The sequence below is a fragment of the Acartia tonsa genome, chromosome 1 (assembly GCF_053477335.1).
Source record: "Acartia tonsa isolate MP-2025a chromosome 1, ASM5347733v1, whole genome shotgun sequence".
NCBI lineage: Eukaryota > Metazoa > Arthropoda > Copepoda > Calanoida > Acartiidae > Acartia > Acartia tonsa.
In genome coordinates, this window is record NC_137260.1 from 53,491,207 (window position 1) to 53,779,564 (window position 288,358).

The window sequence follows — 288,358 nt, forward strand, 5'->3', positions numbered from 1 at the left end:
TTTTTAAAATACATTCTTAAAAAATACCTAATTTTCGAAATGAGGAGTTCTAAGATGATTAGTCCAATTTTAAGATTTTCTTCAGCATCAAAAGCATAATAGGTATAAAACTTTTATAGTATTTTTATGTTGTCATCCTTCAATTTAGGTTTACCAAATTTCATGAAATAAAAGCAGTTTTCCCCAAAATTAGGTATGCCCGTCCGTCCCTCAAAAGTTATAAGAAACGGAAAGAAATAAATGATAATAAGGGCTGCAATATAAATAACACGATAAAAAATGCTAGAAAGCACTCGAAAAATCCATAACTTGCAAAAATCGATATATTATTAGTTGGATGTTGCCTTATATTTTCAAGTACTCTGAAAATAAACGATACCCTCCACCCAGGTATAAGGTATAACCAACAAGTGAAATAAATCTAAAATAATATTTGGGGGGCAAATGGAGAGGTCGTCAATTTTACGATGTGTTGCCCCCCAACGACAGCTCAAAAACACGTATAGGTTTCGTGATTTTTTTTCTCGAACTAATTTTGTTATTGGTATAAGCTGCCCTCCACCCACCCTTTATTGGTTGAAGGAACTGACGAATAAATGAGATCAGCTAAATTGACGGCAAATTTAAATATCTGCGTATAATGTATATACAATACCTTATAATAAAGTAACAGGATGTCTGTACCGAAGGATCTCACTAACCACTGAACCAATCGGGTTCTCCTTAACTGGGTAGCTTCTTACAAGTCCCGAGAAGGTTTATAGCTATTTTGGGGGGAGGGTATCACCAGCCTCCCTAGATAAATCGCCAAAAATTATAAAATAAAAAACACCGCCCTGTGGATATTTTTGGAACTTAACTAAAAACATAACTATCACAATCTAGCGAAAATAATATTTTTGAATGTTAAATAATGATTTTCACACAGATCTTTAAAAGAATTTTACGTGTTCCTAAAATAGGAACTAATTTCGAAATTTTAGGAATTCTGCCTCATTACCTAAAAAACTTCATTTAAAAAAAATTATTAGATAAGGTTTGATATAGCAGCTGATTTCTCATTTTTTTAAATTTTTTAACGTATTGACATGTAATCCTAATTATAGAACATCTACTTCGCTTCTCACAAAAACACGGGATTACATAATTAGAAAATATATATTTTATATGAAGAATGTATTTCTTAGTCATTAACAATTAAACAGATACATAATTTATTACATAGAAACAATGTTGAATAGAGTAGCTGCGCTACTATCAATCAATCAATAATAAAATAAATGATGTCTTATACTTAATTTATCAATAACACTTAATAATGACGCTGTGTCTCTGGACAAAAAAGTAAACATTGATTGGCGACGTATTTTTTTGGGCAACCTTAGAAAGGCAAATATAATAAAAAAAATAAAAGTTCCAAAATTTTGCAAGAAGGATCAGATGGTGCTTTCCCTGAAAAGTGCCTGAAAACCCTAACCTTACGCCCTATATATCTATGAAAATTTAAAATAATGGGTTAACATAGTTATTTCTGTAACTAACCTCGGAGGGGTGGTCCTATCCCTATAGGGCTTACCAGTACACAAAATAACCTAACCTAAAGTAAAAAAAAACACTAATATTCGATTATTTCAAAATAAGGGGAAGGGGATGCATGCCTGCCCGACCAAGGGAAAACACCAAACAGATATCATTTTATACCTATAATAGATAAAGAGCTAATGTTGTCTTTTTGTTTACACGCTACCTTTAACTTTCTTCATTCATAAACACAGTGTGAGATTAAACTAAAATTGATTGTCGTTATTTGATTCATAAGTACAATAGGAAATAGGCCAATACTAAAATATCTGGAATACTTTTTTTTGCAAATGCTTTAGAATTTATCACATTTTTCTGGCAATATTTTTTTTAATTCATCTTAATATATTCTAAATTTCATTCACAACTATGGAATGTTTTTTTTATTCTTTAGAAATGTTTATTTACATAAAATAAAATAAAGGTTTTATAAATATGTATTAAAAGTTATTGAGCATTTAAATAATATAAATAAACAATTGATTTTTATTTTACAAACAGTTTCAGTAGGTATAACACTAAAGTAGATAAAGTTAATTTAGATTTAAAATTGAATTGTGAGTAAATTTTAAAAGAAAAAATATTTTCAGAGGATCTCTTAAAAATAAAATTTTATAAAACTTTTAAAATCGAAGTAAAGAATATTTCATTCATGTTAAATTATTTTTTTTTATTTAATTGAAAGTCTTGATATTTTTAATGTTGTTAATCCACTTGGAGAATTTGTGTAATATTTGTCAGCTGTTCTTTGATAGACCTGAAGGATGGTCTGTCCTCCGGTAATGCAGCCCAGCACAGCCGCATCACCTCGTACACCTGGGCCGGACAGGCGGCCGGCTGGGCCAGGATCTGACCGCGCTGCACACGCTCCACCACCTCGGGGTTCTTGGCCCGGCCGTAGGGCATCTCCCCGCAGGTAAACACCTCCCAGCAGAGTACGCCGTACGCCCACACATCGCTTTTGCTCGAGAAACGGGTGAAATTTAGGACCTGAAAATTAAAAGGTAATAAGAGTATATTAGATAAATTTCAAGCTAAAAAATTCATTAAGGTTACATAATATTCTATTCCTAAAACTAATATATAAAATAAAACGTGCCAATAGAGACTTTCAATGAACAAGAATGAATTATCTACCTAACAATGTTAAAATTTTCCATACGGATTTGATACTTTTCATGTCAATTTAAAAATAGCGATAATGGTGCAAAATGTCGGATTATAAACCCAAAGAAAAATAACATAATTACTAAGGAATCTAAGAAAAATATTGCAGTTAAGAATTATTTTAACAATTGTAGCTTCTCTATAATATGACAGTACGTCACACAATCCTACTCCTTACCTCTGGAGGGCTCCATTTAATAGGAAACTTAGCCCCCCCATTGCTGGTATACTGATCATCTATCACATATCTTGCCAAACCAAAATCTGCAACCTGAAAAAATAGCCTATTTAATAAAATAACTTTTTAGTAACCTTCAACATTTGGAGTTGATCTCTAAACTCGTGGTGTATAAAAATACGAATACAAATAAATGCCTTTTTAACAAATAGACTATTTAAAAACAGCTTTTATGCAGAAACAATATAGAAAGAGTTTTGCCCAAAACACGGCACCTAGCTGGCGGCTACGATTGAAGTCCTTTCTCTAGGAATTCTTATCTAACATATCAGAAGGATGAAAAAACAAATTATGTATGCTACAGGGTTGTAAATTTTCCCATCAAGTTTAATTTATTTACTCCGCCCATCTCTATTTTTCTCCTATTTATATAGTAAAAATACTGAACATTTTCTTTTTTAGAACTTATTGTCCTTCCCTGGGTATGCTATACAGTTTATGATTCGTAATTTATCGCATCGTATTATAGACAGCTTTCCGCAGATATTGAAATGAAAAATTACACTTGATTAAAACCAGCTTTGTCAGCCCTGACTGCCCGATAGCATGGTCTTACAAAATTTGTTATAATTTTATGATTTTTTTTTCAATACTTATGGAATAGTTTCTGTAATACGCTGCTATGCACGATTTTTTATTGTGGCTGAGAACCGGTTCCAATCCAATGGATATTCATCGGTTTGAAAGTCATACTGGAAAATGATTGTTACCTTGACTATATTTTCCTGTCCTACAAGACAATTTCTGGCGGCCAGATCTCGATGGATATAATTGTGGCGTTCCAGGTAGGCCATACCTCGAGATACCTGTAAAAAAATAATTTTTAATTTACCATATTTTGCTTTTTTTCTACGGTAAGAAACAAAAAAGGTAGGTATTTGAAAAAAAAGACAAAGGGGGGGGGCGAAAGTGACACTTTTTGAAACCAAGTCAAAGTCAAAGGAACTCAACTAAAAAAAGAGTTACAGGTCTGACATTTAGCATGGCAGTTGTTTTAAAGGGGTACAATATGGAACTGTGAAGAAACGGCGGCGCAACCGCCGAAAACCGCCGAGAAAAGGCAAACAAAAATTTGGCGGAAAAACGGCGGTTTTCGGCGGTTGCGCCGCCGTTTCTTCACAGTTCCATATTGTACCCCTATAAAGCAACTGCCATGCAAAATCTCAGACCTGTAACTCTTTTTTAGTTGAGTTCCTTTGTTGACTTTTAGTTTTGGTTTCAAAAAGTGTCACTTTCGCCCCCCCCCCCTTTTTCAATAGGATTAGTTCAATATTTTCGAGAAAAAAAAATGGTTGGTGCAAAATCATTCTTAAATGTTTAATTATGAGAGAAAACTAAAAAAAATTAGATGGATGACGCTTTTTTTCTGCACTCTCCTTTTTTGTAGCTTTTTAAGTTTGGGGGAAAAAATTTTGCGGACAGAAATCTGAGCACAGGGTAAAGCTGCGTAGAGAGTTCAATTCAAGGCCAATTTTTGTAAGAAATAATCAGCGTTTCTTATACCCCTTCGAAAGACAGTATCCCTATATTTTTAATTAGGGGCTACGCCCCTAGAGACTTATTTGAGCCCTTAAAAGCGTTTTTTTTGGGGGGTGGCAGCGGGGAATTTTTTCCCTATGGGTGATTCCTCTCAGGAGTGTGGTGGTGCCCTCCCCCGAAATAGCAACAAACCTTCCCAGGACCTATGAGAAGTTACCCTGTAAAATGGAAACATATTGGTTCAGTAGTTAGCGAGGTCATTCGGTACACACACACACGCAGACAGACAGAAATCCTTTACAAATCATTAAAATATTTTAGACGGATACACTTGCAGTGGCTATAAAATAGCCGCAGCATCAAAAATACCTGAAGAGCAATATCTAGCAAAGTGCAATGATCAGAATAAAGATTTGGTTTGTGTTTGCGAAGGAATGATAGCAGGCTGCCATGCTTCATGTACTCGGTGATGATGAATATTGGTCTGTTCTTGCTGCACACTCCGTACAACTGGACAAGGTTGTTGTGCTGGAGCTTGGTCATCACCTACAATAAACTTAGTTCAATTAACTGTATTAAAATTGACAATCGCGTCATAAATAAGGACATTAAAAAAGTTTTCTTTTGCTACTTAATATTGCGAGTAACGTTATTATTAAGATTAGTGGAAATTTCTTGGCCCACAGAAGCAAATAATTTTCATGCAATTAAGACTCCAAGTCCTACAATTATGTAAAAGTTGTCTGTAGTCTACAAGAAAATGAATTTAAAATATATCAAACTCTACAAACTTACATATACCTTCTTTTATAATATTTAACATAATTTTTGGTTTCTAAAGCAAGGATAATAACAAAATTTCATTTGAAAAGCTTCAATAATCAATCTTAGTAAATAATTATTAACCTTAGCTTCATCAATAAAATCATCCTCGCTCATAGTTCCCTCCTTCATCATTTTCACAGCAACATCCGTCGTCCCCTTCCACTTCCCCCTGCGCACCACCCCAAACTGACCGCTGCCCAGCTCCTCGAGCAGGGTCAACTCTGTGGGGTCAATCTCCCACTTGCCGTGACTAAGGCCGGCTGTGGGCGGTTTGGAACGGCCTGGTGGTGATTTCAGTCTGCATGCTAATCCACCTGGAGTAAAAAATCAGTTACGTAAAAAATTAATAGAAAATGATAGGTAGAAAACAGGTATAAGGTATAACCAACAAGTGAAATAAATCTTAAATAATATTTGGGGGGAAAATGGAGAGGTCGTTAATAGTACTATATGTTGGCACCCCAACGACAGCTGAAAAACACGTATAGGTTTCGTGATTTTATTTTCCGAATTCATATCATTTTTTTGTATCAACTAGGTAGAAAACCTTTAAAGTTGCTTAGGTATATATTTTGAATTTTGATTTTTGATGATAAATATAAACAGGAATACCTAAGGTATAACCAACAAAGAGAAATAAATCTAAAATTATTTTTGGGCGGCAGATGTAAAAGTCGTCAATTCTAATACGTGTCGACTCCCAAAGAAAGCTGAAATCACGTATAGGTTTCGTGATTTTTTTGAGAAGGCTCCCCGTCCTGTTTATTATATATTACATAAAAATGGAGCACATTTATAAAGACAAAATCCCTGCCTAAATATGGCAGATGTCATACTTCAATCCAATTTTAAATTATGTGAAACCTAAGCGTTAGGGGAAAATTAAATCATAAACTCAAAGATGCTTATTTCTATACGAAGCGAATCTACTATTCAACTCTAGGCAACCATCCGTATGTTGTGCTGATAAATTACTGACCTGCATTGTGTGAATGATATTCAATAAGCTTTGCAATGGTTGGACAACAATGCTTCTCTGATAAGTAGTAACCAGTGCTGTTCTGTTTTATATGGTAGTGTTTCACCTTAAATAAATAAATTATACTTTTACTTATTTTCGTATGCGCAGACAATTAAATTGCCAAAATTATGTTCTTCCATGATAAACATATTTTATCTTATCCTATTATATAAAGTAGCAAGCTTGTGGGTCCAGGGAAGGCTTCAGTCACTACGTTTTCAATTTGTGTAATGTAGGTGTGTAATGGATAGCTTTGACTTACATTTTGGCATGTTGAAATCGTCCTTTACATTTCAAACTCTGTTTAAAAGTACAATAAAAACATGTTATAAAATGACTTACTTGACTATGAGGTATTTTGGTGTATAATGACAGTGTGTATAAACCCTTGGTTGATGAATTCCTCACCACGAAGCCTCCCTCCTTGTCCTCGTTCTTCAGCATGGCCTCCGCCCTCTGCCGAGACATGTCCCCGACGTACCAATCGAAGCTGGTCAGCCCGAGGTCGTCCAGTTTCTTGACGTAGTTTGAGGGGATAAAGCCGACTTCTCCTGTTGAGTTTTCTACTTGCCACCAATGGTCCTTTGAAAAAAATGTCTAAAAGAAAGCTAAAATTCCAATTAAGCTACGCAATGCCTTTTTTCTATTAAACTATACAGATTTTTTGCTTTCCATGAGGTTTCTAAACGTACTAGATACATGGATTACGAAATCGATTCAATAATCCTGTTTCCCTTTCATTATTATATTCTTTACCAAAGAAAATGAGTTATAGAAGGGTTTACATATGATGATGCATTTCAAAAAATGTGTAAATAACTCCAAAAATGGATATTTTCTTTAAAAATACCTTTAAAACAAATATTTATTCAAGATTCTTAAAATTTCTCTAACACATATTAAATTGCACAGACAAAAATGTGAAGAAAAATATTATTACACATTAAACGAGCCGTTTGGAGACATTAAAGGATGGAGGTATTTATTGTGCTATACCAGTAAAATATTTACCGTTTAAGAGATATTAATAATGATGAATTAACATACCTGTGAATCGTCTAAAACAATATATTGATCTCCTTTAATAAGCGACAAATCTCCCGACTCAATGGCGGTAAACGGATACACGGCGACGACCACAACTCTTTCACCATTAGCGGCCGCCGTGATCCCGCCGACGCCCCCTAGACCGCCGCTACCGCCCATACCGGGCGTATCAACGCCCGCAACAGAGGCGAGATTATCTGAGGGCAGAGGTGGGGCGGGGTCAGATTTTGAAGGTCTAGGCACCCAGGTGATTGGCTGACATCCTAAAAATGAACAAATGAAAACTAGGTAATAAAAGCAAAATAAAACATCCAAAACAAAATATTATTTAAGAGTATAGCATTTCATGCAAGTTTGGGATTGTCTTAATTTTTCCTACGCTTTTTAAAATGATTTTTTTTGTAAAAAATTAATAAAACTACTTAGTAGACTTTTTAGCCAAACGGTGATTTCTAAATGAAAACGTATGGGAGATTAAGAAAAAAAAAATCTCTTTAGCTTTACAATGTGAAAGTTATGTAATAGGAAAATTGTAAATTACATTCTAATAATTTCTGTTCAATTTTGCAACATATGATATGAAACAAGATTGAAAAAAAATTATCTTAAAAAAACAGGGATGTTACAATACATACCTAGGTACAATAAAGCGAAAATATTTAAATCATGCAATCTTACATATGATTAAAAGGCTGTAGAAAAGAGGTATAGAATACAATATCTTAAAATTGACGTAGAGACAATCAATGTCATACCTCAATTTTAAAGGAATCTTCATTAAAAGATTGAAAACTATAGAACAATTTTAAAATCCTAGATACATTAAAAATTACTAGGGTTGGGCCGGATATCCGGCCTTATAATCTTTTATATTATACTACAAAAATCCCTACTTTTTAAATTTTAAATGGCTGTAATTTTCTAAACGGCGGCCGATTTTTATGAAGAATTTTTTTTTGCTATTTCAATATTCGGTTATCCGGCAATAAAAATCAGCCAACAATTTGGTATCCGGCCCAACCCTACAAATTACGAACAAACCTTATAAAAAAAAGTTTCGTTTTTTTGTAATATTACAAGGAAAAACAAGGGAAAATTTCCAATCTTTACGCTTTAATTACAAAGTATCATTAATAATGAAAACCAACTGACACATTTCTTTACTTACTACATAAATAACAATTGTAAAAAGCAAATCATTTCTAAATTTAACATGTTTTTGTCCATAAATCCAGTTGTTCTTAATTTATTTATGAAAGCTTTATGTAGGTCCCGGGATGGTTATATGCTATTTAATTAAAAATATTGTGCTATTTTACCTAACCCCTTAGATTGTAGGGGCCCAGTCGCTAGTATTAAAGGAATTACTCGACAAATGCAAAAAATACAATACCTGGAAATTGTTTGCTAGGCTCTCCACAGCATAACCATTTGCTGGTCCACAGTTCTGGATGGTATTTGTCCGCCAGGATGGGGTTGTGACGTGCCAGGTTTCTGAGATTTCATAACTATAGTTTCACCGCACTGGTAGTATATCAGGAATATGAAACCCAAATGAAAGGATAATTTAAAAGACCCAAATAAAGATATCTCTTTTATTTTGTACCTATATTTTTTTTGTTGGAGGGGGGGGGGTGAAAAATTCTAAATGAAAGAGGGGTTGGTGTTTATGAATTCTAAGAATTAAGGGCTTTGAACCAGATTTTTTTGGGGGGAGGGGGGTTCAGGGACTTTTTTGGGAGGGTGAGGGTAATACCATGAACAAAAGTTTTAAACGTTTTATGGGTTGGTTAGGAGAGGATAAATTCTAACAATCTTTAAAAAATTAGGTCCCAAATATGCCCACCTACCCCTTATAAAATTTGGTGTAATGTTCTATAGTATGCCTTAGTAATAATATCCATTCTTCTCTTTCTACCTCTCCTCTACTCTGTATATACAGGGTGTATTCTTGTCCAGATTCATAATATTTTATCTAAATATATATTTATATTAATATTATCTATCTATCTCTCCTCTACTCTGTATATACAGGGTGTATTCTTGTCCAGATTCATAATATTTTATCTAAATATATATTTATATTAATATTATCTCTCTATCTCTCCTCTACTCTGTATATACAGGGTGTATTCTTGTCCAGGTTCATAATATTTTATCTATAAAAATGGGGTAAATATTAATATTTTCAAATGAAACCAAGACCATTAGAAAGCATACGGAAAAGTCTATCAGATCCTAAAAGGGCGTTATCCTGGGACTTTTTTAAGTTGGTCGAAAATGGACTTTAAAAAGTTACCGAATATTCCCCGGTAGTGGGGCAATTCTGGTAATATTTGGATTACAATACCTATACAAATCCAAATATCTATACAATAATAGTAACCCCACCCATTGTTTATACCTGAAAGCTACAGGGTCTATCATCAATTTTAACAGTTTCCACCAGTCTAATATCTCGTACATATATTCTTCCTTTCTCTTTTCTCTTCATCTCCTCGTCTCCATCATAGTAGGCTAGGCTGGTGCGGGTTAAACAGAACCATCGATCCTAAAATCATTTGAAAGTGGACTATTTATGGATGGTTTCTCAGGAGTTAGACTTGAGAATCTCAATATTTTAAAGATATACAAAATACTAGGTTTAAGAACTGTAAAGAATTACAGATTTTTCTAATTTAATTTCTGATAAAAATCGCTAAATTTAAGGGTTTTCAGTATCTATGAGATTTAAGTAATAATAATCGATCTCAGTAATAAATATGCATAGATTCCTTGCCAATTATTTCAGAAGTGTATATAATCAATAATCAACACCCCCCCCCCCCCAAGTTAAAAAGTGAGGGATAAATAATTAAAATAAATTGGGTAAGAAATTGAGGGTGGGAGAGAAAATTTAAACCCCTGATTTATGTTCTAATATTTCAAAATTTGTTTAAAAGTTAATTTTTTTACTAAAGTAAAGGAGTCTCACAGATCTATCAATAAAGAAAAGGCACCCGGCCATTAGATCAACCCCCCCAAATTTTGAAAAACCTCATTATACCCCCTCAAAATAAAAGGCTTGGATGTCCCTGCAGTGTAAGTAATAATCAAGTAGCTGCTGTATTAAAATTGTTTTTAAATAACTTACCTTGTAATTTGTCCATGATATTCGAGATTTTAACTGGGATCTAAAAAAAAAATAGTTTTTTTAATAACTTGAATGAAGACATTTTCATTATCATATTTTTAAAAGCGAAGCTTTTCTATAATTAGGGTCGGTCCGCACGTCCATTTTAAACATGTTGATTTTTCTAATTTTTTAACAGCAAATTTTTATGTGATCTAATTATCCGTTTGATCTGATTTTTGGTATATTGATTCCTGGGACAACAAAGAACAATATTTTAAGCGAATCCTAAAAATGTAAGTATGTCCATAAACTCAATAAACATTATCCTGTATCAAGAAGTTTTTCAACAAATTTACTTACAATTTTGCTTCGACTCTTATACTTTTATATTCTGATAATTCAGTATAGACACTATACAAGTGTTAATGTCCGTTTGTCCTACCGTTTCAGTGCTTCGCTTTTATGGATGTTGTCATCCTTGTTTTTAAATAGACGGATGGGTTTAAATACAATGTTCCTCTAAACTTACTGAAGTGTATAGACGAACGTCTGGTTATTGTATAGTAGGTACACTCGATAAATTAAACATTAGTTGGCTAGGTAATAATAAAAATCAATGCATAAACAAACGGACATTCCAATGTCAGAGATACTACAATAGGGGAGAAATTAATCTTTCCCCAGTATCATATGTCAAATTGATTATTTTACTAGTTAAACAGTAAGTAATTGAGAAATAAAAATGGCTCAGCCCTTAGAAGAAGTGGGGGGTGAACCAATAGGGATATTTCATGCTGACAGCCCAAAAAGGCCAGCGGTTTACGGGATCTTAAGGAGAGACAGACTTTGATAAAGTATACTTAACAAACTATTCAAACTAGAGCATGAATAAGTTACATATAGTTCAAGTGTATAAAAAGTTCTGCAATTAAATACCCTACCTTTTGGTCATCCAAGCATGTTTGAGAATTTCATCTTGGCTTCCCTGAAAAGACATTTTCCCCATGTCTGTCCTTATGTCCCTGGCTGACAACCAGCTAGGATCTTTTAACCATCACTTTTACAATTTGTATCACAATAAGTTTAGTTGCTTTAAATCATAAAATGGCCATTATTTAACAAAATATTTTTTTGTCTTAAATTTTCTAAATATCACATTTTCACAAAAAATTCTTGTCACTTTTACAATTCTGGTTTTTTAATTATCACTTGAAATGATCATATTTATGCTTGAAAATGGCATAAATCTTGACTTTTAGGCCTTGAATTTTGAGTAAATATAACGAGTGGCCTCACCCTGATGGCATAAAATTATGCATATTTGTTTAAAAATTGTTGTGTGGTCCTAGGTAGCTCTGCTGTGGTATGATGAGCACAAGCAGAGGGCTGGTTATAATATATTGTTAAAGAAGGAGTGTTGGTCTCTGTGTGTGTGTGTGTATATGTGTTGAAATAAATATGTGTATACACACACACTCACTCCCTCTCCTTGTGTGTGTGTGTGTGTGATCCCTCACCTGTTTACCAAAATACCTGCCATATAAAATAAAAATTCCCCCTTCTTTGCTCTGACCCGTATCTCATCCCTCTCTCTCATTACCCCTTTTGTCAACAACAAGTGGTCGGTCGCACCCACCACCTCCCCCCTCCACCACTCCTTAAAACCATTTCTAACCCCATCCCTTTACGGTCCATCCCCCTTCAGACTCCCATAGAGCATATGGCACATAATGTTGCCAAAATTAAACCACTTTTTTGGCCCTGATTGAAAAAAATATTGATATACAATCTTTAAAATCAAATCCTTTACATAAAGTACTCTCTTGACGCACAGAAAACATAAAATTTTATCATTTTTTTTTCTGAAAATAAAAATATTTCTAATGTTATAGGTTGGCAACAGTTTTGACTTTACCAACTTCAAGCAATTTTTAGAAGCGAAGCTACTCTGCAATTATTTTACGTCCGTATGATCTACACTTAGGAATTAATAATGTTAATTGTCGACCACAAAAACACCAATATCAACAATCAGATGAAATTATATATTTGATAAAAAATTAAAACTAAACTAAATTAAATTAAATGTATAATTCTCTAATTTGAATACTTAAGATTATATATAGGTATATGTATATTGCAATTTATTTATAATTTTGGTATCAGCATGTACCAAGAAAATAATATTCAGTATGGCTTCGAAACCGTATAATATCCACTGGATTAGAACCAGTTCTCAGCCATACTGTAAAATCATACACAGCATCGTATTACAGACAATTTTCTACGAATAATGAAATAAAAAACAAGTTTTTTTTAGCCTATACCTTCGGCTCACAAAACTGGTTTTAATTTAGAATTTTAATACCCGAGGAAAGCTGTCTATAATACGAAGCGATAAAAAAAAACTAATACTGTGTTTTTTGAGTGATGGTAACCTTAATTATAAAATAGCCGTACGCAATGAACGCTAATTGCATACAAATTAAACAGAAAAACTACACATGGACCGATGGCCATATTCGTTCTTGTTTCTTCTATAATGCTTGATTCCGCTAAAATCACTAATCAATTTGAAATATGACTTCCCTTCAACACTTCTTACACTTTAATTCTTAATTTTGTTGATAAAAATAATAAACAAGGATGACAACATCTTTAAAAGCGAAGCTCTGAAACGGTAGAACAAACAACATTATCATTTGAAGATTGGCATAACTGAATACCTAATCAGAATATAAATGTATAACAGTCGAAACAAAATTGTAAGTGAATTCGTTGAAAAACTGCTCAAATACTGTATAATGATAAAGGACATACTTACATTTTTGGACTTGATTATAGAGACGCTTCGCTTATAACATTGTACTTTGTTGTCCTAGAAAACAGTACTCCAAAAATCAGATCAATCGGATAATTGTATCACATAAACATTTGTTGTTAAAATAAAAAAAGTTAAAAATCAACATGTTTAATATGGACTTACGGTCATTCTGGTAACGAATATAGAGTTGCAACGCTTTTTAAATCATACCTAACTACAACATGAAACACCATGCAAAGTTTGAAATCGATAGAACAATTCTAACATGCTTAAATTAACGAAAAAAGCTATCCGTTCCCAACGTACGGACGGACACACCCTAATTATAGAAAAGCTTCGCTGTTAAAAATAGACAAATCATCTATAATTTTTACATGAAGATATCACAAAATTCTTTATAGCTTATAATTGCTGCGCTACGTAAACTACTATGTGAAAACACAAGACTCAAAATTAAAGATAAGAGAACTTAATATGATACAGGGAGTAAGGGGACATTGGAATGTCAATTTACTGGTACTCAAAGTTTTATATAGACGTATTCTCATTGAAAATCTTTCGGTACTTTTATGCGATCTTAATTGGTTTTTTAAAAATAGCTTAGGTGTCCGTCCAATCCAAAATATTCAACCCGCAAAGAAGGGGTAGTTTTTATCATCATTGGGGAATATCTAATTATATTCCATTAGCTAATCATTTTACATCCCTGAGTGCTACAATAACAAGGATGACAACATAACTAGTAAGGCATAAATACAATTAATTTTAAGAACAAATATAGATGGACTACAGTGACTCGAGTTTTAGATGCTAAATAGTATATCTAATATCCTCTAACATTATCAGTAACCAATAATCTTCCCTCGATATCATTATTTATAGAGACACAGGAAAATGGACGGATAAATTGAGGTTTAAAGTACATGCTCATTTGTCCAAAGAATTTTCAAAAAAAAATTAAGGCCATCTTAATAGCAGCCTAGTATTTTACATTTTTATTTATTAATCCTATTACCGTCAATGGATTGACGGACAATTTAAGTTGCAAAATATCTATGCAAATTAGTTAAGAGAACATTAACAAACAAATCTGACGACTATCTTAAATAACTAGTAGCTGAAAACATCCAACTTACATAGCTTAGGGAAATTGATATACAATTACTTGGATGTTGAAACAGATTTTCATGTACTCTAATAAAGTGAAACTTCCAGCTAGCTAAAATGACGAAACCCTTCATCCACCCCCTTATCCTATCCCCTTCCGTCCTACTGTAGGAACGAACTGACCAAGAAATAAGGTCCATATTAGCAACCTAAATTGACAATAAATTTCCCCCTATCAATATATCCATGTAATTTAAATATCGATTCCCAGAGAGTAATGGGACAATAAAGGTTTATTTAATAACATTCAATTTAGCTCTATTCCCCTAACAAACAATTTTTTAGGAGATGAATATTTATATCCATTTTCAAATTGCCCTGAATTTCCAAACAGCGTTTAAGAAAGGAATATTTAAAAGTTAAGTTATTAAGTAGCTATACATAAAGTAAATGAAAAGAATCTTTTTTTTGTAAATGCCACAGCAACAAAAAGCTAACAACAATCAGATTTCATGGAATACAGTAACAGAATGGAACAAAGTAGTAGGTATTACAATTAATCACTGTGCATGAAATTTACAATAGATAGCCTGTTCAAAAATAAAAATGATGCAATTATTCTTTTACAGTTTTCCCCTTTAAATTCACCAATAGACAAGACAATAATAAGGCCCTATAATTTTAGAGTATATAATAGCTGCGCTTCTATAGGGTTATAACAAGTTTAGTTCTATACTTCCAACTAATCTTATACATATACAAATTAATATAAGAACAAAATCAAATTCCAATCTAAAGCCATATATTTCATAATAAAAAGGTTTCATTAGTTTTATTTAGTAGACGAAAAAATTAAAATGGATTTGAACTTCCTAAATGATACCTACAGTAAAATTAATGGTAATTCATTACACAATTTAATAATATACATTATAATAAATGCATAAAAAAGTCATAAATAATTTATTTACAAAATACTGCTTTGAATATTAGTGGGTAAAAATGTAATACAATTTCCACCAATAGGAAACTTTTGTACTTTTATATTTACGAATCATATTTTTTCAGGGTTGAATATTGACTTATAATAGTTATTTCTTGCATCGTATTATAAACAGCTTTCCGCGGATATAGAATGTACAATTATAAGATTAAAACCAGTTTAAAAAAACAGGATAAGGAATTGTTTATCTTTTTTATTTAGTAATAACATGTTGGAGACTCGGGGAGGAGTCGGGGTTTTACACTCAAAAAGGAGGAAATTTCACCTTTAGCATGAAAAAAATCATTTTAAAGACTTCATTTTTTTAATATATTTGTTTAAATTTCATTTATACCCCTGAATGTCGGCTAGACCAATAAGCAAAGTGCACACACACACACACACACACACATACACACACACCAACACACTCACACATTTGTTGTAGTTAAGTTTTGCCACATCATATTGATTTTGTATAGCAGACGGGTATACGGAGAAAGCTGCCTTATTAAGCTTAAAATATATATATAAATCATTAAAAAGTGAATTGCTAATTTTCTATATTTACAGTCATTTTTACTTAAAAATAATAGTATAAGTATTCTTATTGATTTTTAAAACCTTTAATGTTGTTAAAAACAGGTTAAAATTTAAATACACCGTCATGCTTGAGTTAATACATTTTTTTGAAAATCAATTTGCCGGTAGGAATTGTACACGTATCCTAAAACTTTCATATTTTGTTAAGAACTCCCCTCTGTAGATTTATACAAAATATGAGGTTTAAATTTAGTGTAAAAGTAAAATATAATAAATTAAAATTAAAATCTTTTTTTAGCTGTTTAAAGGGAGTGTGTATGTGCATCAATTTGGGGATTGCGGACCCATGTCAAGGGGGGTGTAGATGTCGTACATCATCAATTATTACTGCTAGGTGGTGGATACTTCTCACTACACCCCTTTCTAGCTGCATGCTTTTGTTTGAAATTCTAACAATTCTTTTTTTAAGTTGTAAATCATTTTAACCTAGTTAAAATAATTGCATTCTTTAATGCAAATATATGTTAACATTTGTTATTTTTACTACATAATTGTTTTACACAAATGTTTTAAAATTTTAATGTGAAAATTCTACTTATTTACATTAATATTTTAGTCGCGAACAAGTGTTTTGAAATCTTTAAAATTGTTAATTACTTAGCTTAGGCATTCATTTAGTTCAATTTATACATTTATGTAGTCTTCTGTGATGAGATTGAGCTTAATATTTGGTTGTGTTTCACTCGAATTAAATAAAACTCTTTCTGAACAATTTTAAATTGGTAAAAAAAAGGGGGAAGGTTTTCTTTTCATCACTGGTTGGTTCTAGGAAGTATTTCTGATGATTTTATTAAAACCTAAATTCCTCTCCCCCTCCTTAAATTAACCTTTACATAATATTATTTCTAGTCCCTCTGTGAGAAACTTAAATCTTATCTCTAAAGGGGTACGTACTATCCCCCCTCCGGGCCTTTACCTTTGCTTAACCTAATCTAAAGTATGAGAAACTGGCAATAGTCCAATTGATAAATTTCAGACCAGTATGAAGCTGGTCTACAGTGTGGGAGTGTTGGTTGTCTGCCTGGTGGCCCTCGCCAGGTCAGAGGATGAGGCCGAGGGGGAGGACGGAGTACAGTTCGAGGACAACACTGTCTATAGGTGAGGAGAACTTTATAATTAAAGGTGGGTTCTATAAACAAAACTGTTACGGTATCGACAGCTGCAAATACGGTATCAACAACAAAAATCTGACGCTAGACGTTCAGAAGTCATCTCACGGTATACGCAATCGCTGTAACATATCGCTGTTATGACGTCATCTCACATTGCTGTAGATTTCACAGATGGATCAGGGAGATGTACAGCATCTCACAGTACAAGCTATCAAAAGCTGTCAAAATTCCTGCTTTTGCAGACGGAAATTATGTAAATAAAACAATAAATCATGCATTGAAAGCATGGTTTATGATGAAAAAAACGGGGCATTCCCAACAGATCTCTATGCAGGGGATGAAAAATTTTAAGTAAAAAAATTTAAATAATTATTATAAAAATAAATATTTTCAATATAAAATTTTTGATAGGTAATGGAAATTAAAATTTTTTTTTTAATTTTGTAAAAAAAATATTTAATTGAAAAAAAATTAGGTAATCTATAAGTGAGTAAAAAAAAATTTTTCCGGGGGGGGGGGGGCATTTTCTTTCCCCCTCTCCCTTCACATTTTCTGTACTTTAAAAAAATAGGCTGAATTGACCAAAATTCAAAGACGACATTTGCTTAACATCCCATTTATTGTAGTTTTGCTGTTGATTTTGTTGTTGATGACAGCTGCAGTATTGCAGTTCTATCACTGTACCATATTACCGTATTATCTCTCACAGTAATGTTTATAGAACGCACCGACACACAAAAATGGCCGCCCGAGGTACCGCAATGTGAGATACCGTGATAGAACAGCAATGTGATAGAACTGTGATCACAGTTCCGACTATAGAACCCACCTCTAGTTATAAATTACACTCGTACCCAATGTCTTAGTAACTTTAGGTACTTGCATTTTAATTCAAAACTAGTTATGTTCAATCTTTTCGATCAACAATTTAATCTAGATACAAAAGGTTTTTTTTGCTTTATATTGGGGATGAACATTACTTTATTATATACTAGCGGCTTCGCCGATAGCCTCTAAAAACCACCACGAGACCAGTAGGTATATTTACTGAAGAGTAGAATCCAATCGGGTCTTTGGATACCGAGATCTTAAGGGACGGACGGACAGACCTCAAGCTACTTTATATCATAGATTGTTGTGTTCCTTAAAATCCCTTGAACTGCAATTTTGTTTTAGATGTGTTGTCGAATCCTGCGCTGGGTGACGTTTGAACAAGGTAAATATTTTATACTAATATGACACCAACCATAGGTAGCTATGAACAATAACATAAAAGACAAACGTTTAAAGTGAATTATAGAGTAAACGTACAATGATCATAAAAGAGAGATAAGTGAGAACGAATATTGATAAACCTTCATAAAAACAAGGATGACAACATCCATAAAGCGAAGCTCTGAAACGGTAGGACAAACGGACATTAACACTTCAAAGTCAAAGCAAAATTGTAAGTAAATTTGTTGGAAAACTGCTTGATACAGGATAATGATTATGGACATACTTACATTTTTAGGACTTGATTATAGAGTTGCTTCGCTTATAATATTGTACTTTGTTGTCCCAGGAATCGGTATACCAAAAATCAGAAAAATCAGATAATTAGGTCACATACAAATTTGTTAAAAATGTAAAAAAAATCGACATGTTTAAAATGGACGTACGGACATTCTGGTAATGATTATAGAGTTGCTACGCTTTCTAACTCGTACCTAACTATTACAGGAATCGCCATGCAAAATTTGAAATCGATAGGACAATTCTAACATACCTAAATTAACAAAGAAAAGCTATTTTAAAAAGTAAAAAATCAACATGTTTAAAATAGACGTACGGACATTTTGGTAATGATTACAGAGTTGCTACGCTTTCTAAATCGTACCTAACTATTAAAAGAATCATCATGCAAAATTTGAAATCGTTAGGACAATTCTAACATGTCTAAATTAACGAAAAAAGCTATCCGTGACGGACGGAAAGGACCGACACTAATTATAGAAAAGCTTCGCTTTTAAAAATGTCTTTTGTAGCATGACCGATGGACCAAGTATGTGTATACTGCAATGGGACACAAATGATCAATTTATTTCAAATGCCATCCGCGATAAACCCAATTCTAAAGCGTAACTGACAGACAGATGTATTATACAATAATTTCGCTACTATATATTTGTTAATATGCATGACATGAACCTATTAATTGTTCCTTTTAATATTATAAATACGTATAAAATACCTAATAATCATAGCAACTAAATTGGAATGATAATACGAAAGAGGAAACAGTTTGAGAAATTTCAATATAATAAGACTTCCTAATAAAAATTTTATTTTTTAAGTTAATAGTTAAAGTTTGTCCCGTTCATACATAAAGTCTTTGAAATTTTTCCTTTTTACTGAAATTTATTTTTGTAGCTCCCTGAGGTGAAGAACTTCATCCACGGAGACTTGACCAGCAAGTACGAGCGCACCGAGTTCAAGAAGATCCCGGGCAAGGCCCCCGTCATGTACTTCTACAACCAGGCGGGCAAGGAGTTGGAGAATCTCAACATCGAAAAGTATACTAGGTACTTATTAATTTAGTTTTTTTTTAAGTAGGGATACTGAACAATACTTAGATAGCTTGTAAATATAAGGAAATGAGGAAGTTTTATAATTAAGTACCTACAAAGCCACTTGCTGTAAAATGAGTATGATCTAAAACTTGATAATACCTAGAAAATGAAATTTTTCTTCCATTTATAAATATCTTTTGGAAAATTCTGTATACTTACTTGATACTTGATACTTGGCTTGTTAATCTTCATTTTCTACTGGTGTAGCAAGTTGAAGATGTTGGTACTGATAATTTTGTTATCTTTTGCTAATTCATATATTTTTTCAATTTTGATCTAAAGCTGGCCACTGATGTGGCATGTTTGATATCACTTGGTAAACTATTCCATGGGTCGACAATTCTGAAGGAAAAGAAATTTAGTCTGATGTCAGAATTAGCCCTTCCTTTCTTTAGGTTAAGAATATCAGAGGTTTGTCTTGTTGTGACTCTGTTTTGAGAAACATTTACAGTTTCAAGTCCACATTTAACATTTCCAATGTTATGAAGAATTTTGTGGCACTGGACAAGATCAGCAAAATTTCTCCTTTTTTCAAGAGTCCATAAATCAAGCTCTTTTAAACGTTCATGGTAATCTTGTGATTTCAGACCAGAGACCATTTTAACTGCTTTGATTTGGACAGCTTCGATGTTTTTAATGTCTGTAAGGTTCCAGGGGTTCCAGACAGATGAAGAAAACTCCAGATGTGGTCTCACATATTGTTTGTACAGCCTTATAAAAACATGTTTATCTCTGTAGTGAAATGACCTTGATATTTGGTTTAAAACAGCTTTAGCTTTGTTGACAATTTCATTACAGTGGCTTGATGGCTTAAGGTTGGAAGTTATTCTTATTCCAATATCTCGTTCAGAATCAACTGTTCCAAGTTTAATATTATCCATGTAATATTCATTTTTTGGGTTATTCCTGCCACAATGGAGAATTTTGCATTTGTCAATATTAAATAACATTCCCCAAGTTTTGCTCCAATCAAGAAGCTTATTTAATGAAACTTGGAATGAGTCTGCATCTGCTTGGTTTCATATCTTGTTTGCTTGCTTGGTATCATCAGCAAACTTTCTTAATATGTCAATTATGATATCATCATCAAGGTCATTGATATATATTACAAAGAGAACTGGCCCAAGTATACTACCTTGTGGGACACCTGACCTGACCTTACCTGGCCTTGACTTCGCTCCTTGTATTTCAACCCACTGAGTTCTGTCTTTAAGCCAAGATTTTATCCATTCTTGTACAGATCCAGTTATTCCATGTGCTTCCAGTTTCTGTATTAGCTTGTTGTGTGGAACTTTGTCAAAGGCGCGACTAAAGTCCAGATACACAATATCAACAGAGTTTCCTTCATCAATCATTTCAAAAATTTTGTCTAAAAATTCCAATAGATTTGTTTGACAGGATCTCTTGGGCATAAATCCATGTTGAGAGGGTTTGATTAGGTTGTTAATTATAAGGTGATCTATCATATGTCTTGTCTTCAACCATAAATGATAAATTTCTTTACAAAAACCAAGGAAAACAATATCCATAAGTTGCAAAGCACAGATGAAAATGAGTTAGAGAGCATCTGTCCAGTGGTCATAAAAAGAAAATCACTAATTCGAAACTTTACAGGGGTGTATTATATTCTACTTGGGACCCTCTGCTAGGGTGGGAGGGGGTTGGGGGTAGGAATGAAAAATATTTGAGGGGTGGAAAATAAATTGAGCCGTATTGGTAATGTTTTTAATCAAATAAAGAAGAAAACTAAAATGAATGTATTTAGGGAAGGGAGGGAGGGCTACTTCAATTATTTTTTTTGTTTTTCCCTCTCCTTGGGGGAAAAACTAAGGGGGTGAATCTTGTGCAGAATATACACCCCTGAAAGTGTTGTAGCATGTACGGCAGACAGACATACATAGTAAATTGTTTGCTGGTTGGCAAAATAAATTGGCAAATGGCAAGTTGCATCTTAACCAAAACAAATGATCAGTCTATCTTTATTTGCAGCCGAGAAAATTACATTTCCTTCATTGCGTAAAGGACGGACAAAGTTAGTTATAGAGTAGCTTCGCTACTACAAACATCTTCCAACTATTAAAGATTAAAAATAATTAATGTACTTTTCAGGGATGAATTGAACAAGCTGCTAGTAGCCAAAGGCATCCCCAGAAAGAGCAACGGCCATGACGAAGTCTAATTTCAACCAAAAAAATCCACAAAAAAGCATAATTTTTTACAACTCAAAACCTCATTTTATTTCTTAATTAACAAAAACTTTTTGTAATAGCCTAAGTAATTAAAAGCTACTTAATGCATAATAAAAGATGGATTGCTCTAAATTAATTTCAACAATTAATGTCAACCCTGTGATTTATTTTTTTTTATTTTATCGTACTACAAATGAATTGTACAAAGTACATTTTTATACTATTATAACGAGTATGTAGTGCTTTAATTTTTTTTAGTGTCATAGGAGCTAATTTAGATCTGCATTAGAGAAATGATAAGTTAAGCAGAATGGTAGAATAATACCTTGCTTAATTTTGATGATTACTGTGCACGTCTAGCAATAGTTACTCCTTGGCACATATATCTATTATTTTGTAATCTAGCCTTGTTTAGTGCTCTAGGAAAATGGGGATAGATGTCACAGCTTTTGGCCTACCTGTTCGTTTGGCGTCATAGTAGATGGAAGAGGGAAAGAAACCCTTTAGAAAAGAGATAAGATATGGGATATTTCATGACGTCAATAGAATAGGTAGTCCAAAAGCAGTGACTTATATTCCCACTTTGCTAGGACACTGTAGACAGCTACTTTTGTAATTGTATACTATCCAAATACTATGTTATTGTTGATATTGTGATGTTCTATTCACACACGCACATTTTTTAATATTCTTAATGCATTTTATGAAATCTGAAATACAGTCTGATTTACAATTTAGGATTATTTTATTATTAGGATCGTAGTTTCTTTGTAAACGTTATGTAAGTCATCTGTATCACTAAATAACCTTAATTTCTAGTTTTTAAAAGTTAACCTGCGGTGGGCCCTAACCGTGCAGAGCCTATACCTTCAGTGCCTTGACCTCTCGAGGCTATCAGATACCGATAAAGCCTAACCTGACTTAAAGTAATGAAGAAACAAAAAGTACACCACACCCCCCGATTGCTGGTTGTTCTCTAAAATAATTTCCAGGTTTATCTCACATCTCTATTTCTTTCTACTAAGTAAAGTCTATACTTTTGTCTAATCAGGGAGGAAAGGGACATTAGCTGTTTATAACACTAGTCCCCATAGTTATTTACGCTTTCTTATTCGGTGGCAGACAATGAAATTTGAGGACTTTTATTGAAATTTGATTGGTTGGTTCATTTAGTTGAATGTCCAAACGTTTCAACCATTGGTTGTAATCTACATGAGGGATAATTTGTTTATCATCGTTGGAGATTTACATCAATTTAGCGGCCATTGTTTTAACCTTTTAGATCACTGTGTCTTACCGATTCGATATGATGTCCTCTTGAACATGATTGAGAATGTTGTGCTAAGATACTTTAACTGTGCATTTATACAGAATCTAAGGGGATAAGACAATGGCCGATAAATTGATGTAATCCCCAATGATGATACACAAAATTACCCCATCTGTAGATTACACATTAGTGGGTGAAACGTTTTGACACTAAACTTAATGAACCAATTAATGTACCCAACATTGTAAAGCAAACAATTAATAAGTTGACACTTCTATCTAATTGAATAAAATTACTTTATTGATCTATTGCTTCGGCTGCGCCACTTCTGGACATTAAGGTACTTGTTACTAAAGAAATAAAAGAAACAATTTTGTATTTAATTCAACATTTTATTAATGTTTTGTCATCAAAAGAAATTAAATATCTGAAGTCTTGTCCAGTAATGTAAAAATAGGCAAACGTTAACAAAGTCAAAGATTTCGTTTTTCATAATTCATAAACTTAAAAAATGATTATTGATAAAAATTGATACTTAACGATTACTTTAATTTTCTTGTTAAGAAATAAACAAGTGCGCTACGCTTCACAAACACACTTGTTAAAAAACTTAGTCATAGTTGTACAATGTACATAATTTTCAAATATTGGTTAACAAAAAAATAATTAAATAGGTAATATGGTGGGTATATATGGAAGAATTTTCAAGTCAAATGGTAAATGTAGGTACTTTGAGGCACTGGCAATTTTCAGGTACTTGTTAAAAGTTGGTTTGGAATCAATTGACATCTTTCTTTTTCACTTAGCCCTAAAAATGGATGATGTTATCAATGCGATTGTCCAGGGAGGGAAGGGACATTGGACTAAATCATACTGGTACCCAAAGTTTTATATAAACTATCTTAATCGTTGGCCTAAAAGCTTTGGGTACTTATATAAAATCATGATTGATTGGTTTGTTTGAACTAGCAGTGTCCAAATTTATCAAACAATAATATTAATCTAGAGGAGGGATAATTATGTTTATAATTGGGTACATTGTAGTACAGAAGTAGACGAAACTACAGGAGAATGGACGATAAAGGGAAGAGGTAGGTTTCGGGTAAAATCCGCAAAGGCTTAAAAATGGTAGTAGAACGATAATATTCACTAAATATGTGTATTTCTTATTGAAAAGAACTATAGGCAAATTTTTTTTTTAAGTTAACATAAATTTTTATCGTTCTACTACTGTTTTTAACTTATAACACATAACCTTTACGGATTTTACCCGAAACTTACCTCTCCCTTTATGTACATCCCGGATGATGCGGCGCTTTTGAGATAAATAAGCTAGTAAGCCTTACATGTGTGAATTGAAGTTGGATTATACCCAGGTATAAGGTATGACCAACAAGCGAATAAATCTAAAATAATATTTTGGTGGGCAGATAAAAAGGTCGTAAATTCTACTAAGTGTTGCCCCCAACGATTTTTTCTCTCGAATCAATGTCAATGTTGACAAAGCTTGATTTTACCTCAACGAACTGGAGAGCGCCTTGGATATCTGTCTCCAGGACATGGCTGTTGGCATTCTCCAGGTGAACTCGGAACAGTGCGTCAGCTTGGTGCACAAACTCAGGCCTAGCAAATTTGAATATCATTGTCGTTGTTTTTTTTATATGGGAGATAAATGGAGTTTTTAACACGGTTGTATTTTGCAGTGGTAAAAAGTAGGATCTATAATGCATTAGTTATTGCATAATATTATAGACAGCTTTACGTAGATAGAAAAAAGAAAAATTAAAAGATTAATTCCAGTAATGTGTGCCCCGAGTGATGTGTGAAACTTTAGTACGCGAATGCGTGTACTAGATTTCTCAACACATGCTAGTTTCTATTCAAAGAAAATATTTCACATATGTGTATGTAAGCCTCTATAGCTCAGTGGCAGAGCACTGGTCTTGTAAACCAGGGGTCGAGAGTTCAATCCTCTCTGGAGGCATTATTTTCTAATGTTAGTCTTTACAATACATGATTTTTCCGCATGGGCCAAATCCGGTTCTAATCCAGCGGACATTATTGGACCATAGACGAAAAGGGGTGGATTGTTTAAATATTATTTACTAAGGGATTTCTAGCTCTCAAAAATAAACTAACCCTAGGTGTTTCAAGGTTGAATAAGATAAGGTTTTTTTGTTATCCCACGACCATGACCCAACACCGCGTCTTAACAAAAGACATTAAAAATAGTTCCTACTGCTGCTATTTCAGATGCGCGAAATAAATAGACAGTATAATGAAGGGAATGTTAATAGACAATATGAAGGGAATGCCTTGGCCTAAATCAGGCGCAACTCATTACCATGCACAGTTCGGACTTTCAGTTAAAAGTCGGTTGGGTGTTGCTTGACATAATAACCTGGACAGTTTGGACAAAAAAAAGTTTTACCTGAATGTAGTCAGGATAAACTGGCTCTGGTGGTTCTAAAATAAACAGATCAAAATTAAAATTAAAAGAAAAGTTATTTATTAAATTTATCTTAATACAGTTTTATGATTGACGTAACTTCCCTTGATTAAATTTTTCATATGAAATGTCAAAACAATCCCAGTTAATAGACACAGTGGCTGGCCTGATAGGACGCGACAGTAAGGATTTATCCTTATTCAGCATGATTGGTTTCGCGTATAAAAAAAAGTAAGTTATAAACGTCCAAGGGATGGGGGAGTTGAAACCCCTTAATTAACACCCCTTCAAAATTTAAAAAAAAATACTTAAGCTACCCCATTCAACCTTTGAAAGTGACACCCTTCATTTTATCCCCCTAAAAAGAAGTTTAGACGTTCTTACCAATAACCAATATGCAAAATTTTGAAAATTAAAGAAAGCCTGCAAGAAATACACTGATTCAACTGCTGATAGACTGCCACAAGTAGACCCAATACCCAAAATTTTAAGCCTTCAGCTACTTTAACAAAAAAGTTGTAGGCATTTTAAAATGACATTTTAGGTATATAACTTTTTTATATTGAAGCTGAAGGCTTCAAATTTAGGGTAATGGGTCTACTTGTGGTAGTGTTTTAGCAGTTAAAGCATTGTATTTCTTGCAGGTTTCCTTTAAGAAATAAATACCTTGAGGACTTTGATGATCATTTCTCTATGGTCAGCGTCCAGTGCTGCGTCAACCTCATCAAACAGGAAGAAAGGATACTCATGGCATTTCTAAAAAATTTTATTGTGGTCAATTCAAGACTCTCCTAGTTTTTTCCTAATATGTTTGTGTTTCCTTTGAGGATATTCCCTCACTAGATCCTGGAGAATAAAGCACTATGTAGTAAGTATTGGATAGAATTTTAATGAATATAATAGATTTGAAATCTGCATAAAATTTTAAGGATTTTTTATAAAATTAGTTTTTTATATAATTCATTATTTAAAAGCGCAAATCCAATTTAAGTTAATAAATTTTGACCAATAGGATAGGTGGATTAAAAACTACCTGCGCTCTAATTGGTTGAATGATGTATGTCACTTAAGCTTCTCATATCAGGGCGCAGATAGTTTTCAATCCACCAATCACAGATGTCAAAATTATTTAACTTAATTTGTATTTGCGCTTATCGATAAAGAATTATACAAAAAACGAATTTTATGAAAATTCCTTAAAATTTTATGCAGATTTCAAATCTGTTATATTCATTAAAATTCTTTCCAATTTTTATAGCTTACTATGTAGGTTATGAGCGTTGCCTCTCTATAAGTCATTCTTAAATTGTAAGTACAACTGCCATTATCAATAAAATACTAATGTCTCTTGGATTTTAAGTCAAAAGTTTTTTCAATAATTTCTGATTGTTGAGTAAACAGATCTATAATGTTTTATTCTAATGTTGAGTAAACCTTCTTCCCTTTCCGAGTTTTAGTAAGATTACTGACTCTCTCAGTTTGAATACTTTTGTACCTATCTTACAAATAGACAGTAATACCTGGATCGCCAGAATAAAGACAAGGCCGACAACAGCCTTCTGACCTCCAGACAAAGACTTTATGTTCTTCATGTGTCCACGCCCAGTGAAATCAACGAGCAGCTCTACTCCTAAAATTGACAGGGATGAAAACAGCCATAAAAATAAGTCGATTAACAAAACTAAAAATGTATCGCAAAAAAAACACTTAAAATATTGAAACTTTTAAGAAACAGAATATTCTTTTTAATAGCTGATCCTTAATCATATATTAGCGGCTACGCCTCCAGAGGCCCTTAAGCCACATAAGGGAAGGGATGAGAGTTGTTTAAGTCGACCTTCCACTTACAATTTTTCATACTGGTTCAGCGATTAATGACATATTTCCGAACACACACACACATCCTGTTACTTTTTATTATACTAGCGGCTACGCCCCTAGAGGCCTCTAGTGGCACTTTAAATGTTTTTGTTTGTTAAAGTTAATTTTTTATATACGATACCACCTTATTTGACGTTGAAGTCTCCCCTAAATTTTTAAAAATTTCGATTTTTTGTCATTTCTCTTGGGAGGGTGGTGGTACCCTCCCCCCAAATAGTTATAAACCTTCCCGGGACTTATGAGAAGCTACCCTGTTAAGGAGAACCCGATCGGTTCAGCGGTTAGCGAGATCCTTCGGTACACACAGACAGACACACAGACAAACATCCTGTTACTTTAGTTTATTATATAAGGTTTTAATTTCTTAAAATTACTATATTTTAAAAGAATATCATTGAGGCATACTTATTTCTTTAAAAGTTGATAAGCTTTTGATTTAGTGCCTATAACTAGTGATCATATTTCCAAAAGACAGACCACAAATGTAGAAAGTTGTGCTTTTTAATAGATGAAGGTTACAAATAAGCATAATTCAAAAACACTTGATGTATTGATGTTTGAAAATATGTAATTTCTAGCTTGAAGGAAAACACTGTAAAATCTTGTTCTATTTTGTCACTATTCTAATAATGTCAATCTAAGTTTAAGAGTGTATATACCTGTAGCATCAGTGATATTGTCCACAACATTGTCCCTTGCTGACCCATTCACAAGCTTCACACGTCCACGACCATGGGGCACAACCTCGCTGAACAGATTCTCAAAATGTCTCTTGATCTGAAAAAATCCAACAATAGTATTTTGTTTTAATTTGCCAATAAAACGTAAAATCCAGACAATTTACCAGACACCAAAAAAAAAATTCTGTTACTATACAATATTTGCGAAGGGGTAGTAGGACAGAGACGTCCAAGAGAAAAGGAGGCACAGAGGGGTTATAACTCCCTCAAAAAAATCTGGTCGTGGATGGAGACGCAACAGCAAGGCATCCAAAATAAATAAATTTTTGACATCTTTGGTGTAGAAAGGTATCACCAATTTCGTTCCTTTTGGACTTTTTGAACCACTTTACCGCAAATAAATGAGATTCGTTTAAAGAATATGTGAGATTAGTAAACATAAATAACCTGTTCATAGGTTGCAGCCACCTCTTCCATGTGTCTCTCTTCTAGCAGATTTTTAGCTTCCTGACAAAAATTTTGACTCATGTTGAAACAAGATATATTATACAAAACCTTTCACATACTATTTTGTTGCATGACTGACAGACAGACGGACAAAGCAAGTTATATGTGTATTTCAATTGTAATTCATCTTGAATAGTAGCTGCAGCAACGTCCCAAGAGGCCTCTAGGGGTAATTATGGAAAGAGAAGGATTTGACCCTCTACTTATGATTTTAATCTGCATCTCTACAATTCTTCAAATCAAAAATAAAAAAAGAAACGTTAAATATCTTATTCAGATTCTTCGAAAATAGACTTTTTGTATGTATTATTTATTGATTTGTGTTTTTTTCCTTTACAGGACGATTGAGAATGATAACCTTAGTTATTGAAATATACATATGGCCTGTACAAAGATGTTAGTTTGATAAAGTAGTCTTGGGTTGAGATGGATCAATAGCTTTTAAAACTACTTAATTCAGTTGTATGATATCTTTTATTAGCACCCTTCCCTCAAACTTTTTCAAACCTTTCTGGACCTACAAGAAGCTTAACTGTAAAGAAGAACCATATTGATACAGCGGTTAGCGAGATCCTTCAATACACATAAACATCCTGTTACTTTTATATAAGAATAAGTAGAAAACGACGGTTTATCAATCACATTATAAACTAGGCTATCAATCATCAGACTTTTATTTAGAATAGCGATGCTACTCCCAACAACAACACCCAATCCTACCTTGGTGACAGCCAGCTCATTCTGAACCACATCATAATCCTTATTCACAGCATCCCTGTCCTCAATCATCTTCTCAAAGTTGACAATGGAGGACGTGTTCACCTTCTCGCTGAGCTTCTCCACCTCCTGTAGTTAGACACACAAATGGAATTCTGTGTATCGGTGGTGCTATTAAGTTGGGAAAAGTCATGACCCCCCTCTCTCAATTTGAGTTTTAAACAGAAAAAAAATATTTGAAAAATGGTGGGGGTGCATCTTTTATTTTGATGGTGAAGATACCCTCCCGAAAATAGTTTAAAACCTTACCTGCCCGTATAAGATGCTTTACTGTAAAGGAAAACCATATCGGTTCAGCGGTTAATTAGTTCTTTGCTACAGACAAAAAAAAGTTATAAAAACCTTACAAGATAAAATAGAACCTAATCGAGTCTACTTTTGCTTCAAAACTTTTTACCCAATGTTGGAAGTACATTAGAGCTAATTTTCAAAGCTTTAATATGATTTTGATTACGAGTAGCCTTTTAGGTTAGATAAATTCAAAACTTTATGCTCGCAAACGTAGATACAGGTGCCGCACGCGTATTTAATTCGTGTATCTAACTGTCCTTGTTCTTTAAGTCCAAATGCTTGGCCATGCGCTTGGTTGACCAGTTCTCGTATTTCTCCACGTGCTCCATCCCCTCCATATCTAAACAAAGACAATTGTGGCTATAAGCAACGCAGTAATAAAAAAAATATCCAACAAAGACTTTGTAGGGTTCAGAGAAAAAGGATGGGCCACTCTCCTCACAAGAAGGACCAACCCCTAAAAATGGGGAGAGGGGCCACCTAGCGCAAATGAGGAGCTGAAAAGTACTGCATGCATGATAGAGATTTATATCATGATTCATATTGCAATTGAATTAAAATCTACGAATATCTGTCCATATCTCTGAGAGAAAAAAATAGTTTAGCTAAATAAAATGATATTGATAGAAGATTTTGGTTAAAAACTTTGGATGCTTTCATTCAATTTTGATTGGTTGGTTCAAACTAGTAATGTCCAAACATATTATATAACAGTTTTAATCTAGATGGGTTAACTTTGTTTATCATCAATGGGTATGTATGTCAATTTTTTGTCCATCGTCTCATCCATTAAGATCTCTGATAGTAACTGCTTGAAATGGCTAAAACGTAGTGTTGGGCCAGATATCCGGCCGGATATAGGATATTGAAACTATCCTGGTACCGGATATTCGGCATTAGAAATCGGCCAGATATCCGGTATCCGGCCAATAGAAATAGAAGAGTAGAAGAATATTCTGAACCCTTTTTTCGTCAAATCTAAGAGAGAACATTCCTAGCAGACAAAAGTATTGTTTACTTTCGACTCAAGCTGATGTGGATTCTTAAAAAATGATAGACTCTCTATTCGATAGTGAGGCAAAATTATTTTTGTGAAAAATCATCCAAAAGCACATTAAAAATCTACAAAAATTAAACAAAATCATATGTTAATAACCCTCTTAAGATTTTATTTCATTTTTGTAAATTTTTTTATTCGATTTTGGAGGATTTTTCACAAAAATAATTTTGCCTCACCAGCGAGTTGCCAGCCTAACTTTTTTTTTAAGAATCCAACTTTGTTTCAAGCTTTTAAATTGTAAACGAAATTTTTGGGCAATTAATTCTGATTCCGCAAAGCTTTCTACTAAGAAAATATACTGTTAACAGCTGACTTTTATGTATGTATGAAATGAAAAAAAACATGCCTTCGTAGGAAAATGTGTACATAATTTCAACCAATGAGATCCAATGTAAATTCCGATGCGATTCTCCTATTGGCTCAATCAGACATTCCCTCTCTTTCTTAGTACCTTTATTATCCGGCCTAACCCTACTAAAAAGTAAGGATATTTACCTCCAATTAGTAGTTGTACCCTGGCCTCCTCTGCAATCAATTGTGCTTGTTTCTCCTTCTTCTTTGTCAACTCGTTGTTCAGCTACCAAACACAATTATGTCAATATTTAATGCAGAAATAGAATGTTAGCAAAAAAAGCATAGAACAACAATAAAAGTAAAAAAGTAATAGATTATCAACAGCTAAAAATGAAAAGCTCAACAAAGCAGACGGATGAAAATCCTCAAATATTATGAGCTCTTTAGGCGCTTTTAGCCACTACCATTCTTTAAAAAATTAGAGGGCTTGTTTTCTTCTATTCCTAACCCCTGCAGAACTACCTGAAACCCAATATATCCTAACCTAACCTATTTTTCGCTTCTGTGCACACAACTATGGAATAGTCACTCCTACCTTGTCCCATTTAGGTCTAACTTCCATGAGTTCATTGTTCAGCTCATCTTTCTTTTGCCTCCTAAATTAATAGTAAAGAATTAAGCATAGTCAATTGTAATCCATACCAGCGGTTACGCCCCTACAGGCATCAATGAGCACTTAAGGGATGGGAGTCGAAATGGTTAAAATCATTCCCAGAGCCTTTGAGAAGCTGCACTGTAAAGGAAAACCATACCGGTCCAGCAAGATCAGTACATACAGAACAAGAACTACACATAGAGAGACATCCTTTTACTTTTACATAAGGATAGAAAAGTAGCAGTATGTCTGTCTGTACTTTATTATCAAAGCAACTCGTTAACCACTTGACCGATATGGTTCTCCTTTACAAAGAAGCTTTATATACAAGGCAAATGGACGATTATAAATCTTAACCAAATAATGAAGAAAAAATATTTCCTTTAATGTTATTAAAAATTTTACAGTGAGACACATTTATATTTAGTTCATTGTCCCCTATCTCTAATTTTATATTTTGCCACCTGCCTCCCCCACACCTCATGGAAAAATTCTCGGCAAGAGCCTTTTTACCTCTCTTGAAGGTTTGTATAGTCTGCTTCACGTTTTGCGGTCAGCTCTTCAATCTTTTCCTGACAACTCTTGCCCTTCCTCTTCGCTACCTTCGCCTCATTCAACAAAGAGTGCAGGTCATCCTAAAATATAATGGATTTATTATCACTTGGATCTTACATAAAATTTTCATGTTCCATAAAAGTGTAAACTCTGTAGCGGGCTAAAATAACTATATCCCCTCCCTTCCTAGTGACCAATGAATGCGAGAGTAAATTGCAACCTAAATCGACGACAATTTCCCCCTGTCATAATATCCACGCATATTCTACATCCATTAAAAATATTGAATGTGTTCTACAAGAACTATTTGTATTCTCATTCATCTTCTATAAATAGAGAATAAACCTTTGGATACTAGTGTAATTAATAGCCCAATGTCCAGTACCTCCTTGAGGATCCAAATATTTTTTAGAATAGTTGCTAGTTCATAAAAATCATTACACGAAATTCGTCATTTTTCCTACCAGTGCTTAGTCCAGCATAGAAACCCTCCTAATTTGAAAAGATGGGCAGGGGGTGGGCATTTATATAGGTTAAGTCGTATTGGGTACATTGTAGTAGCCCCGCAGGGTTAGCACCACGACAGTTAAATTATCCCATAAAACACATCTAGGCATATAATGGGAAGGAGGAGCGTTCCATTAGGTAAGGCGTATGAACATTCATACTATAGAAAAGAATATACCACTCAGCCGATGTCTAAGTCCATCTAGGTTGTCAGCTAGTGACTTCCAAGCGATCATCGATATGTTGACAGATTAACTATCAACGCCTTCTCACGCTCAGGACTAGACATTTAGCTCATCATCATGGCTTAGCTATTTTAAAGTTTCGAAAAGAAACAATGGATATATACTACAGAAATGATTCTGTGAAGTATAATCTTGCCTCATACTGCTTCATTTTGAGTACTTTTAGATGTAGTTTTGTATTTACCGCTATTTTAAATAGAAAAATTATAAACTTAAATTTTAGTTGCTTATTAAGGTAAAATATATTAATTAAGTATTTTCTAAGGTAAAAATTATATAAAAAATCATATTTTAGATACATTAAACAAATAACTCTTTAAATACCGAGCCATCTAGCGGCGCATTTACTAACTATATTTTGCCCGTAAAATTTGTGCCTGTGCTAGCTTAACATTCTCTAGGCTTAAGATTGTAGACGGCAAAAATTTAACCGTAACTAATTTACTATTAAAACAATTTTGCCTACAACTCACAGTTAGTAAAAAAATGTTTCATAATAATTACCCATTTTCTTCATTATATCATATATTGGCATTTTATAATATAAACAATAAATTTTGCTTAAATAAGAATCATTTTGAGTGTTGAAAAAAAAGGTGGATGTGGCAAAATACTTCTTTTTAAGATTTATATCCCTAATTTGAATATTTCTCAAAATTTGATGCACTTAAAATCAACATAAAGCTAAGATGACAAAAGTACCATGTTAATTTAAAAACTGTGTCGTTTATTTTCCGTCGTCTCCCTATTGTATTGCTTTAGAGTACACATTTTTGATTTTTCTGTCCCCTCGTTCCTCTATCTCTCTCCATTCCAATCCGTCTCTTTCTCTCTCTCTCCCACCCTCCCTCTCCCTCGTCTTGTCCAAAATATAAATTCCTATACTTCTCCCACGTGTTTAGCAGTCACATAGTAAAGAATTCTAAAAATATAAAATAACATGGAAATGTTAGGATTTAAGTTAATATTTTTATGGGTTTTAAACAAAAATAACCATGAAATAGCACATTTTTTAAAAAACCTATAAGATTAATTTGTAGTTATAATTAGGTTTTTTGTATCAAAACTTCCATCAAATATGTAGTATTATCGATAATCCTTGTTAAAGGTCGTCATAACAATATGCTTTAATAGTGTTTTATCTCTAATGATCCCTCCATGGGGATAGAGCTTAAAAACCTATTTTTCATGGCATTCGAGAATATAGTGATAAAAACCGACAGTTTAGTACTTCGATCTAGGCCGAAGCCTCACTCTGGTTGAGTTTTAGGCTATTATAAAGTTCGGAGTCTTTGTAATTTAGGCTCATTTTCCTGTGCAACTATACACTATATAGAATTGTAAAATCTATAGTTTTTAGAGAAATTTTATTTAAAATTAACGATCTCTGTTCCTCCATGTGGGTTTAAATTTTCCTTTCCCTATTTGAATATTTACACCTCCTCTTTTTAAATGCGAAGCTTTTTTAAGAATATGGTCGGTCCGTCCGTCGTGGACAATTAGCTCTTATCGTTAATTTAGTCATGTTAGAAATGTCTAATCTATTTAAAACTTTGCATTATGATTTCTAAAACAGTTGATTACGATTTAGGAAGCGAGGCAACCCACGATGGTAACTATTCCCAGTCAACATTTTCATTTAAAATCATTGAATATTCATTTTCCTTACACCTATTCATTTAAAATCATCGCGCCAGAAACATGACCGTCAGGGATTTTTCAGATTCAACTCCCTTCTAAAATGGCACCGATTTAAATGATTATAGAAATGACTTTTAAATGACAGTCATTTTTGTGGAGACCTGACTTTTAAATGACATGTGACAGTCATGTTTGAGGAGAAATGAAATTTACATGCCAGTTCATCTTTTTACAGAAATAATATAAGATTTTTTAGTAGCATCCTAGGACTTGACACATGTACCTAAGTAATGGCCAAAGATATTACTAAAAAAGTATTGTATTGTAGTAGTTACTTAATTTGGTCATTTATATGACTAATTCAAATTAGATTTTTTTTATTTTAAATGAGTGTTAAAAAGTCATTAAATGTTCAAGGCTAGGGGCGAAGCCACTTGTATTACAATATAATACAAATATTTTCATGTTGTAAAATATCGAGCGTGACAGGACTCGAACCTGCAATCCCCAGATCCGAAGTCTGGTGCCTTATCCATTAGGCCACACGCCCTTATTAAAATAATTGGATAGTATTAACAATTTGTTCTAATTGAACCATGTGACTAGTTTAGTCGCAAGAATAAATATTTTCCATCACGAAACCTATTATTTTTTGTTTAGAATCTCTAAACCTTTAACCAAACATGCAGCATTTTATATTTTATCCTTTTTCTCTAATTTAAATTAATATCATAGCTTTTAGATTGTTTTTATTCACAAATAAATATTTAAGACCATGAGTATAAGTTTTATAATTATTTGGTTTCATTCATAAAAAAAAATTTTAATGTAGGTAAACTTAAGCTATATCATAAAAAAAACAATTTCTATTTTTTGTCTATAAAAAACCATTACCGAGCGTGACAGGACTCGAACCTGCAATCCCCAGATCCGAAGTCTGGTGCCTTATCCATTAGGCCACACGCCCTTGTTAACATAAATGGATAATATTAACAATCTTCCTTCATTGAACCAAATTACAAATTTAGTCACAAGAATAAATATTTTAAATCACGAAACCTATTTATTTGTATTAATTATTTTGTATGTATGTATACTTTTATATTTCATCCTTAACTTTATTTCATTTCAATAAATATTGTTTTCTCACCAATAAATATTTAAGGCCCGAATATAAATTTTATTATAATTATTTGGCTATATTCATAAAAAAGAAACATTTTTATGTAAACTGAAACAATATCATAAAAAAAAATTTCAATTTTTTGTCTTTAAAAAAAATATCGAGCGTGACAGGACTCGAACCTGCAATCCCCAGATCCGAAGTCTGGTGCCTTATCCATTAGGCCACACGCCCATCTATTTAGGGTTGATAAAACTATATATTTATCTGAAATAAGATTATTAACCACCATAGTCGCAATCAAAGAAAAGTGAGATCTCTCAACCTCTCCATTATATTTAGTCTGAACTTTTGTATAATAGTCACAAAACCTATCATACAAAATTTCCTTACCAAAATAACACATTTCGTAATTTTTTGAGGATATAAATTCTCCGTTATCAGAGAGTTGCTCCGAGAAGATTTTAGACAGTTCTATAGAAAGAGAAGATGTGGTGTACCTTAAATTTTACAAAAAATGTATCAAGTGACTCCGTGGCGCAACGGTAGCGCGTCTGACTCCAGATCAGAAGGCTGCGTGTTCAAATCACGTCGGGGTCAAATAAGATTTTTCATATTAAATGTATATCATAAATAAGATTTGTTTAAGCTTAAGATCTCTGTAAGGTCGAGGCCAATTGTTAATTAAAGAGAGATAAAAAGATAAAACTAAAAGGATTTCATCTTGGAGATGCCGGGGATCGAACCCGGGGCCTCATACATGCAAAGCATGCGCTCTACCACTGAGCTACATCCCCTCGTATTAAACAAAGTAAAAATTGACATACCTATTTAAACAGCAAGAAATTTGGCCACTGCATTTTTGATAACAGACTAAAACACCATAGAAAATATCCACTGGCATAAAACACCTTCTCTACCATATTGAAAATCATGTATAGTATACCTAGACAATTTTCCATGAAAATGTTTCACCAAAAAATACCAACTTTTTAAAACATTAATTGAACAACTATCAGGTAAATTTGGTACTTGTCAAGATCTATTTGTCATGTTTTTAATAAACCCAATAGCTTTCAATAGCATTCGTGGCCGAGTGGTTAAGGCGTTGGACTTGAAATCCAATGGGGTTTCCCCGCGCAGGTTCGAATCCTGCCGGATGCGAAATACTCGTTTTAATTTTTTTTTGAGAATTTGTTTAAGTGCATTCAACGAAGAAAAAAAGTATTACATGCAATATATGGAAAACAAAATTACATGAACAGATTTAAATTTATGTAGAATAGACCTAACCATTAACAATTCATACATGTAGCTAGCTTTGTTCCGGTCAGCTTGTATTTAGCACGTCGCGCTTCTATCAAAAGAAGGCAGTATTTCATTTTTGGGACTACGTAGCAACAGCCCGCGTGGCCCAATGGATAAGGCGTCGGTCTCCTAAACCGAAGATTGCGAGTTCGAGTCTCGCCGTGGGTAAACTAAACTTATTATTAAAGTTAGCTTTTTCTGCAGTCCTAGAGGAGAAATGGTTGCAAATTTCGCGTATTCATTATTATAACATTAACATAATTGGCTGAGACTATATCTAACAGCCTTTAGTCTACCATGGCTTTATTTGCATCTATTTATGAATCCTTCTTTAATGCAAATGTTTCAATTTCATTATTAATAAATCATGCTTCTCAATGATTTTTACACCCATGTCCAATAAGGACCCAATCTAAAATTCTTGACTTTCACAGCAAGTGCTCCAGTGGCGCAATCGGTTAGCGCACGGTACTTATAGACAGTACATAGAGTTATGCCGGGGTTGTGAGTTCGAGCCTCACCTGGAGCATGCACTTTTTAAGACTTTAAAATAAAAAGCTTTATGAATTATTTACAGAAAAGTCAATCACTATTCAAAAGATTCAACATATCAAAATTTGAATAGTCATTTAGTTTGAAATTGAAAATAATGCCTCCAGAGAGGATTGAACTCTCGACCCCTGGTTTACAAGACCAGTGCTCTGCCACTGAGCTATAGAGGCTTATATAAGCAGGGTGAAAAATTTGCTTTGTGCAGAATCTAGCATGTGTGGAGAAACCTTGTGAACGCATTCACGGACATAAATTTAATATATCCAGGGATATCAAGGGATAAGACAATTAGCCATCAACTAATCTACATCCCAAATGATGATACACAAAATTACCCCTTGTGTACATTACAAGTATGGAATTCAACTTCATGAACTAACCAATCAAAATTCTATTTAAGTCTCCAAAGTTGATAGGCCAACAAATGAGAAAACGTTGTATTAAACTTTGGGGACTAGTTTTATTTAAAAGCCCAATGCCCCTATTACTCCTAGTATAGTCCAGAAAAACAAGATAGAAAGTTCGAAATTCTTGTTCTTTATTTCAGGATATTTGCAAATATTATGTGCAAAATTTGGCAATATTGAAGTGTTTTACCATAACAAAATAAGACTCCGTGGCGCAACGGTAGCGCGTCTGACTCCAGATCAGAAGGCTGCGTGTTCAAATCACGTCGGGGTCAAATCCTTTTTTCCTATTTGCATACTTTTATTACTAGAAAACACTTTAATTTAGGGTTAATTGATATTTTAAATTTAGAAAGGAAATATTTGGATCATGTAAAGAAAACTAAGTACCTAGCGGATTTCGTTGTATTTTCATTTTTTACAGTAGCTTATAATAAGTTATTTTGTAATGTTAAGTAAATGTTAATGATTGCCCCGAAGGGTTAGAGCCCCCCACAGGAGCTAAAAATAGGAGGAAAGCTACTGTGAAAATACGACGAAATTCACTACTTCGTTTTCTTTCCACGATCCTTTTAATTTAATAACAAAACCTATTTTCAACACTAAAAGCAAAAAAATCATATTTAATTTTAAAAAGATTTTAGTTTGTTTATATTGGAAGGGCTGATTATCATCGACCACTCATTAGCGCGGTCCGACTACTGACCGACACGGGAACTCTTGGCTGCTGGGTTTCCCCTCTGGCCCAGTCCGCCCCTCATTAAGCAACCTGATCACCTCGGGCTCCCCCGAGATGGCCATGTTGATGCCAGGCTTAGTGCGGACGCCAATTCAACATGAATCAATGATAACCAGTAATCCCCTTCCTCAAACCATCCCAATCTCTGACCTCCCAGAAGCAGGATTACAGAAGCTCGCCACGCTTCCAGTCGAGATATATAGTCAAAACTTGTGTTTATAAGGATAACTTTTAGTTCCAACTTTCTCCGCTTATAGAGTCCAGCGCTAGTGTTGCGGAAGCATTTCAAATATGAAATTCATTACCAGTAAGAACTTTTGATAATAAACAGGAATGGTGGGGACTATGATACATAAATTAATCCACTCTCCCCCCCCCCCCACCCTGAATAAAAAATAGCTACAAAGGGCAAAATTCCTTTTAAGATGACAAAAGTACAGATTTAAAAACATTCATTGAGGAATGTGTATTACTTCGATCCATGTAATTTATTTTAAATTCAAGAATTATTAAGTGATTAAAAATAAAATAAAATACTGTGATATTAAAATAAAAGAACCCCTATATGTATATAATTAGTTGGGAAAGTATTTTGTATTAAATTAAAAAACCTTAAAGTACAAAAAAGTTGTGAATATCTTATATATATTCATATTTTTAATGTTTAACATAAAACTTAACCATAACTTTAACCATAAAAAAAACATATTTTTGTTATATTAAATTGAAAATAAATAAATATAAGAAATCAATGAATAGGGAGGTTGCGGGTTAATCAAGTAGAAACCGCGCAGCTCTTTGTGACTCTCCATCAACAATTCTAATCTGTATTTACTACTAGCGACACTATGCGGCACAATTATGAAACTACTATAGCGGTCCCGAGTTCGAGCCTACCCATTGCAAAATTATAATTTTTTTTTAAATCAACGAAAAATATTGTAAATTAAAAAAAACTCTTACCGCTTTGGACAAATCTGATTTCTCTTTTTCCTTTAGCTGATTCAACTGTGGAAGAAGCTTTACTTCCAAAATTGTTTCTGAAAAAAATTTAAATGAAAAACATTTATGTTAATAAAAAAAGATTGTTGTTTAATTGCTGCATCAAATTTAGGGATATTTAAAGAACTAAAATTTCAATATAATAATCATTAAATAGCTAAATGAATGTGATGCTTACTTTTTTTTTTAATTAAAAAATCCGCAAAATAATAAGTAAAGTTCGTCAAATTAAATTAGAAAAGAACTAATGTAACCTTTATCAGCGATTTCCGTATTGATGTTGTTCAGCTGTAGATTGGACTTCTTGATTTGAGCGATGATTCTCTTCAACTCCTGGTCGTACATCTTCAGTGCCTCCCTGTCTGCTGAGCTCAAACTAAATATTAAAATGGATGGAAGTTAATTCATGGTACATTTTTGTACATTTCATTCTTTGTATTTAAGGGATTTCTTTGAGTATTTTAATAGTTTTTTACATACTAAAATGCATAAACAAAGATATTCTTAAAACATAATACATATTAGAAGTTTTTAAACATAAGATACATTTTTACAAATCGGTGGATGAACTCACTATTATTCAGGGAAATATCCCGAATGGTATTCTGACAAACATTTCTAAAGAAAAATTTCCCCACAACCCCCTTCCCCTTTTCCTCCCCTTCTTACCCACCCCTCTTGAGTTATATGAAAAAACAAGATATACCCCCAGCTAACTTCCAAAGGTTTCGTGATTTTTGTAGAATTGTAGACCATTATTAGATTGTCAAAAATTTTAAATTTCCCCTCCTCTATGTACTTGCTTCGGCAGTACATATACTAAAATTGGAACGATACAGAGAAGATTAGCATGGCCCCTGCGCAAGGATGACACGCAAAATCGTGAAGCGTTCCACATTTTTGCGTCCGCATAGCATCGGTTTTCAATAAAATCAAGTTAATTTTTATACTTTAACATATTTATACAGATTTTTAGGCATTTTATTGATTTACAGAATATTTAAACATAAGAGGTTTCGTGATATTCAAGGAGGGTGGAAACAATTGATAGTAAAGTTTACACGATTTCTCATTGGTATGGGTTAAACCATTTGGTTACTACTTCTTTTAAACCTTAATTGGTTGGCGTCTAAACTTTTCCACCAATAATTATAACCTTCAGACGGAATAATTGGGGAGGTATTTCAGTATTATTATCGTCCATTGTGAATAATTTGCGGCATTAATGGATTTAGAAAGAAAAAATATGAGGTTGTTAAAAGCGAAGCTTTTCTATGATTAGGGTCGGTCCGTCCGTACGTCCGTCCGTCCGAAACGGATAGCTTTTTTCATTAATTTAGGCATGTTAGAATTGTCCTATCGATTTCAAATTTTGCATGAATGAATGAATGAATATATATTTTCGAATCTACATTTGATAAGATTACAATTTTATAAAAATTTATAATTTATATTACATGCAGACCATGGTCAACACCCTCCTATGATATGCTTCAATCAGTGGAGTCTTACAGTTGACCAGGTTAAATTTACAGGGTTACAGTTTAAAATGCTTTAAAGCTACACCAAGCTTAATAAAACCAGCAGGCTTCCAATGAGATGAGAAAAGGAAGGCTGATATAAACCTACTTTTGCTGATAATTTCATTTTTTTATTGTGTTAGAGTATTTTTTAATTAAGTCAAGTTTTTTGATGTAGGTCTATATTTTTGCATATTTTTTACTTAAAAAGTGTATTATTTTATAGTGTATTTTTAAAGTGTAATTTTTTTTTGTAAAGTATTTTTTTTTTTAGTGTTTATTTTTATGTTTGTCATTTTTTGTAGTTTAGGTATTTGTTTAGTTTTTTTTTTTAGTGTATTTTAGTAATTTTAGTATTTTTAGTAATTTGTCTTTTAAAGTAATTTATTTTATGATAACAAGTCTTTTTTCCTGAAAAAAATGAGATGATTTTAAAAAATTTAAAGTGTTAAACTTTTATTTATGAATGTTATATTTGATATGCTTATTAAGCAAATTCTTGTTTTATTTATGAATGTTATATTTGATATGCTTATTAAGCAAATTCTTGTTGTGTAAGAAAGAAATAAGTTGTTATTTCATTTAAAATGAATTATTATATATGAAAATAAAGAAATATTTAACATTTTTATAACGGAATGTACTTTACATAAATATCTTTATTTTCTGTGTGCATCCATTTCTTTTCGATGTTTAAGTTAGGATTACTTGGAGCTTCTAATCAGGCTTGTCCTGCAGACAAATAATGTGCATCCCTAACAATTTTAACATTCTTTTTTGGGATTGTTCTAATTTTAAAAAGTTTGATTTTGTAAGAGTAAGAGTAGTCTGATTAGCAGCGGATTGGGCATATTGTGTTTATATGTGGACCAGATATGAAAAAAGTATTTCAGTTTGTATATCATTATATTTTTGTTTTATGTTTATTTTACTAATTTTACCTTTTGTGTTTTGGAGTTGATCTGAGTACTTTTGGAAAAAAACTTGCTACAATTGTTAGCAAAAAAATTTAGTTTCATTTTGAAATGTGTTTAATTTAGTCACACGCTAGTATCACATTTTTAATTATTTTAATGTTTGCACAGAGAGACATGTTCTCTCTATGACTGCCTTTCCTCAACTGACTGCCTTTCATGGTGATTCCTTTAGTAGTTAGGTACGATTAAGAAAGCGTAGCAACTCTATAATCATTACCAAAATGTCCGTACGTCCATTTTAATGTTGATTTTTTTACTTTTTTAACAACAAATTTTTATGTGAACTAATCATCTGATTGATCTGATTTTTGGTATATTGATTCCTGGAACAACAAAGTATAATGTAATAAGCGGAGCAACTATAATCAAGTCCTAAAAATGTAATGTGTAAGCATGTCCATAAACATTATCCCGAATCAAGCAGTTTTTCAACAAATTTACTTACAGTTTTACTTTGACCCTTATACTTTTGTATTATGATTATTCAGTTCTGACACTATACAAGTGTTAATGTCCGTTTGTCCTACCGTTTCAGTGCTTCGCTTTTATGGATGTTGTCATCCTTGTTATGACACATCTACTGTTGAAACGTTTTTTTTTACATATGAGGATGGCTAACTGAATATTAGAAGAAATATCTTGTTCTTTCTTAATATCATTTATCTTATTTTTCTAAACGGGCAAATAGTTTAATCTAAACAAAACAAAATTCTTATTTTAATTTTGCCAAAATAACTTGCTTATTTAAAGTGAGGCAGATATAAACACAAGTTATCTTCCCATCAAAGAAACATATTCTTTTCTATCATCCCTCAAACAAAAAAGACAATTGCCTGTAAAATAAACTACAACCCTTTCTTCTATCAATATCTTAGGAACAAAAAATATTGCGCATATTAATTGTTTTTGGTCTACCATATGTTTTTACCTGGTTTGATTATGAGGTAGTTCCATGAGCTCCTTTCTATCCCTATTCGCTGCCTGGCACTTTTCAATATCAGATTCCTGTACAGGAATACATTAAAGCAACACACACGCACAACAGTATGAATAAAGGTAGTTTTGACAAGCTAAAAAACAGACAAATATATCCTTACTTGAACGCAACATAGACATGTTAGGTTTTATCTTTAAAAAAATTAAGTGCCACAGAGGACTCTAGGTGTCGTAGCCGCTACTAGGTGTTAAAGTAGGAAGGATTTTATATCGTAATTAGCATTGTAAATTGTTGTTGTGGATTTAGGTATTTAAGTTCAAAAGTCCATTTATCTCTTTTTCTATTTTCATTTCAAATATACTTTGGCCATTAAGGTATTTGTTACATACATTTCATACTTGGTATATAATTAAATTAAAATTTTTGTCAGACAAAATTGTATGTTCTATGTAAAGTGATTCTATAGGTATATTCTTCTCAAACAGATAGATAAAAAAAAACCTAATGAATTCTTATTTATAAAATGTTTGTTGACAATCATGCATAGGTAAATAAAAACCAAATAAAACCAAACCAATCTTTTCTTACTTTTTAAATAACAATTACCAGGAATCAGAGAGATAAACAATAAACTAGAGTATATCATATATAACAGAACTTTTTGACATATTAATTACACATTACAATGGATGTTGTGATTTACTGAAAGTACCTTGTTTAGAATAGCTCTGTGAAGCGAGTCCAGTTGGTTTCCAAGCTCAACATTCTCCATCTCCAACTGACTATATTTCATATTTTTATAAGGGGGGGGGGGGGTAAAAAAATCATTTAGCTATACATGGTACAGTAAAATGAACATCGAGCGTGACAGGACTCGAACCTGCAATCCCCAGATCCGAAGTCTGGTGCCTTATCCATTAGGCCACACGCCCTGTTACTATTCAAAGAGTAGAAGTAAATACTTTATGGTGTAAAACCTTCTTGCATTGATGTTCGCAATAGTCATAGATATAATCTCGAAACCTTTGTTTCTACTATCTAGTCCTCTCTCTTTGAATGACGTAGTCAGAAAGAAATGACTCACGCAACCTATTTAGTATGAACATGATAGGTTTAGTGAATCTTGTCTACAATTCTTGCGACTAACTTTGACAGATATGTAAACTAAGCAATATTATAAATTATTGTCACATTTTCTGTAAGGGCGTGTGGCCTAATGGATAAGGCACCAGACTTCGGATCTGGGGATTGCAGGTTCAAGTCCTGTCACGCTCGATAAAACTATTTTAGTACTATTAAATTACAATATGTAAGTTTGGTTTCTGACAAATTGGGAGCATCTATTATTATAACTTGCGGCTACGCCCCTAGAGGACGCGAGGGAGGGATGGCAGTTAATCTCCACTTACCATGTACCATGTTTGTTTTTAAAGGAAACGGTGCACACAGTTCAATCGAAGCGACAGTAAGAGAACAAAAATTTCCCAGACATAAGGCCAACTGTTTCGAAAATGTCCCAATGAACATATAAATTTAGTATTAATAAACGAAAATCTTAAAATGAGGCCTTGTTGAGAAAATTAGATTTGAAAATTTCAAGTTCAATTTTCATCCCCTAGGGGTTATCGTATAATCATGACAAGAAAAGCAAAGATTGTTTATTTAAAATTTTGAACAAGTTTGCTTTTATAAAGTTCTTCATAAAACCACTCCAGAAGGCAGTTAATTAATGGCCATTTTTGTCAGTTGCTTTGCTAAGGTCACGGAAATTCAGCCTTAAATATATCATATATAGAAAGGTTTTATGAAAGACTTCATAAAAGCAAAGTTGTTCCAAATTTTGATAACTTCTAGGGGATGAAAATTGAACTTGAAATTTTCAAATCCAATTTTCTCAAAAAAACCTCATTTTAAGATTTTCGCTTTTCCACTAAATTTATATGTTCATTGGGACATTTTAGAAACAGTTGGCCTTATATCTGGGAAATTTTTTTTCTCTTACTGTCGCTTCGAGTGAACTGTGTGCAAATTCTTTTGAGATTGTAGGGTATCTTCTCCCAAATAGTTTAAAACCTTCCCTGGAACTATTGTAAAGTAGAAGAATTTCAGCGGTTAGCCAGATCTTATGCTACAGACATCCTTTTATGTTCTATGTTTATTTAGGGATTGGATTATTCCAGCTTTGTCTGTGTATCCTTAAAATAAAGTAAAAGGATGTCACTATATTTGTCTGTTTGTACCGAAGGATCTCGCTAAACACCAAACCGAAAAGGTTCTCCTTTACAGGATAGCTTCTCATAAGTACTGGGAAGGTTTATAACTATTTTGGGGGAGGGTACCACCACCCTCCCAAGAGAAATGGACCCTAGAAATAACACCTTGGGTTTTCGAATTCAACTTCCCCTCTTCTCAATTGCCTCTAGAGGCCTCTAGGGGAAGAAGCCGCTAATGATTGATATATTAAAATTGATTATTAAAATAAAAAATGTACCCAATTTCTACTTGAAGCTTGCCCATGTGATCTTGATTCGTCTCAAACTCCTTGCTCACTCCGTCCAACTGAAAAGATATTAAATATTACTCTTGGATAGAGGAAAGGCTTGTAGAGTATTGTCCTAAACTTCTTAGAAAAAAACACCATTTTCATTATTGTGGCTAGTAACGGTCTATATGCTTACAACAGTGTAGTGGCTATTCAAGGGGGAGGGGGGGTATTTATCATTTACCAACCACTTCTAATTTAGTTAGAAAAAGTAAGAAATTTGGTCTTTCTTGAGCAATTGGGGAGCTACCCTATCCCAAAAAATAGTTAAAACCATGGGAGCCTTCATTGTAAATGAGAATCAGTCCAGTCAGACCTGTATCTTGATACCTAACTGTTAATAAATTATAGTCGCAAATTCAGTCAGTGGGACATTTTAACACGTAGCTACAAAACTATGCGCAGTACATGAATGATTCTTATATTTCAAAAAAATTGGAGTTTATAGTCATGACTAGCGGTTCTAACAGTATGCATACCCTTTTTCTACCATTAACGCAAGTCACACAATTTAAATTTTAAAAATCTACGCATTTTTGCTCGCCCTTTACTAGTAGTTAGAAACACATTTAGACCTAAAACCTACACTTTTATATTATAATACCTCTTTCTGCTGTTGAGCGATTGTCGAGGTCAATTGTTGCAATTCAGCCTCTAATTCTTGTAGCTCTCCCTCGCATTTATAATACTTCTCCTCTGCCTCTCTATATTAAAACAAAAGTATATTATAGGTATTACAGGTATGATATCTAGGGTTTGGCCGGATATCCGGCTGGACACCGGATATTGAAACTATCCAGCCGGATATCCGGCAATGTAATCTTATACAGACTGGCCAGCCAATTTTGAAAATAAAAAACGTACATAACGTACACAAAAAAAATACGTTACGTACATAAAAAAAGTAAAAAAACGTACAAAACGTACATTCCTAATAAAAATAAGTTAAATAATTTCCTAGTTACCTATTATCAATACATTTAAGTCTACTAGCAGCTACCTGTAAAGGAGAACCATAGCGAACTGACAGACACAAGATATCCTATTACTCTATTCAAAAGAACTAGCGTCTACGCTCCTAAAGGCCTCTAGGGGCACTTGAGGAGGGGAGAGTTGAATTCAATAAAAAAAACATGGATGACAACATACATAAGCTATCCTATCCTGTTAAGGAGAACCATATCGGTTCCGTGGTTGGCGAGATTCTTTGGTTCAAACAAACAGACATTCTGTTATTATGTACAAAGTATATCCTATTATAAGGACCAGCGACTACGCCCTTAGAGGCCTCTAGAGGAACTAAATTAGGGGGGAGGGGAGTTGAATTCAAAAACCCATTTTTTGACAACATCCTTAAGTAGCGAAGCTCAAAAGTTCTGGATGGAAATCTGGGAACTATATAAACTATAGATTAGTCTTGTAAAAAATAAGCATTTAACTTATTTTAATAAATCACAAAACCTTTTAAAAATATTTAATAACGTGAAAATCTAGGAATAAATTCAGCCCCCCAACCAACAAGCAAATCTCAATGAAATTTAGTGGAAGTATTAAGAATGAAAACTAGTACAATCCCTGAAAATTACAACCGTCTATCAGGAATATAAGTTGTGAAAATCACAAAAACCTATACATCTAGGAATCGATCTAGCACTGCAACAAATAGACAAACCTTAAAGAAACTTTTTGAAAATATGTAGAATGTGAATTTATTTATTCCCTGAAAATTTCAGCCGTCTACCTTGAATAGAAGTCAAGAAAACCATGAAAAAAAGAAAATCTAGGAATAGATCTAGCACCCAACCAAAAGGCAAATCTCAATGAAAATATGTAGAATGTGAACTTATTCAATCAAAAAACAGGAGCTGAGAAAATCACGTTTCTCTGATAGCATAACGGACTGACAAAGTGATTATAGAGTAGCTTCGCTAATAATTTTTTTAGTGAGGGAAGGGGGAGTAGACCACCCCCATTTCTGATTTCAATTTTAAAAAGAAAGAAAAAATAGGGGAAGGGTTGTGATTTTTTTCTAAGAGTAGTTTCTCTTGGGAGGGTGGTTGTACCCTCTCCCAGGACCTATGAGAAGCTACCCTGTAAAAGAGAACCATATCGGTTTAGCGTTTAGCGAGAACCTTCGGTACAAATAAACTGACAGAGAGACATACATCTTGTTATTACGTACTAAGTATATTCTATTAGATAAAGTAGTTTTTGTCTAATGCTTAAGATTTTCATAACTACTTCACACAGTTACCGAGATGGTTTTAGGCTATTTTTCTACCATTTTGAATACAGGTTCTTGAAGGGATATGGAAGGACAGAGAAAATAGCCTACAACCTCACAAAGATCATGTCGGTTCAGCAGTTAGCGAGATTCTTTGTTACAGAAAAAAAAGGATTTATAGGATAAACATATAATAGGATATAGGGTTATTTTGTCTATTGCTAAAGATCTCAGAAAATACTAGTCTTTAATACAAAGTAAATCAATGCCTGTCTGTCTAAAGCTTAAGATCTTGGTAACCGCTGAACAGATTGGGTTCTAAATTCTAATCTTCAGGGAATATATCTACTAGTCCTGTGGTAGTTTTAGGCTATTTTCTTAGAGTGTGGGAAACCCACCCCCCCCCCCAAAAAAAATCAACCACCCCTCAATTTATTTTTGTAAACTAATGCAAATCAGGGGGGTGGGGGAACCCCCACCGCACCCTGGGGCGAAGCCTAAATGAAAAAAATAATCACAATCTTTTTTTATATTTTTTTTGAAAAATTTCCAACAAACGATTCTATAAAAGAGGGATACGAAGCCTCTAATCCTAGTAGAAAGTAAAAAGCTTTAAGTGTCCCTCCCCCAAAGAAAATAGCAAAAACCATCACAGGACTATTAGGTATATTCCATGAAGAGTAGAGCACAATAGGTTCAGTGGTTACTGAGATATTAGGCTTCTGATATACAGACGGACAAGCAGACGGACAGACATCATTCTACTTTGCATTATAGATAATATACTATTTTTGTAATACTTTTTGTACAAATACAAATAAATATACAAATACTTTTATACTTATATTTGATTCTTATTCTTTAAAAACTGAAGATACCAGAAAATAAGACTTCTTAATCCTACACTGTGCACCATATGGTATCTCAGAAAATTTACCCAAGTATATAAAGAATTTGAAAAAAATTATCGTAAAATCTATTAAAGGGGTAGTAGCATGAAATGCATTTAAACTTGAATTTAGTCAACGGCATATCTCTTTCTGTTCAATAGTTTAAACTATATCTATAGGACATATATTTCAAATCCATAAATTTAAACTGTAAGTTCTAATAACATATATGCATAATTTACATACATATTTTTGTTCTATGAAAGTTGAAGATATTATTGAATTTATTTAAATAATACACCTATTGTTTTTGCAAAAATTTTCGTACAAAACATACAAATTACTTTTCTGCTAATATTTGATTCTTATTATTTTTAAAAAAACGTAAAACGTACAAAAATACAAATTTCAAAATACGTTACGTACACATATCAAAATAACGTCCAGAACGTTCATACCCGCCGCCGCAGCCTGCGTTCGGCGGGTATGAAGAAATTTTTGGTTATCCGGCCCAACACTAATCATATCTATCAGTAGCGAAAACATGATAAAACTTTGCATTGTGGAATATTCACAAAAAATCTGGAATCTTATATAGTAGTCAATTAAAACACATTTCCCATAACCTATTTGGATTGACATATTGAGCCAAGTAGTAAATGCTCATAGGTGATAGAATACATATATTGCCAAGAAATTTCAGAGTTATAGAGTAGTTTCGTTACCAATACTTGTAATAGGTATGTAAACTATGCATGGCAAAAGAATAAAAATCTACATTATGTCAAATTTTAGATGGGTACATAAGTGACTCTGTGGCGCAACGGTAGCGCGTCTGACTCCAGATCAGAAGGCTGCGTGTTCAAATCACGTCAGGGTCAAGAAACTTTTTATCTCATTTACATTAGAATTAGTTTTTTTTTTCCAGAATTGAATTTAATATCTGTTGCGGTTATCTATAATACAAAGTAGAACGATGTCTGTCTGTCTGTTTGTTTGTAGTGAAGGATCTCGCTAACAGCTGAACCGATCGGGTTCTTCTTTACAGGGTACCTAGCTTCTCATAGGTCTCTGGAAGGTTTATAACTATTTTCTTGGGGGGTGGGACATTACCAACCCCCCCAATTGTTCGTTTGTCTTACCGTTTCAAAGCTTCGCTTTTCTGGATGTTGTCATCCTTGTTTTTTTTTAGGGAGAGGTGGATAGGGAAATCGTCCATTGTCCTATACCTGATAAAAATGAAACTTACTTGAACTTGTAATATTTGCGTAGCATGTTGTTTGGATTTATATATCCTCCATTCATGTCTCCCTTGCTTCCTATTTTGTTACCATCCAGGGTCACAAAGTTCAATCCTATAATGTATATTCTTTATAATAAAGTAACAGGATGTCTTTCTGTCTATTTGTCTGTAACGAAGGATCTCGCTAACCGCTGAACCGATGTGGTTCTCCTTTACAGGGTAGCTTCTCATAGGTCCTTGGAAGGTTTATAGGTATTTTGGAAGAGGGGACCACCACCTCCCAAGAGAAATCGTCCCCCAAAAATATTTTCAACTTTTCTTTATAAAAATTGAAAGTGAAAAGGTCGACTTACCGGCCCAACCCCGCCTTTCCTCCAGTGCTACAGGAGGCATATATGGGGCCTAGCCGCTAGTGTATAAATAATCCGTTAAAGCTGTCTATAATATGATGCGCTAACAACAGAATTGTGAGTTTTATAAAAGGAGAGTATTTGACCATTGGTCTCAGATATCCTCACTAGAAACTTCAGGCAAATATATTAGATAACAGACGAGAAAATAACTTTTCACAGAACATAAATATCCACCACAACTTGATAGGTAGACAAAGTAAATTCTTTATAAATCAATCCTTGATTCAACAAATTTTCTAAGATTTAATTCGATGCATTTCATTTCTTTGTCTTCTTTGACAAAAAAAAACTATTTAAAAGAAATGCTGCTCTATTGACAATAACCCTGTCCTTGTTTTAGCTAGCATAGTTAAAATTTCAAAAATCCGCTAAAAAAACACAATTGGCCAAATCGTTAGCCAAGGAGTTAGGATGTAAAAAGTATTACATATTCATTTATACATCAATCTATGTAAAGCGAAGGCTACACTAACTTATAGGATAGCTTAGAAAATTCTTTAGGATTTGGCTTAATGAAATTTTTACCTTTGACCTCCCTCTTAATTTGTACACCGGTATTGAGAGACTTGCAGCACACCCAGGAGCGGAAAACAAAATCCATGCACTTTACCCATCTCTCCTATAAAATTAATAATGTTAAAGAAATGGATTTTTTAAACTTGGATCTTACACATTACACCAGGTTTTCATGTTCTATACCTAATAAAGTAAACTCTGTAGCGGACTTAAATAACGATCTCCCCCATCCTCCTCTTTTATCCCATTCCCTCCCCTCCTTCTGAATAAACGGCCCGACCAATAAATGCGAGGGGATATTGCAACCTAAATGACGACAATTTTTCTCTTGTCATAATTTCTACGTTTATCCTACATCCATTGTTAAAAATGTGTACCACAATAAGAATGCTTTGCTTATTCTTAAGCCCTCCCTGTAAAATATAATTTTAGCTGGTTCAGATGGCTCAACCCCCCCCCCCCCAACTTTATTATTTTAAGTGGGGGATAAAGAAAAATTGTACGCACGCTTTGCGTAAAATTATGTTCATGTCGGCTTTCAATGCATAATAGAAAGAAAGTCAAGCTTAATTTTCTTTAAAATCATATGAACAAGACTGGGCAAAATTTAGCATCGAGCGTGACAGGACTCGAACCTGCAATCCCCAGATCCGAAGTCTGGTGCTTTATCCATTAGGCCACACGCCCTTATTGAAAATATATGTATATTATTTACAATTTGTAATCTAAAATTACAAATCAAGTTGCAAGAAATAAATTTCAATTCACGGAACCTCATTAATAATATTTATTTTTTGCATCACGAATGCATTGTAATTGCGACTTTCTATGTTAAGATTCAGGGGGGTTTCGTCCTCTAAATTTAAGGGATTCTTTTTCTCCGATTTTTTAAAGAATCCCCCCTAACATAAGCCGGGAAATCCCAAAAGCACAAATCAATCAAGGTTTCTTGAAATAAAAAAAAACTTGTAAGTTGAACTTGAAAAGTATAATTTTTCTTATTTCACAAAACCTCTTATACACGATTTGAAAGATAAGAAATTTATATAACTAGATCCTCTGTGAAATACACAGAATTGTTAAAAATCATGTCATTTTGTGACATATCTATACAATATCTATATATCTATATGAGTGCTACATATCATTATCAGATTTTTTTAGTAGCGCAGCTACTCCATAGTTAGGGTAAGAACATTAATTTTTTTTTCAGTTCAGGCACATTATAATAATAGGTTTATTAATAATCAATCTTACACCAGATTATCATAGTACTCTTATAAAAGGAAACTTGTAGCTGGATAAAATAACGATCCTCATCATCCACCCCTTTAAACAATCTCCTCCTACTGGATGCAAGAACTAACCAATAAATGATGTCCATGTTAGCAACCCAAATTGACGACAATTTTCGCCTGTCATAATTAAATTTTTCTACATCCAATAATACTAGAATTGCGGTATGTCTTTGCTATTACCTCAAATTGTAGTTGAGAGATAAGAAGTTGAGCTTCGTTATGGAAATGTTCCGGAATATCAGCTAAATTCCTAAATTATAAAAAAGTATATACTCATTAAGATCTTTTTAACCGTCTAATACGTTTGGTTGTGCTTATAATAATACATTATTATCTATTGGTCCTATTTTGTTTTTTTTTTAAATGGGTAACTTTTCCAATTCAACCCCAAGATTGACCATTCCCACCCATTAGGACGTCGACCTAGGAAATTATATACAAAGCCAGGTATAAATAAATTGTTATAACTGACGGAAAAACTTACGGCAATCTGAGGTTGTCCAGGGCCAGACAGTACAGCTCACCTCGCATTCCCAACCTATACAAGTTTAAGTATTATAAACAGCTTTCCGCGGATATCAAAATGAAAAATTGTAAATTAAAACCAGTTTAATTTGTCAGCCCCTAGAAGACGAAGGCCAGGTCTAAAAAACTGGTTTTAATTTTATGATTTATATTTTAATATTCTAGGAAAATTGTCTGAAAAACGATGCTATACATGATTTTTCAGTATGGCTGAGAACCGGTTCTAATCCAGCAGATATTAATCGGTTTCGAATTCTTAGAATGTGAAGGCACTGTAGAATTATTTTTATAAATAACTTACCAGCAATAAGATGACAAAAGTTTAAAAGTTTTAAGTAAGAGTTCATCGGTTGCAGGGATCTTAAGGGATAAGACAATAAGCGATAAAATGATGTATGTATGTATTGTTCATAAAAAGGTCATTAGAGTAGCTTTGCTTCTAATATAAAAGCTTAAGTGAAAAGGGTTTCGTGAATTTCAAGTGCATCTCTTGCGACTTTTAATTTTATTCATTTTGTTTGTTTAAAAATGTTCTTATTCTGCTATATTTTTAACAAGGGCGTGTGGCCTAATGGATAAGGCACCAGACTTCGGATCTGGGGATTGCAGGTTCGAGTCCTGTCACGCTCGATACTTTTTAAGTGTTTCATTGTTGATAGTTTAATGTAACGCGAATTTCAATCAATAAAATGGGACAAAGAAAAAAACGGAAAGTTATTAGAGATTATCATAAAGTTAAAGAATAGAGTAGGCGAGAGTTAAAAAGCTAAACCCACATGGACCTTATAAACTTCAGTGAATATGCTGTTTTTTTTGTGCATTGTAGTAATAAATAGCTGTCAATATTCCTGTAATTATATCTTCTACTTTTAGACACACATAGTTAGCCTAAATTGGTTAATAGCTAGTGGTTATATACCGACACGCTTTAACTGCAGAAAAGTTTTTAAAGTGGGAGGGAACATTGGGCTGTTTTATGACAACGTTTCTTTTATGACTTTTTTATTAAATGTTGGCTCATTAGGTAGTGTCCAAACGTTTTAACCACTAATTGTAATATACAGAAGGGATATTTTAGTGTATCCTCATTGGGGATGTACATCAATTTATCGGCCATTGTCTTATCCCATTAGATCCCTAGTAATAATAAATCCATTACCTGTTGAACTCATTCAGCAATTTGGTGGCTACTTGCTTAGATTCAACAACGTGGTAGAACAGTTTTATGTTTGCCACTTCATTCACTGGTACGTAGAAGTTCTAAAACAAGGATGATAACGTCCATAAAAGCGAAGCTCGGAAACGTTAGGACAAACGAACATTAAAACCAGTGTCAGGAATGAATAATCAGAATAAAAATGTATAAAAGTCGAACGAAACAAAATTGTAAGTAAATCTGATGAAAAACTGCATAAATACAGGATATTGTTTAAGGACATACTTACATTTTTAGGACTTGATTATAGAGATGATTCGCTCATAACAATGTACTTTGTTGTCCTAGGAAACAGTATTTCAAACATCAGACCAATCGGATAATTTTATCACATAAAAATTTGATGTTAAAAAAGTTAAAAATCAACATGTTTAAAATGGACGTACGGACTTTCTGGTAACAATTATAGAGTTGCTTTACTTTCTAACTCGTACCCAACTCCTATAGGAATCATCATGCAAAGTTTGAAATTGATAGGACAATCCTAACATGCCTAAATCAACGAAAAGAGCTATCGTTACTACGTACGGACCGACCCTAATTATAGAAAAGCTCCGCTTTTAAAAATAGAGAATTCATTTCAACCCATCTAGCTTTGAAAGATAAAGAGGCATAGAAAGTAATAAGTGATAATGTATTACAATTGAAAATCAAAATCAAATGACGTTTACATATTAGGTAGAAGAACCCATTATTATTATATCAAAAGGATGGAAGATACCAAGCTATAGGCACAACAATTTTATATGAAATTATTTTCTAATACTTTCAGACGAATAAAAATCTGAAATATAGTTAAAATCGCGGGGTATACATGGCAAGGAGCAGGGCAAACTTCTGGAGATATTGTTAAAGCAGATCCTTAAGTCCATACAAATGACGAGAAAGCATATTTGAATTTGTGTAAAGGGTAAAACCTATACATCTTTTATTCCAAATAGCATGAAAAGTAATATAACCAACCTCTTGAACGTCAAATAGTTCCACAAGCATTCCATGGTAACCAGTCTTTATCTCTTCATCAAGAGTATTCTCCAAAATCTTTAAATATTTTTTTTCAAGTTACATAAAATGTTTAGAGACCTATAGGGGCATAGGAATGAAAAGGGGTGGTAGTCGACCAACCAATTTCAATTTTAGGCTATATAACACAAGAAGAACAAAAACATCTTTTGGTGGGAGGGGAGGTGGTTCTAATTTTTTAAAGGGCGATTTCTCCTGAAAGGTTGCAGGTGCCTACCTTTAAAAGTTATGAACTTTCCCTGGACCTTAGGCTGTAAAGTAGAACCTTATCGGTTCAACGGTCATCATGATCCTTTGTTACACACAGAAATCCTGTTTCCTTTTATATTCTTTCATATAAATAAAACTAAAATGGATTACTTAAAATTGAAAGAGAGAAATATAGGCAAGGACAGACAAATATATCTAAAATGACCATAAAACTAGCTATAGCAGGGGAAAAATAACATATATAGAAAAATTAAGAAATCAATTTTATCTAAAAACTACAGGACACTTAATGAGGCCATTTAATCAAAACAATAGAATTTGAAACCAAAAATGATTTTGACTTACATAATCCAGGTTCTTTCTGGCAACCATCATGTTGTTCAGCTTGGTATTATTCTTCACAAAGAGCTGCAGCAAGCCCTCCTTTAGTTCATATAGAACATCCTTCTCTTGTCGCAGGCTTCTACACATGATGGACAGTAATAGAATGCCGTTTCTCGAAGTCGTACGCGTTCATACGCAATGTTGGAAGGGTGACGCAAATTTCAGATCTCAGTTTTCGCGATTTTTTACTTATGTTATCTTATGCTATGATAAATTTTTCTCAAATCGCGAAAACAGATCTGAAATTTGCGTCACGATAAGCCATTGAGGTGTCCCCCCCCCACAAATAAATTGCTCATAATGCGCTGCGCTATCTAGAGACAAAGTCATCCTTGTTTCTGCACACCTACCTTTAAACAGATTTCGTGATTTGTTTTACAAATTTAATTTTATATAAAATTCAGAAGGTTTCGAGATGACAATTTTCAAGTCTTGCGACTAAATTAAATTTTTATTGTAACAATATATTTATTAAATAAAGACATAATTTTACATGTAGGGCGTGTGGCCTAATGGATAAGGCACCAGACTTCGGATCTGGGGATTGCAGGTTCGAGTCCTGTCACGCTCGAGATTAATTTTCATGAAACTTTTACCTGACATTATGGATAATCTTGATTTCTTTTCTTTTACAACTGGTTATTCCCTCCCGCAATAATTTTATTCCTTCGCGCAATTCTTGATCTCTGAAAAATTATATTTGTGTACAGGGTGAGTCAAATAAATTCTTGATCTCTGCAAAATTATATTTGTACAGGGTGAGTCAAATAAATTCTTGATCTCTGCAAAATTATATTTGTGTACAGGGTGAGTCAAATAAATTCTTGATCTCTGGAAAATTATATTTGTGCAGGGTGAGTCAATTAAAAAAAAACTCCCCTTTTTGATAAAGACTGTAATACAGAAAAGTTCTGATTCTTACTAAAAAAAACATTACATTTACCGCACAATCTCTTATGCATTTTGTAAGTATTGCTTTGTTCCTATTATTGTGCGCTTGGGATTATTTTTGTGAGACCGTTTTAGAAGTCTTTAATATGAATTTGGTTATGACTAAGGCACAAATCTAAGGAGTACATGTAGAGACTGTTGATGATTTTTGAGTCAGTCTTACTACAGTATGTACGGACGACACACCCATAAATAAATAGTAGCTGCGCTATACTAACAATACCCAATCTTTCTCTCAGCAAGTTGTTGTTTGTTCTCATCAATCTGATTGAGATTTGCCTGCTTGGTGTTGGCTACAGAGGCCTCTTCTTCAGTTAGATTCCTGTTTTAAATATCCATTTAATTACAATAGGTAGGATATATATATAATATGATGTTTGTTTGTTCATTAAGATTTTACTAACCGCTTGGACTATTTTTTCTCATGAAATTATGTTGCAGTGAAAAAAATGAAAATACGTCATGGTTATTTATTCGTTTTATAGGTAGGTTATGTTAGGTTAAATTGGGTTCTTGGAAGCCCTGCAGGAATGGAAAAAAAAACTACCACTCCCTTATTTCCAATTTATTTCATGTATAAGGGGGGTTTCAGTGCTCGACCGGCACTTTGAGGGAAAGCACAAAAATAATTAAATTTTAACCAAGTTAAAGAAGGTTGAATGTCAACCCAAGTATAGCAAATATGTCTTTAAGCTTATGGGCATAACAAATAGCTTTATATAGATTAAAGTTATGTTGTTATTGCAGTCATGGGACAAAATTGTCGTTAATTTTAGTACAAGGCATTTTTTCCCTACCTGAGAATCTCCATGTAGCTGCGGATTTGTTCATCCTGCTGTTCAATTTCCTGCTTGAGCCAGGCGTTGCGAGCCTTCTTGCTGGGAAAATTCTTATTGTGGGCGTACTTGGACCTGTGTACAGTGAATTTGTAGGATTAAGGTTTTAAGTTAAGACACATTAAACCCAGAGATCTAAGGGATAAGACAATGGCCAATGAATTGATGTACATCCCCAATGATAATACACAAAATTATCCCTTCTGTAGATTAAAATTAGTTGTTGAAACACTGTACTTAATGAATCAACCTATAAAAATTCACTAAAGTCCCATAAGTTGTTAATCCAACGAATAAGAAAACGTTATTACACAGCTTTTGGGTAAAGTGTAATAAACAAACAGCCCATTGTTCCCTCTCTCTCTGCATTAAACCAAAGATTGTTGAGTGCAAGTAGAAGTTTTAAGCACTTTAGGAAATGGGAAACTAGGAATATCTCTCCACTAATATCCTCATAATACACCGTTAAATGTTTTCATTTTAACAAAATTATAAAGAGAGGGGTACAGTTAGGGAGTTGAATCCATTTTTATAGAAGCAGAAACATAATCTATGATTATGGTTTGGACCCTATAAAACTGTAATCTACCCTTCCACTTTCCCCTCTCTTGGTGAAGATATCTTCAACGCCGATACGATTTTTGAAATGTAAGATTCCACTTTCAATAGAGGCGAAACTGGAATCATACATTCATGTTTACATATCAGCGTATTCATAAACATTGATTTCCTTATTTATATCGACATAATAGTAATGTATCATTCTACTTTCAATAGAGACAAAACTGGAATGATACATTCAAGATAACATATCATATATTTAAATCGACATAGTAGAAATTGTACATATTAGTTAGTTTTTTTTATATTTTTATTAGTTTGAAGTTTTTAAGAAAAAAAGGACCTAAAAATAAAGGTTGCTAACACTTAACAATCAGGCCCATTTCCGGACCTTAGTAGTTTAATCCCCCCCCCCCCACATATCATCTCAGATCCTATTAGAGTTAGATGGCAAAAAAAATTGTGCATGTTCCCTGTTAAATAATAAATTTCCGACTTTAAGTGAGACAAAGTCATTTTTTGCTTACTTCACCCTTTCATTTAACAACTTTCTTTTTAAGGTTAATTAAAATGTTAAATGGATGTAATTTCCTTATTTTTGAAGCTAGAACAATTTTTTCAGAAAATCTTTATCTTAAAGTAAATTTTATATTAGAAATCTCAAAACATAAATTTTCTTATTCGTTTGCTTAACAACTTTGGGCACTTTTACTGAATTATTTAATATCTATAATACAAAGTAGAACGATGTCTTTCTGTCTATCTGTCTGTCCATCCGGCTGTCCCTTAAGATCTCAGTAACAACTGAACCGATCAGATTCTACTCTTCAGGGTATATACCTATTGGTCCTGTTGTGGTTTTAAGCTATTTTCTTGAGGGGTGGGACAACCCCAACCCCCCAAAAAATGAAAATTCCCCCCCCCCAAAAAAAATATTCTGGTGATGCTCATAAATTATGAGCGCAGCACCAGAATTTTATTTTTTTATTTTTTATTTTTAAATTTTTTTTTTAAAAATTACCTCATGGGGCAAAGCTCCTAGAGGCTAGGGGCGAAGCTGCTAGTACTTAATAACCTAACCATTCAAAATCCAATAAAAGTCCCCAAAGTTGTTAAGCCAGCCAATAAGAAAACGTTATTGTAAAACTTTGGGGACTAGTGTAATAAACAGTCCATTGTTCACCTCTCTCTATGCTAGTTCCCAAAGTTTTACAATAACGTTTTCATTTTTGTTTGCTTAACATCTTTGGGGACTTTTACTGAATTTTAATTGGTTAGTTAATTTAGTATAGTGTCGAAACGTTTCAACCACTGATGGCAAATTACAGTAGGGGTGGCGATAAACTTGAATTAAAGTACCTAGAGGTTTTGGACCAGCTAGGAAGGTAATTTCAGTCCAATGTTCCCTACCTCCCTGGGTACAATAAAAGTTGTATACAGGGAGGGAAAAATGGACGAAAAATTAAATAAAGTCTGTCTTTAATAACATGAGAAAACAGAATGAGAAGGACATTAGCACCCTGTAATCGATATAAGAAAGTCCTGAATGTCCATTTAAAACATTTGACGAAGCTTTTTATATCATCTATAATACAAAGTAGCTTGATGTCTGTCCGTCTGTCTGTCCCTTAAGATCTCGGTAACCACTGAACCAATTGGATTCTACTCTTCAGGGTATATACCTATTGGTCCTGTGGTGGTTTTAAGCTATTTTCTTGGGGGGTGGGACACATTGGTTGATGAAAACTGGCATTGTCAAAACTAAACAGCCAAGATTAGTTGTTTATTGCATCTGTTTTTCCAGTTTTGTTAGTCCTGAAGGGGCGAAGGCCCAGTCTAACAAAACTGGTGTTCATATTACAACTTTTTACTTTACTATTTGTAGAAAAATGTCTATAATACAATACATTATACAATATATGGTTTAAGTATGGATTAGACGGGTCTGATCCAGCGGATATTAATTGGTTTCGTAGCCATACTGGAAAATAATAAAAAATCATGGACAGAAAGTGAATTGTAGAGTACCATCGCATTTTATTCTTTTTTAGTTAGTATTCGTATCCAGAGAGGGAGGAGACAACTGACTGCTTATTACAATAGTACACAAAGTTTTACAACAATGTTTTGTTATTCATTGACTTTGGGGATTTTTCTGAATTTTGATTGGTTGATTAAATTGTGTTTATAAACGTTGGAACCACTAATTTTAATTTACAGAAGGGGTTATTTAGAGCGTCATCATTATGGATGTGCATTAATTTATCGGCCATTGTCTTATCTCTTTATATCCCTGATATGTTTCATAATTTTATTTGTTAGCTTTACTTAAAGGGACTGTGAACGAGAATATTTCTCATCAGATTATCAAACCTTAACATCATCTCATTAATATAATATCAAATATAGGGCAAAACTGTCTCTCGTTCTTTTAAAAACGGCTTTTTCCGACGATTTTTACTATGTCCAAGTTTGGGGAAAAAATTTCCGGACTATATAAATGTGCAGTTAATTGTCTTTTTTTCCTTCTATGGCTAAAACTAAACTTTTTAACATAGTTCTCTATTTTTCCTAACAGTTAAGCTGACTTTTAACAATATCCTTGCTGTAAACCAATGTATAGTTACCTAAAAATTGATAAAATAATTAATATTTTTATTGAAAACCAAATACAATAACAAAGCTAGAAACAGGTTATTTTATTAGTATCCAAGTAACTTTAGATGGCCCATCTCTCGCCCACCTTTAATTACAAATTTGTAAATAATAAAGGTGCAATATTTCTTTATAAACCAGGAATAAGGTATAACCAACAAGGAAATTAATTCGAAAATTGATTTGGGGGGCAAAATAACGCAACCTTTAATAAATTGCCTATTTCAGCTGTCGTTGGGGGGCAAAATTTGTATTTCACAATCGAGAAATTATAGGGTAATTGCGGCATTCTCTTAATATTAAGCTCTATTTGTAAACAAAAAACATATTGATTGCAGACAATAGTTTGTAGGAATAATAAAGAAGGACTATCCACAAGCAGAAAAAAAATTTAAAGAAGATTTCATGTTGAAATCATCATGATCAAAATTCTGACCTCTAACCATTAAGCTATTCTACACTTTTTTTTGTGCTCCTTTAGTGGCGACTCTTTTAGTTTTCTTTCCCATTTTTGCATCTCAAAACCCTATATATGTACCCAATTTTAGAATATTTAGAGGTTAAAATTTTCAAAGGGCTTTGATCGCCATGCTGTCATATTAAACCTGTCTATAATCAAACAGAAAAAAAAGTTTAGGAATATAGTTAAATATTTTTGTAATTCCTTTTTTTTCATTTGGACACACCTTACAAAAAAATTCTAGTTTTAGAGATTTATTTTAATAGAAATAATAAATCTAGATGGTCAATCTGGCCTTTCAATCTGTTGAACTGTAAACATTTTTGTTTATTTATACCTTTATACGAACAACAAAAATGTCATGTTTTGCGCTTCATATTATACAAGGGAAGAATTTTTTACATGATACACCTAAGCATAGCGTTATCCTAAAAAATGTGACTTTTTACAGCAAACTAAATAAAAAAATAACTGCCCTTTAACTTTTGCATCAAAATATGTACACTATCTAACCATTTATTGTCTTGTCTTGTTTCTTTTACTTTTTGCCTATTGTCTGATTTTATGATTATGTATCTCTGTATATCTAATATACAGTATGACCCTCGAAAAAGTATATTTCTTAATGTATCATAAAAAATAGCATATGTCCTTGTACTCTGTACATTTCCACACAAACATATATAAAAATTTTAATTTTACCTCCATTAACACCGGAGATTTTTAGAGCTAAAGTTTTGAAAAAGTGACTGAGAAAAAGAATTTTTTTTTGTTTCCCACTATTTTTGGATGGTTACATTACGTCTTTCTGGTAACTAAAGAAAGATAAACAAAGAAAAACAAGTTAACTAATCATTTCTTTTTTTATTCCACCAAAAAATATAAATTTTTAAACGCAAAAAATACTACCGAATGAATTGATTATTTGCAAACTTCAGGCTATTTATTTACCATTATTTTTGAAAAGGATTAATTATGACAGTTGCTCCGCCCCCTTTTTTGACATCTCAATCACTTAAAGGACGCCTGCAAGAAATAACACGCTTTAACTGCTGAAAGACTGCCACAAGAAGACCCAATACCCCAAATTTAAAGCCTTCAGCTTCAATAACAAAAAAGTTCTAGGCATTTCAAAATAGCATTTTATGTACAATGGAATTTTTGAAAGATTTCCAATGCTCATAAAAGAAAAAACAATATTAAATTACGTCGCCTAGACACAAAATTATAACCTTATCTTTGTCAGAAACTTAGATTGCCTGTAACTGATTACATTTTTACAATAAAAACACCACATTTCCTAGTCAAAATCTATGAAAAAAATTCGATTTAGATTGCATTTTAAAACGAAAATCATAGCGGAAACAAAGGGGTAAACTAATACAAGCTTAGCTGTGATTGGTTGTTAAGCTGATTCAGCCTTCTGATTGGCTACAGTACATTCGGTACAACGCAAGTAAAACTTAATTTTTTTTAATGAGTTTGAATATAAAAATGGGTATTTTTATTGTAAAAATATAATTAGTTACTGGAAACCTAAATTTATGACAAAAATAAGCTTATAATTTTATTTCTAGGCCATGTAGTTTAATTTCAAAGTTTTCAACATGAGCATTGCAATTCTTTCAAAATTTCTGTGTACATAAAATGTCATTTTAAAATGCCTAGAACTTTTTTGTTATAGAAGCTGAAGGCTTCAAATTTGGGGTATTTGGTCTACTTGTGGCAGTCTTTCAGCAGTTAAAGCATGGTATTTCTTGCAGGCTTCCTTTAATAGGGGATTAATTAAGCTTTTTAGACTAAAAAAATCATTATAATGTAATTTTATTTTCCTTATAACTTTTTTGTTATTAAAGTTAGGATTATGAAACAAAAAAATATTCCTGCTATATTCATAAAGATTTATTTGGTTTTTTAATCTAAAACAATTTTGCCTCATATGTAAGTTTTTCAAAATATCATTACACAAAAAAGTCTCAAAATATGTGTAAAAAATGCTTTTAACTTAAAACCTAAATTTTTTATTTCATTATTTTATAAAGTTTCTGCTAGTAACAAAAATAATAGGATTTCTATCGTAATTTTGCCAAAAAGTCAATTTATGTTAAAAGTCACTTTTTGCTCAGTCACATTTTCAAAACTTTAGCTCTAAAAATCTCCAGTGTTAATGGAGGTAAAATTAATTTTTTTATATATGCTTGTGTGGAAATGTACAGAGAACACGGAGATATGCTATTTTTGATGATACATTAAGAAATAAGGGCTGTATACCCTAAAAGATACTTTTTCGAGGGTCATGCTGTAGAAAATCTTCGATGTTAACAACCAATTAAAACTTAACAAGCACATCACAATAATTGATATAATAAAAAGTGTGGATATATTGACAGGAGAAAATTGTTGTCAATTTGGGTTATTTTTTTATTTTAAATAAGATTTATTCTTAAAAGAAGAACAATAATAAATGAATTAAATAAATATCATGCCCATTTAATGTACAGTCAAATTTTATGGATATGGTTATTTTATATGAAAATTTCATCTTTCTTATAGTACTCATTCATTTGTCAGTTTGTTCATCCAGTAGGAGGGGAGGGGTTGGGTTTAGGATGTTGATGGGGGTATCGTTGTTTTAGCCAGATGCAAGTATAATTTTATTAGAGTACATGCAGATCTGGTGCAATATCCATTTAATAATATATCAATTACAATAGTTTGAATGCTTTAGTACTAACAATTGTATCATCTAAAAAACAGGTTTTAAACAAGTATGTTGAAATAGGGTTAAATAATTAATTCGCTTGTTGGTTATAGCTAGCTGTTTATAAACAGTCTGATAAAAGTGTAAACTTATTCTTCAAAGTGGGTTATTTATTGTCCAACACAATAAAAAAGGATATCATTATTTTAAATAACCTATGAGATTCAACCCTTTGTAGACTTTGAGGTATTTTTTTGTCAATAATACAAATTTAAGATAGATTTTTATTACCTAATTACTACGTTATAAAAAAACTGATTGGCAATTTTATATTACAAAATAAATTCCTTAAAAGTAACTAAATTGTTTCAACTATATATGACAAGTTAAATACCCCTACAAACATTTTAAGAAACAAAAACGTTCAGATTTTCCTTGTTTTTTCCTTTTTCCCTCCCAAAATACCATAAAATCAATGCATTATTTCTTGATATTTTTGCTAATAGAACGTTTTTGGTTGATCAATGTAGTGAAGTGTGCTTAGAAAATGTTACTATTTGATAATCATTTGAAAATTTTTATGTTCACACTCCCTTTAAGTGAAAGCTTTTCATTACATTAAGTTTTAAGTCTTAAGTATGTGTTATAACATATAACATAGGCCAAAGTTAAACTTTATCTGAGAGTGATAGGACAATGGCAGATTGGTTATCACACCTTTTTACATAAAAATGAAATGGTTTTGCAAGGGTAATTAATATTCCATCGTCCTTTACCATTATCCCAAAGTTAATTAAATCTATAAGGCCTTTGAATCTAATTTATTAAGCTATTTGAAATATATTTAAATCTATTTTTACAGTTTTAAAGAATCCTGAGATAAGAATTACCTTTACATAAATTCAATCCACCTACAATGAAAGCCAAAATAGACAGGCAAAATTTCTGGATTCTATTTTGTACTTCAGTTTGAATTTTCATTGGTTTGAAATAAATGCACATTTAAAATAACCTTTGTTTATTTTTTGTTATTTATGAATCATTCCAGTAATACAGCAAAGGAATTTTTCAACCATATGATTTCTAAAAAGCTATCTTTGTCTTAAGAAATGCAAATTTTATCTCTTTCCTGTCAAAATTTTTACATGTTTCTACCAATAACTTAGCCAGATTGTTCTTCTGCAGTTATTCTATTCGGCAAGAGAGTGTTCCACCTGACCCATCCAACAATCCTGACAGACCAGCAAATGGACAAGTTGATCTTTGGCACAAACAAACTGACCATCTATCTAGCACAGCACTTCAAGGGGAGGGTGTTTATTCTAGGACCCTTCCCAAGACACATCCTCAATGCTGTGGTTTGCAAGAACACTCTGTGCTAGACAGCAAAAATCAGAGAATCTCCATGACTGGTTACACCAACCTCCTTAACCAATACCTACAGTCAAGCCTGATCCTATCTGACAGATGCGAGTTCCTGGTTTACCAGAACATTTTTGGTAGGAACTTCAACAAACACAGCCTAGTTGATGGAGTACACCTTACAGCTTCAGCCTATAAATTGTGTGCCAACTTTTTCCTGGGAGCTTTTCAGCGGAAACTGAGAAGACAAGCTGATAATACCTTGAAGATGACAACTTTCAACAGTTATCTGACCGCAAAAGGACTGCTGACCAGAAATGACACCGACAACAAAGAACCAATGGAAGGCGCAATAGATGATGCCATCAATCTAGCAAAATAAACTATTGTAATCTTTTTTTAACCTGATTTTATTCGTGCTTTTATTCATTATCCTATTATCGTTTTAATTATTTATTTATTTTAATAATAAATTTTAATAATAATAATATTCTATTGGCTGATTTAGAGATGGTGTCTCTAAATTTTCACGATTCTTAATAAGTAAAGAATTCTATACCTTAATGTTTAAGATCAAAAAGAAAACAAATAAAACACTAAGACAAGTTAACCAAATTCAAGTCAAATCACAACTGCTGCATTGATTTCACATTAAAGAAAGCCTGCAAGAAATACCACGCTTTAACTGCTAGAAGACTGTCACAAGTAGACCCAATGCCCAAAATTTTAAGCCTTCAGCTTCTATAACAAAAAAAGTTTTAGGCATTATAAAATCACATTTATGTGCAATGAAAATTTTGAAAGAATCTAAATGCTAATGTTAGAAATTTTGAAATTAAACTACGTGGCCTAGAAACAAAATTATAAGCTTATTTTTGGCATAAATTTAGGTTGCCAGTAACTAATTATATTTTTACAATAAAAATATCCATTTTTATAGTCACAATCATTAAAAAAATTAAGTTTAACTCGTGTTATACCAAGTGTACTGTACCCAATCAGAAGGCTGAATCAGCTAAGCAACCAAACACAGCTGAGCTTGTATTAGTTTACCCCTTTGTTTCCTCTATGATTTTTGTTTACAAATGCAATTTAAATCGAATTTTTTTCATAGATTTTGACTATGAAATTTGGTGTTTTTATTTTAAAAATCTAATCAGTTACCAGCAATCTAAGTTTCTGACAAAGATAAAGTTATAATTTTTTGTCTAGGCAACGTAATTCAATATTGTTTTTTCTTTTATGAGCATTGAAAATCTTTAAAAATTTTCATTGTACATAACATTAAGATATATAAGTTTTTAAGTTTCAAAGGGTTAGGGTCAAAAACATAATCAAGATAATAAAAAAAAATGTTTGTATTTTTAGGTTTTTTTATTTTTGACCTTTTAAAGGTCCGGAAATGCAAATGAAAAGTCAAAATTTGAAAAAAATCTTGCATTCATTTTTTTTTACCAAAGACGACATTTATATTATCCTTATGTCATCTTATTGGCGCATACAATTCTACAAACAATTGGCGCTTTCTGATTGGTTGAAACGCGCTGTTGCTAGCAGACAAAGACAGAAAAAAACAACAACATTAGGCGCCAAACAACGGAAACAAAACAATCCATTATTGTGAATTATAAACATTTAAAACAAACAAATAAATGTTAATTATCTTTATATAAAATAGTGAAAATGAAAACTCGAGATAAGTGTTCCAAATATAACCCAATTGGTGAAAAATTAAAGAATACTAGGCCTCCTACGTTTAGTGAAATTTTGAAACTTTCAAACTATTATCAATATCAAAATCCAAATTTGAATGAACGTAATATTGTTAAAAATTATGTTATCCCCGATATTATGGAAAAATGGAGTAAAGTACACAATAATCTACCACTAAAAACTGAAAAAAGCATTCTTCTATCTTTATGTAATTTCTTAAGTAGTGTGAAATGCTGCCGATTTAAGAAAGCAACAAAAAAAAAGATTGCAGCTGTTGATGCCCAACTAATACGAGTGTTTAATGTAACTACATGTTCTTGTGGTCTTCCAGAGATAATTTGTAGGTAGGAAAAATTAAACATTATTCTAGTATCGCTTCAAAACTGATTAATATCCGGTTTTAAGCTATACTTAAAAATTATGTCTAGCATCTATTGTTTTTAGTTTTCTACAAATTTAAAAGTTACTATGTAAAAAATAACTATTCCAATATAGCTATTAGCTTCGATACCAAATAATTCTTACTTACCTATTTAAATCATAAGTTTGTTAATTAAAACAAGGATTAATTTGATAATAAAATGAATATTTTTTTATATTTTAGTAAGCCAACAGCTAAGTGTCCAGCTGAACAACACTCTCATGTTGCATGCAATTGTCCAGCCGACAGTAAGGTTAGAAAATTAATTAATAAACTGTTTAACTATTGCCTATCCTTGAACCTTTCTCAAACAAGCATTGCAGAGAATTAGCATCTAATAAAAAAAACTATTTCCAGTCAGGGGGGAGAGGACATTTGCTGTTTATTACACTAGTCCCCAAAGTTTTATAGTAACGTTTTCATATTTGTTATTTTTAACAACTTAGGGGATTTTATAAAATTTTGATTGTTTTGTCTTTAAGTATAGTGTCCAAACGTTTCAACTACTTATAGTAATTTACAGAGGGGTTAATTTTGTGTGTCATCATTGAGGTTTTGCATAAATTTATATGTCAATGTCAAAGAAATTATGCAAAACAATGCAATATAATAATTTCAATACTAGTTTAAGACTGTACTTTATTAAAGAAACCGATTGCATACCTAAATTCTATGGAAAATTTTAATAGTTTTACTTTTTAGATTCCAAGTTCTGATACTGAATACATGAAGAAGATCTTAAATCCTAATGGTCCCCCTAGTGATCTGTGCTTCGGAACTGTGGACATTAAAGAAACTAAGAGGGGTGAATCTATTTTAAAGAAAAAAATAACTAAAGAGGTTAATTTAGAAAAAAAAATAGTTAGTGAAAATGCATCATTTGAATTTTTGGACCCCTCAACATTAAGTGACCTAAGTGACAATGATCAAAGTGACACGGATAGCAACAGTGACAATGACAATGATAGAATGACAAAATCTACCCTCAACCTACTTAAATTACCAAATGTTGCATTAGAAGCCGATAGATATAATTTAAGTGATGGCGCAGTTGCAGCTATAGTTAATGCTGTTCTTATTGACACTAACCAAATAAGTGAGAATGACCAGGACTTAGTTTGTACAACAATGAAAATTCACAATTTGAGAAAAAAATACAGGCTTGAATCAGTGAAAGAGTCTTTTAATGCAAACAATGAGTTAGTGAAATGCATGTTATTTGATGGTAAGAAAACAGAGGGCTTAACAAAAATAGATAACAAAAGACGAAAGGTAGTGATAGATTATTATACATTTGCTAATGGTTCAGGAAAGTATCTTACTCATGCCCCTTTAACTGACAGATCAACAAGTGACAACATTGCTAATATCATATTAGAAACTTTAAAACATTACAATAGTGAAAATATTGTAGTTGCACTTGCAGCAGACGGCACAGTATTAAATACAGGTCGCCTAGGAGGAGCTTTAGTCCTTGTTGAAAAAAGGTTAGGTCGGCCTTTGCATTGGCTTATTTGCCAGCTACATGGAAATGAGTTGCCTTTTAGGTAAGTGCAAAATATTATTTTATGGTGTTTAAGATTTTTAAAAGCAAAGCTTTTCTATAATTAGGTTTAATATGTCCAAAACTGATGGCTTTTTAAAAATATGTTGATTCTTAACTTTTTTTAACAACAAATTTTTGTGTGATATAATTATTGGATTGATCTTGTTTGAAATACTGATTCATAGGAAAACAAAGTACAATATTATAAGCAAAGCATCTCTATTATCAAGTCCTGAAAATATAAGAATGTGCTTAAACATTATCCTGTATTTTTTAACAAATTTATTTACAATTTTGTTTCAACTTTTTAAAACTTATGTTATGATTATTCAATTCTCACACTCTACAAGTGTTAATGTCTCTTTGTCCTATCATTTCATGGCTTTGATTTATGGATGTTGCATCCTTGTTTCCTATCAAGTATTTACCTACCACAATTCCAAGTTATTATATTATAAGTTATTAAGATATTAAAAATAGTAGGTACCTACTGTAATAATTTAATATTTTCTTTTTTTTCAGGGCTTTGTTTTTGAAATTAGATGGAACCACGTCAGGCCCTAAGAGTTTTAAAGGGCCTGTGGGGATTGAGCTCAGCCGAGATGACCTGGATGAGAAGGAGTTCGTTGAATTTGTCAAAATAGAGTCTGACCTCAGTGTTCCAGAGGCCGTTTTCAACGACCTCAGCTCAGATCAAAGAGTACTTTTAGCTTATATTCAGTATATTTCTACCAAAAACTTTCATCCTTGTCTAATGTGGAAATTAGGCAAGCTATGTCATAGCAGGTGGTTAACACTTGCAATAAGAATCTTATCTTTATATTGCAAAACTTTGAACCCTTCTGTGAACCTTATAAAGTTGGTGAAGTATATTATTTTTGTTTATGGACCTACTTGGTTTTGTATCAAAAAAAACTCACATTGGCAAGATGGCCCCAAAAACTTGTATTTTTTGCTTGATAAGCTTAGAAGCACACAGCCATCTGATGTCATTTTAACTTGTGCTCCTGCAGTGCAGCGCAATGCATTTTTTGCATTTGTTGACAATATTTTAGCTGCTATGTTAAGTGACAATAAATTTGAGATCAGAAATCTTGGTGTTGAGAAAATAATTCATATAAGAAGAAAGTCTGATAATAACACCATAGAGCCAGACAGAACAATTCCTGATCTGAATTGGGAATCTAAATCTTACACTGAAATTGTCGACTTTGACAGTTTAAAAAGTGACCAGTTGATAGAACCTGCTGTTACCAGACACTTCAGTGATGATGAGCTACGTGATGCTATTGCTGGAGGCCCTTTGGTATTAGAAGGATTTTCTAATCACACTCAAGCTGTTGAGCGAGCTATAAAACAAGGAAAAACTTAATGCCAAAAATGTAATATTCTTAAACATATTATTTTTTTTATTTTCTTCATGTCATAGTTTCAGGCCATTTCAACTGTGATAACATATTATAGCAATACCGTCCTACAATAAAGGCTTATTAAGTGTATTTTCTAGTGTCAGCTACTGTTACCCATCACTATAGTCAGCAGGATCAGCAAGGCGCAATTTTACAAGGCTACAAGTCTAGGGAATCGAGAAAAAATACTTTTACTAAATTAAGCTATTCTGTAAGTAATCTGATTGTCTTAGATTTTTTTAAATATTTGAAAATATTTTTTTCTTAAAATTTTTTAGAAGACAATCAAATTACTTTCATTATAGAACTACTTTAAAAACGAAAGAATATAAGAAATTAATCATTTATTATATTGCATTTATAAAGGACAGTCACAGAAGGTAGCGCAGCTTCACTATAAATTCTTTGTTATCATTTTTTAGTATTTTGTCTTTAATGAATGACTGTCAGATATTTTACCAAAAGTGTAGTCAAATTTAAAACAAGGATGACATCCTGAAAAGCAAAGCTCTAAAATTAGAAATAAGGACAAACGAACAATAACTCTTGTAGAGGTGTCAGAACATAATTAATAGAACATTAACTTGTAAGTCTATACAGATTTTACCAACCGTGATGGACAGACATTCAGACGGACTGACTCTAATTATCAAAAAGCTTCGCCTACCTACTAATCTGAATTGTCCTTTATAATTTGATTAATATAATACTTTTTTTCATGATGTGGGACGTTAATATCCAAAGTAGTGCAGCTAAAGAAATAATTTTAATTGTTTTTAGCACCATTCTTATTAATTTATGTAAATACTAGCGGCTACGCCCCTAGAGGCCTTTAGGGAAACATGAGTGGGAGGGGGGGTTGACCCTTCCTCCCATTTTTATTTTAAGATTTAAAAAGAAAAGTATTTTTTTCTTATTGGGGGGGGAGGTTAAATTTGTATTAGGAGGGTTGAGTTAACCTACCACAAAATAGTTAAAAACCTTCCCGGGACCTGTAAGAAGCTTAACTGTTAAGGAGAACCATATTGGTTCAGCTGTTGGAAAGATTCTTTGCTATAGACAAAAAAGCTTGTTACTTTATATAATAGGATTTTTTAGACTAAAATTTGCTGAAAAATTTATTTCTATTTAAAGGTAATAAAATTGAGGGTTAGATGGACTTTTTCTATTAATAAAGAGCACCTGAAAATTGTTTTTGTGATAAAAGAAAATATAATTTATTTAATTGTTGAATGACATTTAGCATGAAATATTGTTTTGAATGACAGTTTAATATTCTTTTAAAATTGATTGTTTAAATCTAGTCATATATTAATAAAATCTAAAAATGTACTGAATTTCTTAATTTTTCACATTTCCTAGGGTATTTTTGGAGCCATTTCCGCTTGCCGATATTGAAATTAGGGCTTAAAACTCTTCATAGAGGTTGTTAGATACCTATGTTGATTATGTTTTTGACCCTAACCATAAAGAAATCGGAAAATTTTAGAAAACTTATAAAGCTTAAACATGCTATTTTGAAATGCCTATAACTTTTTTGTTATTGAAGCTGAAGACTTTAAATTTGGGGTATTGGGTCTACTTGTGGCAGTCTTTTAGCAGTTAAAGCTTGGTATTTCTTGCAGGCGTCCTTTAAGGGTCTCAAAGTTGGACAAAAAAAATTTTTTTTGAAAATTTTTCAGTAGGTGTTAAAGATCGACCTACCCAAAAATTGGTAAGACCTAGAACTATCTGTAAAAACCTAACTAAGAATTGTTTATACTTTTCAAATCGGTTGAGAATTTTAAAATAGAGTTAATATTTTTTTCAAAAATGACCAGAGTTGGTGGCAGGGCATTTTCAGGTAATTTTGAAAAAAAATTTAAATATGATTTTTAAGGTCAATTTTTAGGTTTTCCAAAATTCAATATGGGCTTTTTAAGAATTAGGCCAAAAAGTGGGTAGGACAGTGTTTTTTTTATGAAAATATTTTATTTTTAAAGAAAATTTTTGCAAAAAAATTAAAATTTCACATCTTTAAAAAAAATGATTTTTGACATAGAAGGAATAGTCTAATCCCTATGAATTTTTTTGTGGATAATCCCTCTAATCTAACCTAATTATGTCTGATTGGCTGTTTTTCATTGATTTTTTTTAGGTTGAAAAAAACGTAATTGGTTTAGCCCCCCTGTGGGGTATTAATCGGTAACAACTTTGAGTCCAATTATATCAAACTTCTAAAAGTCCTAGGATAACCTGATAGTCTTTTCCATAAGCTTTCTAATGGTCTTGGTTTCATTAGAAAATATTTTCTTTCTCCAAAAACTGAAAAATTTCCAGTTTAGCCCGCCCTCATCCTAATGCAAGAAAATTTAACTCTTTCATTTTGTACAAAAATAATTAAATATAAATTTTTGATTTATTGTTTATAAGAAATTGATCAAAGTTTTTGTTTATTAGGCTTAAATACCAAATCATGCCTTTTGTTGATAAATTACTTTCAAGCAATTACTTTTCAAATTTTTGCTATTATCCAAATCATGGTAATTTTACGAAAAAATACTCATAATCAATCAATAAAAATTATTGCTAATTTGGCTCATATACCAAATCATGCTGTATTATGATAAAATACTTATAAGTAATCAATTTGATTGATTGATTGATTAGCCATAGTTTTGTATGGTTTTGACCTGGAGTAGGCTGAGACACTTTTCCATAGAAGTAGGGCTTTCAAGCTCCATGTTGAAGCACATTTTGTCTTGACTTGCTCTCATGAAATCTACTCTTACCTTACCCTTGCCGAATATGGCAGATGTCCCAAATTAAGTCACGGTAATGAATGAAGCTCTCCAAAGAGGAGCTTGGGTTAAGGGTAGTACTGGAAGTAAGTGAGTATTGGGTATCCAAACTTACTCAATAATCCCCTTCTTACACAACCAGGGGATGATGCATGATTAATGAGAAATTAGAGTCAACCTACAGAGAATTGAACTTGAACTCTCACTACTGTAGCTCAGTGTGCTACCACTAAGCATGACACCCCTACTAAGTAATCAATGAAAATTATGTGGCTTATATATATAAAAAATCATACTATTTTTTGATAAATTACTTCTAAGCAATCAATGAAAATTATTGCTTATTTGGCTTATATACCAAATCATGCCTTTCAATGTTAAATTTCTTTTAACCCCTTACAGTCGGGCCCCTTGCCGCACCTTAATCGGTCGGGGGGGGAGGGGCGTTCAACGCCCCCCCCTAATTATCTCAGTTCCTAATAGAGCTAGAGAGCTAAATTTTTTTGTGCAAGTCCCCTGTTTGATAGTGAATTTCCGTCCTTTTATAAGTCTAAGTCAATTTTTGCTTCCTTCACCCTTTTATTTTACAACCTTTGTTTTTAGGTCTTTTTTTACTAAAAAATTTCAAACGGCTGTAATTTTTTTATTTTTGAAGCTAGAAGATCAATTTTTTTTCCAGAAAATGTTTATCTTTATGTAAATTTTACATTAGATATATCAAAATATAAATTTCAGCGGCCGCAGCTGTACTTGACAGCTGCCAGCCGCCGCAGTCGGCGGTGGGCGAGAAAACGGCGGCGGATCTTTATGAAATTTTAATACGTTATGTAAACTTATAAGAAAAGCTTAAGTTTAAAATTTGAAGTCTCTAAGTCAAAAATTGCGGCCACAGGAGCCTTTTAAAGATTTCTGGAGACCTGGAGGATCATGACCTGCAGGATCATACCTGGAACCTGAAATTGACTTGAACTCCTGTATTTCATTTAAGGATGTACTACTAGAGGATATTTTAGTATTTTGGTATGATAAAATGCTTTGTTTTAGTCAAAAAATTATTTTTGCTCTTTACCTGGATGACCCTGCCAGGTTTGCTGGCATCCTGTGCCCGCAAGGATGGAGATATTCGAAAAATTCCAACTCTCAGTTATGTGTCACACCCATACTTAAAAAGTCACGCAGTTTGGGCTCTTTATCTTTCACACACAGAAAATGAGATAGAACCCGACCGTTAAGGGTTAAGCAATCGATGAAAATTTTGCTCTTTTGGATTATATCGGCCAAATCTTCAATTTTTGTCATAAACTGCTTACAGGAAGGAAGGGATTAAGGGGGGGAAGTTCTGACACATTTGCGTAAACCTGGTGTATAGGCTTTATCTTTGGACTGAGAGGATAGGTTATTAGGGATAAAATCATTCTTATATGATGAATTTCCCCCAGATTTAAGATTTTTTGGATAGGCCTCCAGGTTCCGGAGCTCCAGGCCTCTAGGTGGTCTCTCTACAGGAAAAATGAAAAAAAAAATTTTTTTAAGAGTTAGAAGTCAGCTTATGAGACAAAATATGTATGTTTTTCTTCAAATATGTGAATAACAATCAAAAAGAAGCATATTTTGTTTTATAAGTTAACCTTTAACTCTTCAAAAAAAATCTTATTTTTAATTTTTATCTGTACAGATACCACCTGGAGGCCTATCCAAAAAATCTTAAATCTGGGAGAAATTCATCATATAAGAATGATTTTATTCCTAATAACCTATCCTCTCAGTCCAAAGATAAAGCCTATACACCAGGTTTACGCAAATGTGTCAGAACTCCCCCCCCCCTTATTACTCCTCCTTCTTTTTCTTCACTTCAACCGATACAAGCAACTTTTACTATAAATGTCCATTTATTTACTCCATCCACTTTTAAAGTTTTAACACACAAATCATACCAAATTGTTCAGTAATTGATCAGTAATTTACCACAAAAATGCACAATTAGATAAGTAATTAACCTTTTAGTGCTTACTTACACGGTGAGAGATTACTAGGGAAATATTAAGATGAAATAAATTGAACAAAAAAATTACAAATATATACAATTGAATTAATTAATAAACGACTTTCTTAAAATAATTTTGATTACTCATTTGATACACTTTTAAAAGTATTTTTTTAAATAAACAAAACAACTTTTATAAAAGGCTCTTTGTATGTTTTGTTTAATCAATTAAGAATATACAACAATGTTTAAATTATATATAAAATCTATGCTTTTTTTCACATTTGACATAATTTTAAACTAGTATGGTACATTTCTATTATGTCGATGTTAAACAAGTAATGGAAGATTACAGAAACATAGACATTAAAAATGTAAACCATGATTCCAGTTTCGCCTATATTGAAAGTGGAATCTTACATTTCAAAAATCATATCGGCGTTGAAGATATCTTCACCAAGAGAGGCAAAAGTGGAATCTTACATTTCAAAAATCGTATCGGTGTTGAAGATATCTTCACCAAGAGAGGGGAAAGTGGAAGGGTAGATTACAGTTTTAGAGGGTCCAAACCATAATCATAGATTATGTTTCTGCTTCTATAAAAATGGATTCAACTCCCTAACTGGGGTAGGTTTCTGGTAAAATCAGTAAAGGTTATGTGTTATAGGTAAAAAACAGTAGTAGAACGATAATAATTTATGTTAACTTTAAAAAAAAAAAAATTGTTTATAGTTCTTTTCAATAAGAAATACACATATTTAGTGAATATTATCGTTCTACTACTATATATTATTAAGCCTTAAACCACACACCTTTACGGATTCTACAAGAAACCTACCCCTCCCTTTATTGGTAACCCCTTTCAATCCCATTAATGGCTACCTTAACGATCCTTCAAGACTTTTGATTACTAAAAACTAGTAATCACTCCATTAAACAGCAAAAAAAACTATTGGAAGTGAATAAAAAATATTTATAAAATGTAACACAGTTTTATCATTCCTATTTAAAAAACATTCTTAGTCAATAATTATTAATTGGTGCGCAACTTGTAATAGCTATTGTACTATCACTGTTGGTATCAGATTACCTTGTCCAATCGCTCTTGTTATCAATCATCTCCTTTTCAGTCATAAGTTTATCAACATGATCAGAAACATTCTTGCGCTCCTCTTTCAAAGCGGCCAGACTCACGTTCTCTTCGTCTATTACCGCTTGGATCTCTTTAAGTTTCTCTGCAAATTACATTAAATATTGCATTACATTGCCCATGATAAAAAGTAGTAAGTTGTTCACTTATAGCAAGAAAAGGATTAGAATGTACTTGGATTTTATTACGGAGAAAAATTTTCGTAAATTTAGGTTGCAAACATGGACATCATTTATTGCCATTGGTTAGTTCGTTCATACAGTAGGAGGGGAGGGAGTAAAGGGGGTGGATAGGAGGTCATTAATTTAGCCTTCTACAAGTTTCACTCTATTAGAGAACATGATAATCTGGTGTAAGATCCAATTAATAATAAATCCATTTAGCAAGTGTCTTATACATCGTTTGAGAAATTCCGTTATCTATAATACAAAGTAGAATGATGTCTGTCCGTCCATCTCGGTAACCACTGAACCGATCGGATTCTACTCTTCAGTGTAAAGCTATTTTCTTGGGAGGGTGGGACACCCTCAACCTCCCAAAAAATGAAAATTCCCTCACCCCCCCAAAAAAATTGTTTTCTGGGGAAACTACTTCAAAATAAATGGCAGCACCAGAAATATTTAATTTTTAAAAAATTACCTCTTGGTTTCCTAAAACATTAATTCCATATGTAGGTATAACCAACAACTGAATTAATTCGAAAAAATCAAAAATTCCACTGTTCTTTTTTTTTTGGGAGGAAGGGGCTTAAAAAATACAGGTCCCTAAAATCATCTGAAATTACGAAATATTTTTTTTGGGGTGGGGTGATAGAAAACAACTAAGTGTTGCCCCCAAACCATAAAATCTTTAGGTACAAATATCTTTTTCTAAAACTAATTTGGATAGGTATTAGTTACAGCTATTATTTACCTCCGACATTAAATCCTTGAGAATGTGACTGAGAACCTTCTCCGTGGAGTCCTTGGGACTGAGTAAGTTGGCACTCCTGCATCTTATAGTCAATCTGCTGCAGTTCAGAGATCATCACCTCCAACTTTTCCTTTTCCTAGAAGTAATATAAATGGATATATTGACAGGGGAGAGTTTGTCGTCAATTTAGCTAACTAATATGGGTCTCATTTATTCGCCAATACGTTCATACAGTAGGAGGAAAAGGGGATGTATCGTTATTTTAGCCAGCTGTAGGTATCACTTTATGAGAGTACACGAATATCTGATGCAACATCCAAGTAATAATATATCGATTGAGATGTATTGGAATTATAAGGGGCATGTATTAATAGCTATTTCTAAAGAATGGAAGATCTTATCCCTACTTCAAAATAGCCTAAACCTGCCAAAGACTAATATAGGTTTCAAAATTAGGGAGAAAGAGGGGGGGAATTTTTGACACATTTGCGTAAACAGTGAATAAAGGCTTTATCTATGGACTGAGAGGATAGGTTATAAAAGATAAAATCATTCTTATATGATAAATGTTCCCAAATTTTAAGACATTTTCAATAGGCATTCAGGTTCAGGAGCTGCAGTCCTCCAGGTAGTCTCTGGGCAGGTAAAAATAAGAATTAAAATATTTTTTTTAAAGAGATAGAGGTCAACTTATAAAAAAATATGCATCTTTTTTCTTCAAATATGTAAATAACATTTAAAAAGATGCATATTTTGTTTTATAAGTTAACCTCTAAATCTTTTTAAAAATTTTGTTTTTATTTTTACCTGTCCAGTGACCAATTGGAGGTCTGCAGCTCCTGAACCTGGAGACCTGCAGCTCCTAAATCTGGAGGCATATCCAAAAAATCTTAAAACTTGGGAAAATTCGTCATATAAGAATGATTTTATCCTTAATAACCTATCCTCTCAGTCCAAAGATAAAGCCTATGTTCACTGTTTACGCAAATGTGTCAAAACTTCCCCCCCCCCCACCTTAGTGCAGATGTTTTTAAGATGTAATATGCATCTTACTACTCTATATTCTAACACAAGATACAGTAGCTGTGATTAGTGCCCTAGGAAATTGGGGATAGATGTCACCGCTTTTGGCCTACCTATTCTATTGACGCCAGGAAATACCCCATCTATTTTCTAGGGGGTTTCTTTCTCCGGGCCTTCGCTGTCTATTTCCCTCTACTATGACGTCAATAGAACAGGTAGGCTAAAAGCTGTGACATATATCCCCATTTTCTTAAGGTAATAAACACAGCTACTTCACAAGGAAGATGAATAAAGTCCCTCCACAGATTATGACGTCATACGATAGAATAACAAATGAGAGGCCAGCATAAATTTACAATTGGTCAATTACAGTGTATACTGGCCTCTCATTGGCTAATTTATCGTATGACGTCATAATCTGTGGAGGGACTTTAATTATCTTCCAACACAAGATACCTGTTGAAGTTCTTTCTCAGTGTCATCATGGATGTTTTCAGCTTTACCAAGTTCAATATCATTTTCAGCCAACTCATCTTCAATGCTCTTTAAAAGTATTAGAAAAGTTATTTCTCGCATCGTATTCTAAACAGCCTTCCGCGGATATAAAATGTACAATTATAAGATTAAACAGTTTTTTTAGCCCCGAGATGCCGAAAGCACGGGCTAATAAAACTGGTTTTTATTTTATGATTGTACATGTTTACATTCGTAGAAAACTGGATATGCTAGACATATTTTTTTCGTATGGCTGAGAACCGGTTCTAATCCACCGGATTTTAATCAGGTTCAAATGAATACGAGAAAAAGGTTTTTATTTTAGGGATATGAACTTTAGCTAAATATGAGTATGAATTGGGAAATGAAATCCGAATCAGTTTAGGATTAATCAATCCGACAGTTATTATTCTCTAATTGGACCAGTGGTTATTAAAAAACCTTTTAGAACTGACAAAATATTTCGATTCTCACTCTTTTATGTTTAAGTACTACCGGCTACGCCCTTAAAAGCCTCTAGAGGCGCTAGAGGGGGGTGTAGAATTCCATAACCCATTTTTTTTTTTGGGGGGGGGTGGAATAAATTTTTATAGGGGCGTTTTCTCTTTGGGGGGTGGTGATACCCTCCCTGAAAAAAAGTTAAAAGCCTTCCCAGGACCTATGAGAACCCGATCGGTTTAACGGGTAGCGAGATCCTTCGGTAAAGACAAACAAACAGACATAAATCCTTTTACTTTATTATAATGATTACCTATACAATACATATTCATGTTTTATATAACACATTTGTAGAGGCATTGCAACAATGTTAAGATACATTACATTTATGGAGTATTTGTCATCATTAATGTGGAACATCTAGTATACTATCCATAATCACAGACCGACCGACCGACTACTCAACCAACCTGAATTCTATTGGACAGCTTAGCTAAAGCCTTCTCCTCTCCTTCACTGGCTTTATTTCCAGGATCCTGCATACGTTTCCTAAAATGTGAGCTCTAATAAAACAGGTATAGGACAAAAGAACAATCTTTCCTCAATTTTTTTTAAGTTTCTATGTAATTAAAAGTATTTTATGTTTTAGGTCTGAAAATATTAGTAATGGTTGTACCGTTGAGGTCTCATATTTTTTGGTGAGTTTCCTACGGATTCTTCTAAGCTTTCTTTGTTGAAACATGGTCGTTTCAGTAAATAGATGCATGTTTGTTTTATAAATATTCATTATTTACCTGATTTCCTTGAGTTCGTTGTTCTTGATCATGGCATGCAGAGTTTTTTGGCTAAAAATAAACATCAATTTATAATACAACTTTTATATAAATGAAATAGGATGACAACATGGGAGTAGCTTAAGATCTCGCTAACCACTGGTTCGGCATAGTTCTCCTTTACAGTGAAGCTTAATGAGGCCAAGGAAACGTTTATATCTATTTAGGGAGTCATTACCTCCACCCTTCCAAGATAAATCACCTATGGAAAAATCCTCTCACAATTATTTTTTTATTTTGTAGACCAGTAATTTATACAGAATGTTTCAATAAAAACTGCGAAAATTGTAGACCTCTCGCAATAAAAACTTTGCATTTACTTTAATCCTTATTATAAAGTAACAGGATGTTTGTGTGTCTGTGTGTTTGTTTGTACCGAAGGATCTCGCTCACCGCTGAACCAAATGGGTTTTCCTTGACAGGGAAGCTTCTCATATGTCCCAGGAAGGTTTATAACTATTTTGGGAGGAGTAGCACCCACCAACCTCCCAAGAGAAATCACCCCTTAAAAAAAATTATCCTCCGCCATCCTAAAAAATATTTTTAAAAAAGTGCCTCTAGAGGCCTAGCCGCTAGTATTGTTATAAACTATTATTGAAGCTGCGCTACATACTCTTTCTTGGCCTTGTTGAGTTTGTGAAGCATTTTCTTTTCGTTGTTCATGCTTTCCACTTGAGATTCTATTTCGTCAAGGCATTCCTTCAACTCATCCAGTTGTACCACTGAGAATTCAAATCAACATTATTTAGTTAAGATTTAGATTTAATGAAATTTATCACAATTCTCTGGAACTCTAGTTCAAACTCTATTAAAGAAAATCGCCTAAACTTTTAAAAGCGTCACAGAAAAAAATTTAGGAGACCACTAATTTAAATGGTCCTTAGGACCATTCAAATGACAAAAAAATCTAACGAAAATAAATTAGTGATAAACTATCCGTTACGTACAGACGGACCGACCCTAATGACAGAAAAGCTTAGATTATAGTTTGAATCCCTCCAATAGTAGCTGCTGTTTAAAAAAAGATATAATGAAATCTTTAAAATAATGTTTTCCTGTATTTTCGAGTCTAGAATTGACTTCAGTCTGTGAAACTTCGTAATTTTGAGCCCCAGCGAAAGTAAAAATCATACTAAGCCTGAAGCAATAATTTAGATAACTTGGACAAAAAGCCGAGCAGTGCTAAGAAATAACAAGCTTTGGGACGTCTAAGGGGTGATTTTTTACCTCAACCCCCACTCTAAGACAAAAGCTTGGACGTTCTTAACAACCTTACAAATACAATATTTTAGAATTTAAAAGAATCTATTAAAAAGAAGAAAACCTTCATGTAACAACCTAAGTGTAATTAAGTAATAATAAATTTTGAAGATAAACATTAAAAGCTATGTGCATAAGAATGTATGGCAAATTAAAAGAGCAATAAAAATCAAGGAAGAAAACATTCATAATCCATTAAATAACCCATCAAAAACTGGGAAAATACGTCGTAACCCGCTACTTAATATTCTTTCCATGATCCACGCACCTGTTCTTTGGAGACATAGCGACCATCTTGTTAATCTCTCCTTGTCTGACAATGTAGTATGGATTGTCCAACTTGCCCAGGCCAGCAGCCCGCAACATTGGCTGGAAGTCCTTGTGGGTCTTCAGCTCTAACCACAAACAATTATCAGCTTACAGTTACTCAACAATGAAAATTGACAACAAAAAATGTATTTTTGATGCTTATTTTAGGTTAAGATAAAAAATTGCTCCAAACACTTGTAAAAAAAGATTTAATGGATGTAGAATATACGTGGATTTCAGGACAGGACAAAGAATGTTGCCAATTTAGGTTGCAATTTCCAATCGCTTTTATTGGTCGGATCTTTTATCCAGTAGATAGGAGGGGATGGGGTAAAGGAGGAAGATGAGGTATATCGTTATTTTAGCCCGCTACAGAGTTCACTTTATTATAGAACATAAAAATCTGGTTTAAGATCCAAGTAATAAATTAAAGATTAGCATTGAAGCTAAATAAATGTATATCAAACGCCTGCTTAATGTCAAACTGATATTATAATTAGTTTAATATTTAGGGACGCGATTATTCAAATAATGTGAAGAAATGTAGGCACTATTTTCTTTCAAATTAAAATTTTTGTACGCTTCCACAGAACTAACCAAAGAAACGTAATTCTTTTATATAAAGTAGTAAAGATTTTTTTTTGTATGAATCATAAGACTTAAATAACTACTCATCTGATTGAGTTTCATTTCAGGTGAAGATTCATAAAGGATCTGGCATAGTTTTAGGCCAATTTGTTAATATATTTAAGCCTTAGAATGGTATTAGGCTAATTTTGCTTCCTTTGAATTCAGGGCCCTCTAGAAGCTAAGCGCACAGCTGCTAGTTTATGATAAAGCTTTAATAATTAAAATATTGATGATTGTTTTGCCTTGGTTAACAAATATTTGATCTCCCTTGAGTTTAAAAACCCTCATGATGGACACTTTGTCTGCATTCAGAGGAAACCTTCTGTCAGAGTTGTCCAGAATTATCTCAACGGTTGCAGACGTATTACTTTACAAAAAGAATTATCTCAATGGATGCAGACGTATTGCTTTACAAAGAGAATTATCTCAACGATTGCAGACGTATTACTTTACAAAAAGAAGGATTCATTAGCGCTGCATTAACCTTTTACAAACATTTCAGGAAAATAAATGTTAAAAGAAAATCTGAATGGAATATAACGCTGAAAGACTGCCACGAGTAGACCCAATACCCCAAATTTAAAGCATTCAGCTTCAATAACAAACATTTATATATATATCTTGAGGCGTAGAAAACTTTTAAATTTTCATATACCTAATATGTAATTTTAAAATGCCAAGGTAGGTATAACTTTTTTGTTATTGAAGTTAGAGGCCTCAAATTTTGTGTTTTAAGTCTACTTGTTGCAGTCTTTAAGCAGTTAGAACCGTGTATTTCTTGCAGGCTTCCTTTAAGGTGAAATCGCATAATATATAAATGCGCAGAACAAATTGGGAGTAAATCATACAGATTGACATATTATATTGGTTATGGAAGAGCCCCACTAACTGACATTCAATGAAAACTTTAAAAATTATCTTTTGATTAGAATTGTAAGTTTGTATTTTGCTAAAGAAATTTTGGGTGGATAGATTTGATGTAGGATTCCGAAGGGTGTGATCTTTGCCTTCAAAAAGAGGGAGTTGAAAGAAAAAACTCAAGACTCTAATTTTAGCCTACCAATTAAGAATCCATAATCCGCTATTAAAAAACGGATTCCGGATTCGGATTCCAAAACGGGCCCAAAAAATTGGGCGGATTCCGGATCCGGATTGCCAACCCTAGTTTAAACTTAATGATCTGAAATAAAATCAAACATCTGTAGTCTGATTAACTGGCAGGATTACTAGTTAACCTATGGAAACGACACACGGTTCTTTTAGGGTGGATAGATTTGATATAGATAATGTCCAAAATTAGTTTAAACTTAATGATCTAAAATAAAATCAAACATCTATAGTATGATTAACTGGCAGGATAACTAGTTAACCTATGGAAACGACACACTGTTCGTAGAACACTGCAGGATGTACACAAATGTCACCTGGAATCTGAGGATTGATGAAGCACATGGCGGACAGAAGTTTGATCCAACCTCTAGGGGTCAATAATGGATATTATCTTAGCTATTTTAAGGAACCAGCGTCTACACCCTTAAAGGCCCAATGCTTTGGTATCTTTTCTTGAGGCGATTTCGTCTTTTTTTCTCCAATAAAATAGTTTTACTATACGAAGATTTAACGTAAATGAGAACCATAAGACTACTCTAAAGCAAGCTTAAACAAAACTTTTTGTAATTACATTATGATTTACATAACAATGCCTAAAGCAATGAAATGCCGTTTCTCGAAGTCGTACGCAGTCATACGCAATGTTGGAAGGGCAGGGTTGTCAAATTGGGCGGGCAGTTTTGGGCCGCCCTTTATCGGTTCTTTTGGGCAGATTTGGGCACCCCCCGTTTTGATGGATGAAAAAAGGTGAGGGGGTAAAAGAGGGGGGGGGGGGCCTATTTTTTGGGTGATATTAACTATTATATAAATTAGTAAGCTTTTTTTGTATCTAGAGAAGGATTTCGCTAACCGCTGAACCGATATGGTTCTCCTTTCCAGTGGAGCTTTTATAGGTCCTGAAATGGTTTTAGGCTAATTTATTTGTAATAAGTTTCGGTATGGTTTTAGGCTATTTTACAACCTTTTTATATGCTTTTTGCGACATTTGCCCAAAAGGGTGCCCAAAACCCCTTTTGGGCACCCAAAAACTTTTTTGGGCAATTGGGCCACCCGTTATCGAAAAAAATGCCCAATATGACAACCCTGTGGAAGGGTGACGCAAATTTGAGATTTCAGTTTTCGCGATTTGATTTACAGGGTGCGCCACATAAATCCGGACTTTTTAAAAACTGCCATAGCGCCAAAACTACTTGACCAATCAGGACGTTTGACCCCACTACAAAAAGCTTAGGTAATCACCTTTTTGCCCATGAAAATCTTTGGACGATGGAGGACGTGTACGCCGAGCTGGCCGTGCATATGTTCAACAAGGCAGATAATGATTCGAATTGCGCAGATAAATTACCGTGGATTTATGACTTGGGCCTACTAAATCTGAACTCAGCCCATCTGTAGGTGAGATGGACTAATGAAACTTGCTGGAGATACTATCAGATACCTAGTGAAAACACTAGAAAAGACTAGAGCTCTCTATCCCAGCTGACTTGGCTGTAGCACTTCGACAAAGTGGATCGTGGCAGATTTTAAGATGTCAAAGACGTCAAAAATCTTGAAAATTTCTCAGTTCTTGACTTCAGTGGCCCATATGGAACCTTGAAACTCGTTTTAGACTATGTATTGCGCTGATAACCCTATCTTAATCTTCGTGCCATTTTTAAAAAGGTATTAAACGTTGTTCTAGCTTAACTTTGGCCCAAATGAGAGCCGCCGTGTCAAAGGGTAGCTTTAAAGATCGGTTAATTTTGATTCTGCTGTTACTCACTCCTTAAGGAGATGTGGCCTCCCAGCAGCCCCGATCTTAATCCAATGGACTTTTGGGCCTGGATCGCTATTAAAGCATGAACCAATAGACGCGCCCATACCAAAAAGACCTCTCTCATTGCTCCTATCATGGAGAACTTCGCCTGCTTGAACAGGGACATGGTGACCAGGGTCGGCGGGCGGTTCAGGGGGCGGGTAGAGGCGGTGATTGAGGCTGGCGGCGATTTTATTATATAATCAGGGCGACCACTCCGAAACCAAAAAAATATAGGGTAAAGCGGGGCGATCTCGGTTTTGAGGTGAAGTCGGTATTTTTTTGACCACCTTCATTAAATGACATTTTTCTCCATGTTCTAATCGACTGACAGAAAAAAACATAAAATCAAATTTGTTCCTTATTAAATTGCCTACAAAAAAGTATAAAATGAAATTTTTGTGAGATGAATTTTTAGGGTACTTATTGGGTCTTAAAGTCGGACGACAAAAAAAAAATTTTTCGATTTTTTTGCTCCGGTCGGAAAAACGGTAAGTTGGACAAAAACTGGTAAGAGCTAGAGCTTAGACGTCTTCAGGGGACTTATTAAGAATCTAATAGGCTATCCATTTCCGTTTAAAACTTTAAAAAAGCTTGTATAGTTTTTTCTTAAATCGACTAAAAGTGAAGCGGGGCGAATTCGGTTTTTTCACTTTTTATACTAACTTTTTCAATTTTATATAAAAAAGTGAAATTTTCGAGAGAAAAAAAGTCAAATTTCTCGTACTTAGAAAAAAATTTATTTTTTTTTTGTAGAAAAAATTGTCCGATCTTCATAATTTTTTTTGTGAATGCTCTTTATTACATTTAGCAACTTTAACCTTTAGGGCATGCTGTAATTAAATCAATATGTCATAGGTTTTTTGAAGCTGGAAAATCGACCACAGATTTTGCCAAACTTTTCTCTTTTTTTCAACTTTATTTTTTTAGGAAATTTTGCTAATAGAACTAATTTTTTTTTTTTGTCAAATCTATTCAAAATTGCCTGAATTTTAAGGATCAGGCCTTTAAAGTCATAAAAAGTTATTTTTTCTAGTAGTATTTTTATGTTTTTTATCAAAAAAATTTTCGAAAAAAAAAGTCAAATTTCGCGTACTTCGGAAAAATTATTTTTTTTTGGTAGAAAAAATTGACCTATCTTAATAAATTTTTTTGTGCATACTCTTTATTACATTTAGCAACTTTTACCTTTTGGGCATGCTGTAATAAAATCAATACGTCATCGATTTTTCGAAGCTTGAAAATGCCCTACCGACTTCGCCTCAAGGCAGGGCGAAGTCGGTGCCGTTTTAGAGATCAATTTTGACAAACTTCCCAAAGTCCTAGGTTTACGTCCTTTTAGGACCTGATCGACTTTTCCGAGATCTTTCTACTGGTCTTGGTCCCATTAAAAAAAAATAATTTTTACGATTTGCAGGTTCAAAAAACCGAAAAATACACCGAGTTCGCCCCGCTTTACCCTAGTATTTTTATAGTATATTTTTTTAATCCATATAGTATATATAGTATATTTTTTTTTACTCATATAGTATGATATAGTATCGGACTTAGAATTATTTAGTAATACATAGTATATACAATATACATCATCAATAATAACTCAAAGCATAGCTGTTATCAAAGCAATTTCACATATAAGGGGCTTACTCTGTGATTATTAGGCAAGGTATCAATGTGAGATTATAGGTTATTTAGGATAAAAGTTTACTTTTAATTAGTATTTCACATATTTAATCATTTTTTGGATAGGTCTCAGGTTCAGGTGCAGCAGGCTATCTGGAAAGGTAAAAAAAATTAGATTTCTGTTTGAAGAGTTAGTTAGAGATCAACTTATAAAACAAAATATGCATCTTTTTGGATGTTATTAACATAAATGAAGAAAAAATTAAAATAGTCCTCCAATTTCTGGTCTTGCAGGCCTCCAGGTCCACTCTGGACAGGTTATAGATATTTTTTTATTTGAAGAGTTAGAGGCCAACTAATAAAACAGAATATGCATCTTTTTAAATGCTATTAACATATCTGAAGAAAAAATTAAAATCGGCCTCCAAGTTCTGGTCCTGTAGGCCTCCATGTCCACTCTGGACGGGTAAAATATTAAAATTTCTTCTTTGAAGAATTAGAGGTCAACTTTTAAAAAAGAAAATACATCTTTTTGGATGTTATTAACATAACTGAAGAAAAAAATTAAAATCGACCTCTAAGTTCTGGTCCTGCAGACTCTGGACAGGTAAAAATAAAACTTCCCTAATTGAACAGTTAATGGTAAATTTATTAAACAAAATGAGCTTATATTTGGATGTTCTTTATATATTTGAAAGAAAAAAATAAAATTGGCCTTCAGGTTTAGGAGCTGCAGGCCTCCAGGTGGACTCTGGACATGAATAAAATAAAAATTTTAAATTTAAGGAGTTAGAGGTTTATAAAACAACATAAGTATTTCTATAGATGCTATTTATATGTTTAAAGAAAAAATGACAATCGACCTCCAGGTTTGATGCTGCAGGCCTCCAGGTGGACTCTGGACAGGAAAAAATCAAAATTTCTTATTTATGTAGTTAGAGGTTAGTTTATAAAACACCATAAGCATCTTTTTAGATGTTATTTACATATCTGAAGAAAAAATACAAGGGGGGGGGGGGAGTTCTGACACATTTGCGTAAACCTGGTATTTTGGCTTTATCTTTGGACTGACAGGATAGGTTATTAAAGATAAAATCATTCTTATATGATGAATTTTTCCAAGTTTTAAGATTTTTTGGATAGGCCTCCAGGCTCAGGAGCTCCAGGCCTCCAGGTGGTCTTTGTACAGGTAAATGAAAAAAAAAATTTTTTAAGAGTTAGAGTGCATGTTTTTTTTCTTCAAATATATGAATAATATCAAAAAAGAAGCATAATGATATTTTGTTGACCTCTAACTCTTAAATTTTTTTTTTCATTTTTACCTGTACAGAGACCACCTGGAGGCCTGGAGCTCCGGATCCTGGAGGCCTATCCAAAAAATCTTAAAACTTGGAAAAATTAATCATATAAGAATGATTTTATCTTTAATAACCTATCCTCTCAATCCAAAGATAAAGCCTATATACTAGGTTTACGCAAATGTGTCAGAACTCCCCCCCCCCCCCACCTAGACTCTGTCCAGAGAAAACCTGGAGGCCTGAACTTGAACTCTTCAAATAAAAAATTTGAGTCTTTTACCTGTCCTGAATGAACCTGAACTTGGATCCTGATATGTTAATATTATCCAAATAAATGCATATTATGTTATATAAATAGACCTCTAACTCTTCATATAAGAAATTTGATTGTTACCTGTTCAGAGTGGACCTAAAGGCCTGCAGGACCTGAACTAGAAGGCCGATTTATATATTTTCTTCAGATATGTTAATAAGATCCAAAAAAAATACATATTCTGTTTTATAAGTTGACCTCTAACTCTTAGAATAAGAAATTGATTTTTTACTTGTCCAGAATGGACCTGGAGGTCTGCACGGCTTGACCCTAAGGGCTAATTTTCAATTTTTTTCAGATATGTTAATAACATCCAAAAAGATGCATATTCTGTTTTATAGGTTGACCTCTAACTCATCAAACAAAAAAATTTTAATTTTTACCGGTCCAGAGTTGACCTGGTGGCCTGCAGGACCAGAAATTTTAGGCCAATTTTAATTTTTTTCTTCAGATATGTTAATAACATCCTGAAAGATGCATATTTTGTTTAATAAGTTGATCTCTAAAGAAGTTGTATCAACTTTTTTGCTTTTTATTTAAGATAGCTAGCCGGTTCTTTTAGTAAGTAGTAGATGTAAAATTTTTCATAGAATTCAGATATGCAGTCGGTTTTTTTGTAGACCTCTTATTTTTAAAGTAATTTAAGTTTTAAAAAAAAATAATTAAGTCGGTTTTAAGGTACTAAAACGCAACAAAATAAAAGAAGAAAATAGCCAGTATGAACAAAAATAGTAAGATCTTTAATTTGACACCTTACTTTTAAAATTATGTTGAGTAATTGTTGAAAAAATCTATTTTTTTAACCTCGGTTTAATCAAAACATTAAACCTAAATATTTTCTCATACAGACATAAAAATATGGGTTCATATATACCATTAGAATGAGAAAAATAATATGAATTCATTCTAAGCAAAATTGAAAAAGTTTAAAAAAATTGTAATAAAAAATAGAAAAAATAAAAAGTTTATTTTAAGAATTGTAACTACTAAACTAGCCAATCACAAATCGCAAAAATTGACGAATCAGGAAACTTAAACTTTAAAATTAACCTATAGAATTGCCAGAAAAAAAGGAGAACGTTCATACAATATATACAATAGATACTACAATAAATATAGTGATATTAAAGAACATGTAAATAATGAAAAATTATGAACAAATATGCATCAGTCTGTTTATAAACTTCAAAACAATGCAGTTAAAAATACATTATTGTTTCTTGTGTTTAAAAAATATCTGCTACATTGCATTGTCTTTTGTTTAGGTTCTGTTCAGGTTTGGTTCAAGCTAACCCTTTAAAGCCGAAAATTATGATTCTTAAAATAAACTTATTTTTTTTATTATAGTTTTATAAAACTTTTTCAATCTTGCTTAGAATAAATTCGTAATATTTTTCTGATTCTAAAGGTATATATGAACCCATGTTTTTTATGTCTGTTTGAGAAAATATTTAGGTCTAAAGTTTTTATTAAACCGAGGTTAAAAAAATAGATTTTTTCAATAATTACTCAACAGAATTTTAAAAGTAAGGTGTCAAATTAAAGATCTTACTATTTTTGTTCATACTGGCCATTTTCTTCTTTTATTTTGTTGCGTTTAAGTACCTTAAAACCGACTTAATTATTTTTTAAAAAAACTTAAATTACTTAAAAAATAAGAGGTCTACAAAAAAACCGATTGCATATCTGAATTCTATGAAAAATTTTACATCTACTACTTACTAAAAGAACCGGCTAGCTATCTTAAATAAAAAGCAAAAAAGTTGATACAACTTCTTTTACAATTTTTTTACCTGTCCAGAAACCACCTTTCTCCTACCTGAACCTGGAAACTTATCCAAAAAAATATTGAATATAAGTGAACTACTAACCAAAAGTAAATTTTTGTCCCAAATACCCTATAGTCTCACATTAATACCTAGCCTAATAATCACTGAGTAAGCGAAAGTGGTAAAACTTACCCCTCACCCTTAAGTTAACTCTATGAAAAATAACTGATATTTATATCATAATCACAAACAAAAATATATTTTAAAGGATTTTCTTCATCTTTATGCATTTTAGTCGTATCACAGTATCTTTTGAGCCCCCCGCAGGGGCTAGAAATAAGAGAAAACCTACTGTGAAAATAAGACAAAACGCTCCTTAAGAGTTGTCACAAAACTGGCAATATTAGTTTTTTGTTATATAAATGTAATATTATATAGTATATATAGTAAATTTTGGTCAAGTAAAGGTTAAAATATATAGTATATATAGTAAATTTTGGTCATATAGTATGATATAGTATCCAAATTCATCCTATATAGTATAAATAGTATATATAGTATGCAGTGGTCGCCCTGTAATAATCTAATAGTCATGTACCTAGGTTGCTTCCCAGTTTTTAAAATTCAATAAAATCTTTAAAATTAACGATTTTATGTTTATTTGTTTACAATAAGAAAAAGTCCGGATTTATGTGGTGCACCCTGTACTTATTTTCCCTATAAGATAAAAGCAATGCATGCAAGATTATCTAATTCGCTAAAACAAAGATTAATTTTTCTCAAATTGCGAAAACTGAGATCTGAAATTTGCGTCACCCTCCCAACATTGCGTACGACTTCGAGAAACGGCACTTTATTACTGTCCATCATATGTTTATAGACATATCAGCTAGTTAAACGCAAGAAACTAGTAATGATTAACAGGTAGTAATTATATTTATGGCTGTCTTACTCTTGGACTTTGGGGACCAAAACCTTTACAACTCTTCTTATCTCTGGGTACAGAGGTTTGAATAACATTGTTATTATTAGTTTGAAGGCACAGAGATCCAATATTTTTCCTTGCAGGTGAAGACATACTCCAGAGCTCCCAGGATGTTGGATTTACCACCTCCATTCTGACCAACTATCACATTGATACCTTTATCCAGATCACCTACAAAAAATTTGTAAGCGGATGTCATTCTAACACCCCCCCCCCTCCCACTTCCCTCTCATGTAGGGCTAAAAAGTAAAAACATACCACAGTGCAAATGAAGGTGCTTTGACTTTTGTGTCAGAACCTAAATTGGGACATAGTGCATTTCATTACCCTAGGTTAGGTAACTTCATTTCACTTTTCAATAAAATCTAAAATGCAGCGGTTTTTGAGAAAATTAAATTTGAAAATTTCAAGTTCAATTTTCACCCACTAAGAGTTACCGCATAAACATGACAAAAAAGCAAATTATTTATTTAAAATTTTGAACAACTTTGCTTTTTTAAGTTCTTCATGAAACCACTACTGAAGTAAGTTAATTAATGGCCATTTTTATCAATTGCTTTGCTAAGGTCACGGAAATTCAGCCTTAAATAAATCATATATAGAGAGGTTTTATGACTGACTTTATAAAAGCAAAGTTTTTCAAATTTTTAAATAAATAATCTTTGCTTTGCTTGTCATGATTGACGTGTAGTAATAGCAAGAATAAACAGCTAAATATTCTAATAAAGTGTATTAATTCAAGACAAGTTAAACATACAATAATAATATTAAATATAATAGCAAGTATTCACTTTTAGGTTCGTGCCGAGTTGCAGAGCAAAGTCTTGCTCCGAAACGGTTGACACAAGAACTAAAAGCTAATATACAAAATACATATAATGCTCTTAAGTCAGGAAGAAAGGGACTATACATCACATTTCTCCCTGGTTTTAACATGAACATAGATTTCGAAACTGTAACATTACAGATTGAATATAACAATATGTTTATTACATGTTAATTATCATATATATTATAAGTAGCATTGAATGCTTATTAAATAGATAATAATTGATCTGGTATGACACCTGCCATATTTTTTTTTTATTTTTTTTTTATTTTATTTCCAGATCTTTAAACACTTCATATACATTTTTTTTATTATTTTGGTTCCTTAGAACTCTTTTGTGTTTTTTTTTTATATATTCCTTTTTTCTTTATGTGTTTTTTTTTCTTTTTAATATTTTTTTTAAAAAAAAAACATTGATTAACATATAATCATTGAAAATGCATTGATTAACATATAATGCATTGATTAACATACAAACATTGAAATGCATTGATTAACATAGTTATTATAAATGCATGATATAAAAAACACTGATTAACATATAACCATCAGATTTAAAAACATGGCATTATAGATGCATAGTTATAAAAGCATTAATATTGAACCTTTTCGAGACTACTACTGCCTCAACAAATACTTAATACATAAAATAAAATAAAATATGAATTAATACACAGTAAACTATAATTATGACTTTCTTTTTCCAGCTGCTCTTCCTTTCTTGCCAGATTCTTCAATGTCCATAGGCATGATAGTTTCATCATCATTCACTCCAAGTTTTGCGGTCTCATCACACAAGCCGTCTTGAGGCATCCTTGCCTCAGTATCACCAAGCATATGTAAACATCTTTCAAATCCGCTATTAACCGCAACTGAAATCGAGGTTGCAACGCTATCAACCTCCTCCTGATTATCCAAAATCTTTTGATGCTTACGACTAACCTCCTCCCCAAATTTATCAAGCATCATCAATATTCCAGGCGTGTGCTCCATCCTCATTTCCTCCATCGCTTGTTCATCAACACGCCATTGCTGACCTGACAATTCAAGGTCCAGACAAACAGGAATGTTCTGATCCAAAGGCTGATCCTGCTGAACACAAACAGGACCCCCAAACCGAGTAACCAACTTGAAATCACCCTCAAACCACTCATTTACTTTGTGTTCAGGATTAAACTTCCACTCGAGATTGGTTGTCAACAAACTTGTATGAACTTTTCCATCCAACTCCAATCTAAGTTCCTTTACTACATTCTCTAAAGTAGTATCTGGATCACATAACAATGTCTGCTTGGCTAGAGTCGGACGGAGACGTTTGCAGCGCATCTGCATTTCCCAGGTCAAAACTCTTCCGTCTACTTTATCGTTCACCAAACTACCTGTATATGTAGCACTCACGAGATTTTCAATTATTTCTCTCTGTCCATCTAATCTAACATAACGTATCTCAGCTGGCATCTCTCCACTGGTAATTAAGCTCACCGAATTCACGTTAAAGATGCGGGGAATGAAAACCGATAAGTTCATGTATTCATTCACCTGAATAGCGTCAATAAACACTTTAGCACTCAAATCCTGTTCAGACTTTCCTTCAAGCCAATCTTTTTGTAACTCGAACAAAGTTGTGGATGGCATCTGTTTCAGAATAAATGAGACTTTATTCACAACGTCTTTCCAATGTGCCAGGAGCCGGATAGCTGATACAACCTGCGTCTTCAACCGCGCATCAATGCTATGAGGTTGTACATAGGCAGGGCAAGATGCATACTAATGTTGATATATTGTCACGTACTGCATTGGAGGATAGTAAAGATAGGATATCTAAATTATCGACGGACGAACAAGGAGAGTTAATATTGGATACTGTATATCAATTAGAAGATCCTAAATTATGTCTTATTGCAGGAATTGGAGCAGAGACGGCCAGTCAAATAGCGTCCAGATTGAAGGCGAGAGAATTCAGTCGTAGTCTGAAGAAGGATCCTGTTCTAGTTGAGGTGAGGAAATTTATTGTAAATAATGTCAAACCCACGTCCAGAGAATTGTCTCAAATGCCTTATCGTGGTAAACAAATATTAAGGTTTTTCGAACATTTGAGTTTTAAAGATGGTTTAATTATTTTGACTTCACCTATGCGGCTCCAGAAGGAAATTCAATTTATAGAACGGGTAGTGGTACCTATTGGAATGTACAATAAAGTTTTTTTGTTGGCTCATGCAGATGTTACAGCGGGACATAGGGGTTATCTGGAGACTTTGAGCAGGATTAACCATCACTTCATTTTTCCCTATGTGTCTAAATATGTAGCGGCGGCAGTTGCAAATTGTGTCATTTGTTTGAATAGACGTAAAAAACCAAAACATAATCATAATATAGAATTTTCTCCTTTGGCTGGGGAGGCTATGGCAGAGTTGGCCATAGATGCTATAGGTCCTTTGAATGAGTGTGAATATAATGGAGTCATTTGTAAGCATATTTTAATAGTAGTTGACAGTTGTACTAGATATGTGTGGTTGTTTGCTATTGAAGATGTTAAAGCTGAAACAATTATTGAATGTTTGAAGTTTAATTTATTTTCTGTTTGGGGATTGTGCGAGAGAATCAGGACTGATAATGCACAAAGTTTCAAATCGAAAGTTTTTAGGGAAGTTTGTTTAAGGTTGGGAATTGAACAAATTTTTATCCCTCCCAGATCAGCTAATTCGAATTTTAGTGAAAGATACAACCAATCGGTGTATTCGTTTCTTAAGACTGATTTACGTTTTCAAGATGGAGATTGGGCTCATAAACTTAAAGCTACACAATTTTGTATGAACACTTCTTTTAATCGGAGGTTAGGATGTTCCCCGTTTTTCAAGTTTTTCCTACGAAACCCTAAACTTCCGCTTGACGCATTTGATCCTTTAACACGCACGAAAATTAAACATAGAATTTTTCAGAGTTATTGGAGTGTCTTGACAGAAATTGGAGAACTGGACAAGAGAGGACTGAGAAGTATTTACAGGTAGAAAATACAGAAAGGATAGGTCAGCCGATAGCTATAAATTCCTATTGTTATATTTATTATGACGTCACAACGATTGGTGTAGCTCGAAAACTCTGTTCGTTATGGGTGGGTCTGTGTCTAGTGACAAAAGTAATTTCTGACAGTTTGTTTGAGGTTCAACCCCTAGAAAAGTGTAAATTGAAAGACAAAGGGGTAAGAATTGTGCCAAGGGATAAAATATATGTTATTGAGAGTACTCTAGACTTGACTCCAGATGAAAAGATTGACTTAGTGATTACAGATGAGTTTTTCTCTGTGGACAATAACTTGAAAATAAACTATGACTTTCCCAATACTTTAAGAAATTTATCTTGTTCAGGCGTTTCTGAAGAGGAGAATAGTTGTGGCGCTAGTCCAGAGGTGATTGGAAGGCGGAAGGATGGACAGGTAACACCAGATTTTTTGGAGAAATCTTTTTTGGGTGTTGGGTTGTCACAGCAAAGGTCAAATGTATCTCAGGATAATGAAAATTTAGATGATTTAGTTGAGGATCTTAGTGATACTTTGGAAAGTACTCATATTTCTGACAGTGTAGATACGAATGATACAACTGACAAAACTAAGTTAGACTCTACATATTCTACTATTAGTAAAGATAGTGTTTTTCATGGAGATTATGCGTCTGATAATAGTTTAATTGACAACAGTTTGGGTGTAGAGGATATTAACATGGAATCTGCTAGAGAATTAGAGTCTCGAATGAGTATTTTAGAGGACACTTTTCCAAAACTTCAGAGTAAAATTGTAAACTTGGAACAAAGAAGGGGAAGTGTTAAACGAGGTAGGGATGTTGAGGAGGATGAATTAGATAGATCGTTAGATAATGCAAAATCGCAAAAAATGTCTGAAACTATTCCTGTGAAAGGTCGTCCTAAAGGTTCTACAAATGAAGTACAATTACAAAAATTGGATGAGGATAGACAGAATAGAGATAAAGATAGATTAGAACGTTATTCTGTAGCAGATGTAGTAACTCGGAACCTCGCAAAATTGATTAAAAAATAATATTTGTAATAATTTGTATAATATTTGCAGGAGAAGAGATTACCATGATAATCGTCGGGAGCGTGACGACAAGCGAGGAGGCGGCGGTGGTGACAAACATGACCGGAATAGACGAGATGGAGATCGTGGTATGCGAAAGAGGTCACGTGACGCCTGTAGTTCAAAAAGTGGACGTTCTGGACCAATACCTGTGAAGAAATCCAAGGATGATAGAGGAGTCAGGTATTTGGATATTTTGTTATTTGTTGTTGTGATGCAGACCTATTGTTGTATTATTGTTGGTGGTATGTATACTTCACAGGATCCACGGTTAGCGGCTTATGATTGTTCTCAAATAAGTGATGTTGAACTTAGATCAGCTGCCTGTTTGCATGATAGGATGGAACCGGTCAGATCTGTGGAATTACTGGGGTTAGCAGAAACCGATTTTATACTGTCGGAGGCTATTAGTTGTGAGGTTAGGCTAAAGTTGGAGCGCTGGTTTTGCGGCACTGCGAGTCATGTGCACGTATTAGACGTGCCACATGAAAAACAGGTAGAGTTGAGTATGGATGAATGTAGAAGGGTTTTCCATTCTGGCAAGTATCAGCATGATGGTATTAGTTTTAAAGTGAACATAGATTTGCCAACTGTTCACAGCTTTACGGTTAATGGAACATTGTCACCTTTCTGGGATGTTGGTGGTGAAAACATCCAATGCAAGACACTGGGAGTATACGCGCACAACATGTGGTTCAACTTAGGTTTTGCTATTGGGACTTTGCATATTTTAGTAAAAAATACTCCAGTTTTGATCAAGGGAAATGTTGTTATGGATTATGATAAAAAGACGATTGTGGCGAACTTTGAAGAAAATCATTTGTGGGCAACATCAACTTCACCTTATTTTCCGTATGTAGTACGAAAACCGGCCAGTAATTTTAAGGTAGTTTTTCAAGATACATTCAATTTAACTACGTGGAATGATCAACTTTTTGTTTCCAACTCGGAAAGGAATATTTTAGTTAAAGTTATGGGAACAGAGAAACTTACTTTGCAGCATCTGGATTTTAATATTTTTGTAACTCGAACAAAGTTGTGGATGGCATCTGTTTCAGAATAAATGAGACTTTATTCACAACGTCTTTCCAATGTGCCAGGAGCCGGATAGCTGATACAACCTGCGTCTTCAACCGCGCATCAATGCTATTACCCACCGTTCTCAGCACCGTCTGAAGACTCATTCGACCATCTGCAGGTATGACGTCAATTTTGGAAAGTTGATGCCAATCATCTAGTTCCCCCATATGCTTGATTATGGGTAACAATTCTCCCAACGTTTGGCAGCTTTTTCTCTCATCTCCATCCAGGTATTCAATCTTGGCAAGCAACACCAAACTTGGTAACATTTCACAAACAAGCTTGGAGAGAAATATAGTTGCACTCAATTTATTCAAATTAGTTGTCTCGTTCCAGGACAACTTTCTGTTTATAGCTTTAGAATGCTCACCAGCCGCCATCAGGTTTAAGTGTCTTGAGTTCTGGCTGGTAAAGATAGGGATCCTGTCCACAGCCCAGTCTATTGAGTTGATACATCTCCCCATCTCTAACTGCAACGAAAGCATGTTTATTAAGTTCAATTTAAACCTTGGTTCATTATCAATAAGACGAGCTAAATCTGCAAGTGGCATGTCCTCACTGTTCAAAAACACATTCCTCGTCGATCTGCCCACACTCAACGTCGGCAGCTCGACGCGCGACATTACCAACACCAGCCGAGATGCAGAGTTGCTGACCAACGCAGACACCGGTAGACCAGGTTTGACTTGATTTCCTTCATTCGCAGATTGTTTGTGGCGACCATTTTCTTCGTTGCTCAATAACTTTTGATTCATTGTTGCCGCCGTAACCAACCTGCAAAAATACAATATAATTAAATTTCAGCATAAGAATTTAAAATCTAGCATTAAATTCTTCCTCAGTAAATCTTTTTTTATAACACCATGAGCAACAACAATACAAAACTACCAACATGGGAATTATACCCAACAACAACATTAAAACAATCAATACAAACTTAGCAAACAATGGTAGTATATCTTTAAACAAATGTTCTAAACCAAACCAAGAACCTGTAACCTGTTCGAAAAATGACAACTTATGATCAACAAAATCCAACCTAGAAGCTTGTCCATTAAAATCCTCAAAATCCTCTAAGCCCTGATATCTAATAGTCTTATTAAAATCAGCAATATAATTGTTTTAAAATTAAATACTTAAAACCACAATAACTGACTCAACTTTTAAAACAATTTTCCACATTTCATCAAAATTTAATACTTTTCAAATATCTAATTTCACATTTTTATCAAATTTAATTCAATTTTAATTTCAAATTAAGATTCTTTCAATAGCAATTTTACAAAATTGTATTCCTAATTCGTTTTTCCATTTTCACTTTTTTATTATTCTTATCTCTGTTAGACTCCACAACAGTCTGAAACAAAAATGAATTTTTCTAATTTCAACAAAACATAATCAAAAACTAAATTAATTATTTTGATTTCTATTATAACATAATCTCATAATTTCATATACGGTCATAAACAATATGTTATCTTTTCATAATTCAAAATAAACCATCAAAATAAATTATCACAATATTAAAGTTGCTTCGTTCACTCTTTATCATTAATTTTGTTTTGTTGTTGTTTATTTACAATGCGCATAAATCAAAACAATGCCGCATAACAAGTAGAAAATGGAATAAGGTTTTAATGATCATAATACATACAAAACATTAATACCATAAAATGTCATCTATAATAGCACTATTCCATGCCTCGACTTCCGCTACAAGATCATCTTCATAATCGCGTGCCCCTAAACCATCGACATACGCCACTTCCTTCGTATCTTCCTCTTCTTTCACCTCTCCTTCAATTTCACCAACCAATTTCTTTTTATCAATACTATTTTCATTCTTTTTAAAACTCTTTTGCCCCGTCTTATAAGGAACAAAAGGCTTGTTTCCCCACCGCAAAAAGTATTTTCCTTTAGGATTAGGCAACTTTTTATCTCTAATATCAAAGCAATCCCTCATCATGTGACCTTTTCTATTGCAATAATAACAAATAAAACCACCTTGAATTGCGCCAATTAAAGGAATAAGTTCAGCTGGTCCGCCAAATTCATCAGCTAAATCAATTTCACATTGATTTATTTCGTATGACAAATTATCTTCATCACTAACCTGATCAATAGTTACAGGATTTGACTTGGAACCAATGCCACCAACCATCGTTTTAGCCAAAGCCATCTGGTTTGTTGTACATCCTCTAGCCATTGACCCTGAAATTTGGTTAAATTGTAGCCCTTTAACAACCAGTTGTGCTTTAACTATTAACTCTGTCCGAAACTTCGTTATCATTCGCACTTGTCCGTCACGCTCTAAATCCAACGAAAATTGACGCATCTGATTAGCCAAAAGTGGAGATAAGATCACATTACACACTTGAGAATAGAAATCCATAAACATATCATCAGTTGGTTTCGGATACGCACGTTTCCAGAATGATAATATCTTATCAAAAAATGCATCAATCTTATCATTCTCATGTTGCTTAACACACAAATACGCATCTTTACACACATTTTTCATGTCGGGTGGTAAAAATGTCTCTCGCATCTTACACAAGTACCCCTTTAATGTTAATCGTCTATTCTCCATATCAGCAGGTTTTAGCGTATAACCACAAGCGGTTCTTACACCCACACACTTATCAAACAGAATTTCCTTACACACTTGATGATTAGTCATATGATACCGTCTAGTAGTCATCCAAAACCTCTCCAAATAATCATCAAAGAAAATCACATCATCGTCTACCAAAAATTCAGGCGCATTTTTTCTGAACTGATCATCAAGCTTAGCACACGTTTCATTGTACCTATGAACATTCTCCTCCCCCTGCGAAACATACAAAGATCTATCTGGCACATAAACAAGAGATTTACACCAACTAACCTGTGATTCACTCAGTCCAGCCTCAAAGAAATTGAGCGTATTAAAATCCTCCGCTTTAACCTCAGAAAGGGCTGGACACCACATAAGAACTCCATTGTAGATATTATCCACAGCATCAACCTTAGACAACTCCCAAAGTTTTATGATCTTATCTTCATGATCTTGCATTCCACCAAAAATAGTTCGAGAACCACTAGCAAACAATTTAGGCTTCTCCTCTGATCCTCCAGATCCTCCAGATCCTCCAGCCGTCCTCTGCCACGGCATAGAGTTATTCAAACCATTCTGCTGGTCATTCAAACTATTCTGCTGGGCAATTCTATCCAGAATTCGCTGCTGGCCAGTCATAAACTCATCCACAACCGTCACATTCTCGGTTTTGATATCATTATCAACACTAGGCACCACCACCTTATTAAGACGATCTTCTAAATCGTCCATCCGAGTAGCCAGTCCAGTAACCGCAGCACTATTAGTATCAACATTATCCGTCAACTCCTGAACTTTCGCCTCCAGCGGCGCCATTCGTCCAGTCAGATTATCCAGCTTATCCCCATTGGAATGAATATCACCCTGCAGCGAGGCCATCAATTCGAGCATATACTCCTCCTTCTCCACCGGGGACAACTTCCTGTAATAAGCAATGTCCACCTTCATGGCGTCCAAAAATTCCTGAACAAAACTAAAGCAAAGAAATAATACAATTAAAAGAAAATCTGAGCCGTAGGTTCGTACTACACTACTGCGCCAAAATGACGTGTAGTAATAGCAAGAATAAACAGCTAAATATTCTAATAAAGTGTATTAATTCAAGACAAGTTAAACATACAATAATAATATTAAATATAATAGCAAGTATTCACTTTTAGGTTCGTGCCGAGTTGCAGAGCAAAGTCTTGCTCCGAAACGGTTGACACAAGAACTAAAAGCTAATATACAAAATACATATAATGCTCTTAAGTCAGGAAGAAAGGGACTATACATCACATGATTATGCAGTAACTCCTAGTGGGTGAAAATTGAACTTGAAATTTTTAAATCTAATTTTCTCAAAAACCGCTGCATTTTAGATTTTATTGAAATGTGAAATAAAGTTACCTAACCTAGGGTAATGAAATGCACTATGTTCTGACACTAAAGTCAAAGCACCTTTGAAGGCATTGTGATACATCTTTGCAAAGGGGGGGGGGGGGGGGGGGGAAATGTGGTGACTCGTGCCACGACATACCAGCAATTTTATTTTGGGTGCTACTCCCTTAGTTTTAGAGATAATTGGGTGAAATCTTTTGGACTGGGTCACTAATTACCCCAACTAGAGGTATCTTTCAAAAAAAACGGCGGCGGGTCCGCCGCTCCCGCCGTTCGCCGCCATTTTCCGCCGCCGCCAAAAAAAAATTTTTTATTGCATTTCTCGCCGAATTAGGCAATTTGGAATCATTTGAGACCATGTTATTTTTTTCAAAAATTTTTCCCCTTATAACCAACCCTGCGGGGGGACTTTGTCATTTTTTTCAAATTCTCGTTTATTAAGGTATATCTTAAATTCAGTGCTTCTCCTGTGCTTTTAAAGATATTGAAACAAAATCTTTTGAGGTAGATCAGCAAAAAAATATTTGAATAAAAAATGGCGGCGGTACCACCGCTCCCGCCATCCACCGCCATTTTCCGCCGCCCACAGGACGGCTTGTAAGGGGAAAAATTTTTGAAAAAAAAAATATGGTCTCAAATGATTCCAAATTGCCTAATTCGGCGAGAAATGCAATAAAAAAATTTTTGGCGGCGGCGGCGGAAAATGGCGGTGGACGGCGGGAGCGGCGGTACCGCCGCCATTTTTTATTCAAATATTTTTTACTGATCTACCTCAAAAGGTTTTGTCTCAATATCTTTAAAAGCTTAGGAGAGGCACTGAATTTAAGATATACCTTGATAAATGAGAATTTGAAAAAAATGACTAAGTCCCCCCCCGCAGGGTTGGTTATAAGGGGAAAAATTTTTGAAAAAAATAACATGGTCTCAAATGATTCCAAATTGCCTAATTCGGCGAGAAATGCAATAAAAAATTTTTTTTTGGCGGCGGCGGAAAATGGCGGCGAACGGCGAGAGCGGCGGTACCGCCGCCATTTTTTATTCAAATATTTTTTACTGATCTACCTCAAAAGGTTTTGTCTCAATATCTTTAAAAGCTTAGGAGAGGCACTGAATTTAAGATATACCTTGATAAATGAGAATTTGAAAAAAATGACAGTCCCCCCGCAGGGTTGGTTATAAGGGGAAAAATTTTTGAAAAAAATAACATGGTCTCAAATGATTCCAAATTGCCTAATTCGGCGAGAAATGCAATAAAAAAAATTTTTTTGGCGGCGGCGGAAAATGGCGGCGAACGGCGGGAGCGGCGGACCCGCCGCCGTTTTTTTTGAAAGATACCTCTAGTTGGGGTAATTAGTGACCCAGTCCAAAAGATTTCACCCTATTATCTCTAAAACTAAGGGAGTAGCACCCAAAATAAAATTGCTGGTATGTCGTGGCACGAGTCACCACATTTCCCCCCCCCCCCCCCCCTTTATGTGCACTTGCATTAAAGCGGAGAATGGTAATCAACTTATTAGTGATTACGGTTTTTAAGAAATACTAACCTAAATATATCTAATAGAACAAAAAAATGAAATTGTCTTTCATGGCGACTGCTCGAATATCAATTTCCTTTCGAGTAACACGAAATTTTAAGAAGGCAGTTAATGTTAACACTAGGTACTTAACGAACATATAGACCACAATTTGGAAGACCACAACTTTTGAAGTCTTCCAAGATATTTTTTCTCCTCTCCTGTTGAAAATGATTTTACCTACGACAGTCTTGTCCTTGTAGCTTCTAAATCCCTGCAGTATAATTTTCTCAATATGCATTATGATATGTAGAATGTCACTATTCAAACTCTAGCATTTAAACAAACAAAAAAAGGGTAAACTGTATAACAGAAAGGAAAAAAATATGTTGGGGGGGGGGGGGGGGGGGGAGGGAATCTAAGAGAAATGATTTTTTTCCCATTTTTCTCCCCTCCTTGGTGAAAAAACTAGAATAATGTGTGGGTTCGGGGATAATATAAATAAATTAAAGAGTTCTGAAATTATTTTCCATTTTACTCCTTCCTTGCTTGAAAAATAAAGGGGGCGGAGGGGAAATTAAATCTTGTTCAGAATATACACCCCTGCTGTAAAGTTCACTTTTTAACATCACACTTGCCAAATATATCAATTCATATTAAAGTTAAGTTATTTCAAAATTACGAAATATAAATATCCTCGGTTACAACATCAAAAGATGCAAGACTAATTGGCGAAATAAATAATATTAAGTAAGAAACATTTTAATAATAAAGTTTATTATTATTGCATTCAACCAACACATTTGTTGTTATTAATCTAAAACAGGTTAATTAATAATCTCGATAGTTATAACAAAACTGACAATAAATAATATTTTACGAGATTTTATAGAAATCATTTTAAACTTTTGCTTGGAGTAGGAGGCGGGCATAAACCGAAAATAGGCCAATTTGCACGATTTTACCAATTATAGGCCTATAAAAGTACATTTTTTTCTTTAATAAGAAAAAACATGCCTGTAAAGGCCATGAACCGCTAAAATAAAAATCTTATCGTTTAGGATGCTTGAATATTTTATTTTATTTAAAAACACAAAAGCTTTATAATTGAAATCTCAAGGACTCCTAACAAAAAAAATGGAACAAGAAATCGCGTCATGCCGGCCCCTTTAAAGGTTATTAATCGCAAACACTAATTTTTTCTGTTTTATTTTCTGTGTTTTATTCGCAAATATATTAGTTACCTAGTTGACTTTTGTGCTCAACCATTACAAACATTTAACATACAATACTAGACTTAGTACAAACAAAAACATGATAAAACTTTGGTAATAATAAAGAGAGTATCACAAATAACAATTTTGATATCAAAAGTTACTAATAACGGGTACTAATCTTAATTTAAGTGATTAATAAAATACATATTGTGTTTTTTTTTTATGAAAAAAATAAGGGGGGGGGGGTTGGGGTTGGTGGCGCCTTTCGACTCAAATTCCATTTAAAGAAAATTCACGTGTTATTGTGGAGGTTTATCGTATGGATAGAAAATCATTTTTAAAATGCCAAAAATTGTTTGATTCAACAACCGGTGAACCTATAAATGAAACCCGGTTAAGTCTGTAGACAAAGGGGGGTTTTTAATGCAACCATCTCGCAATCAATGCGCAAATGGCACTTAAAATCCGAATTTCGTAGATTAGATAGGACCTTTGACATTTCTATGAGAAAATAGCCAAAAACGGCCAAACAGCTGAGCGTTCAGCCGGTAGCCGTTACTTTTCCAACTTTTTGTTAAATTTAATGAAGTTTTTAAAACACATGCCAAGTTTCATAACGAAATTCGGACTCTTAAGTGCCATTTGCGCATTGATAACGAGATGGTTGCATTTGCCCTTTACGAAGGGAATTATAACAAACTAATCTAGACTATATTATAACAAATATTAGAACTAAGCTGCTTGCATTTATAAAATTAAAATCACAATTATCTTTAAGAAATAGTATATTGCTAGACTAATCAAATATTGCATAGATTTTCAAAATATTCAAAAATTGGATCACGACCAAAATAAGAAGTATTTCTTTACAATAAAGAGGGCAAATAGCGTCCATTGCTAATGGCAATGGACGTTTTCGCGCATTTAGTATCAGGATCTAACGTATTTTCAGCTGTAAAAAGAAATGAATTCATAATTTGGTCTTGATCCAAAACTATAATCACCAGTTATAAAATGACAAGTTTCAATAGTACCTAATTATGCATCATATAGGGAAATTGGGGTGGGCTAGAATTTTATCTTAAACTTTTGAACTGAAAAAGTAATTTTAATCGATCTAATTTTAACTTAAAGAGAATGTACGTAAAGTAATTAAATTGTTGTTGAAATACAAATAAAATAATTCAAATCGATAAAAATCACACATTCTCTTAGTTCCTGTGTTCATACAATGCCAGTTAATTGCCCCCAAAAAGATGGATCTCATGCTTTTTGAATTCCTTTGCTTTGTAGGGAAGGCTTTAAGTGACATAGTTATTACTAATACATAAATTGACCAAATTAGATCTCAATAATGACTTCAATCTAATAATTTTTTTCTCAACAAATACGAATTTAAATTATTATTAGATTATACTGAAAACAGAAAGGTGGCTGTATTATAAAGCTTTATCTTCGTGACTTCTCTAAAGTAGGAAAAGGACAATAGCCGATCAAATAATTAAAATTTATGTGTGAAAGTATCCCTCGTGAAGAATAGGGTGATATCTTGGTATCTTAATTTATCGGCCATTGTCCCCTACCTGCTTGATGTATCTATTGTCTGTCTAGAACAGTCAGGTATTCTGGAAGATGTCGCCAAGTCATGTACACCCGTAGACAATAATAATTATGGTCAACAATGAAATACATGAAAAATCTTAATTCATATGTTAATATTCCTCAATCTATTCATGCATCCAATTGACCAAAGAGAGAGGTCATTTTCTAGTAAATCCCGTAAAGGTGTGTGTTATAAGGCCTAAAAATAGTAGTAGAACGATAAGGTGCTCTATATATTTGTATTCCCTATTGAATAGAACAATAGGGAAATTTTTTTTTTCTTTTTGATAACCGTACCTGGAATATCTTTAAAAAATACGAAATTTTTATCAAACGCTTTGTTTGGCTCAAACTGACAAAAATTAAAAAAAAATATAATTATAATAATAATGTTTTCTATAGGTACAAGGTAAAGGTTAAGAACAATCTATACCATTAAACAAAGGAAGAAGTCATTCTTTACAGGTTGATTTATTATAATTATATTTTTTTTATTTGTGTCAGTTTGAGCCAAACAAAGCGTTTGATAGAAATTTCAAGATATTCCAGGTACGGTTATCAAAAAAAAAAAAAAAAAATTTCTTCCCTATTGTTCTATTCAATAGGAAATACAAATATATAGAGCACCTTATCGTTCTACTACTATTTTTAGGCCTTATAACACACACCTTTACGGGATTTACTAGAAAATGACCTCTCTCTTATTGAAAAAAACTTTTTGTTCTAAAACCTAAGTATAAAATCCTACGGATTTACATGACTGGCGTAATTAAATTAAGACAAGATGATTGTGAAACTAATTCACTTCTGACTGACTGGGTTGCGGCGCTGTGATGATTTGTGACAAATTTTGTGTGGTCAGTGGTTCACAACTCCTGGCCAGAATGCTCCATAGGTTGGTCTGTCGTTTTGGTAAGCTCCTCTGAATCTTGTTGTTGAGATGTTTCAGCTCCACCATCTTCGTTATTAGCTACTTCCTCGGGAGTACCAGACACGTCGGCTTTGTCATCAGTGCTCTTGGAGTCCTAGATTAAACAAATTCTTATCTTATGATACATCCACACCACAACATATATTTTCATATGCATGGCATTTCATGGCCTAATCTTGAAGTAACTTTAGTGAAAATTGCGGATCAACTTGAATTGTGGCTCAGAATACATGTTGAGTGAAATATAAAATTTGCTTAAGGATCCAACAACCAATTACTGTTTGCAATTAAACATGACATCGACATCTTTCCGGATTGTAACTGCTGTAACGGCGAGGGTGAGGTAATAACGAGGAGCTCTCATGAGACAGCGTGTCAAGTCATACTTGAACGTGGAGCTTAAGCTGGCCCTGGTGGCTATACATAAGTGTCTCAACATACTCCAGGAGTCTTAGGTCCAAACCCTAAGAAACTATGGCTAATCAAACAAAGACATTAAAGAACACGATTAGTTTTCATGAAAACTTGTGGCTTTTGGAAATGAAAAACGATTACTGTCGTTTACAGAGACATAACATAATTTTTTATAGATTGTAGACAGTTTAAAAGATGTTATTTTCTATTCTTTTAGCCGAAAAAATATCAAATTCCAAGAAAAATTGTTAAGTTACGCAAAAATACTTGAAATACTTAGAAGGGTGCTCTGAAAAAGGTGTAACACACACACACAAATTCTTTGGTGATTATTATTTTTGCGTTTGTCAATGGCTGGACATACAATTTTTAAAATAATACCTCTTCATCGTCCTCTCCCTCATTCATAAGTTGTCTGGCCATCTTGACTGCGTAGAACTCATTGTAATGCGCCTTGCGCTTCTGCTCAAATTTAGCCCGCGCATCTCTCTCCTATGGAAAGACAAAATATGATGAATTAATCCGGGATCTGAAGGGATGAGACTTTTAACTATAAATTGATATACAACAACAATGATTATCGGCAAAATAACCACTTTTGTTAATTTAACTACTCTTTTGGTTTAATAATTTTGAACTAACTTATCAAAATTCATCAATTTGTTACCCAACGATTAAGAATTATTAAACTTTGGATACCAGTAGGGGTGTATATTCTGCAAATTTGCAGCAGGGAAAAAAAATTAATCTTGTGGAGAATATACACCCCTGGATACCAGTGCAAATTACCATCTAGTGTCAACTCCAACCCTGTGAATAAGTAAATGCTATCTTTATACAATTCTAAAATATTTATGTTTCTTCAAATAAAATAAAAGATTCAAATATCCAGTGATTTTAATATTACCAATCAGGACATTTTATGGTTTTTTATTTTTGTACTGTACAAGTAGATTTAAACGCGTTGATACAGCCTAATTTTATAGTTATAAAGCTAAAAATTGGAATATACCTCTGGGCTAAGCAATTTTAAATCTTCTTCATCTCCACTTGGTTCACTAGCTCTGAAACACATAGATAGATATAAACAAGTGGCGAACTACCTTCAGAGATTAGTGACAATTTAGAGAAATTGCAATCAATTCTGCCTATAATAATAATCAAATATCAAACAGGAAAGAGTATATTAAGTTTGTGAATATCATATAAAGAAGGTAAAAGGTAAAAATAAACAATTTTTTTTTGACGAGTAAGAGTTTAACTTACAAATCAAAGTATGCATCTTTGATCTTCAAATATGTAAATAGCATTCAAAAAGATGCAAATTTTGTTTTATAAAATGAACTTTGACTTTCCAAAATTTTTTTTCATTATTCCTGTCCAGAGACAACCTGGAGGCTAAATTCAAAATGTTTTTTAGAATAGAGAAACTACATCCCAAAAGGAAACTTGTTGTGAAAAACCTATCCTCTCACTCCAAAGAAAAAGCCTATAATCACTGTTTACGTAAGTGTCACCCCCCCCCCCCCCATTACCTTCTAGGTCTGGGCCCTTTGTGCCCCTCAGCTGCTATTCTGGCGGCTAGTAGATTAGCATCAAGTTCATCTTTCTCTACTTCATCCTCACTGTCATATGCCTCATATGGTGTTTTAGGCTCCTCAATTTTCATAAACCCATAATCCTGAATTATAGCTATCTATAATACAAAATAGCTTGATGTCTGTCCGTCCGTCCCTTAAGATTTCGATAACCACTGAACCGATCGGATTCTACTCTTCAGGGAATATACCTAGTGGTCCTGTGGTGGTTTTAGGCTATTTTCTTGGGGGGTGGGACACACCAAACCCCCCCCCATAAAAAAAAATTTCCACCAATTAAAATTTTTTTTTTTTACAAATTTGCTATTTTTTCGAAAATTTGTGTTTTCATTTGTATTTTTTCCGCTGGGTAGATAATAGAAGATGTAAGTATACCTCTTGGGGTAAAGCCCCTAGAGGCTATGTGCGAAGCCGCTAGTCCTATAATAAAGTACTAAATTTTATTGTCTAAAGCTAAAATACTGTTCTGGTTGGTGGTACGTAACTTTACAGAGATCCTTTATAAATATCCTTGGGTGGTTTTAGGCTATTTCCTTGACATTCCTCGGCATCTACTAGAGGTTAGGGCGGATCAACAACAATATAATGTGAAAGCAGCAAAGACAACAATGATTATATTCATAAATAACACAGGAACAGTTAGGAAATAATAATTTTTCATTTTGATGTATATCTTTTTACTAAATCTTGTATAACTATACGGCTTTATGTGCTTTTGTAGGTATGTGACGGATGTTATTTCAATATTTACATAAAAAAGAGGTTCTTTACTGAGCAAAGTGAAAAGAAAGCTTCGTTTACAGAAGCAAACAGACATCCTCTAATCATAGAATTTATGCGCTAATTTAGAACATACTCAAGTTTTACCTTGTCAGCTGGATGTAATGTAGCAAGAATATTTGATTCGTCAAAATGGGGTTCTTTCATGCACCTGCAAATATATTTATATTAAAAATTAATTTGTATTCAATGCAAGGACATCCAGATTAGTTAAGGCCGAAATTACCCTATAAATTTTTAATATTAAGATTCTAATTCCCCACATAAAAGTTGCCCCCCCCCCCCTAGCTATTCGGTAATTAAGTGTAAATAAATGTATCTCCTATTGTACACCCCCTCTCGACTTTAAATAAAAACAAAGGGAACTTACTTTGGCGTTGCCTCATCCCCATGGTGTTCAAAACTTGTTGACTGTTTTAGAATTCCACGTTTAGGCTTCTTCGTCAGGTTTTCGGCCATTTTTAAGCAGAGAATTTATCACTAATTTTGATTAAAAGATGGCAAAAGGGTTAAAACCCTAGATATTTTATTAAACCTGTTAAATTTAAAAAATCTTTACTACATTTATGTCTGAAAAATTTATAAAAAATAATCTTTCACAATGTTTAATATGTTTACATATCTATCTAATAACTATATAAATGTATTTTATTTAGTGTACAACATTATAAATATGAAATAATCTATTAGTTTTGTTTAAGCGTTATATTAGGAATATTTTGAGTGATCTTTGGAAAATAGTACTAAAAATAATTATGCTACATTCAAAGTACACAAATATTTGAGCTAAATATTGCAATATTTGTACATTGGCGTTAATGGAGTAGAGCGTGGTTTGATCACTTTTTAGCGAGCCTGCCATAACGTACTATGTATTATGTAAGTTATGAATCACCCCACAAATGAATCAAACCTGTTCCCTCTTTTATTCATAATTCATGAACATTTAAAAATGTGAGCGTTGTTTGAGTTACTTTACTTGCTCTTACTTTAATTTATGTAGGAGATCTAATGAAAATAAATAGATTTAACAAATAATTCAAATCATAAAGATCTTTGTATAAAAATATCCACAATTGTGCTTTATTTATCAGCGTGATATACAATACAGCATGAATATTGAATACTTTATCTTAATATCCTTCACATTTCATAATACTAATATCCATACTAAATATTTTTGATGGCTCAGAAAATCCACTAATTTTTCTTTTTTATCTATCAAAAATAAACTTCTTAACTGATAATAAAAACATAAAAATATACTGTACAATTATATTAAACAGGTAGATACATTAATGATTCACTGTGTATTAGGATGGCTTAACTTAAATTTCTCTCGATTTTTAACATATATAATTGGACTTTCTAAATACACGGTTATTCATTGATGTATCTAACCTGAAAAGCTCAGAACTAAACATTTTATTACAATTTGTGCAGTAGAATGCATATACAAAAAAATAAATCACCATTTTTAATCTCACCATTACATCGTATTTCTTAAATAATATATTTCAGAAGCTCAATATTAACAACATAATATAAAAATAAATTTTAATGTATATAAATAAATCTTTTAGACAATAAGATCATTGATGTTCACCCATTACATGTATTGGCCCATTTTCTTTGGTAGCACAGCTACTCTTTAGTCTCTATAATTCTTATAACTCATAGTTAGAGTTATTTTTATTAGTTAGTTTGAGCCAGAATGAAAAATCATTTATCGTGTCGAATTATGGACAATACCTATTTTAAAGGATTAAACAAACAAAAAACTTAAATTGGAATTAATCTAATAATTTTTCATTTATACTATCCGCTGTCCATAATTCGATGCGATACTATTCCACGTTACTGTAAAATGTAAATATAATATCATCAAGTACTTAGCAACTTTATGAAATGAAGATAAATATCATATGTAGGTAGAAGATGTGTGTACTGTACTTATTGTAAAAATATAAAATTACAGACAAATAAATTTGACCAACTCAAAACCACGCAAGAACGTCCATTTGACCGTTTTAATGACCCCAAAAAATTGTCTGGTTGATTTAGCTTTGCTTACTTCTGGAAGCTCTTCTATGCGGGGAGTAAACATGTTTGATTATCTGGCAGTCATCAGAATCTGAATCTGCATCTAAACATAATAAATGTAAGAAAACCTAGCTTTTAACAAGGACGATTAAGTCCATATAGATAGTTATGAACTGTTCCAGTGTAGAACATAATTTCATGAACGGTTTGAAAGTGAAGCTAATGTAAGGGGGGGGGGGGGCGTAATGACATTTAAACTTAAACGGTGAGCAAAATGGTCTAAATATTGAGCTAGACAATTGAATCTTACATAAGCCTAGTCCTAAAGATACTAGATCTAAATGAAAAAAAAATTGAAAAATTTTTATTTTAAGGTTAGGTATGAAAACCCTGCGGAAATGGAATTTTTAGGCCTTTTTTGGTGTAATTTGATGTAAAAACTCACTTTTCATTGTTTTTATCTAAAGTCGTTACGACCCCCCCCCCCCTTAAGGTAAATCAATTCATCCTTTTGGTTCCATATAAAAGATGAGCAAGGACATCACACGTAGGGGTGTATATTCTGCACGGGATCCCCTGCTCAAGATGGGGGGGGGGGGGGGATAAAAAAATGTGGGAGGGAGGAAAAATGAAAAAATAAAGAGTAAATTTGTAAAAAAAAACAAATATATGTGGAATGGGTAACAAAAGTGAATAAAATAGAGTACCTAAAACATTTTTAATCCATCCTTAGGGGAAAACTAGGGGGGAGGGGAGATATTAATTTTTTGAAGTCAGGGAAAAAGAATACATCTTGTGCAGAATATGCATCCCTATGAATATGATAGTCACTGTAGTTATTGCTTTTCATCACTACATTTTTAGAATCAATGGACAACATGATTTGTTATTAGATTCTAATTGATTTAAGGAGTCATTACACGAAATTTCAGAGTTATTTACATTTCCCCCATAGTACACTTAACATAAGTTAAGAGAGTAGCTTTGGAATTAAGAATATTAATTGAAACCTTGTTGAGTAGATAGTGATAGGTTTTCTCTGTAGTTGGTGCTTTTGATCACTCGTGTCTCCATCTTCTAAACAAGGACAATTATCTTCAGTATGTTTCAAATGGTTTAGCTAACCTTAATGAAATAGAGGAAGAAAGACAAGGATTAAATAGATGAAAGCGGGGAATAGTTCTAGGTTTTCTAACGAATTATATACCTACTAGCGGCTTCGCCCCTAGCCTCTAGGGGCTTTGCCCCAAGAGGTTTGACCAAACCAATTTTTCGTATTTTAGATTTAAAAGAAAAATTTAAAAAAATTAGGGGGGGGATTTTTTTTTTTTTGGGGGGGGGGGGGGGGGGTGGATCGACCCCACTATTTTAATTTTAGTTTTAAAAAGAAATTTTTTTTTTTGGGGGGGGGATTTTTATATTTTGGGGGGGTTGGGGGTGTCCCACCCCCCCAAAAAATAGTTATAAACCTTCCCGGGACCTATGAGAAGCTACCCTGAAAAGGAGAACCCGATCGGTTCAGCGGTTAGCGAGATCCTTCGCTACAAACAAACAGACAAACAAACGAACAGACAGACATCGTTCTACTTTGTATTATAGATATAATAAAAGTAGTTCTCTCAAAATACATACGGTAGACGGACTATCAATTTTCATTAAGCAGCTACGCTACTTAAAATAAATAAGGTTTCCTAAGTTTCCTTGGAATAAGAGAAGACGTCAACTTAAATGGAATTAAAAAAAATATTCAGATGATGAATTTTAGTTTTTGAGTCTTAGAAAAGAATTTTTAATATAATATTGATTAGATAGATATACGGATATAGAAAATATATAATTTCTTTCTATGTAAAGCAGATCGGAAAAACAATCCCATACTATAAAGTATTAAGATTTTTTTGTCTGAGGCTTAAAATCTTAGAAAATCCTGGTACTTTGTGTACTTTTCAGAGTGTTCTTAGTGCGTAATGGGGTACTTAGTGTGATTGCACTAAAATTGTAAAACATGAAATCATTCCTTTAAAAAAAAGAGATTTAGTAAAACAAAATTGTATTAACCTGTTCAGAATGAGCAAGTCGTTTTGACTTTGGAATAACAACAAATACAGGTAGTTCTGCCTCGGGGTCCTCAATATCAACAACTGTCTGCAAATGTATGTATAAGTGTTTGAGTGAAAAATATCTTGAAAAAGTGGCATGAACAGAGATTCACATAGGTGTGAAAAAAAGGGGGAAAGTCGGTCTACCCAGTTTCAAACCCTTGCATTAAATAAATCACCTTTACTTTTAATTCAGAAATGAAATTTAAGACTTTTGTACAGAAGTATTGTCTGTCCATTATACCTATCAAGTCGCACATATCTGTAGGCAAAGGCAAACGTTAGTGCTAATAATAGCGAAAAGAGTCCACCACGCTTTTATTTCCGGTCTTTGTTATGATGCAATTTTGGCCGAGATTTGATCCCACCACCAACCAGACAACTAGTTTAAGACAAAAGAACTGGGGTCACTAAAAATTGTCATAAAACTAAAGATTTGCTTTTTATATAAAGTAAAAAGAAAGTAAGACTTACTTTTTTATCGAAAGCTTCCAAGAAATCTTGAATATCTGAGGGAGAATCTTTCTTTCTTTTCAGACTGTTGTTATAACTTTGACTATCCTGAAACATCACATACAGTTAAGTAGTTTGTTGTATGTTCAAGTGCATGAGTTTGTTTGCTAAGATCTGGAAAAGTTCTTTCCTCAATTTTATAGAAATTCAGTATGGGTTTCAAACATCACCCATAATAAAATAAATGATCCCCCTCCCTTAAAAAATTGCATGTGGGCGAAACCATTAGTGCATAAAAAGTAAGAAAATGAGTTATTAAAGTAAAAAGTATAAGTTAGGAACATAGTATCATGTATAATTAATATTCAGACTTAGATAAAATATCTACCTTGTCAAGAAATTACAGAGCCCCTGTATGGATGCGTCCCTATGTTAGTGTTTGTGTCTGTACTGGACTGTATTAATGTTTTTGCGGGACAAAGCGGTTTGCAACAAGGTGTGTTTTTTTTTGTATAAAAAAGGAAAGTCTAGTTGATTTGATCTAGTAGCTACATTACCTAATGCCATATCTATTATATACCTGTTCTTCAGACTGTTGATTATGACTGCAGTACGCTTTACCAGGATTAGTTATTAGCGGCTGAATACGGGACATGTTATTTGTGAGCATTTCAGTGGAGTTTTGTGAGCTCTGCCGCCTTGCAGACAACCTGTTGTTTCTAGCTTCAACGCTCCTGTTTACACTGTCTGGGACAGCTGGAGCGGATACGTTTAATCTAAAACAAAGAGAACGTCAGAATTTATATAAACAAGGGTGACAACATTCATAACAACGACGCCTAACAGATCAGACGAGTTTAAGATCGTAGGGACAATTCAATCATGTCTAAATTAACAATAAGAGCTATTCTTACAGACTGACCCCAAATATAGCAAAGCTTCGCTTAAAAAAGGATTTGTAAAATTGTTTAGGTATTTCACGAAGAATTAATATTTTTAACTATAGCCTAATCATTGGCACTTGCTTACCTAAAGTTAATTTTTAACATAACTTCATACTTGAATAAAAAAAATGGAAAAAAAATTGTGATCTGTCTTAAGATCTATTTATGTAACAGTTAATCTTTTTAACAAAGGATTTACTCTGAAAAGCAAATAATCTTTTCTATTTCTTATTATTCATCAAAATTACATATTTAATTCTATTCAGTACAAAAAAATATAAATACAGGAAAACACCCACTAAGCTTTTCTTACATATCTAAAGCATATTACATTAAAGGAAAGTTATTATGAAAAATTAAATTTGTTATAGGAGTTTTGAAGGAAAATTTTTTCGAACACTGAACATACAATAGGTAAAACATGAAGAAGTAAATAATAAAATATTGAAGGTCTTTGCATTATAGACTACAAGTCGAAATAAAGGTTGTTTATTTACCTGTCTGCTTGACCACCTTGCCATAAATTCTTTCGTATGACCGATCCTCTCTTGCTCACTATGACCGTTCTTCTGTAAGCTCCCGCCAAGCCCGGCGAGTTCGCCGCCACCTCATTTAGACCAGACCGTGACTCTGTCTGATTCTGACTTGACTGAATGTTACCAGGACCGCCGCTGCCTCTGACAGGTGATCCTCTCCCTGGCGAACTGCCGCCGCCTTTTGAATTAATTCGTGGCCGCCCTTTGCGTGATATTCTTGGCCCGACATCCTCGTCAACGCTTAAAGTTCGCGAGGCCACCATTGCTGGCGATAGGTCCCGCCGACAAGGAAGATGATCATCAAGGCTACGACGAAAGTTTGGAGGTGTTTGTTGGATTGAAGTCCCGTAAAATTTGGAGGTTCCCACTCCGTTGCTACTTTCTGGTAGATTTGGAGTTAAAGTAGTAAGTGATATGTGATCTTGTTTCTTCATATATTCAGCCACGTGGATCTAAAAATAATATATTGCAAGAACTTGAAGAGAATAATTTCAGGCATGATAGCTTTTTAATACGACAATGTTTAAAAACACAATATTTCAGTATGATTTAATTCTTAAACAACACATAGCTTTATTCAAAGAGGCACTGTAAAATTATGTCGCTATAAAAACTATATTTCTTTTTACGCTTGAAGATCATTATGTTCATTTAGTGCAAAGGATTTCTTTATTGGAGATGAAAGATGATTTTAAAAACCTGTAGTTGAGATTTTGCTGTTAGACAATCAATGGCATCAAGAACCCCACTGTGTTGAAAGCTTGATATCATTAACAGGGCATTTCTAACAAAAAAGTAGGTTATATTACATTATCATATATAGAAAAGGTAGAATTCGTCAAGCTTGAGTTCAAACTAGCAAAAGAAGAGAAAATAAGTCTTAAACAATATCCTAGCATTAACGTGCAGTTAAAAATTCCAAATAAAAAGAAATAAAGTATAGTTTAAAAGACATCAAACACAATATCGCATGCAAATCTTATTAGTCAAAGTTTTGTTTTCGAGTCGTGCTTTCCATTTATTTTATTTCAATTTCTGATCAATGATTAATTGTCTTTTAAAATACAAAAACAGTATCAACTGTGCTTTCAGTCCCATATATGGTACAAAAAATATAATCCTAGACCTATAATGTTTCGTTGACATGCTAGAAATACATATACAATATACCTGTATAAACTCTCTGCTACAATTTCACGCCCCTTGTCTCTTACAAACCCTTCGAGCAGTCTGGCCAGATGAGAAAAGCCTCTGCCCATATGGCCAATAATATATTCATTCCACATTTTCATTATTTTCTTTTCTCCTTCGTTTACATCTGTAAAATCACTGAGCTGTTTTGCACAATACCCAGTAACAGAGGAGTAATCCACTGGAAGCTCGGGACTATCTTCAGTCAGTTTTAAGGGGATCTAAAATATTAAAATATTTTTCTTATCGTACGTTACATTTTATCAATATATCTAATTTGAACTTCTTAAAATGTACAACTGTTTTGCCTTTTATGGCGACTAAGTAAATGGAAAAAGATTTTAATATTAAGAAATGATATACAATCTTACCCCATTTCTTGCTTGTAGCAGTCTTCGTTCTGTGAGAGGTAGATTTTTCAGCAGGGTTTCAAACTTTGGTTTTGCTTCAGCCTTTCCAGATTTACCCTTTTTGTTCGGCTTTACAGCTGGAGGTGACGCTGCTTTTAGTGAGGCAGTTTTCGGCGACGCTGCTTTTAGTGAGACAGTTTTCGGTGATGCTGTTTTCAGAGAAGCAGCTTTCTTCGGTTCGGGTGTTTTTCTGGCTTTTGATGACCGAGAAGGCATTGGGGACACACTATTACTTAATGTACATGTGTGAGAATATAAATACTATTTGAAGATCATTACTTTGACAGTCAGGCGCAATAAATTTGACGACCTCTCCATTTCCCCCCAAATATTATTTAAGATTCATTTCATTTGTTGGTTATACCTTGTACCTAAATCATAAATGATTTTACTTTGAGCTGGGAGGAGATATATTTAAAGGATAAAAAGGATAAAACCGTGGTGTTAGGTACATTGATAGGGAAAACCCATTAATGATTGATAATTATCATGCATTTTCAGAAAAATAAAGTATAATCACACATAAATTTGCCTGCTTAATTCACTGATTAACTTCCTTTTTCGCAACTTTGGTGGCAAGTCGTTGATTGAATTCAGCCCTTCTCCCATGTAAACTATTTTCATCCGTTTCAAAATATCCTGTTTCCTATTACCCATAGTTTGTTTAGGATTGATTTTTATTCCACCAACAAGACAATGAACTCCATGAAAACCATTTGGTAGTTTTTATTAAATATATCTGAAAATATACATGTATTTATTTATTTGAAAATCAGGACCAAAAGGGTAAGTTGAACTTAAAAGCATAACAAGGGATCATAACAGCATTTTTTAGGATTAAAGCAAAATACGCACAAAGCTAATTACCTTGCAAAAACAAAAATTTCAGATACTTTTTAATGATTCGTTCACTCTTAGAACATGTATAAGTCATTTTTTAAATATTAAAATGTTATTTCAAACATCTTTCACAGAATCACAACGCGGTAAATCAAAACTAATTGGATTTCTGGTGTGTCACAAATATTACCATTAAATTTCAGGGTCGCCACATTTTGTCGATATATTTCCCCAAAGTTTAGAGTGATTTTTTACATGTAATAAAACGATTGTTGAAATTAAATTATAGCTAAAGATAGAGAAAACTAGTTTATTTAATTATATTAATTCTGAAAATAACTGCTATATAAATAAAATACCTCAAAATTGACGACTAAAGTATATGAATTTTAAAGTCTGATAATTTTAAAATTGAGCTTTTATACTCATTTTTTAGAAAGTATTTAAAAGAAAATACATTTTTAAACATACCCTAGCAATTTCTTTTCATTCTGATCACTAGAACCAACTGTCTGTTACTTTTTATAAAAATGGGGTCATTATTATCTTCTTTAAGGTATGTGTTTTAAGACTGTAATACAGGAGTAGAATGCTAAAATTTAAAATGGCAGTTGCTCTAATATCATACAATATGAAATTGTTAAGAAATGGCTGCAAAACTGCTGTTGCCGCCAAAAACTGGTAATCCCCTGAAAAAAATTTAGCTTGTTCTTAATTAATTAGACAATTTTGAAAAACGTTAAGGCTCAATGAGTAAAAACAATGTCCTAGTTGGACCCAAGCATAACTGAGATAAGCAAGCCTATAGTAGAAACCAATCCATTGCTTTGAGCTAAGAAGGAAGGCACAAATTACGGGTAAGACGGTACTAACCACTACCGCACGTAGTATAGCTAGATATCTTATGCTCAAATGCAGATTTTCACAGCCATATTTAAAGTTTTAATTTGTTCTTTAGAAGCTACCAATACAAAAAAATGTATTTCCAAAATTTTAATGAATATTATTTTTCAAGGGGAAAAAGTTTCCAAATTGCATGGCAACCATGTTATATCCTACTATTACTGGCTGTACTCTGTGTACAGCTGATATAACAGCTGATCCTAAACATTTCAAATGTTCAGAAGTTACAATAGGATTAGGAAAAATATGTTCTTTAACATACTGTGATTATTTGATGTAAAGTGACTCTAGAGATGCAAAATGATTTGTATTGACTCAAATTTTATAGTACAGTAGAAGTGCTTGCTTAAAGCGCGGTGCTTTCACTTACATTTAATAAAAACTATATAGGTGAGTCCGTTATATAACTAACCAGAGCGTTTAGATTCATTCAGATTTATATACTTATGTTGAAACAAAATAAATTCACCGGTATTTAAAACAAAACTATTTGTCTAAAAATAGGTACGTTCTAACCGATATAAAAGTTCTCATTAAAAATAAATCACTAGTAAAATGCATTAAATGTGTCAAATCATAGATAAAAATAGATTAATTTATAATTTTAAAGAATTTTCAACACAATCACATACACACAACTACAACAAACCATCGATGGCACAGAATTGGCGGGGAGGTAGATACAGAGACAACAACTTTTAAAAATTCAAATTTTAATTTTTAATTATTTACTATATTATTGTAAAAATATTAAAAAATTCAAATCAAGCACCATATTTAACGTATTACAAAGTAATTACATATCAAATTGTGAACTTTTAATTTAGAATAAGTTAGAAATATAAATTGCAAAATTTTAAAAACAGGTTGACAGCTCTGTTCTATTTGGAATGGGAGTGTAAATGCCGCGCAACAGATTTAACAATTCAAAAGTTGTCTGCTAGCAGACAATAATACAAATTCAAAACAAACAAATTAGCAATTAAAAATATTGTGCGACTGCGATCAGTTTTAGCAGGAATTTTACTTTCTTTGAGATAGACAAACTATCTGTCAATCCCCAGATTTTTTTCTTTAAAAACTAAAATTGAAAGTGGAAGGTCGACGACAATGGCTCCCTTCACTTTACTGCCTCTAGGGGCAAAATTTCGAAACCAAAAGACCCTATCAATAGGCCTTGGGATGGTTTTCAGCTATTTGATTTTTAAATTTAAGATGGTTCTTGTATAATTTATGCTTAATGGCAGATTCTTTTATGGAGCAACGTATTATACATAAAAAGAACCATTATTTTGCCTGAGCTAAAGATTTCAATATGTACTGAATCGATTGAGTTTTCTGTTTTAGGAAAGCTTTACCTATGTCTCGGGATGGTTTAAGGTATTCATTTTAAGATTTAAGCCTTGGGATAGCGTAAGGATATTTTTATGCCCATCTCTCATCTGTTTGATTAAAGACCCCAAGGAAGTTCGGGGTAAAGGGGTTTTTCCCCCCAAGAAAAATTTTAGTTTACACCCCCTTTCCAAATCTTTGAAAACTCTTAATTCATTGTGTCCGATATTCCAATTTTTTTGTAGGTAAAAGTATGAAAATTAGATTTGTGTTTGTAAATGAAAGGACAATTATCTATTTTTGATTTTCTCTGCTTCTTTTGAAGAAAAATTGTCGATTTCTTATATGAAAGTTTCCCTTTATAAAGAGCATCTAATAAACAACTTACTGGGTCAGTCAGTCCGTCTATCATGAGACAATAAACATTAATATTTTGATGAAGGTTTCGTGATTTTACATTTATCTTAATATCTTATCTTGCACACATACTTGTCATTTTTTCTCTTTTTTTATGGCTACTGAACATTTGCTTGGTAATTCACTCTCTGTTGTCAATCCATGATTTTTTGTGCTTCGCTACTAATGTATGTTTTAATCCTTGCAGAAATTTTATTTGTTTTACTTAAATGTTTTTCTTTCAAACACGATAGGTAAATTTGAGTACATTCTATAAAGGAATTATAAAAAATAAATATCAATAATGAAAATAAAAAACAACAACAACAAAGTTAAAATGATTTATTTAAAGCAATATAATACATTAAGCAGGATTGGCAGTGTGTACAAAAATGCCCTTATAGGTAATACAGGTTAGTTATGCATGCTAGGATCAATTAAGGATTATATTTGTAGGATTTGTATTAAGGATACAGGATTAGGTTAGGATTATAGGATAGGAGGAGAAGAGGATATAGGATTGTAGTATAACATATACTAACTAGGATTTATAATTTGAAGTATAGGAAACATGCATGTTCTAAAGATCAGAGTATATATGTATAAATTCCTTTCATAACAAAAGGGTACGAATGAATTTAAGCAGGTCCCGACTAGTAGTAACATTTGTGTTAGGGTTAATGTAACATCAAGATTTTGACTGATTCCATGGAGATTTTCTGGATTTAAAGCATCAGATTATTGTTTTGATAATGTTATGCAGATACAGACTATATTATGTACAAAAAATGCAAAGTCTATCCTCTTCTTTGGATAAGACCAGATTTCAGGAAAAAGTCCCAGTTGTTGAATTTTGGACTGCTCTCAGGCCTGGCGCGTTCTGATAATGAAGGTTTATTAGCCTTGCCTAAAGAGAAATTTTTAACACATTTTAAAAGTTATTAAGATGAGTATATACCCAACTCATGCATACTTACATAACAATACATACAGTATATAAATACATTTTGATTGTTAGTTACGTTTGCATTCACGGCTTTGAAATGGTAACGTTAGTTTAAGAGCTATGCCTAATAATGATTGTGTAATTTATTTTAATAAAATATTTTGATTTTGATTATGGTAACTGAAGATGGTAATTTCAATATTAAGCATAGCTCTGCTAAACACTTAGATTCACTTTGTATACGTATTTATGGTTAACAATTTCAAATTTGTATGTATTAATTTGGAATCTTTTAATTGGTTAAAAATTCCGTTCCTGCTGAAACTCCAGAAGATTCAAAGTTAGGAATAAACTGCCTGGATCCTCTTCTTGGTGGAGTAAGGTTGGACGGGGATGATCTTGCGCTTCCATAGCCAGGCAGGTCATCTTCTTCTGGGGGCAGATAGGAGTTATCTGGTTGTGGTGGTGGCGCATAGCAATCAGGATCGTAGTTGCACTCAGGAATATGACATTGCACCTCACATCTGCCATTAGTCTGGAAGCCGGGTCTGCAGGACAGTGGACACGCTGGGGGTGTGTTTGTTGTTGTAGTAGGAGCAGGTGTGGGCCTTGGTGGAGGTGGTGGTGGAGGGGGGTTGTATATTGGAGGAGGAGGGGCATTACAGTCAGGATCATATCCACACTCAGGAATATCACACTCAGGCTGGCACTGGTTGTTACGTTGGAATCCAGGTCTGCAGCTCAGGGGACAAGCAGGTGGAGTTGTTGTTGTTGGTGTGCAACGGCCACAGAGATTAGCATACTGCTCACATCTGGGATCACAAATGCCTCTGGCGATGGAATCTTCACAGTGTCTAGGGCACACTTCAGCAACTGCAGGTTCACGGTTAGAATCAGCTCCGTTATAATTGTCCAATGGTTCAAGTCCAGATTCGGGAGAAGGTGTATAACACCATTTCTTGATAACAGGCTTTTTAACCTTTCTGGGGTTGGTCTGGGAGCGAGTACACACCTCTTTTGGAACATCAACACAGTTTTCTCTTGGCTTCAGCTGGGGAACAAGCTTAGTGACATGCTTGCACTCAACTCTTGGCTCCAAGCTACATTCCTCCTCAGGCTTTTCAGAGGTGATGGTCTTGGTCTTCTCAAAGCACTCCTCAGGACCAGCAACCAGAGGGCAGGAGCTTGGTCCACAAATCTCGACAGGAACCTTGTTACAGGCAGTTTGGGGGGTGTATTTGGTCACTGACTTCTTGGACACGTCACATCTTTCAATGGGCCAGTTGGAGCATTCCTAAACATTAATTACATCAGATGTATTATAAGTTAACATTGAAAGATATTTTGTTTCATTTTATTTGAAGTTTAAGAAGTTAAAGAACTTTGATTTATGTATATTAAGCTACCTGACTGGTAGTGTATCCATTGACAACCTCATTACACTTCTGTTCAATTTCTGTTCTACATTCAGCTACATCATCTTCAACCTAAACAAAAAATACAGTGTACATTACAACGGTTCAGCAATAAGTGACATCCTTTTTGATAATAAAATCAGACTACAAATGTTCATAACATTAAAGGAGGAAATGAAAAGCATTTACATTATGTGTGTAATTAACCATTTAATATTAATAGACAGATTTTTAAAAAAATAATTACCTAGTCTAAGCAAAGAATTTAAAGTGACAAAAAAAGACTAAAACCTAATAGACGAAACAAACATAAACCAATTTGAGATATGTAACAATTCCATTCTCAAACTATTAGATATTCACTAGAAAAATCACACTATTTTAATGCGTGTAAAAACCAGTTTTGTAAATGTATAATTTCTTGTGGAAAAATTTAACTTTTGTAAAAACTTCAAATTAAATGAAATAGCTCTAAAAGTAATTAAAATGCCAAACCATATTGAATTATTCTCCAAAACAAGTGCAAGAAAGTCCATCAAAAGTCAATTTGGACAGAGACAGGCCTGTCAAATTAAAACTCTGCACTAAGCAAAATATGCGTCTTGAATTTGTTGAAACTTGCTTCAGGGCAAATATTTCTTGTACCAGTAAAATGATGTTAATTTACTGTTTTAATTGGTTTTACGTGTTTTCTGTAGATTTACATCTGGGTGCGCCCTAAAGATTTAAGATTTGAGGAAAATTGGGGGGAAAAGATCGGATGGATGGTTGATTTATTGAATCTAGTAAAAAGATTGGAAAGATTTTCTTCTTTTGATTAATTAATGGAAAATAGGAAGATTTATCAACCTCAAATATTGATTTGAATCAGTGTTCTTCAGTTTGGGGGTGTAAAATTTTATCAAATGCTATTTTAGACAGTTGTACCCGGTTAAGAAAAATCGAGGGGCCGAAGTCTAAGCCAACAAAAAAGGAATAGTAATATTACATTTAATAAAACTAGCGGATGTGCCCCTAGCACCTAGGGGCTCTGTATTCAGAAAGGGCATGTTAGAAAAATATAACAAAACCATCCCAAGAACTAAATCTTAAAATAAAATTGTCTAAAACTTTCACAAGACCTATGCGAAGCTTACCTAAAATAGAGAACCCAATTAGTGTAGTAGATATTAAGATCTTAAGCTTCAGACAAAAATCTCATGATACTTTTTATACTAGGATTAAGCAGTGCACTTACATTGAGGAAGAAAACCAAGGCAAAATTCTTAATTGGAGTCAAGTGCAATAATTATGATGCTTCGCCAAAAAAATATTGTTAGGTGGCTGTGCATAAAAATGAATGAGCGACAAGGTAAAACAAAACAAGGATGAAACATTCCATGGTTAAAAAGTGTTCTTTTTCCAAATCATTTCTTAATAACAAAAAGGTAAAGTTTTTACAGATTCTTTAAGATTTACTGTACTTATTTTGACAAGAGAATTATGATTCTAAAGTCCACAAAAAGACTTTAAAACTATCAAAAATAGCCAAAAGCCACTCCAGTTTAAGTCCAATCAGCAAGTCCAATCAGCAGGTTATTACACGTTTATTGACATTTAGAGTTTAGATAACCAAATATATATGCAGAAAGAATAGCAAACTACAATAAAGTGAAATCTGATTTTAATCTTTTGCATCCTATGGAAGTAAACTGTATAAAAGGAAATCCAATAAAAGTTGTGTGTTAGTTAGATCTTACCAAGATTTTAGATCATGCAATCATAAAGTCACATTACTACCACACTAATCTTTACATGATAGAGTTTTATAATAGATTAAGTCTTTTATTTCCCTAGAATCTCTATGATTTGTTTTTTTTTTAAAGTTAAGATTTTTAATATTGTAAATTTATTTAGATTTGATACTATACTTTTCTCTTCTTGAATTATATTTTGAAGAAGATTTAAGCCTTAACAAGGGGCCGGGTTTATCCAAAAAGTAGCATGAGTATGTCTGTCTATCTGTACTGAGAGATCTCGCTTTTACAGTGTAGGTCAAGTGAAGGTTTATAACTATTTCATAATCGCCCCTAGAAAAGAATACCCCGTCCCAAAAAATTGAAAGTTCAATGTTCTCCCACCTCAAGTACGCATAGAGTCCTCTAGGAGAGTATTTGCTAATACTCAATTTTTTGACAAATTGATTATAAAGCTAAGGACAACTAGTTCTCTATTCTAAAGTCTTTTTTTCCCATAACAAACGTATAGGCTGTAACAAAATTATACTGTGTGCAGACTGATGATGTTTTACAAAAGTTCATTTTTGTAATTAAAGCTACCCCCCCCCCCCTTTTTTCATGTTTATTGGCCTCCCGTTAAAAGCTTTAATCTACATAGCCTTACAGCACATATATGAAACTTGAGGATATCATCAGAAATAAGAAATATCCAAAAAGTTAAATAGACTAAAAATAATAGTTGGAAGGGGGGGGGGGGGTACAGGAAAAAAGGTTGCTATTACTATGAAGCCTTTTACTCCAAAATCACAAAACATTTACAAATAAAGTAAAATTTTTTCTAATAATTAAATTTAAGTGGAAAGAGTAAGGTTTTTTCACAATAAAAGGGAATATCTCAATGAATTTTGCATATTGAACTAGTAACATCCTCTGCTTGCAAAGCTCCTACTGGTTTAATTTTATGGGTAATTGGAATAAATTATTATATATTCAAATTATTTGCATAATGTCTTCTATAGACCACCACTGAATATAATCAAATATCTCAAGAGGGCTTAAATAACTTTTTTCCCTGAAAAACTATAAATTATTTGTATTATATTAAACAAAACAAAAAATAATGCCAATAACCTAAATCTTCATAAAATTCTAATTGTTGGTGCCTGATATATTATAAGAATGTCTCACCAGAAAATAGTTCTTTAGTTGGTTAAAATGTCATAGACATTATATCACCTCTAATTAAGATAGAAGGAAGATTCAGTAATAGTTATTTATTGCATCGTATTATAACAGCTTTCCGCGGATATTAAATTAGAAAATTAAAACCAAATTGGTATTTATGTCATGATTTTTAATTAATATTTGGAAAAATTGTCTGTAATAAAATGCTATACATGATAATTAAATATGAACCTGTTCTAATCCAGCGGATATTAATTAGTTTTGAAGCCATACTGAAAAATAATATTTACCTGATGTTCATGTTGAGTAGTTTCGCACTCGGAAATATACTCAGTGTTACAGACAGTGGGGCCTGCGGCGGCACAGTCCTTGATCAGAGTACCTCTGAAAATAGATTAAATATGTCATGTCTTGTTACAAATGTATGTAAAAGGGTCCATACTAAATGTTATTGTTATTTGGTTAATTCATCCTAAAACTCTTTTTAATTATTATTTGAAATAGCGTATAGTGTCCAATAAAAATGACGTCATACAATACAAATGACCAATGATAGGCAAGTATACAATTTACCATTAGTCAATTACAATGTATACTGACCTATCATTGGTTATTTGTATTGTATGACGTCATTTTTTATTGGACACTATACGCTGTTTCTACTATTGTCTTTCAATCAGAGAAGAAGACTTTATTAAAACTCATCAAAATGCATAAACTAGAAATTTTATTGAGACAAAATGTTGATATTTTAACAGAATCAGAGATTAGGTAATCAAGTAAATAAAAAGCATTGTTGTTTTAATATTTGTGAATAATGAAATGCACTTTCCAGTTTTCTAAACTTTGAACTTTCCCTGACCAGGATAATATTAACATTATTCCAACTTTTGAACCCTGAAGGATTTACTGAGAAGCTCAGCTACTCTTCAAGCCTTTTGCATATGTCTGTTGATTTATTATGCAATTCTTATATAAATGTAACAGGATGTGTTTCTGTCTGTTTCAAAGGATCTTGCTCACAGCTAAACCGTTATGGTTCTCCTTTACAATAGATCCTGGGAAGGTTTACAACTAGTTGGGGGGAGGGTGTCATCTCCATTCCAAGTGAAATTGCTCCTAAATATGCCCCCCCCCCTAACAAATATTTATTTTTAAAAACTAAAATTGCGCTCTAAATATGTATATGTTGGAAATGACAAAGAATAGATGAAGAATAGATGTTAATTTATAGAAATCTAAAATAAATAAGTTAAAAGATTATGCTATTAAACAGTGAGTAATTAGAAATAAATAGAAATGCCCGATACTAAAACTTAAATTTAAAAAAATGTTCTTTTTATTTGACAAAAATGAATAATCTTTTACAATGCAATGTAAAGTACAACTATAAAATTATTTGATGAAATTAATATTTGCATGTTGAAATAAATCCCATCTTGGTTATTGATGTGTCTGTTAGATAAGAAACAGAAATCTCAGGTATTAGAGAACTTGTAAAAAAAATATGACATTTTTTTTCCAATTAACCACTCTCAAATTTATCCACTCTTGGGGGATGGCTGAGGTTTTAGATTGCAATACCGACATAAGAATTTCTACAAAAAAAATTTTCCTTTATTGAAAAATGAGTATTTTTAAAAAAACATTGATTTTTAAATTCTTATTATACAATCGTTTTTAAGAATATAATATTTAATTTTTCTAATATTGATTTTTTTTTCATTCCCCCTGTCCATTATTTCCCTGGTAAGAGGTCTTTATTGCCTACTGCTGAGTTTAATTTTTGAAACAAAAACTTTTAAAAAGCTTGCTTTTCCCCAACGTAAATTGAATACAAATTGATCATTAAAATCTCTTGACATTCCCATAAACTTTTTTTACCCTTACCAATATTGTATTTTATTAAAAAATAGTTCTATTTTTTTTGATAAATATAATTTATTAAAAAATATTAATAGAAATCCTAAAAAATACAAATACAAAAATACAAGGGTCTTCTATAGAAGTAAAATTGGAAGATTAGAGGAAAATTTTGAGTTTTCATAAGATTTTCAACATTTGAAAAGAAATGTCTAAAATAAAGATTGATTTGGATTTGATAGTTAAGCAAGATAATATTGAATGTGATAGATAAGAGATGTTGGCTTTATGACACTTTGAATGCATAGTGTTCATTCAAAAAATCTAAAATTAAAAAAAATGAAGAAAAACTTGATTCTATTTGTGATACAGCATGAGATAGCATCCCATGCATGAGTGTACAGAAGGGTGGTGTCAACACTTCCCTTAAAATTGAAATTGGGGTTGTGGTCTCCCCCCTTTGTCACCTAAATATTGCAGAGTTTGTCAGGTATAACACCAAAATTTTTTAAAAATAAGAATGGCAAATAAAATATTTAGATATTTAGGACTTTATTTGAAGTTTAAATTGGACACTTTATGACCAATCCTAGTTAAGATGAGAAGGCAAGCCTATTGTTACTGCATAATACAAAACAAGGATGACGACATCCATAAGTAGCGAAACACAAAAAAAATGGGAAATTGAATTTTTATACTATTATCTACTAAAAATATGAAAATCGTAGCAAATACATCAAAGATATGGGGAAAAAAGTGAAAAATATCAAAATAGCCAAAAACCTGCAAAAAAGCAGTCCGACCGTCATGAATGTTTTTTAGTTGATTATACTCCTTAATGATGGGAATGTTAACAAAAAGTTTCAGCCATGTATCTTGAATAAGAACCAAGAAAATCACATTCTCCCACTTTGTCTATTATGGACGGACGGTCAGACTGACGGACATTTGGAATTCTACACTAATATAGTAGCTTCGCTACTAAAAATGCAGATACAATATACAAATTTTGGTAAGGCAAATATATGATCTCATGCCGGAGTATGAGCTTTTGGACAGAAATTTGATTTTTTTTCGTAACTGGACAAATTGTCTCAAAAATTAGCCTTATGACGTCATAAAAATGTGTGATTATCCATCCCTTTTTAAAGGTTTTTCTTTCCCACTTCTCTCATCTCCCTCATTTTTATGACGTCACATGGCTGATTTTTGAGACACTTTGTTCAGACATCCTTTCTTTATTTCTTTCCTCTCCTCTCCATTTCTTTCCCTAATTCATAAATATAACCGAACTTTTGCTTTTTGTTTCCCTAAAAAAATATTCACCCATGCTTTACTGTTCAATTATCATTCTTACTAAATTCAAACCGACTTTTATATTTTAATTCTTATTAGCATTCTGTACAAGTTAATTCCTAGAAAAAGTAGAGAAAAATGAGCAATAAAATATGCTAATTTTTCCTGTCTCGCACATGCAAAAAAAAACTGGCGCATATTTGATTTAACCTTTACTTTTGCTAATACGGCTGTCTAGTTCTTGTAAGGAGTGAAGCTACTCTACAGTACCTGGTTTGCGAAACGCTAACTTATTTTCTTAAATAATGGGGTAAAAAAAATTGACTGGAAAGTCCCATTGCGTTGAATTGATTTACAAGATTTCATGGGCCAAATTAGGATTAAGGTTTATTTATAATTCTATTCCTGTAACAAAAATAATAAAAAACAACAGGGAGTTTTCTCTGGACAAAGTCATTCTTGTTTTACCTACACTAGTTACTCTACCTCTTTTATATATTTAACAGACATTTATGTTTAAATCGTGAACAATATTGTAAGAATTTTCTAATTTTACAGCCAGCCTTTATTGCTTCAAATTGAGCTAACAAATAAGAATTATTCACGCTTCAAAATAGTTTCTAAAGTAGTTTTTGAAATGTGTATCTTTAAGACCAAATAATGGCAATTGTAAAGTTACATATGCATAAGTAGCTGGCTTCAATTAAAAAAGTATAGGTACACCCATTTCCAAACATTCCATATTCAACAACACTATGTATAGGTTTACCTATATAATTCACTTATTATGGACGGTCATTGCTCTTTAGAATAAGATTTGAAGTAGGTATTCAAGTAGGTATCTTTTATATACTTTTTGATCTTCATATTTAAACAGAATTCTTAAGGAAGCAAAGGAAATAATGAGACAAAAACTCAATTATGTTCCAAGGTAATGGATATAGAACAAGTGGATATTGTGACTGGAATTATTGTTGTCAGTTTTGGTTGCTAATATAGTCAGTTATTGGTCAATACGTTCCTCACATTGTCAGGGGATGGGATGGGGTAAAGTATTAAATAGTTAAATTAGCCAGCTGAGAGAAACATTTTAATAGACTATGCAAGAATATATCAAAATATCCACGTATTCTCTATATCCATTTCCTAGACATATTTGCTTTAATTTGATTACTGCTGAGATATCATCAAATTTTAAAAGCCCATTGTTTTCCTTTCTTATCAGATCACAACCTCTTTAATACGCACAGTGTCAGGTTTACATGAACAAGGACAATTATGAGTTAAGCAGCAATAACAGTTCCAAAAATATTAAAATCAAAAGAGAAAACAACACTTTTTACAGGAACTTTCAACATATGTGACATATTTTATAAAACTTTTTAAAGAGTTTTTTATGATCAGTGTCGGGCGGCCAGTATTGAAAAGTAGCTGCGCTTCCTATTTATATAATTAGTTTACATTAATCAACTTTATACAGACACTAATTAATTATATTAAGGGGGCTAAACCTTGAATTTTAGGGGTCCTATTTTATTACTACTTTCAATAACGAAACTTTGGGGGACATTGTGCTGTTTATTACACTTGTCCCAAAGGTTAAATAATAATTTATCTTATTCGTTGGCTTAACAACTTTGGCATCTTTTATTAGGTTTTGATTGGTTTGGTCTTTAAGTTGAGTGTTCAAAAATAAATAACCACTAATTGTAATCTACAGGAGGGGTAGTTTTATGTATTATTATTTTGGATGTACATCAACTTATCGGCCATTGTTTTATCGCTTTGATCCCTGTTTTTTTCTTATATAATATTTACATCCACAATTTTAAATGGGTTTTGTAAAATTTTAAGCCTAAGTTAATCCTAACAAAGTGTGAAGTATAAATTACCATAATGTTTATTTCATGAACAACTCATTAAAACAGAAAATAAAGTTTGCTCAGGCTTGAAAATAGGCCTAAAATTTTAAAATCATACATAAAATCATTACCAACTTATGTTAATGTACTTCAGGCGTCATTAAAACAAACCCGAAGGCGATGCAATGATTTGACTTAATTTAGTTTTGATAAAATGTTTACATTCATTAGAAGTATGTTATGAAAACAAACCAGTTCTTAGGCTACAGCATTGCTCTATGTTACAGGTATCTAAAGGGATAAGACAATGGCCGATAAATTGATGTACATTTCTAATGATGATTCACCAAATAACCCCTTCTTTAAATTACAGTTAGTGGTTAAAACGTTTGGAAACTCAACTAAATGAACTAACCAATTAAAATTCATTAACAGTCCCCAAAGTTGTTAAGCCAACGAATAAGAAAACTTTATTATAAGAATTTAGGGACTATTGTAATAAGAAGCCCTATGTCTCTCCCTCCCTGTATAAGTTAGTACAACCAAATCTTTAGTATATGTTATATTATGCTTATTTTGTAGATTTTTCACCAAGGTACAATGAGGCTGGTAGGTAATTTTTTAGCTGGATGTAGGAGAAATTTAAAAGTCTGAAAATTTGATCTAAACACAACGTAGATAGCTGAAGAATTCAGCGTTTCAGGCACAAAGAAAAAAAAGGAACGGAAGCTAAGCTCTGTAAAGAATACCGCCAGTGCAATGTAAAAATGTTTTAAAAGTACTGACGAAAAAAAAACATATTTTATATTAGGAATTGATTGCGTATGTGTATGTTTATAACGTACTTATGGTTGTGAAATATGACTGAACATTAATCAAACCCCCTTAAAAAGAGATGCTTGTGCATTAAAGTGCAGTCTGTCAGAGTGTCAGCATGTCAGTTCTAATGGATTTGTTATGTGGATAAATAAAAATGTATTCAAGGTTTTAAAATTAATTACAAATACCTAAAGCCATCCTTTGCACAAGCTAAGTGACGTGACCTTACAACTATCGAAAAACATATTAGTGACCAAACTTCTATTGAATTAAGTTCCAACAAATATAACAAATAATATAAATCCTTCAATTTTAAAGCGTTTTATCTATAGTTTTTTTTAAAAATAGATAATGGTGTATGAGTATTATGTATTGCAATAATTCTTCTTCAAATAGTATATTAATCCTATGCCATTTATAAAAAGAAACATAAGGACAATAAAGATACTTTATAGAAAAACAAGTATGATAATATTGAATAGCGCATTAATAATAGGATAATACTATACAATTTCAGATGGCAAGAACAAGAGATTACTAGCAGATTAAGCCTAACCGAAATTAAACATTTATTGCACAGATAAAACTGGGAAAACATGTAAATAAACAGGCTAGCAACATTTTTTATGGGAAAAAACTTATTAGCAAAGTATCCAATATTCAAAGAAGATAAATTCATCATTTTTATAAATTTTTAGTGTCGGGCGGACATTCATCTTCATGGACATGTCATAGTTATAGAGTAGCAGTCATGCTAAAATAATCAACAAGAAAAAAAACTTGATTTTCCCCCCTCCTAAAAATTACCCAGCCAAGTGAACTCGGTTGCATTTCAATCTTGTCAAGAAGTAAAGGGGTATTTACCCCTACCATAAAAAGCTTGGACGTATTTATCCTCAACCCTACCTCACATCCAACCCCCCCCCCAAAAAAAAAAAAAAATTGTAAACTATGAAAGGCAGATTTTATCATCAACAAAGACAAATACAACCTTAGTTACAAATTTTTTGAAAGAAAAAATATTTTAGCAAATTTTAAGTAATTATATTTCGTCTTTTTAAACTCAGGTGTGACAAGAGCATTACCACCAATAAATGTATTTATCACCTACAGATGTATTGTAAAGTAGCTTCGCCATAAAACTGGCTAAAAGGATTATTATGTTCAACACTCCCTTACAAGAATAAATCTTTTGTTTTTAGTTTAAAAAGAACAGAAAAGAGTTAATCAGGAGGGAGTGAATAAGGGCATATAAAAATAATCTACAGCCCTTTCTTTTTTGCAATTTTTATAAACTATCAAAGGCAGAATTATACAAAGAAAAATCAATTTGTTGTGCATTGTCTTGTCATGAAGCTCTAAGTAGTGCCTATAAAAAATGACGTCATACAATAAATAATGACCAATGGTAGGCTAATACACGGTCTAAAATACCAATTGCAGGCCAGTATACATTTTTATTGATCGCTGATTGGCCAGTTTGACGTCATTTTTTTTATAGGTACTGTATAAAGCTTCGCTTGTCATTCCCCCCATTCCCTGACAGAATGATTAAACAGTAAATAATTTCTTATTCGTTTATTTGTCATTGGTTGTGCATTTATCAATGAATAAACCTTATTTTTAAAAGCGAAGCTTTTCTATAATTAGGGTCGGTCCGTCCGTCCGTCCGTACGTCCGTCCGTCCGTACGTCCGTCCGTACGTCCGTCCGAGATAGATAGCTTTTATTCGTTAATTTAGGCATGTTAGAATTGTCCTATCGATTTTAAACTTTGCATGATGATTCCTGTAGAAGTTGGGTACGATTTAGAAAGCGTAGCAACTCTATAATCATTACCAGAATGTCCGTACGTCCATTTTAAACATGTTGATTTTTCTACTTTTTTAACAACAAATTTTCAAGTGTTTTAATTATCCGTTTGATCTGATTTTTGGTAAATTGATTCCTGGGACAACAAAGAACAATATTATAAGCGAAGCAACTCTATAATCAAGTCCAAAAATGTAAGTATGTCCATAAACATTATCCTGTTTTTATGCAGTTTTTCAACAAATTTACCTACAATTTTGATTCGACATTTATACATTTATGTTCCGATTTTTCAGTTCAGATACTATACAAGTGTTAATGTCCGTTTGTCCTACCCTTTCAGTGCTTCGCTTTTATGGATGTTGTCATCCTTGTTTATGATCCAACTGCAGTCACAAAAATAGTAAAAACTGAGAAAGTCGGTTTCAAAAGCGAAATATGTAAAGTAAGCAACCATTAAATAGGAAAACTATGTAATTTTGTCTTTACTTTCTACTTTCCTTAAATATATAATTGTTGAAATAGCCTTAATTTCCTATTGCTGAATAAGTTTGTTCTTGTTATTTTTATTTATCGACATTGATTTGTTGCCAAAACAGATCTTTAGTATAGATGTATATACAGACAACTACCTCCCTTCCTTTTTCGAAGACCTCTTTTGTCTGCTTCTAAATTATTTTCTGTTACTTGGATTACTTGGATAAGCAACACTTTTGGTTGATTTTCAATGACCCAATAGAAAGGTTGCACAAGGTGGTTGCATGGGGAGATACAGTTATTTAACCCTTTCTCCCTCTAGTGTTTTACTCTAATGTTGCCAATAAGTAAATTGGCACAAAACCAAAGCATATCTATTACATCAGTATTTGTTTGTTATAAATGTTATTCCAATCACAACCAGCTAATAGTCTAATAAGAAGTTTCCATTTTTAACAAGGATAACAACATTATTTTTTAGCATGGCTTTAGCGAATTAGAAAATCAAAAATACTTCAGATATTGGCTTGTATTATTTATATTAATAGCGGTTACCTAGGGGCGATTTCTCTTGGGAGGGCGGTGGTACCCTCCCCTAAAATAGTTATAAACCTTCCCGAGACCTATGAGAAGCTACCCTGTAAAGGAGAACCTGATCGGTTGAGCGATTAGCGAGATCCTTCGGTACAGACAAACAGACACACAGACTGACAGACAAACATCCTTTTACTTTATTATAAGGATTACTTTTCATTACTTAGGGTCCTTCATTTTATACTTTTAAAGGATGTTAGTTAAAATATTTTGATGATCCATAGATATAACAGAACTTTGTTACCTGACAGACATACAATTAGAAATAAAGAGCAGCCTCGCTATGCAAATATTTCTCATGGTTCACAACCCTCTTTCGAAATGGTACATGGAATAAATAAAGTACTAATTGCGTTAGGAATTTTCTATCCTAATAATCAGAATCAAGACCTACCCCTTAACTTATTTTAGTAAAGGAATTTAACCTGCCAAGGACCAATACTAAGCTTGCTGGACAGAGTAATCCTACAATTTACAAAACATTCTAGACATAATCAAATGGTGCTTTATTATTAGAATATCATGTAAATTATACTAGCGGCAGCGTTACAAGCTCTGTATTTGAATGAGTAAGGAAAGTAGGAAAATAGCCTAAAACAATTCTTAGATATATAGGAATTAAATCGCCTATAACCATCCAGGGACCTATAACTCCATACAATGGAGAACTCAATCGGTATGGTAGTCATCAAAATTCTAGACAAAAAAATTTACAAAAATAGGATATTTTACTTGAAATTTTAAAATTTTTAATCCTGTTGTAATAAAATTTCATACTTGTAAGGGGTTCAGAATTTTTCTTCTTAGTTGAGGAAAATGCACTTTTTTATGGAAAATTGCAAGCTAGCTTAAAATTTATCTTTTTACAGACTTAATCTTTTGATCTTTGGCACAGCTGAATACATTCAGAGAATATCAAGTTTTTCTTTATAAATATTTAGGTAAACATAATCAATTATATCTACTTTTGACATTTTAGATTTTCCTCTCAAACCATTAATTTCATTTTAATAATTTTAGAAGCAAGCTACTCTTAAAGTCTCATGAAACTTATATAAGGTATGGAAAGAAAACACATTTAGTTAAAATAGAACACTAGAGTGTTATACAGAGGAATTTGATATTGGCTTTTTTGCCAATTGTAATAAAAACATCAAATTTTAAAGGAAAAAAAATTAAAAAATCAGAATGTTTTAATTGGATGCATGGACTTTCTGGTAACGATTATAGAGTTGCTACGCTACTCAACTGTTACAAGAATAATTATCCAATTAACAAGAGCTAACCATTACATGCGGACGGACGTACAAGCCCTCATTATAGAAAAGCTTCGATTGAATAAATTATTTAAATCCTTTTAAAATTGCTTGTTTCAATTTGACGTACCCTTACTTGAAAAAGTGGTAAATAAATAATAAATTGATATTTTAATTTAAAACCATTTTCCTTCTTTAAAAATAGACCTCTAGATTAATATGGTTGATATTTAAACTATATTAGATTAAACTTACAACCAGTAAGTAAATACTAGAAAAATATAATAGTCGAGGAGAAACCATGGAAAAAATATTATTCAATTAGACAAGAAATTGGATACTTCAAACACGTAAACCACAAGTTCATATTTCCTTGTGTGTGAGTATGTTTGTGTGTGTGTTCGTGTGTTTGTGTGTGTGTGTTTGTATGTTTTGATTATGAAGAGATATATTGATATGTCAATGTGAGATTATTTTTTTTCTGTCCTGGCATTCGAGCTCCCGTGGCAAAACGAAGATTGGGTTTTTTAAAACTTACAGATTTTAAATGAAGCAAGGATGACAACATCAATTTGTAGCGAAGTACACAAAATTATGGGATGAACAAATTAGCAGATGTTTAGTTAACAATACACGGCTGGACCCTCAGATGTCAAAACTTTATTTTAGTGTTTGGCCAAAATGACTTAGCAATTGTATCTGTAAGTACGTCTAATAACACCCTTTGCTATTTTTAAAATCCTAGAAAATTTTTTTTGCAAGAAAATTGCATAAATTCGCAACCTTTTTTAGAACCACTACATAACTCGAGTTTTAAAACTTTTTATATAAAATCCTTTTTACAAAAAATATCAATAATTACTTAAAATTAAACCTGAAAGAAAAAAAATCTCATTACACGTGTTAATTTGCATGTTTTAGGCCTTTTTTTGAGGAAAGTATAACTTCCACATTTTTGACAATAATATATTTTTTTAACATTTCAAAGTAAAATATAATAAAACTTAAACGATTTTTCTTGAATTATCAGTTGAAAATTTCATCAAACATGCAATTTAAGTGATGAAAATTTAATAAAATCATTTTTTGAATGTTTAGAATTACCAATTTTCTACATTTAAAACAAAATGTTAACAAAATTTAAAAACATTCTAATATATAACTTTAAAAATCAATAACATTTTATAAAATGATGTTTTAAAAAAAAAATCATTAAAAGGTATTAAAATGCATTTTAAGTTGCTTAAAATTAAAACGAGAATATCTTTTTACACTTTATTCTTTGTAATAGAGATTAATCGTCATTTGCTGAAAATGAAACATTTGATAAACTAATTGAATCTTTTTGTGACCATGTTTAAACTTTTTAATTTTTACACTAAGGTGTTTTTTAATGAAAATCTTTGTTGAATTCTCTTTTGCGACAAAAAAAGAAAGGGAATTTTTTACTATTTCTAGGTTATCTTATGTAATTTAAACTATATAATATGAAATAATTTTTAATTGTCTTTCTTTTGAGCCACAAAACACTGTAAAATGTAACATATATGCAAAAATAACAATTTTTTTAATGAATATTATAATATCCTTATATGACATTGCGTCAGAGCTTATTCTTTAGATCATATGTTCATGAAAAGTAGTCATAAACTTGGAGGGTTGCGCTATTTATTAGAATATTAAATAAACTTGAATGGTAAAAATATTAGCATAGCCTTTGTCAATTCAAATGCTTTAGGTATATTATTCGGAAAGTTAGTTAAAAAAGAGAGAATTTGCTGTGTATACTGTTGAAAGACTTTCAAAAATGTAAATTACAAAGCAATCCTAAAAGATCGGGTCATAGGCGAGTCTTAGTCGGGGGTTTTCTGATAGCAAATATTGCGTAATTGGTATACAATGTAAAAAAAAAAACATTTTAAAGAAATTCTTTAAATAAAACCCAACGTGTATTGGCAGTACAAACATCTTAATGCTAGCAGACATATGTTTATCAACATTTGCAGAAAACTATTTCCACAAGAAAAATTATTCAGGTTTCTACTTCACAATTTTAAATATTTCTTTCTAATAAAATGTTTGACATATATCGTATAATCATTTACCAAAAAAAATATTTTGATAATTTAGATTTCAGAGAAGATTAATCCTTTCAAAAAACTAAGACGACATTTTGCATCTTCTGTCATGACATTTTAGAAAAAATATAAAAAACCAAAATTTAGTATGAAAACTATTTTCATAGATTTTTCTGAAGGTATTATCGTATTCTGTGGCTTTGTTATTATCATTTACTTATATCGAAAGTGCCAAACATTGTACCCTAACTTATTCATTTAATAAAAAACTAACCGTGAATACAAAGAAAGAGAATATGCCAAATATATCTAAAAAAAATCTACGAAACCGTAAAAGAGAAGTGTCTTTTTAGGGATAACCGACTAACCTGCAGATGTTAACGGTGACGTTGAACGCTGTTGGGGAGTACTGGATAAAGCAGGACTTCTTGTAGTTGTCCTCACACTCCTCCTCCTGCTGGGCCTCGTACGTTGTTGAGTAGGACGTGTGACACCGCCTGAAAACCAAATGAATTAATGGATATAGATAGAATATATGTGTGTGGATATTATGACAGGGCAAATATTGTCGTCAATTTAGGTTGATAACATGGACATCATTTATTGGTCAGTTCGTACATCCCGTTGTTGGGTTTTGGATGGGTTAATGGGAATGAAAGGGGGGAATCGTTATTTTAGCCAGCTTCAAGTTTTACCTCATTAGAGAACATGAAAATCTTGTGTAACATCCAAGTAACAATATATGCATTAAATTATTTCCCATGGAAGAAAGCAGACATTAGACTGTAATTTATAATGGTACCCAAATTTTTATAAAATTGTTGTCTTATTCGTTGACACAAACACTTTGGATATTATTTGAATTTTGATTGGTGGAATCTAAACAAGCCTTTTCTATTTAGCCGTGCTACCTCATAAGGAAAATAGATCTATACAACATTGTTTAAGTATAATAATAATATAAATGTGGGAGTGGTTAAAAATTTATGGCTTCTGTAAAATTATAGAGTCCACTTTTCTCCATTTGGCGTACAAATTGCACATTTTATAGACAAAAGGCGGAAAAATAAATGATATCATCTATAATACAAAGTAGAATTATGTCTCTCCGTCTGTCCCTTAAGATCTGGGCAACCACTGAACCGATCGGGTTCTACTCTTCAGGGAATATACCTACTGGTCATGTGGGGATTTTAGGCTATTTTCTTAGGGCGTGGGACACAAACACCCCCTCCCAATAATATAACCCCCACCCCAAATTTCTTTCCTTTTTTTAAAATATGAAATGTGGTGGTGGAAGCATCAGAGGTACCTAATTTTTTTTTTAATTACCTCTTGGGGCAAAGCCCCTAGAGGCTGGGGCGAAGCCGCTAGTTAGAAAAAAAATCAAGAAAGATTGTAGCAAATTGTAGAAAAGTTTTTTCAAAATTCAAAATCTTCTTTCTTTTATTTCTATTAACTTTTTAAATTTTTCTTTTCTGATTAAAGCTAGCCTTGCATGCCTTTGTGCTTGTTTTTCTGTGTGTAATATAAAGATTTAAGAGTAGCTTTGCTACACATGATGTTGTTCATCTGGGTTTTATTACATTCCAAGGAAAGAAGTCTTTTCTTAATTTCTTGTGCTTTGTAAAAAAATTGTCTTAGTTAAGTATAAAAACCAAATATGAATATTAATACAAAACAGAAAAAAATGAGACATTAGTGACTTGCTTAAAATTATGTTGATTTATATTGATTTTGTTTTCTTTTAAAGTGGGTGGGTTAAAACAAACAATTAAATATTTACATATATGACATCACGTCTGTCAGTTAGCTTAAAATAACAATGACATATTTGATTCATAGATAGCGAAGCTTAATAGTTAACAAATCAATAATAGGCAGGCTAACTTTCAGGAATGGATATAGGATATACGTGGATATAATGACGGGAAAATTTTTCACCAATTTAGCTTGCTAATATGAGCCCAATTTATTGGTTAGTTTGTTCATCTGGTAAGTTGGGAGGGGATTTGGAAAAGGGGTTGTATAGGGAGGGGGTATCGTTATTTTAGCAGCAGTTTGTATTACTTTATTACAGTACATGAAAATCTGGTGCAACATCCCAAATCATAGTATATTTTGACCATTTATTGTAACACAAGTTTTTTTTTTAAAAAGAAAATTCTCAAAATGATTAATTAGGAATCTAGTAATAGTGTCTCACTTTTTATCTTTGTGACGTAACAAAAATCCATCTCTGTTTTAGGGGTTTCCTTTCCCACCTCCCCTCATCCTTCGATTTTTGTTATGTCACAAAGATAAAAAGTTAGACACTATTACTAGGTTCATTAATTATGTTTATGAAATAAACATTTATATGGACATATTTTCTTTGTGATAAAGTTATTAGTAGCTGCACTCCAAACATTTTTGGTTCTGTTTATATAGAAGCTTTGCTCCTTGAATAGTTAAATAGGATTAAATTTGCCTAGTTTAATAACTTTTTAAAAATATTTGATGCTTAAAAATGAATTGACCAAAAAGGTTCCAATTGAAGCTTTTAAACACGTTTGCAGTAAATTTTATTAATTTGAAAAAATACTGTAGTGTACTATGTTTTTACTAATGTTTGCAAAAATTAAATATATACACTGCATTTTTAAGTTAAATTACACCAATCAATTTTAAAATTGAACATCATTTGTATTGTATTTGAAAGATGGAAACAAATGAAACAAGGATGACAACATCCATAAGCATCGAAGCTAGCTAAAAGATAATGGATGAACATTAAACTAAAATAAATAACAAAACATTTTAAAATCTCTAACGAGAAAACCTAGGAATCGATCTAGCACCCCAACCAAAAAGCAGAAGTATGCAGAATTTAAACAGCTTTTTCAATCCCTGAAAATTTCAGCCATCTAAATAGGAGTCGAGAAAATAATGAAAACTTAATAATCTAGGAATCGAACACCAATTAATTGACAAAACTTGGTAAAGTTATGAAGAAAGTGAATTTATTTAATTTCTTAAATTTCAGGCGTCTATCTTGAAAAGATCGCCGAAATAATCACGTTTTTTTACAAAACGTTTAAGACGGACATTTCAAATTATAGAGTAGCTTCGCTACTAAAGAATAGTCTCTAATTAAATGCACTTCCTTGTCTTTAAAATAATATGAAGAAAAAACATTTGTTTGACATAAATCTTATCATTAAAAACAAGGATGACAGCATCCATAAGTAGCGAAGCTCAGAAATTAAGAATGTATATTATGAATATATTTACAATATACCAGTGTCATCCTATATATTTGAGGGAAATAACGAAAACTTCAAAATCACGCAACCTTTAAATCACAAAAATTAAAAATCTAGGAATCGATCTAGCACCACAATTTATAAACAATTCTTAATGAAACTTGATGGAAATATGTAGACTATCAGCATATTCAATCCATGATAATTTCAGCCGGAAATCCTGAATAGGAATTGAGAAAACAATAGAAAACCTAAAAATCTAGGAATCGATCTAGCACCCCTATTAATAAAAAAAATTGTAATAAAACTTAAGGAAAATATGTAAAATGTATATCTAAGCAATCCCTGAAAATTTCAGCCCATTATCTTAAAAAGGAGTTGAGAAAATCAGAAAAACATGAAAATGTAGGAATCGATCTAGCACCCCAAATGACAGACGGATGGACAAAACAATGTATAGATTAGATTGGCATATGTTATAAGAATCTTCACTAAAAATTTCAGCTGTCTATCTTTTATAGGAGCCGAGAAAATCACGTTTCCCCACTTTGTCTCAGACGGACGGACAGACGGACGGACATTTCGAATTATAGAGTAGCTTCGCTACTAATAATATTGCCTACATTTTTAATGCCTTTTTCCCCTTTTCAATACATTTAATCACAACTCTAAACCAATTCAAGATAAGTTTGTTGACTTTTGGATGTCCACGTTTTTCTTAGGTTATTAATTGACAAAAACCCGTTGACTTTTGGTGTGTCTCCAGCATATTTTCAACTCTTTATGCAATATATTAAACAAAAATACATTTAGGGAACATTAACTTTTCTCTGTTACCAAAGAATCAATAATCTTTCGTAAAGCAGCTACTTTAAAAAAGCATTTGTATCTGTTAGTTAAATCCACTAGTCCCCAAAGTTTTATAATAACGTTTTCTTATTAAATGGCTTAATAACTTTGAGGACTTCAGTGAATTTTGATTGGTTGGTTTATTAAGTTGAGTGTCCAAACCTTTCAACCACTAATTTTAATCTATAGAAGCGGTTATTTTGTGTGTCATCATTGGGGATGTACATAAATTTATCAGCTATTGTCTTATAACTTTAGATCAATTGGGTATTCAGCTAATAGATATTTAATGTCTTATTAGAGGCAAAGTTACTCTATAAGTTTTATTTGTTGGTCTTTCTTTGCTCGTTAATTTATCTAAAAGATTTGAACGCATACAGAGAAAGAGAAAGGTCTGCTGAAAAAATAATTGGTTGACAAAAGAAAATGCATGAGTTAAATCTTGAAAATTTGTATCAATTTCTTCCAATGAAGTTTTGGTAGTTTTTTTGATCATTGATAACCCCTTCTTCTTATTATTGAAATAAATTTTATTATAAAAAGGGGGTAGTCATTTGTTTGTTTGTTTATTACTGATTAGGTTACCGCAGGTTTAAGGACCCACACAGGGGTTAAGAAAAAAATCTTGAACGCTCTTTATTATCAATTTATTTAAACAAGGTTGACAACATACATAAAAGCGAAGCACTGAAACGATAGGACAAACGGACATTAATACTTGTATAGTGTCAAAACTGAATAATCAGAATTTTAAAGTTATAAAAGTCGAATAAAAATTGTAAGTAAATTTGTTGAAAAACTACCTGATAATGTTTATGGACATACGTACATTTTTAGGATAGAGTTGCTTCGCTTATAACATTATACTTTATTGTCCCAGAAATCAATATACCAAATATCAGATCAATCTGATGATTAGATCACATAAAAATATGTTGTTAAAAAAGTAAAAAAAAATCAACATGTTTAAAATGGACGTACGGACATTCTGGTAATGCCTATAGAGTTGCTACGCTTTTTAAATCGTACCTAACTACTATAGGAATCATCATGCAAAAATTGAAATCAATAGGACAATTCTAACATGCCTAAATTAACGAAAAGAGCTATCTCTCTGTGACGGACGGAGGTACGGACGGACTGACCCTAATTATAGAAAAGCTTCGCTTTTAAAAATAAGATGGGGTGGGTGGGAGTTTTCGGTGTCCATCTGGGTTTTTAAAAGGCCTTTATACATTTACATCCCTGTTTTCTGTTTTCGTGTTGTGAGAATAACCATCGTAATTTTTCAAGACAATACAAATACATAAATAGACAACAGTTGAATAGATCCAAACTATTTTCTTATCTTTAAAATTTATATATGATCCTTTCATTTAAATTTAATTTCAGCCAATGAAAATTTAGAATTATATAATTTAATAGTTAGTAAAGTAAAAGGATGTCTTTGTTCATGTGTCTTCCTCAGTGTAGCGAAGGATCTTGCTAACCGCTGATATGGTTCCCCTTAGTAAAGCTTATCATAAGTCAAGGAAAGGTAAAGACCTGATAAAATTCCCAGTTGTGTGTGTGTGATTAAAATCCTGAGCACACACCTACTAAGCTTATCAACTTCCCAACTGTACAATATCACAAGAATGTTAAAATATGGCCTGTCTAAATTTGGCAATGACATACATGCAGACAACCTAAACACAGTGTTTACAACCAAAACAAAATAACTTTTCAACTTGAAGCTAAACGCGTAGGCTGTTGAGTAAAGACAAAGCTATCTTCTAGCTGGAAACAACGAATTTAATTGCAACGAGGACAATTGTGTTCCAAAGTATGAATAAGAAGCTAACAGCATCCTAAAATATGGTTATTTGTCTGAAGCTTAAAATCTTCATAACTACTGAACTGAACGAGTTTTCCTTTTTAGGGAAGCTTCCCTGGATAGTTGTAGGCATTATTTTTAGATTTAAGCATTGGGATGGTTTTAGGCCATTTTTTCAGACCCTTTTTTACCTCTTGAATACAGAGTCCCTAGATAAGAGACATAGTTACATACGTGTAATATTTAAAATAGGGACAATATAGTGTTAAACAGTGAAAATATTTAACTTATGAAAATGTAGATTATGAAGAAAGACTCCTAATTTTGTTGTGTATTAGTGGTATACAAATTTGGTTTTGAAATGTTTGTAAAAAAAGATTTTACAGAATTTTTTTAGAAAATTAATTTAAGCTTACCCTATATGTCTTCATCACCTTAAAAGTTCTGAGAATCACAATTAAATAAAAGATACTTTAGAACAGATAGAGAAAACACTCCTAGGAACTTTTTACCTACTAATTACAGTTGGCCTGATTGATATAAAAATCTCTCTAACAGATTTTATCCTCATGCCTTTTAATTTCCCACCTTTTAAAGTAATCCTTGTTATGAATGATAATTATGTATGCAAGTGAACTGTACAACAATATACAATGTTCATCTTCTCTCTAGAGAGGATACAAGTGTCATTCCTCACAATATGTAGTATATACAGTTAGATACTAAAATGAATTTATGTGCATTAGGTAAGTATGTACTTTTGTCTTTTAAAACTTGTATTATAAATCATCACAATAAATAGGTAGCCAAAGAGGGCATTAAAATAATGAGATGTCGATAAAATGTCAGCCTTGGCAACTTTTTATCAAAACCATAGGTATATTTAAAATAAACAAAAGTCAAAATGTGATTTTCAAGATTTATATTATGTCAACAAATACACTATCTAATTTAAGCCATGAAATCGATATAAACCAATGATATTTCATATGCTGCCAGTATTGAGAAGGTTGATTAAAATAAATAAGTATAGCCTGTTTAATTAGTAGGAAGAATTTGTCCATTAAGATCCGATTGTGATGTTTATTTTAGGAAAGCTTTACATAGGTCCTGGAATATTTTAGACTATTTGGTTATGAATTTAAGACTAGTTGCTAATAAGTAGTTAATTAAATATCTCTAATTTGTTAAAGATGTAAAAAATAAATGTACTAATTTAAAATAAAATCTATGAATATTAGATTAGCTTTTTTTTCTCATAAATCTAACTGCGGTACCTTACCCCATCATTACAATATGCATTGCACTATCCCCCTCTACCAACAAACACTAACACAAATAAAAAACATGTCTCAAAAGTATATGCAATGCATTCAAAAACACTCCAATGTACTTTGACTGGTTTAAAAGTGTTTTTTAAAAGACATTTTAGATATCATCAATCATTGAAAAAAAGCTGTTTATACTCTCCTACGCTTTAAAAATAATTCATAGAAAAATCAGAAGCTTGCTTATTTTTCTAAGATTGAAAAGTGGTTTATAAAAGGTCTAACTTAACCCAATGAGAAAATGACCAATCAAGTAATGACTACTACTTAAAGTTTAACCCACAATTTATTTCATTTCTGCAAAATAAAGTAAGATAAGAAAAATCCATGAAAAAGAAGTTAAAAATCCCCCCCCCCCCTCCCAACTGGCCCCTTTACCTTTTGATCTAAAATTCTTAAAAATAAGGTAAATGTAATTTATATTTTCCATTAGAAAATCAACAAATTATATTGATTTTTTGGAAAATTTATGAATTTGTTTACCTCTAAAATGTTTCAAGAGTGGCGATACCTTTTCAGAGATCTCGTAAGACAAAGTTAAATTTAAATAGAACTGCCCTTAAACATGTATTAGGAAGACTGTTGAAATTAACATAAAGAACTAGTTAATTTATTTCTCCTAATTTTTATTTTATATTTTTTACTTTGCAAGGTGATTAATGGTTATAAAAGAATACTATGGGGATGAAAAATATGATCCTAGATAATTTTTCAATTTTAACTTCCCAATACCCATTCATTTAAAACAATATTCAAATTTATAGCACTCTAATATGTTTCTAAACGTATGTACTAACACTTAGTTTTACGGGATATTTGAAAATTAAAAATAATCTATTAAAACCTTACAAAAAATTCTGTATACATAAAGAGATAATCACGTTAATTCTAAAACTCTCTCTTTCCCTCTAGGAATATTTAATAATTTTTTAGGGCCTCAGAAAATTGCTAATGTAGCTATGATAAATGAATTAAGGGCTTAGCAGCTGTGTACAGCTGCAACCAGTAATATCAATACAATCTACATCTGCGGAGAGCTACCATATTGCTTATTAGCCAAAAAATAATAAGTATATCGAAGCTGCAAGATTTTTTGCCGTAGAGCCGCTATCATTGCGACTGCTAAAGGCTAGATGTTAAAACTGTCTAGCTGTTACCATTACGGAGGGCTGTTTATTAATCTAGTTCCCAATGTTTTCTTGAATTTTGATTGGTTGGTTCTTTAAGTTGAGTGTCCAAACGTTTTAACCACTAACTGGAATTTTTAGAATGGGTAATTTTGTGTATTAACATTGGGGATGATTATCAATTTACCGGTCATTGTCTTATCCCTTATATCAATGGTTACCAATGGATCCTACCACCCTAAGCTTCAGCCAATAGCTATAACTATGGGCGGCTCCAAAGCCCTTGTACTAATGACGGAATAAATTTCACTCAGAAAATTTAAGATTTAATGATCATATTACATGAAATTTTGTCGAAGAAACCGGAGCATAAATTTAAAAAAGAACAATCAGGTTCTTTAAGAGTAGATTAAATTTAATTGTAATTAAATTCAATTAAACATGTCTTTAATAAAGTAAAGATTTGTTTTTTTTTCTGTTCAAAAACATTTAATTATCTTTGGTATTAGATACAAAATGATTTAAGTTTGTTCAGATTTCATGGACAAAATTATCCTTGTACATAAATGAATTAAAATTTTGATATAAAGCAGAGACAATTAGGCGCCACAACAATGAGCCATAAAATACAGAAATTTGAAAACTGCACATGAAAATATTCTAGATATCCCATTGATTTGTAATACGACATTGTCTTTGCCACTCCCCCCCCCCCCCCCCAAAGAGTCAAAGAATCTAAAAGTTAAGTCAATAAGTACAACATAATAACAATTTAGGAAGCCCCAACCTTATTCTCCCCCTAAAAAAATTTGACACTTATTTTTATTCTAAAACTAAAAAAGAGGAGACGCCTCTAGTAACATTAGGTTTATAAATATGTCCTCCATTAATAGAGAAGCCATGAAACAATTATTTTTTTGTAGTAAATGGTTAAAAACAAATAATTCATGTAATTAGATTGTCACTTTTGTTTGTCCTATTTCCAAACATTGGAAAATGAAAAAATTTTCGGCGGCGGCGAAGCAAATTTACGCAACGGTTTTCTTGATTTAAATAAAATGTACAAATGTCGATGTCATTATAAAAAATGAGTCTTTATTCATGAAAAAGAAAAGTTGCAACTCATTTTCTCACCCGGAGGAGCAGTCAGGAATCTAGGGGAAATGGCACTAGATGAATAATTTGCTGCCAGGTAATTTTTACATTTATTTAAATAGTAAACATTCTGGAAAATTCTTGATCTGTTAATATTCGACATACCAAACTTATTACTTTATCCTAATAGAAAAATATAAGTTCAGCATTTATAAAAATAAATGAAAATTTTTGTACACAATTATTTTCTTCAGATTGCCTATCCATTAGAACCATGTTGAAAGTCCTTGTGTGCATGGAACTAGTAAGCACGGCGGAACAATCAACCGTACTGACAGACAGACAGACAGAGACTAAACAGGCACAATTGTGTCTCGAGGTAGCGAAGCAATAACATGTTTAAATAATAATCCTTATATTAATGTAACAGGGTGTCTGTGTGTCTATATGTGTGTGTACCGAACGATCTCGCTAACCGTCGAATTGACATTTTTCTCCTTTGCAATGTAGCTTCTCATAGGTACCAATACCCTCCCAAGAGAAATCTTTTTCTTAAAACGAAATTGAACGGGAGAGGGGGGCGACTCCTCACCCCCTCAATTGCTCCTAGAGGCCTCTAGGGGGCGTATCCGCTAGTCTGAAATATAATATGCTTTAATTCAAGAGAGTAACTGGATAATAACTGTATTCGTAGGGAAAGAATGTGTCGAAACTGTAGACCTTTAAATTGGAAGCTGCATAGACTATATTGTGACGAACGTTTTAGCGTCCTTATGAAAAAACCTTAGTTATAGATTAGCTGTGCTACTAAAAAAGGCAGTACTCAAAAATATAAAACTTTTTCAAGCGTCCTTCAATTTAATCTTTTAAATCTTTCAATTGAGGACAAAATGTAAGTTTTGCAATAACCAACAAACAAAAGTTTTTAGAAAAATAGAAATGAACAAAGACAAATAAACAATTATATTATTATTGGAATAAATTTTGACTTTTAGTGTCAAAACATCGCATAATTTAACATTTTTAGCAAATTATACCTAATGAAATTATAAAAATTAACCGATAAAAAATGAGTTATGAAAGAAAGTTTGTGCTACCATGTCATTGTCCATGTAACCAATAAAACATAACCTGACCTGACAACACTGCCCTCTTACAGGGGTTTCAGTGCTCGATAAGGGAATTTGAGGGAAATTGTCCGAAAAACGTATATATCAGATTTTTAATATCTCAGCTTATGTTTAAATTTTCAATTTCATACATGCCACAAAAATAAATCTTTGAAAAATTGGATCAGGTCGGAATAAAAAGTAGGACCTTTTTAAAAAAAAACTTTAAAGGCTGCTAGAAGCCAAACGGCCTTTAAGCCATAATGCACATCACAAAATTCTTTTCATTACTCAATCTTTGCTGTACAGTCTAATCAGCTAAGGAAATAACGATATGTAATCGTGGACTTTGCGTTTAACCACTGGCAGCCGCGACCAAATATTCATCGTATTTCTGGCATACTCCAAAAATTGGACATGGCTGTTGTAAATATTTTAGAATTTCTTCATTCCTTAAATTGCAAAATTTGTATACTTCAAATATTTTGATATAATTGTAATATTCTATTTCAATAAATCTTTAGAATTTTAACGCTCAATTAGGATTCTACGAATTTTTAAAAATGCTTTTCTTTAATAGGGAAAATAAAATTTTTATAAAGATAAGATTTATAAGAACTTGACGAAATCTAACAATTTTCAGCAGTCAATAATTCGGCATTTTAATTTTGTGTGAAAGACGTGTTTTAAAATTTTTGTCTCTCTCAGGGGTCAATTGCCGAAAATTGAATATTTTGTTGGCGTAGAGTTGGCATAAAACTTGTTTTTTGATGTAGCTGAAGGGGAGAAATAAGGAAAGAAGGATGAGTGGAAAAGTTAACTTAGAATTGTTTGTCTGAATCACATTCCCAAGTCCCTGATATCTCTTTGGTCCTTCTAAAAATCAATTATATATGAGTTACGAGACTTATATAATCCACCCCCCCCCCCCCCCTACATATCATAGAAATATTTCTAACCTGTTGTAAGAATGGTTGCACTCGTATACATCATCATACTCTGTCTCTTCTTCCATCACAATCTAAACAACAGTGCATTACAGACAGCCATACAGAATTATATATGGATACAGATATACAGAGTGAGGGAAGCAAAGGTGTATAAAAATGATTGCACTTGCATGTATCTTCATACTTTGTTTCTTCTTCCATCACAATCTAAACAACAGTGCATTACAGACAGCCATACAGAATTATATATGGATACAGATATACAGAGTGAGGGAAGCAAAGGTGTATAAAAATGATTGCACTTGCATGTATCTTCATACTTTGTTTCTTCTTAACATACAATCTAAACAACAATGCATTACAGACAGACATACAGATAAATATATGGATACAGATATACAGAGTGAGGAAAGTAAAGATGTATAAAAATGATTGCACTTGCATGTATCTTCATACTCTGTTTCTTCTTCCATCACAATCTGAACAACGGTGCATTACAGACAGACAAACAGAAAGATATATGGATACAGATATATAGAATGAGGGAAGCAAAGATGAATAAGAATTATTGCACTTGCATGCATCTTCATACTCTGTTTCTTCTTCCATCACAATCTAAACAGAAAAGCATTACAGACAGACACACAGATAAATAGATAGATACAGATATACAGAGTGAGGGAAGCAAAGGTGTATAAGAATTATTGCTCTTGCATGCATCGCAATACTCTATTTCTCCACACAATCTAAACAACGACTGCATTACAGATATACAGGCACACAGATATTGACAAACAGAGTAAGGGAATCCAAACTTTATAAACCCTTGCAGCATTATTTGATTCTGTACATTTAACATCATAAAGTAAACAGGATTTAGAGAAATAATTTTAAATATGATTGCAAGTCATTTTTATTTTGATGCAAGCTTTAATAGATTTAAAGGAAAAAATCATACTTTTTGTTTAAAAAAATACAATAGTTTTATGTGCAAATCAATTAAACTTTAAATATGGAATGATAATGCCATGCAATATGGTTAGTTATAACTATTTGTGTCCTCTATTTTCTTAACTTTATTGCAACTTTTTGCATATTTTCACGATTTGTCCTTGCAAAAGTCTCTTTGCTTATCAAGTTCAGGTTTTTATTTAGTAAAATATTCAAGTACACTCTCATACTGTACACTTTCTATTAAGCGCATCCACTTACATCTTTTTTTCAGGGAGTGAGGGGACATTGGGCTTTTTATACACTAGTCCCAAAAGTTTTATAATAACGTTTTCCCAGTCGTTGGTTTATGAACTTTGGGACTTTTAATGAAATTTAATGATTTGGTTGGTAAATTAGATTTAGTGTCCAAACGTGTTAACTACTAATTATAATCTATAGTTTTGTTTATCATTAATGGTGATGTACATTAATTTATCGACTGTTTTCTTATCCCTTCAGATCCCTGGATCTTTTTAGTGGTTTCGGAGGTGTTTGTTTGTCTGTCTGTACAAATTTGGCGTATCTTATGCGATTTTTGTTGGATAATACAATCATTTAGAGTAATACAAAATAATTTAGAGTTGTTTTATGAATTAACTTTTTTCTTTGTACTTGTATAGTGGGGTGCTTTCAGGGTGATTGATTTTTCTCGTACACTAGTCGCCGGAAGGAAAAAGCAGTTTTTTGAAAGGGGCTATCTGAGATTATTACAGATTCTGATATATACATATATAGACTAATGAAAAATGCAAAAAACGAAATCAAAAGCGTTCCTTCTTGGGAGAAAATCCGGGAAAAAGATTTTAGCTATTTTTAACCTAAAATTCACATTGGCAATCCTGCGAAAAATATACAGACATTTTAAATATGTCATTGCTCAGCACATAGAAAAGGTAGAAAAATGCTATGCATACCATTGGAAAGCTTATAACCTCTATTTTTTATATTGGTATATTACGTTTTTGTACTATTATTAGTTTTTGAGCTATCCTCTGAAATATGCACAAGTTTTGAAAATGCAGTTTTTTCCTTGAATTTTAAGTTTAATACTTGTTACACAAACCTTTTAAAAATTATATTGCTTAGCACCTAGAGTTATATAATTATTCTATATAGATATCTTTGTATATTTTAGGTACATTGGGTACTTAAAATTTTTGCTTAATTAAAAATTGTCTTTGAAATGTGTATAGTTTGTAGTAAGAACCAAGTAAGGAGGGGGAAAATTTATACACTTATAGGCAATGAAATTCAGTATAAAATTTTGCCTAGGATGTTTTTGGGCTTGTTGTTATAGCTATTAAACTGATTCTTTTTGTAAAATCTCTTATAAGATTAAATATACCAGTAAAAAAAAACTGCACCCAAAACTACTAGAACTTTAAGTTCTGGGCTTATTTTTAGAGATATCAAGCTGATTTTATTAAGGTATACTTTTTTGCATAATTGAGCCAAGTAGCCACTTTTTATTTCATTTTGGCACTTTCCTCCTTGGGGCTAGTGGGGTAAAATACTCCCCAAAACACTAAAATTTAAGCCTTGAGCTTATTTATAGAGATTTCAAGCTGATTTTTTAATGTAAACTTTTTCACATAATTGAGCTAAGTAGCAACTAAAGATTTCATTTTAACACTTTCTTTCTAGGTGGTAGTGGGGTGAAAGACCCCCAATAATTAAGTTATAAGATCCAAGGGGGGGGGGGGGGGGGGGAGTTTATATAATTTTTATAAATTTAGTACAAAATTTTGCTCTAGATGTTTGGGCTTGTTGTTATAGTTATCAACCTGATTATTTTTGTAAAATCTCTTATATCCTATTATATAAAGTAGTAAGCTATTTTTGTCTGTTGCAAAGGATCTCTGTAACCGCTGGTCAGATTTGGTCCTTCTATACTGTGTAGCTTCTCATAGGTTCTGGGAAGGTTTCTAACTATTTTGGGGGAGGGTACAATCACCCTCCCAAGGGAAATCACCCTAAAAAATGAACTCTTCCCATTTTTAAAAACTTTTCTTTTAATAAGTACAATTGAAAGTAAAGGGGTCACCTTCACCACAAGGGCCTCTAGAGTCCTCTAGGGCCTAACCGCTAGTGATTAAATATACCAGAAAGTCTTAAGTTTTGGCACTTTCCATCAAGGGGATAATGGGGGTAAAACTGACCCCAAAACTACTAAAACTTTAAGTTCTGTGCTTATTTTTAAAATATTGGGCTAAAAATAAGGACTACAGGGTGCGCCACATAAATCCGGACTTTTTTTAAACGGCCATAGCGCCAAAACTACTTGACCTATCAGGACATTTGACCCCACTATAAAAAGCTTAGGTAATGACCTTTTTGCCCATGAAAATCTTTGGACGATGGAGGACGTGTACGCCGAGCTGGACGCGCATATGTTCAACAAGGCAGATTCGAAGCGCGCATAGTTTACCGTGGATTTTTTTACTTGGACCTACTAAATCTGACCTCAGCCCATCTGTAGGTGAGATAGAATTATGAAACTTGCTGGAGATACTATCAGATACCTAGTGAAAACACTAGAAAAGATTAGAGCTCTCTATTCCAGCTGACTTGGCTGTAGTACTCCGACAAAGTGAATCGTGGTAGATTTTAAGATGTCTAATACGTCAAAAATCTTGAAAATTTATCGGTTCTTTACTTCAGGGGTCCATATGGAACCTTGAAACTCGTTTTAGACTATGTATTGCGCTGACAACCCTATCTTAATCCTCATGCCATTTTTAAAAATGTATAAAACGTTGTTCTAGCTCAACTGTGGCCTAAATGAGAGCCGCCGTGTCAAAGGGTAGCTTGAAAGATAAGTTTATTTGGATCCTGCGGTTACTCACTTCCTTAAGGAGATGTGGCCTCCCAGCAGCCCCAATCTTAATCCAATGGCTTTTTGGGCATGGAGCGCCATTAAAGCATGAACCAATAGACGCGCCCATACCAAAAAGACCTCTCTCATTGCTCCTATTATGGAGAACTTCGCCTGCTTGGACAGGGATTTGGTGACCAGGGTCGGCGGGCGGTTCAGGGGGCGGGTAGAGGCGGTGATTGAGGCTGGCGTCGATTTTATTGAATAATCTAATTGTCATATACCTAGTTTGCTTACCATTTTTCAAAATTCAATAAAATCTTTAAAATTGACGATTTTATGTTTATTTGTTTAAAAATAAGAAAAAGTCCGGATTTATGTGGCACACCCTGTATATCATTTTTTTCAATTATGTGAAATTTGTGTTAATCAAAGTTCAACATGATATTTTTGAAAATAAGCTCAGAACTCATAATTTTGGTATTTGGATGTGTTTCACCCCACTAGACTCAAGAAGGAAAGTGCCATAAGGAAATCTGTAATAGATACTAATTCAATTAGTAAAATATGTTTATATTAAAAAAATTAGTTTGATATCTTCAAAAATAATCTCATAGCTTATAATTTTAGTGTTTTAGAGGCTTTTTTACCCCACAAGCCCCTAGAAGGAAAGTGCCAAAATTCAATTTTTAAAGTTTTACAGGTAGATCTATTCATATAAGAAAATTTTAAAAAAGAATCATTTAATAACTATAACAAACATCCAAACAGCCAGGGCAAAATCTGGTACTTACTTATGATTTTAATGTTTTAGGGAGTGTTTTACCCCACTAGCCCCAAGAAGGAAAGTGCCAAAATGGAAAAAACTTAAATTAAAAAAATCTTCTTGACATCTTTAAAAATAGGCTCATAACTACTCCAAGGAGGAAAGTACCAAATTAAATCTTCAGTGACTACTTAGCTTAATTATGTATAAAAGTTTACATTAAAAAATCAGCTTGATATCTCTAAAACTAAGCTCAGACTATAGATTAGTGTTTTTAAAGCTGTTTTACCTCACTAGCCCCTAAAAGGAAAGTACCAAAATTCAATTTTCAAAGATTTGCTGGCAGATTATATCCTAAAAGAGATTTTACAAAAAGTATCAGGTTAATGACAACAAACTCAAAAACATCCAAGGCAAAATTTTATACTGAATTGCATTGCCTATAAGTGTATAACCCCCCCCCCCCAAACTACAAACTATGCACATTTCAAAGACAATTTTTAATTAAGCTAAAATTGAAAGTACCCAAAGTACCTAAAATATACAAATATCTATAATACAAAGTAGCTTGATGTCTGTCCGTCTGTCTGTCCGTCCCTTAAGATCTTGGTAACCACTGAACCGATTGGATTCTACTCTTCAGGGTATATACCTATTGCTCCTGTGGTGGTTTTAAGCTATTTTCTTGGGGGGGTGGGACACCTCCAACCCCCAAAAAAATGAAAATTCCCCCCCCCCAAAAAAAAAAAAAAATTCCTGGTGCTGCCCATAAATTATTTCTTTTAAATTACCTCATAGGCCAAAGCCCCTAGAGGCTAGGGAAAAAGCCGCTAGTATCTATATAAAATAATTATATAACTCTAGGCGCTAAGCAATAAGATTTAAGGTTTGTGTAACAAGTATCAAACTTAAAATTCAAGAAAAAACTGCATTCTTAAAATTTGTGTATACTTCAGAGGATAGCTCAAAATATAATATAGTACAAAAACGTAATATACCAATATGAAAAATAGATGTTATAAGCTTTCCAATGGTATGCGTAGGATTTTTCTAGCACTTCTAGGTGCTGAGCAATGACATGTTTAAAATGTCTGTATATTTTTTGCAGGATTGCCAATGTGAATTTTAGGTTAAAAATAGCTAAAATCTTTTTCCCGGATTTTCTCCCAAGAAGGAACGCTTTTGATTTCGTTTTTTGCATTTTTCATTAGTCTATATATGTATATATCAGAATCTGTAATAATCTCAGATAGCCCCTTTCAAAAAACTGCTTTTTCCTTCCGGCGACTAGGCGTATCGATGTCACTTTCGCCCTTTTGTTGGGAGCTGAGTGAGAGATAGACCCTAACCCCATTTAATTTTTCTCTTAGTTATGCCAATAGTTTTCCATAGACACCTTCCAAGATTGTTCTACTGTCGCTCCCCTGGTGACTCAGTAAAGTCGAATTTAGTGTTCGGTCACCTTCATAGCATCCCTGCACTGTAAATATTTCATCAAAAAATCTGATTTGTATAGTAGAAGCGCTACTAAAAGAACTTTAAACATAAACACATATTATGCATAGCATAGGTCATTCAGGTTAAATAAATATAATATATACATATATATAAAGCATATATTTCAAAATATACTGTTTACCACACCTTTTATAGTAAGATAAATTGATGGATTACTGTAGTATGGGTAAGATAATACATCTACATTGTTTATTATGAGTTTTTTCGCCTCATTGTTAAAAGAACTGTCATATTTCACCTATACACATTTCCTTTACAATGAGAATCTCTTTAAATCCTATTCTTCTATACCTATATCATAAGTTTACTTTTTTAACTGATGAAACATTGTAAAAAGAATGTACAAAACACAAACTTCCCCTTCCCTTTGCTCACAACTCCTCTTAACTATTTACTATTTATTTTGCAAATATGAAACACTGTTCGGATATGATAATAACACCAAGTTTCTATGAAATTATCCAATACAATGCACTCTATTCATGTATCTAATCAGTTCAAAGACAGACCTAAAGGTCGTTGGCCCAATTTTGAATTAAATGCTACGGTTTGTCTGCACCTTTTAAACTAAAACTGTCTTTTGTACAATCAACCTATAAAACTTTTAAAATTGACAAAAATTAAATTTTGACCCCGTTCCCCCACACACCTTAGCTTTTAATAGAGGTAAAGGACTAAAAAAATAGTTTGGACCCTTTTTCAGTTTTTTTTTATACTTCCATGGCCCCCTAAAATTATTAAATGAAACGTTTACTGGATGTTCGGTGTAACAAAGTAAAAAATGTTTACACCACATTTCAGCATTTAAACTTTTTTTTGAGGGGGGGGGGGGGGTATCTGTTTATAATTATTAAGACATTGGTACTTTTTTCATTTAAAATTAAAACGTATATAAAAGTACAAATCTAGAAAACTTATTTAGTAAAACTGAAGTAGTAATTCTAATTAAAAATTAGAATGGGAGTGGCGAAAATGCAAGGTTAATGATGTCACAACAAGAATAAACATAAAATGTGTAAATTTCCTGCTTCTTAGGAAAGGGTAAAAGTGCTAAACTTTGAAAATTGATTTTAAATCATAAGCAAAAATTTTTTTTCTCGAAAATCAATAAGACAATTAATAGAAATATTTGTCATTTTGCAAAAGCTTCACAATAAAAGTTAAAAGTAAATTATATATGGGATATGTTATCTAGGAAAATGTTATTCCATTATAAATAACTTTAAGCAAATGTTTCACCAGGGCTCGGAAGATAGGCTTTAGCACCCACTTTGTAAAGGTACGACCACTGCCACAATCCACAAGCTTACTTTTCGACATTTTGCAGGTGTTGCTATCTCAAGAAATAACTAAAGGAGTATGCTAGCTGCAATATTTCATTGTCAGTCCTCAGAAAAATCTACAAAGATAATCTTGATTTGTTTGTCTCAGACGTTTATAAATCAATTTGGTTTCTTCTTCTTATTTATTAACAAAATCTTTCATGTTTGATAAACAGATCTATAGTATAGATGTATATACAGACAACTACCTCCCTTCCTTTTTCGAAGACCTCTTTCGTCTGCTTCTAAATTATTTTCTGCTACATGGCTGTGTTAATATAAGCGACACTATTGGTTGATTTTGAATGACCCAATAGAAAGGTTGCACAAGGTGGTTGCGATGGGGAGATACAGTAATTTAACCCTTTCTCCCTATAGTGTTTTACTCTAATGTTTGATACAAAATAATTTTCCTTCAAGTAGAAGATTCCTGATATTCCTGTAGGAAAACGCCTAAACATTTTCTAATTTATTTTGCAGTAAAAACAATAAGGCTTTCAAAAGTCAAACTATAATAAATAAAGAACTTGAACAAATTCTAAGAAGTTTTATAATAACAAATAGATAATCTCAGGGATAAGACATTCGACAATAAATTGATATAAATTTCCAATCATGATAAACAAATTTTCCCTCTCTATTCTCTAAAGTACCTAAAATTTAGAGCCAAAGAATTAGACAATGTTTATATGAAACCAGGGTACCAGTGTAATTTAAAGTCCAGTGTTTCCTCCATCCCTGGATAATCTGCAAGTCATTACAGATTTAGCTGGGTAGTCCATTGGATTTACAAGCAAAGGATTCTTCATCCAAAGATTTAATATTTAATGCCATCTTTCCGCCAGAAAAAAAATAACAGTGGACCAAATCCTATTGAAATTTTCATGCTCGCCAATTAGTTAGGGTTACATTAGCCTTACATAGATATAAAGGAATATGGTAGACTTAAGAAATCATAACGTCAAGGCTAGTCTAATAGATTTTGTAAGGTTATCTCTAATACTTATTGGATTGTACAAATTGTACTTTGATGAATTTTTTTTTGCGCTTTAGCATTTTTTTCAGCAAGCTTTGCTTATTTATATTAAATCCAATCTTTGTTAATTTGATAAATTAACAAACCCTCCATTTTGGTTTTGAATAAAAAACTGAAACAAAAACCCTCTGATTGTATTTATTGTAAATGCATATTGTTCTCGCCCACAAAACTGTCTTTAGTTGTGGTTACAATATCCCAATAATATTGTTTAGAACCCATAATTTGATCCTCCCTATTATAGATATATAAAAAAATAGAACAATTGTCTTATTGACATTCACCAAATATTTAAGAGCCAACAAGGGCAGAATTTCACTTAAAAGAAATTTATTTGTTTCTAATGGCTCAGCAAGCTTATCTTATTATTTACTTGTTCATAACTTATTTAACAAGGAATAATTGTGAATCTGGATAGTGGACGGCCTGGAGGGATTAAAAACGGGCCAAATGACAAACGAAAATTTAAAAAATCTACCAAATTAGGCATATTGTATACATTTACAATCCCGATTCATAAAGCCTATGGTAAAATCCTTCTTACTAACTAGTGGACCTAATTATCACCCTCCCCCTCCTTTTTTTTCAATTCTTTATCAATATGTTTCCCACCCTACTTACCTAAAGGGTGTTTTAAAAAAACCAATCGCTCACAACTTGAACCACTATAAGTACTTCAAATCTTGGAAATAGACCCCATAATGTTTAGAGTTTTTGATGGGGCATGTAAAAACCTTTCTTTAGACAACTTAAACAAGTTTCTACCTCAATCCTAGCCAATTTGGGATAAAAAATACAGACCCATCCAACATTGAGGCATGGCAGCTCTGTTTAAATCTAGTTCTTGATGTTCGCCAGGTCTTTCTTTTTGATGCCAAATTGGCTAGGATTATGTTAGAAACCTTGTTAAGGTGTCTATAGAAAGGTCTTTACATGCCCCATCAAAAACTCCAAACATTATGGGGTCTATCTACAAGATTTCAAGGACTAAAGACGGTTTGTTCTTTTTTTTAAAAGAAAAATTTGTCTTAATTTATAATAAAATATGCACTTTCGGCGTAGGGCAAATTTCTCAGCAAGGGCTAGGTTTCAAGCTCAGGTGCTCTGGAAGGGTGAGTAGATTTAAAATTCAATATTGTTTTATTATTGTCATTGATTGGGCATGAATTGTATTATTCTTTTATTATTTTTAGACCAAAACTGTAAGGTTTATATTGAAAAAAATGAAGCGATTGGTTTTTTAAAACACCCTTTAAATAAAACTTGGTAAAAAGATCTTAAGGGATAATACAATGAATGAAAAATTTATGTACTATCCCATTGATTAAAATCAAAATTACCCCTTCTGCAGATTAAAACTATTAGATGAAACAATTGTACACTCAACTTATTGAGCAAACCAATCAAAGTTTAAGAAAAGTACCCATTGTTTTGAAGTAAACGTAATTCTAAAGTGTGTTAAAGGGGGGTTTTAAATTGGCTCTCGACTGGCGATTTAAAAGATATTGCTATGCATATCATACCAACTCTGCGCGTGGGAGGTGTGCTTGCCCAAATTACAACTTAATAGCCCAGCAAACCCTTTTTAGATAGGTTTATCTAGCCGCCGTCACACAAATACGGTGTGAATTAACTTCCGCATAGGTAATAAATAATACAATAATCAGAACAACCGCATGCTATTACAACAGCACAAAATGTCCCTCACCCTTTCACCCTCATCATTAAGCAACCCCTTAATCATCAACTAATGAGTCTTTTGCAATTATGAAACAAGTTTCAGATGAGAAAATATGCGGAAGTAAAGACACACCTATAAATACATGCAATTAGTTCTTGATAACATTACAATTTTGGACACTCGGAGTAAAAGTAGATAACTTACTCTAGCAGCTAAGCTGTTCTTTGATAGTTGAAGCAGTTGATTTATTATTTAGATATTTTAGAGCTATACTAGCGGCTTTGCCCCAAGAGGTAACTAAAAAAATGTAGTACATGTGGTGGATCTTCATAATCTGCATCATCAAAAAAAAAGAAAAATTGAGGATCTTCATCTTCATTATCTCCATCATCAAAAAAAAATGAGGGGGAATTTTTTTTTTTGGGGGGGGGACCTGAGGGTGCCCCACCCCCCAAGATACTTATGCCTGTAAAAAGAGTAAAAAATTAAGTTACTTTTAAAAATAATTGTGTTAATTCTTAAAAGCTACCATTAAACAATAATTCTTCTACTCTTAGCTATTATTTAAGTTTAACAATCATAGGGAGTTTCTATTAATTTCCTTTTTTAAAACATACTTTTTAGAAGCCTAAATATAAAGTTTTGTGTTTTGTAAAACTCAAACTTGTTATTTATGATAATAACCCCTTTTTAGGAACATTTATGTTGTAAAATTTGTAGGTTTTTCCAGAGTTTCTCTAGACACTCCCTCGCATGGACAAACAAAACGTGGGTTCTTGATCCTGTTTCAACTAATCCTGATATAAAATAGGCAGGATGTTCGTCTGTATGTATATAAGAATGTGTTTGGTCCTGTAAGCCTTCGAAAACATCTAATACGATCGATTTAAAATTTACAAGAAAGTTTATAATAATATCGGACATTATAATATTGACTTTTGGTCCCTACACCACCCCTAAAAGTTTATCCTATTATTTAGAACCATGTTTATAGTTAACTAAAGTTTTGAAGTTGAAAGAAATGTTTCATGATCGAATTTTTGGTTTTGTAATAGAGTCCCGCAGGGTTAGTGCTCTTTGCAATGCAATGGCTAAATATAAACCAATAAAATCTTAATATGAAATGAGGTGGGGGGTTTGTGAGTCCAATAGAATTATGAGTAATCACTCTACTGTGATTCCTAGGCTGTTTCAAGGGAAAATACAAGTTCCAAGGGCTAGGGGTGCAGCCACTAATAATATGTTTACAAAAAATGTACGCAATTCTTTACAAAACAAATAAAAGGCAACTGGCAACACATTTAATCGAAGGTTGCAAATTCCTCAAAGTCTGGCGAAAGAATGTACCATTTAAGATATTTGAAATGGCAAACCTTATGGCTTATTATTATGGGTTTTGTGCATGTATTCTGTCTGAAAGCCTCAGAGATCTTGTGTTAAAGTAGTTTTTATTTTTAGTTTTTAAGTCGCAAAAGTAATATATAATTAGTTCACGTACATCGTACATTATCTATTTTATTTTCTATTTTTAATTAATTAGATATTTGTCAATGGTTGCTTGGCTACTTAAGCAGACACTCATCCTAGTTAAAGCAGTTTATAGTGCCTAATAGAAATGACGTCATGCAATACAAATGGTTAATGATAGGCCAGTAGACAATTTAACATTTGTCAATTACAATGAATACTGGCCTATCATTGGTCATTTGTATTGTATGACGTCAGTTTTTATTAGGCACGACTTTAGAGGAAATGCGCCTACTAAACAAATAGACTTTTGTATAATCATTTGCAAAAAAAAAAGTTATTTGCAATTTCTTTTCTGCGAATTTATTGTTTAAACTGCTAATAGGTTTTTAAATGGACTTCAAATTGTTGAATATTTAAATACATACATTTTCTTGCTAAATATCAATATATCTAGTTTTAAGATGTGTGGTATTTCTATAAATGTTCAGCTCCCTCACTGACTCAATCAATAAAGCATTCCACCCCTGAAACTTTTGTGAATATTTTTTTTCTCAACATTATAGACATTTAGTTTTTAGATGTGTTGCGCCTCTATGAATATTCTGCTCCCTCACCGACCAACTTAATAATTTGGATTATGGAAAGAAAACGAAGCAGCGAGTTTCGTCGTATTTTGACAGTAGCTTTTATAAGGTCATTTTAGGTTAGGTAAATGTTAGGGATGACTCGACTTGGTTAGGAAAGTGGCCCCACAGGGTCAGAGCCCCCTGCAAGGGCTAGATATAGGAGAAAAGCTACTGTGAAAATATGACGAAACCCACTACTCCATTTTCATAAATGATCCAATAATTCTATACCCTAATTTTTGTAGATGATTTTGGTATACAAAATTGATAATTTCATGCAAAATTTAATATTTTATCCCTCTTTTACTACATTTTTTTGGTTGTCCTTTTAGCTCTATTTTAAATTGGGCTCTTAAAAACAAATATTTCAATACATATGTATACATGAGAAGCTATTTCTATAAATGTGTTAAGTAATGAATTTTCAGTAAGTTACTATTTTTGTAAATAATACGTTTCTACCTATACATCAATCATACTATGAAATCCCATTTGCCATATAACTAAATTCTTTGGTGATATACTTAATTAGAAACGTTCATATCAAAAGCAGGAAATATTATAAAACATTCAAAAGGAGAAAACTATTATTATGATTCTGAAGGATTAACAAGGAAAAATAATTTATATTAACAAGGAAAGTTTTAAAGTAAGAAAAAAAAACGAGATTGCAGGATTTCTGAGTAGCACAGCATTTTTAGTTCGTTGCTGACTAACAAACAGACCAACTAAATTTTGAAAAGTGAGCTTACCTTGTCAATACATATTTGTCCAGAGGCGCTAGCAGCTGCTACGCTGTTGAAGTTTATATAGTCAGAGCTGTCGTCTAGCTGCCTAAAATAATTATAGCTGTTAGCTGTTAATTTTTTGGGAAGGGAGGTAATTTTTATAAAGGCGATTTCTATTTAGAGAGCGGTGGTATCCTGCCCCAAAATAGATATAAACCTTCCAAGGTCCTATAAAATGCCACATTATAAAATAGAACCATAACGGTTCAGCGGCTAGCGGGATTCATCAGTACAGACGGACACAGGGACAAACATAAATATACACACAAATAGACTTCCTTTTACTTTTATATAGATAGACACGTTTACTCACAATCATATTGACATTGTCTAAAATATTTAGTTGCCTTGCTGCAGAAAACTTTTATTATTATTTGTTCCTTATTCAAATATTGTTGCAGATTATTTAGTTAGGTCCACCAACACATTTCTGTCTAATATTAGAGTTAGAAGTTAATTTTTCACATTTTTTCGTTATTTACTTGTAGAAAAAAATTTCATAGATTCTTAGTTTAAAAAGGTTTCCTATAATCTTTATTTATAATAGGTATATTTATAAGCATAAGAACTAACAATATAATTTCGTAAAACTAGGATCTGTAAAGGGACAACAGAAGATATTCTTATCAACATATAAAAGTAACAGGATGTATATTTGTGTGTATGTGCCAGAAATGATATTGCTAAACTCTGAACCGATATCCAATTTCTTTAAAGTAAAACTTATCATTGTTCCAAGGAATGTTTATTACTATATTGGGGAAGGGTATCACCACTCTCCCAAGAGAAATCACCCTTGTAGTATTAAACAGTAATGTCTTGGTGGATCCAACTGCTTACATATATTATGAATGATATTCAAATTAAATTAAATTAATAGAAGAAAACTTAATCAATTCTCCTGTATACGTAAATCCAACAAATATCAAGCTATAAATAGAATCTTTGGTAATTTAGAAATTGATTTATTTCTCTTTTAACTTGAAATCAAAAATCAAAGTACTTACAGATGAATAGGACATTTTCAATATCTCAGGCTTTTTCATGGAAACTAATAGTTATTTATGGGATTGCATCAATGACAACTTTTTGCGGATAGTAAAATGAAGAAAATATATAAGCTTAAACCATTTAAACTGGTATTAATTTTATGATTTTTATTTATCATTCGTGGGACACTTCCATAATACGATACGATACATGATTTTACAGTATCCGGCCCGTTACCGGTTCAAATCCAGTGTATATGAATCGGTTTCGAAGCCATACTGGAAATGATTTTCCTGATTTTACAATCAACATAGGTGGATCTCTCACGCCCGGCCCCAAGGTTCACAGTGTCAAGGGGCTAGGGGCAATCCAAAAGTGTTTAATTTACATACAAATTATTTGTATATCATAATTATATACAAACTAATTTAAAGACTATTCTACACTAGAATAATTCCAGATTATCTGCGCTAATGAGAAGCTTTGCTACTTAAAAACGGCCATAAAATTTAGTTAATAAATGTTGAAGAGAGATAGGGAAGTTTTAACACAATAGAAACCTCCCATGCACCAAGGGCTTGTAGTAAGTGGCATGGTAGGAAGATGTTATAGGATAATTAGCTACTACTCTATAATTTGATTGCATGAACACGAACCATAAGGATTTCTGCATTCATCTACCAGCCAAGTGCGCTTTGTCACGGTCAGGAATAGAGCTTCTGAAAACTTATTTTGACTCCAACTGTTAGGCTTATCAGTAATAACAGTTCATAAAATATTTTAATTTTCATTATTGATACTAATAATAGCATGTTATTAATTTTATACTTTTAGAGACCTCTGAAGTAACTTGAGGGAAGGGGAGGAGTGAGGTTCAGGTCGACTATTTATTGTTTTAGTTTCTTAAACACAATTTTTTTGGGAGCGGGTACCATACCTAAAAATATTCATAGACCTTCGCTGGGCCATATCGTTCCAACAGTTTGCAAGATCTTAAGCTACAGACAGATACAGAGACAGACAGAGAAACAAAGATTGTTTATAGGACATTATCTAGACTAAAACCCTAAGTAATGCGATAAATAAACAAACATCAAATTTTGGCATCAAGAATAATCAATTATGATTGTCAGAAAAGTTGTAGGCGACACAATTGTTTCCTTGGTTGTATATCCGTGTCTGCATATAATAGTGTAATGCGGGAAAGCCATAAGCATTAAAGAAAAGGATTTCAGGCAAGTTATAAAATCTTTAAAACCTCTGGAGTTAGATACATGGATAGATTTCTCTGTTTTGTGAGAGCTAAAGGATGTTTATTGAATGTAGTGCCAGGAACTTGAGTTTGAAAAGACTAAAATATAATGTTTTACTATTAAAGGTTACGTGGGGCAAATCATATTTTTCTAAAAATCTGCAAGTTAAATACTTCTCATAGATTACAAAAGTTTCAACCATTATTTGACCCACAGATATCAAGAACGGCAAATATCCATTTTAGCTTTTATTTTAAACAACTTTAAATAACTGTTTTTATTATCGCAATGTTATAAACTAATGATATGCTGATAAATGAAACAATAATATAATGTTGCAATTTTAACTACAAATTTTATAAAAACAAAATATAATTGTGTGGTTACTCATGTTGTACCAAATCAATCGCTCACAGAAATTTTAAATTTTTTTAGATTTAAAAAAAATAATTTATATAATTTTGATTTATTTGCATTTAACCTCAAGTATGAAACAATGGTTCCTAGGTAAAAAACTATTTAGTGCGTGGTTTTTTATTGGACTACACTATTATTCTTTGATAGCAGTACATCAGTTATAACAATAAACAATAATTCATTCGTGTACCTAGCTGTATAAGGAGCCGGATCTTAACTTTTTTTTCAAATGTCATGGCATTTCCTGTCAATGTACAACTGAGGTTATAAAATATCTTAGAGAAATACTTTGTTACCATGCTCATGTCTGACTATTCTATTATGCATGTTTATCTACAATTTAAACACCAATTACACAAAGTTCATGAATTTTAAAAAAGAAGCTAGCTTATCATAAGCATAAATCTCCTAACTAAGCATAGTTAAAAGAATTTTACTTTTCATTTTTACTCATTAAATAAATTATTACGCATTGTCATGATGTACTTTTAAACCACAAAATTCATGTAAATTCATCCTACTATTTTTATACTAAAGTCTTTTTTTTCATTTTTGAAATAGAAAAATGCTTAGATTCTAAAGCTACAGGAGGATCTAAGGCTAATATTGGGATTTCTCTTTATTTTGACGTCCGGATAGTTTTCCTAAATTGGTACCATTTATTAATTTAACAGCTTTTTTATTAACAATATCTTTAGAAGGAAACAAATTTCAAAATGACCTTAATGATGATTAATTAAGGTAACAAAACAATGTATATAACAAAATGAAAGTAGGGTTGTTTCCCCTCAAAGTGCTCTGCGAGCACATAATCCAACATCCATTTTATTTTAAGATAAATCGAAAATAAGTTAAAAGGGGGTGGGTAGTTTTTTTCTTTATGAATGATCCTGTTTCAAACCATGTGAGGCTATCCTTTACTCAATGTATCCGGACCTAACTTAACCTTAAATGAACTCGAACACACGAAAATCTAAACCCCCTTTTTTCCAAAATAAGATTGTGTGTTCGACTAAGCACTTTGAGGGAGGCTCGCATCAATATGATGTTATCAGGCTCGTCCAGAGCATTATCGACCAACTGGTGAAATATTTTTAACAAAGCAATAATCTCATGTATTATTATTCAGGTCGCCTGGCTGTAACAGTTTGAACTAAACTTACCTGGCAAAAGAGTTTGGCTCGAGTTCCTCGGTGAGAGTGAAGGGAAATGTATTTACCAGGGATCTGAAAATATCAATCTAATATACAAAGTAGTACGATGTCTGTCTGAAGTTTTAGATCTCAGTAACCACTGAACCGATTGGGATCTACTCTTCAGGGAATACACCTACTGGTCCTGTGATGGTTTTAAGCAATTTTTTTTTTTGGGGGGGGGGAGTGGGACACCCCCAACCCCCAACAACCTAAAATTTAAAAAGGGAGGTTCTAACCTTCCAACCAAACCCCCCCCCCAAAAAAAATCCCCATCTCCAAAAAAAGATTTTTTTAAAATTTTTCTTTTAAAATCTAAATAACACGAACATAGGATGATCAAACCTCTTGGGACAAAGCCCCTATAGGCTAGGGGCGAATCCGCTATTCAGTATATAAAAGTAACAGCATGCTATTTATCTATTTGTGTGTCTGTACCGAATGATCTCGCTAATCGCTGGACTGATATGGTTTTCCTTTTCAATGTAGCTTCTTATAGATCCTAGGAAGGTTTATAACTATATTTGGGGAGTGTACCACCACCCTCTTAATAGAAATCGCCCCTTGAATAAAATTTCCTCCAGTAAAAAAATGGATTTATCATTTAATAGAATAGGGACGAAGCCACTATGCATAATAACAAAGAATCACCTCCCAAATTTGTTCAGACAAGATTTAGGTAATTCAAGCTCATAAATCATTTTATACAAACGGTCCCCGCTTTTGAATTAGGTGTTAATAAATAATTCAGTAGACATTCATTCATAAAAAGTTTCTTTTGTTATTTTAACAAGAATGATAATCCCCATGATCATCGAAGCATAGAAATATTTGAAATTATATTAGAATAATAAGCCGAACAAATGAGATTTTTGTAGTAGAAATTCAGTGGCAAATGTCATAAGAAACCAAGAACAATTACATTTCCCACACATGCAAGAAAATCTTCAAAGTTTTAATATAGGAACAGACAAGCGCGAGTTATAAAGTAAATGTTCATAAGAAATTATAAAAATCCATTGCATTAGACAAAAAATGATAAATCACGGTACAAAAATATATAATATTACCTATGTCCTCTGCTTGCCTGCCTGAATCCATCCTGTCCCTGTCCATGGATATAATATTACCTATGTCCTCTGCTTGCCTGCCTGAATCCCTCTTGTTGGTGTCTATGGATATAATATTACCTATGTCCTCTGCTTGTCTGCCTGAATCCCTCCTGTCCCTGTCAATGGATATAATATTACCTATGTCCTCTGCTTGCCTGCCTGAATCCCTCTTTTCCCTGTCCATGGATATAATATTACCTATGTCCTCTGCTTGCCTGCCTGAATCCATCCTGTCCCTGTCCATGGATATAATATTACCTATGTCCTCTGCTTGCCTGCCTGAATCCCTCTTGTTGGTGTCTATGGATATAATATTACCTATGTCCTCTGCTTGTCTGCCTGAATCCCTCCTGTCCCTGTCCATGGATATAATATTACCTATGTCCTCTGCTTGTCTGTCTGAATCCCTCCTGTCCCTGTCCATGGATATAATATTACCTATGTCCTCTGCTTGCCTGCCTGAATCCATCCTGTCCCTGTCCATGGATATAATATTACCTATGTCCTCTGCTTGCCTGCCTGAATCCCTCTTGTTGGTGTCTATGGATATAATATTACCTATGTCCTCTGCTTGTCTGCCTGAATCCCTCCTGTCCCTGTCCATGGATATAATATTACCTATGTCCTCTGCTTGCCTGCCTGAATCCCTCCTGTCCCTGTCCATGGATATAATATTACCTATGTCCTCTGCTTGCCTGCCCGAATCCCTCCTGTCCCTGTCCATGGATATAATATTACCTATGTCCTCTGCTTGTCTGCCTGAATCCCTCCTGTCCCTGTCCATGGATATAATATTACCTATGTCCTCTGCTTGCCTGCCTGAATCCCTCCTGTCCCTGTCCATGGATATAATATTACCTATGTCCTCTGCTTGTCTGCCTGAATCCCTCCTGTCCCTGTCCATGGATATAATATTACCTATGTCCTCTGCTTGCCTGCCCGAATCCCTCCTGTCCCTGTCCATGGATATAATATTACCTATGCCCTCTGCTTGCCTGCCAGAATCCCTCCTGTCCCTGTCCATGGATATAATATTACCTATGTCCTCTGCTTGCCTGCCTGAATCCCTCTTTTCCCTGTCCATGGATATAATATTACCTATGTCCTCTGCTTGCCTGCCCGAATCCCTCCTGTCCCTGTCCATGGATATAATATTACCTATGTCCTCTGCTTGCCTGCCAGAATCCCTCCTGTCCCTGTCCATGGATATAATATTACCTATGTCCTCTGCTTGCCTGCCAGAATCCCTCCTGTCCCTGTCCATGGATATAATATTACCTATGTCCTCTGCTTGTCTGCCTGAATCCCTCCTGTCCCTGTCCATGGATATAATATTACCTATGTCCTCTGCTTGCCTGCCTGAATCCCTCTTTTCCCTGTCCATGGATATAATATTACCTATGTCCTCTGCTTGCCTGCCCGAATCCCTCCTGTCCCTGTCCATGGATATAATATTACCTATGTCCTCTGCTTGTCTGCCTGAATCCCTCCTGGCCCTGTCCATGGATATAATATTACCTATGTCCTCTGCTTGCCTGCCCGAATCCCTCCTGTCCCTGTCCATGGATATAATATTACCTATGTCCTCTGCTTTTCTGCCTGAATCCCTCCTGTCCCTGTCCATGGATATAATATTACCTATGTCCTCTGCTTGCCTGCCTGAATCCCTCCTGTCCCTGTCCATGGATATAATATTACCTATGTCCTCTGCTTGTCTGCCTGAATCCCTCCTGTCCCTGTCCATGGATATAATATTACCTATGTCCTCTGCTTGCCTGCCCGAATCCATCCTGTCCCTGTCCATGGATATAATATTACCTATGTCCTCTGCTTGCCTGCCCGAATCCATCCTGTCCCTGTCCATGGATAACTCCAGGAAAGCTGATCAGGAGCAGCAATCTTGACCATCTCACAATCTAGAAATATCAATTTTTTAAAGATGAATAAAAACAAGGATGACAACATCAATAAGTAGCAAAGCATAAAAAAACTAATAGATGAAAAACGAAAGTGTTCAGTTGACATAAAAAGGAAAAAAAGAGATATCATATGCGATAAATAAAAAAATACGAAACCTTAAGAAAGTAAAGTTAGTCTTTTGAAGCATTAATGTCAGACTGACGTTACTTATCAACCACGTAGCGTTACGTCGGAGGGACATACAAAGTGAATTGTAGAGTAGCTTTGCTACTTAAGATGGAAATTACTTTAAATGACAATCAAACATAGTTAGAATTATTTCCGGATCATGGAAAGAAAACAAAGTCATTCCTAATTAGGACAGAAGTCACTGGAAATTGATCTAAGGAAGGCTACTTATCTAACTTAAGGAAGGTGACTTATGTCCTTTGTCTGACAAATTTTTACATTAGGAAGGCTGCTTATGTCCTTCATCTTGCAAAACTTAGCTTTTCTGTCCTTCACATAGCAAAACCTCACAAAACACAGCTTTTCTGTCCTTCACATAGCAAATTCTTGCAAAATATAGCAAATTCTTACAAAACATAGCAAATTCTTACAAAACATAGCAAATTCTTACAAAACATAGCAAATTCTTGCAAAACATAGCAAATTCTTGCAAAACATAGCAAATTCTTGGAAAACTTAGCTTTTCTGTCCTTCACATAGCAAATTCTTGCAAAACATAGCAAATTCTTGGAAAACTTAGCTTTTCTGTCCTTCACATAGCAAATTCTTGCAAAACATAGCAAATTCTTGGAAAACTTAGCTTTTCTGTCCTTCACATAGCTAATTCTTGCAAAACATAGCAAATTCTTACAAAACATAGCAAATTCTTACAAAACCTAGCAAATTCTTGCAGAACATAGCAATTCTTGCAAAACATAGCAAATTCTTGCAATAAGGGTCCCAAACTCAAAAACAAATTTTCAGCGCGATCCGACCACCGGTTCTTGAGATACGGTGACCTGGTGTCCTTGGTACTAACAATAAGATTTGGGAAATGGTTAGAATCCTTAGTAAATTTGGCTAAGTCCAAAAATATTTTGACACTTAGTTAAATTTTTGAAGAAAAATACCCAGGTGACCCCAAGCGTACCTACTGAGAGGACACCAGGTCAAAAATATTCTAAGTGTCAAAGAATTTTTGGACTTTACTAAGGATTCGAACCATTTCCCAAATCTTACCGTTGGTACCAAGGACACCAGGTCACCGTATCTCAAGAACCGGTGGTCGGATTGCGCTGAAAATTCGTTTTTGAGTTTGGGACCCTTCTTGCAAGAATTTGCTATGTTTTGTAAGAATTTGCTATGTTTTGCAAGAATTTGCTATGTTTTGTAAGAATTTGCTATGTTTTGCAAGAATTTGCTATGTAAAGGACAGAAAAGCTAAGTTTTCCAATATTTTGCTATGTGATGGACCAAAAACCAATTTTATGCAAGATTTTGCTATGTGAAGGATCCAAAAGCTAGGTTTTGTGAGGTGAAGGGAGGCTACTTATGTCCTCAATCTTGCAAAAAAAATTAGCTATGTGAAGGACAGAAAAGCTAGGTTTTCCAAGAATTTGCTATGTTTTGCAAGAATTTGCTATGTTTTGCAAGAATTTGCTCTGTTTTGCAAGAATTTGCTATGTTTTGTAAGAATTTGCTATGTTTTGCAAGAATTTGCTATGTTTTGTAAGAATTTGCTATGTTTTGCAAGAATTTGCTATGTTTTGTAAGAATTTGCTATGTTTTGCAAGAATTAGCTATGTGAAGGACAGAAAAGCTAGGTTTTCCAAGAATTTGCTATGTTTTCCAAGAATTTGCTATGTTTTGCAAGAATTTGCTATTTTTTGCAAGAATTTGCTATGTTTTGCAAGAATGTGCTATGTTTTGCAAGAATTTGCTATGTTTTGTAAGAATTTGCTATGTTTTGCAAGAATTTGCTATGATTTGCAAGAATTAGCTATGTGAAGGACAGAAAAGCTAAGTTTTCCAAGAATTTGCTATGTTTTGTAAGAATTTGCTATGTTTTGCAAGAATTTGCTATGTTTTGTAAGAATTTGCTAGGTTTTGCAAGAATTAGCTATGTGAAGGACAGAAAAGCTAGGTTTTCCAAGAATTTGCTATGTTTTGCAAGAATTTGCTATGTTTTCCAAGAATTTGCTATGTTTTGCAAGAATTTGCTATGTTTTGCAAGAATTTGCTATGTTTTGCAAGAATTTGCTATTTTTTGCAAGAATTAGCTATGTGAAGGACAGAAAAGCTAAGTTTTCTAAAAATTTGCTATGTTTTGCAAGAATTTGCTATGTGAAGGACAGAAAAGCTAAGTTTTCCAAGAGTTTGCTATGTTTTGCAAGAATTTGCTATGTTTTGCAAGAATTAGCTATGTAAAGGACAGAAAAGCTAAGTTTTCCAATATTTTGCTATGTGATGGACCAATCTTGCAAAATCTTTGTTAAGGGAGGCATGTTATGCCCTTCATCTAAGAAATTCTCACTTAAGGAAGGCTACTTATGTCCTTCCTAGGAATGTGACTTCTGTCCTAATTTAGGAATGACTAAATATTCAAGGATTTAAAAAAATTCTGTATAGAGAGTAAAATATGTTATTCATGGTTTTATTTTTAATAAAAATAAAAATCTTGAAATAGTTTGAATACATTAATCGGATTATAATCTATTTTTATAAAAAGATATTCATTTGATTAGAACTATCATGGAAAACTATTTTAACAACGTTTTAGTATAGCAGCGTTTCTGTAATTAGTTTTTTTTATATATTATTACTGTATTAAAGTAAACTGTTCTTTTTTTATTTAGAATAATGTTTGCTGGTTGATGCTTTAGTTCTGGATATAATGGTTCTTTTTTTGCACAGTTTAAACCCCTATAAGCGAGGGAAGAATCAATAGCAAAATTATTTGTTGACCATATTATTTGTCAGGTACTATTTACAATTAAACTGAGAAGAAGATGAATTAAATCACCATTGTCCCATCCCTTTATCCATGATGTCAATTGAGCCATTAAAACTCTTTTTAAAAAAAATAGTAAATACAATTCAATTTTCATATTTTTATGCACTTTTCAATAGATTACTTACAAACAAAAGAAAATTATAAGTAAGTCATTGTAATCAGAACATTTTTTTAAAAATTGCTCAGTCATTTTACATTTTTACAACTTTTTTTTGCAAAACAGTTTACTTTTTTCTTCTTTTTTTGATTGAATTTCAATCAAGGTTGCCAGCAATTTAAACTAAATAAATATTTAATGATTTTCTTTATTATAATAAACTGTAAAATTTTTAAACATATCTTGAAATGAAACAAATATTATCATAACAATTTGTATAAAAGTTTATGCTTCGAAATAGGTTTGTTAAAACATTTTTAATTTTGTACTATTAAATCAACAATAATGTATCAGTTTCAGGGCATAAAATATGTAAAATAAAAATAAACATCCGCTCATTAATTTTTTGTAGATGGTGTCAAATAGTCATTCGTAATATTTTTACTCCTAATTCTCATATTAAATCATTTTCTTTCACAAGAAATTAATCTTATTTTATGGTATAAATTTTCAACCTTTCCTGTAAGGAAGCTTTAGATAAGATAATTTTTATTTTCAAACCGGTTTAGTTATGATAAAAGAAATGCATAGCTCTATTAATAAAGCATAGACGAGCAGCTTCACTCCTCAGACTTATTTGTGGCTATAGAATAATTTATTTATTTCTCGCGCCCTCACTCACTTGGCAATTTCACTTCAACCGAAAGTGGACCAAAAAAAACTATGAAAAAATTATGCTCATTTTTAAAGATATTGGTTAGTAGAACCCCGCAGTTGCTAAAAGCACGGTTTTAAAAACGTAATCAGGGGGGGGGGGTTACGTGGTCCACTTGTCACTTTGAGGGATTTTACCCACTCAGTTTTCTTGTGGTTATATTTCTTGACATATTTTATTGTATTTGGGTTTTGTTTAGCTGCCGCGGGCCAAGTCAATTGAAGAATGGTGTTAACACTCACAGTTGGGCCAACACGAGAGATTTTAGTATTGTAAAGCGAAATATCATTTAATGATTCTATTTCAATCATCCCATATGAATTGTAAGCATGGGCTTTCAGGGGGAAGACTGCTTAAATTGCCTTATCCATAAAAGTAGCTAACGTGCGTCAGGACTGCTTGTTGAATGTTGGCTGATTTTTTAAAAAGCTAAAAGTAAATGGACTACTATAAAATCAACGTATAACTGAATTGTCATAAATAAGTTTTTAATCAAGACTGAAATAAATTGCATCGTCTTTAAAAAAAAAAACTAAAAAAGTAATGGCCATAAGCATATAAAAGTGAAGATTCGCTCTCTATAAAACAACTTGAAACAAATATACCTCACTGCTTTATCTGTGCATGCCCTAAAGGGTAAAACACACCTTTATTTCTAAAAGATTTATAAGTTCAAATAAATCCGGGACCAATAAAATTCCAAAAGCGTGAGTTTATTTAGATAACCGTTTTGTTTTCCTTTCAAATTAAGCAATTTTCGCCCAGAAAAGTGGAATTTTTTTTATAAAGATTATTGCGACAAAAAAGGTATTTTTTCCTATTTTGGTATGCAACTGTTTATTTTTATCATAATATTTTAGACAGTGATTTTTTTTATTTAACTATTAATTTTGTCCTTTTACACCTAACTACTAGTGTACAACATTAGCATGAATTACATAGCGGCTTAGCAATAAAATCCTGACAAAAATTAAGAGTATATTCATTTTGATTGCTTCTGCTACATAATAAAGATATTGAAACTGATATCTTTGAACAGACAAATAATACCCCCTAATAAATTATGCCCAATCACTTCAATACAAATTTGATGGGCCATTTTTCTTTTCGATGCAGCGACATAGCAACTATAATTAGGGTTTGTCTGTCCGTCCAACCGTTCATCATAAATTTGGATTATAGGTTTCTGTCAGAAATAAAGCAGCAAAAAGTGCTTAATTGACGTGATACAATACAAATGACCAATGATAGGCCAGTATGCATTGTAATTGACAAATGGTAAAATCATTGGTCAATTGTATTGTATAACGTCTTTTTTTATTAGGCACTATTTGCTGCTTCCATATCAATATAACATTTACTGAATTTGCCATAAATTTTTTTTCTATATTAATACTATGTTAATTTTATTAGCGCAATATATGAACATGACGGTCCTTGTTTTCTGTGAAAGGCCTTTAAATTGACCATTAAAACAGTGGTTTGGTACTGTGGGTAGAATTATATTATCTATTGCCAAAAAGTAATACGTCATTATGGAAATGAAATATAACTTAATTCATGACAGTCAGACAGACAAAAAGATGTATTAAGAGATATTTGGGTTGGGCTGGTCAAAAATTCATTAAAAACTCTAATTCATAATGATTGCGAAATAATTTTTTCTCAGAGCTTCTTTAAAAATCGGTTAATTTGAACAGTTAGGGAGTTGAATCCATTTTTATAGAAGCAGAAATATAATCTATGATTATGGTTTGGACCCTCTAAAACTGTAATCTACCCTTCCACTTTCCCCTCTCTTGGTAAAGATATCTTCAACGCCGATACGATTTTTGAAATATAAGATTCCACTTTTGTCTCTCTTGTTAAAGATATCTTCACCAAGAGAGGCAAAAGTGGAATCTTAAATTTCAAAAATCGTATCGGTGTTGAAGATATCTTCACCAAGAGAGGGGAAAGTGGAATCTTACATTTCAAAAATCGTATCGGCGTTAAAGATATCTTCACCAAGAGAGGGGAAAGTAGAATCTTACATTTCAAAAATCGTATCGGCGTTGAAGATATCTTCACTAAGAGAGGGGAAAGTGGAAAGGTAGATTACAGTTTTAGAGGGTCGAAACCATAATCATAGATTATATTTCTGCTTCTATAAAAATGGATTCAACTCCCTAACTGTTGAAAGTTGTTTGTTTTGTATGATCTTATAAACGTAATATTTGCCCAAAATGGCAAAAAAACTAAACTAATTTTTTGTCAGTACGTTTATCACTTTCCGTATCTCCCCAAAACTATAACAAAAAACAATCTACGCCTGTTAGAGTTAAAAGCCGAAGAAAGAAATAATTTTTCTTATGATTCGTTATCCTTAAAATTTATTTTAAAAATCATTTTCTTAAATTGAAATAACATCCTGAGTGAGTCAGATTTAACTGAGCCATCATGGGAATATATTTTTTCCAGGGTTCGTTAAACGCAATTATGTTTTAGTAGCGCAGCTACTATGTAATTATGTTTGCTGCGACTCATTCATGAAGACGTCATAAAACACACCCATGTGCATGCAAACTAAAATGAACAGACAGACACTCACTCAAACATACACCAAAATTAATTTCCAATGACTCTATTTGTTCAAAATTCTTTGCACTTTGAATTTTGACGTTCAACTTAATATTAACTGAATACGCCATAAGATTTTCATACTATCCCAAACAACACATAATTCATATTAAATTTAAACGGATGCGGCTGAAACCCCTAAAATTGTTGCCTGTTTGTTATATAAGAAAGTGCAATGAAAAATTACAGGAATAGACACAAATATTTGAGATATTAATGGCTTTAAACTTTTTAATGTTTGCGTACATTTAAAATTTTGATGCACTTTTGATTTCGTTTGTTATGACGTCATATGATAGAATGGCCAATGAGAGGCCAGTATACACTGTAATAGACCATTGGTAAAATTTATGCTGGTCTCTCATTAGTTATTCTATCGTATGACGTCATAATCTGTGGAGGGACTTTAATCATATTCTAATTAACCCCTTTTTTTTTATTGCGGCAGATATTATCAATAAAGTCCTAACCAAGAATGTCGAATCGATTAAAATGTAAGATTGTTTGTCCATGTCACCGTACCCATCTGACAAGTCATGCAATTAAATATGGAAAAAGCAAATATCCGGCTCATCTATATAAGATACAACCACAGGGTAATTAAATAATAGTGGGGCGGTAGAAAAAAGGGAAAAGTAGGTTGCGGGTAAAATCCGTAAAGGTTGTGTATTTCAAGTTAAAAACAATAGTAGAACGATAAAAATTTATGTTAACTTAAAAAAAAAATTGTGTCTATATAGTTCTTTTCAAAAAGAAATACACATATTTAGTAAATATTATCGTTCTACTACTATTTTTAAGCCTTAAAACACACACTTTTACAGATTATACCCGCAACCTTCTTTTCCCTAATTATCATTATAATTACAGTAATAGGATGTGTTTGTGTGTAGCGAAGAATATCGCGACAAATATGGTTAGTTATCCTTTACAGTGAAGCTTCTTATACGTTCAGAGAAGGTTAATAACTTTTTAAGGGCATGATACGTCTACCAGACTAATAGAAATAGAGCCTGAAAAAAATCCTCCCCAACACTTGTTAGAGATTAAATTTTGATATTTTTCAAAAATATTAAACTGTGCAAAGAAAGGCATACCTACATGGTATGTAAGTACACCTATGTAAAGGAGTAAATCCTTACACTAAAGTAACAGGATGTCTGTGTGTTTGTGTGTTTATACTGAAGGATCTCGCTAACCGCTGAACCGATCGGGTTCTTCTTAACAGGGTACCTTCTCATAGTTTCCGGGAGGTTTTTAACTATTTTGGGGGACTATAGAGACTCCTACGTAACATTGCAAAGTATCGTAGAATATTGATAGAAACTCCTTCGAAACATTGCAAGGTTTAGTTTTTTGAAACCAAGCATTTAAAGTGCCACTAGAGGCCTCTAGGGGGCGTGGCCGCTAGTTACTACATATTTTAATAAAATGCCAGTTACATTACAATTCAATGAGTAAGTGCGTTGATTTCTTCTGAGGAAAAAGTTTCTATAACATGATTGAACAAAAAGGTTGTTCTTTTCATAAATCTTTAATATTGGTCCGGGGGTGAATTTAGGTTTTTTAAAATTGGTTCGGGATAAATTCCTTAAACATCTAAAGTCAAACATTAATCTTTATGTAGAAATTCTTTTATTTGGATTGATTAAGTAATAAAAGATAATTATGAAAAGAAAAACAATGGAACAAATTTCTGGACAAATTGCTCTATCATGATCAACCATTACACTTAAAAACAAGGACAATTATGTATATAGGTAACACCGACACATTTTTAAAAATATAATCAAGAAGGAAGGACAATTCATAGCAGTTATTGTCAATAATTAGCTAATATGTTTGTAGCTGTTAGACCACTAATGCGTTTTTTGACTTCTTGTATGTTGAAGGCTTTTTTTAATCGAAGCTATTTATAGTGCCTTAAAAAATGAATATTAGAATAGTACATCATTCTAATATGACGTCATTTTTATAGGCACTATAAAGAGCTTCGATTAAAAAAATCTTCAACATACAAGAAGTCAAAAATGCAATAACTGCCTATAATCTACAAACATGTTAAGCTTGTAGAGAAGATTTGCTACTGCAAGAAACATTATCTAAAGTCATGATTTGTGATTAAAATGATCAATTATCAACGTCCAGAGCCCAATAAAATAGTTTTGCATTGTTGAGAAATAAGAAAATAAAATATAATGATAAAAACATTTATAAATTAAAGGGGTAGTTTCACGAAATGCATTTGAACTTAATTTAGTTAACCGCATATTTTATCCTGGTTAAATGGTTAAACTACATTTATATGGCATATATTTAAAAGAATTTCAATTTTCTACCACTTAGTTTTTAAAATATCAAGACTTGAAAATCGTCTTTTTAAATTGCATATATCACAAAAAGACAATTTTCAAGTCTTAAATGTAGTTTAACCATTTAACCAGGATAAAATATGCGGTTCACTAAATTAAGTTCAAATGCATTTCGTGAAACTACCCCTTTGAATTTAGTGGTTCTATCGATTTGAAGTATAATTTTAATGTTTTATCGAAAAACTAACGATGTCATAACGTCATGTGCGATTCTATTCGAGCATATAAATCTCCCTATAACAAATTGAAATCAGCCAATTGTGAGAGGGGAGGGGTGTTAGGTTATATTATGTTAAAGGGTAGAAACGAAGAGTTAGAGCACCGAAGATATAGGCATATAAAAAAACTTTCCCTTCCTCTATTTTAAAAACAAGGATGACATCATCCCTAAAAGCGAAGCACTGAAACGGTAGGTCAAACGGACATTAACACTTATATATTGTCAGAACTAAATAATCAGAATATAAATATATAAGAGTCGAAGCAAAATTATAAGTTAATTTGTTAAAAAAAAATGCTTTATACAGGAAAATGTTTATGGACATACCTACATTTTTAGGACTTGATTATAGAGTTGCTTCGCTTATAACATTATACTTTGTTCTCCCAGGAATCAATATACCAAAAATCAGATCAATCGGATGATTTGATCACATAAAAAATTTGTTGTTAAAAAAGTAAAAAAATCAACATGTTTAAAACGGACGTACGGACATTTTGGTAATGATTATAGAGTTGCTACGCTTTCTAAATCGTACCTAACTATTAAAGGAATCACCATGCAAAATTTGAAATCGATAGGACAATCTTAACATGCCTAAATTAACGAAAAAAGCTATCCGTTACGGACGTACGGACGGACGGACGGACTACGGACGGACCGACCCTAATTATAGAAAAGCTTCGCTTTTAATAAGGGTTGATGGGGGGTGGGGGGTGGTTCTGTGACTGCTGGTCACTTTTAGTAAAATTATGAAGGATTCTCTTATATAGTAAAAAATGTTAAAAATAACAAAGCTATTTTCCATTTTATAAACATTTAATCTTTTTATGTTCTACAAGGATTTGAGGGCAGGTTAATTGAAGATTAATTATTTTGTACCAAAATGTTTAGACTCTATAAACTTGTTGATGGTGCATTAAATATACATTAGGTTAGATTTTGAAACATAAGGGCTTCGGAATCGATTTATACTGAAAAATCATAGACAATGTTCCACAAAAATTAAAATAAATATCTTAAAATTAAACCAATTTTGTTACCCCGAGCCTTCGGCCCCACGTAGCTAACAAAGCTGGTTTTAATCTTTCATTTTCATATCCGCGGAAAGCTGTCAATAATACGATGCTATTAAGAACCATTCCTGTTTGCCTATCCCCGAATCCCTTTTTTCTTGTGAATCACGATATCTCAAAATTGAGTTGTTTAGTTTTGATAATTTGGAAAAAATTGCCTTTTCCTCCTAATATCTATGTTGTTACGAATCGAAGCTTTCTTATATATAGGGTACACCCATCCGTTCGTGCGTCAGTATGCAACGGATGGCATATTGTAATATACTCATTCTTAAACAATTAAGGAATAAGCGTAGCAACTCTAAAATCCTTGTCATTAAGTGCATTCATTTCAAAACTGAAATATTTTATTTTTTATTTTGATTGGTTGGTTCATTATGTTGAGTGTCCTAACGTTTTAACCACTAGTTGTAATCTACAAAGGGGGAAATTTATGACATTAAACGGCAATTTATTGGCCATTGTCTTATCCCTTTGGATCTCTGATATCAAACAATCTTATTGTTCTTTTGTGTGTGTTGTCATCCTTGTTCTTTGCCATTTATGGTATGCTATAATTTCAACAAGTATGGTAAAAATACAGACAATTTCCTAGCTACAGGGATAGATAGGTCAATGGTAGATAAATTTGTTTATTTCATGATTTAAAGTAAATTTAAAATATTAAGCTATGCATTTTATTTTTGAAAACAAAGTGACTTTTCCCTCCAATTGAAATACTTTGGTTAATTTAAGCTTTTCCATTTTTCAGGTGTTTGGCGTTTTCAAAGAATTTGCTAAAGTAAAAAAATTAATTGGCATACTTTGCAATGTTGAGAATGTAAAAAGAAACATTTTAAAATTGCAATTTCGTTGCAATATTAAAGTGTTTAATACCGATAATTATCATTTCATTATGCCATTGAAAAAGGAGTATTAAAAATTGGACAAGCTTGTTTTCTTTTTTAAAAAACAAGGATGGCATTATCCATTAAAACGCTTAAATGATTTTGAAAAATTCTGGCTTTTCAATAGCTTGACAAGGTAAATTGGTATTGTAATGTGTAATAATTATGCTCTATTACGGGGATAGGACAACGAACAATAAATTGATCTTCAACCAATTCTGCCTTTGATGGCTGGTAAAATATTTGGAGAATGAAGGGTTGTAGTTTGTCCTCCCAATGCAATGGTAAAAAAATAATAGCAAATCTTAATAGAAGGTTTTACTTAATTAAATTTCAAATTCCTAAACTTTATTGTCATTTAGCCAACCGTTGCTGACAAACAGATAAGCCCTAAGTTAAAAAAAGATTTTCTTTGTAAATGCATTCTGGAATGCAATGGTGGCATCAATTGAACCAAGAAGTTATGGCATGCACTCTTAATTTTTCCAAGAATAGCCCTAGCTTTTATATAAATTTATTACTTTATTAGATTCAATTTTCCTTAATTTTATAAACGGGGCTACTCTGCAACTAGAATGTGTCCTTATGTTCGTCCGTAGATCTCACTGTTGGCATTTTGTCGACCACATAGCATTTATAAAAAATGATAAATATGCATATTATTAAATCACACTATAAACTACTATTTGAAAAGTTAAATAAAATTTTGATAATTTTTTCTACGAATATTTTGAAAATCGGACCATAAACACGAAAGATATGTGAAAATCAGTTGCAAAAGATAAAAGCTGCTTAAAAGCAGTCCAACCGCCATGGACGTTCTATACTTAAATATGTTCCCTAATGTTGACAAGAAATTTTAGCCGGCCATCTTAAATAGAAAAAACAAGTTTCTCCTGTGAGATTTCTTGCGGGCGGACTGACGGACGGACAAACGAATATTCACAACTATAGAGTAGCTTCCCTAATAAAAAGATAATAACCTTTTTATTTAGTACATTTTATCCAGAATTAATCTGATTATTGAAAATAACGAATCTTGAAATTAATTATCTCATTTTAAAGTCTTAATAATATAAACACAATTTTCTTGACGTAAATTCAATTTTTTAGCAGCGATTCTATTCTAAAAAAAGATATGTTTATAATGCTGGTTTGATTATTAAAATATATATAATTAGAATATTAAAATTAGAAGAATTTTTGCAAAGCTTTGATGCTTTTAAACACACTCGTCCCGATATACAATCAAGGACGTCCAAGCTTTGTTATTTATTTAATTTATTTTTGAGGGGGTGGGTTAAATCAAAAATGAAAAATTTTGGTACCCCCAAATTCATTTGCAGGGGGGTAATCTTTATATTATGTAGGCAAAAACATCTAAGCTTTTTTTGGTAGGGGGGGGGGGAATCATCCCTTTATCCCCCCCCCTGGCCAATGAACATTTTTTTTTCCTCATAAACAAATGGTAAAATAGGGGTCATTAAAAATACATTTAAAGTTTTTAGCATGTTTGTAAAAAAAATAAGTATACAAAACATAAAGGATTGGGGATTAAAAGGAAAGTAACTTTTCTGCCAGTCAAAATTTAGAAAATATGATTCATAATATTTAAAAAGAAATATGGCATCCCATTTGGTACGTTAGGTAGTTTGGCCATCCATAATTATGTCTGTCCTTAAGCTCTCTGTAATTAAGTCTGTATGTCCGACCATGTATGTTAGTTTGTAAAAATTGAATGCAACTTCCTTGTTTATTGACGGACATTTAAAAATTGTAATTGCTTATTTTAAAGAAGCTATCTAACAAAAATGCTACACTATGATACTATGTTTTTTTTTACAGTTGCAATATCCCCATATTCCTAGGAGGGACTTAGGGGCTGCACCCTTTTTTACACAGGTTGAACAACCTCAAAGATGGGATAATACATATGGGAAAAAATATTTCGAGCCTTATTTTGGTCAGTCAAAAATTAGTTTCCTTTGAATTTGCATTATTTTTTTTGTAGCGAAGCTATTCTTTCATTGATTTGTTTGTCTGTCAGTAAAATGGTTTTTTAGAAACATTATTTCCAGTCCTGTATCTAACAGTTAGATACTTGTCACTTAAAATTGGTGTGTGCAATTACTTACACACATGAATATTGTTTCATATTCGCATTAATATATTTACAATCTTTTTATGAAAAGTAATAGGATGTCGTCTATGAGGCTGTGTGTGTGTCCTTTAAAATGTAGCCCTTCATAACTATTTGGGGGAGGGTAATACCACTCTCCAAATAAAAATCCCCTCTACGCATTTTTTACCTTTTTCCTTTTTCTTAAGAATTGGTGAGGGTCAACTTAAGCCCCTCCATCTCCCCCTCAAGTGCCCCTAAAGGCCTCTTGTGGAGTAGCCGGTAGTAAAAAACAAAATAAAAAAGACGAGCCGTTTTTATTTCAATAATAATTAAAGAGAATGGAGATTTGTAAATTTAATACTTAAGCGGATGTTATTACATCCCTATGTTACTGTCATTAAATTTCTGCTATCTGTTTTTTTTTTATTTATATTATTTATGTTTTTTTTTATCAATTTTGATACTCAACACTATAAAATCTAAATGTACTAGACTTTTAGAAACCGACTGAAAAATATTGGAAATTATTTTTAACAATGAAAGGTGAACAATTTCTTGACACTTAATACAAAAGAATTTGAAAATCTGTTCACTGAAAATAGTTTCTACCTAAACAATTATTTAATCGACCAAAGTGCAGAGAAAATAAAAAATTCTTTAATCCTTAAATGTTAAAGTACATTGTAAAATAATTCTTTTGGACGTTTCGGTTAAAAAGTTTAAAGTTAAGTTATTTATAATTCATATTATTTCTCTTTTTTTTGTTGTAAAATTTAGGGATGTTTTTTTTTGTTTTACCCAAAAAAAATTTTAAAAGCGAAATTGCAATTCAAACAATGTTATTATTTGACCTAATATTGAATATGGAACATTTCCCATTAAAATGCAATTGTACTTTTTTCCCAAATGCTTGCCTATTCTCTTATAGGTATAACTATCACCCAAAAAGAAGTGTCTTTTTTGAAATAGAAATAAATATCTTCTATTTTGTAATAGGTATACATATCTCAAAAAAGGTATCCTGTAATAGGAATAAATATCACCAATAAAGTACCTATTTTGAAATAAGATTTCATATACAAGACGAAGAAAGTCCCTCAAAAAATCAGCATGTTACGTCATAAAAACGAGGGATCATACATTTCTTTCCCACTCCTCCTCTCCTCATCCCTCGTTTTTATGACGTCATTGAGGGACTTTCTTCGTCTTCTTCATATACCCAAGAAGGAATGCTTGTAAACTTTTTTGGTTAATTTTAGTGCATTTTCCTGTATTTTTCATCTAATTCTCGACTAGTTCTTTAAATGATAGACGATAAAAGAATTAAAATACCTTTAAAAATCTTTTTTATTCTCTACAAAAAGATCCAAGTCACTATTATGGCTTCAACTAATTTCCTTTTAATTGTTTTTTATAATTATATAGTACAGGAGAAAACACAATAATATTGATATACTAGATTTGGCTCGATATAACTATCTCCCTATTGGCTAGTTTTCTATATGTATATCTATCTATTTCTCAATAAATCTATTTTACTCACCCGGCATTACTATCTAAAAGAAAGTAAATATTTAATAATTTAAATGATTTTAAAAAGATTTTTTAAATTATATTTTTTTCTTTACATTACCATCACCAAAGGGTTAATAATGATGATTACAATTTTAGTTTAATATTTGAACGCACAAAATGTCGCCACAATCGAATTCTTTTAAAACAGAGTTTTCTTAAATTTATTATATTATAAATTAAAATTTTCTTTTTTATTATTAGAAATTAAATACATCAATATAAGGTAAATAGCAACATGAAATTAAAAAAAGAAATTTATTTTTAATAAAGTAAAATAATGGGTCTTATCGTTCTGGGCAATGAGAGTTTATTATGGATTATTGGAGCACTATGAGTTTTAAACAAATATTCCTTGGAAAACTTGAGCTCGTTTATAGACATTTATTTCCTATATAGATCTGACATGGATCTTGAAGCAATTAAGCAGGCCGTTTTGTACATGTTAAAAATTGGAAGATTTCATTAAATATAAGTTATCGCAAATATACTTAGTAAATAAAATAATAATGATTTCTGCTGAAAAATATATTCTTATTTTAAAAGATCCGGCACTATACAAAGAAATATAATTTTAGATATTAAGAGAAAATATTACATTCTTTTTATTGAAGTTACTCTATAATTCCCTTTGTCAATGGGGAAAATTGTCATTTTCTAGGCTGTTAATAAACTAAAGTGCATCCAGTATTTGACTTACTTAGTCTGTAGGTCTGTCGGTAATACATCAAAAGACATAAATATACACGCATTAAAAAAAAATTATTATAGAATTCTTTGTTTCTTTTTTATGACCACTGTAAATCTGCTACATAACTCAAATTTGTCCGTTTGTCCACACGTGATTTTTTACGGAGGTTGTCATCTTGTTATATGTCTTTTCTAGATGATTTAAATGAAGTAAAGTACAGAATTAGCTACCTGTACTTTGATCTATATTAATTCATGTTAAAAATGACAACTTAAAAAACTCTACTGGGATAAAATCATTTGTCATTTTAGACATTATATCATTTTCCAAGAAATAATTAAGTTTATATCTTGTAAATATAAGATAAATAAATTCAAGTTATTTAACAACTTAATTCCAATACTTCAGTCAAAATGGGAGTTTTGTAAACTTAAAATTTTTTAAAAATAGTTTTTTTTTATATCAAAAGGTTTAAATTAATCATCCCATATTTAATGTTTAATGTATATCCTTAATAAAAAGTAGTTAAGGATCTAAAATTTAATTTAGACGTCTTATTCTGTCTAATTCTGTCTAATTCTTTAATAGTTATTTCTCGCATCGTATTATAAACGGCTTTCCGCGGATATAGAAAGTACAATTATGAGATTAAAACCAATTTTTTTAGCCCCGAGGTGCCAAAGGCACCGGCTAAAAGAACTGGTTTTAATCTTATGATTGTACATTTTTATATTCGTAGAAAGCTGGATATAATACGATGCTAGAAATAGTTTTTTCGTATGGATGAGAACCGGTTTTTATCCACCGGATTCGAATGAATACGAGAAATAACATTAAATGTGTTTTTATGACATAAAAAAGCATAGTAAATTTTTAATGGTGATATAATAATGACCTTTAAAACAATTATATATATACATACACACAGCTAGACTTATAAAGAATCATCGCTAAAAAGGTACTTATTAACATGTATGTTTCAACATTAAATATAGAAAGTCTAGATTATTAATCACTTAATAGAATTCATAGTAAGAATAGTGTAGGAACATGACCACGTTATTTATTAGAGGTTGTTTACATTATAGTACGATACGTTGACCACTTTTTTCATTTATGACACAAGTTTACTAAATCAAAATCTCAAATCTCCGTTTGCTAGAAATTCCTTTTTTAAATTGGTCGGATTATTGTTTCTGATTGACCATCAACGATAATAAATCTATTGTTTTTCTGATCGATCCATTAGTAAAATTGACTTTATCTTTCATATTTTCTAGCAGATTCAATCAAAAAGTGGTAAACCGTGATTTATTAACAAAACCTGCTAAAACTTTATTTATCTCCCCAATGTATTGTGTTATTGTTCCGCTAATGATGTGGACATAAATGTCCTTGTTTCTATAAAACATAATTGCTTGAAATAATTCCTTGATTACATAGAACTACATAATATTTGTTTAATTACAGTTTGGGAAAATATTAGTAAAAACCCCGAAGCATCGATAATGAATTTGGTGGTCAATCACTTCCGCTAAATAACTTGTTTTCATTTGGTCTAAAGCTTTAAAAACCTGATTATTTAACCTATATATGTTACTCTCTACCCATAAGGTGGGGGACCCTATGACGACTTTCAATGGGGTTTTTGAATTTCAGCCAATAACCACTTAAATATTAACACAGACAAGTCACTACACAAGAGCAAAAAGCAATTTGGTAACAGACGAAAAAGGTCCCCATCACTTGGACTAGGTAGTTGTCTGGGTTATACATCTATATCTATACATTTATTTTAAGCAATAATATTTCATTCGTGACAACTTTTGTCTTGGATGTACATCCATACCTATACATTTAATATAGGTAATATAGCATTCAAAACTTTATAATATTTCATTCATGACAACTTTTACTATAGCCAAAGAGTATAAATAAACTATTTCAAATTGTACGCAGGTATCTTTGCGGAAATGATAGCTAACCAATGAATTAAGTTTTCATGAAAGGTCACAACTTGCCGAAAGGTCTTCTAATCAAACATGGAAACAAATTGTATTTTTTGTGTAAAAAATATTTTGAATATTTGTGTAAATTTTGGTTTGTTAATCTAGGTAGATTAGTATGTGAGACATATAAAATATAATTATTTGATTATTATAAGAAACCTACATAAAGAATTGTCCTTGTTCTAATGCAATCAGGTATCTTAGGAAAATGGATGATAAATTGTTGTACACTTCTAATTAGGATAAACAAAACTACCACTTCTGTGCATCAAAATTAAAGTGGAAAATTATGGGCACTGCTGGTTTAAACAAACAAATCAAGATAAAAAAACGGCCCCAAAGTTATTATGCTATCAAAAGCGAGAACTCCAATGTCCCCTCCCTCCCTGACAGTAACTGACTTGAAATATATATTTTTTTATGATTTGATGAAACAATAGATAGTGATAGTGTGAAAATTTGAGCCTCAAAACCAAAAAATACCCAAAGAACATAAAAAACGCAGTGACAAAACAATGCAATAAAGACATGAAAATAAAATATAGTGCTGCACATATTGCATTTAGTTTTTGTGTGTAGCGAAGATTCTTTTAATTTTGTAGGTTTATTTAAGTTGGGTGTTCAAACCTATTACCCAATAATTGTAATCTACAGAAGGGGTAACTTTGTGTATCATCGTTGGGGATGTACATCAATTTATTGGCCATTGTCTTATCCCTTTAGATCCCTGGGTTCCTATGCCAAAATTAAGTGTATCTAAAAAAAATAAGTTGTACGTATAGAATTGATTAATGAGGCAAAGCATTTGTACAATTGTATTTGAATAGTTATTTTATATTAAAGTTGTTATAGCTGCGATACTTATGGCAATAATTGTTTTTGTTATTATTTTTATATTTTATTAAAAAAACTTCTAGTCACCAATCTTTATGTTGTTGTTAAAAGTTGCAACAAAAGGAAAAGAAATAAAAACTGTAATGATATGGAAATAAAATCTATCAATCCTTATATAAAGTAGTAAGTTTTTTGTTTTTAGCTTAAGATTTTTATAACTACTTAACCTATCGAGTTCTCCATTTGAGGGAAGCTTCAATTTGGTCCCGGTTTTATGCTATTTTATTTTCAAATGTATGTCTTGGGATCGTTTTAGGCTATTATTCTGCCCTTTCCTACCCTTTCTAACACAGAGCCCCTGTATTCTGGGGGCACAGCTGCTAGTATAAGGAAAAAGTAATATATTCTTTATAATAGTTAATTTATCTAAAAGATACTTCTCCAAAATTAATTTCACGAGTTCCTAAACTTAGAATTTTAAACACTTTATGTAGAAAGTTATTAAAAATTGTAATTGTTAAAGGTAACAATTTAAAAGTTCTAAAAGAGACATATAACACAAAGAAATAATTTAAATTCTTGATAGTTTAAAATCCAGAGGTTTGAACAAGTCGGTATTATCGTTGCTTAAAATCTAAATTACTAATTTCGTTTTTCAATGCTTTTGGTTCTACTATTTAAAAAACTAGCGGTTGCGCCCTTAGCAGGATAAGGAAGGACAAACAGACAGCATAAAATGATCTCAGTTTTACTTAAATCTAAATTAAACAATTCTGATGCCTATGCAAAGCTTCTCTTAATGGAGAACTCAATCAATCAGTTCTATCGTTATTGAAATCTTAGGCTTCAGACAAAAAAAACCTTACCACTTTTTAAAAGCGAAGCTTTTCTATAATTAGGGTCGGTCCGTCCGTACGTCCGTCCGTCCGAGATAGTTAGCTTTTATTCGTTAATTTAGGCATGTTAGAATTGTCCTATCGATTTCAAACTTTGCATGGTGATTCCTGTAGTAGTTAGGTACGATTTAGAAAGCGTAGCAACTCTATAATCGTTACCAGAATGTCCGTATGTCCATTTTAAACATGTTGATTTTTTTACTTTTTTAATAACAATTTTTTATATGATAAAATCATCCGATTAGTCTGATTTTTTGATTACTGATTCCTATTACAACAAGGTACAATATTATGAGCTAAGCATCTCTATAATCAAGTATTAAAATGTCAGTATGTCCTTAAACAGAATTCTGTATTTAAGAAGTTTTGCAACAAATTTACGTATAATTTTGTCAAACCTTATATTTTCATATTTTGTATATTCAGTTCTGACACTCAACAAAAGTTAATGTTCGTCTGTCATATCGTTTCAGAGCTTCGCTTTTATGGATGTTGTCATCCTTGTTACAATAGGATTACATTTTCCCTTAAAAATGATCTTTTATGTCACGATAAATAGAAAAGAATATAGATATCTATTCCAGTATGTGGCTTCGAAACCGATTAATATTCGCTGGATAAGAATTGGTTCTTAGCCATACTGAAAAATCAAGTATAAAACCATATTACAGAAAATTTTTAACGAATGTTAAAGCAGATATCATTAAATTAATATCAAATTTGTCAGCCAATTTAATATCCGTGGAAAACAGTCTATAATACGATACGATAAATAACTATTCTTGTCTTAGTTTTAAAAAAAAGTCGACATAATTACACTGTTATTTTGATTGTGCTTGTTTAGGTCCGGTTGATCTGAAGAAAAATCTGGCGACCCCCAAAGTCTTTCGCGAAATGGACTCTTACTGAACTTAACTTTTAACTATAGTTTAATATTTCAATTTGCAATACAATATTATATTTCAAATTTATGTGATCTTACATAAAGAAATGAATATAGGAATAAGTGACGTAAAAGCTTTTTATTTTGAAGTTGGGTAAAATGAAGGGTCTGAGGTGGGTAATCTAATATATTTTTAAAAATATTAGAGGGTTAAATGAGGGATTTCAAAGTTTGAGGGGGGTAAACAACCCTTTACCCCCACTCTTGGACGTCTTAGGTATGTATATCTACAATATTGTTTTATTTGTATCAATTATTTAAAATATAAATGTAATCGTTTACCCTTTTTCGTACTTTGCTATAACAATAATAATTGTATGTACTTTATAACAAGAACAATAGTATCCACGACACATACTAATGCACAAAATAATGAGTTTACCTTGTGCATGGTGAAGATGTGCACATTAGACTAAATCTTTACGACACCAACAACAACCATCACGCACACTCACACACAGACACACATATACACACAAACATAAATAAAACACTTGCGCGAGATAAAGATAGGCAAAATTTGGTGTGCAAACGCTGATGCAAAAATTGAATTAATAATTTAATTAAAAACACTATGGTTATCTGTTACGAAATGAAAGATATCTAAAATATTAATGATTGCCCCGCAGGGTTAGGAAATTGGCCTAATAGGGTTCGAGTCCCCCGCAGGAGCTAGAAAATAGGAGAAACACTACTGTCAAAATACGACGAAAATTATTACTACATAAACAAATAACTTGAATAGAAATTTCCGTAGGAACAAATGAACACCGCGAATCAATCCAGAAATCTCGTAAAATGTTGAGACAGACATGAGATTTTGATGAGTATCGCGCGGTTGTTGCGCGAGCACTTAACCTGCGTGCCGCCCATTTCCCACTTCCCCCGAGGATTTGCGCGGCGGTGCTTATTAATTTTTGGTTGCTTAGCCGAAAAATGCGCGAAGATACTTGATGCTAAAACTCAAGAATAAAGGAATAGAATTTTGAAAATTTGCAGACTATTTCTCTTCTTTTTTAAAAGTTTTAAACTCTGCTAATGAAAAATATAAAGGTGGTGCTTAATTTCTTGCGAAATATAAAATATAGAACAGCTACTCTATAGATATTCTCTAAAGTCTGTACGTCTATAATCTTTTTTAACATACCTGTTCCCAAATCTTATTTCAGGGGAAGATTGTAGGTACATTATGTTCTTAAACTGGACCTATAAACATAAAACATCTTACTTCTACTTGTAATGACAGGCAAACTAAGTATCCAATTTTGTACAGTAGATACTCTGTACTTGAGTTTTACAAATGAATGGGTTTGTAAACGAATATATAAACTTTGAAGAGATAATTAAAACAATAAATGTGGTGGGGATTTTTCGTCTTCTAGCAAATTGCTTTTTATTCATTTGGTGCGACTTGGCACCGTAAATATTTCCGACGCTAATGGCTGATAGTCGGCACCCCGTGGGTAGAGTTACATATAGGTCTTGATTATAGAGTTGCTTCGCTTATAACATTATACTTTGTTGTCCAAGGAATCAACATACCAAAAATCAGATCAATCGGATGATTAGATCACACAAAAATTTGTTGTTAAAAAAGTAAAAAAATCAACATGCTTAAAATGGACGTACGGACATTCTTGTAATGATTATAGAGTTGCTACGCTTTCTAAATCGTACCAAACTACTAAAGGAATCACCATGCAAAGTTTGAAATCGATAGGACAATTCTAACATGCCTAAATTAACGAATAAAGCTACCCATCTGTTATATACGGACCGACCCTAATTATAGAAAAGTTTCGCTTTTAACAACATGTTAATTCAACTTTTAGTAGTTAAAGTAATTTTAGTATTTAAACTTTCGTACATTCTCTGACTACTGGGTATTTGTCACCAATTTTAAGCCTTATGTTCGGAGTTGAACGCAGAAAACAAGGACAATCATCTTTATAGAGCGCAGCAGTGAAAGGCAAACATAATATTAATCAGGGACAATTTTAATGATTAAGAAGTCAAAAACAGTAATCTATAATACAGTAACTATTTAAAAAAAAAATTTTATCTCATATTATCTCTTTTAATGAAATCTAAACATATGCTCTGTAAATCACTTTGTTCGTTTGTCCATCCATGAATTTATTGCTTCTCTTCTTATGAATGTTGCCATCCTTGTTTTTTAGTAAATCATTGAAAGAAATTTATGTTGAAATTCGCCAAAATAATTAAGTTTTTTTTCTAGCGTACTTGATCTTATGAAATGAACTTACTAATAACATTTGTTAAAGAGTAGATTTGAATGGAGTAGATATTGCTGAGATATTGAAAAAACATTATAATTTATAATATTAAACCATTAAATTCACAAGAAAGTGAGAGAAATTAATCAACAAAAAAGTAGCAAGGAAGAATGTAGCCTATGGCAGAAAAAATTGGGTATAGTCCCTTTGGTGACATCGCCTCTTAAGGGGCGTTTCGTCATATTTTCACAGAAGCTCTCCTCATATTTCTAGCGCCTACAGAGGGCTCTAACCCTACGGGGCAATCACCTATAACCTAACTAAGAATAACCTATCAAAAGCTATAGAGAAATACGACGCGATGTCACAAAAGGGACTATACCCAAGAAAATTAAAATCTGAATTATTTAGTTTTAGGTCAATGTTGTCTCGGTTGCAATTAAAGATAGATGTTTGAAATTTCTTGTCAAGATTCCTTACTAATATTTCATATTTGAATACTTTTCACTATTGTGGATGTTGTCATCCTTGAACACAGATTTATAAATTATCTTACTATTTGTATGAGTTTTGGATTAGTTAATAATGGTTGTAGAATATGTCGTGGATCGATATTATAACAAGGGAAAAATTTTCGTCAATTCAGGTTGCTATTTCCATTGTAATTTATTGGTCAATACGTTCATCCAGTAGGAGTGGAGGTGATAGGGTAAAGGTGGGGAATTGGATGGATCGTTATCTTAACCCACTACAAGTTTTACTTAATTAGAGTAGAACATGATAATTTGGTGCAAAGATCCAAGAAATAATAAATCCATTGAGTTAATATATCAACAAACATATTATACCTAAATGTAGAAGATTTTCGCTGCTGAAAAATCTCTTTCCAATATATCTGAATGCGCAATATAATAAAAGATTAATATTTTAAGCAATTTAAAGAGATTATTAAAAACATCTTCTAAAAAATTATAATTTTTTTTCTCGTATTCATTCGAATCCGGTGGATAGGAACCGGTTCTCATCCATACGAAAAAACTATGTCTAGCATCGTATTATATCCAGCTTTCTACGAATATAAAAATGAACAATCATAAGATTAAAACCAGTTTTTTTATCCCGTGCCTTCGGCTCCTCGGGGCTAAAAAAACTGGTTTTAATCTTATAATTGTACATTATATATCCACGGAAAGCTGTTTATAATACGATGTGAAAAATAACTATTATACAGATTAATATTTTTAAATTCAGACATACAAAATACGATTTAATTTTATTTTATCATAAGAAAAATAAACGTAAATGTAACCCACTAATTGTAAAAATCAAAATTAACCCTTCTGTAGATTAAAATTATAGGTAGAAAACTTAAGACAACGTAAGTTTGTACCTAAGAATTAAGATTTAATAAAAGTCCTTAAGTTTTTAAGCCAACGAATGAGAGAAAGTGTCTATAAAACGTTGCACGATTAATCCTTATACTAAAGTAACAGGATGTCTGTGTGTCTGTCTGTGTGTCTGTACCGAAGGATCTCGCTAACCGCTGAACCGATCGGGTTCTCCTTAACAGGGTAGCTTCTCATAAGTCCCGGGAAGGTTTATAACTATTTGGGGGGAGGGTACCACCACCCTCCCAAGAGAAATGACAAAAAAATCAAAAATTTTTCAAATTTAGAGGAGACTTCAACGTCAAATAAGGTGGTATCGTACATAAAAAATTAACTTTAACAAACAACAACATTTAAAGTGCCACTAGAGGCCTCTAGGGGCGTAGCCGCTAGTTTTATATTAAAGAAGTAGAAATATTTTATTATCAAATCTAATATATCTAAGTGGATGAAAAGCATTGCTTGTAAAAGAGTTAACATCTTAAATAGCAACACTATAACAATGGATATTTCTTTATCAAATTAAAATCATGATATAAGCCGATGAAATTTTTATTATCTCAGCAGGAGGCGAAAAACTTTGTTTCAAGAAAGTGTTGGATAAACATAGTTTTGGTATTCAGATTTTGGTACTTTACAAGTAGTCCAGTTATGTTATAAATTAGATTTGCAAGTAACCTTGTTATTAATTCAAACTGCATTAACTATAACTTCCTCTTGGTTTCCCAATATATTTTAAAATCACAAGCACATTAATACCTTTAAATAAGGTAAGATCTTTAACAAAAATATTATTTCTTATTTTTAAAACAATTTTAAATTTTTTTTTATTTACTAATTTGGTAATTAGTTGTATTGGTACATTTTTGCCTACAATTGTTTTATAACAATTCTTTCACTTTACAATACTTCATTTTCTTGATATAGTGGAGTGAGATGGAATTGAACTACAACCTGCCAGATTGTTTAAACCTGCACAAAACATTAAGGAGCTGCAGAGTGTACCAGAAGAGGCAATCCAAGCTGGGTAGATTAACAGATAGATTTCATACCAAAAGTTGTCCCTGTCTCCTCAGGTTAGGGGTTGGGCGTGGAACTTTCAAGTCAACACAATAAAATAAATATTGTTAAAGAAACCACTAAAATGTGACTGAATCAGCAAGAGGCAGATATGTACAAAAGTAAGTAAAGTATTGATTTAATCATCCCTGTGGTTTTGATTCAAGCTTTTTGTAGTAATCTTAGGTGTTGTTTAAGGGTGAAAATCTAATCTTTTATATATAAGTCATATTTATCTTTGCCCTATATCATCTTTAATGATATAGTATTTTTTTTCAAGAAAATTATAAATTTTGATAAGTATCTCACCATTCATTGTTTTAGCTTTGCTTTTCTGTTCAATATTATGCTTTTTTATTTATTTTCAAATCATATTATTTTTTTTATTGAAATCTTGAGAAATGTAATTCTACAAATGGAGAGATGGTGTATATCTGTTTAATTGCTATAATTAAGCACATTTTATTGCTTCCATAAAGCATTTTATATATACACCTGCAATTTTTTCATTGTTCAGAAAAAAAGTATTAAAGCGACAAAAAGAATTCAGAATTAGATTGTTAAAGATAGCTTGCATTTGGGTTATGCTTTTATATCACTACTTTTCATACCTAGGCTATATTACCTGCTTGTCAGTCACATTCATAATTAGATAAATTGATCCCCGCCACCAACCAGCTGCCATTTAAAAAAAAATAGTGCGAATTTACTTTATTTTTTTTCCATACCATCCGCTGTAATAAAAATCAATGAAACCACTAGCAGTAAGCTTAAGCGGCAAGGCAGCAGGCCAGCCACCAAGTAAGTAAGCAGCTGCTAACCACTGCTATATTTTTTGTTCCTTATTTAACATGTAAAAAGGAGTATTGTTGTTTTCTTTTTCTGTGCACTTGTCAGTTATTATAGTTTCACGCAACAATTGATACCTCAAATACTGTACCATAGGAAAAATTATTTATTTGCTAATTGATAATGTTTACATTATTAACTTTCATAAAAGAAAGAAAATGGTACCAGAATCTTGACATCAAAAACTAGAATTGCCCCCAGACATAATAATACATAGTTCCAATTCCCGGTCAAAAGGGTGTGCCAAAGTGCCCGATGCTCATCTTTGCACCCACTCTCTCTCCCCTCTGTAGAAATCTTCTCTTTTTTTCTCATCTTATTTTAAGTGGCAATGTTTGGAGAAAATATTTGAAGATCCGGTTTGTATCAGGGAGGAAGAGGACTTTCTATCCTAAATTAATCTACAACAGTTTCTATCCCCCAATAAATAGCTCTACATATCCCTTCAAAGAATTAGGGGAAGATTATTTAATTGTCCTATCCCTGAATCTCTGGGTTCTATTTCTTATGAACTCATTTACAAAAAGGTGACGTATCCAACGGCCTTTTCATTCTTTCCGTAACCAGGATGACTATATCCATTCTAAACAATTCTAAACCAATCTAAACCGATCATAGCCAACGGTAAACATGCTTCATTTGTAAGATCACGAATTATGGAATCCATTGTGTCTATTTTTGTAACAAAATAGCTAGAAACCATAAACAGAAATATTTCCACAATCGTTGAACATAACGTTTAGGGTTCAGTGAAATTTAAAAAAAGTTATCTTATAATTAGTTTCAATGCAGGGATAAAAAGGGATAAGACAATGACCAATAAATAAATGTATATCCCCAATGTTAATACACAAAATTACACCTACTAAATATTACAATTTGTGATTGAAACGTTTGGACACTCATTTTAATCCACTAAAAGTCCCCAAAGTTGTGAAGCCAACAAATAAGTTATTATAAAACTCTGGAGACTAGTGTAATAAACAAGCCATTGTCCCCTCTCTCTCTGGTTTCAATGAATAATTCATATTTCAGCAATTTCTCACAAATAGACATTTGATAATTGTAGAATAGTTTCGCATTAAAAAGTAATGTTGAAACCTCAAAAAAATCTTCTTAAAATTACTTATTCTGACTCAGCTAGCCTCAGTAATTCTATGCTCTTCATGTTTAAGTATGATATCATAGATATCGATGTCACAAAAAACTTGTTAATTACATTAGCAAATTCAAGTCGCACATTTTCTAAAGCTATGACTGGATAAAAAGCGCCTCAGCCTTAAACCGAATTTTGAACCTGAAAATTTATATTAAAATATGTTAAGTTTTAGCGGCTACATCACTACCTCAGCGGAGAGCGTCATTTATTACGGTGACTTAATTTAAGACACCTAACATACTCGGCGAGGGGGAGGTAATAATGAGTAGCTCTCATGAGATAGCGGGTCAAGTCATAATGTGCTTGAACGTGGAGCTTGATAGCCCTAGAGGCTATACAAAAGTGTCTAAGTCTACTCCATGACAACTTAGGTCCAAACCCTAAGAAACAATGGCTAATCAATCAATCAATCACTACCAGTGGCCTAAACCTGCTGGGCTACTTTATACCAAAAGAACATATCCTGTACAAGAATGTACCACCATCTTTATTTTTTCAATTTTGTTTCACTAGGCACTTTAGGGGAAGGCTGACTATAATTGTGCAAATATGTTATTTCAGCTAAAGCAATTGCACACCCATGCCAACATCACCTTCAATTATAACAATTTCATTTCAAAACCGTTTATTTTATGTAAAACGTGAAAATCAAAAATAAACACTAATACCTGTTTGTTAAAGAAGCTTCTAACTCAGCTCAATCGTTCCTATGCCAATTTGAAAATAACCAACAACTAAATTTATTGGTAAATATATTTTGTATCTTCAGCTGATAAATACCAAGTTAGCCCCCAAAAAACTTGTACAAAAACATTTTACACAGAGTTTTATAATATTCACTGCTTAAAATTATAGTTTTTTTTCTTGTCTAGTTTTTAGAATTTTTAAAATTTATGTTTGAAATCAAAATGGTCAATAGTTACCAAACAAGGCAGGTATTGTCCATTAGAAGTCAAAACTGATAGTTAAAATGTCTAAATGAGGAGTTTCAGAATATCAAGGCAGTTTTTAACTAGAACAAGGATGACAACATCCTTAAAAGCAAGCTCTGAAACGGTATAACAAACGAACTTACCTCTTGTAGAGTGTCGAAACCGAATATACAAAATATAAATGTACAAGTTTTGACAAAATTATAAGTAAATTGTTGCAAAACTTCTTAAATGCAGAATACTATTTAAGTAAATACTGATATTTATTATAGAGAAGCTTCGCTTATGATATTATACCTTATTGTAATAGGAATCAGTGCTCCAAAAATCAGATCAATCATATGATTATATCACGTAAAAAACTGCTTGATATGACTGAATTAATTCTTGTTTTATCTCATTTTAAATTTGGGTTTTAAAAGAGTAATACATATTTTTTTTTTGGGGGGGGGGGGAGGTAAGGGGGGTGAAGACACACTCATCATAAATAGTTTAAAACCTTCCTAGGACCTATAAGAAGCTTCATTGTAAAGGAGAACAGTATCGGTTTAGCGGTTGGCGAGATCCTTCTGGACAAACAAAAAACGCTTACTACTTTATATATTAGGATTTAGAATGTACATTCTATTTAATTTATTTTCAATAAAACACAATAAACTGTGGGTAATAATACAGATAAATCCAATAACCAGAAAATGGAACATTTATTACTTTATATCAGAAACAAGTATAATGCCAAGGAGGGAGGAGACAATGGTCTGTTTATAATAACGTTTTCTCATTGGACAACCTTGTGAAATTTTATTTAATTTTGATTTGTTTGTTTATTTATTCGAGTGTCCAAACGTTTCAAACATTAATTGTAATCTACAGAAGGAGTAATTTTGTGATGGATATGTACATCAGTTTATTGGCCATTGTCTTATCCCCTTAGGTCCCTGGTACAATGCACAATGGGACAAAGAGAGCTAAACTTCTAAATATGCTAAAAATTGAAAAATATACCATAAAAATCTTTCCCAAATAATAATAATGATTGTATCTAGATTATACATACTGTTCTTGAATTATGTGCCATCAAGGAGTTGAAAACTAAACATCAAACTTTACCAAATGTCCATACTATCAGATTTGTTCCATGGCTAGGATCGGTGATTACTCCTCCAATATTTCTACAAGGGTTAGAGAATTATCTCCTTGGACAAGGAGGGTAGAAAATTCAACCAGAGCAAGATCCTCAAGTAATTTACTCTGAATGCAAGTTGGACCACAACCCTTGTAATACCATCAAGAAATGCGCAGAATTATGGACCCTGATTAACTGTTTTTAACATTCATACTGGTGCCCAGTTGACACAGGCTCATCATTTCTGCTTAACATGTTTTTATTGAACATTGTAATATTTCGCTCCCACCACAGTTTTTAATATTTGTTTTTAAAAATTTATTGGGTGTGATACGTGTACACTACCTTATCCCGCTTCCTGTAAACTGATAGGCTTGCTTTCCTGAAAATTATTGTGATCAAATACATTCAACTAATGATATTCTGTAGGATTTAAAGTCAGTTTTAGCAAAAAAGTAAAAAATATATATAATGCTGGGTCATGTGAAGGAAACGAAGTTGCGAGTTTCATCTCGTATTTTCACGGTAGCTTTTGAAAGGTTTTAGGTTATGTTAGGTTAAGTGATTGCCCCGCAGTGTTAAAGCAGGGGCTAGAAATAGGAGAAAAGCTACTATGAAAATATGACGAAACCCGCAACTTCGTTTTCTTTCACATGACCCAAAATGCTTTTTGATAGAAATAAGTTTTGGCTGGTTAACAAAATATAACTGTCAAACTACCAATATTGAAGCTTTTCTAAAATTAGTCCGTACGTCTATTTGAAATATGCTGATTTTAGACGAAGCCCAATCTGTCCAACTTTTTATTCCTGTGACGTAGTAAAAATGAGGGAGATGAGAGGAGAAGTGGGAAAGAAACCCCCTTAAAAAAAGATGGATAATCCCTCATTTTTATGACGTCACAGGAATCAAAAGTAGGACAGATTAGGCTTTGTCTGATTTTAATTTTTTTATGAGCGAGGCATCTCTATAATCAATTCCTTACAATAAAAGTATGTCCTTTTAATGTATCATGTATGTACGCAATTTTGCAACAAATTTATGTACATTTTCGTTTTAGACTTGTAAATTACTGTTCTGCTTATTAAGTACTAACACTCTACTATTGCTATTGCTTGTTTTTCCTCTCTTCAGATTTTAGAGCTTCACTTTTATGGATGCTTTCATCCTTATTCTTATTTTTCAAAATAAATAAACAAAAACATTTTACTATATCACATTTATTTTGAAGGTTTATCACACAAAAAGTTTTAAACCCCACTGGGCGCTCAAAACAGATAGGAAGTCAAAATATATAATTCCAGTATGGCTTAGAGACCGATTAATATCCGCTGGATTAGAACCGATTCTAAGCCATACTGAAGAATCTTGTATAGAATCGCATTACAGACATTTTTCACGAATATTAAAATAATAATCATAAAATTATTACCATTTTCATTATCCCGGGCCTTTGACCCCTCAGGGCTAATAAATAATATCAAAATTTTTCATTTTAATAACCGCGGAAACCTGTATATAATACGATGCGATAAATAACTATTCTTTAAAAAAAAATACAATCTAAGATAACTATTTCCTCTCTTTTTTGGAATGAATGAAAGTTATTATTAATTCTCTTGATAAAAAGTATTTAGGGCAAACAGATATATGTAAAGCTAAGAAAAAAGAAATTAAATTTTGGCTATTTTTATTACTAAATGAAAACAGATAATGCAGTGATAATACTTTTGAGGATAAATAGCAATGATGATTGTTAAAGAGAGGATAAATATTTTCAACTGCATTACTACAAAATAAAACTTTTTTAGCTCTTTTACAACAGAAACAAAAATATACTCTTTACTAATTACAGTAAATTAACATTTTATATTACTTTACTTTACATTTAATTACAATAAAAAAACACAACAACAATATTTTTATCTCATTTTTCAGCAGTACATTTAAATATATATAAAATATTTAATAAAATTAAGCTTTTTTTGTTTAAAAATATTCACTCCAAAAAAATAATTATGCTTTGAAAATACTTTCCAGCTTTGCTGAAAAAATCAAACTAACTCATTACATTTTTACAATTGTACGTACATTTTATGTGATCTTAGTAAAAACAAAAAAGGACATTTCAATCATAAAATATAAAGAAGTGAGGTTTCTTTTTGTCTGAAGCTTAAGATCTCAATAAATACAAAACTTTATGAGTTTTTTTTTAGTCCTGTGTTGGTATTATGCTATATTATTTTCAGATTTAAGACTTGGGATATTTTAAAGCTTTTTTCTCTGTCCTTTTGAATACAAAGCCCCTGGACGCCAGGGGCAATGTCACTAGTAGTAGTGAAACAAAACCTGAATCCAGAACGACCTTTGTAGAGTGGCTTCACTACAAAGACAAAATTATAATGATATAAACATTGAAAGACATTTCTTGTTTGATTCTTTTAAATTTACAAAAATATAATGATTTTAGTCAACATAATATATGTTTTTAATAATTTTAAATTTCATACACAAAAAATAAAATTTTTAAGATAGATATTAATATTTTTTACTGGGCTAATTATTTCCATAAGTAGTGCAGCAATAACAGTAGACAACATTTCTAAAAATACAGTAAAAAAGTATTGTTGACAGTAATTATCATTATCTTCTTAAAATGGCATTTTCGTAAAAAGTTATTTAATTCTAAATTTGTATGTTATTCTAAATTGTTTGAATAATTATTTTTAAAAATTTCAACTTAGTTTTAAGTGTCATTACTTTCTATATGATATGTTAAATTATCATTTTGAGCTTTTTAAAGTAATTTTTTAGCGATTTTTTCTGTTACAAATGTTCTACGGGTTTTGAATTTCTTTTTTATCACTACATTTGAAAGTATTTGTACTTGGTATTTTTTACTCAATTCTTGAAGCTGAAATAAATTTTAGAAAAGATTTGTAAAGGCAATGGTACTTATTAAACAAGTAATGAGGTTTCATAAAGCTTTTTTTTTAAAATTCAAACGAAGATGATTAAAGTTCCTCCACAGATTATGACGTCATACGATAGAATAGCCAATGAGAGGCCAGTATACACTGTAATTGACCAATAGAAATTTAAGCTGGCCACTCATTGGTTATTCTATCGTATGACGTCATAATCTGTGGAGGGACTTTAATCATCTTCAATTCAAACGTTTTATTTCGATGAATAAATTAGTTTAAATAAGTTTGGTAGATTTTTAGAAACGCAGCATCTATATGTTTTATACATGTGTCCCTTTCCCTCACTCTTTGACTCACATGTTAACTGCCTCAATCAGATATTTTCTGTGAAATTGTGCAATTTACAGATTCTGTGTTTCCACTTATATGTCCACAAAATCACTTTAAGTCAGTTTTTGTACATTGAAGTTGAAGGTTCGAAAATCAGCTCCATGGCTGTTTTGATTGTTAATATCTTAAAGAGCTGTAATACCAGAAGTTTCATATTCGTCCTCAGATTGTTCATTGTTGGCATCTAGTAATCCAAAATGCTCTGAAAAAAAACAAGATTAATTACACCCATTAGGAGATGAAAAAACATGAAAAAAAACATGCATACCCATCAAAAAGTAAAAAAGGATGATATGTAAAAAAGTATGTAAAAAACTGACACTTGATTGACTTTTAGAAATGCTTTGCCACTAAAATTCAAAATATGTAAATTAATGAATTCTAATTCCAGATTGTTTCCTGAACAAATTAGATTTTCTTCCGAATTAAACATTACATAACCGATCAAAACAAAATAATAGTATTAGTTTTCTTAATACTTAATTGAAGACAAATCTTAAATGTATTATGTACTAGAAAATTGTTTTCTCTCATTTAATTTTCTCGGTTTCATTCATTAACTCCTTCATCGTTATGATTTGTGTATAACTTCCTGGGAGGGAAGGGACATTCAACTGTAAATTACACTGGTACCCAAAATTTAGTAACTAAAAAACTTTGGGTACCTTGTTAAGTTTGTTGAATTATTCAACCAAAATTTAAAAATACAGAAGGGGTAATTTTGTTTATAATCATTAGGGATGTATGTAACTTAGATAAATCATCAAAAAATATGAAAATACTAACCAACAATGTTGAGATTACACAGGGGACATTTCCTCCGTTTGAGCAGCCAATCATCTACACAGGCACGGTGAAAGGTGTGACCGCACGGTAGCTGGCGTGCTTCGTCTCCAGATTTCATCTGAAAAGTGAATAAAGATGAAAACTTTTTCTTAAAATAACTAACAAACATAAAGCTAACAATAATGTTGAAGTCAATAAAGAAGTCAAAACAGTCTTAGAATAATAGTTCATAAATAAAAAATTCCAAAATAAACGTATCCAAGTTATAGAAAATCAGAAAGTTAGAAATTAATTAAATCAGTGTTGTGTATGTGTCAAGTCGCGTGACCACTTACCAGTTCAATGCAGACCGTACAATCTCCCTCATTACCAGTGGCTAAGAACAGGGTGACTTGGGTCAAAGCTTTCTTCGTTTTCTTTCCCATATTTCGCTCAAGCATTTCCTGAAAAGAAATTAAGGTTTAAATTTGTAGATTTACATTCAAACTGTTGGTATACCATAGACACTTAATGTCAAGGGTTTATATCGACATTTCGATGGCATTACAACCACATATTATACTTCGTATAATTTGCTTCTGCTGATTATAAGTATTGGTTTTTGAAATTTGTGTCAAGATACGTATGACATTAATAAGTAGAAATGTTAAAAGAATATGTCCTAACTTTTGTAATTTTTTAACCCATTCGTTACGAGATCCCAAAGTTCAAAGTTTTCATTAACCGGGGTTCAACAAAATAGTTTTTTTTCAATAATTAATTAACAGAATAAAAAAAGTAAGGTGTCAACTTAAAGATCTTACTAAAACCAACTTAATTCTTTTTTTAAAAAACTTTAATTACTTCAAAAATAAGAGGTCTATAAAAAAAACGATTGCATATCTAAATTTTAAGGATCACTTTATATCTACTACTTACTAAAAACAGTACCGACTAGCTATTAAAAAAAATCACAAAAGTTAGGACACGTTCTTTATAAATCTTTAATGCATTTAGATAAATGTAAGAATTGAAGTGAAGTTTAAATAAAGTAATGAAAGTGGATTTGGTTCCTGGGAGAGAGAATAGTTAGTTAACTCATCGAAATAAAGACAACTTTCCTCGGATATTAACATAAGAAAATATAAGATTAAAACCAGCCCGAGCCTTCGGTCCATCGGATCTAACAAAACTGGAATTTATTTCATGGAAAATTTTCTGTGATACGTTGCTAGACATTTTTCAGTATTGCTGAGAAACAGTTCTAATCCAACAGATATTAATCAATTCGAAGCTATACTAGAAAAGTACCCTATTTAATCTACATACAACTTTTTCTTCACTAAAATAATCAAAAGTTGCCAAATGTATAACTTTTAATAATTAAGAATGATTTTTTGTCGTCCATTTTCCTATCCCTAGCCCTCCGACTGAAAGTGGATTTAGTTTTCCTTAATTTGGATCATTCAATTTCTGATGTGGCACAGGACTAAACAGTAAACTCTTCTTGGAATTATTAGAAAAAAAATATTTTCCCCAAAAGTGATTTTTTTCCCAAATAATAATGGGACTAAAATCCTTTCAACCCCTTGACTAAATCATTTGCAATCTAATTCCCAAAAATGTGTCTTTTTTCCACAAAAATTTATAATTATAATGGGAGCAAAATTCGTTCAACCCCTTTACTAAATCCTTTGCAATGGCAAATAATTGTAATTAATAATAGCAAAGTTTATTATTATATCATCTGCATCTATTTTGTAAAACAAAGCCCCAAATAACTCAAAATCAGCCATATGACGTCATAAAAAATGAGAGAGATGAGAGGCGAAGTGGGAAACTAAACCCCCGAAAAAGAGATAGATAATCCCTCATTTTTATAATATGATGCGAGAAATAACTATTAAAACACACTATCCCTATACTTCTTAGATATAGTGGTTCTGTCAAAATAAACACAAATGTAATGGAACAGATTCTGTCAAATCAAAATCATTAGAAATGTAATCGAACAGATTGGGTTTGAATGATTACTTAACACTATTTGAACAGTTTTATCACATTTTCATTGCATTTTAAAAGTATAAACAAAACTTAAAAATAAAAAAAAATATAAGTAAAGTTTAAAGAAACACAGCTCACTAATTAATATAAATATAAAAAAAAATGTTTTAGGACTATTTAAAAAGGGTGTTTAAAGAAAACTGTACCTAATTGAATTCTGCAATTAAATAATTCTGTGAAAGTACCCTTAAATACAAATTGTTTACAACATTAATGGTATTAATAAAAACATGGCTTTTACATTGAAACAGGGTGTTTAAAGAAAAGTGTACCTTGTTCTGCATTGACCTATGTCTGTGATAGTAGTACTGTAGGAACAGGGTGATCAATATGGCCATCAACACAGCTATGCACAGAGCAACTATGGCCACATAACCTAAAATTTTTAAATAAACAATTCGCCATAGTATAAAAGAGCTTTGACACAAAAAATATACATATATGGATGGAGGAACTAAGTTTCTAAGGAACATTTCTCTTGAATTGATGACAAACTCTCCCTCTACCTTACTAAAAACTATCAGCGGTACATACAGACATCATGGGGCGTGTTTGTTTATTTATTAAAATTAGCAGCCATACGGTTCCTTGACTGCTTTTTAGCTGCTTTCATATTCTGGCTTTATTTTACTTTTTCTCAGCTTCTATCAATGATAGACTTCTAAACTGTTTATAGTATATTTCTTTGATTCACGGGCCTATTGTATTATTTTATTTATGGTGCATTTTTTCAATGTAAAATCCCGAAACCTCGTTACTTAAAGAACTAATTCATTTCAGTTCTTCAAATTATCGGAAACAATTAAATCCTACTTAAATGATAAAATGTCAAATAAGCTGATTGATAAATAAATAATGGCACAGTCCTTCAGTTAGTCTCTTCCACATAATTCTAGAATAATGATGGAAGGTATAGGATAATTGCATAAAATTTAACTTCCCTTAACTCAAACTGTGAACAAGTATTGTATTCAGTGGCACCCCCCCCCCCTTCCCCACAATTTTTGACACTTCTCCTAAACCAAATTTAGGGATGTGATCTGTATATGTTATTTTAGTGTCATTGGGCGGATACACCCCCTATCATTAGTATTAACATCTACATAAACCACATTCTCAAAGGAAAAAACGTCCTGGTACTGGCGCGAATTGACGCGCACAACTTTTTATTTGTGTTACTTTTTTACTTTGACCCCCCCTCCCCCACCTGGCTATTTAAAAGGGTGTAGACCATTATAAGGAGGGTGAAGAGGGAGGTAGGGGAGGCACTAGTGCATTAATTTAATTTTGCACACCTCTTATGCACACCTCTAATTATATCATAGCCTACTATCAAAAAAACATAAAGAGGGAAGGGGATTAATGTTGCAGTATGATATTCAGGATCTTTTTCAACACTAAGCAAGCAACCTTTGTTATTTTTTTCATTTTCAAAGAATTCCATTTTTGATGCTGTGAGAATTGGTGCAAAAAATATGACGTAACAAAAAAAAATTAGCCATTGAGAGGCCGTTATTGACCAATGGCGGCCACTACCATTGCCGCCATTGGTCAATAACGGCCTCTCATTGGCTAATTTTTTTTGTTACGTCATATTTTTTGCACCAATTCTCACAGCATCCCATTTTTCAATAAATTGATATTATATTATTGTACTGTAAACACAAAAGTATAATAAAGATATTTTTAATCCTTTTGAATTATTCAGAATATCAAAGTTTTTGAATAAAAGTTTTGAAGATTTAATCAGTTTTAGACATTTTATAATTATGCAACTATCTGCTATTATAAAAATTAGTGGCTTCGCCCCCGCAGAAAGATCAAGCTTCCGCAACGCTTTTGAGTTATGAAATATGTATGATATTAATAATTATGTCCATAAGTGGTTTTAAAAAAGGAAGTTGGTATGATCAGTAGAATTAAATAAATTGTAATAGTTATTTCTCGCATCGTATTATAAACGGCTCTCAGCGGATATAGAATGTACAATTATAAGATTAAACCAGTTTTTTTAGCCCCGAGGTGCCGAAGGCACGGGCTAAAAAAGATTGGTTTTTATCTTATGATTGTACATTTTTATATTCGTAGAAAGCTGGATATAATACGATGCTAGACATAGTTTTTACGTGTGGATGAGAACCGGTTCCTATCCACCGGATTCGAATGAATACGAGAAAAAATATTAAAAATTTCGAAACCTAAACAAAGCTTAAGAACTTTCTCGTCGTGACTTAGGGACATACAGACATAACAAGGATGACAACATCCATAAAAGCGAAGCACTGAAACGGTAGGACAAACGGACATTAACACTTGTATAATGTCAGAACTGAATAATCAGAATGCGAATGTAAAAGAGTTAAAGCAAAATTGTAAGTAAATTTGTTGAAAAACTGCTTGATACAGGATAATGATTATGGACATACTTACTTTTTTAGGACTTGATTATAGAGTTGCTTCGCTTATAATATTGTACTTTGTTGTCCCAGGAATCAGTATCCCAAAAATCAGACCATTTGGATAATTAGGTCACATACAAATTTGTTGTTAAAAATGTAAAAAAAATCAACATGTTTAAAATCGACGTACGGACATTCTAGTAATGATTATAGAGTTGCTACGCTTTCTAACTCGTACCTAACTATTACAGGAATCACCATGCAAAATTTGAAATCAATAGGACAATTCTAACATGCCTAAATTAACGAAAAAAGCTATTTAAAAAAAGTAAAAAAATCAACATGTTTAAAATGGACGTACGGACATTTTGGTAATGATTATAGAGTTGCTACGCTTTCTAAATCGTACCTAACTACTAAAGGAATCACCATGCAAAATTTGAAATCGATAGGACAATTCTAACATGTCTAAATTAACGAAAAAAGCTATCCGTGACGGACGGACGGACGTACGGACGGACGGACGGACCGACCCTAATTATAGAAAAGCTTCGCTTTTAAAAACATATTTACGGAGGAACAAAGGTATAGGTATAGTATATACCCTAATTATATAATTTTTCGGAGCCATTTCTCTTGGCAGGAAGGCGTGACATACTCTATGAAACAGACAATGGCGCCTAAAAAATGACATCATAGTGGCCTACAATTGGTCAAATTAAATATATATCATTGGTCATTTGTATTGTATGACGTCATTTTTTTAGGTACTAACATCAGTTTCCTACTCTATCTCTAAATAGCTTAAAAACTGAAAATATAAAACACAACTTATACACTTATTACTAAGTAATTCTACAGATATAATAGCCTGCAAGATGGATTTTTAAAGTCAATTATGTTTCTTATTTTAAAATCAGTCAACAAACAAGGAAATAAAACATCAATGTCACATATTTTTTTTTGTATTACCTGAGATGTTTTCTGGTGAGCTGGGAACTGCATTTCTTGGTATCCCGCGATCTAAAAAGTAAAAGCATGCTTTAATTGTTATTAACAAAGAAATATAAAAAAACATGCTTTGATTGTTATTAAGAAAAAATATAAAAAAACACTTTTTGCTAAATGACAAAAATCGAAGTTACTTTAAGATTATTAAATGACTGTACGTCCGTATGTCAAAACGTTAACAAGTACTTTAGCTCACAAGGTTTTGTTACTTTTTCAATTCTTATGCCTTTTTAAAAAAGGTATATAGCGCGCGTACTTCTTCCACCAATTCAATCTTTTTTATATTTATTGACAGTCTATTTAATGCTATATATTTTCTTAGTCTAACCAACTTCCTTAACTAAAAATTAACATTTTACATTTTCCCCCATAAGATATTGTTAACTTCCAATATATGGTGTGCTACTTATGGCCATAATAGACCAGTTTATCCTATTATATAAAGTTTATTTGTCTGTAGCTTAAAATTTCGATAATTACCGAACGATTGAGTTCTCCATTTTATGGAAGCTTCTTATAATCCCATGGATGGTTTTAGTCTATTTTCCTACTTTCCTTACTCCTTTGAATAAATAGCTTATTAAAGCTAGGAGCGCAGCCACTAGTCAGTATATAATTTACCTATAGTCTCACCATTTATGGCGTCGTAGTAATTCTTGCACCTCAACTCTTTAGCACTTTCCTACAAAGATAATATTTTAAAGAAATTGAGAAGACGAAGAAAGTCTTACAAAAAAATCAGCATGTGCCGTCATAAAAATAAGGGATTATCAATCTATTTTTAGGAGTTTTCCCTCCCACTCCTCCTCTAATAATCCCTCATTTTTATGACGTCAGAATTTTTTTGAGGGACTTTTCTTATCTTCGAAATTGATCGATTAAAATGAGTTAAAAATTAGTATTTGGTTACCTAGATTTCAACAAAGCTTTTGATTAATGTAAATTTTTATGATAAATGGGTGGTAAAAGTTACAAAGACCAAAAAAGTAAAAAATGATCCATGTGACGTCATAAAAATGAGGGACATGAGATGAGTAATGGGAAAAAACCCTTAAAAAGAGATGGATAATCCCTCATTTTTATGACGTCACATGGATAATTTTTGACACAATTTGGTCTTCGTCGTAAAAGTTATTTAAAACTTTTGTTAAACCTCTGGGGACGGATAATAACTACTTCTGGCATACTTTGATTGTATGACCTTTGTCGGGAAGTCCTAAAGTCGGTAAAGAGTTTCGCCTGTTTTAGTACGAAGACATTCCCTCTACTTGTACTATTAAAGTCGCGCATATGACCAAGCTATATTTGCTTGATTCACTTCACTAAAAGATGCGATTGATAATGAGTATTTTTTACTTGAAATATATTTCGGAATGATGAAGTAGACTTTTTTCCTTTTAAATTGGGTTGAGAAAGATTTATAACTGAATAGTTTTTGACATAGCAGCATAACCAGGGAAAAGGGAATGTGATTCTGACAAACAATTCTAACGGAAAATTTTCCCACTACCCCCTTCCCCTTTTCTTCCCCTTCTTACCCACCCCTCTCCAGTTCATGAAAAAAAAACAAGATATACTTCGATCTTTCTTTCAAAGGTTTCGTGATTTTTTTTGTATTATTGATTGTTAGAATAGCTAGGCCTGTGCAGCATAAGAAACATTACCATTACCAAACAAGCTTGATGTTCCCACACTGAGATGTACACTTTATGTCCCTCTTGGATACGAGACAATATTTCTTCCCCCGTGGTCCTAAATAATAATAATCCTTATAATAAAGTAACAGGATGTCTGTCTGTCTGTTTGTGAGTTTGTCTGTGTGTTTGTATGTTTGTACCAAAGGATCTCGCTAACCGCTGAACCGATCGGGTTCTCCTTATAGGTCCCGGGAAGGTTTATAACTATTTTGGGGAAGGGTACCCCCAGGGGCGTCCAAGCTTTTTATTTTGGGGGGGGTAAAATGGCGCGCGAAGCGCGCCGCAAATCTTTTTTATCCCCCCCAAAATTTTTACCCCGGGGTCAAAATTTGCTTGGGGGGGGTAATTACCCCCCCTGAAATCTGTTGGCAGGGGTAAATTTAGTTTACCCCCCCCAAAATTTACCCCCGGGGTAAATTTTTGGGGGGGGGTAATTTAAATTTTATTAAATATATAGTATTAAAAATGCGCGCGAAGCGCGCAAAATTTTTTTTTATTAGATATTTTTTAGAACACAGTATTAGTGTCGGACAAATCATCTTAGTGACGTAACTAAAAACGAGGGATTAGAGGGGAGGTGGGAAAGGTAACCCCTAAAAAAGAGATGGATAAATGAGGTGATTGATAATTGATAATTGATAAAGAAAATGTAGGAAATAATTTATACTCTCTGTACTTTCTACCATAGATTAATTAATTTGTATTTTCTAGACAAGGATGACAACATCCATAAAAACGAAGCACAAAAATCAGAAGGTAGAACAAACGCACAATAGCTAGAGTGTCAGAACTTAATAAGCAGAATATTAATTTTGAAGTCTAAATGAAATTGCACATAAATTTGTTGCAAAATTGCGTAAATATAGCATACAGTAAAAGGACATACTTCCGTGCAAAATTTGAAATCAATAGTATAATTCTAATATGTCTAATAAATGTTGTCAAAAAAAGGTTGAAAAAAGTCCGCATATTTGATTAAATTTTTCTTTAAATCCGCATATTATGTTGATAAAAACTATAATATATTATCACTAGCAGTAACATCACTAGAAGCTTTTAGGGTGGTAAGGGGGAAAGTTCATTCTTCCAATTTTCAATTTAAGTTTTAAAACAAAGAAGTAAAATTGCGGAGATGGTACTTTTTTTCTAGGTGTTATTTTTTTTGGAGAGTGGAGAGCCCTCTTCCTAAATAGTTATAAACTTCTCTATACCTATAATAAGCTTCACTGTAAAGAAGAACCCTTTAGGTTCAGCGGTTAACAAGATCCGTTGCTACAGTCAAAAAAAGCTTAGCTTACTAATTTATATAATAGGATATAATAAAGTAACAGGATGTCTGTTTGTCTGTCTCTTTGTTTGTTTGTTTGTCTTTTTCTTTTAAAATCTAGAAAATAAATTGGTTTATTAAATCTCCTCCTCAAGTGCCCCAAGAGGCCTCTAAGGCGTAGCCGCTAGTAATAGGATACAGTAACAAAATGCTAATCCTTATATCAAAGTAAAAGAATGTTTGTGTGTGTGTGTCTATTTATATGGAAGGATCTTCCTAACTAATATGCTTCTCCTTTGCAGGGACATAGGTCATAGGTCATGGGAAGGTTTATAACTATTTTAGGATAGGGTACCTGCACCCTCACGCGCTTAGAAAAAAGACCACCAACATTTTTTAAATTGTTTTCTTTTAAAACTAAATTGTCCTTTTAAGTATATCTGTCAGACAGACAGACAATAAATATATGGAGCAGATCTGTATAAATAAAAGGTATCTTGACTAAAACTTACAGCTGGCTATCTAAAAAAGCAGTCGTGAAAATAACATTTCTCCAACAATAAGGTTTTTTAAGCATGACCGACAGTCAGATAGACAAAATAATGTATAGAGTAGATGCAGGGGGGGGGGGGAAGGGGTGATTACTTGAGGGCACCCTCAAATTTTGGAAGTCGTTAAGTAGATGCACATATATCTTGGGTATAGTCCCTTTCATGACAATGCCTCTTATGGGACGTTTCTTGGTATTTTCACAGTAGATTTTATCCTATTTCTAGCCACTGCGGGGGGGGGGGCTCTATCCATGCGAGGCCATTTTCCTAACCCTGCAGGGCAATCACCTAACCTAACCTAAAATAATCCATCAAAAGCTACTGTAAAAAAAATACATTAAAACACCTCTTAAAAGACATTTTCACTAAAAATTTCAGTTGTCTTTCTTCAATAGCAGCCAAAAAAACACACAAAGCATGTTTTAAATGGACGTACTGACTTTCTGTTAACAATGATAGAGTTGCTTTCTAAATTATACCTAACTGTCATAGGAATCATCATGAAGAGTTTTAAATTGATAGGATAATTCTAACATGTCTTGTTTAATAATCTAAAATCAATTAATAATTTTATCTAATTTCAATTTCAATTTATCTATGAAATAAATGTAAAGCTGTACAGGTTAAGGCTACTATCTGACTCAATACATTTCTTTTTCTCCTCTTTTTAGCAACCGAATGAAAGTAATTCTTTTCAATTCCAGATAATTATAAGAATTGGTAACATTTGCTTAGATATTTATTTTATAAAAACATAGCAAAAAAAAATAATAACCGTATTATAATACAGGTATTAAATATTTATATACAAACAATGAAATTGAATATGAATAAAAATTAAGGATAGATCAATCAAATAATAATTATGTACAGTGTCAAAGGACTAAACAATCTTGTGAGAGGTAATATAACTTATGCATTTTAAAAAGATATTTGTTAAATAGACTGATTATTTAAAGACATATTTGTTAAATATGTTGCTCTACTGGATATCATTACCCTTGTTAGAATGTACCATTCATAAAGAAGGTTATTTTTTAATGGCAAAACTGTTTAAGCTAGCTTTTTTAACAATTACGTTCAAATTCCGTTAAATTTATTGATATAAATAATCTAATAATTGATTGTTTTGTTTTTATTCGTAATTGTCTTTTTTATATATACATTATTATGCTTAATTAAAAATTTCTGATAAACATCTTATTATATTTAAAGAAAAATTAGATGTCTCTAAATTTAATATAGAAATAAAATTATTATGGAAAATCAATTGATTTTTCATGGTAATAGGTATAAGTTATAAAATACAGACGAATTTATAGATGTAATCTTGAAAAGATAGCTTTAATTTAAAATGATAAATATGCGTTATTTTTACCAAAAACTAGACAAAACCCTTTTTTGTTGTTGTTGATAGCAATATCTTATTTCTTTACTCTCGTTTATATATAGTTTTAACCTAATATCTTTTGATTTAATTGTTATTGGTTTGAAATTTTGACTAAAAAGCTGGCTTAAAAAATAGCTCATATGTGATAAAATATATAGCATTTTGCGCTAACTTATGAGGGGTTTATACAATAAGTATAATTATAAAAGCAAATATTTGAAAATTATTTAAAATCATTCAATGTTTAATGTAAGATTAAGCCAATTATTAATCACGAAATTACATATAGGTTTTTTATTATTTTGCTAAATAATCTATAAAATATTTACACATTGTAAGTCAACTCTTGAGTTATGTAAGAAGTACAATATCAGCTGATAGATCTTATTTCAATTTTGAAAGATAATTTTATAAAAAAAATAAAAAAAAGTTGATTTTGTTTTTTAAAAGTGAGCAAAAATAATGTAGAATTTTTAGAAATATTTTTAATATTTTTTAAAAGCACAAAAAATCTTGATTTCAGGCCTTTATTAACAATTCTTAAAAATCCTAGTAGTATCGACACATCCTATTTTTTTTACGTCACTAAGATAATTTGTCCGACACTAATACCGGGTTCCTACGGCACCCCCAGGGTAGGGGTAAATTTTAAATGGGGAGGGTAAAATGAAAAAGGGGGGGGGGGTAATCGCCCCATTACCCCCCCCCTTGGACGCCTATGGGTACCCCCACCCTCTCAACAGAAATCACCCCAAGATAAAAATTCCCCTCACCCAAAAAAAAGTTATTTTTTCTTTTCAAATCTAAAATAATAAATTGGGTTATCAAATTCGACTCTCCCCTCTTCAAGTGCCCCTAGAGGCCTCTAGGGAGGGTAGCCGCTAGTGATATTTATATAGAGATATATATACACTGTTTGTCCCAATAGGACACGAGAAATTAAAATACTTTACTATTTTCAGATATTTAGCCTACATATATCTAACAATTCTCTTTCTCCCAATAAACGTTTGTTTTATAATAATTTAAAAAAAATATTAACAATGGATAGAGAATATACGTGGATATTATGACAAGGGAAAGATTGTCGTCAATTTAGGTTGCTAAATTGGATATCATTTATTGGTCCAGCAGGATGAAAGTGGATAGGGTATCGATATTTTAGCCTTCTAATAGTCCCACTTTATTAGAGTACATGATAATCTGGTGTAAGATCAAAGTAATAATAAAGTAATAAATAAAAAAGAAAATAAGTAATCATATTTTCTTAATAGACTTGATTCTAAAAAGTCCAATAACTTATATAAAAATAAAACCGTTTCAAAAACATATTATTGTGATGATTTTAAAAGCATTTTACCTGTACGTGAAAATTGTCGGTATCCTTTCTTTTTCAACCTATAAGAACAAAAACTAATATAAAAAAGTAATTTTGAACGAAACAAATGTTTTAGATTTGACGAAGCCCAATCTGTACTACTTTTGCACCACTTTTGATTCCTGTGACATAATAAAAATGAGGGATTCTCCATCTCTTTTTTAGGGGTTTTTCTTTACAACTTCTCCTCTCATCTCCCTCTTTTTATGACGTTACATAAATCAAAAGTGGTACAGATTGGGCTTCGTCTTAGATTTAAATGATTTATTTGTACTACTTAGATTTATTAATTTGAAGAAGAAGCTATTTATTACCCAAATGATTTTTTCATATCATATTAGAACAAAGTTAATCTAAATTCCTTAAAATGTTCATATCCGACAATTTTGAATTAGTAACCTGTATAGTTTTGAGATTGTCGTCTATCTCATCGTCGTAAATAATCACTCCTATGGCACCCATGCTTTCTGCATTTTCAACCTAATAATATAAAGTAGTAAATAATCATATGGCACCCATGCTTTCTACATTTCCAACCTAATAATATAAAGTCGTAAATAATAACTTCTATGGCACCCATGCTTTCTGCATTTTCAACCTGATAATATAAAATTGTAGATAATCACTCCTATGGCCCCATGCTTAAATAGATGTACATCCCCAATGATAATACACAAAATTGCCCCTTCTGTAGATTATTACTAATAGTTGAAACTTAACTAACTGAACAAACCTTTTACAATTTAATAAAAGTATCCAATGATGACGGACCAAATAATAAGAAAACGGAATTATAAGACTTTGGGGTCTAGTGTAATAAACAGCCCAAAGTCCTGGCCCTATCTCTCTGATTCTAGCCGCTTAATCAGTTGTTATTTTTGTGGTTGCAACTGATAATGTGGGTTACATCTTGAATTGAAGCGGCGGATAATTTATAATTTGACTACTTTTCAGGTAGCGGAACAAATTGTCTCAAAAATTAGCCATGTGACTTCATAAAAATAAGGGAGATGAGAGGAGAAGTGGGAAATTAAAGAGAGATTGATAATCTCTTTAATTTTATGACGTCACAAGGCTGATTTTTGAGACCCTTTGGCCCGCTACCTTTTCAGCATGTGGATTATCGAATTCTGGTCGGGCGACTGAATAATTACGAAGATACTGCTGCTTAATTAAGCCCTAAAAAATAATGCCCAGTTTCATTACCTTTTTATCAAATCTGCAAACTCCCCTCTTGATAATGGCAATTGTAGGAACCTAGGATAAAAACAAGATATTAGCCACTAATTTTGAAAGTAAAGCATTTCTAAAATTAGGGTCGGTTTGTCCGTCTTGAACGGTTAGCTCTTTTAGTTAATTTAGACATGTTAAAACTGTCCTATCGATTTCAAACTTTGCATGATGATTCCTATAACAGTTAGGTACAGTTAGAAAGCATAGCCACTCTATAATTGTTACCAGAATGTAAGTCCATTTTAAACATTTTGATTTTTAACTTTTTTAACATAAATTTTTGGAATACTGATTCCTAGGACAATAAAGTATAATGTTATAAGCGAAGCATCTCTACAATGAAGTCCTAAAAATGTAAGTATGTTCTTAAACATTTCTCATATTTAAGCAATTTTTCTACAAAATTACTTTTAATTCTGTTTCGACTTTTATATATTTATATTTTGATTTTTCAGTTCTGACACTCTACAAATGTTAATATTCGTTTGTTTTACCGTTTTAAAACAGATTATTTATGTTTAAATGTCGGACGGACTGAACTTAAATTTTATTAAAAATATTTTTGCATTATTTTATTTTTATTTTAACAAATGATGATATAATAGAAGTTGTTGACATATTCATTACATTTTTAAGTATAATTTCTTTTTAATTGAAATTTCATGTACAAAGGTCAAATTTACATAAAAAAAACAAAGATAAATAACATCCTCTAGAAGCGCAGCATTTTTAACAATATTTTAAAAATAATGTATTTAATAAACAGTGAAGGCGAAGAAAGTCCCTCAAAAAATTCTGACGCCACAAAAATGAGAAATGAGGAGAGGAGGAGTTGGGAAAGAAAACCCTAAAAAAGAGATGGATAATAAAAGTTGTTGAGTTATCCATTATAGATATGCAAAAAGTGTCATGTGTGATGTCATAAAAATACGTCTATTATCCATCTCTTTTATAGGGTTTCTTTTCCCACTTCTCCTCTCATCCTTCCTCTTTAGGCGTATTTTTATGACGTCATGCATGACACATTCCGAATATGCCCCATTACAAGAACGAACAAAAACAAACTTTAGAAAAGTTGTGCTGTAATAGTTATTTCTTTCATCGTATTATAAACGGCTTTCCGCGGATATAGAATGTACAATTATAAGATTAAAACTAGTTTTTTTAGCCCCAAAATGCCGAAGGCACGGGCTAAAAAAACTGGTTTTAATCTTATGATTGTACATTTCTATATTCGTAGAAAACTGGATATAATACGATGCAAGACATAGTTTTTTCGTATGAATGAGAACCGGTTCCTATCCACCGGATTCGAATGAATACGAGAAAAAAAATTATCATTGTGTTGAAAGACAAGTTGTTATTGCCAATAAATTTGCAAATTAAAAAAAACATCAAACTTCCAAATCTGATTCCTATAGGACCAAAAATCTTTTTTTTCGTTTATATTCTTAAATAATACAAAGTAGCTTGATGTCTGTTTGTCTGTCTGTCCGTCCGTCCATCTGTCTGTCCCTTAAGATCTCGGTAACGACTGAACCGTTTGGATTCTACTCTTCAGGAAATATACCTACTGGTCCTGTGTTGGTTTAAGCTATTTTCTTGGGTGGTGGGACACCCCTAACCCCCCAAAAAATGAAAATCCCCCCCCCAATTTTTTTTATTTTTAAATTTTTTTTATGTTTATTTGTGTTTTTTTTATATATTCTTTATAAGTTTTTATATTTTTTTTATACTTTTTATATTTTTTATACTTTAAGATTTTTTTATTTCTTTTTAAATTTCTTTTCTTCTTTTAAACTTTTTTTTATCAAATTCAAAAAGATTGTGAAACCTTCCTCCTTCTGTGGGGGCGAAGCCCCAAAAAGGCTAATGGCAAATAAATATTTAAAAACATTTAAAAGAGAAAAATATTGAAGGTTTTGAAATATATAAAAATATAAAAAGTTATACAAAGTTATAAAGATGTATAAAAAGTTATAAAGTGTTACATAAAGTCATAAAATACAGATAATATCTAAAAAATGTAAAAAAAAGGGGCGAAGCCGCTAGTAATCTTAAAAAGTACCTTTATACCAACAACGAAATTAATCTAATTTTGAATTCTTTTCTCAAAGAAAAAGAGGGATGCTCATTCTCAACCGGCCACTTGTGAAAAAACACCGAATTTAATAGGTTGACCTATATATATTTTATTTCTAGGTTTACTTCTATTCTGTCTAAATTTAAGCAGTAATCCTTTTCATTTCAATTCTTTTCATTTTGTCTGAATTAATAATGAATTATAATTATACATTTCTATTCAAAGAAAACAATATTTTTTTGTATACTAAACTTTATAAAAGAGTAATAATATAAGGGGAATTATGTAAAGGAGAATAGTAAAAAGGGAAAGATGGAAAGACTTATATATAGAATAGCTTCGGTAATAAAATACTCACTGTTGGCTTTGTGATGTTTAGGGGAAGTGTACATCCACTCTCAGCTACTGTCTCGTTATCACTCTAAAATTATTATAAAAATTATTTTTCACAAGAAAATTTATAAAAAATTTACTTTGAGCTTAAATCTCACTTATTTTACTGTATCAAGTTACACACATCAGTAAACTAACCTTTTTTAGAAAAAAAATATTTCTTATAAACTGTTTTAAATTATATGACAATGGACTACAGATTAATGCACTCAATTACGAAAAACAACACTACCCCTGCTGTAGTAATCGGTGTAAAGTTAGGACACTGTTAGTTTGTCCAAAACAATCAGATTTAAGAATAGTTATTTCTCGCATCGTATCATAAACAGCTTTCCGCGGATATAGAATGTACAATTATACGATTATAACTAGTTTTTAGCCCCAGGGAATTGTTAAAGTTACACAATTATACCTGACAAAGTTCTGACAAATCTAACTTTTCTATCTTTTTTTTAATATAGTGTAAACTACCAGGGAGGGAGGGGTCATTTCACTGTTTATAACACTAGTCCCCAAAGTCTTATGACAAAGTTTTCTTATTTGTTGGCATAACAACCCTATAAACTTTTATTAATTTGATTGGTTGATTTATTAAGTTGAGTGTCCTTACGTTTCAACCACTCATTGTGTAATCAACGGAAGGAATAGTTTTGTGTTTTATCATTGTGGATGTACAACATCATTTTATTATTTGTCTTATCCCTTTATATCCCTGTGTAAAATGTACCCTCCCTCCCTGCATTAAGTAGTTTATGTGACAATGCATTTGAATCATCTGTAATTACATATAAAGCTCGTGTCCTCTCTATTCTTTTAATTCAATGTTTCAATATATATATAGTGTAAACTCTTATTGGAACCCAATACAATATCAATCAGCATGGCAACATTTAACTCTTTAACACACATTGTTTCAAATGTGCGAGATTCCTAATTCGTACACTGCGTATATACAGTATTTAGTAACAAGGACAATACAGTTCATAAGTAGCGGTTCATTCATGTAATATGCGCGACACTAAAAGTATGAGGAGGGAAAACACCTTGGCCAAAAAAAGGCGTAACTCGTTACATTGCACACTCCACAGTTAGGAATTACATCCAAATGTCGTGCAATTAAAGGGTTTTGTTATCCAATAGTTGGGATATTATTGCCTGCCTTGGGACCAACTATAAAGGTTTTTACCAACCGTCTCCAAAAGTATTAATCGAGTTTATGCGGATATAGAACAAAACCTTTATTATATAGTGGCTGCGTTAAATAAACTTCGTAGAAATCTGTCAAATATTGACATAAATAATCTGAAAAAAATAAATAAAAATACAAATAATCCATTAAATTTGCAAAATAGATATATTTATGACAATTACAAAGATTTATTTAATTTGCAAACAAGTTTAGTGTATTTAAAAACATATCTTAGCAGCGGAGCAACTCTTTAACTTCCGCAGGTCCGACCGACCGTTTGAACATAGAACAATCTTTTCTATATGGTTACTGTATAACAATGGATGTATTATTACTTAGATCTTACACCAGATTTTCATGTTCTATAATAAATTAAACTCTGTAGTGGACTAAAATAACGATCTCCACTACCCAGCCTCCCTTTACCCCATCCTCTTTTCTCCTACTGGATAAACGGCCCGACCAATAAATCCGTGGGAAAATTGCAACCCAAATTGACGACAATTTTTCTCCTGTTATATCATTCACGTATATTCTACATCAATTATAACTTTTCTGTTTCCCTTAAAAGTTTTTGTTACATAATTATTTATATTTATAAATCGTAAACTAACCAGCTACCTCTGAAAATAATAGTTCTTGTTAACAATTAAACAATTAGAAATGCAAATATTATAATAATAAAGATCATATAAGGAAGTAAATAAATTTATAACGAAAAATTATTATTATGAAGTATTTTGTATTATTTCATGCGAACAATTGACCGTTTAAGTGTTGATTTATAATTAGTTTTTAACAAGGTCAATTTTGTCCATAAGTAGCATAGCAATAATAAGATAACAATGTTTCACTGATTGAATAAAATAGTAAAGTTTAGTGCAGTTATAAGATTTGTTGAAAAGAGCGATCGTTAAGGTCCTTAGGGAAGACATACTGACAATACCCTACCACAGAATAAGTGCACTGATAACAATGTTTTGAAACTTTTTGACTAAAGGGATATACTCATATATTTTAAGATTGTATCCTGTAAATTGTATTAGACGAAGCCCATTTTGTTCCGAATTTGTATCACTTTTGAAAAGTGCGACTCCAGTTACGTCATATTTTTCTTTCCCGAAAAAGGGAAGGGGGGAAGAAAATCTCTTCAAAAGAGATGGGGAAAACCCCCTTTTCTCTCATCTCTTTTTTCTTCCCCCCTTCCCTTTTTTTTCTTTCCCCCTTCCCTTTTTCGGGAAAGAAAAATATGACGTAACTGGAGTCGCACTTTTCAAAAGTGATACAAATTCGGAACAAAATGGGCTTCGTCATTGTATTAATTTTGAGGGTTTATATTTTTTTTTCTTTTGAACATGCTTTTGCTTAAGGTGTGATCTTAAAAACATTTTGATAGAGTTTATTTAGACTCTTTTTAGTTTAAATCAAATGGAATAATCTACGGCACTGTTGTTGAAAAGAGACTATCCAAGGAAAAACAAACATCTCAATAGTAGTACTTAGTGTATTATTTATTTTAAATTGAATAAAAAATCTATCCCTCATCCGTGTTTCATCCCTGCATCACGATTTTTCAATGGATTTACAGTCTTTGAATAAAGAAAAATAATTGATTAGATTCATATATTCTATATGTGAATGTGTTGTGATGTTAGTCTGTCTGTGTTTATGCCTAGTAATATCTCATAAACAGCTAGACCTATTGTTTCACAAATTTTTGTATAGTTTTGACAAGGACAGGTTTAAAGCTACTTTGTTTTCCCGAGGATTAAACCCTAAACGTCGTCTTAATCTCACAATTTCAGTATGTCTTTGAAAATTGTTTTATTCTATTAGATTTTTTTGTTATTATTCAAGGAAGGTTTTTTATAATGCTTATAAAAATGACGTCATACTGGCCTACCATTGGTCAATTAAAATACATAAAGGATTACCATTAGTCAATTAAAATGCATACAGGCCAGCCATTGGCAATTTATTCTGTACATTGGCCTGTCATTGGTTATTTGTTGAGATGTCGTCATTTTTTTAAAGGCACTACAAAGGGTTTCTTATTAAAAGAAAACGACTAAGATGGTATATAGACTAGCTTTGCTGATGGAAACAAGGACAAACCTGAGAGTATAGGAGCGCAGCCAACCCAAAAAAGCTTTTCACTCCTCCATTACTGAACCTTCCATATGGTCTCCTAAATATTTCATCATTAGAAATATTTCATAAAAAAACAATAAAGCATTTTAAAGTATAACTTAATAAAGGCATATTGATTTCTTTTATAAAAGTTTGTTAAAAGTCATCAGCTGACAGTCAATTAAAGATCTCGGCAATTGCTGGACAGGTATGACTCTCCTTTCCAGTGAAACTTCTTTAAGGTCCTGGGAAGTTTATTTTTAGGAAGAAAACCACCACCCGCCAAAGAAAAATTGCACAAAAATTTTATTTGCTTTACAGAAGAGATTTGAGATGCATAATTAATGAATTATCTTAAGTTGTAAAAAATTGTTGATACTAATTTAATAAAAGCTTTGCTTTAGGCTTAAACTTACGTGGATGTAAAGATGTTTCTTTTAATTTTGTCTACATAGGTGATGTTGATCATAGCATTCACATACTGTGACACCCTCATGTCAGCAATCTTTGACATCACTGTTGATGTATAACTGAAAATAGAATGTATCTTAATTGAAAAATGGTAAAATTTTGCCATTTACTTTGGGCTGTTTAAAGAAATAGCGGCTTGATACCGTAAATCAGGATAGTTGTTTAAGAAGTAAAAGGGTAAAAATAAAAAATAAAGAGGCAAAACAGCTGGAAAAACCTTATAAACAATGATCCATAAGACTTCTTAATATATCATCCTTGTTGTATTTTTTTTACTGACATCATTAAATCATAATCTTCCATCAAGCTAATTAATACAGTTTTCTTAAAAATGTACATTGTACAATAACAAATAAACATTTGTGGAGCATATTTCTAGGCTTGACAGCCGCCTTTTTAAAATCACCTAGATGCGGTTAAGGATAAACAAAATAGTAGCTAGCTGCGGCAGTGACTGAACTAACGGTAGAGTAATTTTAAAGGCTCTTTAAAATTAAAATGACGACAGTCAAATTTTTTGGAATATTTGGCATACTAGGTTGACGGTTGCTAATTCTTTTTAAAAATTGCGATTAGTTACGGCTGCATTTGCGGATGCCAAGCCCTGGAATTTTTCTTTTTCTTTTATTATATTATAGATATTGATAACTTTTTAATTGGTTTATTGGAAAAGCTATTCTACATATAAATGTAATATATATTACTTAAAATGTAATAATACCAATTATAAAAAAATAGATCATTATTAAAAAACCTGTAATCTAAATTCGAAAACTAAATAATGAACAAAGACTTTTAGAGGCCGATAATTAACAAACGTTTTTATTAATTTTGAGAAGTCCTAACTGTGTGTGGTAATTAGTTGCACCTTACTCTTATTGTCGCATATCAGACTTACCTATCCAAATCATTGTTAGAAAAGTTAAAACTTTGTTCAGTCCTGACACTGGCTACTGCCAGTACAGCCAGCTCCAAGGCCACCAGGTACGTTCCGTACACATTTCTGCTGTTGCTGCTTAAAACCCGCATTTTCAAATTTATTCAGATTTTTTTTTGTAAATTGTAAGAAAGCTTATTAAGTTGAAGGATTTGAACTTCTAGCTAAATATAATGGTTCCATTCTCTGAAAAAAAAATAATTATTTTCTTTAAATTTCAGAATCTTGCTCATTTTAATCTAGTACAAACTAGTTTATAACTAACTAGTATGTTTAATAGAATTTGCGCATTGTAACGTTAATAAAAATAACATTAATATAAAAATTATCATATAAATTGATTTATAATATTAGTTTGTTTTTAGAAATATGACACATTTTAAACCTAATTAAACAGATAAAATAATCTATCATCTTATTGATTACATTATTGTAACAGTAATTTACGTCAGTCCTTTTTAACTTCGTATTATGATCTAAATTGGTAGAATTCAGCAGGGTTCGGCAGCCGCGTGTCAATCCCAGTTTCCACACGGCTGACGGGTGGCGGGCTGTCCTTGAATTTAGAACAACCGATCCCAACGAAATAATTTTGTTTAGTAGGTTTTTTTATCAGAAATAATTATGGGTTTGTGATTTTTTTTAATGTTTCCAGAGCAGATATTTTCAATCAATAAAGGCTACACATCTTGGTAATTTATCGTATGGCGTAATTTTTTATTAGGCACTCTAATCTGCTTCAAAAATCTTTCTATTATTAATGGATGTTATCTTCCTAGTTAATATGTAATAAGAAAAGAATAAACCACAATAGTTTTTCCTTTCAATTATTCTGCAATTGAAACACGAAACTAACAATATCAAGAAATCAGGGATAGGATAATGATAATAGATTAACCCTCCCCTAATAATTAAGTGACAAATTCTACCTTTCATTACTGGTTATTATGGGGGAAGAAGGGGTTTGTAAATTATCTAAAATTGTCACCTCCTTCTCTAACCAATTTATACAACAAAAAATAATGAGAATAATAAAGAACATTATCATAAACAAGGATGACCATCTATCTGTCGAAGCGGAACTCGAAATTTCTCAGATAGCAAAATTAACGAATATTAGAAAGTATATAATCAGGGAGGAAGGGGACCCTTGACTGTTTATTACACTAGTCCCCAATTTTTTTTTCTTCAACAACTTTGGGGGACTTGAAATGAATTTTGATTGGCTGATTCATTAAGTTGAGTGTCCAAACGTTTCAACAACTAATTTAAATCTATAGAAAAGAGAATTTTGTGCATCATCATTGGGGATTTACATCAATTTATCTGCCATTGTCTTATCTCTTTAATATAGAGAAATATCGTTTCATCTTTAATAAAACAGAATTTTTTGAAGAGCTTAACCAAAAATCAGATCTTTATCTGTTACAATTTCCAAAGAATCAGCATTAAAAATAGTCAAATTAAAAAAAAATATTCTAAAATCAAATTTATTAGTAGAGGTTTCCAAAATATCTAGTTTTACAAGCAGAACTGCAGACGTACAGACTGACTCCAGAAGTAAAAAGCTTCGCTGTTGAAAATAATAAAAAAAATATTTAGTACACATATGCAATTTTGTAAAGGATTTTAATCTTCCGGTCCCACGGGTATTATCCAGATTACCTCTGACACATACACACACAGAAAACACACACACACGGTACTAGGACAAACGCAGGAGTCCCAAACGTCGGAGTAGAAACTTAACCTAACCTAACCTATTTTAAATTATCTTATAGGTTTTTAAATGCCTAATTCCTACGGGGGGGGGGGGGGTGCTTATTAAGAGATATAAGTTTTCCGGAATTTTAATGTAGGGAGTAGATTTGAAATCTGCATCAAATTTTAAGGATTTTTTATAAAATTCGTTTTTTGTAAAATTCTTTATCTAAAAGCGAAAATACATTTTAAGTTAATTAATTTTGACCAATAGGATAGGTGGATTTTAAACTACCTGCGCTCTAATTGGTTGAATGATGTACGACATCCAATCAGAGCGCAGATTTTTTAAATCCACCAATCACAGATGCCAAAATTAATTAACTTAATTTGTATTTCCGCTTTTAGATAAAGAATTATACAAAAAACGAATTTTATAAAAAATCCTTAAAATTTGATGCAGATTTCAAATCTACTCCCTACATTAAAATTCCGGAAAACTTATATCTCTTAGTGCTTATTTGTATATTCATATCTTAACCTAACCTAACCTGTATAGAAATACTTAATTAAAGTAATATTTGTAATTAAAATTTTTAACACTTCTGCGTTTGTTCACTTCGACGTTTGGGACTCCTGCGTTTGTCTGGGACTTACACTCGCAAGCACACACACAAACACAGACACACATATTTTGTAACAGACGCGCTTTAACGCACAATTACGGTGTAGCAAATCAACATATAACAATCTTTAAACCAACCATTTAATCCGTTTACCACTATTTTTGTGTAACGTCTGCGGTATCAATATAGAGTGTCATTACAGTATACGCAGAATGTCAATTGTTTGCTAGGAGATTAAGCGTTGTTTAATTTCAATTTTACGGAATTACGTTTTCTAATTTTAAAATCAAAAAATCTCAAACACTTACCTAGGTATATTTCTAGGCTAAATCTTGCTATATTATCATACTAGCGGCTACACCCCTAGCATTTAGGGGCTAAAATAGCTTAAAACCATCACAAGACTTAAATCTAAAAACAAAATAGACTAAAAACATCATATGACCTATGTGAAGCTTGCCTGAAATAGAGAACCCAATCGGTTCAGCAGTTATTAAGATCTTAAGCTTCAGACAAAAAAACCTTACCACTTTATATAATAGGATAATTCACACACCAAAGCTAACAGGGTTGATACACACACACACAATAATTCTCACACTACCGCACAAGTTTACAACTGAAAAGCAGTCAGATACTTAGATGGATTGCTTTGTTTTGGTTAGCTTTTCTACTTTTTGTTTTTTTTTGGTCGTGTACAGGGTGCAAAAAAGGAAAAGTAAGGCCTACTGAATTTCAAACTAGGAGGAAATGTTGTCCACTTCTACACGTCCATGAATTTGCCCTTTTGATAAAAGTACTTTTATTAAAAATATTTATTATCTTTTAAAATCCTTTTCACTTATTAACCTAGATTAACGAATTAATTTCTTTTTCATGCCAATGAACAACGAACTATTTGCCCTTTTTCTAGGAACTAATCTCGATAGACGTCATTTTATCGTTTTATTTTTTAAAATTAAGATTATCTATTCGCATATCTGACTAGTTAAGACAGCATATTTTATGCAATAAATTTTATTTGATTTAAAGTTATTACATTACACTATACAATTATACTGTTGCTTAATTATATAATTAAGATATTGTAATGTTTAAAGTAAGAATATAAGTAGACAATACAAAAAGGAATGCTTATTACATACCTAAAAATTTATCCAGAGTAAAACATTTCTATAAAGTTTTTGGTCTCTATAAAAATACTTTTCTAGGTTTTAAATCTGTAAGCTGATTAAGTAATTAAAGCAATCTAATAATTGTAAACATAAAGACAATAAAGCTTGGATTTATCACAAAAATTAAGTCGCTTGTCTTAAATATCAGACGTGTAATTCATATTTCTTCAATAGATAACCGACGAACAAAAAAGTTATAGAAAACTTCTAAAATCTATGGTTTATATTCTTTTGTTTCTTTAAATTTTAATATGGCTAAATAAATAAGATAATTCTTTATTCCCTTTTATCTATACTTTATCTGAGCTTTAAAAATTGTAGAAGCTTTTCTATAATTAGGGTCTGTCCCTCCGTCCGTACGTGAATACGTTTGGGACAGTTAGCTCTTTTTGTTAATTTATTCATGTTAGAATTTTAATCACTATTCCAAATTTAGCATGGTAATTCTTGTAGTAGTAAGATACAATTTTGACAGCATAGCAACTCTGTAATCGTCATCAGAATGTCCGCAGGTTCATGTAAAACATTTTGATTCCTAACCTTTTCGACAATAAATTTCTATGTGGTATAATATCATATTATAACAAGTGTTCGTTTGTCCCATAGTTTCAGAGCTTCGCTTTTGTGTAATGTTTTTTGACACATAAGGAACAATAAATTTTAGCAAAATTTTTATTTTAGATTACTTCCTTGATTTTTGATAATAAATTATTTTTATATATTTAAAAATTTAATAAGTGATAATGTAAAATGCCTTCGAAGAAATAAAATACAATTTTGTGTTTAATCAGGGATGGGTAAATGCAGAATTAAATTGGGTAGATACATAATCTTCTATCTAAATTATAACTATCTAATAGTTGTTTCTCGCATCGTATTATAAACAGCTTTCTACGGATATAAAAATGTTCAATTATTATGAGATCAAAACCTGTTTTATTTTTATGATTGTACATTTTAATTAATTTTAGACATAAGTTTTTTTTTTCAGTATGGCTGAGAGTCGGTTCTAATCCACTGGATATTAATAGGATTCAAAGCGACACAGGAATAGTTATTTCTCGCATTGTGTTATAAACAGCTTTCTGCGGATATAGAATGTACAATTATATATTCGTAGAAAGCTGGATATAATACGATGCTAGACATAGTTTTTTCGTATGGATGAGAACCGGTTCTTATCCACCGGATTCGAATGAATACGGGAATAGTTATTTCTCGAATCGTATTATGAACAGCTTTCTGCGGATATAAAAACGTTCAATTATTATGAGATTAAAACCTGTTTTATTTTTATGATTGTACATTTTTATATTAATTTTATGCATAAGTTTTTTTCAGTATGGCTGAGAGTCGGTTCTAATCCACTGGATATTATTCGGATTCGAAGTGATACGGGAAAAAATCTTTAAAATATTTTCATCATGTTTACCCTTAGATTCTAACAATAACTTATATTTCTTATTTTTGTATATATGCATCCCTCTATCCCTGGATTTTTAGCATTAAAATTTATTTTAATTATTGTGTTTATGTATCCCTGTCTCAATGGATTTTAAGAATTATTAGATTATTTTGATTGCAGTGACATCTGCTAAATAAATGATGGCAAAGTAGAAATGAGAAGTCAATTGTTAAGAAACAAGGACGTCAATGTTCTTAAGTAGCGTAGCAAGAACAATTTAACAACATTTTAAATTAAAAGAACAGTTAAGTATGACACAGTAAGCATACAGAAAACTGTCAAGAGTTTTTACACTGTAAATAATATTTTGTTATATTTATATATATGAAAAAATTATTTATGATAAAATTTTTTTTTTAAAGAGATCATTTCAACAGTCCTTTTAACGTAACTTAGTTGGACATAGATACAAATCTAAGTTAAAGTACACTTCAATACAATTGTCGAGTAGCTTGGAGCTTTTAAAAACTGCAAGAATCATACTAAAAAGGTCACTGGAAAATTAAGTACAAACACGTAATTGTTGGTGTCAAAAATTTTAGTTGTCATATTTCATGTTATAAGATACAAAATGAACTGGGTATATTTATATAAAATGCCAGACACCCAGAAGACCTAGAATGAACGCTAGTCGAAAAATTACAGGGGAAAATAATTGATATAAAAAATTGGTAAAATTCGAAAAAAATTAAGCTTTACAAAGTGTCTCAAAAATCAGCCATGTGCCGAAAGAAAAATGAGGGATGAGAGGAGAAGTGGGAAAGAAAACCACTAAAAAACAGATGGATACACATTTTGTAAAGCTTCTAAAAATTTTTTCTTTTTTGTTTACAAAAATTGCAACAGTGGCGAGAACAGCAATTCACCAGGGGGTGAATAACCATTAGTAAGAGAAGAGAGGAGAAGGCAGGCCTCTCCAATTTTAATTTTTAGGTGTATGTTGATTGTTGACACCCCCCTTACACCTCTCTATAGCACGCTACTAATTGCAAATGTTGCATATCACTATGGCTGTAATATTTTATTCAAATTCCATTACAATATTAATAATTTATGAGTGTGTTACATGTTTGTTTGTTGAATTTTGAAACATATGATTTGAACAGATAAAATCTAGATAACACTAGAGCATACCTTAATATGTTATTGCCCTGCGCTTCAAGCGCGCAGACACTCGAGAAAAAAACTTATGACAATAATACAAATTTTAATTAAACAGAAAGTAAAGAAGCCTTAAAACATCCCAAGACATCAAGTGGCTAGCGAGATTTTAAAGGACAAACACAAAAAAAACCTACTACTGTTTTTTAGTCCTATATTCAACTTAACGCCTTTTTGTAAAGCAAACATTTTTTGTTCTTCAAAGATTGTATTTCTTTGGAAACTACTTATCCTTGTTCTAAATATTTGTTTAATGACATTAAATAGTGAATTTATCTGAGTATTAAAGCAGGAATAGTCATTTGTCGAATTTATGTAATTATTTACTCCGCAGATAGTAAAATAAAAAAAATTGACTAATTCCAGTTTTGTTGGCCCCGAGTGGCCGAATGTCCGGGCTAACAGATCTCGTATTAATTTTACGATTTATCTTATTACGCATATGAAAGTGATTGTATTACGTTACAATACAGAGTTTTTCATTGGGGCTTAGAACCGGTTTTTAATCGGTTTCGAAGCCATACTGGAATAGATGTTCAGAGATTTTAAATAATGTAAATAAGCTTTTTCGTAAATCAACAAACATTATTTACCAGCTAACAAAGGCAAGTTACAAAATTAAAAAAATAAAATATTTTCCATTATCCTATCACTGTATCCCTGATGTATATTGCAAGTTTAAGTTGTTTGCATACAATATGATAATAGCACATTGTCTTAAATTCTTATTGTTTCATTAATACAAGTGTACCTTCTCTACAAGTAAGGTCTGCAAACGTCAAGCGTCGTGTGAATTCTGGATTCAATAAACATTTTGTGCTTTCAAAATAGACAAACAAATCTTTAACTCAGTCTAATATATGGGTTAGAATGGAACGATCAAACAATAATCGTAGGATAAATTTACTTTGGTGTGTTAATTTTGCAATAACTTTAAAATAGAAGTACAGTCACAGCTTCTAAAATATTGGTAGTACAGCTACTTTATAACTAGCAGCATTTGTCCGTGTGAATGATAACCATATTTAAAATAACTTTAAATCCAATAAGAAATCTCTCAAAAGCTTCACACTTAGAAAAAATAATACTAACTTAAAAAAAATTATCTAAAGCCTTTAAAAATTAAATAAAATTACACTATTTTTCTTTGCTTACGTGGTTGTTTTTCATCCTTGTTTCATCAACATTTAGTTGTTGTATGTGTGTGTGTGTAGGATAATTTGTTCAAATCTCACAAAATTGGATTGATTAACACGAAAATTCAACATAAAAACTCCACAGTAAATATTTCTAATAATTCCCTTACCCCTGCCCCTTATCCATTGTTTCCCTACCGTACTTGCGTACTTTTGCGTCAGGGAATAGAGATTACGCATTGATTACCACATATGTCGGTATTCAAGTACAATAAGGAAACAAGGACATAAAGCGACGGACGGACAGACAATAAAATGTTGCCGTTAAGGGTGCTATGTAATTTTAAGGGTAAACCCCCAATACATTTTTATTCAAATTAAATAACAAGTTTATGTTTAAATCGTCATATTGATTTAAAACTTTGATAGCGTAACAATAACAAGTTGTAACAACTATATTCTTAAAGAGGTCAAATATGAAACATGTTAAATGTTGAAATTTTAGCTTTTTTAACCGAAATTTTTCTATGATAAAATTTTCTTTTAAATTTTTCTTTTAGATAATGATTCCTAGGAAGATTTGACAAACAGTTATAAGCGTAGTATCATCATATTAACGTACATGAACAAAAGTAAGTACACATTAAGCATACTGTATTTTCCGAAAGACTTATGAATATAAATTTTTTCTATCCTTGGAAAGCTGTCTATAATACGATGCGATAAAATAACTATTTTATCTGCCATTGATCGATTACTATCCAATAAGCTTTACGGTCATCGTAATTTTTTTCTTAAGTACTAGGATCAGAAAATAATTAGCAAATAATCTGATTTTGTAAAAGAATTTATATTATGTATGCTTGATGTTTTCCGCTAGTTATCATAGAAGCAATGGGTTATAATCTTCATTTAAGCAACATCAGATAAAATTTTAAAATTCTACATAGCTATGAAACTATTTAAAGTTAGATTTTTAAGAATGTCTTAACCTAAAAAATGATCCATTGAAATTACTAATTATAATGGTTCTATGAAATAATAAATGTTGAATTTTATACTAAATTTTGTTCGTATCTATGGAATAGATTATTTCAAAACTATAATAGATAGTTATCGCATCGTATTAAAGACAGCTTTCCACGGGAATTAAATAAAAGATAGAAGATTAAAACCAGTTTTGTTGGGCCCGAGGGTACAAAAGGCCGTGCTAACAAAACTAGCATTGATTTTATAATTTTTATTTAATGTTCGTGGTAAATTGTCTGTAATACGATGCTACACATGCGTTTTCAGTATGACTGAGAACCGGTCCTAATCCAGCGGTTATGAAGCCACACTTCTGGCTTGTTTCGCTATTTTTAGAGAAATTCTCCTTGTTGGGACTTATGGTGTTTTATTATGATTACAAGAACTGTAATTAAATAATATTAAATTTACAGTTTGAAGATAAAGTTTGACCACAAACCAGGGAGGGAGGGGACAATTGGCTTTTTATTATACTAGTCCCCAAAGTTTTATAATAACGTATTCTAATTCGTTGGCTTACCAACTTTGGGGACTTTAGTAAATTTTGATTGGTTGATTCATTAAGTTGAGTGTTAAAACGCTGCAACCACTGATTTTATTTTACAGGGGTAATTTGTGTGTCATCATTGGGGATGTAATTTATCGACCATTGTCTCATCCCTTTAGATCCCTGATTTAAACCAAATACAACAACAATAAATTAAAACGGTAACACGTACTTGTGTTTAGCTGTATAGGTCAGATATAGATATTAAAGAGGTGGGGAGGGGGGTAAAGGGGTGTTTACCCCCCTTAAACTATAAAACCCCTCATTTTACCCTACTGAAAATTTAAAATATACATTAGATTACCCTAATCTTTGCAATTTCTTATTGTACAAACCCCCCCAAAAATTTGGACGTTCTGAGGCGAGGGATAGCAAATAAATGAACAGATTGCCATTATGGACAATTAGACGTTAGGTTAAAAAATGAGAAATGCTAAAAATTAATAAGTATTAAAAGAGAATTTAGTGGTTTTAAGGAAAAAATGAGAACAATAAATCTCGTTTAGGCAATTGACCTACTATCCTTATTTAAAAGTAACAGGATATCTGTGAGTCTGTTTCTTTATCTGTGTGTGTATGTATTCTGTGTATTCGTTAACTGCACGACTGATATATATGCTTTATCTTTACAATGAAGCTTCTCAAAGGTCCTGGAAAGGTTTATAACTATTTTGATGGAGTGTACCTTAAAGGAAGCCTGCAAGAAATACCACGCTTTAACTGCTGAAAGACTGCCACAAGAAGACGCAATACCCCAAATTTGAAGCCTTCAGCTTCTATAACAAAAAAGTTCTAGGCATTTTAAAATGACATTTTATGTACAATGAATATTTTGAAAGAATCTCAATGCTAATGTTAGAAATTTTAAAATTAAACTACGTGGCCTAGAAACAAAATTATAAGCTTATTTTTGCCATAAATTTCGGTTTCCAGTAACTAATTATATTTTTACAATAAAAATACCCATTTTTATAGTCAAAATCATTAAAAAAAATTAAGTTTAACTTGCGTTGTACCGAGTCTACTGTAGCCAATCAGAAGGCTGAATCAGCTAAGCAACCAATCACAGCTGAGCTTGTTTTAGTTTTCCCCTTTGTTTCCGCTATGATTTTCGTTCACAAATGCAATTTAAATCGAATTTTTTTCATAGATTTTGACTATGAAATGTGGTGTTTTTATTGTAAATATGTAATCAGTTACCGGCAATCTAAATTTCTGACAAAGATAAGGTTATAATTTTATGTCTAGGCAACATAATTTAATATTGTTTTTTCTTTTATGAGCATTGTAAATCTTTCAAAATTTTTATTGTACATGAAATGCTATTTTGAAATGCCTAGAACTTTTTTTTTATTGAAGCTGACGGCTTTAAATTTGGGGTAAAGGGTCTACTTGTGGCAGTCTTTCAGTAGTTAAAGCGTGGTATTTCTTGCAGGCGTCCTTTAACCGCTCCGAGAGAAATCATCTCTAGAACCCCCCCAAAAAATACCTTTACATTTTCATTTTAGAACTATAAAGTAAAGCCGACTCCAATTGAAAATAATAAGGTAAAAAAGTTAGGATTAAATGGGTTGATTTCTTTTTTAGCATTTTTATTCTATTTATTTTGCGTATAAGACGTTGACATCCTTTTCTAAATTTACAATTTGAGTCAGTTATTTAATGTAAATGATTCTATGCATTTTTTTCTTAATTTTTTTTTATATTCACCAAAGAAAATGTAATAGAGTTCGTATGTTGTTCATAACTCCGCTTTCAGACAATTCTCACAAAGACTAAGATATTCAAATGTTTTGAATCAACTGTTGATTGGTAATGTTGGCGCCGGTGTTGAGATATTATAGAGCGATTCCATCTCCGTATCACGTACACACACACACACACACACACACACACACACACACACACACACACACACACACACAGAGCGAATGGTTTATCATCCGTCAGACAATTAATTTACACCCCTGTCTCTCTTTCTCTCTCTCTCTCTCTCTCTCTCTCTCTCTCTTTCTCTCTCTTTCTCTCTCTCTCTCTCTCTCTCTCTCTCTCTCTCTCTCTCTCTCTCTCTCTCTCTCTCCCTTCCTCAAGATATATCTATCTCTATTCCTTTTTGCTCTTTTTTTCTCTTCCTCTCTCTCTCTTTCTCTCTCTTTCCTTTTCTGTAAATTACCTATCTCTCAAACTCTCTTAAATCTTCGAAAATTCTCCGATTTAAAATTACAAATTTTTGCTCTTTTTTTCTCTTCCCATCTCTCTCTCTCTCTCCCTCTCTCTCTCTCTCTCTCTCTCTCTCTCTCTCTCACTCTCTCACTCTCTATCTATCTATCTATCTATCTATCTATCTATCTATCTATCTATCTATCTATCTATCTATCTATCTATCTATCTATCTATCTATCTATCTATCTATCTATCTATCTATCTATCTATCTATCTATCTATCTATCTATCTATCTATCTATCTATCTATCTATCTATCTATCTATCTATCTATCTATCTATCTATCTATCTATCTATCTATCTATCTATCTATCTATCTATCTATCTATCTATCTATCTATCTATCTATCTATCTATCTATCTATCTATCTATCTATCTATCTATCTATCTATCTATCTATCTATCTATCTATCTATCTATCTATCTATCTATCTATCTATCTATCTATCTATCTATCTATCTATCTATCTATCTATCTATCTATCTATCTATCTATCTATCTATCTATCTATCTATCTATCTATCTATCTATCTATCTATCTATCTATCTATCTATCTATCCCTTTCCTTTTTTTTCTGTACAATACCTCTTAATTAAATTAAAACCTTAATTATATCACCTTTTTCTATCCAAAATTTTAAAAATCTGTTTCGATATTGCTAATTCAGCATTTTAACTACATCCAAACTGAATAATAAACCAACTTTTTTGTAAGATTTATGCTTAGGTTAGGTTAGATTGGGTTATATAGTACTGATAAGGATAGCTCTGGATTGCATTTATAGTGCCTCATCAGGATATGACCCTGCAGAGCCTGGTGGAAACTTAATTTCTTCCTATTAACTGCTTATAACCTGATTAAACTTAAGATATTGTTCTTTCTATTTATTTATATTTTTCTCTTAATTTGTAGAGGATATCATTATGATTTTAAAATCAATTAATTCATTGCGATACCAATCATTATTTTCAACAGATCAACTGGAAACGTTTTCATTAATTTTTCAAATTTTCAAATTTATTTTAAGACCGTCAGACATTTAGCAACGGCAAATGTTAAATGTTTGCGGCTTGTTAATGAAAAGGTGGCTGACATTATAAGTGCATGAAGACGGCCGACAAATAAAAACAAGGTTACAACATCCATAAAAGCAAAGCACTGAAACGGTAGGACAAATGAACATTAACACTTTTAACTGCTTAAATACAGGATAATGTTTAAGGACATACTCACATACTCTTACATGTTTAGTACTTGATTATAGAAATGCTTCGCTTATAACATTGTACTTCGATGCCTAGGAATCAGTATTCCAAAATCAGATCTATCGGATTATTATTTACTAAGTATATTTGCGATTACTTTTATTTAATGAAATCTTCTAATTTTTAACATGTACAAAACGGCCTGCTGTATTGCATCAAGATCCATGACAGATCTATATAGGAAATAAACGTCTATAATCGAGCTCGAATTCTCTAAGGAAAGAATGTTAAAAACTCATAGTGCTCCAATAATCCCTATTAAATTCTCATTGACCAGAACTATAAGACCCATTATTCTACTTTTAGCATCATTAATTCAGTTTTTTAAATTCATGTTGCTATTTGAATAACATTGAAGTATTTGATTTCTATTCATAACACAGAAAATTTAAATTTATAATATAGTAAATCTAAGAAAACTTAGTTTTAATATAAATTGATTCGTGCGACACTCCCGTAATGTGGTCTGATATTAAACTAAACATTTTAACCCTTTCAGACGAAAATTTGAAATGAAAAATATTAGGTGTATATACTTTAAAAAATGTTAAAAAATGAGGCAAAACGTTATATCGTGTATTGTTACATTAAATATAGATAAAACAAAAATTTACTGAATAAATCAGTTAAACATATATTATAAAATAAGACGTAATCTTTATGTGCAACTTAATATTTTTAAAAGAAAGAGAGAGAACGGGTCGATAGAAAGAGAAGTAGAGAGAGAGAGAACAAGGGGATAGAGAAAAGAGAGGGAGAGAGAACGGGGGGGATATATATAGAGAGAGAACAGGGGGATAGAGGGAGAGAGAGAGAGAGAGAGAGAGAGAGAGAGAGAGAGAAAGAAAGAGAGAGAACGAGAGAGAATTAGCGGATAGAGAGAGAGAGAGAGAGAGAGAGAGAGAGAGAGAGAACGGGGGGATAGAGAGAGAGAAAGAAAGAGAGAGAACGAGAGAGAATTAGGGGAGAGGACATTTTCAGTTTCAAAAATTTTATTGTGGAGTTTGAATTCAATAGGACAATTCTAATAAGCCTAAATTAACAATCAGAATTATCTGTTAGGGATATTCGGATGGACAGACCAACCCCCACTGTAGAAAAGTTTAGCTTTTAACAAGAAAAAGATCATTAATATTATACAATCCCTTTTCAAACTGACCAATAAATGAGGTCCATACTGGCAAGCTATGTTTACACAATTTTTCAGCCATTGATTAGTAAATGAGAAAATCACATTTTCCCCTAATCCTAGCCAACAGCAGACGAACGGACAGACATTTTGAATTATAAATGAGATTCGCTACTAAATAACAGCGGAAAATGAATTTTGCAAATGTTCCATTATAATCTTGATAAAAAATGTAAACCAAAACAAATATTTTAGCTATAGGCGTACAGAAGTGCATTGCTTTCCAAAAAATTAAACCTCCTATATTAAATAGCAGAAGGGAAAATAAACATTTCTCCTACAGTAATTTTATTTATTTCAGAGCACTTAAGACAGAAAGTAAAACTTTTTAAATTTAAATTTTTTGACTTCGCTACTAACATTTAACAGAAAGGATGACAAAATCCATAACTATAGAAGCTCTTGAATTTAAAAATAAAAGGCAAAGCAAATGAAAGCAAAAAGGGTGCACAAAAGACAGACATACTGAGTAATGATACTTAGTGGTATTTGAATCTTTACACAAAAAATACCTTCGATAAAAGCTGGGAAAATTATTTAAGAGCATTACCGATAGACCGACAGATAATATTATTCTTAGAGTATACATGCATTGGTCATCAAACATAAAATATGTCTTCTGTCTTAACCCTGAATTCTTAATACATCGGATTTTATACCTTAATATTTGCATCAGCCTTCTACCTTTCCAGTATGGATATTTAATATTCTCAAGAACATTACAGACCAGTGAACAACGTGAGCTGTAGGCTAGTATCACATAAAAGTTTGTTGTTAACAATTGTTGACAATTCTAACATGCCTAAATTAACGAGAAAAAAAACTATCCGTTACAGACGGACTTACGGACGGAACGACCCTAATTATAGAAAAGCTCTTCGCTTTTAAAAATGTTTTTGAAGAAATTAAAATGCATGCATATATTTCTATATCCAGACGGCTGGCATGAGGCTTCAGCTAAATTTGCTGATTTAACAGCGGCTGTTCATAACTCGGCCTGCAAATTACATGTTTGGTTTGTAATGTATTTTTCAAGCGAACAAATATTGGGAATAAAATATATTTATGTAAACATGAAAAGGACACTTATACAATAATAATTACTCAATACAACAAACAATCAGTATTTTGATGACAATTAATAACATAAACAATTATAAAATTTTTTTTTTATATTTATCATTCTTATATTTTTTATTTGTAATAATTTTGAAAAAGAAAAGAAATAAAAATGAATGATTGAAAAATATTAATTTTTAATGTATTTGGTTACTTAATGCAATTCTTGCCCCATATTTTTTAAAATCTTATTTTAAAGGACAAATGCATATTCATAACATTATATATATTTTTATTTGTTGTTCCGTTGTTACTTGGCTGTAGTTAGACAGGCATAAGGATGTCATGTCCTGTTATTAAAATCAATACAAAATAAGTAAATCAGTTATTAATTTTTGTTGTAAAAAATAGGGTTTTAAATTAAAATTTAAATGATTAACACCTTAAAATAAATCTAATTTACAAAAATATTAGCACAAAATATTTACAAAAAAAAGTCAAAGAAAAAAATTTATTTTGAATGCAACTTCTGAATTAATCCGAATTTAGAAAAAAATAATAAAAATATGAAATTACGGATATAATGACTAAACAGCATGTGAAGTTGTAGAGCACAATAGCTATTACAAACAGCCAACTAGAATTATGCTACATAAAAACTTTAATCCAATCAAATCAGAAACTGAATGAAAGCTTTTTTAATGGATTGTTCAAAAATTCATCTTCCTTTAAATATTTATTATTTTCACGAAATGCATTTGATCTTAATTTAGTGAACCGCATATTTTATCCTGGTTAAATGGTTAAACTACATTTATGTGGCATATATTTGAAAGAATTTCAATTTTCTACCCCGTATTTTTTAAAATATCAAGAATTTAACATCGTCTTTTTAAATTGCATATATCACAAAAAGACAATTTTTAAGTCTTGATATTTTAAAAACTACGTAATAGAAAATTGAATTTATTTCAAATATATGCCATATAAATATAATTAAACCCAATAACTAGCATAAGATATGCGGTTCACTAAATTAAGTTCAAATGCCTTTCGTGAAACTACCCCTTTAGTAAAGCATCTATCTTATAACTAGAGTTTTCCCCCTACGTCCTTTTAATGCTTGATAATAGAGAGAAAAAATTTACAAAATTAAAACATAAAACATATTTGATAGTTTATTGACAATACCTACTAAAAGTCAATATCAACAATACCCGATGAAATTAAAGCTTTAAAATAAATGTTTATTGTTTTTTTACTATTCAAGATACTTATAACTTGTTATTGCTGCTCTTCTTAGGAAGATAATTGTTCTTGTTAAATAGAAGATAATTTTTGAACAGCCCAACTTTTTGATAGAATAAACTACAATATACTTATTTAAGTTATCCTACTATAACTACAACAAATCACTACAGGATAAAAACAAGAACGATAACATTCAATAGCAGCTCAACTTAAAACCTTTTGGTTTATATATTCCCTTCTCAATTCAGGACCACAAATTCTTTTTTTTCTTTTTAAAGGGCCGCTCCTATTAGTTTGTTTATTTCTTTAAACCTGACCAACTTTCAAGATTTGGAGAATAGCTATACTTCAGTTCTAACAACATATGTCTTAAACATCTACAAATAATACACTTAGTTATTGCATAAATTTTTATAACAAAATCTATGAAGAAAACTTTAATTTCTGTTCCTTGAATTAAAATCTCTATCATTATGTTTGAGTAATGTTAATTGTTTTTGTTTTAATATCATTATTTAACACCCAAGTATTCATTAACATTATTCGGAAGATAAAACTCTATACGGATGTAATCAGGGGCGTCCAAGCTTTTTATTTTGGTGGGGGTAAAATTTGCTTGGGGGGGGTAATTACCCCCCTTGAAATCTGTTGGCAGGAGTAAAATTTTTTTTTTGGGGGGGGTAATTTAAATTTTATCAAAAATTTAGTATTAAAAATGCGCGCGAAGCGCGCAAAATTTTTTTTTGTTAGAGATTTTCTATTTTGGGGGGAGTATTTACCCCCCCAAAATTGTTTGGGGGGGGTAAATACCCCCTCCTAAATGGTTGGGGGTGCCTACGGCACCCCCAGGGTAGGGGTAAATTTTAAATGGGGGGGGGGGTAAAATGAAAAAAATTTTGGGGGTGCCTACGGCACCCCCATATTCGTTTGGGGGGGGGGGGGTAATCGCCCCATTACCCCCCCCCCCTTGGACGCCTATGGATGTAATTATGTAGCATTTTAGCATTTAAACTAAACATAAAATATAAAAATATTGATTTTATTTTAAGTTAAGAAATGGTTAAGTTTTACTTGAAAAAGTTATAGTTTTATTTTAATGATATAGAAATAGAATCTAAAAAACGTTTGGTTTAATTTTGGGGTTACTTTAAACTTTTATAAATGTAAAAAAAAATCACCAAACCTAGTAACATTCAATTTTTAAAAAAAATTTATTAAAATTACCCACTAATCCACCTTTTTAAGTTATAGTTACCAGCTACCAAAAGCAAAATATAACCACAAAAAAATACACCCAATGGCCAAAAGTTTTAAAGGAAATGCTTAAAATATAAAATTTCAATTTTGTCTAAGGGTTAAAAATGAATATACAGGGTGCATCCAGCTTTTCTGACAAACTTTGCCTGGCTTTAATCTACAGTAAGGTGTAATTTAGGTAATCATAAGATCCATGTATTATCGTACAAATTTTATCCGGAAATGCTCGTTGCACCCTGTAAAGTAAAACAACAATATATATAGTTTAAATCCTTATTCTATAAAATTATTTACATTTTAATACTTTTACAACAACAAGAAATATATAATATGAATATATTAGGTTGGTAAAATGTGTCTTTTAGTCTATATACTAAATTAGATCGATGACCAACGTTTATATACAAAACTTGTACAATTTATACTCTATAAAGAATTCTTGAAATTAGGACTATTAAATAGGTTACTGATGTTTAAATCTAAATAGTCTTGAAGATCCTATAAGTAAGACTGTACAAGTAATGGAAATAAATGTTGAACATCAAAAACTTTTGTTTCATGCATAGATAGATATACATCACAGTCTAAATATAAAATATATTTATGCCTCCTCGCTATGATCATCTCCGAAGCCATTCTGTGTGGCAGCTGTCGAGCTTTTGCCATTAGTTGTAGCCGCGGCCATAGCTGCCTTGGACTTGCTGCGGGTTGGCATGTTGGGCAGCACGTTTGGGTACGGATAGTTGGCGTACCCACACATCTTGTGGTGCCAGCACATGTCCTAAACATTAAGACAATGGATTTATTATAACTTGGATCTTACATCAGTCTATAATGTGTACTCTAATAAAGTAAAACTTGTAGCTGGACATCCACCCCCTTTACCCCTTTCACGTCTAACTGGATAAACGAAGTAAACAATACGTGATGACCATGTCAGCAACCTAAATTGACGACAATTTTCCCCTGTCATAATTTTCACGTATATTCTAGGTATATTTATTATTGAGTCATAGAGGCTATAGAGTCGCTATGCTGTAAATAAATATAATTTTTCTATTTTTATTGTATCTACGCAATTAAGGTATCATCAGGGAAAAGGGAATGTGATTCTGACAAACGATTCTAAGTGAAAATTTCCCCTCAACCTTCTTCACTTTATTCTCCTCTTCTTACCCACTTCCCTTTCAGTTACATAAAAAACAAGTTTAACTCCAACTTTACTCCAACAAAATATCTAACTTTGGGTAATTTCAAATGGAATTAATTGGCTGAATAGTAGATCCTGGGTATCATAATAAAGGTACTAAGAAAGAGAGGGAATGTCTGATTGAGCCAATAGGAGAATCGCATCGGAATTTACATTGGATCTCATTGGTTGAAATTATGTACACATTTTCCTACGAAGGCATGTTTTTTTTCATTTCATACATACATAAAAGTCAGCTGTTAACAGTATATTTTCTTAGTAGAAAGCTTTGCGGAATCAGAATTAATTGCCCAAAAATTTCGTTTACAATTTGAAAGCTTGAAACAAAGTTGGATTCTTAAAAAAAAAGTTAGGCTGGCAACTCGCTGGTGAGGCAAAATTATTTTTGTGAAAAATCCTCCAAAATCGAATAAAAAAATTTACAAAAATGAAATAAAATCTTAAGAGGGTTATTAACATATGATTTTGTTTAATTTTTGTAGATTTTTAATGTGCTTTTGGATGATTTTTCACAAAAATAATTTTGCCTCACTATCGAATAGCGAGTCTATCATTCATATCAAGAATCCACATCAGCTTGAGTCGAAAGTAAACAATACTTTTGTCTGCTAGGAATGTTCTCTCTTAGATTTGACGAAAAAAGGGTTCAGAATATTCTTCTACTCTTCTATTTCTATTGGTATCATGGATAAAAAATTAATTACATAATTTTTAAAAGTTATCAAGAAGAAAACAGGACACCTCCACTCATAGAAATGGTTATAAAATTGATGTGTCTATTAAATTATGCCAAGTCCTCATAAGAATTGCATTACAAAGTTTGAAGGATTCAAAGATTTGACATTTTTTTTTTCAAATTAAATGAATATAAGTGTATGATAACTTACTAAACAGGATGTTGTTTTCTATTGAACAGTTGAATACGTGAATGGATTATGAATGTTATTTTAAAATATGATTCTAATTAAAGACTTTGCCCTGTTAATACTGGTAGTATTCTGTATGGTTGATATGATACAGATATTATGACCGCTAGGGCGTCCGAGGAAAGATATTTTATTTTAAAGTTAGTATGTTTTTCAACCTATTTCTTTTTAAATACACTTTTCTAAGACACGAAGATATATTTCGATTTTAGCAATTATTTTCAATTCATTTTGTCTCTTGTAGAAGTGAATAAAGTAATATGAGCTTGGTCGTTTTAGTTTTCCGAGGAAAGCCATTTTTTTGGGAATTTTGTCAAAACGGAAAATCTTAAAAACTTTTAAAAATCGGCCAATTACCAAAAAAATCTAAAATATAGTGGTTTTACAGTCAGTTCTCAAGCTAGAGCGAGATCTTCTGAAACGGACTCCTCAAGACCTTTTCTGGAAGCAACATGAAGTCATAGTTCTGATGCAATAAAATTTTGACCCCCATAAGAAAGTAAGTTGAAAAATCGAAAAGCTGAAAAAAAGTCTTAGAATATTTTTAAAGGTACTACTGGTCTTATTGATATAATAACGATAAAAATTATTACATTATGTCATGGCTAGCAAAGAAAGCTCGATTCCTGTACCTAACTGTTATATAAGTGAAAATGTATTTTGTAGAAAGTATTTTTCACTTATAAAATTAATCTATAAATCAATATTTCTTCTCTCTTCTATAATTGAACTTAAAAGGAATCTTTTTTTTCCAGATATATGGCTCGAAACCGATTAATATAAAGTGGATAAGAACCCATTCTCAGCCACACTGAAAAAATATGTATCGTATCGTATTATATCCAGTTTTCTACGAGTATAAAAATGTACAATCATTATTAAAACCATTTTTGTTAGCCCTTGCCTTTTGCATCTTGTGCCTAACAAAACTGTTTTTAATCTAATAATTGTACATTTTTATATCCACGGAAAGCTGTTTATAATACTATGCGATAAATAACCATGAAATACGATAATGTGGATTGTATCATATACAAAAATTGTGTTGCAATGTTATGCATCATATCACAAAAATCTCAACAAAACCCTGTCCCTGACTTTAAATCTTAAAAAATAATAACAAAATATTGGCTGTGGTTTGAAAAAAAATATTTATGTTTGAAAAATAGCAACCATGCGATAAACATATGTATATTAAATTTAGATAAATAGCATTTTTAAATAATTCTAAATCCAAAGAAAACAATTATATATATTTTTTATATAAATTTTCCATTCTCTAGAGAGGCCACATTAGCCTAACTAATAAATACTGTACATGAGAACATTTTTTAATTTAACGTCCGTAACGGATAGCTCTTTTCGTTAATTTAGAATTGTCCTATCTATTTCAAACTTTGCATAATGATTCCTATAGGAGTTAGGTACGAGTTAAGAAGCGAAGCAACTCTATAATCCGTTCGTCCATTTTAAACATGTTGCTTTTATGTCATAAAAATTATTTTATTGGTATGATTTTTAGAATACTGATTCCTAGGACAACAAAGTACATTGTTACAAGCGAAGCATATCTATAAAAAAGTAAGTATGTCCTAAATAAATATCCTTTATTGAGACAGTTTTTTTAACAGATCTACTTACAATTTTGTTTTGTTCGACCTTAATACATTTATATTCTGATTATTCAGTTCTGGTATGGTAAGCCGAGCGTTCTCGGCCCACAGGGTAACGAGTTCGAGTTCAACGAGCCCTAGCCTTGAATTATTCTACCAAAACAAACTAGCAGGATTTAGTCATACAGAAATTATATATTTAACTGAATAATATTTACAATGAATGTTTACTATATATATACAACAGATTATAACAATGGTTAGGTTTGAAGGGGGTGTGGGACGCTAGGGCTTAGCTCCCGGCGGTAGACAGGCTGTGGGGGCAGCGGTGGTAAAAGGGGAGGCAGCGCCTCCCGGTTGTATAATCGCGTGAGGGGCGCGTGATAGCTGCATGTTTGAGTCCCTCCCCACATTTAGGCAGGCCAGTTTGACCGCTAGATAGCGGGGTCAACATCGGTCATGAGATAGATGGTGATATAATAAGATTAGTGCAGAGGGTTTGTTATGATAAGTCACAGCGTAGCAGCTCTGTAAACTGCCTGTCCGTCTGGTTGTCGTATTACCACAACCTCCCCTTCAAGGGTTGCGTGGCTCTCGAGCCACCAGGCCTTGAACCTGGGGATACGACAACCTATGTCTGCGCAGGACAGGCTCTTCCTGGGGCACAGCTCGATGGAGGACAGCTCGGGCTACACAGGCTCCATGGGACACTCGTTGCTCGGTCTGGCTGTGGTTGGATATCAGCATTGTCAGCTCCTGGTTGGCTTCTAGACGGGGGTTGGCGACGGCCAAGCCCCGGCGCTGGAAATTTTGCCTCGTCTGCAGGACTAGCTCTGCCTCAGCGGGTAGCTGGACACGGAGGCCTAGGCTAACTCTGGTGGTTCCCAAGGGGGGAATGACGATGGCTGAGGGCGCATAAAGTTCCATGGGGGCGCCTGCTTGATTCAGGTTGCTTGGCCTCCTAGCTCCTACCCGGATAGGGATGGCTGTCATCAACAGGGGGCACATGGCTTCAGCTTCGTCCTCTGGGGCGGCCTCTTCCATTGCAGTAGCTGCTTCTCCTCCTACAGGCTCGCTGCTGGCCGGCAGGTGCTCCATGTCTGTATCAGGATTCCAGATGGCATCTCTGGGTGGCTCTGGAACTGGCGGCGGCGGCGGTGGTTCGTTGGGTTGCTCCTGCAGGTTCTCTTCTACTGGGTCACGATCCTGGCCGCTGGGCTGTGGGGCGGCCGGCTGGTGCACTGGGAACTGTCCTGGGTCGCTAGCTGCGGGCGCCGCCGCTCCAACCGGCAGCTCGGTGGCATCCTCGTCGCCGTCCACGTCGACTTGAATGTCTGCTGGAATCTGGTGGGCAGTCACATCTCCAGTGTATTTGCGCAGTCGGCCTACATGCGCGGTAACTTCCGAGATCCTGGCTATTGGAGAGGCAGGTTTGATGACATAATGGACGTCTGTAGCTTTCCTCACTACCTTCCAGGGGCCCGTCCATCTCTTGGTAATCTTGGCTGCCTTCCCTGGCACCAGGCGGGGGGCCAGGTACCAGACCAAGTCTCCAACCTCATACTTGGCCGTGCCTTCGTAGGCTGCCGCGCTCCTCCGGATGGCTCCCTCCTCCTTCTGCTGGATGGCATCATACACTGCATGGTAACGTTGCAGGAGAGCTTGGACGTTGGCTGGAACCGAGGCATATTCTGTTTCTGGCAGCCGGAGCACCATGTCCACCGGAAGCTTGGCCTCTCTCCCAAAGAAGGCCAGGAACGGAGTCACGCCGGTAGATCTGCAGGCCTTGGTGTTGTAGGCGAAGGCAATGGCAGGCAAGTGGGGCTCCCAGTTGTTGTCGTCTCTGTCTAAGAACAGACGCATGCCTGTATTGAGCGTCCGATGAAACCTTTCCACTCGGTTGGACTGCGGGTTGTAGGGTGGTGGATGTGTCAGGCCAATCTCAAGCCTGGAGGCCAGTTCCTGGAATACCTGGCCGGTGAACTCCATCCCATTATCGGAGTGGATCTTCAGGGGGCATCCGAACGTGGCCAGGTGGCGGTGCAGCAGGGCTTCAGCCACCGTGAGGGTGCGCTTGTTGGGGATGGCGTAGAGGCTGACAAACCGGCTGAACCCATCTTGGCAGGTGAGGATATAGCGGTTCCCAGCTGGGGTCTCTGGCAGCGGCCCCACCAGGTCGATGAACAGGACTTGCTGTGGATACCCCTGGCGGGAGGGTACATGTATCCCTTGCTTCAACCTTTCCTTGGTAACCTTCTGGACACATTCAGGACAAGTCTGAACCATCAGGCGGACGTCACGGGCCAGGTTGGGCCACCAGAAGTGCATGGCAACGCAGGCGATAGTCGCGTCCATCCCAAAGTGCCCGGCCATGGGGGTCCCATGGGCTAGAAAGAACGCGTCCTGCTGGAGGGCCGAAGGCAGCAGGTATCTTGTCCGTTCCCCTGTCAGGGTCTGGTCAGTGGTGGTGAGGCAACCATGCTCGTCAAGTCCCAGGGCTGGGAAGCGGCTGGCGTACTGCTGCTCGTCTCGTTCCTTGCCGCGCAGCTCAGCCTTGGTTGGGGCTCTGCCATCAGCCACCCACTGGCGGACACGGAGCAGGAGAGGGTCTTGTGTCTGGGCTTCTAGTACTCTAGTTGGGTCCAGTCGGGCGGCAGGGGGCCGGCTGGCTGCGGACTCCCCTAGCTGGCAAAGGTTATGGATATACTCAGCCTGCTCTGCTGATTCTTCGGCGCTGGCCGTTGGCATGTTGGCGTCCTCCCGGCGGCTGAGGGCGTCAGCGTTGGTGTTCTGGGTGCCAGGACGGTGGCAGACAGTAAAATCTAGGGCCGCTAGCTCCTCTTGCCAGCGGGCCACCATCCCTGTGGATGTGTTCAGCGACTTCATCTGCAGCAAGGCTGAGGAATCAGTGTTGATCTGGAAGCTGCGGTAGGACAAGATGCCGTGGAATTTCCGGATTCCATACATAATGGCGGCCATCTCTCCCTTCCAGGACGGGTAGCGAGTCTCGGGGTCGGTTGTCTTGCGCCCCACGGCGGCAATCAGCCTCTCCTTGCCGTCCTGGCATTGACTCAGAATGGCAGAGATGGCGCGGCTGCTGAAATCTGTGGTGAGCTGGAATACCGCTGGCAAGTCAAACCTGGGCGGCGCTCGGATGGGGGCTTGACGGAACTTGTCCTTGAGCTGCAGCAGCTGGGCTTCCATCTCAGGTGTCCAGGCTAGGGTCTTGGCCGTCTTCTGCCGATTCATCTCGTAGGTGAGGTCGGCATACTCTGGGATGAACAGGCGGTAGTATCCAAAGAACCCCAGAAGCGCCAGCAAATCTTTGGGGGTGCTGGGGGCCGGCCAGTCCAGGATACGGTCAATATAATCCTCTTGCATGGCTATCCCCTCACGGCTGAGGGTGTGGCCCAGATAATCCACCTTGGCTCGGAACAGCTTGGTCTTGGCTGGCTTGAGGCGGATTCCTCCCCTGCGGTGGGCTTCCAAAACCTCCCGGAGCCTAGCCAGGTGGGCCCAGGTATCCTGGTGGAAGGTCAGGACGTCGTCAAGGTATGACTGGAGGTTGGCTGTGCCTAATGGGTTTAGGACCCCTGCAATAAATCTGGAATAGACAGAGGGTGCCGTAGCCAGGCCAAAGGGCATCCTTTTCCATTGATACAAGCCCCTGGGGGTGGTGAAGGCGGTGCAGGGCCGGCTGTCCTCAGACACACGGATGGTGTAGTATGCGGCCACCGCGTCTAGGGCACTGTAGACGCGGTGCCCTCTAGCTTGTTCTACCAGCTGCTGGATCCTGGGCAGAGGGTAGCTATCCAGCTCCAGGCACTTGTTGAGGGCTCTGTAGTCGACGACCCAGCGGGTGCTCCCGTCCTTCTTCTTGATGGGCACCAAGGGGCTGCTCCAGGCGGAGTCTGACGGCTCTATGACTCCCTCCTGTAGCCAAGTGTCCAATTGTTTCTCCAGCTCAGCCTCCTGCCGCGGGTTCAGATCCCTAAATCTCTGGCGGATCGGCTGGGTCCCTGGCTTGAGGCGCAGCTGCAGCTCGACTACATCTGTGCAGCCGGGGGTAGAGTTGGAGAAGACGTCCCTGTACTCTGATAACATGGTCCAAACCTCCTTTTTGAGCAAGGGATCCTTGCGCAGGAACTCGTTGTCTTCCATCTCAAGGGCCTCCCACAACTCCTGCATGTCTGGGGGCTCAACAGGCTCTTGGAACGAGTGGAGACTCGGGGGAGGCTTATCAGAAACCTCTAAAATGTCAGGCTTGACCAGCTCCCCTGCCACTGGGAGGCCAGCGTCCAGCAGGAGGGGCGTCTCCCCTTCATTTACCACCAGCACTCGGAACACAGTGGCGGATCCAGGCCTGTGGGCATACAGGCCTTCTGGGATGACAAGATCCTCCCCAAACCTCTGTTCTGGGGCAGCTAGTTGGATGGCATCCTTGGTGCGGTGGCCTACTAACTCAACAGGGACCGCCATAACACCGCGGCCAGGTAAGACCACCCGCTTGGCCGTGCAAAGTTGGGGTGGCTGGCCGTCAGTTGGAGTGACAGCGCTTAGCCTATACGTGGCTGGTGCGGGGTCAGCTTCGGCTCCGGGACCCACCGGCCGCGACTTGACGGGCTCGGCCTCGGGAGGGGCTGACGTGTCGGAGCCAGGTGTGGCTCCGAGGGCGTCCGGCCACGATTTGACGGGCTCGGCGCTGGGAGAGGCCAAGGCGCTGGGTCCAGCCTGGGCTCCGTGGGCGTCCGGCCGCGACTTGACGGGCTCGGCACTAGGAGAGGCTGAGGCAGCGGAGCCATGCGTGGCTCCGGAGGCGGCCGGCCACGACTTGACGGGCACGGCGCCGGGAGAGGCTGATTCCTGGGAGTTGAGTGTGGCTCCGGGTGCATCAGACCGCGACTTGACGGGTCTGGACTCGGACTTGGCTGGTTGACTGGCTGGGGGTCCCAGGTAGAGGGGGCCAGGTGGACACGGCTGGCCGTTGATAAAGGTGTCGGCGGAGAAGATTGGTTCTGGAGGGCTGGCAATCTCAGGGAACGTTGTTGGCAGGTTCTCCCGCAGCACCTTGGGCACTGGGGGCAACCCCATGGCTAGCAGGTTGGCCCCCCTATGGGCGTTGAGCGCAGTATCCACCCAGTGCGTGCCTTTCTCGACCACACGCGGCTGCTCTGGCAGTGGGCCTGGCAGAGGCCCCTCATAGCTCAACTCTCTCTCGGCTGTCTCCCGGTCAATGGGGACGCCACGGAGTGGGATAAACTCCCCACGCACCCACAAGCAAGGTGGTTGCATGTCGAAACAGAGCCTAGTTCCGAACTCCTTGAGAAAATACCCTCCTAGGTTCAGAGGGTGTGAGAGGTTCCGGACCACAGTCACGTGGTAAAGATGGAGTATAAGGGTGTGTGAGACTGCCATATATAATTCTTTCAATTTTCCTATTACCTGGAGGGGCTGGCCTTCCTCGTTAGCAGTCAGGATTTGGGTGTTATCCGGAATCAACATGCGTTGCACGCCCATTGTGTGCATGAGGTGTTCAGAAATTACAGCAGACCCTGGTACACGGTTGCCAGAATCGATCATGGCATCAACCTGTACATGCTGGGCAGGGTCAGGAGTAGGAAACCTCACCCTGATATGGCAGGGGAAGTGGAGGTCCTGCCCTTGAGACAAGGGGGCCTCCCGTTCGGCTGGGGTTGGCAGAAACTTCGGTGGTGGCCGAACCGCAGCTATGGTGGTATCGCTTACCATGGTGGCTTAGACTGTAGCTTCGAATCACTAGAGCTTATTAATTATCACTGGGTCAACAATTTTATATTTCTTTTTATCACTTGGTTGACATTTATACACACTTATGTGTTGTTATCACTAGGAGCTCTAGGTGTGATTCTGGAAGCACTGGCAGCAGGGGATGTCCGTCCTGCAAGGTTCAGAGGGGTGACGGCGGTAGGGAATGACCCGTCCTACAGCGCCGCTGGTTCGAATCCCGAAAATGGCGGCAGGGAATGGCCCGTCCTACAGCGCCTCGGGTTCGAATCCTGGAAGGCAGCGGCAGGGAATGTCCCGTCCTGCCGTGCCTGTGGCTCAAAATCTGCTATCCGTCGCAGTGGTAGGGCTTACTTGTGTGCTGAGGCTTCGCAGCCACACATTGCCTTCTCAAGGAGACCAGCACCCAGCTGTCTGTCTCGTAGGTTTGGCCTGGGTGTCCTGGGGCTTGTCCCAGCTACACTTGCCAATTTAGACTCAGTTCTGTAGCCGTCTGAGCTAAATTATCCGATTACCGTGGCTGCGCACCTAGCGCTACTCCTACACGGTACGGAAAAAGTGTCTTAACTGGCGCTTTTAGCAGGCTAAATCTGCTTGCCGTAGGCCAGAGGCCCACATATTGCGTTCAAAATGATGGAAATTCGACCTAAAAAGGCCGTCTCACGGGTCAGTTGGCTTCTCAGTTGGCGGCTGATTGTCCCCTTACTTGCCAAAGGGTCCAATCAGAGGTAGAATAGGCTAGTTTCTGTAAGGCTCGATTGAAACACGCTGACACCAAGTTATGGTAAGCCGAGCGTTCTCGGCCCACAGGGTAACGAGTTCGAGTTCAACGAGCCCTAGCCTTGAATTATTCTACCAAAACAAACTAGCAGGATTTAGTCATACAGAAATTATATATTTAACTGAATAATATTTACAATGAATGTTTACTATATATATACAACAGATTATAACAATGGTTAGGTTTGAAGGGGGTGTGGGACGCTAGGGCTTAGCTCCAGGCGGTAGACAGGCTGTGGGGGCAGCGGTGGTAAAAGGGGAGGCAGCGCCTCCCGGTTGTATAATCGCGTGAGGGGCGCGTGATAGCTGCATGTTTGAGTCCCTCCCCACATTTAGGCAGGCCAGTTTGACCGCTAGATAGCGGGGTCAACATCGGTCATGAGATAGATGGTGATATAATAAGATTAGTGCAGAGGGTTTGTTATGATAAGTCACAGCGTAGCAGCTCTGTAAACTGCCTGTCCGTCTGGTTGTCGTATTACCACACTGGCACTATTCAAGTGTTAATGTTCTTTTGTCCTACCGTTTCAGAGCTTCGCTTTTATGGATATTGTCATCCTTGTTTTTGCATTATCCTATAATGGATTTTTTTTAAAATGCAGAATCTATATTTCTAGCTTTCTTCTACGATATGAAGAAGTAGGATATTTTAAAATACAAATTGGAAATAATAGTCAATAAACATAGACGTCCAACCTTTTTGGGGGGTAATTACCCCACCTGAAATCTGTTGGCAGGGGTAAATTTAGTTTACCCCCCCCCCCAAAAAAAAAAAAATTTACCCCCGGGGTAAAATTTTTTTTTGGGGGGGGGTAATTTAAATTTTATTAAATATTTAGTATTAAAAATGCGCGCGAAGCGCGCAAAAATTTTTTTATTAGAGATTTTGTATTTTTTTTGGGGGGGGGGGGTAAATACCCCCTCCTAAATGGTTAGGGGTGCCTACGGCACCACCAGGGTAGGGGTAAATTTTAAATGGGAAAGGGGGGGGGTAAAATGAAAAAATTTTTGGGGGTGCGTTTGGGGGTGGGGGGGGGGGTAATCGCCCCATTACCCCCCCCCCCCTTGGACGTCTATGTTAATAAACATTTGTTTAGAATTTATCATATCATATTGCCTTAATCCAGTCTTTAAAAGAATTATACAGATATATGTATATTCAGACATTTATCTACGACAGCTTTGCTGCCAAAAACAATGTTTGTAAGTTACCTTAACCGAGTAAACTTGGTTACATCCTCTCTCCTGGAACTGGCAGTTGACCGGCCTGTGTCTGCACAGTGTCTCGTGCTGTAACCTCGAGGGAACAAACACAAACTCTTCACATCCACGTTCACTAAAATTACATTTTTTTGGTAAACTCTTTTATATTATAAATGAGCTTTTTACATCAGGAATAAGGTATTGCCAACAAGTAAATTAAATTTAAAAGAAAATTTGAGGGCAGATAACATTTACAACAATTTTTTCAAATAATTCATTGTTGGTTTCAATAGCAAAACTACTCTATGAGTCTCTATAAAATGCAAGGGTTGGTTTATCCATTTTCAGATGTTGTATACTTGAGTAGCACAATCACAAACAGTTACTTACAAATATAACAAGGATGACAACATCCATAAAAGCGAAGCGCTGAAACGGTAGGAAAAACGGACATTAACACTTGTATAGTGTCAGAACTGAATCATCATATTAAATGTATAAGAGTCGATGCAAAATTGTAAGTAAATTTGTTGAAAAAATGCTTGATACAGAATAATGTTTTTGGACATACTGACATTTTTAGGACTTAATTATAGAGTTGCTTCGCTTATAATATTGTATTTTGTTGTCACAGGAATCAGTATACAAAAAATCAGATCAATCGGATGATTAGATTACATCAAAATTAAAAAATTAAAATGGACGTACGGCCATTTTGGTAATGATTATAGGGTTGCTACGCTTTCTAAATCGTACCTAACTACTACAGGAATCATCATGCAAAGTTTGAAATCGATAGGACAATTCTAACATGCCTAAATTAACTAAAAAAGCTATCCGTTACGGACGGACGGACGGACGGACGTACGGACGGATGGACCGACCCTAATTATAGAAAAGCTTCGCTTTTAAAAATTATTTAACTGCAGACTAAAGTAATATGGCGTGCCAGAACAATGGTTGTAAATCGAGTTGAGTATTATTTCTGTTCGTATGTTGACTCAAGTTTTTTAAAAGCGAAGCTTTTCTATAATTAGTGTCGGTCCGTCCGTACGTCCGTAACGGATAGCTTTTTTCGTTAATTTAGGCATGTTAGAATTTTTGCATGGTGATTCCTTTAATAATTATTTAGGTACGATTTAGAAAGCGTAGCAACTCTATAATCATCACCAAAATGTCCGTACGTACATTTTAAACATGTTGATTTTTTTTACTTTTTTAACAACAAAATTTTACGTGATCTAATCATCCAATTGATCTGATTTTTGGTATATTGATTCCTGGGACAACAAAGTATAATGTAGCGAAGCAACTCTATAATCAAGTCCTAAAATTGTAAGTATGTCCATAAACATTATCCTGTATCAAGCAGCTTTTTAAACAAATTTACTTACAATTTTGCTTTGACTCTTATACATTCATATTATGATTTTTCATTTTTAACACTATACAAGTGTTAATGTCCGTTTTCCTACCGTTTCCGCTTTTATGGATGTTGTCATCCTTGTTCTTTAAGTATGTTATTATTTAAATGTCTATAGTAGTCTTTATTTCAACATATTGAGATTCAAGAAATTTGATAATAATCAGGTATCAAAAGGGATAAGACAATGGCCAATACATTGATGTACATTCCTAATGATGAAACACAAAATTAGCCCTTCTGTACATCAAAATTAGTGGTTGAAACGTTTGAACACTAAACTTAATGAATTAACCAATCGAGATTAACAAAAGTCGCCAAAGTTGTTAAGCCAACGAATAAGAAAACGTTGTTATATAACTTTGGGTACTAATAAACAGCCCATTGTCCCCTCTCTCTCTGGATAATAATAATATTTGTTAACATTTTTTTATAAGTACAGGAAAAATATAAAAAGACCATAAACAATTGATTTATATAATTTAATTAGATCCTTGTACAGTTTAAAATTTGAATTAACGAATGAACAAGCTAATAAGGATATACTCTTAAGTATAACAAAGCTAGCGGCTTCGCCTCGTGTCTCAAGGGGCTTCGCCCCAAGAGGTGATACAAAAAATTAAAGCGAAAATCGTAAAGGACCAAGGAAATCTCCTTCATAAAAAAAGGACCAAGGAAATCTTCTACAAAAAAAATATCCTGTGGATAATATGGATAATATTTGTTAGAGCAATCGCTCTATATAAATTACATAAGGGGGGGGGATTTTTTTGTTTTTGGGGGGGTTTGGGGTGTCCCACCCCCCATGAAAATAGCTTAAAACCACCACAGGACCGATAGATATATACCCTGAAGAGTAGAATCCAATCAGTTCAGTGGTTACCGAGATCTTAAGCTTCAGACGGACGGACGGACAGACATCAAGCTACTTTGTATTATAGATATATAGCGAAGCTGCTCATAAATTTATAGGTCTGTCGTTAGTGTACTTTGATAGCGCAGATGTTGCTATTAAATGGATGGATCCACACCACTTAAAGAAACTAGACATTGTTCGAATTGCTTCAAAGTGCTTATTTTTTCTCCTAAATAAATTGTTCGGTTTTTTTTATGTTTAAAACACTTTTCTGTTACTTTTAGTTTAAATTTTTTACTAAAAAAAATTAATATTTCATAAATTTGTACTTTTTACATTTTTTTATTCATGAATGTTTTTTTTGGGATGGATGATGGATTATTTTTTTAGCATAACTTTTAGTTGACGTAACCGTACTTGTTCTTTTAGGATTTCTTTATACATTTTTCTATATTTCTCATCCTTTTCAGCTGCAAAACTATTCTACAAATGATAATTATGTCGTATATCATCACTTCAACTGAAACCGCGGCATCAGCATAAATGATAGGTTGCCTGCTTTCTGTCGGAGTGGTGTCGGGTTCTAGTCTGGACATCACTGCGTCATACCAAATACGTCAAAATTGTACCTACAACTGCTCTTTCATGTTCGTGACACTAATAGCAGGGGGAATGCCTTGTCCCGATAAAATGCGCAACTCATTACTCATAATAAGTTGCTTGATTTTCTGTATAATGTCCCCTCACTTCCTGGGTAAGACTGGTGATTAATGTTTCAAGCTAACATGGCAAAAACTGACGTAAATCAGAAACAGTTGAGAGTTTGAAAACTTTTCTCTTAAAAATAAACTATAACAATTATTTTCATTAACGCAGCTCCAGTAACAAAATAAAAAGAACAATATCTTATAATTTGCATGTCTTTTTTATTTTTATTTTTTATTTTTGGATTTAATGTCATGTAATAAATAAAAAGTTAATGTTTCTTATATATTTATATTAATCTATAAATTTACATCACAACTCATAATCCTTATAACAAAGTAACAGAATGTCTGTTTGTTTGTTTGTCTGTTTGTCTGTGTGTTTGTTTTTCTGTACGGAAGGATCTCGCAAACCATCAATTCCTTGGATAAACTATGAATTAAACTATGATTACATTTTAAAGAAAGGATAAAATAATATCAACCTCCCAACTGTCAGAATATAAGATTACAAAACTAACTTTCTTAAATATTAGCGCTAAGTATTTTTCTCAGAAATTGAATGACAAGTAAATTGGTTCAACTTTTGTGATTGAATCGAAATGTATTGTTTTCAAGACTAAATGATGGTTTATTAGACTAGATCGGAGAAGCGCTGATAGCATTAGTATTCAGTTAATCCCCTCTTTACTATAAGTAATAAAAGAAACAATATTAAAAAAAAATTGAGTGAAAAGGATGATTAAATCATCCAAAATAATACTTTAAAAATTTTGTTCATGATTAATATCTTTCTAAGCTTACTAAATTGTACCTCACTTTCACAGGAATCATTATTTTAAGTTCATAAACGAAAGAACAATTCTGAAATGCTAAATTAACGACGAACGAACCAACTTCAACGAAGAAAAGCTTCACTTTAAAAAAAAACACACATTTATAATATATTTTAACAAATTTAGTCTCGTAAATATTATTTAGAAAAACAAAAGAAAGTTTTTAAATTGTTTCAAATCCAATCGTTTTAAATAATTTTACTATGGAGGTTGAAGGTATCCTCCCCAAAAATAGTTATAAACCTTCCCTGCACATATAAAAGGCTTATATGTAAAGGAGAACCAAATCAATCCAGCAGTTATCGATAATCTTTGCTATACAAAGATAGACAAAGATATATCCTGTTATTTCTTTTACATTAATTTATTTAAGATGACTTTCTTTCATATGATTTCCTCTTAAATTCTGACCAAAATGCTGTAAGTTAACAAGAAGCTTAATTAGCTTGTAATAACTGTATGTTTTTCTTACAGAGTGACCTAATTACAAAAGCTATTATGCAATGCTTAACTAAACTTGCAAATGTTTAATCCTTATAATATTTTAATTTTTTTTGAATTGCTTAGTGAAATCAAACCTCTTTAAAAAGCCAAGCAATTATATTTAAGGTAGGGCCGTCTGTCCATATTGAATCGTTCTTATCGTTAATTTAGGCATGTTACAATCCTCATATCTATTTAAAACTGGTTATTGTGTTGATTTTTAAGTTTCCTTGACAACATTTTTTTGCATAATTATATAACTATCATATTCATCTGATTTTTGGAATAATAATTCTCAGGACAATTATAGATACGATGTTAAAAAAGTATAACAAGCGTTATTGTTCGTTTGTTCTGTTGTCTGCTTTTAAAGCTTCACTTTTATGGATGATGTTATCCTTGTTTTTTTTCTTACAACTCTATTTTGAAATAGTGCTAGACAATTAAACATATCATATAGGAAAGGGCAGTAGTTGGGATACAGGGACAGGTCACTGGAGATAAATCAATAACCCTTCCTTCAAAGACGTCCAAGGGGGGGTAAAGTGGGGATTACCACCCCCAAACAAATTTGAGGGTGCCGTAGGCACCTCCAAATTTATTTTTTGATTTTACCCCCCCATATAAAATTTACTCCTACCTTGGGGGTGCAGTAGGTACCCCCAACCATTTAGGAAGGGTATTTACCTCCCCCCCCCATATAAAAGCTTGGACGCCTCTGTGTTCCTTATATAAATTGACTTATGTATCAACAAGGATAACAATATCCATAAAAAGTCAAGATTAACGAGATCGGAAAACATACAAAATTTACTAGTCTATAAAATCGGATGATATGTTTTGCAACGTGAACAATAATTGTACCAGGAATCACTCTACATACACCTCCCCCTTTTAAAGGCCTCTAGGCTTATGACATTACTATATAATTTAGAAAAGGAATACTTTATCGTCCATTGTGCTCACCCTTTATCCCTGGATTTAACCCCAAAAATTGGCATATTTCACAGTCAATTGCAGTTTTGTATTACACACGTGAGAAAGACATAACAATACAAGTACACTAATGTTCATCAGTAGTACACAATCTTATTTGGGGGAAAAATATAAGCCAATAAAGAATAGTTTTACATAAAAAGAAGCGGCACAGATACTGTAGTCAGTAAATACGATTTAATAACAACAGTATGAAATAATGTATATTGCCATCCTTGTTTTTTAATGACAGTACAAAATTAAAGTACATGAACCCTGTAGAAAATGTGTTTAGAGAAGGCATGTGTCATATATTTTGTAATTAATAAAAGTGATATTTTCAAAAATAACAATAAAAGCTAATCAACCTGATATTTACGTCGACAGTATTGCAAAAATCTGGAATTTTAATACAATTCTTTATCTATTACTAGCAGCTACGGTCATAAAGGCCTCTAGGAACAATTGAGGAGGGGGAGTTGAAACCCCCCATTCCCATTTTTTATTTCAGTTTAAAAAAAAAAAAATTGGGGGGGGAGGTAATTTTTTTCTAGGGGCGATTTCTATTGGGAGGTTGGTGGTACCTTCCCCCAAAATAGTTATAAACCTTCCCGGGACCTATGAGAAGTTACCCTGTTCAGGAGAACCCGATCGGTTCAGTGGTTAGCGAGATCCTTTAGTACAGACAGACAAACAGACAAAAACATCCTTTATTACTTTATTATGAGGATTTAATAAAAATTCCCTACTCTTATGTTGACCTAATAGCGACACAAATGTTTAACAGGGTTGATTTAAAGAGGTCAACTATTTGACTATTTCTCCATGACATTTTAGGCCACCTTTAGAATAACACATTGCATCAATAAGACAAATGTATTTTTAATGATTGGATTTTAGAAAAATAATCATAATTAATCTTAATTTACAATCAATTATGATGTAATATTAAATTAATAGTTAAGCTTTTACATAAAACAATAATTAAAATTTCGAATTTTCCTTTTAAATTTTCCGTTTTGCTTTGAAATTGTTGAAAATCTTAAAATTTGTTCTATTAATACAATTCTGCGTAGCGCAGCCACTCTATGAAACGAGTCTCTGCCCCTACACCGTGTCTTCTTATATCGCCATTTATATCTTACAATGTCTTTGATTATACTTACATATTATAAAAACGAAGCTTTTCTTTAATTAGGGTCCGTCTGTCTGTGCGTCCATCCGTAAAGAAAGCTGTTTTCGTTAATTTAGACATGTTAGAATTAACCTATCGATTTCAAACTTTACATGATGATTACTTAAATTTTTAGAGTTTTAAGCGAAGCATCTCTACAATTTAGTCCAAAAAATAAAGGAATGTCCTTAAGCAGTATCCTCCATTAAACAGTTTTTAAACAAATATACTTACAATTTTAATAGATTTTATACATTTATTCTGCTTATTTAGTTCTAATTATCGTTTGTCCTACCATTTTAGAGCTTTGCTTTTATGGATGCTTTAATCCTTGTTATATTTAAAACTTATTATAGGTGATATAGGAAATAATAATTTAATTTGCCAGTTTATTATAAATTTTGCTTGCTTATTGTTGCTAAGCAAATATTCAACCTTGTTAAAAACTAATTTTAAACGATTGACAGGCAGACAGACAGACATCCTTGTTGAAATTTTGTGTAAAAAAATGTGTCTAGAGTTATTTTGTATTGAAACTGAGTGCATCCTACGCCACCTCTTAATGCAATAGAGATATTTTTGCATGTCACAAAAACAGAATTATTAATCTAGAGACTATAGGGACCTTCTTAGCATTCACACGAATGATTATCTTTTAAGTGATACTTCAGAGGAAGTCTTTTATGATTACAAACTAATCTTCTTTGGTAATATGTTAAAATATCTAAATTGTTTTAAGGAACGGCGTGTCCAACTTATTTAACAAGGATGGAAAAGTAGGAAAATGGTAGAGATCTTAAGGGATAAGACAATTGATGATAAATTTTTTGTATATCCATATTACACTGAAGAATTAGTACCATCCAATCAAGATATTTTAAAAGTATCCAAACTTTAGAAGCCAGAAAATGAGTGATCGTAAGGGTTCCAGGACAAACGCAGGAGTCCTAAACGTCGGAGTGGACAAACACAGGAGTGTTAAAATATTAATTTCATTAAGTATTTCTACACAGATTAGGTTAGGTTAAGATATGAATGAACAAATAAGCCCCCCGCAGGGGTTAGGCATTTAAAAACCTATAAGATGGTCTAAAATAGGTTAGGTTAGGTTAAGTGTCCACTCCGCCGTTTGTCCACTCCGACGTTTGGGACTCCTGCGTTTGTCGTAGGACCATCGTCAGTACCGGTATTAGTAATAGTCCAATATCCTCTCCCTCCCGAGAAAAATGCGCAGGCACTATAAAATAGAAATCAATAGATGAAAAAAGCATGTCTATTTGTAACATAGTTGTTTATATTTGTTTAAAGATCAGAGCGGAGACCCTTGACCAGATAAGTTTAAGGGGGTAGTTCGTTGTCACGATGAGTTGAGGTGAATTATTTATTCCATTAATTTTTGCCAGGATGAAACCATGACAAATATAGACAGACACTTTAACATGCATTCCCAAAAATTTATACAGACATACAATTTTACAAACACACCAAACTTAATACAGAATCTAATGAGTTTGGACTGAAGTTACTCCAGCGGTTAGACAGTAAATACATAGTAAATTACAGAGTAGCAATACTTGTTACAGAATAGTGGTCTGTATTATTTTGTATTTGCTGACGCACACAACATTTATACAATAGCAACAACAATCGGAAGGGGGAGAGATGGGGAAAGGAGAAAAAAGGGGAAACACTGAGGAGAGAGAGCGAGAGGTGAGTAGCGGTCAAAGTTGGAAACATGGATAAAAACAATGCAAGGGAGGAAAGTTTTTCATTAAATGAACCCAAAAATTTAATATATTATTTTACAACGTTGTGGAGAGATTAAAATGAATCATTTGAACTTAAAAATACAAGACCTTTAGATTTCAGGAAGGGAGGAGATAAGAAATCTTTACAGCTCGGTTTTCTCAAAATTACTTCTTACTTAAAAGAATTTGGAGGAAGGTTTATTAATTTTACATTGTCAACTCCCCGTTTTAGACTTCTGTACAGGACTATTTCTATAATAAAAAGAATGTATGACAAATTATATAGAAGCTTTGCTACATAAAATTTGAGCAAAACAAAGCAGGAGAGAAATGATAGGCGAGATTGGGTTTAAATTTGTTTCATTTCACAAAATATGTTTTCTTTACTGGGGGTCAGATACTTTTCTAGTTAAAATATGTTGTACTTAATTTTCAACTTATTTATACTTTTGTTTACTTACTTTACAAAAAAGAATTTCTAAGTACATAGTTTATATTTCATATCAAGACTTAATTATAATGTGTATAGAATAACATTGTGTAAAGAATATTTGTCCACCATGACCACATTCTTATACCGGATAATCGACACATGGAATGTAAATCATATTTCAACAACGATTTGACAGCAAATTTCTATGCTCTAAATTTCATGATATTAATCTGTCTAACTTTTAGACAATTTAAACCAAAAAAGTCAATTATTTGGCTTGAATCATTTCATCATAATTGTTTAACAATTGTAAAGGCATTTTAAGTGTAGCAACTCTTAAATTCTTTTTTTTAACTAATTAAAACTTTATTATATATATTTATTAGTAGCTGCGCTCCTAGCAACTAGAAGCTCCTTATTTGAATAGTGAAAAATAACCTAAAACTATTCAAAGACTCAAATCTAAAACTTTAAATAAAATCATCCCAGGACCTATAAGAAGCTTCCCTAAACTAGAAAACTCAGTCGGTTCATTAATTAACGAAATTTTAAGCCTTAGAAAAAAAGACTTATTACCTTATATAATAGGATTTACATATTTTTAACTAAACAAGGATGACAACATCCATAAAAGCGAAGCACTGAAACGGTAGGACAAACGGACATTAATACTTGTATAGTGTCTGAACTGAATAATCAGAATATAAAAGTATAAGATTCGAAGCAAAATTGTAAGTAAATTTGTTGAAAAACTTCTTGATACAGGATAATGTGTATGGACATACTTACATCTTTAGGGCTTGATTATAGAGTTGCTTCGCTTAAAATATTGTTCTTTGTTGTCCCAGGAATCAATATACCAAATATCAGATCAAACGGATAATTAGATCATATAAAAATTTGTTGTCAAAAAAGTAGAAAAATCAACATGTTTAAAATGGACGTACGGACATTTTGGTAATGATTATAGAGTTGTTACGCTTTCTAAATCGTACCTAACTACTACAGAAATCACCATGCAAAGTTTGAAATCGATAGGACAATTCTAACATGCTCAAATTAACGAATAAAAGCTAACTATCTCGGACGGACGGACGGACGTACGGACGGACGGACGGACGGACGGACGGACGGACCGACCCTAATTATAGAAAAGCTTCGCTTTTAAAAAGGTATTATTTAAGTGCTAGACTATTACAAATAGTTTAAGGTCATATTTGCTTGGAATGTATGAAATTTAAATTATGTGATAATTTTTTTAAACAATAACAATCATGTTTTTATTAAGCGCGGCAAAAATAAGTTAACTGTACTAAGTAAGTTAACGTAAAGTTCATTTAGAATAGAAAAGAGTAACGGCGAACCAACCTTCATTATAGAGTAGTTACACCAAAATGTATAAATATCAAATGTATCAAAGAAACTTGGACAATAAAAGTGAAATATAAAATAAAACTTGTTAAAACTTTAAATTATCTAAGCGAAGACTTTCTCCATTTAGAGTCTGTACGTCAATTTAAATCCAATTTTTATATGATTATGAAATAATAAAGTCAAAGTTATTATCCAATTATAGCATCTTTTAAAATCAGACGTAACACAAATATATTTTTACTTTTACTGTACGTAGGGGGGGGGGGGACTTAGGGTGGTTTATCCACTCCCCTGAGAATTATATAACAACCTTCTCATTGTTTATTGGTCTATATTACATTTTCTACACCCCCCTCGATTTGGCTTAAATTGGTGGAAGGGGGGGGGGGGGGTTAAATTTTTCGGCTTCGCGCATCTCCCTGGCAAAATCGTTTGCATTCCATGTTTGTAAGCATAAGTTTTAATGAATCTTGTTATCCTTGTTATAAAAGTTTAGATATAGTTCTGAAAATGGGTTATTTTTGTGAATTTATTTAGTTTTTATGCAAAGTTGAAGTTCATATATTTTTTGTAGAAAATTGAAACTCAAATAAATAGTAGTTTCTTTGTGTCGATTACTTTTAGAATTTATTTAAATTAAGATAAAATTTTCAGGATTATTCTTTTAGTAATGTAAAGTATGAACTAAAAAGATAAGAATATTTGAACTACTTGATAATCGTTTGAATTTTAACATTTTTTCATTACTAAGCGCAAAGTCAATGCACGATAAATCTAATAGATTCATAAAACGTTCTACTTTTTGTAAAAGAGATAGAATAAATCATATATTCACAAAATTATAAAGTTTTATCTAATTCAAATAAGTGGGTCGTTTTAGGTTCTTTTCATCCTTGTTATTACCGCTTCTACCTCATAACTAGTGCCTTTTAATTAAATAACCTATGGATCATTGAATAGTCTAGCATCTTTAAATAATTAAAAACAATCTCTAAGCAGTCTTCCGTGTATTATTACAGTTGAATCTGCTTTTTTCTTACATTCTAGCCTGTTTTGATGTTAACATCCTTGTTAATATAAATCCTACCTGTATTTGCATGGTACTGCAATGAAGCTGACAAGTTGTTCCATGGCCAGGTTGGGAGCCTCCACAAAGGTCTGCTTACAAATCTTACACTGGACAACTTTGTTTTCATGCTTACATTCTCGACAGTACATGTGACCCTTCCTGTGGCCAGACACAATATTTAATGCTTATATGTAACTGATGAAAGACACCGATAGATTGTAAGCAAGTTTAAGAAGTACAAGAGTGTATAACCACTTATTAATGATTGATATATATTAAAGAATCTCATTCATTAAAAAAACTTTAGTAATAATAATTCTTTTATAAAAATATTTTTTAAATTCAAGATAAACGCATAAGTAAATATATGCACTGCATAAACCCCTTTAAACTGACGAACATCCGAGTGTAACAAAAAAAAACAATTTTTAATTAACTGCGTAAAAAAAGCTAATGGTTGTTTGTACTAATAAATTTTTTATGTATTATACAATCAAATGCTTTGTTTAAATCAAGCTGCTGTTAATTGGGAAATATTATATTTTCTTCGATAACCAAGTCGCGACAAGTTTGGAGAACTAAACCAATCTAATATAGTAATTAAAAAGGCGTAAAGTTAGAACAAATTCAGATATAAGCTAGTTTTCTTTTGCACTTTATCCAAAAAATGTTTATAAACTTAGAGTTTTAGTTCAAAAATAAGTACATTTCTTACTTGAAAATCTACACAAAAAATTTGAGATGAGTAAATATTTAGAATATTGATGAATAATATCATGAAGTGAAAGTGTGTTTATTTAAATTTAACCTGACACCTGAAAAATCTTTTTATTGTCAGAGTAGCTTCTCTATAACTTTAGTGTATTCGTGCGTACCTACAAAAAGGTAAACATTGAACTCTTGATAGTTGTCTATTTGTTTATTATGCTGATGATCTAATGTTTCTTTGAAATTAAAAATTGTTATTCATTGTTTTTAGTATGGCTTCTAAATCGACTAATATCCGCTGAAATAGAACCGGTTATCAGCCATGCTGAAAAATCATATACAGCATCGTGTTAACAAATTTACCACAAATATCAAAAAGGTCAGAAAAAAAATATTTAATAACCATACTATTTTTCTTATAGAGTTGTCTATCTATTATTGCTTTGTAACTTTTGAAAATCATTGTCCTTATTTAATGAGTTTTGATACTATGTGATAAGAACTGTTAGAGACATATGATTGATTGCCTTTTACATTACTGTGTCAAATATGTTAATGGTTATCTCCTCTATAAAATATCTTGTCTATCTGTTTACATTATATTGTAGCGAGGCTTTTCCACAACTCCTATGATTTGTCGGACTCTATCTTTTTTTAGTTCAAAGATAATCTAGATAAAATATGAAAAAATTCTATTCGTTCAACATCATTCAATTTCTAATTAAAAAAATTCACTATGAGGAAATTTATTTCCAACTGTTCGTTGATCAAAAGAGTTTGTCTGACGTACAGATCATACCTTTGTTATAGAGTATCTGTGCTACTAAATACTATTCTCGTACATTCACTCTTTCTCAAAATATCAGAAAATTTGTTGAAAATTAAGTCAGCAAAATTTAAGCATATAAGTAATTTAATCCTTTTTAATACAGCGAACGTTTTCTTCATATAAGTTTTGTCCGTCTTTTGCAGCTTTAAAAGAAAATGCAGCTCTGTTAAAAAATTACTTACCGAAGCTATTCTTAAGCTTTTTGAAACTCAGTGATTCCTGATTTAAAGACGAAGCTTACTTTTGATTCCTGTGACGTCAAAAAAATGAGGGATTATCCATCTCTTTTTAGGGGGTTTCTTTCCCACTTCTCCTCTCATCATCCTCATTTTTATGACGTCACAGGAATCAAAAGTAGGACAGATTGGGCTTCGTCTAATTTAAAACAACAATTTACTTTTAAAATCAAAATTTTATCCTATATTTATAACCTTGCATATTAACGGGATATTACACCATATAAGATGCACCGATCTATGTAAATTTATATTGGGGTGAAATCTACCCCCAATGAAATTTACCCCCCCCCTTCCCCATCCCACTCTTTCCCCAAACAACAAAACTGGAAGTCATTGGCTTATTGGATGTTGTCATCCTTGTTTCTTAGAAATTTATGAGTTTTTGTGTGACGTGATTTTAAGTTTTTACAGACACAAGGAAAAATTGTAAATAATTAAGGTTAATTTAATATTCAAATATAGTACTCAAAGTATATATATATACAAGGTGTTTCAGAAAAAACTGCGTTTTCCGGTTTTAGGAAACAACCAGTAATAGTATGAAAAAACTAATTATATATTCTATTCTCTAAAAATATGGATAAATTTGATAAAATGTGTTTTTTAATATCTCTTGTAACAATAGCGCTTTTTAGAGCTTAAAGAATTAAAAATGTATGTTTGTTGCTTTATTCTTGTAGAATTTATGACTATAACGTTCAAATAAATTCTTCTTTTTAATAGAAAACGATATTATAGCATACTCAACGAAATATTCTAATAATTACATTTTAAATTTAACTTAAAAATGCTTATTTTTACAGGACAAATGATTAACTTTATTCTACAACGACTTACAGACACACCTTAAGAGAGAGTAGCTGAGCTTATAAAAAACATTCATTTGTAGATGCTGAAATAAAATAGGAGGAAAATGTATGCACTGTCATTTTCAATCAAAACAAAACTCTTGCAACCTTCAGTTTTGGGGTCAAAATAAATTCTAGCACAGCACTTTTTTTGCAATGAAAAGACGATTATGCTCAATTGTAGCAGGAATAGGACAATGGCCTATAAAGTAATCAACCCCATATTTCCTAAAGGATGATAGTGGCCAAATGGCTGATTTATCTATAATACAAAGTAGAATGATTTCTGTCTATCTGTCCGTCCATCCGTCCGTCTGTCTGTCCCTTAAGATCTCGGTAAACACTGAACCCCCCACCCCCAAAAAACAAAAAAAATCCCCCCCCCCATTTTTTGTTTATGGGGAATTTAGTGCCATAAAACTACGCGCAGCACCAATACTTAGTACTTCATATTTTTTTTAATTACCTCTTGGGTCAAAGCCCCTAGAGGCTATAGTAGTAATAGTAATATTATAATATAATTTGAACAAACAAAAAAATACATCTAGTCATATAAAGTTAATGTTTTTTTTTCAGCGATTATAATAAACAGAGGGATAATTGGTAAAGACAATTTATGATAAATCAAAATCTATATCATTATTTTTGAAAATTTCGTCTTAAAAACTTGTTAATTTTTAAGGGTCAGAATAGGTAGAAGATTAAATGAGGTATAAACTTTCCTCTCCTACCCAGATTGAAACTCAAAAAGTAATTTATCTAAATTATGTGTTTCCTTAATAAGTATTTTTCCAAACACAAATCTGGAAACCTTTTAACTGTGTAATCAACAGGGAAAAAGGGATAAAACTATGCATGATAAAGGAGGTATTTATTTTCACGTATTTTCCATAAAGTTGTGTGTTAATTTTTAATCAAATGCGCTTATTTAGTCAAACTGTTATTAAAATGAAATGGTCATGATAAGGAACAGTTTGACTTATTAAGCGCATTTGACTAAACGGTAAAAATGGCCCCATTATCTTTACTTAATAATTATAATTGATAAACTGAATCTGTTGTGATTTTGATATTTTTAATAATATTATTATAAAGGGGGAGGTAGGTGGTGCTAAAATTCCGTAAAAGTGTGAGTTTTAAGGCTTAGAAACAGTAGTAGAACGATAATATTCACTAAATATGTATATTCCTTATTGAAAAGAACTCTAAACAAAAAAAATCTTTAAAGTTAACATAAATTTTATTGGTCTACAACTGTTTTAAGCCTTAAAACTCACACCTTTACGGAATTTTAGCACAACCTACCTCCTTTGTAGTTCATTATTTTATTTTATTTAAATCTGAATAATCATACAAATAAAAATATTTAATAATTGTTCTTTTATCTTCTATATACCCATCACTGAATTCTTAGGAATAAGGAAGAACAAACAACTATGAAGAAAAGCTTATATCACAAATAATAAGGAAAACCTGAACCATATATAGTAACGAAGCTTCTCTGAAAGCTTTATGTTGGTTAATAAGTCAGTACTTGTACGCACAATGTCCACATGCAAAGCAGTTAGAAAATATAAGCTGGTTATTAAGCAGGTTAAAATATGACGCTTCTTAAAAAGAAAATGGTAAATCATAATTCATAGGAATGCAAAAGCAACTTAATCATAACATCTTTCTCGGTTACAAAGTACATCACTCAACTCATAGACGTTCGAGGGTGAGAGTAAAGGGGTTTTAACCCCCCTCAAACTTTGAAACACCTCATTTTCCTCCCATTAAAATTTTTCATAAATACACTTGATTATCAAACTCAAACAATTGAAACCCCCCTAAAAATTAAAAGCTTGGACGTCCCTGAATTTACATTGATTATTCTATTGTCCAGCAAACCCACATAAATGGCTTTATATTGTGGTAATACGACACCCAGACGGACAGGCCGTTTACAGAGTTGCTTCGCTGTGACTTATGATAACAAACCCCCTGCACTAATCCTATTATATCACCATCCATCTCATGACCGCTGTTGACCCCGCACCCAGCGGTCAAACTAGCCTGCCTAAATGTGGGGAGGGGACTCAAACATGCAACTATCACGAGTCCCTCACGCGCTTATATAATCGGGAGGCGTTGCCTCCCCTTTTACCACCGCTGCCCCCACAGCCTGTCTACCTCGGGCGCTAAGCCCTAGCGCCCCACACCCCCTTCAAACCTAACCATTGTTATATTTTGTTGTATATATATAGTAAACATAACTTGTAAATATTATTCAGTTTAAATATATAATTTCTGTATGATTGAATCCTGCTTGTTTGTTTGGTAGAATACTTAAAGGCTAGGGCTCGTTGAATCCGAACTCGTTACCCCGTGGGCCGAGAACGCTCGGCTTACCAGAACTTGGTGTCAGCGTGTTTCAATCGAGCCTTACAGAAACTAGCCTATTCTACCTCTGATTGGACCCTTTGGCAAGTAAGGGGACAATCAGCCGCCAACTGACCCGTGAGACGGCCTTTTTAGGTCGAATTTCCATCATTTTGAACGCAATATGTGGGCCTCTGGCCTACGGCAAGCAGATTTAGCCTGCTAAAAGCGCCAGTTAAGACGCTTTTTCCGTGTCGTGTAAGAGTAGCGCTAGGTGCGCAGCCACGGCAATCGGATAATTTAGCTCAGACGGCTACAGAACTGAGTCCTAAATTGGCAAGTGTAGCTGGGACAAGCCCCAGGACACCCAGGCCACACCTACGAGACAGACAGCTGGGTGCTGGTCTCCCTAAGAAGGCAATGTGTGGCTGTGAAGCTTCAGCACACAAGTAAGCCCTACCACTGCGACGGGTAGCAGATTTTGAGCCACAGGCACGGCAGGACGGGACATTCCCTGCCGCTGCCTCCCAGGATTCGAACCCGAGGCGCTGCAGGACGGGCCATTCCCTGCCGCCATTTTCGGGATTCGAACCAGCGGCGCTGTAGGACGGGTCATTCCCTACCGCCGTCACCCCTCTGAACCTTGCAGGACGGACATTCCCTGCTGCCAGTGCTTCCAGAATCACACCTAGAGCTCCTAGTGATAACAACACATAAGTGTGTATAAATGTCAACCAAGTGATAAAAATAAATATAAAATTGTTGACCAAGTGATAATTAATAAGCTCTAGTGATTCGAAGCTACAGTCTAAGCCACCATGGTAAGCGATACCACCATAGCTGCGGTGCGGCCACCACCAAAGTTTCTGCCAACCCCAGCCGAACGAGAGGCCCCCTTGTCTCAAGGGCAGGACCTCCACTTCCCCTGCCATGTCAGGGTGAGGTTTCCTACTCCTGACCCTGCCCAGCATGTACAGGTTGATGCCATGATTGATTCTGGCAACCGTGTACCAGGGTCTGCTGTAATTTCTGAGCACCTCATGCATGCGATGGGCGTGCAACGCATGTTGATTCCGGACAACACCCAGATCCTGACTGCTAATGAGGAAGGCCAGCCCCTCCAGGTAATCGGAAAGTTAAAAGAGTTATATATGGCAGTTTCACACACTCTTATACTCCATCTATACCACGTGACTGTGGTCCGGAATCTCTCACACCCTCTGAACCTAGGAGGGTATTTTCTCAAGGAGTTCGGAACTAGGCTCTGTTTCGACATGCAACCACCTTGCTTGTGGGTGCGTGGGGAGTTTATCCCACTCCGTGGCGTCCCCATTGACCGGGAGACAGCCGAGAGAGAGCTAAGCTATGAGGGGCCTCTGCCAGGCCCCCTGCCTGAGCAGCCGCGTGTGGTTGAGAAAGGCACACACTGGGTGGACGCTGAGCTCAACGCACACAAGGGAGCTAACCTGCTAGCCATGGGGTTGCCCCCAGTGCCCAAGGTGCCAAGGGAGAGCCTGCCAACAACGTTTCCTGAGATTGCCAGCCCTCCAGAACCAATCTTCTCCGCCGACACCTTTATCAACGGCCAGCCGTGTCCACCTGGCCCCCTCTACCTGGGACCTCCAGCCAGTCCACCAGCCAAGCCCGAGTCCAGACCCGTCAAGTCGCGGTCTGATGTACCCGGAGCCACACTCAACTCTCAGGCCCCAGCCTCTCCCGGCGCCGTGCCCGTCAAGTCGCGGCCGGACGCCCACGGAGCCAAAGCTGGACCCAGCTCTTTGGCCTCTCCCAGCGCCGAGCCCGTCAAATCGTGGCCGGACGCCCCCGGAGCCACACCTGGCTCCGACACGTCAGCCCCTCCAGAAGCCGAGCCCGTCAAGTCGCGGCCGGTGGGTCCCGGAGCCAAAGCTGACCCCGCACCAGCCACGTATAGGCTAAGCGCTGTCACTCCAACTGATGGCCAGCCACCCCAGCTCCGCACAGCCAAGCGGGTGGTCCTGCCTGGCCGCGGGGTTATGGCGGTCCCTGTTGAGCTAGTAGGCCATCGCACCAAGGATGCCATTCAACTAGCTGCCCCAGAACAAAGGTTTGGGGAGGATCTTGTTATTCCAGAGGGCCTGTATGCCCACAGGCCTGGCTCTGCCACTGTGTTTAGAATACTAGTGGTCAATGAGGGGGAGGTGCCCCTCTTGCTGGATGCTGGCCTCCCAGTGGCAGGGGAGCTGGTCAAACCTGACATTTTAGAGGTCTCTGATACGCCTCCCCCGCGCCTCCACTCGTTCCAAGAACCTGCTGAGCCTATAGACATGCAGGAGTTGTGGGAGGCCCTGGAGATGGAAGACAATGAGTTCCTACGCAAGGACCCCTTGCTCAAGAAGGAGGTCTGGACTATGTTGTCAGAGTACAGGGACGTCTTCTCCAATTCTACCCCCGGCTGCACAGATGTGGTTGAGTTGCAGCTGCGCCTCAAGCCAGGGACCCAGCTGATCCGCCAGAGATTTAGGGATCTGAACCCGCGGCAAGAGGCTGAACTGGAGAAACAACTGGACACCTGGCTACAGGAGGGAGTTATAGAGCCGTCAGACTCCGCCTGGAGCAGCCCCCTGGTGCCCATCAAGAAGAAGGACGGGAGCACCCGCTGGGCTGTCGACTACAGAGCCCTCAACAAGTGTCTGGAGCTGGACAGCTACCCCCTGCCTAGGATCCAGCAGTTGGTGGAACGAGCTGGCGGGCACCGTGTCTACAGTGCTTTAGACGCGGTGGCCGCATACTACACCATCCGTGTGTCCGAGGACAGCCGGCCCTGCACCGCCTTCACCACCCCCAGGGGATTGTATCAATGGAAAAGGATGCCCTTTGGCCTGGCTACGGCACCGTCTGTCTATTCCAGGTTTATTGCAGGGGTCCTAAACCCACTAGGCACAGCCAACCTCCAGTCATACCTTGACGACGTCCTGACCTTCCACCAGGATACCTGGGCCCACCTGGCCAGGCTCCGAGAGGTCTTGGAAGCCCACCGTAGGGGAGGGATCCGCCTCAAGCCAGCCAAGACCAAGTTGTTCCGATCCAAGGTGGATTATCTGGGCCACACCCTCAGCCGTGAGGGGATAGCCATGCAAGAGGACTATATTGACCGTATCTTGGACTGGCCAGCCCCTAGCACCCCCAAGGATTTGCTGGCGTTGCTGGGGTTCTTTGGATACTACCGCCTGTTCATCCCAGAGTATGCAGACCTCACCTACGAGATGAATCGGCAGAAGACAGCCAAGGCCCTAACCTGGACGCCTGAGATGGAAGCCCAGCTGCTGCAACTCAAGGACAAGTTCCGCAAGGCCCCCATCCGAGCGCCGCCCAGGTTTGATTTGCCAGCGGTGTTCCAGCTCACCACAGATTTCAGCAGCCGCGCCATCTCTGCCATACTGAGTCAATGCCAGGAGGGCAAGGAGAGGCTGATTACCGCCATGGGGCGCAAGACAACCGACCCTGAGACGCGCTACCCGTCCTGGAAGGGAGAGATGGCCGCCATTATGTATGGGATCCGAAAATTCCACGGCATCTTGTCCTACCGCAGCTTCCAGATCAACACTGATTCCTCTGCCTTGCTACAGATGAAATCACTGAACACATCCACAGGGATGGTGGCCCGCTGGCAGGAGGAGCTAGCGGCCTTAGACTTTACCGTCTGCCACAGGCCTGGCACCCAGAATACCAACACCGACGCCCTCAGCCGCCGGGAAGATGCCAACATGCCAACGGCTAGCGCCGAAGAATTAGCCGAGCAGGCTGAGTATATCCACAACCTTTGCCAGCTAGGGGAGGCCGCAGCTAGCCGGCCTCCTGCCGCCCGACTGGATTCAGCTAGAGTATTGGAGGCCCAGACACAGGACCCCCTCCTGCTCCGTGTCCGCCAATGGGTGGCTGATGGCAAAGCCCCAACCAAGGCTGAGCTGCGTGGCAAGGAACGAGACGAGCAGCAGTACGCCAGCCGCTTCCCAGCCCTGGGGCTTGACAAGCACGGCTGCCTCACCACCACTGACCAGACCCTGACAGGAGAGAGGACAAGATACCTGCTGCCTTCGGCCCTCCAGCAGGACGCGTTCTTTCTAGCCCATGGGACCCCCATGGCTGGGCACTTTGGGATGGACGCAACTATCGCCCGCGTTGCCATGCACTTCTGGTGGCCCAACCTGGCCCGTGACGTCCGCCTGATGGTACAAACCTGCCCTGAGTGTGTCCAGAAAGTTACCAAGGAGAGGCTGAAGCAGGGGATCCACGTGCCCTCCCGCCAGGGGTATCCACAGCAAGTCCTATTCATCGACCTGGTGGGGCCACTGCCAGAGACCCCAGCTGGGAACCGCTACATCCTCACCTGCCAAGATGGATTCAGCCGGTTTGTCAGCCTCTACGCCATCCCCAACAAGCGCACCCTCACGGTGGCTGAAGCCCTGTTGCACCGCCACCTGGCCACGTTCGGATGCCCCCTGAAGATCCATTCCGACAATGGAATGGAATTTACCGGCCAGGTATTCCAGGAACTGGCCTCCAGGCTTGAGATTGGTCTGACACATCCACCACCCTACAACCCGCAGTCCAACCGAGTGGAGAGGTTTCACAGGACGCTCAACACAGGCATGCGCCTGTTCCTAGACAGAGACGATAACAACTGGGAGCCACACCTGCCTGCCATCGCCTTTGCCTACAACACCAAGGCCTGCAGATCCACTGGCGTGACCCCGTTCCTGGCTTTCTTTGGGAGAGAGGCCAAACTTCCGGTGGACATGGTGCTACGGCTGCCAGAGACCGAATATGCTTCAGTTCCAGCCAACGTCCAAGCTCTCTTGCAGCGCTACTATGCAGTGTATGATGCCATCCAGCAGAAGGAGGAGGGAGCCATCAGGAGGAGCGCGGCAGCTTACGAAGGCACGGCCAAGTATGAGGTTGGAGACTTGGTCTGGTACCTGGCCCCCCGCCTGGTGCCAGGAAAGGCAGCCAAGATTACCAAGAGATGGACTGGCCCCTGGAAAGTAGTGAGGAAAGCTACAGAAGTCCATTATGTCATTAAACCTGCCTCTCCAGTAGCCAGGATCTCAGAAGTTACCGCGCATGTAGGCCGACTGCGCAAATACACTGGAGATGTGACTGCCCACCAGATCCCAGAAGACATCCAAGTTGACATGGACGGCGACGAGGATGCCACCGAGCTGCCAGTTGGAGCGGCGGCGCCCGCAGCTAGCAACCCAGGAGAGCTCCCAGTGCACCAGCCAGCCGCAGCCGCCCCACAGCCTAGCGGCCAAGATCGTGACCCAGTGGAGGAGAACCTGCAGGAGCAGCCCAACGAACCACCGCCGCCGCCGCCCGCTCCAGAGCCACTCAGAGATGCCATCTGGAACCCTGACGCGGACATGGAGAACCTGCCAGCCAGCAGCGAGCCTGTAGGAGAAGAGCCAGCCACTGCGATGGAAGAGGCCGCCCCAGAAGAAGAAGAAGAAGCCATGTGCCCCCTGCTGATGACAGCCATCCCCATCCGGGTAGGAGCTAGGAGACCAAGCAACCTGAATCAAGCAGGCGCCCCCATGGAGTTCTATGCACCCTTTGCCATCTCCATTCCACCCTTAGGAACCACCAGAGTCTGCCTAGGCCTCCGTGTCCAGCTACCAGCCGCGACAGAACTGATCCTGCAGACGAGGCAAAATTTCCAGCGGCGAGGCTTGGCCGTCGCCAACCCACGCCTAGAAGCCAACCAGGAGCTGACAATGCTGATCACCAACCACAGTCAGACCGAGCAACGAGTGTCCCAGGGAGCCTGTGTAGCCCGAGCTGTCCTCCATCGAGCTGTGCCCCAAGAACTGCCTGTCCGGCGCAGGAATAGGCTGTCGTATCCCCAGGTTCAAGGCCTGGTGGCTCAGGAGCCACGCAACCCTTGAAGGGGAGGTTGTGGTAATACGACACCCAGACGGACAGGCCGTTTACAGAGTTGCTTCGCTGTGACTTATGATAACAAACCCCCTGCACTAATCCTATTATATCACCATCCATCTCATGACCGCTGTTGACCCCGCACCCAGCGGTCAAACTAGCCTGCCTAAATGTGGGGAGGGGACTCAAACATGCAACTATCACGAGTCCCTCACGCGCTTATATAATCGGGAGGCGTTGCCTCCCCTTTTACCACCGCTGCCCCCACAGCCTGTCTACCGTCGGGCGCTAAGCCCTAGCGCCCCACACCCCCTTCAAACCTAACCATTGTTATATTTTGTTGTATATATATAGTAAACATAACTTGTAAATATTATTCAGTTTAAATATATAATTTCTGTATGATTGAATCCTGCTTGTTTGTTTGGTAGAATACTTAAAGGCTAGGGCTCGTTGAATCCGAACTCGTTACCCCGTGGGCCGAGAACGCTCGGCTTACCAGAATATATCAGTTCATAAGTTGCTTCATATTGTTGCGGTACTTAGGGACGTTAACACCCTTGTTTTCATTAAAAATCGTTTTTTATTTTTGTAAGTTTCATAACTTTTAGACAAAGAAGTTATAAGCTGAGAATTGTGTAAGTAATTCATCTTAATTCTGAGAAAAAATCATGTTGCAAAATAGACAAAGCTTTCTTACAATTATAGAAATCCATCCGTCCATAACGGATAGATCTTATTGTTAATTTAGAACATTAAGAAACGCTCTATAAATGTCAAACTTTAACGAATACATTACCTGTCATGCTTTTTAACGACCTTGTGTTCAATTATCTTTCTGTACTCTTACATTGATATATCTTTTTAATAAAGATATTTTTTTTTGTGCACTTTAATGTTTAATATGGGTAAAATAAGTTCTTTTGGGGGGAAAAGATTCGCTATGGTCCTTAAAAGGTCATAAAAATGAATAGGACAAGTGTGAAAGAAAATCAAAATCTGATTTGATGGCCGATAAATCTTATCTTTCTTGTAAGTTTAATTAGTCATCAGACACTTTCAAATAAATTTGAAAAAAATATTAAAATCTAAGAAAATATTTTTGGAAATGTGAAAAAAATAAGTGAGAAAGAATAAATTATGTAAAATGCTATAATTACACACAAATATGTAACTGGACTTATTGGGAAGGGCAAAGGAGATCAGTCTTATTTTAGCGTTAAATTTTTAAAAATTTCAGACAGAATATTTTGAATGTATTTTTAGCTGAAAATGTTTAAATTTTGAAGTAAAATTTTCAAATTTTAAATTTTACTATGAATCGTCAGCCTAATCAATGACAAAACATTAAAAATAGACATTTAACCGCTCGATATGTACAATCAGTAGCCGCTTCTGAGAAAAACTGCAGTTTTGACACACCTAAAACCTTTTTATAAACCTTTTTAGCTTTCTAACAAAAGGTAGCAGCCCTTTTTTTTACAATACTCATTCGCAGAAACCTTTGATTTGCTACAGCAGAGCTTTGCATTCTAATTACATAAGATACTGAATTTGGTAACAAATATTGACTTACTTGCCTTGTTTTATACCTGTTTATATGCATTTTTTTTAACTTCTTTACTTTATGTTGTCACGGCCGGATAATTTGAAGCAAGTTTCTTCAAAAATATTGTATCTAAATTTTTAAAGGCGCAGCTATTTATGATTTGGGTCGGTTAGACCGTCCGTAACAAATAGCTCTGATTACTAAATCTAGAATTAGATTTTAATGGATAATTTAAAAGTTAATGTATTTAACAATTATTAGTTGATTCAAATAGTTTTAAATTTCTTTTCCCTGTATGAACAAGTATTTCTTGTAACTACTACGAAGTTTTAAAGATTGTTGTCCTTGTTAATTCGAACAGCGGGAGGTTGCAATTTGATTCAAAGCATTAAAATGAAAGCAAATGTTTCAGGGATGCAGAGACAGGACAATGGATGCTAAATAAAGTGTTTTCGAACCTATATATTGTGTTAAATTTGTTAGCTTTTGATAGTTTGTAAATATTTGGGAAATATAAAAATAATTTCTGTTGTCCTTTCCCTTCCAGATATATTGCAAATTATTATATTTTTTTGGATTCACGTGTTTATATTTTTGCATTCCTAAGCATTAAATAAAATATTGAATTTAAATAGTAAAAAATCATTTCGTAGTATAATTTTGATTTATCTCTATTTTTCTGTTACCAATTTAGGTGAGATATAACACTAGTCCCCAAAGTTTTATTATAACTTTTTCTTATTCGCTTGCTTTCATTGAATTTTTATTTTTTGGTTCATTAAGTTAGGTGTCCAAACATTTCAACCACTAATTATAATCTACAGAAGAAAAAAAGGTAATTTGTGTATTATCATTGGGAATATATATTAATTTATCGGTATTTGTCTTATCCCTTAAGATCCATGGAGGTATGCTTAACAACAAAATAGGTTAACCTAATTTACATATATGATAAAATGATACTTCTGTCTCACCTTTAAGATAGTCCAAAGACCCTTAATATCATTTAATAAATATAAAACTCCTTTAATTGCACAAAATTTGTCGGTGATTTAATTTAAACAATTTTGATCATCCCTCTCACAATCAGATATATGAATGGATATATTTTTACTTCGATCTTACATCAGATTTTCATGTTCTCTAATAAAGAGAAAAAAGGAGCTGGCTAAAGTAACCATTATCCCCTTTCGTGCCCTTGACCCCATTTCCTTCCCTCCTATTAAATGAACGAACTGATCAATAAATTACAGGGTAAATAGAAACCTAAACTGACTACAATTTATCACCACTCATAATATCCAAGAAAGTCTAAATATTCAACCTCCTAATTTGACTAATTGAAGCACTGTGTAGGAATAGTTATTTCTCGATCGTATTATAAACAAGTTTCCGCGGATATAAAATGTACAATTATAAGATTAAAACCGAAGACACAGGCTAAAAAAACTAGTTTTAAATACAATGCTAGACTTTGTTTTTCGTATTGATGAAACCGGTTCTAATCCACCAGATTCGAATGAATACGAGAAAATTCCTACTACATGATTATTAGAATATTCTTTTAATTCATCTATCTAAAAATGATGCAGTAAATAGTTGAGATTCTTATAGAAAAAAAGTGACATGTTATAGAACTTAATTGTATTGTTCTGCTAGTAATTCTATTAAAAATTGAACGGATAATCATGTCTGATTAAATATCTATAGGATTATACAATATACATTACCCCGTCCCGGATTTGAAAAATTTTGTTAAAATTTTTGCCCCCAGCCAAAATATAGTTGATTTATGCATAAAAATGACCCATGCAAAATATTTTTTCTGTAATGCAAAAATTGCGACGGTACAAGCACTGCAAAGTTTTTAAAATCTGCAAAAAACCCTGTTTTTATGGCTTTTTTGGGGCTTTTGTACCATCCCAATTTTAAAGATTTTTACAAAATTTCAATTCAGGTGTGTTGATATATACCTGAAATTTACCAAAAAAAATGGGGGCAGTCTCAATTATAACATATGAAGGTGTAGCAAGTAATCTTCCAAATACAAAATTGTCAAATTACATACATACATAATAGGGTTGGGCCGGATACTTTTTTGGACGGATATTGGATATCTGGCTAATTTTTAATGCCGAATATCTGACATCTGGCCAGATATCTAGCAAATATCCGGTAATTTGGCCGGATATCTGGTTATTCGGCCGGATATCCGGTAATTTGCCGGATACCAAATATGTTGCATTATGAAGCATCTGGATATCTGGTATCCGTCCAAAAAAGTATCCGGCCTACCTCTATTATAAGTATGAGATTTGTTTGATACACAAAACTATCCCTTTTGTAGATTAAACTTATGGGTTGAAACGTTTATACACTTAACTTAATAAACCAACCAATCAAAATTCAATAAAATTCTCAAAAGTTGTTAACCTAATGAATTAGAAAAACAATTATAAAACTTTAGGGACAAGTGAAATAAACAGTCCAATTTCCCCTCCCTCTCTGAATTATACCAGAGTGTACCAAAAGTCTAATAATAAATTGAGAGGCAGAGCACAATGGGCTGTTAATTACACTAGTCCCCAAAGTTTTAAAAACTTTTTCATTTGTTTGCTCAAAAACTTTTTAGATTGTTTGAAATTTTAATTGGTTTAATAAGACGTTCCAACCACCTATTGAAATCAACAGAAAGGGTAAGTTTGTGTATAATCATGGGGTATACACGTCCATTTATCAATTATTTAATACTAATAAACAGCTCAATGTCCTCTCCCTCCCTGAACTATACAAGAGTGTATCACAAGTCTAAGAATAACTAGGGAGGGAGGGGACATTGGGCTGTTTAATACACTAGTCCCGGAAGGTTTATAATAACATTTTTTTTATTTCTTGGCTCAACAACTTAGGAGACTTTAATTGAATTTTAATTGGTTGGTTCATTAGGTTTAGTGATCAAACGTTTCAACCACTATGTAATCAACAAAAAGGGTTAGTTTGTGTATCATCATCGAATATACAAATAAATTTATCAGCCATTGCCTTATCCCTCTAGATCCCTGTACCCAAAGTCTTCTAATAACTAGAACACTTTCATTTTTATTGCATAACAAGAAATAACATGTTACTGAAGGATCTAAGGGATAAGACTATGGCTAATGAATTGATGTACATCCCCATTAATAATACACAAAATTAACCCTTCTGTAGATTAAAATTAGTGGTAGAAACGATTGAACACTCAAATTAATAAACCAATCCACCAAAATTTATTGAAAGTCCCTAAAGTTATTGAGTCAACGAATAAGAAAAGGTTATTTTCAAACTTTTGGGACTAGTGTATTAAACGGCCTATTTTGTCCAATCTATTTCTGATACTTATTAAATGCAAATCTTTTCTATAATATGAGTCTGAACGAACTCCGTCAAGGTTAGCTCTTTTATTTAATCTAAGCAAGTTGAAATTTTTTGATTGAAAACTTTGGTTGATGATTCCTGTAACAATAAGGGTTTAGAAAGTGTAGCAACTCTGCAATCGGTACTTCTGCTTTATAGCTTTAGTTTTTGATATATTGAAGACGTAAGTTTAATGCAAATTATTGCCAGTTTCCCAAGTGCCAAGTCGAGCACATACTTTCTAGTTTGTTTCTTAATTATATAAGGTCAGGTAAGGATAGTTTATATTGGGTACCAGGGACCCTTGCAAGTTAATATAAGGAGGAAGGGGTTGTCAGTGATGAAAAGACACTTTGAGGGAAAGCACCGAACATCTTTTATGAGCTAAGACATCTTTTTCCATTAAGTCAATACAAAATTAACAGAGATAAACAATGAATAATGACACATAAAAAGATAATGTTAAAAATTATTTAATTTTCACAAGAAGAGCTTCTCCATATTACTTTCTAGCGGTAACGCTCCTAAAGAACTCTTGGGCACCTGAGAGTAGGGTCGATCCTCTAATTTTATTTAAGTGGTAATAACTGAAACATTCCCTGGATCTATCAGAAACTTTACTGTAAAGAGAAACAATTGCATACATATACAGGGTGGGGCAAATAAGACCGGACAAATTCTAACTCCTAAACAAATGAACATAAAATCGTCAATTTTAAAGATTTTATTGAATTTTAAAAACTGGCAAGCAAAATAGGTATATAACTATTAGATTATTCAATAAAATCACCGCCAGCCTCAATCACCGCCTTCACCTGCCCCCCTGAACCGCCTGCAGGCCCTGGTCACCATGTCCCTGTCCAAGCTGGCGAATTTCTCCTTGATGGTGGCAATGAGGGAGGTCTTTGTTGTATAGGCACGTCTATTGGTGCATGCTTCAAAGTAGCCACAGGCCCAAAAGTCCATTGAATTAAGATCGGGCTGCTGGGAGGCTCCATTTTCTTAGGAACGTGAGTAACCGCAGGATCCAAATTCACCCAACTTTAACGCTACCCTTTGACACAGAGGCTCTTATTTGGACCACAGTTGAGCTGGAACGCCGTTCTTTACCTTTTTGGAAATGGCATGAAGATCCAGCTAGAGTTGTCAGCGCAATCCATAGTCTAAAACGAGTTTTTAAGTTCCATATGGGTATCTAACGTCAAGAACCGAGAATTTTTCACGATTTCACACAACTTTTGACAACTTAAAATCTGCCACGTTTCACTTTGCCGGAGTACTACAGCCAAGCCACTTTAGATAGAGAGCTCAAGTCTTTTCTAGTGTCTTATTTATGTATCTATCAGTATCCCCAGCAATTTGCATAACTCTACCTCATCTACAGATGGGCTGAGATCTGATTTAGTAGGCCCTAGTCGAGGATCCAGATTATTCCACCGGCGCATTTCGAATCTGACTTGTTGAACATAAGCGCGGCCAGCTCGGAGTACGAGCCCATCTTTGTCCAAAGATTTTTTTCTGCTAAAAGGTAATTACCTAAGCTTTTTATAGTGGGGTCAAACGTCCTGATAGGTCTAGTAATTTTGTCGCCATGGCTGTTTAAAGTTTGTCCGGTCTTATTTGCCCCACCCTGTATAATAGGGTTGGACCGATACTTTTTTGGCTGGATACCGGATATCCGGTTGATTTCTAATGACAGATAATCGTTATATGGCAAATTACCGGATATCTGGCCGAATAAAAGAACATCGGCCGAATAACCGGATATCTGGCCGAATAACCGGATATCCGGCCAAATAACCGGATATCCGGTCAAATAACTGGATATCCGGACAAATAACATATCCGGCATTATAAATCAGCCAGATATCCAGTATCCGTCCAAAAAAGTATCCGGCCCAATCCTATTATATATGTATGCAATTTGACAATTTTGTAATTGGAAGATTACTTGCTACACCTTCATATGTTATAATTGAGACTGCCCCCATTTTTTTTGGTAAATTTCAGGTATATATCAACACACCTGAATTGAAATTTTGTAAAAATCTTTAAAATTGGGATGGTACAAAAGCCCCAAAAAAGCCATAAAAACAGGGTTTTTTGCAGATTTTAAAAACTTTGCAGTGCTTGTACCGTCGCAATTTTTGCACTACAGAAAAAATATTTTGCATGTGTCATTTTTATGCATAAATCAACTATATTTTGGCTGGGGGCAAAAATTTTAACAAAATTTTTCAAATCCGGGACGGGGTAATATACATACATCTATTATTTTAAGCATTAAATTTCCTGCATTGAATGAAAGGAATTTTGACAAGCTGATTACAGATATTGCAGGTTAGCAGGTCCATGGTCTCATCATACTTCAGCTTACCAGAGCTTGAGATCGTTCTACAGTCATCCTCTAGAAAACAAGAACAACTATATTCAAAATTAGAGATAGTTTTTTTAAAGGCAGACTTATGCAAATTATAGAAAAATAAGGATAACAACATCCATAAAAGCAATGCACTGAAATGGAAGGACAAACGAACATTAAAACTTGTAGAGTGTCAGAACTGAATAAGCAGAATATTAATGCATAAGACTAAACAAAATTGTAAGTACATTTGTTGCAAAATAACTTAAATACGTGATACTGTTTAAGGACATAATTACATTTTTAGGACTTGATTATAGAGATACTTCGCTTATAACATTGTTCCTAGTTGTAATAGGAATCAGTATACCAACAATCAGATGAATCAGATAATTCTAACAAACAATAATTTGCTGTAACAAGTAAAAAATAAGTACGTTTTAAATGGACGTACGGACTTTCAGGTAACGATTACAGAGTTGTTGCGCTTTCTAAGTCGTACCTTACTGTTATAGGAATCATCATGCAAAATTTTTTCATTAAAATCATTAAATATTACAAATCGGTAGACACACATGAAATTTAAAGCAATATACTTTATTTTCTTTCATTGACTGTTGTTCTGTCGTCAGACTTAGAGATGTGACTTTAAAAAAAATGATTTCTAATCAATTTTTTAACTCTTTGCAAATATTTAAGTTGTAAAAACAACACAGACAGAACACAGCAACGCATCGTTTGATGGTTAAGTAACTAGAACTCTGCAATTTGTCAAAATAGGAATTTTACGTATATTTAAAGTACTTTTCAGTAGCGTAGCTAAGCTAATACAGCGCCTATCCGTCTTTGGTCTGACTGTATATTAAGTGAACACATTATAATATTTAAATTTTTTACTGTATTACAAACAGTTTACTGCTTTGTCAATTTAGAATATAAGAGCATGACGTTGCTATGCTTTTTTATGTTCTTGTTTAAACATTTTCGCAAAACTAAATGCCCGATATTTTCTCATTATTAGCCTCAAAATATTTTTCATTGTTTTAAGTTCTGAATATTTACGTAAAGTTTAACAAGAACATTTAAATACTTTCCAAGGAAACAAATTTTTTAACAATGTAATTAAGTAAATGACAAATCTATAATATAATATCTTGCTTCTTTTTTGGGGGAAAAGGGTGTGTAGATTAACAGACGTTGTCCTCTTTGCCTTTTTTTAAATTACCTTTTCATGTTTAGAGAAACTCTATATAAATTATTTTTCCATAATTGATCTAAACTGATTCTTATTCTTATAATTCTTAATTTTGATATCGACGGAAAGCTGTCTATAATACGATGCGATAAATAACTATCAGTTTACTCATTAATAGAGTAATAGAATAGTTATTTCTTTCATCGTATTATAAACGGCTTTCCGCGGATATAGAATGATTGTACATTTCTATTTTCGTAGAAAACTGGATATAATACGATGCAAGACATAGTTTTTTCGTATGGATGAGAACCGGTTCCTATCCACCGGATTCGAATGAAAACGAAAAAGTTTTTTCTTATTCATTTCAGGTTTTTAATGATTGGCTGGTCACAATAAAAGATGGTTACCGAACAAAAAAATCTAAGACATGTTGAGTAGCTTCACTCCTATAATAAATCTTTGTACACTGTACGTACATACGTGAATACGAGCTTTGGGAAAAAAAGTTGACCGATGGGACAGACATTATTTTTACTAAAAATGTGAAGTGTTATTTAATATGTGTGTAAAAATTTCAGGGAGGGTAGGGACAATGTCAGTTTAATTGTTCTATAAACATTTAAATCTCGGATCTACTGCAGTTCACGGTAAAATATTGCTGGTAAGCAATATTTCCAAAAATCTATGAATTTTAAAGGCTGCTAGCTGCCAAACGGCTAAACATACAGATCATGACCGCACACTGTTTTAAGCGGCATAAGAAGTCCTACAAATAATCTGGAATAGCCATAAATCAATAATGCATAATTATCTCGCCGTGCAGAGAAATGCGCGAAAAAGACCTATTTTACGCATTTTTTCTTTTGTGAAGCTTTCCCTGTGCATCATTGGATCTTGGCTATTACAGATTATTTGTAGGCCTTCTTATGCCGCTTAAAATGGTGTGCGGGTATGATCTGTACGTTCAGCCGTTTGGCAGCTAGCAGCCTTTAAAATTCATAGATTTTTGAAAATATTGCTTACCAGCAATATTTTACCGTGAACTGCAGTAGATCCCAAATCTCTAATATTAATAAGCTACTAAATACAGAATTATACACATACGGGAAAGTAGAATTTATAGTCTATTGTCCTATCCCTGTATCCTTGAAAAATTATAAGAATTTTGTTCAGTTTTATTTATGACAATTTAGGCATTTTTCTTACTTTATTTATCTGTCGTCAGTCATAGAATTCTATAAATTTATTCAAGCAGTGGCGTGCAGAAGGTTTTGCCACGGGAAAGTTTGACACTCCCCTTTAACCAAAATCAAGGGGGATATAAGCTTTAGGGTGTGACAAAAAATATATATTTTAGGATATTTTAAGGACCTATGTAAAGGAAAACTCTATCGGTTTAGCGATGAGCAAGATCCTTCAGTAAAGACAGATAGACACATAGACATCCTGTTACTTTAGTAAATACTAGTTGCTTAACCTCTAGCCTCTAGAGAAGGCCGGATGATGTTCGGAAAATAGCCTAAAGCCACCCTAAAACATTTATAAAGATTCTCGGAAAAGTACAAGCCATTCGGAGCAGTACATTCTAAAACTTAAGCTTCAAACAAAAACCTTATTACTTTAAATTATAGGATACATTAACTTTTAATTCTGTACTATTTAAGAACATAATTGTTCTTGTTTATCTATTCATCAGCAAAGAAAGATCATTGATAATAATATTAAAACTTAGATTTAATATAATTCATCAATTCAAAGAGAAGAGAGAATTATTAACTATACAAAATTAAATTTCATATAATAGAGTGCCGGAATAGTTATTTTTATCATGGTACTACAGACAACGTTCCACGAATATTAAGATAAAAAATATGTAATTAAAAAAAGTTTGGTGAGCCCCTAGAGACCTAAGGCCTGGGCTAACAAAACTGATATCAATTTCATGATTCTTATTTCAATATTCGTGAAAAATTGTCTGTAATACGATGCTATACATGATTTTTCAGTATGGTTAATCCAGCGAATATTAATCAGTTCGAATCATCATTTGGTCTAGTCCACTAAAACAAAGGTGGAAAAATACTGTTCAAATGTTCAAAACATCTAAATATTTTTAAATGATTGAAATGAAAATATGAATAGACTTTTATCTCCTCCCCCCATCAAAAAATATTTTAAGATATTTTTAAATTTCCGTGGACATTTTAAACTTTTATATTTTTTAATCTTTCTAATATTGATCTATATTTAAATTCCAATTGACGTCAGCTTTTTGTACAGAGAGAGAGAGAGAGATTGATTAAACATAAATAAAACATTATTCTGTTTAATTCATTTTCTTTAAACACTGTTAAATTGATTTTTCGATAGTTTTGATAGTTTTATAGAAAAATAGTTTATGCACGGACTATAAGGGAAAAAAACGTTCATGGCTCGCTTAAATACTTTTAAAAGATTTACCTTCATGCTACATCATGCTAAATACTACTTTCTCAAACTTTTATTTTTAATTTAATATTGATTGATTGATTAGGCATAGTTTCTTAGGGTTTGGGCCTAAGTAGTCATGGAGTAATCTGAGACACTTTTGTCTAGCCACTAGGGCTATCAAGCTCGACGTTCAAGCACATTATGTTTTGACTTAATTTAATACTAATGTTATTATGATTTTTTGCCTTGTGCCTATGTAATAACAAAAACAATTTAGTCTATCAAAAAAGAAATTTTTGACAAAAACACAATTGTCTTTGTTGTTAGGTTGGTTAATTTGCCGGTTTTCTCAATTGAAAAGATTTTTTGTTATTCTGATTTCTTTTATATTATTAAAATGACCTATTTTGCTTTATTCAATTAATATTTTTTAAGGTGTCTATTAAAGGAAAGCTTTTTTACATTAAAGATGCTTCCGTCCGCCAGTTTGAAAGTTTGTTCAAGAACGTTAGAATTATGAAGAGTCTTGTAACAATTAAGCATAAAATCCAAAGCGAGCAATTATCTCACCATCACAAAGATTTTTTTCTGTTGCTTTTTTACACAATACTTTGATTTAAATCATATTTACAATAAATTTTGTTTAGATTTATAATTAAAATTCTGCTTCTTTAATTCTAAAATTCTGTCACTTTCTATTTGTTAATGATAGTTTGTATGACTCTTTCATTAATTTTTAAAAGCTATGATTTTTTTTTGGATGTTGTCACCCTTGTTTCATTTTTTGTTGTATCTATTGTGTTTTACTGATTGATAAATGAATATTCTCTATTTAACATGTTATTTTTAAAAGCGAAGCTTTTCTATAATTAGGGTCGGTCTGTCCGTCCGTACGTCTGGAACAGACACCTTTTTTCGTTAATTTAGGCAAGTTAGAATTGTTCTATCGATTTCGCACTTTGCATAATGATTCCTATTAATCTGATTTTTAGAACAATGATTCCTAGGACAACAAGATACAATATTATAAGCAAGGCATCTCAAAAATAAAATCCAATTTGCAACAAATTTATGGACAATTTCGTCTATAGTTATGTTATGTTATGACACTCTACAATTGTCCTTCCTTCTGATTTTAGAGCTTCGCTTTTATGGTTGTTGTCATCCTTATTTTTATTCTAAATTTCTATAAAAAAAAACAGTTTTCATTACAAAAATTGATAACAAAGGACTTTTCAACATTTAAAGTTACTAATGACTTAAATTCCTGTCTAAAATACCGACCAACCAACAGGCCAATATGTAAAAACTTACTTTTTTCTTTGCTGCTAAGTTGTTTAGAAAACTGATGCCTGTAACAATATGTATATTATTAACATGAGAAATTTAAATATTAACACTCAAGAGCGGCCCTCAATTGTCAATGAACAAAATATGGGCTGTTCACCGATACGACAGGTATTGTTACAGGTGATACATTGTATGATTGGTTTTGAATTTGACTCCTTGTCTTTCTGTCTATCTCTGTTTGTCTATTAAAATAATAATCCTAATAAAAAAATACAAGGGGCATTTCATCTGTCTGTGGCTGTCCCTTTGTCTGTTCTGTTTTTCTAATAATGTTTCCTGTATGTTTACTCTGTTTATCTATATGTAAGTTTATCATGTTTGTATAATAATGATTCCTGTGAAGAATAGGTAGGGCTTCTGGTCTGTCTGTGTCTTCGGGATACTCTTCCTCCCTTAAATTATAAACTGAATTAATCCTCTTCTTTTTATTAGAATCGATATGGTTGCTTTAGTCTTTACAATTTCATGGGAATATAGTGAAACAAAAAGATACAACTCCAACTTTACCTTAATTCTAATCAACCTAAAATGTATAATTAAGGGGTGGGTGGGGGGGGGGGGGCAATAAATGCCACCTCTACCAGGGCAATGCCCCTGTGAAGGTCAAGAAGTTCAGCCACCTGTGTATTAACATTTTCAAAATTTGCAGTTCAAAAATATTATAAACAATATCCTTTTTTGCTTAATTTAACAAAAAATAGTTTAACCAAATATCTAAAATTATGTTAGTTACAATTGAAGTTAAACTGGGCTGCATATAGCCATTAAACAATAAAATAAAAAGTGAAAGGTATGCACAGGGGCGTCCAAGCGGCAAAATGTTTTTACCCCCCCCCCCCCAAAAAAAAAATATTTACCCCGGGGGTAAAATTTGCTTGGGGGGGGGGGTAATTCCCCCCCCTAAAATCTGTTTGCAGGGGTAAATTTTTTTTACCCCCCCAAAATTTTTTTGGGGGTAAATACCCCCTCCTAAATGGTTGGGGGTGCCTACGGTACCCCCAGGGTAGGGGTAAGTTTTAAATGGGGGGGGGGTTAATTCCCACTTTACCCCCCCCCCTTGGACGTCTATGGGTATGCAGAACTAGGTGTAACCAACAACTTAATTAATTTGAAAAATATTCTGTAATTTCTGTTGATTTATTCGTTATTTTGGTGGGGCACCACTTCGTAGTAAATTACTATCTGCCCCCCCCCGGGCCCCCCCCCCCCCCACAATAATATGAAAAACATTTTATTTGCAAACAATACTTAAATTGAACGAAAAAAACTATTACAAAGAAAATAAGTGTTTCTTAGTTACTTTTGTATAGAGATACATGCTGGAAGTGAAGCTATATAGAACACGATTTGTATGTTAATAAAATATAAATGTGTATACTTACGGTTCATTTTGTACGGGGGCGGGTTCTTTCATTCCCAGCATACTCTTTATGGAACTCTTTTTTCTCAGCGGCTTGGGGTCCATTTTTATATGTGATATTTTTATTCTGAAAACAAGTACAAAATAGATTTTTTTTATATATTTCAATTGGTTTTTATTTGATTTACCTTATCTGTTTCATATAAATATCAATGATCAAAGGGATAGTTGCATGAAGGGCATTTTAAAAGTTTGATTACAAGCATAAGTTAGAAGAATACCATCTAATAATTTTGTATTACAATAAATGGCAATCAATTAGGCACCACCAAAATAGTCTTCATGCTGTTTTTGTGAAAACAGGACAGTCATACAAGTTGCATATGTCCAAAAAACATAATTTTCACGTCTTGATATTTTTGAAACTACCTGGTGGAAAATTTTAATTCTTTCAAATATATGCCGTATAGATGTAGACTAAACTATTGAACAGAAAAATATATGCAGTTCACTAAATTCAAGATTAAATGCACTTCTTGCAACTACCCCTTTAAAGTTATCTAAAGTTGGCAAAATTAATTAAAAATGATTTCTTAATTCGAAATATATCTTCATATCTTAGAATAGTTTATTCTTATAAAAATAAGAAAAATGATTAAGGTCCCTCAACAGATTATGACGTCATACGATAAATTAACCAATGAGAGGCCAGCATAAATTTTACCATTGGTCAATTACAGTTTATCCTGGCCTTTCATTGGCTATTCTATCGTATGACGTAATAATCTGTTGAGCGACTTTAATCATCTTCAAAATAAGTTGAAAATTATATATGTATTTGATTTTTGATTTTAAAAAAAGTAGCTTTTTTTAAAACCGTTAATCAGTCCACTTAAGCTCAACTTCCTGGCTATGAAAATTAATATTAAAATTATCAAAATCATAAGGTCAAATTTTTAAAAGGTTTTGGTTGGTTTCATAACTAATTTAGAATGAATATTTAGCAAACTAACTCTTTTAACAACAGTTCGATATTAAATACAGTTTAGTCGACATTATACTTAATCCATTTCATTTTTTTAGGACCTAAACGTGATACTATTACTGATTTTGATCTTTAGCTAAAACAAATCATTTAGAAGTACTTTTTCAAAAATTTTATTAATAAAGCGCTATGAGGACATGAAAAAAAATAGAAAAATGCACTAATTTAAAAATGCAAAACAATATAAAAACCTGAGATTTTGAGTGGGATGAAATGTAAGACCTAATTAGTAAATCTTTGAGTGAAAACTTAATCCTTGTCTCTTAAATTTGAGCCAAGCACAATTTTATCAAGTTGTTCTCATGTTATGTTTTGCAGTTGAGAGGTTTAATATTTTATCCAAATATTAGCAAAAACACCCCTAGAGGCGTCTAGGGACACTTGAGGTGTAGAAAGGGAGACACCACCCCCCCCCCCATTTTCAATTTTAGTTTTAGAAAGAAATAGTTTTTAAAAATTCTGTGGATGGGCAATTTTTATAGTGGCAATTTCTCTTAGGAGGTTGGTGTTATCCTCCCCCAAAATAATTGTAAACCTTACCAAGAAGCTACACTGTAAAGGAGAACCATAATGGTCCAGTGGTTATCGAGATCTTCGGTACAAACAGACAGTCTCACAAACATCCTGTTGCTTTTACATTAAACCTGTGGTTATCTATACCTTATGGATGAAATTGATAATTGTTCAGTTTTCGCCAAATAACGGAAAATTAAGCAAAAGGAACCACTAAAAAATATGTTCCTTCATAATGCAAGAGTGTAATTTATAAAATTTATCCTATAACAGCAACATAAATTTGTGTAGTTAAAACAGATGACTTGTTTTCACCTTCTCAATATCAAATCTTGAAACTGAATACATTAGAAGACTGAAGTAGTTTCATTTCATTATAAGGAGGTGTAAGTATAAAGTACTTCTAATAAAATAATTTGCAATTTGTGCCAAAGATACTCTATGACAATGTCTGTTTACGGGAATAACTTTTTGCAAATGGTGATTTTTTCATCTATATGCATTACCCTGTCCCG

The 288,358-nt window shown here is 33.3% G+C and overlaps 10 protein-coding genes and 19 non-coding genes across 59 annotated transcripts; 13 read left to right on the top strand and 16 right to left on the bottom strand.

The window, feature by feature from the left end:
- Window positions 1–1,139: 1,139 nt before the first annotated feature.
- Btk (tyrosine-protein kinase Btk29A) lies at window positions 1,140–12,337 on the bottom strand. Of its 4 annotated transcripts, XM_080176290.1 has the most exons (15): window positions 12,284–12,337; window positions 11,415–11,770; window positions 10,492–10,531; window positions 9,763–9,909; window positions 9,245–9,333; window positions 8,752–8,852; window positions 7,359–7,621; window positions 6,654–6,893; window positions 6,270–6,375; window positions 5,372–5,604; window positions 4,835–5,011; window positions 3,697–3,792; window positions 2,927–3,019; window positions 1,748–2,571; window positions 1,140–1,332 (listed from the first exon to the last, which is right to left on the bottom strand). In XM_080176290.1, the coding sequence occupies exons 2-14, from the start codon at window positions 11,477–11,479 to the stop codon at window positions 2,287–2,289; spliced, it is 1,935 nt and encodes a 644-aa protein (XP_080032416.1). In that variant the 5' UTR covers window positions 11,480–11,770; window positions 12,284–12,337; the 3' UTR covers window positions 1,140–1,332; window positions 1,748–2,286. The 4 variants fall into 4 exon arrangements, with proteins under 4 accessions (XP_080032416.1, XP_080032410.1, XP_080032401.1 ...); XM_080176284.1 differs by lacking the exon at window positions 12,284–12,337 and having other exon boundaries at window positions 1,140–1,311; window positions 1,774–2,571; window positions 11,415–12,128; XM_080176275.1 differs by lacking the exon at window positions 12,284–12,337 and having other exon boundaries at window positions 1,774–2,571; window positions 11,415–12,128.
- Window positions 12,338–16,943: 4,606 nt separating this feature from the next.
- Window positions 16,944–22,635, top strand: LOC145331575 (selenoprotein M-like). The gene is given in 4 exon segments (XM_080176305.1): window positions 16,944–17,087; window positions 18,278–18,317; window positions 19,514–19,665; window positions 21,823–22,635. Coding segments are annotated over 4 exon segments (378 nt in total). The 5' UTR covers window positions 16,944–16,971; the 3' UTR covers window positions 21,893–22,635.
- Window positions 22,636–23,543: 908 nt separating this feature from the next.
- On the bottom strand, window positions 23,544–80,712 carry LOC145331577 (structural maintenance of chromosomes protein 3-like). The gene is made up of 34 exons (XM_080176320.1): window positions 80,607–80,712; window positions 79,955–80,005; window positions 79,631–79,709; window positions 78,684–78,770; window positions 77,205–77,340; window positions 76,233–76,377; window positions 57,512–57,625; window positions 56,938–57,036; window positions 56,360–56,449; window positions 55,725–55,842; window positions 55,110–55,187; window positions 54,090–54,190; window positions 52,890–52,943; window positions 52,586–52,655; window positions 51,117–51,210; window positions 50,185–50,290; window positions 46,426–46,525; window positions 45,771–45,838; window positions 43,992–44,061; window positions 43,271–43,347; window positions 40,100–40,221; window positions 39,807–39,883; window positions 32,280–32,401; window positions 31,707–31,767; window positions 31,313–31,394; window positions 30,013–30,097; window positions 29,410–29,533; window positions 28,630–28,689; window positions 28,162–28,279; window positions 27,142–27,251; window positions 26,288–26,377; window positions 25,604–25,638; window positions 24,690–24,795; window positions 23,544–23,980 (listed from the first exon to the last, which is right to left on the bottom strand). The coding sequence occupies exons 1-34, from the start codon at window positions 80,654–80,656 to the stop codon at window positions 23,975–23,977; spliced, it is 2,985 nt and encodes a 994-aa protein (XP_080032446.1). The 5' UTR covers window positions 80,657–80,712; the 3' UTR covers window positions 23,544–23,974.
- On the top strand, window positions 25,085–25,156 carry TRNAT-UGU (transfer RNA threonine (anticodon UGU)). Its single transcript has one exon. It is a non-coding gene; the product is annotated as a tRNA-Thr (tRNA).
- Window positions 33,005–33,207, bottom strand: LOC145333085 (small nucleolar RNA U3). The gene has a single exon (XR_013884444.1). It is a non-coding gene; the product is annotated as a small nucleolar RNA U3 (small nucleolar RNA).
- Window positions 35,192–35,264, bottom strand: TRNAR-UCG (transfer RNA arginine (anticodon UCG)). The gene has a single exon. It is a non-coding gene; the product is annotated as a tRNA-Arg (tRNA).
- Window positions 35,609–35,681, bottom strand: TRNAR-UCG (transfer RNA arginine (anticodon UCG)). The gene has a single exon. It is a non-coding gene; the product is annotated as a tRNA-Arg (tRNA).
- On the bottom strand, window positions 35,999–36,071 carry TRNAR-UCG (transfer RNA arginine (anticodon UCG)). Its single transcript has one exon. It is a non-coding gene; the product is annotated as a tRNA-Arg (tRNA).
- TRNAW-CCA (transfer RNA tryptophan (anticodon CCA)) lies at window positions 36,366–36,437 on the top strand. The gene has a single exon. It is a non-coding gene; the product is annotated as a tRNA-Trp (tRNA).
- TRNAA-UGC (transfer RNA alanine (anticodon UGC)) lies at window positions 36,563–36,634 on the bottom strand. Its single transcript has one exon. It is a non-coding gene; the product is annotated as a tRNA-Ala (tRNA).
- On the top strand, window positions 36,920–37,001 carry TRNAS-UGA (transfer RNA serine (anticodon UGA)). Its single transcript has one exon. It is a non-coding gene; the product is annotated as a tRNA-Ser (tRNA).
- On the top strand, window positions 37,241–37,313 carry TRNAR-CCU (transfer RNA arginine (anticodon CCU)). The gene has a single exon. It is a non-coding gene; the product is annotated as a tRNA-Arg (tRNA).
- Window positions 37,585–37,674, top strand: TRNAI-UAU (transfer RNA isoleucine (anticodon UAU)). Its single transcript is given in 2 exon segments — window positions 37,585–37,622; window positions 37,639–37,674. It is a non-coding gene; the product is annotated as a tRNA-Ile (tRNA).
- TRNAT-UGU (transfer RNA threonine (anticodon UGU)) lies at window positions 37,796–37,867 on the bottom strand. The gene has a single exon. It is a non-coding gene; the product is annotated as a tRNA-Thr (tRNA).
- TRNAW-CCA (transfer RNA tryptophan (anticodon CCA)) lies at window positions 38,308–38,379 on the top strand. The gene has a single exon. It is a non-coding gene; the product is annotated as a tRNA-Trp (tRNA).
- On the top strand, window positions 40,641–40,747 carry LOC145333032 (U6 spliceosomal RNA). The gene has a single exon (XR_013884416.1). It is a non-coding gene; the product is annotated as a U6 spliceosomal RNA (small nuclear RNA).
- On the bottom strand, window positions 44,139–44,211 carry TRNAR-UCG (transfer RNA arginine (anticodon UCG)). The gene has a single exon. It is a non-coding gene; the product is annotated as a tRNA-Arg (tRNA).
- On the top strand, window positions 44,482–44,554 carry TRNAR-UCG (transfer RNA arginine (anticodon UCG)). Its single transcript has one exon. It is a non-coding gene; the product is annotated as a tRNA-Arg (tRNA).
- On the top strand, window positions 49,745–49,816 carry TRNAW-CCA (transfer RNA tryptophan (anticodon CCA)). The gene has a single exon. It is a non-coding gene; the product is annotated as a tRNA-Trp (tRNA).
- On the bottom strand, window positions 51,722–51,794 carry TRNAR-UCG (transfer RNA arginine (anticodon UCG)). Its single transcript has one exon. It is a non-coding gene; the product is annotated as a tRNA-Arg (tRNA).
- Window positions 53,488–53,560, top strand: TRNAR-UCG (transfer RNA arginine (anticodon UCG)). Its single transcript has one exon. It is a non-coding gene; the product is annotated as a tRNA-Arg (tRNA).
- Window positions 56,262–56,334, top strand: TRNAR-UCG (transfer RNA arginine (anticodon UCG)). Its single transcript has one exon. It is a non-coding gene; the product is annotated as a tRNA-Arg (tRNA).
- LOC145323857 (uncharacterized) lies at window positions 66,592–71,879 on the top strand. The gene is made up of 4 exons (XM_080166443.1): window positions 66,592–67,346; window positions 67,607–67,676; window positions 68,126–68,970; window positions 69,492–71,879. Exons 1-4 carry the CDS (start codon window positions 66,973–66,975, stop codon window positions 70,339–70,341), a joined length of 2,139 nt encoding a protein of 712 aa, XP_080022569.1. The 5' UTR covers window positions 66,592–66,972; the 3' UTR covers window positions 70,342–71,879.
- A 262-nt stretch (window positions 80,713–80,974) lies between the features above and the next one.
- Window positions 80,975–102,922, bottom strand: LOC145328059 (structural maintenance of chromosomes protein 3-like). The gene is made up of 6 exons (XM_080171613.1): window positions 102,815–102,922; window positions 91,162–91,256; window positions 83,617–83,669; window positions 82,435–82,559; window positions 81,522–81,648; window positions 80,975–81,131 (listed from the first exon to the last, which is right to left on the bottom strand). Exons 1-6 carry the CDS (start codon window positions 102,873–102,875, stop codon window positions 80,975–80,977), a joined length of 618 nt encoding a protein of 205 aa, XP_080027739.1. The 5' UTR covers window positions 102,876–102,922.
- Window positions 102,923–103,334: 412 nt separating this feature from the next.
- LOC145331634 (protein phosphatase inhibitor 2-like) lies at window positions 103,335–109,626 on the bottom strand. 22 transcript variants are annotated; one of them, XM_080176544.1, is made up of 9 exons: window positions 109,487–109,626; window positions 109,204–109,267; window positions 108,274–108,419; window positions 107,751–107,802; window positions 107,120–107,230; window positions 106,155–106,418; window positions 105,375–105,416; window positions 104,449–105,244; window positions 104,044–104,224 (listed from the first exon to the last, which is right to left on the bottom strand). In XM_080176544.1, the coding sequence occupies exons 1-6, from the start codon at window positions 109,573–109,575 to the stop codon at window positions 106,260–106,262; spliced, it is 621 nt and encodes a 206-aa protein (XP_080032670.1). In that variant the 5' UTR covers window positions 109,576–109,626; the 3' UTR covers window positions 104,044–104,224; window positions 104,449–105,244; window positions 105,375–105,416; window positions 106,155–106,259. The 22 variants fall into 22 exon arrangements, with proteins under 22 accessions (XP_080032577.1, XP_080032670.1, XP_080032653.1 ...); XM_080176527.1 differs by having other exon boundaries at window positions 104,449–105,257; XM_080176553.1 differs by having other exon boundaries at window positions 106,150–106,418.
- A 53-nt stretch (window positions 109,627–109,679) lies between these two features.
- On the bottom strand, window positions 109,680–117,533 carry LOC145331584 (uncharacterized). 3 transcript variants are annotated; one of them, XR_013883796.1, is made up of 11 exons: window positions 117,325–117,533; window positions 116,754–117,024; window positions 116,362–116,603; window positions 115,891–115,975; window positions 115,153–115,643; window positions 114,292–114,487; window positions 113,733–113,819; window positions 113,218–113,304; window positions 112,170–112,236; window positions 110,518–111,262; window positions 109,680–110,381 (listed from the first exon to the last, which is right to left on the bottom strand). XR_013883796.1 is itself a non-coding variant. In XM_080176331.1 (10 exons), exons 1-10 carry the CDS (start codon window positions 117,447–117,449, stop codon window positions 111,177–111,179), a joined length of 1,737 nt encoding a protein of 578 aa, XP_080032457.1. In that variant the 5' UTR covers window positions 117,450–117,533; the 3' UTR covers window positions 109,680–111,176. The 3 variants fall into 3 exon arrangements, 2 of the variants coding, with proteins under 2 accessions (XP_080032457.1, XP_080032466.1); XM_080176331.1 differs by having other exon boundaries at window positions 109,680–111,262; XM_080176340.1 differs by having other exon boundaries at window positions 109,680–111,256; window positions 117,325–117,527.
- Window positions 117,534–120,590: 3,057 nt separating this feature from the next.
- Window positions 120,591–189,533, bottom strand: LOC145331599 (uncharacterized). Of its 2 annotated transcripts, XM_080176352.1 has the most exons (9): window positions 189,439–189,533; window positions 168,901–168,998; window positions 165,941–166,003; window positions 162,082–162,163; window positions 149,112–149,173; window positions 137,952–138,080; window positions 125,818–125,911; window positions 122,616–122,696; window positions 120,591–122,503 (listed from the first exon to the last, which is right to left on the bottom strand). In XM_080176352.1, exons 1-9 carry the CDS (start codon window positions 189,445–189,447, stop codon window positions 121,502–121,504), a joined length of 1,620 nt encoding a protein of 539 aa, XP_080032478.1. In that variant the 5' UTR covers window positions 189,448–189,533; the 3' UTR covers window positions 120,591–121,501. The 2 variants fall into 2 exon arrangements, with proteins under 2 accessions (XP_080032478.1, XP_080032489.1); XM_080176363.1 differs by lacking the exons at window positions 168,901–168,998; window positions 189,439–189,533 and adding an exon at window positions 167,161–167,211.
- A 9,477-nt stretch (window positions 189,534–199,010) lies between these two features.
- Window positions 199,011–222,263, bottom strand: LOC145331608 (E3 ubiquitin-protein ligase goliath-like). Of its 4 annotated transcripts, none has more exons than XM_080176390.1 (14): window positions 222,043–222,263; window positions 221,090–221,203; window positions 220,659–220,731; window positions 217,320–217,382; window positions 214,852–214,902; window positions 214,045–214,125; window positions 213,628–213,665; window positions 209,033–209,114; window positions 207,996–208,044; window positions 207,324–207,374; window positions 204,225–204,328; window positions 202,245–202,352; window positions 201,910–202,027; window positions 199,011–201,325 (listed from the first exon to the last, which is right to left on the bottom strand). In XM_080176390.1, the coding sequence occupies exons 1-14, from the start codon at window positions 222,171–222,173 to the stop codon at window positions 201,249–201,251; spliced, it is 1,140 nt and encodes a 379-aa protein (XP_080032516.1). In that variant the 5' UTR covers window positions 222,174–222,263; the 3' UTR covers window positions 199,011–201,248. The 4 variants fall into 4 exon arrangements, with proteins under 4 accessions (XP_080032516.1, XP_080032507.1, XP_080032512.1 ...); XM_080176381.1 differs by having other exon boundaries at window positions 207,984–208,044; XM_080176386.1 differs by having other exon boundaries at window positions 209,027–209,114.
- Window positions 222,264–238,894: 16,631 nt separating this feature from the next.
- LOC145331627 (uncharacterized) lies at window positions 238,895–286,408 on the bottom strand. Its single transcript, XM_080176402.1, has 7 exons — window positions 286,308–286,408; window positions 285,260–285,317; window positions 284,890–284,926; window positions 279,875–279,992; window positions 261,758–261,895; window positions 250,674–250,797; window positions 238,895–239,950 (listed from the first exon to the last, which is right to left on the bottom strand). The coding sequence occupies exons 1-7, from the start codon at window positions 286,388–286,390 to the stop codon at window positions 239,771–239,773; spliced, it is 738 nt and encodes a 245-aa protein (XP_080032528.1). The 5' UTR covers window positions 286,391–286,408; the 3' UTR covers window positions 238,895–239,770.
- Window positions 286,409–288,358: the final 1,950 nt, after the last annotated feature.

Excerpts from the sequence above, each read along its gene's own strand:
- Btk (XM_080176290.1), bottom strand. The coding sequence starts at position 11,479 with ATGGGGAAAATGTCTTTTCAGGGAAGCCAAGATGAAATTCTCAAACAT. Across the intron at positions 6,376-6,653 it reads CCAAAATACCTCATAGTCAA|GTGAAACACTACCATATAAA; the intron begins GTAAGTCATTTT and ends TATTTATTTAAG. Across the intron at positions 5,605-6,269 it reads ATATCATTCACACAATGCAG|GTGGATTAGCATGCAGACTG; the intron begins GTCAGTAATTTA and ends TTTTTACTCCAG.
- LOC145331634 (XM_080176451.1), bottom strand. The coding sequence starts at position 109,575 with ATGGCCGAAAACCTGACGAAGAAGCCTAAACGTGGAATTCTAAAACAG. Across the intron at positions 109,268-109,486 it reads GGGGATGAGGCAACGCCAAA|GTGCATGAAAGAACCCCATT; the intron begins GTAAGTTCCCTT and ends ATATATTTGCAG. Across the intron at positions 106,419-107,119 it reads AGGGAGAGGACGATGAAGAG|GACTCCAAGAGCACTGATGA; the intron begins GTATTATTTTAA and ends TGTTTAATCTAG.
- LOC145328059 (XM_080171613.1), bottom strand. The coding sequence starts at position 102,875 with ATGCATATTGAGAAAATTATACTGCAGGGATTTAGAAGCTACAAGGAC. Across the intron at positions 81,649-82,434 it reads TCAAATATTTGTTAACCAAG|AGCTGAAGACCCACAAGGAC; the intron begins GCAAAACAATCA and ends GTTTGTGGTTAG. Across the intron at positions 81,132-81,521 it reads GCTATGTCTCCAAAGAACAG|GCTTAGTATGATTTTTACTT; the intron begins GTGCGTGGATCA and ends TTATTGCTTCAG.
- LOC145331599 (XM_080176352.1), bottom strand. Across the intron at positions 138,081-149,111 it reads TGCAACCATTCTTACAACAG|GCGGTGTCACACGTCCTACT; the intron begins GTTAGAAATATT and ends TTTGGTTTTCAG. Across the intron at positions 125,912-137,951 it reads GTCACCGTTAACATCTGCAG|AGGTACTCTGATCAAGGACT; the intron begins GTTAGTCGGTTA and ends ATCTATTTTCAG.
- LOC145323857 (XM_080166443.1), top strand. The coding sequence starts at position 66,973 with ATGAAAACTCGAGATAAGTGTTCCAAATATAACCCAATTGGTGAAAAA. Across the intron at positions 67,347-67,606 it reads CTTCCAGAGATAATTTGTAG|TAAGCCAACAGCTAAGTGTC; the intron begins GTAGGAAAAATT and ends TTTATATTTTAG. Across the intron at positions 68,971-69,491 it reads GGAAATGAGTTGCCTTTTAG|GGCTTTGTTTTTGAAATTAG; the intron begins GTAAGTGCAAAA and ends CTTTTTTTTCAG.
- LOC145331584 (XM_080176331.1), bottom strand. The coding sequence starts at position 117,449 with ATGGGTAATAGGAAACAGGATATTTTGAAACGGATGAAAATAGTTTAC. Across the intron at positions 116,604-116,753 it reads TGCTACAAGCAAGAAATGGG|ATCCCCTTAAAACTGACTGA; the intron begins GTAAGATTGTAT and ends TTAATATTTTAG. Across the intron at positions 114,488-115,152 it reads CAAGGTGGTCAAGCAGACAG|ATTAAACGTATCCGCTCCAG; the intron begins GTAAATAAACAA and ends TCTTTGTTTTAG.
- LOC145331577 (XM_080176320.1), bottom strand. The coding sequence starts at position 80,656 with ATGAACAACGAAAAGAAAATGCTTCACAAACTCAACAAGGCCAAGAAA. Across the intron at positions 55,843-56,359 it reads AAGATTATCCATAATGTCAG|AAGCCTGCGACAAGAGAAGG; the intron begins GTAAAAGTTTCA and ends CATCATGTGTAG. Across the intron at positions 44,062-45,770 it reads AAGCTTCAAGTAGAAATTGG|TCAGTTGGAGATGGAGAATG; the intron begins GTACATTTTTTA and ends TATGAAATATAG.
- LOC145331627 (XM_080176402.1), bottom strand. The coding sequence starts at position 286,390 with ATGGACCCCAAGCCGCTGAGAAAAAAGAGTTCCATAAAGAGTATGCTG. Across the intron at positions 284,927-285,259 it reads CCCTACCTATTCTTCACAGG|CATCAGTTTTCTAAACAACT; the intron begins AATCATTATTAT and ends TATTGTTACAGG. Across the intron at positions 261,896-279,874 it reads CCTTTCATTCAATGCAGGAA|GGGTCACATGTACTGTCGAG; the intron begins ATTTAATGCTTA and ends TGGCCACAGGAA.
- LOC145331608 (XM_080176374.1), bottom strand. The coding sequence starts at position 222,173 with ATGCGGGTTTTAAGCAGCAACAGCAGAAATGTGTACGGAACGTACCTG. Across the intron at positions 217,383-220,658 it reads CTGCGCTCCTATACTCTCAG|AGTGATAACGAGACAGTAGC; the intron begins GTTTGTCCTTGT and ends TAATAATTTTAG. Across the intron at positions 214,126-214,851 it reads TTTGCAGATTTGATAAAAAG|GTTGAAAATGCAGAAAGCAT; the intron begins GTAATGAAACTG and ends TTATATTATTAG.